Below are 286109 nucleotides of genomic sequence, written 5' to 3'. Positions count from 1 at the left end.
AGGATCTGTCAGTCATTGTCATTTGTCACGTTTGAAGAGTTGACAGATATCTCACTTGCCAGAATTCACTCTTGTCATCTTTTATATTTAACAATTTTTACAAAAGTGACTCACTGGACTTTATCCTGAGGATTGGTTTTGCGTTTCCCGCTCATTAAGGATGAGGGATCCAGCAGTGTGTGCTCCCATATTGCATTAGCACCGTTGTTGTATAATATCTGAACCATCTGTAGATGAGAAAGAAACGTGGGGGATAAAAAAAATCACGAGACAATTTATTCAGCATGACAACACTCTCTGGTGGACTGGCCCTAGAGTTTCATTAACAAACCTATTTCTTACAAACATTCAAAAGACTACATTGACTGATTGTAAAAAACCCAAATCTTAAAATAGAAATGTGAAAGAGGAACTCAAACAGACTTAACACATTTACTACTTTAGATCAAAAGCGACATGACTGGTCTTCAGTAATGTACCAAGACTTAACAGCAAGTTGAGAGAGAAGGTGTACAAATGCACACTATGTATTTGAAGAGTTTGGGTCCAAAATGAGATAACTCAGTTTTTAAGATTTTTTAAAAATCATGTTTTTTTTTATTGTGCATTCCAATTAATATCAATCCAACTGCGGTTGGTTTGTTTTGATTTAGGCCATAATAACTCAAAAAATACAGCTAACTAACACAATAAAATACAATAAAAACATGACAACATAATAAAAAACATGATTTTTGAAAAATGTTTAAAACAGAGTTACGTCATTTTGGAACCAAGCTCTTCATTTGAAGTATTCATTGTTGAAAATTAAATAAAAGGTAGTCGTACCTTTAATGTACTATTTAAAAAAAACTCTTCTAGCTCCGATACTATTCTTATTTATAAACATAAATGCCAAAAGTTGGCCCGTGATACAGATGTCATGAATTAGTGTGTAACAGTGAGAGTGGGCTCACCTGCAGCTGGGTGGGCGGCCAAGGCGTGTGTGACAAATGCCGCACTTGCGAATTGTGGCGACCCAGACTGCGGTGAACGCCGCAGCACTCGTCGCATATGAGAACTCCTCTGTTTACAGACGCCCAGTGAGGATCTTTAGGACCACAAGAAAACAACAGCTTGACAAGAAGTAAACAAACAGCGGAGTGTTGATGATCAGTCAATACACAATAACGCTAATGGAGCTTTTTGGCTGGTGCATCACAGCAAAAAACACAACGTTTTTGAAAGTTTCTAAGATGAATGCACTGAAAAACTAAAATACATTTGTTTATTTCAAAACTCAGTAAAATTTCTACTGGCTCAGATAGTTAGTTATTTTAATATTGACATTTATTTTATTAAGCCCACACCATAATGTAGTAGTCATATAAACCAAGACTACTATGGTAGGTGCTCATCCTAGTATTTTACTTTAATACTTAACAATTAATATGCATGCATGCAATGTAATTGCAATAAAAAATCTGGGTCTCAGTTCTTCCTCATAAGGTCAGCATAGTGTGAAGTGAATGTCATCCTTTTAACTATTGCTGTAAATGTGCTAACTTCCTCTTTCATACGCATGCAACAAACCGCAACAAATGTCATGCAGCTAAGCTTTACTTCCAGGGTACGAGCAGGTGACTGGGAAACACTACTCAGTGGGTTTTTAGTTTCATAACTTTACTACTGTAGATGTTTTGGGGGATATCTGCTGCAGTGGTTAACTGACAAGTTGCAAACCAACCTAAATTCCCCTGAAATCCATTATTATTCAAAAAACAATATTATAATTACTATAAACTGCATAAGCCCAACAATGAATTAATGTATTTAATATACTTAATTAATGTCTAATTATGTATGATAACTAAAAACTAGCTTAGGTATTATAGCTTTTCTTTCTTTTTTAGCAAAACATGTTGTGGTATTGACATTTTACACTGTTACGATAATGAGAAAAGGTCTAGTTTTAAAAAGTTTGTTTGAAAAAAGTTTTGAAATTAATGCTTTTAAAGTGATAGTTCACACAAAAAATTCTGTCATCATTTACCCACCCTCTTGTCATTTCAAACCTGTATGACTTACTTTCTTCCGCAGAACACGAAATAAGATATTTTGAAGAATGTCGGTAACTGGCACCCATTCACTTGCATTGGTTTTGTGCCCATACAATATAAGCGAATGGGTGCCAGCGCTGTTCGGTTACGAGCTTTCTCCAAAATATCTACTTTTGTTTTCTGCAGAACAAAGAAAGTCATATAGGTTTGAAATGACAAGAGGGTGAGTAAATCATGAAAGAATTTTCATTTTTTGGGTGAACCATCCCTTTCCCAAGTCATGTTTGACATCTCACACAATCTAGATTTCGTGAGAATCACCCAGGCACATTTCTGCCAAAACACTATAGTTTAAATAAAGCAACACAATACATCAACTAAATTAAAAATAGTGTTTTCTTATCGAAAAAACGACCAAACCTATTTATTTTCGCTAATGCTAATTATTCACATTTATTTGTTATTATTTACTTGTTTTTATTATTTAGAGGTCATTTGTACTTTTATTTCACAATTATCATAGATTCTTCACCTCTTATTAACTTCCCTACCAGAAACACAACAACGGCCTATTTTGGGTCCTGACCCAAAAGAGATCCACTGTACTGCACATAAGAAATCAACCAATCAGAGTTCTCCAACTACCCCTCTGAGTCACTGCTAGCACATCAATACTTGTCACTAGATGTCATCCATCATGGACATACAAGTGTGAAAAGAATGTCACAAACATGATTCAACCCTTCACCAAATCATGACGCCAAACTGGGGACATCAATATTGGGCCTATGACTAATGTGTCTGAGCAGTCTAGTATTTACAGCATTGTATTTATTGCAACCCTTCCCCCAACTCTTCCAAAGGGCATATTATGGCCAACTTGCAATTTCACTTGCTTCAGAAACAGTGATGTAAGTACATGGGAGTTTTCAAAAATCCCCAAAACAGAGAATTTTGAGGATTTCATTTTCACCATTATATTTTTTCCAACTTAAATGTTAAATATGAATCATTTACAACACATTTAAGCATAACAATACATATGATTTTATTTCATTTGGACTAAAAACAAATCCTTGTACTTTGTCCGTTGTGTGGGAAATTGCAGCTTCCCACACTTCCGAAGTCACCAACCAATTTGCGTTTCACAGTCAGTTTGAGGGATGTATTATATTACAACTGTATCACACAGGCAGAAAGATCAACTGTCTGAATTAAAGTCAGATCCGCTGATAATCTGAGAGTTGCAGAGAAGCAAAAGTCACTTCCCTTCAAACACAGGAAGTATCAAACAACAGCTGCAAAGAGGCCATGGGCCAGAATCAAGCACCTGGCACAGCATCGTTCCCCTCTCACCCCTCCTTTACTTTCTCTCTCGAGCGCTCCTCTACCCCATGAAGTCATGCAGCAGCTAAATTAAACCCCAGTCAAGAATAACTAAAAATATTCGCACCCTAACAACAACTGTCCCGACACGCCAGGGCAGCCCAGGCCAGCTGGTGACTGAAGCCTAACTAATCAAGGGGAATCAATATCAGACATGAGGAGAAAACTGAACCACATAACAAACCAACTGTCTGGCATTAGCAATGATTCACAGTTCAAGCAGCAAAACAGGTCTATTGACACTACGTTTGTCTATACAATTATTCTTTATGAAATTAATTATGAACTTGAAATTTGAGGTTCATCACAATTACAGTCTTTGGGGATCAAAAGACTGAGCAAGCAAGACAGGATCAGTGCATTTCTCAACAGAAGAGTTAAAAAAACATCTAAAGGCTGTGTAATATAGACGATGATGTGTGACACTTCATTTCTTCCTATCTATCAAGGCCTGTAATGGCTTGTGCCACTTGTAAAGCTCTCTTATGTTGTTGGATGCCCCTTGATGATCATCCACATAGTACATTTATCTATTTATACTCACACAATTGTACTAAGCAAATGGTCAAAAATACAGTAAAATGCTCCAGAAGCATCATTTGAGGGTGCAAATGCAGAGCTGAGTCAACTCCGCATGCCGTGACTGTCTGAACCCCTAGCGAACTCCCTACCTAGACAGCATTTCAGTGCATCACCGTGCAGTATTTCAAACAAGAGGTTGTTTAATATTTTAGTCACGAGCATATGATGCTTAAGATGTGTCCTACGTAGGCAGCTTACAAGGTCTTGAAACACAACCAGTAGGTGCGTTTTACTCCAAAACACGAGTATTACCTAACTTACATTTGCTAATCATGCATTTGTATCTGTTTAATTGCGACTAATGGTATGCTAACAAATCTTTTGGCGATATTTATATAACAATGCACTATTATTCCGTCCAGTAAATGCACTATTCCTTCCAGTAACGTGGCTGTCCACTTCAAATGACATAAGGCATTTAGTAAGAATGTATATACACACCCGAACTGCTGCAATCCGCACAAACTTCGCTATTTCGAAGCCGTTTCGACATCCTTGTCTCGGGTAAAGTCCTTATCACCATGTAGTATAAACCGCGAATCGTCCACGGATAACTTTAACACATGCACAGCTTTACTATAACGACTGCATCCAATTGAACGTGTTGTATCACTGAACGAGGATCTCATGCCTCAAGAAATACAGAAGATAGTTTAACGCGTGCATGCGTCTGCGTTGGCTGTATGAAATAATATGTGTCTGGCTTGAAATTAGGACAGACGAATCAGGCAATCTCTGTCATGCTGCAGTAAAACCACACTACGGAAATGCTTGCCAGCAACGCATCAGATCGTAAAAGAGTGCCATCTGCCCTCCCTTGGCCGCACATTTGAGCTTAAAGTGACGATCAATCAGGTTTTAGCGCTCCCTCACACGAAGCAGGGAAACGCTACAGTGCAATGCGCGTGGTTTTTTTCCTCGTGTTCGTGTATGTTTTTCTAAGCCGGTCCGGAGATTGCAGTGAAAATGCAATTCTGAATCATAAATCCATTTAGGCTTTGAGTATATTTATAAACTGTCAAATGAGTCAGACGCCGTCGTAACTAAAATTCAACGCATGTAGGGCGCGATCTGTAAAGCATACGGTGGTAGTGATGTTAGGTTCGTGAACGAATCGTTCTTTTTGAACGAATCTTTCAAGTGACCGAATCGTTCTCGTTCACGAAAGGCAATGACTCATATTTGTCGTTCACTGAAATCTCGAGCACAGAGCGTCTTGGCTTAAAAGAGTGTTTAAGCACGAGCCAATGGCGTTCGAGTGTGAGCTGTGACAGAGCATATGATTGGTTGAATGTGCTGAACGAATACGCCCTTCACTGAACGAACGAGTGATGGGAATTATGATTCATTTGAGTGATTCGTTCTTTTTCAGTTCGTTCACCAAAATGATTCGTTCAGATTCGTTCACTGATTCGTTCAGTGACCATTTCTATAATACGCCAGCAGGTGGCGAAAAAGAGTTGTGTTATGTCAACGAACGTATTAATGGACGTATAAACTGATTACAGGCTTTATTAAAATGTGTGTCTCTGATCTACTCATTAAATAAATAAAATAAGTCTAAATAAGTGGTTCAGATGACCAACGCACAAGGTTTTTCTGCATAATTAAAAAGCTAATTGTTTGGTCATTTACACATTCCTAAATCCGTGATTATGTTACGTGAAGTTTATGTATTTTAATTAAACAAGCGTGCAAAGTAGCCTACCTGTAACTGCGCTTTGCATCCGCTTTCTGCTGATTGCTGAACGAGACTCACATGCTAAATGACCGACCTACAGTGTACACTCTCGTTCATTTCGTTCATGAACGACATGCACCAGTTCGTTCATTTCGTTCACCGAACGAGAAGATCTATCTCTCTCGTCAGACTTAACAGCGACTGGGTCAGTGTGGGCGTATTCGTTCAGTGGAAGATCCAACCAATGACATGTCCCTTCACAGCCGGAACTGGAATGCTATTCGCTGACGTGCCGCGAATGAGAGCTAACAAATACTTTTTTGTTTTACAGTTTTTAGAGAAGTGCATGTCATGAATTAAACGTAATGGAGTCGTTTTTATTTGTAAGAACAATAAATGATACAAAGTGCACACAAAACACCTGTGCTTGCAGTACAATAACTGAGTAAACAGGGCTTGACATTTTCCATGCAATAAAAATGACAATGTTAATTTGTCTTTGTTACATTTAACCATCAGCTTGCATTATTTTATTATTTTCGTAAGGATCTTTACATTGTGTCCGTTTCTGTATTTGTTGAACAAGAGACCTCATCTTTCGTTCACGATGTAACAGCTCGTTCATGTCGTTCATGAACGAGAATCAGCGGGTCCTTTGATTTCTTCCCTTCGTCTCCTTCAGACTCAAACACAGGCTCGTTGCCTGTGGCGTTCTCTGACAATAGCTGCTGTCAGAATGAAACCTTATATCTTCATTTGTATTTTTGACATAAATTATTAAGTGTTTGTGGGTTTTGCAAATATTTTGAAAAAGTATTGAAAAAAAAGAGATACAAGCTTTCAGTCCGACAGCGACAATATCATAAAATCATACTGTTAAAATACATACTGTATAATATAATTAGTCTGGTTTATACTGTAAGGAACAGATATACATTAAAATGTATTTAACAGCAGATTTGAATCTGTTCTTCTATGTAAAATAGATCAGAGATAACCTAACACCAAACCAAACGAGTACTCTGAATAAAACTGAACCACCAACTGACAATGAACAGGACAACAGTAATGATATTATATATTATTGCTTTATTGTATTGTAATAGAGCATTCAAAATAATTAATTAACTATTTGTAATAATTTATATTTACGCAAGTAATATACATAATATGTAATATTTAATGTATACATATTTACATAATAATTCATATTTACATGTATGTATCTTGAGTTATCGGTGGGTTAAACCGGTCTGTCTGATTTCTGACCTGAGTATTGATTAATTAAACTCTAGGCAGATTATTGGTCAGATTTTTGGAGAAGACAGTGGCTCCTCCCCAGGAGGGATGGAGACCATCTCTGCCGATCAGCTCACGTCTTCTCCAAAAACACTTCCAGTTATTAATGAAACCCACGTGATGACGTGGACACCAGTCAGACATCCAGTCATGTAAAGACATTAATCTATGATATTTCTCTTGACTTCGATAGCCAGGGAGGGGGCCAGAGAACACTACAGCGTCTGACAGCGTTTTGGCATATTCACATAATTCTACAATGTTGTCTTCAGCAAAGGCTGACTCACATGAATTAACGTCATTAGTGCCGACGTGTATGACAATCCTCTTAAACGTGCGTTTAGCATTAGCCAGCACTTTCAGTTTGGCACTAATGTGAGACGCTCTGGCCCCCGGTAAACAATTAACTACGGTGGCTTGTTTCTCCACCTTCACGTGTCTTAAAATAGAGTCACCAATAACTAGCGTGCTTGGCACAGGTGACTCTCGCGGTATGTCGTCCAGCCGGGAGAATTTGTCTGAGACGATCACAGGAGCGACGCACCACTTCTCCTTTTCTCGACAGAACAGAGATCTCTGCGTATTTGAATTTTTGCAGAGAGTCTGTGCAGGTGCGGGCTGGACTTGAGATGAACTTCTGTAAACACATAAAACATTCAAACCATTAAAACACTAAACAACTGATGTGTGAGCACAGGTGAACAGAGACGCTCGACTAAACTTACTGAGCTGCAGATTCATCTCTTGTATCAGACACGCCGACTCTGTTTTCTTTGACTCGTGTCTTATCGGGTGCGTCTGGATGACTTTGCTGTAAATTAAACAAACAGAGATTTACCACATGAATGTTACACATCTAAACAGAAAGTGACACCAGTTCCGCTCTGTATAAATCTAACCTGTGATGTGGGTGCGTCATGACGTCTGTAATTAGTCCGGACTATACGACGCGCAGACTGGACAGGTAACGCTTTCTCCGACTGGACTGAGCCTGATAAACAAAAATAAAAATGATGTCATAAAATAAAAACAAAACAATTGTGAAAGAAAGAATGTTAAACTGGACAAATGTATTAACTTACAGATGTTCTTCTCTTCAGATGCCAGAGAAGGTGTGCCGGACACGCTCCAGTTAGGCACTTCTATTACGAATCGTGTCTGTGATTGAGGGGCGACACGACTCTTCTGTTGTGGCCGGACGTAAGGATGAAACGGTCTCTTCTGTTTCATCTCTTCTGATGTAAATTGCTGTAAATTCAAGAAACAGTGATGTAACTCTTTTTAACTTGAAATTCTCACTATTAGAGGTCTGGTGTAAATCTAACCTGTGATGTAGGAGGGTCATGAAGTCTGTATTTAGTCCGGACGATACGATGCGCAGACTGGACAGGTAATGCTTTCTCCGACCGGACTGAACCTGATAAACAAAAATAAAGTCATGAAATAAAAACAAAACAATCGTGAATGAAAGAATGTGAACTGGACACATGTATTAACTTACAGATGTTCTTCTCTTCAGACGGCGGAGGAGGTGTGACGGACACATCGCTGGACGAATCCGGGCTGAAGTACACATTCCAATTAGGCACTTCTATTATGAACTGTGTCTGTGTCTGTTTGGGCCGGACGACAGGATGAAACAGTCTCTTCGGTTTCATCTTCTCTGATGTAGATTGCTGTAAAATCAACAAACAGTGAAGTAACTGTTTTTAACTTGAAATTCTCACTATCAGAGGTCTGGTGTAAATCTAACCTGTGATGTATTTATATGCTGACGCTTGGCGCTTGGACCCTCGAACAGTGAAGAATCATCAGGTGCAGATCTGTGAGTTGGCACTGGCCTCGTCTCCTCACGTATGTCTGTACGACTCTTCTGTAAATACAACAAACACAGATTTAATTGTTTGTTTTTTTACGTGAAATGGACACTAGTTGTGGTAAGAGGTCTGGTGTAAATCTAACCTGTGATGTAGGAGCGTCGTGAAGTCTGTATTTAGCCCGGACGATACGACGGACAGGCTGGGCAGGAAGCAGTTTCTTCACCTTTTCTGTTTCTGTATGACTCTTCTGTAAATACAACAAACAGAGATTTCATTTACATCAAACTATTTTTTTAACTTGAAATGGACACTAGTTATGATTCGACGTTTGGTGTAAATCTAACCTGTGACGGATCAGCAGGAAGACTTCTGTCTGCTGTCTGAATCTGGACTGAACCTGATAAACAAGACAATAATGTCATAAAATTATAACAAAACAATTGTAAACAAAAACAATTGAACTGGCCAAATATATGAACTTACAGATGTTCTTCTCAGCAGAAGGTGTAGAGGACACGTTTCTGGTTGTGTCTGGAGCAAAGTACGCACTCCATTTAGGCACTTCTAGCTTGAACTGCGCCTGTGATGTTGGAGCTCGGTGATATTTATCATCAGGCAGGTTTGAAGATCGTGCAACCTGGACACGTAACGGTCTCCTCGGTAACAACATCCCGAATCTCTCTCTGCAACTCAACTGTAAATACAGCAAACAGAGAATGAATACATGAATTCATCCTACTTAAAGTAGTTTGATGTACACTGTAAAAAATGACACAGATATTTACTTTAAAAAATTAAGGTAACAATATTACACAAAATATTTTTAAGTACTTTAAAGCATATTTTTAACGCAATATTCCACGAATAAATCAAGTAAAATTACCTAAAATATTTAAGCACGTCACATGATAAACTTTAAAAAATCAAGAAGAAATACTAATTTGAGCATTGGAGATAACTTGATCTTTTTTAACTTCAGTTTAACATTTATTATTGTTTATAACATATATGCTGTACAAGTAAGCTGAGAGTTGACTCAGTACTGACATTAGCAGCATTACTGTTCACTGTGTGAAAATACACACAGCTTGAGCTCTCCCACAACCTAAGCACAAGCACAACTCTTCTGAAAGATGGTAACCACGAAACTCAGAAATACAAACAGAATATCTTCTAAATCTTAAAGACAACTGAACAATAAACACTATCAAGTCTTTCATTTTATTCTAAAGCACATAAAATAGCACTTTTCACAAAAATGACTCTCCTAATGCTGTCGCATGCAGAGCATGCTGGGAACTCTAAATTCACTGCTCAGTTAGGGAACTTAACTTAAATAATTCATGTAGTTCCACCACAAAATAATTTAATAAAGATCCTTTATACAATTTTAAGTGGGTTGAACATGATAAAATTAAGTTGAATTCACTCAATTATTTGTGCATTTAGAATTCCAAGATATTTCTATAATTTTAACTTAAATTTTGGCTAATAAAACAAGAACACAATTGTATTAAGTCAAGTTTACTCAATTAATTTCATGAAATCTACTACGACACAGAATCATTTTTTACAGTGTAGTAGGTATGATGATTGATCTTGAAAGACACTAACCTGTGAGATGTGACGTCTGCGTGAACTCCAGGCAGGTACAGGACGCTGATGTGAAGCTCTATAAATACATACAAAATATTGTTGGCAACTGTTTCTGCAAATTTGATTCTTTATGTGCAAGTCATAAGTTACCGTGTAGTGAAGGAGCTGATGGTGTTCACTGTCTCACACGTCGGCTTAGATCTTTGAGCCATCCCATCTGGACCTGGACATGAAAAACACATCATAAGAATAACAGCAGAACAAGAGTCAAGGAGCACAGCATCATCACACATGCAATGTCAACAACAAGTGAAGATGATGACGATGATACTGTAGATTTGTGCAGATGTGCCTTACATCAGCTTCTCATGATGTTCTTATTTTTAAGGCTGCAGCCAAAAATGACTAATAATAACTGAACAACTTACAGATGTTCTTCTCAGCAGAAGGTGTAGTGGACACGTTTCTGGTTGTGTCTGAAGCAAAGTGCGCACTCCATTTAGACACTTCTAGCTCGAACTGCGCCTGTGATGTTGGAGCTCTGTGATATTTATCATCAGGCAGGTTTGAAGATCGTGCAACCTGGACACGTAACGGTCTCCTCGGTAACAACATCCCGAATCTCTCTGTGCGACTCAACTGTAAATACAGCAAACAGAGAATGAATACATGAATTCATCCTACTTAAAGTAGTTTGATGTAGTAGGTATGATGATTGATCTTGAAAGACTCTAACCTGTGAGATGTGACGTCTGCGTGAACTCCAGGCAGGTACAGGACGCTGATGTGAAGCTCTATAAATACATACAAAATATTGTTGGCAACTGTTTCTGCAAATTTGATTCTTTATGTGCAAGTCATAAGTTACCGTGTAGTGAAGGAGCTGATGGTGTTCACTGTCTCACACGTCGGCTTAGATCTTTGAGCCATCCCATCTGGACCTGGACATGAAAAACACATCATAAGAATAACAGCAGAACAAGAGTCAAGGAGCACAGCATCATCACACATGCAATGTCAACAACAAGTGAAGATGATGACGATGATACTGTAGATTTGTGCAGATGTGCCTTACATCAGCTTCTCATGATGTTCTTATTTTTAAGGCTGCAGCCAAAAATGACTAATAATAACTGAACAACTTACAGATGTTCTTCTCAGCAGAAGGTGTAGTGGACACGTTTCTGGTTGTGTCTGAAGCAAAGTGCGCACTCCATTTAGACACTTCTAGCTCGAACTGCGCCTGTGATGTTGGAGCTCTGTGATATTTATCATCAGGCAGGTTTGAAGATCGTGCAACCTGGACACGTAACGGTCTCCTCGGTAACAACATCCCGAATCTCTCTGTGCGACTCAACTGTAAATACAGCAAACAGAGAATGAATACATGAATTCATCCTACTTAAAGTAGTTTGATGTAGTAGGTATGATGATTGATCTTGAAAGACTCTAACCTGTGAGATGTGACGTCTGCGTGAACTCCAGGCAGGTACAGGACGCTGATGTGAAGCTCTATAAATACATACAAAATATTGTTGGCAACTGTTTCTGCAAATTTGATTCTTTATGTGCAAGTCATAAGTTACCGTGTAGTGAAGGAGCTGATGGTGTTCACTGTCTCACACGTCGGCTTAGATCTTTGAGCCATCCCATCTGGACCTGGACATGAAAAACACATCATAAGAATAACAGCAGAACAAGAGTCAAGGAGCACAGCATCATCACACATGCAATGTCAACAACAAGTGAAGATGATGACGATGATACTGTAGATTTGTGCAGATGTGCCTTACATCAGCTTCTCATGATGTTCTTATTTTTAAGGCTGCAGCCAAAAATGACTAATAATAACATATCGAGGTGCAGATTCATCACGAATACATTAAATAATGTATTTCCTTTCCGCATTAATACATTAAATAAACGACGTTTCACTGCATTAATAAATGCAATTATACAGTAATCATTACGTAGGAAATAATGAGGACCGAAAGCGAGGAGGGTTTGTGTTTCTTTACATATGTTTAGCTACGCACAGTAAAATCCGTCTAAACTTTCATTGTCACCGGACGTTAAATGCCTCAAGTGAGAGAAACCGTTCATGTCAAATCGTAATTCACAACACAATCCACTAAACACTTCATATAAAGTTTAAACACATTGTGAATAACTTACAGGCCTCGAGCTCAGGATGGTGGTGAGCAGGGGTCGCTGGCGGGGGATAGCTCATGTCGAACTCACGCTCAGTGGATTTTGAAGCAAATCGCAGAAATCGCAGAAATCCTCAACTGTTAGCCGTTCAGAGTGTGACTGAGCAAACACTGAAGACTTTACAACTGAGAAACGCAAGACTGAACGCGTGAAAACACTCAAAGTACACAACAAGACTCGATAAAACGCTATGAACTCTCACGAACATCAAAGGCAACCGAGTGTGTGTGTCACTCAAACGCCGCGCTCGAGATTATATCATGGGCTGCTGTATGATGTCACAATGCCAAGCGTCATTTGGAACGCTACACTGGCCAATTGATCAGATATCATGAGATGCTATGCGGAGTCTTAAAGAGACAATAGCAACAGCAATAATTAACAAACGGGGAACTAAACAAAAATAAAAAACGAACATCAATAATGTTCTGTTAATGTTAATATTGTTGCTAATAAATGATCGTGTCTAATTATTATTTTCCCTGTTGAACTTTCGTTTTAGACCAGGCACCTGCCACTGTTTAACATGCACATTGAGCCTATTGACCTCTGAGTGAAGAGGTTAATTCAGTTAAATTAAAAATTTATTTCTAGGTGCTTCAAAATAAATACATGTTAATATAGACAAGAGACGTATGGAAAAACTAAAAAATATGACACATTATAGAATGCTGCTAAAGTCGTCGTCTCATTTAAAAAATATTTATAAATAAACACATTTAAAACATCAGTCATATAAAAGTATGTCATCTGCAGAAAAGGGTTCCTGTTAGTGTTTTAATATATATACATCATATATACATCATATTTTCATTAATATTTCTGTTGCAATATTGTGTGTTTACTTCTGTGTAAGGTTGGTTAATTTGATGTACTGTTGCAGTTTAAGAAATGCCTTGAATTTTTTTGATCAAACATAAATGTCTGGCTCCAATTAAAAAGTGAGAAACGTCTCTGCTGTGTCCCGATGGCTATGCTGAAGACACAACTAGGAAATCCTCTGTAGGCTACCGTCTCATTTCGATAAACCCTTGATGACATCAGAGCGTGTAGAAGTCCACATCCTTTGAAGAAACCCACCTTTAAATCGAGACACAGACATTATGTCAAAGAATATCCTCACAAAGATAACTGTACAAACATGAGTGTGAGTATGAAAGTGTGTGCTACAGAAGTGTATTTACAAATAACAGACAGACACATAATCAGAAGTACTTTAATGGTTGTGCAGGTAATGAATTAACTTATCCAAGTCCTTTTGGAAGAATGGCAGCGTGAAGATGGCTGATCTTCACTTTGTCTCTTTGGTGCTCGCAGCACAGCGCCTCATCCCTCCACAGGGACACTTTAAGGAGGATTTACCTCATCTTCTGGTGTAAATTGGGAATCTCAGACCATGTCATCCTTGACTCCTGCAGCTGCATAAGTAGCTACAAACCAGTGATGTCACAGGTCAGTACAACAGTACAAAGTCCAGTGTTTCTGATGTTTGTTATTTACAGTTACTGCCAATTATACTTTATTTGACAAAGAATACACAGGTAAAGTTAGTAAATCTAAACTATGACTACAATAAATAAGGCAAGCAAAGTCATTCTCCTCACCGGTCACAGATGATGATACAGGATGGTGATGAGTCTGCGTACAGACAGGAGGCTGAGCAGCTGGCTGTCTGATGCAGTCATAACAACTTGGAGCTGAACACACTTAAAACAGTGGAGACGATTGTGGACTTCAGGAGAAACCCCCCTGCACTCCCCCCTCTCACCATCATGAACAGCACTGTGGCAGCAGTGGAGTCATTCAGGTTCCTGGGCACCACCATCTCTCAGAACCTGAAGTGGGACAATCACATTGGCTCCATTGCTAAAAAAGCCCAGCAAAGGTTGTACTTCTTACATCAGCTGAAGAAGTTCAACCTACCACAAACTCTATTAAAACAGTTTTACTCAGCTGTCATAGAGTCTGTCCTCTGCACATCCATCACTGTCTGGTTTGGCTCAGCCACAAAGTCAGACATCAGAAGACTACAGAGGACGGTTCGGACTGCTGAGAAGATCATTGGTGCTCCCCTGCCCACCCTCCAAGAACTGTATACATCCAGAGTGAGGAAAAGGGCTCAGAAAATCACCCTGGACCTCTCACATCCAAGCCATCATCTCTTCACAATGCTGCCGTCTGGTCGGCGCTACAGAGCACTGAGCACCAAAACAACCAGACACAAAAACAGCTTCTTCCCTCAGGCCATCTACCTCTTCAACAGTTAAATGTTTTTACACACCGTGCAATTAATAACTCTGTGCAATAATAATTAAGTGCAATATTAATTATATCCTCCAGATAATACACTATCTATTTTTATACAACTTTTTCTGTAAATTATATTTCATTCATTCTGCTGTATTTCATTCACATACCTCCAGATAATACACTATCTATTGTTATACAACTTTTTCTGTAAATTATATTTCATTCATTCTGCTGTATATAGCACATACCTTGTACTACAATAGACTATTCTTATTTTTTACTTGTATTTACATACATACATAGCTTTACACTCTCTATATCTTTATCTTATGTTTATTGTATTGTATTTCTTAATTTTTTATACCCATAGGCCCTTATTTAAATCATTGTGTACTGTATTCTATTGTGTTATGGTCTCTGTGTACTGTTGTTGCTGTTTCTGTGTTCTGGATGCTCCTGTCACCAAAACAAATTCCTTGTATGTGCAAACATACTTGGCAATAAAGCGCTTTCTGATTCTGATGATGATGATGGACAGAGCTCATTCCATACGGGATTGCTCTCTCTGTCTCTTCCATCACATCGATTGAAGCCGTACAAAACTTGAATTTTCTGTCACCAACAAGCCGTTACACCTGCTGGACTATGTGCAGTTTTTAATCAAATATAGGATGTCCCCTCTTCATCTTCAGGATTAGGCAGCTATTTAACATTCGCATTGACTCACGCGATGAGTAGCCTACGGGCCCTAAATTTGGGTTCATTGAGTTCATTGTGTCAATAATATTATTTCTAACAACAACAAAAAGAGTGCAGCTTTAAAGCAAATAGTCAAAATGTCAATAAATAAAACAAATATTTTGGGGTACATTTATCCTACACAAACTTTAGCAACAATAATGTCATAAAAATAAGATGTGTTTCAGCAGTAATATTAAAGTACTATCTGTGCCGTTATTTCCACAATACTGTAGTATACACTACAAAAAATTTTAAATGTATTGATACCACTGTAATGCTGTACAATATTGCACAACGTGCCCTCGGGTGCGCATGCGCAGGAATGATCGGTCCTGATTTGCTGGAAATCATCGGCGGCGTCATGCGCACGAGTGAATTTTAGACTGTACCTAAGACATACAAGATAAATTATTATATTTACTAATATTAAACGTACAATAATTACATGTATGTTCATATTTTTATTATTTTAACGAAGTTATACCAAACATTTACATTTGGAATTTAACCACAGATTTCACTGCACAACCCCCCTTTTTAAAATATTGTGGTTCAGTCCGGCGCTTTGGGACTGCCCATTTAAATGCAGCAATTTTATTATTTATCCCATACATTGTTATATACATTAGTTTTATACAGCTAATTGGGCACTCGTTGTTTATTTTACACACGAGGCATTATTTAAAAACTCTAACTAAATCGAAAAAATATGGCGGAGTGTTTTGAAAGATGGCTGGCTACACCCCCACCCAAATAGTCTGAACCTGGCACTTCCTTGTTTTTCAAAAGTTTTATTTTGAAAAAGTTGCTCGCGTTTTCGGCATCTTTCTGTCTAAAAATCCACCTTTTTAATTCAGTTACTGTGAGTTAAACGCATGAAGAGTTTGGAGGGCTCGTGACAGTAGCTAGCTCGTTGACTGGCTCTTGGTTTTGAAGAGGTAATCGCTGAGAGTTTGATCGAGGCACAATGTTATCCGCCACCGCTGCCACTGACGAGGATTTCAGCCTCAGGTTTCCACTGCACGCACTGGTCTGGGAGAATGATTACAGGAGGCTGGAGAAAGACATTCAGACGGTATGAGTTAAATAGATGATGTAACCGTTAAATACTGATGGGTCTGTTACTGCTACAAGCATTGTGCTGTCTGCTCCAGTGGATCACAACATGACATGCTTCTCGTGTATTTAAAAATAATGTGATTTGCATTTGATGCTTTAGCGAATCAAATGCCACAAAGTACCAGTAGCAAGTAACGTTATCCACTTGTTAGCTAATGTCACATTGCATTAGAAAGCTGGTAGGCACTGAAACTGAAACAATGTTATCATGTACATACTCAAGTCTAGTCTATAGATACACATTCAGAACTGTCTTTGCGCTCCTTTCAGAATAACATTGAAGAAGTTGATCCACGAGGACGCACCCCTCTTCACCTGGCTGTCTCACTTGGACACATGGAGTCTGTGAGAGTGTTGCTAAGACATGGGGCAGTTGTTACCAAAGAAAATGACAAACATTGGACAGGTGAGAGCGAAGCTTGTGAATTGCACTTGAATTGTACAAACATAATACGATAATGCTTTAGATGTACTTTGCCTACAAAGTAAATTGCATTGGCTCCCACAATGATGACCCCATTAGCACCATTTAGCATCATTTCCTCAGTTTGTCTCATCCGTGGTTTTCTTAGCCATTGAATGTCCGATCTCTAGGCCGTGGTCTATCAAAGGATGCTGTGAGGATGCAGTGTCACATAAACTAATAGTTGTCTCTCCAAAGATATTGTCTGGTCAATACTGGCCATTTAGATCTTTGTATGCGTGTCTGTGCAGTTCTGCAGGAGGCGGTGAGCACAGGAGATCCTGAGATTGTTCAACTGGTGCTCCAGAAGCGGGATTATCTCAAAGCCTCCACTGCGCTGGGTGGTGTTCCGGAATTACTGTGCAAGATCCGCGAGGTGTGTCTCTCATTTTTTGTGTCTTTGAAAAATCAGTTGGTTTCTGATCGTTTCTGACTGTTTCTTGTGCTGAAATGATGCCTTTACTTTATCTCTTCTCCACATTATTCTACTTTTTTCACACCTTTGTATATATGAGTTTTAATATTGAAATATACTCCAATATAGTCATGGGATTTAGAAATCCCCTCTCTCATAACTTCCATCAATATTTCTCAATGTGGCATTATGATGCAACACTTAAATCGTTTTAAATTTGACCTCATTTCGTGCTAACTTGTTGACTGCTCAGCAAATGAAATGAACACAAAATTTCTGTCAATGAATCATGTTATATGTGTTGACAATGACATTATTGTCTATTAGATATTCTACTCTCTAGATATTTTATTTAATACATTTTAATTTGTATTAAATAAATAACAAATCTTGTGCATACCTAGACGTCAAAGGAATTACATTAAGAGAAAAAAGTCATTATTTTACTTTTCTTTCACTATTTACTCTATACACTTCCTAGTTTCTTGGTAATGTATCTAACATCATACAGTCTCATCTCTGTGATGCTGTCTGCAACACTTTTCAAAGCAGCTTGTGCCGAGTCCCCTTAATAAAACGAAGCTCCTCTTGTCCTAAGTCCCCAGATTTCTACATGGAGATGAAGTGGGAGTTTACCAGCTGGAGTAAGTGCTCATTTCCCCAAACTTTTATCTGCACATGAATCCTCAAGACTGAGTCATAAAAGTCCTCTGTTCTCGCTCTAGTTCCTCTCGTATCCCGCATGTGTCCCAGCGACGTGTGCAGAATCTGGAAAAGCGGAGCTAGTCTGAGGGTGGACACCACTCTGCTGGGCTTTGAAAACATGACCTGGATCAGAGGCAGAAGAAGCTATATCTTCAGAGGAGATGGTTAGTCACTAGCTCTGCGTGTTTAAATGCGTTTACGCATGAATTTGGTGTTCTTCTGAAGTCTACATGAAGTGCACTTGAATTACACCACTGTTCGTTTGTGGTTGATCAAAATCATGTTGAATGTCATATGCCGTTTGACAGACAACTGCACGGAGCTGATGGAAGTCAATCATGAGGAAGAGGTCGTGGACACGGAGCGTTTCGATCTTTCGCGCGAGATGGAGGATGTCACGCTTAACAATATGCAGCCCGCTGAACAGGAAGTAGCCAAGAGACTGACCACACCCATCGTTAACACGTACCTGGATACGAAGGACATTGCGTTTGAGAGGTAAAACCCCGTTCACACAGTTGTTTGTGACATACTTGCCACGATGCCACATTTTAATGTTACAGTATTGTTTGTTATATGCTGTTATCACTAAAAGCAACAGTAGGGCTTAAGATTCCAGTTTCATGGTCAAGCTCTTGAATGATCACCAGGGGAGTGTTGGTCTTCGTCTGATGTCAATAAATGATGTACCATTCTGTGCTCAGGTCTAAGTCTGGCATCTGGGGCTGGAGGTCAGACAGAACTGAGTCGGTGAATGGATTTGAAGCTAAGGTGAGCCAATGCACCAACTGTTTTTGATCATTACAAATCTCACAGACTTTGAACTGAGTGGTGTAATGAGAAGATCTCATCGTCTCTCTTATCAGACGACAACTGAATGAAAGGGAAGTGAACTGAATGAAAGGGAAGTGAAACCAAGTGTGGCTCTATTTATTAGAGCATTGAGTTTTAGAAGTCGGTCTGTGACCTGTGGGTTATGATGCTGTATTTGGCAGGTTTTTACGGTGAACAATGTCAACGTTGTAATTCGCTCCAGGACGGAGCATCTCACAGATGAGGAGAAGGCCAGGATAAAAAGTAACTAACCCAGTTTTTAAGATTTTCACAAAAAATATCTTCCTTATGCAAACCTTTTCAGCTGGGTTTTTAGTAGGTGTGCTTTGCTTAACTATCTATTCATGAATGTTTTGATCTTCACAGGTGAAAGGAATGTTCTGGAATCTTTACTCGGCACAGTGGAACAACAGATCGGTGCTCAAGGGGTAAGACCAACACAAAACACAGTTTTAATATATTTTTACAAAGCTGAAAGGATTCTCAGTTGTTTCTCTACGTGATAACAGGACATGACTTTGGAATATGCCACTGCCACAAACCCCACTGCCATCACTCCTGAAGAGTATTTTAACCCCGACTTTGACCTCCAAGGCAGAGATATCGGACGACCCATTGAGCTCACCATCAGAACACAGAAGTAAGCCCTTTCGTTGGACCCTTGCTGAAACTCTAAGCAAAAGATTTTGGCCTAACTTTCGAACGTATGTCTCACATCGATGTGAAAGTTAAATCGCAGCCAAAAGCTTGTTCATATTAACCATGCTTTAGGAAACGCCCATCTAACATAAGGAACGCTCTGTAATCCCACCATTTTTACAGTTATATATATATATATATATATATAATTGAAAAGTCTTGTGTTTCGCTCTCAGGTTTAAAGGCACTCTGTGGATGAGTGAGGAACATCCCCTGTCTCTGGTGGAGCAGGTCACGCCCATCATTGACCTGATGGCCCGCACCAGCACCCACTTTGCCCGACTCAGAGATTTTATCAACCTAAGGTTTCCTCCTGGCTTTCCCGTCAAGATTGGTGAGTGAATGCCTGTGTGCTTTTAGAAAACAAAACAACCCCAATATTTAGCTTTGAAATGCAACCTTGTCCAACCTAAGAGTTGGATTACAAATTTAGCTTAAAGAGTACATTCCTCGAGATCATAAAAAATACATTTCATGAAGTGTTTAATTTTGCCGTGTTTGAATGTAAGCAATCTGCCAAGTTGTAAATCCGAAGGTGAACGATAATAGCTTATAAAAAAGGTAATCGACTCTGAATCACGCGAACAAGTCATGACCTGTCCGAATCTTTAACCACAATGTATCTACGTCACTAGAAATAATCCCCGCCTAGGACTGACTGCGAAAACTTAACTCTCTCCTCCCCAAACACTGTACTAGCTCGTTCGTGACGTGTGCATCATGTCTAAGAGAAGCTGTGTTCTATGTAGTGAAACTAAGTCAGTCTTATTTTCACTACCAAAGGAAGAACTTCTGAGGAAAAAATGGTTACTATTTATTTTTCAAACGACACCAAAGGAGTATAAACCGAACGTTTTACTTTGCGCGCGTCATTTTACCGAAGATTGCTTCATCAATCTTGGCGCCTTTACTGCAGGATACATTAAACGTCTTTCCTTAAAAGATGTTGCAATACCAACTTTATTTGGACCTGTAAGCTCCACCGAATCACAACCTGTAAGTGTGACTCTTTATTTTTGTCTTTACTTAAAATTAAATTTGTGTGACGTTATCTCATGTCTGTGTTTAGCTAACGTTACCGTTATTTTTGGGGTTGTTACTGTTTGTTTACCTAACGTTAGCTATGAACTCGTTGCGCTAATGTAAGTGTTCAACCATATTAACTCACAAAGTCTTTATTTCAAGAACTACGTGGTGTACTATAGTTATAATAACATCTGAAGATACGAACACCGTACACTGTATGCCGTGATAACTAACTGTTACAAGAGAAGTGTCTAAAACAGTCCTTTTTCTTACTGGCATCAGTATAAGGATTAAAGAATGATTCGTCAGACTCGGGCTCGAACTGGTAAGGTAAAATCGACGCCATCTCTCTCTATACACTGTTAATATCCAACCACCTGCAAACCGTAATACAGCAGTAATGATAGGCGGTCCATTTGCGACACATGCTGAACGCGTTTGACCAATCACAGCAGACTAGACCATTTGACCAATCACAGCAGACTAGACCATCTGACTAATCACAGCAGACTACACTATCTGACCAATCAGATCAGACTACCCTGGCGGAAAGGCGGAGATTACACAGATGAATCGCGGAACGAATCATTTGAGAGTCAGTCAAGAAGTAAGGTAATAAAAACTGCTTAAAAACTGCTTATTATTACGAAATAATAGTATTTTTACATCATGTCTGTACATAAACTTGTTGTTGGACACTCCATAAACCAAAACAAGCCCTTAAAAATATTGAGGAATGTACTCTTTAACTATTAACTTCTTTAGGCTGCAGTCAAAACATTTTAAAATGTTAATGAGTCAAATATGTAAGAGGCACAGCATTTAAATTTGCCTGATTTTCAGCACGCTCGCACTTCAAATTTATGCTGCATGTATGCATGTTTTTCAGTTAATGTGTTTCTCGGAATTCAAACCCATGACCTTGCGCTGCACAAGTTAAGCTACACAAATTTAAAACCATCCGTTCTGTTGTGTTTCTTCAGAAATCCCTCTGTTCCACGTGTTAAATGCTCGCATCACGTTTGGAAGCGTCAACAAGTGCAGTACAGACGAGCCTCTGGACCCCAACCAATCATCTTCCACGCCCTCACCTACAGAAGAGAAGTGTGAAAATGACGTCCAGGCGTCAGGTTTGGAAATCTTTTCATTCCTATGAAAAGTCACAAAATCATTATCTTCAGTTAATCATCAGTCTCATTAACCTTAGGCATAGATCTTAAATACATTTGGACCTTAGTGAGCAAATCCAGTAGAGACGCATTCTAAAATGACCATCAATTTGTCAACTAAAACCATTTTTGTGGTGCTCTACAGGACCTGCTGCGTTCCAGGTTTGTGCATCTGTATTCACGGCACCTGCACATTATCATCATCGAGGCGGCAACCGGCACTCTAACGCACGTCATTACAACCCAACCAGTCACGATGAAGAGCTGCTTCAGTATGCCATTCACCAGAGCCTGATGGAGACCAGTGCATTCAACACACAGGTTCAAATGATTCCTGGGAGACTTCTGGTGCTTTTATGAATGTCGCTTGTCTCTAATAAGCATTTGTTTGCTCATTGTTTTGCAGGACTCTTTGAGCGATTCGGATGGACTTGTCACACAATCTATGGAGAACAGATTAAGTGATGGGTAATTTTTATGCTTCTGTTATTTGTGGTGTTATTTTCTCTCTCTCTCTCTAAATTCAAAAGATCTCCAAGTATGTAGTCATAAATGCTTGGCTTACCTGGCACGTTTGTAAACACAGTGATGCAAAACATACGCGTGCATACTGTAGGTAGAACCATTCAAGCTTTTCGGATTGATTTCATGTTCACACAAGAATGCACAGTTAGCGTATCTTTCAAATGTTATCTTTCCATTTTTCTTATGATTTTTTAAAATAATCTCGTTCTGTTACACTATCACAGATCTGGGTCTGAAGGAGTTTTAGTCGACCTCAGTGACACCACACCTTCCAGCAATGGCTCTGTCTCTGTCTCCAGCCCTGACATTGACCTGCGAATGGCCATGGAGCTGTCCGTCCAGGCACAGGAGGAGGAGGAAAGGAAAAGAAAGAAAGAAGAAGAAGACTTGGAAAGAATTTTACAACTCTCACTAACAGAAAAGTGACAAAGTAAGATGGATGGAGAACAAAAGGAGTTCCTGTTATTGCCATAATCATTAAACCTGTTAATTTATACTCTTCTTCTGATTCATGCAGCTTTCTCTTGCCACTGACAAACAACTACAAATATTGTTTTTGTTAAGTATAGAACTTCCTGCTTTCTTTTTCCAAGCGTTTTTTATTTTGATCTTATTTGATGATCACAGACACGATCTAACTCAAATGGGCTTTATCCACTAACATCTCCTCTTGTAAAGGTCATGCAGTCTATTTCGTGCAATTCAGCACTGCTGCTTTGTGTTAAAACGAATGTGAAAGTCCAAACATGAACCTGTGTGTGAGAATGTATGAATTTGCAGTCACAAGATTTGCAGATTGTCTAGGCAGATACAACCAGATGTGTTTTTTTGCAGAAAGTGTTTTATTAATACTAAATCTCAGGGTCCGACTGGTCATCAGTTGTCTGTTCCTTTTAAGCATTTTAAATACTGCCAAGTAAAGTGAGAGAATAAAATGTTTTATACCAATAGTAAGACAGTACCATCCTAACACGTGTGCTAGTGACCTAAGCACCTCTACCGTAAAGGCAATAATTTACACCGCCGTGCCTCCCCGGAGTAAGAGGCACTCGTGCAGAATGAAATATTCCCGATATGGGCTGTCAGATGTAAGCAAATACACCTCTAGCTTTTAGTCTGCCTGATATGTATAATAATACAATTAAAACCGCTCACCATAGCTCTTTTAATGCAAAGCATGAATGTGGTCACTTTCCGGCACCAACAAAACCTCATTCTACACTATAGGACCAGCTATGAGTCTTTTAGGTGTTGTGAAACTAAATGTTTGTGGTTGGACAGCATTGTTTGTTGACCGAGCTTCTAATGTGGTAATGTGGACAAACCTGCTCTGCTATTCATTAATGAATGCCGCTGTGGCATCCGACTGCTTTGTAGGGGATTTCATGCTGTTCTTTCCTGTATTCCTTCTATAGATGTCTTAAATGTTGTCTCCCTTTAAATTCTGTGAGGTGCAAAGAGTATTACAGCTTGCTTCCTCACAACTTTTGTATGAATCTGTGTATGTGTTTTGAGCATATGCTGTTACCACATTGACAGATGTCATTATATTATTTACTCTGGTCCAGTAAGTCAGGATCTGAGGGTGGGTGGCAGTCCCAATCCTGCATTTTAAATAGAGATTTCTGTATTTTTTCTCTTGGACAGAAAGCTGATTTTAGTTTTCTGTTTTATTCCTATGCTGCAGACTACAGTAAATCAAAGGTTCTATACATAACATTTTTTCCTGAACGTAAAATTCATGAGCTTTCATTACTTAAGACTTAATTTTACTTGTGGTATTTTCTTGGGTTTAAGTCTTAACTCATTGCCAAAATGTTAAATGATCTTCACCGTATCAGGGTTAACGGAGTTAATTGTCATGCTGCAAAATGCAAGATAACATTGTGTCTGAGCATGTTGAAAAAAATCCTGAAGGCATTTGTAAACTGTGATGTATGTTAAAGGAAGAGAAACATTTTTACTTTAATAAAAGCACTTTATTTACCTTTCTGGCCTTTTTTGACATGGAAAAGTCAAATCAACAATAACAGCAACAATAAAGCAAAATGTTATTTACATTTATGTAGATTTGACATTGTAAAGTGTAAATATTAATGAAACAACATTATAACTGAGCGATAGAGTACAATGGGTGAAAGGAAGTGCTGTACTGTAGTACTGTTAGGACAGCATTTTGTTACAAAAACCAACAGATGGCACTGTTCGGATGCGTAATGATGCTCTTGACAGCATTTGTCCTTTTTTGCGTTAGCCAAGTATGAAATATCTGTGTTTTTCACAAGCAAAAGTATTTGTTTATTCATCAGCACTGTCTGCAAGCAATACGATTCCTGTGCACCAGTTCGCGTACTATCCATACTAAATAGTTTTCGAAATTAGAATTGTTGAAATAAGTAGGATGGTCTATTTCTGGTGAAAAACGTAAGTGCAGATCCATGCAAACTTGAACTGATATGCCCAAAAATATTGTGTGGGGGAGGAGCTTAATGATGCTACACTGAATTCATGAATTAAACAATATAGTAAACATTACATAAGAAATAGAGATTAACCAAAAGCTGAAATGTAATGTATTTTTAGGGCATAATATAAGAATGAATTGGGACGCAGCATAAGTGTCTGCGTAGTTCAGCCAATCACTGGCAGATTGTCTGCGTCATACTAATTACAGTAATATTAATAAAAACAGATTGCATTATGGGAAAAGCACTAAGCCATTATCTGTGGGGTGGCACAATGGTTAACTGTACATGAGCCTCACACATACGGCATCATTCGAATCAAACGGGAGTAATGTGACATTTTTGTATATACGAATAGACGTTTGTTGCCACCTCAGTTGCTGCACTTCCATGTTAAAAGACATTTGAGTGCAATGTGTTGGCAAAGGAAGCTGTATGTCAGCTTTGGTTTGAGGCAGCTTGCCGTCAATCTCAGCACGCTGTGGGGTAAAATCAGAATTTCAGTGAGAAATGAAAGCATGGGAGTTGAGTTTTACATGTGTAAAAACATTGACATTTTACATTATAGGTCTAATTGTTGATACAGATTTTTTTGTGCTGCTAAATAATTGTAACATATTTCAGATATAACAAATATTTAAGATGCTTTAAAAAATGATTGACCCTACATTTTGTTTAGCAATCATTTACGTACACCCTGAATTTATTGTGAGGCTATAAAAGCCTTAATTTCCTTCACGGAAATAAATGGCGGCATTCACTCATTTAACTTAATTAGCTAAAGCGCCTTGTGCTTCAGTTCGAACTAACCAGGTGTTTAGTGCTTGACTCCAGAAATCATATTGTGGTATATTTTGAGCCACCTGCTAAAATAAAAAATGATGTCAATACAGATAAAGGTCTCCACCTGTCTTCTGTGTAACCTGTATGAGGATGATTTATGTGTGTCTCTGTAATTTCTGAGAAGATGAAATTCAAAAGGGACTGATGGGATTGACAAAACAACACTTGGAAGTAGGCCAGTACAGTGTGGGGGTACTTTCAGTAAGCACACTTAAACAGATGAGAGAGAGAGAGAAAGAGAGAGAGAGAGGAAGAACTAAATACACCACTAACATTTAGATCAAACAAATCTGATGTAAACTTAATCTAATTGGAATTTGAGAATTCTCTGGCGATTGTGCATTTAGCTGTGAAATTCAGAGCATTGTTTGATTTGTAAGGTGTTTTGTGGAAGTCATGTTTTTTTATTTTTTACATTTTGCCATACTACAGTTTTTGGAAATGTACTGTTTTCACATCCATAACGGTCTATATTTCTCATAAATGGGCAAATAAAAATGAAAATACATTAAATATGAAGAGCCATCCCTTCTCTATCTGTTGAGTATTATTGATTGTGGTTTGTACATCTCTAACACACTGTCACATCCATAATGCATATATTTCCTCATCTTAAGTAAACCATGTGTACAGACTGATATTTTTCTGATGTCTGTACTCTATAAACACGAGTTTAGGAAAATATAAACATGATGGTTTCATTGGTAATAAATACATTCTTGTTTTGACTGTAAATGGCACGTCCATAGTGCTGGTATTTTCTTATTATCTTCTGACGCCATAACAGTATCATGATCTTCATTTTTAGATGGAAGGAATATAAAAAGAATTGATTACACTTTATGTTCTCCTTGGCTGTTGCATTCAGTCCTTCGGTAATTCTCTGCCAGGATAGGGATTCAGACAGATTCATGTTTTATATTGTTTATTGAGTAGGCCTATTCGAAAGAAATCTGACACACCCCAAACAACCTAATAAATAAACATTTTATAATAAACACAAAATGTAAAATAAAATGTAAATAAATACAGACTGTTAAATAAAAAAAATACATGTACGAACAGGATATAAATATCTTAGCAGCTTTGTGCAAACAATGCACTGTAAAATAATACTGATATACTTGTTGAATTAGTGTTTTCTCACAGTTTTTTGTCTAATTACTTTTGACGGGTGAAATCCACATTGTCTGTTTTCCAGTATTGTTAAATTGAAGAAGAATAGATTATTTATCTAAACAATGACGTTGATAATCCTACAACGGCGAAGACTTGCCTCATGAATATTAATTAGTTCCGTTGACGTCTTGTTGTAATCGTCCAATGGTGACCCTTGGATTGTGAATATTAAGAATCAACCCATCATCATGGTAAAATTTGTAATCTCCGCCTATCCATTGTCGCATCTTTTATGAGGGTCACCGGCGTCGGAGAGGTTTGTAGATGCAAACAGCCATGCCGATCATGATCACCAACAGTGTGGAGAGAACACTTAAGAGAAGAACTGCAGGAGAAAATAAAATAAACAAACTTGGTCGTGATATAAACTAAACATGCTAATACGAACCATCCTTGTAGATCTCATTCAAACATGCTAACCAAGCTATCTAATAACCCGATTTAGCAGATACCACAAGTCTTTACGAATAAAACGAAATGAATGAGAAACTGTGCTATCATGTAACAATGGCAGGTTCACCTTACTGGATGCGGGAGGCCGAAACACAGTTTCATTCGCATTTACCGTTAAATTCTTACCTAAATTTTGCCTCAGCAGGACTTCATATGGTCTGTTGTTGTTTGCTTTAGATTCCCCCAGTTGTGCATTTCCAAACGAGATAAACGTTATACAGCTCGCGACGAGAAAAAGCAGCCGTGTTGACATCTTGGAGCAGCGTGGGATGCAGAATCAACCAAACAGCGTCGCTGCTGCAGGGTCCTAATGCCGACCTGAAGTATCAATCAATGGAAGGCTTGTAATCTTGTTCGTGAAACAACCATTGGGTAGATGTAGGGATTACTGGGTCAATTGGTAGGGATAGAAATTTTAACTTGGCCCCACCATGATAGAAAACCAAGTGTGCGCATCTGTTGCGTCCTTTAGGTTAAGGGGTCTTAAATGAGTTGTTTTTAGATGAGGCACAATTGCTTCAGTACATGTGTTATTTTGACCACGTGTTATATAAAATCATTGTGTTTAAAGATCATCAAAATCCGGAATTGTAAAATCATACTAATTACAGTAATATTAATTCAAACAGATTGCATTATGGGAAAAGCAAATGGTTTACTGTACAATTTTGATCAATGCATTTAAAATGGCATTGATCACCGAAACATCCACAATGAAAATTCAAACTACTAAATAATGTTTTAATTCAGTAGGGATTTGTTCAATGGGTAGGGAAAGAATTTTTGACTTGTCCCAACCATGATAGAAAACCAAGTGTGTGCACCTGTTGTGTCCTTTAAGGGGGGTCTTAAATGAGTTGTTTTTAGATGAGGCATAATTTGCTTCAGTACATGTGTTATTTTGACCACTTTATATAAAATGATTGTGTTTTAGATCGTCAAAATCCTGAGTTGTAAAATCATAGGCAGTCACAACCACTGTGACATTTCACTTAAACAGCATCTAAATGCTACATCCAAAACAATATATTTTAACTTTTTAATAAATGCAGTTTTTATGAACTCATATTAAGGGGATCGAGGGATTACATCAAATACTTTTGAAAATGAATTTGTCACACTGCAGGACTGTTTAAGTAGGTAAAGTTAATCAGTAAAGTTGTAACAACATCACTGAAGGTAATGGTGACCAGACACATCGCTTATTATAAACACCTTACCTCAAATGTCTATTCCAACCTGTAATGTTAATGGCTGTGATATTTGTCAACTGCTCTGTTGTACTGTAGGTCATAAAACAGTTCTTCACTGCAAGCAATGTGGAACTCTCAGTCTTTCATTTTGGTAATTAACAGAGAAGCGCAGAGCCTACAGGCCTTTTGTTAGGATCCTCTGTAGTTGAATCTGAGGTCCACCTCTACTCCAGTCCTCTGTACTGAAGCCTTTGATCCATTCTGTGTTCTCTGCTAGAAGAGGTTGAATGTGGAATAGCATTATCTTTTCTCTATTCTCTCACCCTGTACCTGAAACTGGCACAACAGAGGCCCGTTTCCCAGAGCTGTGATTGGCGGCGATTGAAGATGTAGTCTTTAATAAAACATCTCATTTAAATGCTTGACACAATGCTGTTCTCTTACCCGTGTGTGTTTGCAGATGCACACTGCAGCTCAATGCAAATCAACATGTTAATTATGGCACGCCAAGAGAACGATAGAAAGATTAGATGATAGATAGATAGATAGATAGATAGATAGATAGATAGATAGATAGATAGATAGATAGATAGATAGATAGATAGATAGATAGTTTATACATTACAGCTTTATTCGTTTTCACACAAACATACAAGCAGAACTCTCCACCACAACCTATGCAGACATGGTATATGGACACCAATATTGCAACTATCCATAATAAGACATTTATAAAATTCACTTACACAGTTCCATAACACTGGCAGTTCTTTATTTGGAAAATTTGTGGGAAGATTTAGCACTTACACATAACATAGTTAGAATTTGGTCTCAAGTTCTGTCAGAGAATGAGAAACAGTCATGTATTTTAAGTTCCAAAGCAGGAACAGAAGATATTCCCTTTTTTACTTTTAACATGGTGAGGCACAATATCAATAAAGATGATACAAAGTTTTGACATAAATTAGCTACAATAATTAGGCTGAGTTAAGGCAGAACACACCATAATGTTTCAATCTTTACAACAGCTATTTCTGAAAAATGAGTGAGAACGAAATATGAAGTTCTCGGTTCTCATTGGCTGAATGTCTCACGATGAGGTAATCTCGCAGATATCTCTTGCATGTTTCTCAAAAAGTGTTTAGTGGAGAATATATATATATATATATTATATATATTTATATGACTTACAACATAAACAAATACCACAGAACTGTTATACATCTTAAACCTTAAAATGAAAGAAAGAACATCAACATTTTAGTTAGATTGCACAGCATGATTAATCATCATTTATAACGAACATTGTTTTTTTTTATTATTCAGAGTCAATTCAATTGTAGGTTATATTTCTTACAAATGTATGCAAAAGTTGCCCTTTCCCTTTATAAATTCTTAGTTTCCTTTTTGAACAGAAGTAACTCAAGATAAGTGTTGTTTGTGGATTGTGTTTAGTTGTTTTGGTCTCGGTGGCTGGAAGAGGGTCTAAGGAACAGGACTTAAACCCATGCTGTCAGGATGGATGTCTGGTAGAGTTCTTTCTGGTCGCAGACAAACAGCAAGCCGCTGAAATTGGATCCAAAATAACATGTGATAGAACAATTTTGTATTTTTCAAGCTTCATTGCCTGTTGTTAATCGAATCTTAAAGGTCCAGTTTATGAAATTTCTATTGCAACCAACCGCTCTCTCCACCCCTCCCCCTCCTTTTCAAAGCACTACGGTGGCTGACACAGAACTAAGATGTTGTCACGTTTTCGCTTCTTTGCCAAAAGAGATATTTACGAAACATGCTCTGTAGAGCAGTTTGTCTGTTTAGGGCTACTGTACAAACATAACAACATTGTGAATTCCATGCAAAGGGACCCGCAGTGAATGTAGATAGAAATAGCTCATTCTAAGGTAATAAAAACATATCGTTTCATTATGTAAGGTCTTTATACACCTCTGAAGACATAGTTATGTATATTATATTGCATTTCTGTAGATCTTCCAAAAAATTACACATTGGACCTTTAATTGTTTACATGGATGTTATGAGCAGTCATACCTGTTTAAGCGAACCTGGGGTCCACACAAGCTTGTACACCATGTATATGGGGATCCACATGAAGGATGAAGCTCCAATGAAGTATCCTGTTGTGATACTCCAGTCTGGGAACTCATAGTCGAATAGTGAGAGGGGCTGAGGGTTCAACAGTGAGCTGATAATAATGTACTGAAACACAGAATAAAGATTCAGGCTTAAAGCTCAAGAATAAATAAAGCAGTTTTTATCTGTTTGTTTCCTTTAAACGCTGCAGGATATAGATCTTATTAAAAATGTATGTGCCGTTTTTTGTATAATGGTCTTTTGACACGAAAGAAAACTTCTTGCTTAGAATTTCTTTCTTCACTTTTGTATTATGGTTATGTTTATTGGAATTAAAAATACTGGTGGCATCATTTTAAAACGATCTTAATAATTGTAATATGATTCAAAATCAAACACTAAACTAATGTGAATTGTAGCTTTACATTTTACTGAGATCAGTGTATGGTGATATTCTTTAAAATGGTAAATATCCTCCCAGCATTACTAGGACATTGTAGGCCCCTGCACTCACTCAATTGATATGTTTGAAAACTGTGAGGCTATGATCAGATTATTGTATATACAATACAAAGTCATTTTTATCCTGCAGACCCTGCATATCACTGCAGAGACAAGAAAACTGTAGATCGGTGGACTTGGTAAAACTGTGACAAATGTCTTCTCTCCAGCAAATAATCTCACACTATCTCTGGAGATGAGAGAGGAAAAGAAAAATGTAGAGAGAGAAAAACAGTGGAAATGTCAACTGTTTATTTCACCACAGGCCTGTTGAGGTTAGCTATGATGTATGCAGAGGTGTCGTAGGAATATTAAACTATAAGAGTGCACAGGGTCTGACATTTGCAGCCTGGGAATAGTGACAGTGTGGAAAGGTGAGAAAATAGGATTATTAAGGTAATAAGAGTGGATCATTATACAATTTCGAGAGAATGAAAGATGATGTGAGCATTTCACAAGCAGGCTCACTTTAACCAGAGGCAAAACTTTACACATGGATCTTGAATGTTAAGTCGGATGTGTATTCAAACTTACACCCAGAAATGCTGGACTGATAGCAACCCAACACAATCTCCAGAACAGTCCTGGGGTAAAGCCCAGCATTGCTTTGACATCATTGCTGAATCTGTTAACACCTGGGGAAAATTGATAAATGCTCTGAATTACTATGAACATTTGTTACTGTAAATATAGTCTTTATTTACAGTTAGCTTATGTTTGGCAGGGATTTGTATAGCAAAGTACAGTCTTTAGGACATCGTAATGTAATATTTCAATAAAACATGATAATGTAAAACAAAAATCTTACCATAAAACCAGGATACTGCAGTGGCCTCCAAAAAGACAATAGCTATAATTGAAGACCCAACTCCAAATTCTTCTAGTAACTTTACCACATATGCACCACCCTGGCAAAATTAAAACTAAATTTAAACTATTCTAGTTATAAATCAAGCAATATTTGAATTTAAACGTTTGTTTAAGTGTCATGTATTCTAACGCCATGTATTTTATGTAAATATGCAGCTTTGCAACAATGCAAACTTGTGACTAGCACTATAGAAGAAAATTGAACTGAATTAAATCAAACTTCTTCACATTGCAGAAATGAAAGCAATATTCAAACGTTTAGTGAACGTTTTATTTGTAACTTTTGTCTGGTTTTCTATGACACACACCTAATTCATCTGTAATATTTTTATGTTTGCAGATGTGAGTCCATACATGCATCAGAAGGCAGTGCCAGGTTGTATTAAGGTGCATTAGTAAAATGTACAAACAAAGACAGAAGATCACTGGAACTCACTTTCGTAAGGGTGCTGAGAGAGCCCAGAAAGCAAACAACGACCAGAGCGAGAACCAACAGCTCTCGCCGTTGGGACAGGACATCTGGATATTCGTCCATCACAGCTGTAATTATGGCTTCTAGCCCACCAAACTGAAGTATGCCACAATGAGACAAGACACAGCACACAAATGAAAGAAAACAGTGAGTTTGATCAACGTTCTATGAATCTGTTTATTTTTATTATATTCAATGAATCTTTATATTTCAAGGCAGCCTCCTCTTTCTGTTCTTTTTGCATGCATGCAAACTTTTTACTGTAGATAATGTCGTTTTTGTCAACTTAAAAAGGTTTGACTGTAGTTCTGCTTGTTTCAGTTCTGTTTGTAATTCAGGGTGCATGCTGATAAGACAAATGAAAGCAGCGTAGGTGTGTACATACAGTGCTGTCCAGTCCTAATGTAATCATCATCGCAAAAAAGATAATCGCGAAGAAAGTTGAGCCAACCATGTTTGCGATGGCCTCAGGATATGTGATGAAGAGCAGGCTCGGACCTAGAATAAAGACAGACATTTGTTCAGTCACGAAAGAATGAAACACTTAAAACTCATTACCTTATACTATTATTAGACAAAAACAAGGTTCTGATGGCAAAGCTCACCTTTGTCCCTGGCTACATCCTCAATGTTTATATTTCTCTGTTCGGCCATATATCCCAGAACAGTAAAAATAACAAATCCGGACAAAAAACTCGTCAGGCAGTTTACCAGACTGGTTACGATGGCGTCTCTGTACAAAACATAAACAAAACATAGCTTTTACCTACAAGAGTTGCACATTTATGTGGCCATGCAAAAATCATCACTGTGATGATAGGATGTTGTGGATGGGGGTTGCTATGTGGTTGCTAGGGTGCTCTAGGTGGTTGCTTAATTGTCTGAATCAAGCCTTTTTTTAGTTGGGTATTATATTTATTATTATTATTTTTTTTAAAACATGACTGTTATCTTATTGAATAAATGACAGATGCTATGTTATTGTGTATAAAGGATGGGGTTGGGTCAGAGCACGGTTGATTTTGACAGCAATTCCCCTAGACAGAGAGCCAAATGTAAATAAATGACTAAGCTATAGATAGAATCATAATTAGGAGTGAGTGAGAATGGTTTTGGCCAGACTTGACATGTCACTTTTGTTACTGTTAACCACCACAGTGTTTCAGTTTGAAATAACCAGCTGTTATTCAGTATTTTAGAACTTTATTGTATTTAAGTATAATAGTATAAGCTGTTAGAACTACAAATGTGTTATTTAGGAATTGAATTATGAAACATTCATCAGTCTCTGTTTTAGCTTTTTATGGCAATATATACTGATGAATAAATGTTGAACATGCTTGTAGATTAATGCAAAGAATATGATGGTTTAATCATTACCTGTAGCAGTTATTGTTAAAGGGGTTGTAGCTTGAAAGGGCAAGCAGCACACCGAAGCCAGGACCAAGAGAGAAAAAGATTTGAGCTGCCGCATCCACCCAAACCTACAGACACAACAGTGTCTTATCTTTACACTTATTCAACTGTTAAACAACGTGTCTATAAACATAAAAAGCTTAAAAAGAGAAACAAAATTTGGGATGGGTTAGATTGGGAAATGGCAAAGACAATGACATCACAGAATACTGGGAATATTGACGAGGCGGTGCTTGCTCAGATCTGAAGATTCGTGCAACATGAGAAACGCGTGTTTATGTGTGTGTGTGTTTGCCAGTGTGTCAATGAGTACAAGGGCCTTTCATGATGGAAAAAATTCTAAACCAATTACGCATCTCATTAGCCCCTAGTGCTTTATTTTTGCTTCTCATCATGCTGTCGCTGCATCTCAGAGCAAACGACTAACCACAAGCTGTTAAAGCAAAGAATACAGAGACGTCTTGTAAGTTTTGCCTTCGTTGACTGTTGTGCTATGTAGAAATTATACAGTTAATAAAAATTAGGAAAGAATTGTGCCCTTTATGATATATCCATAGGTCAAGTCAGTTCCTGCGCTATTGATATGTGGGCTACGTGTCCATATGCCTCAAGTGCTTTTTATTACCGCATGAAATGCTTTCTCACGAACAATACAGAATTATAACAGCACATAAATACATTTAAAAAGGTAACAAGATAGGCAAAGATGTCAACAATACAATACAATTTAGCAATGAGTCTGTGCTAGAACCAGGAGAGAAGAAGAAAGGCAGTAGAAAATAAGCACTCACACTGGTCTCCTTTAATTTCTCCCATTTGGGATTGAGATAGAACACCACTCCCTGCCACGCTCCTGGCAAAGTGGCACCACGAACCATCAGGATCAATAGCACCACGTACGGCAGGGTGGCAGTCACCCATACCACCTGAGACAAACAGGGGAAGTTACCTTTTCCTCAGATCAATAAACATTTTGTTTAGTTTAGTTACAATTTAGCAAAGAGAGTTTAGTTTTCCTGACCTTTCCTGATGTTTTGACTCCTTTCCACAGGCTGAAGTAGACGATGGTGAAGATGAGGAAGAGGCACAACATGAGCTGCCAACGAATGTATCCCACATCGTCAAGCCCAGACGATTCATGGACCGCCAAGACGTTCCTCCTGTTTTAAGAGGGATGTTCAACTGTGGAGTCAGTGAATATTTACCTCAGTACACAGCGCTCGCCATGACCTGAATGTACATATTTCACATATCTAATAGGCACGTGAAAAGTGAATCAGTCAACAAACTTTTATAATACGGAAGAACCTTGCAGTTTTTCAGATGCAACAAGTCATCATGCAACAAAATATGTTATACCTCGTATTTTCCACATTTCCATTTATCAACATGTTTCTCCTCCTTTTTATCCCTTTCGCTAAATCCACACCTCATTTTGCTTTCCCTTCCTCATTCATCTTTTTATCTGCCTCTCTTTGCTAAATTTGCCCCAGCAGTGCAGCCACTTACATGCACTTACGTGTAAAACTCCTCGGCGGGTGAGCGTGAGTAGTTCGTCCAGGTCACATTGTCTTTTCCAAAGTAATTGGTGCAGTTTTCTGTGTTCCATTCATTATCACAGTTGGTCCAGGGCAGTGTGCTGCTGAATGAGGAGTAAAAGTAGAACAGAGCCCAGGCGATGATGGTGTTATAGTAGAAGGATACATACAGGGCAATGATGCAGATGGAGAAACCAATGCCTAACAGAGGAGGAAATGATGTCAGTGTGTTGAAAATCCAAATCAGACCCATTATTCTATCTGTTTGATTCGTTTTTTTATATCCATCTTACTTAAAGACAGAGATAGAATATTATAATATTTAGAATATATAAATTCTTAATACAAAACCAGCTGACTACTTACCTTTAAAAATAGGGCAAATGTGTTTCCATATGGATATGGCACCTGTTCTGTGGAACTGTCCCAGAGCTAACTCCATGTAGAAAAGTGGCACTCCACCAAATATAGCCATCAAAAGGTAAGGAATAAGAAAAGCCCCTGAAAAATGGGAACCATGAAATATGACCAGTTTTTCATGTGTAAACCAATCGAGATTTGTCCACAGTCGAGAGTTAAAAACGAGCCATTAAAGGAAGGGATACTTCACCCAAAAAAATTCTGTCAAAATTCTGTCATCATTTACTCACCTTCGAGTTGTTCCAAATCTGTATACATTTATTGAACACAGAGAAAGATATTTGGAAGAATGCTTATAACCAAACATATCTTTCCCCCCATTGACTCCATAGTAGGAAAAATTACTTTATCTTTTATTTTTTGTTCGGTGGAAGAATGTAGGACAGCAAACAGTTCTGGGGCACTTTTGACTACCATTGTATTGTTTCATTGTATTAGTCAATATTAGGCAAAAACTGTCTGGTTATTGATATTCTTCCAAATATCTTTCTCTGTGTTCATCAGAACAAAGACATTTATACAGATTTGTAACGAAGGTGAGTAAATGATGACAGCATTTTCGTTTTTGGGTGAAGTATCCCTTTAAACCAAGCGAAGAATATTAAACTACAGAATAGCTAAAGGTTGAAACGTATAATAGGCTACATCTCTGGTCTCACAAAATGTGATTTTGTTCTATTGTTGAATGTTAATTCTGAATGCACAGTTTGCATGTCTGACGACTGCAATTGTCATTTTTGTATCGAGTGCGATACATTTTAAATAAGGACTTTAAATAAGTATAATTAAAAACGATATTAAATGTTATTTTCGATTATTTAGGATGCAAAAAGCACACAAAAGATCATAAACTTACTAAGTGTAAGGACATGAAAAGATCATCGTTTTCTACAGATTTCAAGAGCTTTTTCTGTAGGCAGTTTCCTGTATTTTGTTCATCATCTTTCAATGTGTGAAATATAACTGATCAAATATTAGATCTACCTTCACGTAGACAAATTTTCAAAAACAAATTTTGCTTAACTTAAAATAAAACAATTCTTTAAACTGAAAAGCTTAGCTTGTCAGGGTTTTTTAATTGACAAGTTTAGTTCAGCATCTTGGACAGCTCATAAATCCAACAATTAAACTATTCAAATGTATTATTTTCCGTTTTAATTTAAGTAAACAAAAATAAATTCTTCTTCTGTGTAGCTGTATAAATGACAGAAATCAGTGTAACACATTATTTATACAAAACAAACTCTTACCGCCGCCGTTTTGATAACAGATATATGGAAATCTCCAGACATTTCCAAGGTCCACCGCGAACCCAATGACCGATAACAGAAAATCCATTTTTTTGGTCCATTTGTCCCGGGATTCTGTCTGAATGATGACCGGTACCGGGTTGGTGTTGTACCCGGAGTTGTTGGGAGGACCCGGGGCGCAGAGGTTCCCGTGCACGAGCACTTGTTCTTGGTGGGGCATCGTCGGCGCACTGGTAACTTGGCAAACTGCAGAAGTAGTTATAAGAACTGGCTTTTAAGTGTTTAATGTAAAAAGTTGCAATGTGTTTTGGGTTAGGCTCGTGGTTGTGCGGGGGACCGCAGCATTCTGCTGTGGTTGATTTCCCTGCTGGTTGGAGTAAAACCTTGAGGATTAACCAGCGAGTCCCTCCACCTGAGCGCGAGAGATGTGATCGAATGAGATTACACGCGAGAGATGCGCGCGACACCATCACTCACCCCTGACATCACGCGTGTCCCGTGCTATCTTTCAAATGGACCTCTCCAAGTGCGCGCTTGAGTTCTCAAAAGATATTGCCCTATTTGTCAATGTAACAATGACTTATGGTAAAGCTTAGGGCAAAAAGTGTGGTTAAGACATATTTTTATGATCATATTCAAATTGATTCAGAAATGCCATGTGTTTTAAAATATATCCTAGCTACTCATTGTGCCTCGGCCAGTTCGTTTATAAGTTCCCAACTTGTGTCATCAGTTGGATGCAAAATCAAATAGAAAATCTTGTTTGGCATTTAAATGATAATCTTATACATAGAAATGGGAACAAATCCATAAGTAAACACATCAGCAGACAAACCCACTATACACCACAAGTCTCATATTTTATGAGCTTATTGGGGAACCCCTTAAAGTTTACAATTTTTCATTTTAAGGCGAGAATGATATTTTTATTCAATGAGTATAAGAAAAGATATAATACTTGTCTATATTATCCATATTAGTTGCTAGCTAATTTAAAAAAATCTAAAAGCTACACATTTAAGACACGTCTTGTTTAGTGTTGACACTGAAGGATTGTTTGTATTGGAAGTTTATTGTTTGCTTAACTTAGTTACTTTGTTGACCTATTCCCTATACCATACATTAGGTCACTGTATTAGATGAAGAATGGATCATCACGATTCTTGCCCACGTTATTTTGACAGCAGAGCCATGTGAATAGCATTTTGAGTTTCCCTGGCTTCCTGAGCAGGCAGATGTAATATTATTTACTGGAGATCCAGGAGAGTGTATCTGCTCTGTGGTCTAACCGTCCTCGTTAGGTAAACCTAATAAAAAGAGTTGGAAATCAAATCCACTGCTTTTAGCACTGGATAATCGAAAAAGTCCTAACTAGATATGCAGACTGCAGTAATCGCGTAGCCCAATGGCCAGAGAGTGCAGCAAATAAAGTTAGACTACGAAATGGAAGCTTCCACGAGGCCTGGTTCAAGACCCAGGTGAAATACAAGAGTTCTTAAGTGCATTAAAATAGATTTAGGATATGACAGGTATGTTTTGACTGCGTTCGCATGCATGGTTAATGCTGCTTTTCATAAGTCTATACCAAGATACATACGCCGCCAGTCAAAAAGTTCACTAAAATGCTTTTCAAGAAAATGTTTTTATCTGAACCTGTGTGCTTACAGTAAATGTTTGATTTTGTGTACAAACATCTCAACATATTTATTTATTTCATGACAAAACAATTTAATATATGGATTATTTGGGATGAAAAATAATTCAATAGGAATCCAGCATATATTAGATAAACTATTTATTTAAAGGGTAGTATATGGTTCATAAAACGCCAAGAATGTTTTTTTTACAGTTCTAGGTAAAGGGTGGCTATTTTAAGATATTGTTTTGAAATATTTGTGGATTTTTTTATCCACAAACGTAATTCTCATAGTTACATGTTTACTTTTAGCTATAGTTTTGATTATTTCTTTTATTTATAATTATTATTTTATAAGGTTATTTATTATAAAATTGTGTGACAAAGTGTTGTTTCCCTACATTTTGACTGGAGTGCACATGTTGCAATAAGGTGCAGATTCAGAAAGCGCTATTTCTGTCCATCTAAAATCCACTGATGCAAAAATGCATTCAGTCCAGGCACTGTAATTTTCTAGTGACTTCAGAGTCAAAAGTGGTCGTGGCACCTCTCTTGCAATCCGGTGTTAACCGTCAAAACTAGTCCAAATGGTTCATTTAGATATTAGAAATGTAAGTGCTCTTCAAGTCCAATCTATACTTGCAGTTGCAGAAAAATATTAAGTGCTACTAAGCGGCACACCATTTCAAAGTAAATTTTTAATAAAAAAAAATTGAAATATGCATTAGAAATTGAAACAAATGCAGCATTCCAACTCACAAGGAACCTTAAAATAGCAATCATTAATAAAATTCTTGTTGCAATGGAGCCGTTGGTTCTAGAAATGTTTTACGAGCAACCGCTTTGTCTAATTTCCCTGTCATCTTTGACAATTAAATATTTTCTCCTACCTGAAAGGTTATATGACGGTAACTTGCACTTTGGAAAAGATGAATCAAAAGATGCATCATTGCAAAAGATACATTTGTCTGCCATCCTGTAACCAAATCCAGCAATGACTTATTTCCAGGCTAGTTCCGCTGTTAAAAGCTTTATCTGTCACTCCCCAGTTGTGATGCCCCTCTCTAAGCATCCTACTTTGTATCTCATTCTACCTCATTATTTACACCAGAGACATGTATGTAACTCATACTTGCAAGATTTCTCAGCCGGAGTGTTTCTGCACGGGCTGCCGGCCAAGGAGGTGTTAGCCCAGTGGCCTAATGGATAAAACATGAGGCTTCTAAACAGAGGATTGACCATTTGAGTTCTATTTGTGTTGTCTTTGAAAGGAAACAATACCTGCATTCTGCATTAGTAATGGATTGCAGAAAGAAGAAAAAATCTGCTAAAAGGTGACTAACTGCATTAGCCTGGTGCGCGTATGTGCTTTGCATAGGCTTTTACAGATCAAACTACATCATTGCTACCTAAAATAAACCAATAATACTTCTGCATGGCTTGTCTGGCTGGATTTATTCATTGGCTATATCAAAGCACTTTCTCCAGAGTAATCGAAATAGTGATGCAATGTTTATTGGATGAATTTATCTCTTGTACAGTAAGGTGTTTGAGCTGTGAGTTCTTACAAGGCATGAACGTGTACAAACAGACACACTTCGATCTTTAAGGCGTTCAAATAACATAACGCTCAACCTTTTATCTCAACCCTTGCTCTTGTGAAGGGCCTGAGGAGCAGAATCTAGTCAGGCAGCAAAAAGAACTCCAAGAAGAGTCCAAAACACTATGAACATGTTGGTATAAGATGCCCCAGGGAGCTGATCTGAAACAGATTTTTTTACTGTATTTTTTCACACATTTGACTGGCACTTTTATCCAAAGTGACCTATGATGCATACAGACGCTCGGCCAGTGGATCTTTGCCAGTTATGGTAATAAGGATCAAATGTAATAAGGGTCAGCTGGCTTCATCATTTTGAAAGAGTATCTTTGTCAGAGTGCACAAGCCCCCAATCAAACTAAGGCTCTTCATAACGTTCATGCTGAGGAGGTGGATGAGTTTATGTGTGTGGTTAAAAGAACATCAGGCTGACAGGGCTGACATGCCTCTCTGCCCATCGCTGAAGGGCCGCAGGCAGAGTGCTGGTGAACTCCAAACTGACAGCTGCTTTATTCTGTGACCACAGCACAGCAGCTGGTGCTTGTTGTTTTGGCATTTCTTAAATTCTTTCACGGCTGAAGTACACAAAATAAAGGTCCCATGTGTATTTCTTTTTTTTTGTAACTGTCTACATTTTCACCATTTTGCCCATCACTGACTTTTTGCAAAGCATTTTTGGTCATTCTGCATGCGTTGGTCCAAATTCTTGCAAACATCTTAAGAAACAATTGTACAGTGAAGATGTGGAAAACCAATTTGAGAGGACATTAAAAATGGTTGTCATCCTTTGAAAAAGCTTATTAATCATCTAACCTGATCTCACAGATATTTGTAACTATTTTACAGGGTGGCTATTTGAATTTGTGCAATGCGAATCGTTCAAAACGTACGATTATTAGAAAAAAGCTATACAGAAGCCCCTCCCCTAACCTCATGCCTAAACCTAACCTCACTAGCACGAAATTGCTAAATTGTACTGAAACATACATACGTATAAGATTGTACAAATTCATAAGAATTAGCCACCTCGTAAAAGAGTCACAAATATTTTTCATGATGAATTATGAAAATTGTGGCCAACATGTATGGAACAAAACATTTTTTTACGAAGTGATATTCCCCCTACTTCAAATAGTTTTCCTTCAATTTGTAGATTTTTTAAATAAAAGATCAAAACGAGAAATGATGCAGATTTATTTTTACAGCCTTCTTTGCTCATTTTTACCAAGGGTGCCAATAATAGTGGAGGGCACTGTTAGTTGATATTGCTTAAAGGTCCAGTGCATGAAATTGAGCAACATCTAGCAGTGTGGTTTCGAATTGCAGCCAACGTCTATAACTCCAAAAAGTTGAATTTACTTAAAAATTTAAGGATGTTAAAAATGTTTTTACACTATATGGTTTTAACATGAGAACCATTGCATGAATGAGTTGCTCACTCTTATTACATTTTGTGTGTGTGCAGGTGTGTGTACAGTAAGTGCATCCATTCAGATTTGCCTTGACTTTATTATCTGATATAAAGTTAAGTGAGTTCATATGCTAGTGCAGCCTTCCATTGATCGAGTTCAACGCAAACTACATTTAAGACCAGAAGTACTGATAATACTTTACTCTTTCAGAATCTGCTCCTTAAAATCCAGAATAAAGAAATAGTATTCAGTAGTTTGTAAATTGCTCAAATTCCAACAAGTCCCCCCATGACATGAGAATGCCCAGAATGAGCGGGAAAGCGATTTACTGCCCTTATGAGAAGGCAATACAAGACGCTGCTGGTTTGCTGAACGCAGGGTACTTGATGGAGTGTTGGAGGGTGTGAAAGTATGCCGGTGCAGATCCAGTGATAGTCCTGTAGATAAGCATTAGTGACTTGAATCTGATACGGGCTTCAACCGATAGCCAGTGGAGAGAGATGAAAAGGGGTGTCACATGAGCCCTTTTTGGCTGTTGGAAGACGAGGCGTGCTGCTGCGTTCGGAACCAGCTGGTTTGATAGCCTTTGCAGGAAGACCAGCAAGGAGAGCATTGCAGTAGTCCAACCTTGAGATTACCAGGGCCTGGACAAGGAGTTGTGCTACATGCTCAGTGAGATAGGGTCTAACCTTTCTAATGTTGAATTAGGCATATCGGTATAACCGCGTTGTCTTTGCAATGTGATCATTGAAGGACAGCTGTTCATCAAATATGACTCAGAGGTTCCTGGCTGTTTTTACACTATATGTTTTTAACATGAGAACCATTGCATCAATGAGTTGCTCACTCTTATTACTTTTTCTGTGTGTGCAGGTGTGTGTAAGTGCATCCATTCAGATTTGCCTTGACTTTATTATCTGATATAAAGAGAAAGGCTCTTGTTACAAGAGCCTTTCTCACTGATGAACTGGTCAACCCATCGTGAGATGCTAAGTCATGCCAAAGTGTCATTAACGGATTCAGCCAGTGTTCTGTCATTAGCTTTACTGCTCTCATTAAAACATCATTATTCCTATTGGAGTCTTATCCTTACACTGCTGTAAGGCCGATGTGAGAGACTAATCCATTCTTAGCACACTTATACACACATAAGGGCTGCTAATAACTCAATATATTCAAATTAGCACCTCCTTTCGTGTGTCTTTTGTGCACTTTTCCTAGGAGGGATTATTCACAGTCACCTCTGACATAATGTGACCAAGCACCTTAAGGTGCTTAAAAACGTGATGCAGGAGCATATGCATGTTAAAGTGTGCATATTTTTGCTGGTAGAAATGTACTTTTTTTTATTTCGAATTTTGTATCAGTGTCAAAGTATACATTGTTGTTTCTTGCAGATTTTGCTGATTATCAATGTTATTAAGCACTGTAAAAGTTCTATGGTGTCTTTAAATGATGAATTTATACCACTGGGCTGTGGAATGCTTCATTCTGATTGGCTGACAAAAGTTCTACGGGTGTGCATTACGGTTCACCGTGCGGTTCACCGTGAGAACCGCAGCTGGCACATAAAACTCCGTGTCACGTTTTCTCTCCAAATGCTTTTCTGATATGACCAGGCTGTTAAATACGATGAAAACAAATATCGATACGTGGCTTTTCTGTCTAAATGAAGCAAACGCATGTGCTGTCTTCCTCTCGCTCTCTGAAAACTGCATAGGCTCGATGAGACGCTTAAGAAATTTGTCCTATTAAATTAGCGTCCTATTAGAAATTAGCGCATTCCAGGACAAATACCTTAAAAATGTCTTGACAGCAAACATCAGAACATGTGGTAATCGTGGTATAGGCAGAATAATGGACTCCAGTCCTTTGAATTCTTAGAAAATAATGCTCACTCGGGGTGTGCATTATTTTCAAATAATTCAACGGACCGGAGTCAACTATTTCTTACTTATGCAGTTATTTATGCAAATAATGTAACAGTCATGTAAAAAAGAGAAAAAAATCAGCATTTTCTTTTGTTATAAATACCACTTTTGCTGTTTGTATATATTTTTTTCTTATGTTGACGTTTTAAGTATTATTTCTGCTCGTTTGCAGCTTGAGGTTGCCAGTTGCCAGTCTTTCTGATGTCATGTTAGTTCACTCATTTGGAAAACACATGTAGGACATAAGACGTGTTCACAGACAACAATTCAGCATAGGAAATTGCTTTTATACAGTATTTATTTATATGTGATGATTTTTGCCATTAAGTGAAATTTTATTATTATTTTAATTAATCTTTTACACAACAGGAAAGCATTTCAAGTCCTAACGTTGAAGATTGTGAAAAGATATTAGACTGCTGAAATATATTTTCCATTCCTTTAAGCCTAAAAGTACCAAAAGATACATTGTACGTGTTTGTCATTGTCACTTCTAGCGTTGTATTATGATATACAGTACAGTAGGCGCTATATAAAGATGCATAACTGTAAGAGTTTTGATTTATATATATATATATATATGAAGGGTTTGGTTCCAAAATGAGAAAAAATCTAAAATCATGTTTTTATTATGTTATGTTTTTTTGTGTGGGTTTTTTTGTGTTAGTTAGCTGTATTTGTTTTAGTTATTATGGCTTAAATCAGAACAAACCAACTTCAGGTTGATTAATAGTAATTGGAATGCACAAAAAAAAATGATTTTTGAAAAATGTAAAAAACGTAGTTATCTCATTTTGGAACCAAACTCTTCATATTATATATTATCAGTTTTCTCAGTGCAGATAATACAATGATGTCATCAAATGTGCTAGTCTCTATAGACAGTAAGAGAGATACATACCACACAGCCATCATAGGAAGTCTATACTCGACTCAGAACCATGTGATCGGCTGCCAAGTTAGGTGTGGTGTTTCCATTCAGGCTTGTTAAATGGGCTCCTAAAGTTTCATACAATGATCTAAATTTATGCAAAAAAGCATTCCACATTGTATCACATGACAAATGAGATCCCAAGAGCAATGCTTTTGTTTAAAGGGGGAAAGTTCACCTGAAACGAAAGAAAATCTGGCATCATTTATTCACCCATGTCATCACATACCCGTATGACTTTTTACTGCAGAACACAAAAGAAGATATCTTAAACAATGTTGCTAACTAAAAAACATTGGCCCCCATTGACTTCCACTGAATGGAAATAAAACCACTGAGACATTTCTCAAAATATCATATTTTGTCATTTACAGGTTTTAAACAGGTTTTTAATGTTAACGTATATGTCATGGCTCTGCTTCCTTAGTCATGTTTTTCTTGGTCCTGTAGCAGAGCCATGGCAAAGTCTTTGGTTATGTGTGGAGAGAAACATATTATTGTCCTTTTGACAATAATATGCGTTCTCTCCAGTGTCTCGTCATTGGCCCCGATCCTATCGTTTCCTTGTGATCTTTCCCTGAGTGTTTGATTAACCACACCTGCCCCATGTCGTTATCCCTCGTTTGTGTTCCCTATATATACCTTCTTGTTTCTTTGTCCTGTGCTCGTGTATTGCGTTGTGTATGTGCTCATGTCGTTGCTCGTGATCCTGTTACAGCCCGTGTTCCTGTTATTTGCCCTGTTCGTGTAATGTGAGTGTTGTGTTTTAGTCTTAGTCACCCTGCCGTGTTTGTTTTTGTAAGACGTTGTGTCGTGCCTTGTTTTGTTAGTTTGTTTTTGCACCCCCCCGTGGGAAGTGTTTTGTTTCAGTTTTTATTTTAGTTATAGTTCTGGTTGTCCCCATTGTGGGTTTTTGTTTTTCGTTTCGTGTATTAAAGTCTTGTGTTTAACCCCTTCACGTCTGCCTGCGCTTGGGTTCTTCTGCCAGTTCGTGACACGTGTGTATATATATGGAAATGTCAGATTTCTGTTGGTAAATCATGGCAAATGTGTGTGGCTAGTAGGATGAGAGATGCAAGATTAATGAAGTCAGAAAAATATCTGCGAAGCAAATTTGCATCTAACTTCAGTCCAATCAAAAATAAACCAAACATTCTTAAAATAAAGATTCTCTGCAGCACCTTTTATCAACCCACTTTAATACTGTCTAGGGTTCCCTAGTTGATTGTGGGGAATAAAAGAGTTATTGATGTTACATTATGTTCTTCAGATCACTGTATTGATTTTATAGCATCCATTACATAACAGAGATAAAGTAAAGTACTCCTGGGTTTTTTCTATAAAGATAAGACATTAAAAGGTTCTACAATGGCATCATATGAATTTAAAGCTATTTTATCGCATCAGGGGTGTTAAACCTATTTCGAATCCTTCTTTTGATAAACAGATCTCTTTCTAAAACTTTTTGCCTGTTGATTTAGTTATTCTAGTACATAGCTCATGTGCACCAGATTAGCATGGTTGCCCTCCTGTCTATGTGAATAACCTATCTCCCCTCTCGCCAGTTTATTCAGATGACAGATTTTTCCTTTAGGTGTAGCCTCACCTGTCCAATCAACTCTAGTCGATCATCATGTCAATCAAACTTGATGATATATCAGCCTGGAAACAGCAATGTGATGTTTTTCCCGCTTTCCTTTTCACGATTCTCATCTTTCTTTTCGCTTTGAACTTCTAGAACGTTCTAGTAGTAGTCTCGCCCTGCCTTGTCCTGTCTGTATCTGATATTTATTTATATCATATGTCATCAAAGGCTGATCTCATGCTATATTTGGTGTTTTGAAGTCACCACCTAATGGACACTTCTATGTATTGCAAGTTGTCACGTATTGATTTAAATGAGTTTTATATTTTTTAGTAAAACAAATCCGGACTATGAACTAAATTTTAATTCTTAGTTTTCTCATTTTAAATTACTCTATTTATTTTTTATTTGTGTTTTATGTGTATTTTACATTGTGTTCTTGTGTAAAGCTGCTTTGCAAAATTGTGAAAAGCGCTATACGAATCAACGTGAATATAGCTTTCTTTTCCTTTAATTCCTATAAAATAAATTAAGTCACCATTTGCCAAGATATTACAAAGCTTCCTGTAAAATACATTTACAAGTCTTTATAGTTTTTTTTCCTGTCATATATGCTGTATGTTTGATTTTCCATGGACAAAAGACAGTAATTACTAAACTAGATAATTATTTTTACAACATTGCAAATAAAACTGATTGTTTACAGATGCATATCTGTAAACTGTTTGTCTGTAATAGGCTTCTTATTTTCTCCACAAGATGACGCTGTGGTAAACCTATTGTTGTTATTAATCGGTATTGCTTTGGGATTGAAATGCATGTTTCTTAGAACAGAATGTTCAGTACAGTAACGAGCACCTTTAAAATATAATAATAATATGGATCTGTACATGGCAGTAGTGATTTTCACAACCTGTCTTTTAGTGTGACCATCTGTTCAGTTGCACCTAATTGGCATGCAGATTTTCTCATTGCTTTTTTATTGCTTTGAGTTAATTGGGATTCTTTATATTAATTGTGCTAGTGTGTGATTTTATTTTTTGAATATCAGACCTTAACTTCAGAGCCATGGCCCAGTTTTAATAGTTTTCATGATGCTGTCTATCAGCAAGGTTTCAGGCTTTTTATGTTAATTTGCCCATGTCACCACCTGCCTCATGTTTGACATATGCATTGCATATCCAGTCATATTTTCCAGGTCAATTGCTGTTGTGATTGGGGTTCCCTCTTCAAAAAGCTCTCTCGTTCAGCATACGTACTGTCAAGCATAAGAACCTTGAATAAATTAATGACTGATTTCTAAATATTTGAATGGTGACCAATTGCAGGCCTGCTGCCAACAGCAAGCAAGACTGTTACCAAGGCAGGCCCCGGATTGAACATAATCAGATACTGTTTGCTCATTTCTATTTCAAGGTCCTCTCCTAGCCCTACCTTTTGGCCTTCCCGTCATGCATCCAGTATGTTTCAGTAATTTGTTAGTCAATCAGTCAACCATTTTCAGGATATGCTTGTTTCTGTTCCTCCTTTGTTCAAGTGTAAATCTGTTTTACGCCACATTTTCTACTTTGATTTACATCGCTGTGTATTAATTGTCCCAGTTAAATGTAATGATATAAAAGTCTTATTTCAACAACGAGGTGCCATTTCCCCTAGAGCTGATGGAAAGGAACACAGTTTGCCCAGACTTTACTTCATGTTAATGGGCCCCTAGAGTGTTGCTTAGCAACATACCTTGCTGCTAAAGATTTGGTTTTGTAACCATGTTCCAAATTTTTCTCAAAGCTTCTCAGTTGAATGTGATTCTGAAGTGGGAACGCTGTGTCTGTGCAGCAAGAGAAAAGAGCCATTATCATTTCATATGCGAACATAAGGGAGCAGGATGCACTCAGTATTAGATTTAAATTGCAACCACCCCTCCCATTTTTTAGTTGTATCTGGTGATGGTGAAATGGCAATAGAATGCTGCTATTGTCAATAAACGTCAACAGCATGTCAATAGCTACTATCGTGCTAATTAGAGTTTGGATTATATATTTAAGTGTTGACACTGTCCTAAAACATGTTATATTTCTGTCATGTTGACAATAATTTCTATAAAAAATTGTTTTGGCTTTTTAACCAATACCGGTGAAAGGTCACGTGGGAGGAAGCCTCCATGTCTGTGATTAGCTGATTAGTATTACCTGGGGACCTCTAGTCATTTGTAATAATTGCAGAGGTTGTCTGTGATCTTAATCCCGTGCGAATCGGCATCTCTGTGATTTGGCGGGCTCTTATATCATTTTTTCAAGGTTTTATCCACCGTTTGCGAATAATGGAGGCTGTGTTAAAGTGTTTTGATATTATTTTGGGTGCTGGGTCATATTCATACCCGTCAACACTGTCGTTTGGGCCGGGAGTCTCCTGTTTTGTTATTTCTCATGGAAACTCTCCTAACATGGGAGACCCGCGATCGCGGTGATCTTCTGTCCGGTTGTCTCAAATGCTGACAGGTACGGTCATATATCATTATACACCATACAACTATAAACTATACAAACTATACGCAAAGCCTTGCCATCATATCCAGGAAATAAATCCATAAATTTGAGTAAAATCACAGGCTTCACTTATCCCGTGTGAATGCGCTACATGAAATACAGGTGTGGGGAGGTAATTTCTAAATCACACGAGGTCCCCGGATAATACTAATCCAAAATCATGTTGTGTACATGCAGGTTTACTACAAAGTGCACGAATGAACGTAAAGTGGCTTGAATGGGTTTTTAAAGATGCAATTAACTTTTGTGTTTATCTCTTTTTTTAAACATACAAATTAAGATTACTTTAGGTACCCATCTTACGTGAGCAGAAGTACATTTAACTATACATCATACATCAAAAAATACTGATTAATAAATGAAAGGTACCTGAAACTATCAATTGCCTACACGTACAACATTTACCCTTTTGTTCCATCTGCCTGTAACGGCATAAACAACAAATATAACTGTAAAATGTATTTATATTGGACAAAAAAAACACGTTACCTCCTAATCGGACAGCACCACCACAGTATATTAAAATAGTACGTACAACAGTTTGCCATCTCCACCTCTGTAAAGAAACCCTCTGGCTGCAGGTTCATTGGGAGGTCACGTGATCTCGGAGCGAAAGCGTGAAGCGCAGCTCGCAAGCTGGGCTTCAGTGTTGAGCGGAGAGCAGACATGGCAACTACAACAGCAGGTGAGACAAAATTATGCTTTCGTGTTTTCACAACATGTTTCACGTTTTGTTACGATTTAATAACTACTTTTCTACGATCCTTGCGGTTCTAGAAGCAGAGACTCGGCAGAGGCTGCTGCGAAACGTCATGAGGGAGGTGGGTGATAGTAAAAACAAATAAAGAACATAACGCTGAAACGTCAAGCAAAGTAAACATAAGCTTGAATCACCATTTGAATGATGAATCATGTTTTAGACCAGCGCTCGAGCGCATTTATAGTTACCTTAATGAAATCGGGTAAATAAACTAAATCAACGTTTCAGTTGATCGTGTTGTCGTTTGTGAAATGTTTGACTGTAAAATCAACAGGGAAAAAGTAGTGAAATGGCGGTCTCAGTCTAAAGTATGCCATGAATTATTTATTTCATGTACATATGTTTCCTGCTTGTACTGCAGCTGTTTTGTATTTATTCCATTAAGCACCTGTCAGTTGAGTGGCATTTGTCAGAGATGTTAAGCACTTTCCTTTTCAAATCATGCACGTCTTTCTTAATATAAATATGAGTAGTGTGTTTTAGATAGATTTGCAATCATACAATTGATCAGATACTATGAATGAAATGTTCAGATTTGTTATCACACACGGTTCACTGCATTAATGCTATTGATTTAGGAGAAACCTATCTCTTTAGGCAGTGAAGATGCAGTCTTGACCACCAGTCATTTTTTCACCAGATTCATAGGTTTCAATAATCCCTTTGGCTCATGTAAGCAGCACTTGTGTGTGTGAGTGTGTTTTGTTTATGTGCATGTGTGTGAGTTAACATTGGAGTTTTTGCTCCATACTCATAGTTGAGGTTTTCCCATGAGCGGACTGACTGATGGGTGTGTGAATCACTTCTCTCACAGCCAGCTTTTAGTGTTCAGCGTCTCCCTGTACTGATTCTTAATGGATAATTCCCTATTGTGGATTGTGGTTGACATACTAGCTAGCCCTGTGTGGTCACAGTTCATTCACAGAGAACTATATAAAGTTAGTTTGGCTACATTTGTGGTATTATTTTCATTTGTGTTGTAAAAACCTCACAGCTTTGTGTTTGATGCCCAATGCTGCAGCGTATCCCAATAGACACATGCAACTGGACATTAGAGTGCTAAAACACATTATTATGATTGCTGGAACAGATTAGATAAGAGTAAATGAGGGGAGATGATCCCATGCACTGTGGGGCTCATAAAAACTTCCTGTTGTTAAGCCGTGGCATGTTTACAGCAAAGCCACAGAGTACCTGCCATGCTTACCCTTTAGCTGAATTACAGTTGTGAATTACAACCAACGGCTCACTCCACCCCTCCCTTTCAAAGCACCGTGGCTGACACAAAACTAAGATGTCCTCACGTTTTTACTTCTTTGCTGGAGGAGATAACGTATTAATGAAACCCGCTCTGTAGAGCAGTTTGTCCGTTTAGGGCTCCTGTAGAAACAACATGGTGAAATTCATGCAATGGGACCTGCGGTGTATGTAGATAGAAATAGCTCATTCTCATGGAATAAAAACATAACGCTTCATTATGTAAGATCTTTATACACCTCTGAAGACATAGTTATGCATATTAAACTGCATTTCTGTCAATAGATCCTCCAAGAAATTACACACTGGACCTTTAACTAAAATATTACAGATACAGACAGAACAACAGCAAGGCATCATTTCCACACCTGTATTGACACAAGGAAAGGGTCATGCGCAGACAGCCTCTCCACACTCATGAGCCCACCGTTTGTTTACCTTTCCTATTCACCTACCTTTAGCTAGTTTATAACATTTTTTTCATCGTGTCCTTAAACCCTTTCCACATTCTGAAATGAATTGTGGCTGTTGTTTTCAAAACTATGTTCTTTTGCTTAATTTATACAGCAGGAAATACTAAGTGGATTTGACCCTTTTTAGCAGGGCCATGGCTGTTGCAGTTCTCTGTATTGTTTTAAATCCTTAGCCTTACAGGAAAGTATAGATTTCTCATTTGTAATTAGCATTGAAATGGGCTTTCCCGACTCCCATCCCATCCCACACCCAGTTAATGTTGATTAAATAGTAGATGGAGTGTTAATTGAGCTATTCTGAAACTGAGAGAAATATGTTTGGTACACACACTGTAGATAGATTGAAGGTTTAGTTGACCCATATAGACCACGTCGCAAGATGTAAACACTAAAGCAATTTCGGTTTCATTTTTATTTCTTTTATTTTTAAATCTTACATAATTGCATCTTAAACTTGTTTAACATTTTGATTTGGTTATAAATGTTCTGTCAGTTGTTTTTTTTGTTCAAATGTTTGTGTAGTGTTAAAAAACTGAAACAGGAAGTGGACCAGCATTGGATTTTCCAAAGTGGTCTATAGGATTCTTCAGCGATAATCAAATCATGGAAAATGCTCATTGTTTTCTACATTTAAAACAGACAGCATCTTTGCAAAAAATATTTTTTGCTTTTTCCTGGGTATGTTTTTTATACCCGTGACAGCAGTTTCTGTGATGCAACACATGTAACATATTAAAATCTGATGTAAAACATCTGTTATTATCCATCAGCTAAATAATCACTATGTTCTGGGTGCCGGAAATACAGAAATATCAAAGACAGTCTGTGAATGTGTCACGAATCATCTTGTTTTCAGATGTTTCAGTGAGCGGAAGAAACATTTGAACCTATTAGCATCAAATCGCTAGCAAAAGAGCTCAAAAAACAGAACAAAACTGCTCCCAGCATCCTATATTCATTACATGCAATCTTATCTGTTATTTTAATGTTACCTTATTTTTAATTGTCTAAATATTTAGTAATTATGCAAGACTTGTCAAATCACATAGTCTCTGACTCTTAATTGGTTAATTTATGGTAAGTTAGGTAAGGTTCAGAGGCATGTTTTGTTAGTAGTGGACTGTGCACAGATGAAATGGCACTTCAGGTCAAGTCATCTACTAGTAACACATGAACTGAGGTGGAGATTAAATGTTTTACCCTTTTCAGTTTGACTGATGAGTCATACTATACATCTGCAGACAGAAATCTGTGCTGCTTTCTGCTATAAGATCCACTAAGCAGCCTTTGAGAATCTTTGCATTGTTCAGCAATTTATATATTCATAATAAGTCATTATATATAAATGAATTAATTACTTTTAAACACGTGGCACAATAGAGGCTGTTTTAGAGGAAGATGGAAAAGAATAGCATCAAGTACATGAATAAAGAGGCCAGATTCCATCAATAATCCTTTTAGTATCTAAACAATGCAAATGTAGGCTTTTATTTCAGGCAGTAGTACATTTTCACTAGCAGTCCCTGTAGTCCGTCTTCAAGATTTATGCGTGTTCAATACATTTATTTGTTAGCAAACCAATATGACACTTCTGCTTCAAATTAGCACATGTGTGTATGTGTCATGGAAAAATGTGTTGCCCTAAGATATACGTGAAACCTATTGCTGTAGAGCCATATGGACAGTAGACAGATTTAGATCAACACCTCCCACAAATCTGTGTTGGTGTGACTTCTACTGTATATTTTATCCATGCAAATGTGTGCTTGCCATTGTGCGTTGCTTATTTCAAAAGACCATGTCAAGTTTTCTGAATGCCTGCCATTGTTTTTGTCTCTTGTTTGTTGTGCTATAAGCATTGGTTAACTAATAAATTTGAAGCAACCATGACATAAAATGGGTTTGCCAAGTAGGGAAATGATTTGCACCCCTCCATGTAATTTATAAAGCAACGTGGCAGTTCCATTTGTTTTACAAAAAGACAAGATTTTTTTGTCCCGAGAGGGAAACTGTGGCAATAATACAGCTGCTTTGTAACAATGAAAATTGTATAAAGCGCTATATAAATAAAGTTGAGTTGAGTTGAATAATAAAGAGAGAGTTCACCCTAAAATGAAAATTTATGTCATCATTTGCTCACCCTCATGTAATTTCATACCTGTATAAATGACTTTTTTTTGGGAAGAATGTTAGCAATTTTCAGTTCTAGGACATCATTGACTACCATAGTAGGAAAAATTAAATGGTAGTCAAAGTTGCCCCAGAACTGTTTTCCTAAATTCTTCAAAATATACAAAAACATTTTCTACTATGGTTGTATGATAGTATGTGGATGATGTACCAGAAATGAAATTGCTAATTGCTAACATTCTTTCAAATATCCTACTGAGGGTGAGTAAAGTCATTTTTGGGTGAACTATCCCTTTAAATAGCAAATATTAATGAATATTAATAGGAATTAGATGAAATGGAAATAAAACTAGAAGAACTGGAAAACAGGAAATTATTGGAAAATATTACGTCAAAGATACTCAGTTCTGTATCCAAGCACATTGTATCCAGCAGGTTAGGTCTATGATAATACTTATTTACAAGTTTTAATCGAATTTCCCTCCATCTTATAGTGGTAAAGAGATTCTGATGATGTCGAAGATCATCTGTCATACTCAAGAGACGATATAGAGTGTGTGCAGCAGCGTTTACATTTTATCTGGATTATAACATCAAATTGGACAAGCTTTTTTTTTTAATTATTTTTTAATTGTTAGTCCCTTTTTTCTTTTCTTTTTTCCTCCGTGAATACACTGATTCTAGATTGTTGTATATATCTCGCATACTATTATTATTAATATTATAAATAATGTAGCTTCTTGTCAATCCTCCTGAGGGGTTTGAGGGTGGGGGGGTGGTAATCTGTTGGTTGCCAGTCCGTTGTTTTTTGTTTGTTTTTTAGAGGGGAAAATGAAAGAAGTGCAGACAATGTTTTCTTTAATGTATTATGTCTTTTTATTTGTGTGCAATTAAAAAAAAAAAATTGGACAAGCTTTAATGCGGATCTGAATTGTATCTGATGGCACTTTTTCGTTGCACATTTTGTGCACTTACATCAGGTTTTCCCAGGTGTTGGGACCTTTTTTGGGTCAGACTGGTTAAAGTAGCACTTTATGGAAACAAGAGTTGACACATACATGTTATTTAAGTCTGGCTTTACGTGGAGAAATAGCCATAACACTTTGTGTCCCTGTGCTGTGTGAGGTGTCATTTGGCTTTATTGTAGAAACTGAACGGCAGTAAATGGCAGCTGTTACTAATATTACATGATACTGACTGACAGTCCTGTAGTTTTGTTTTCCATTGGGGGCCCTGAAGAATAATTGGGCCTGTAATTGCTTTTATTGTGTGAATTTGCCTGATCCTGCTGAGCAGTGTAATAACCCACTCAACCTCTTTTCATTTCACACGCACATTCTCTCAGTGTGCTGAAGTTTGATAATGTGCTGCATCATTTTTTGTGCTTGTGGTATAATTCATGGTGAATCGCATTCCCATTCACAGTTTGGTCTGGTTCAGAGTTGAAGCAACAGTTCAATGTGGTGCCAACACATTTGGGAAGTAACTTGGCAACCTAAGCTGTGAGACTTTCCATGCCATCTCCATGGAAACCTTTGTCGTGCCGCTGAGACATCAGGGACAGCCAAGCTCCAAATCTCTCTCTCTCTCTCTCTCTCTCTCTCTCTCTCTCTCTCTTTCTCTCTTTCTCTTTCTCTTTCTCTCTCTTTCTCTCTCTTTCTCTCTCTCTCTCTCTCTCTCTCTCTTTCTCTCTCTCTCTTTCTCTCTCTCTCTTTCTCTCTCTTTCTCTCTCTTTCTCTCACCATTAATGACCATGTATTGATAGACCTCTTATCACATCAATGATGTTTAATTCAGCCGTGGTAATGCTCCCATATTGATGACTGAATGTTATTGCACTGATTTGTACTTGTCATCTGTCACTGGTTAACTAGTCGATGTTATCACTGTTAAAGAAATGGACAGTTGTGTACAGAGAGCAAGACATCTCATTATCAGTGTTGATTCAGCCCTAGAGGAAAAGCTTTCATGAGCTTACAACTTCATGAAAGATCTATTCCAGGGTTTTTCAGAGAGGCTGTCTGGCGTGCTGTCATGTAGCTAAACTCTTCAGGGCTGTTTTTTTGAATGGTGCTTGCCAGTGTAAAACTCTTTCACAATGATTTTAGGTGTTAAACATTACAGAACATTATAAAGGTAGTATTAGGCTGTCATGTTACGGCTGTCATGTTTGGCTATTGTGGGTGTCCCATTGGAGACAGCCAAATCAGGCAATCGGAGTTGTAAATATCAAACATAAGAGATTTACGAATTGGGATCAGGGAGGCTCCGACGCAAATTTTTCATTAGAAGCACAGGATGAATGCACGCGCACAGTTGCCCAAACTGTAAATAGTTTGAATTGAGAGTTCAAAATTAAGATTTAGATTCAGAAAAGTGGGTTTTAGGAAATGGGTTTAAACAATTGCATTTGTTAGTATTACACCATTGTTGTTTGCAGAAACCAGAAAAAAGGTTTACAATTGTGCAAGATATGTATGGAGCATGTGCATAACTGTGAGAAATTTTGTGGAAATCTGTGGAGTCTGGATATCTGTTTGGCCGGTTTACACAAATCAAATTTAGAAAACTTTATAATTCGGAAAAAAACATGTCTGTTTATCTAGATAAAAGGCCTTTGTTTTGTGGCAATGCTCATTAGTCTTCGACTCTGATCCTTATCTCTGTGAATCATCCTGTTTGTTCAGTTGAACATAATCTTTCTAGGTCTCTGTGAAGGAGATTTGTTTGCAAACCAATCCTTCATTCTCTCTCCCTGGAGGTATAAAGGTGTGATTCCATAGCATGGAGGAGTTAGGTTTACCTCAAGTGTTATTTTTGGCATTAAGGTGAATCCTTTGTGGTGTTCAAGCTCTTGAGGTTGGATTTATTATTGAATTGATATACTGTATATAGAATTGATGTGTGGTGCTATAATAGTAATAAAAAATCTATATATAGATACTACTGTAAGCAGATTAGTCTTAGTTTTTATGTGGGATAAAAAAATAATAATCTCTTTGAAGCCTTTTATCAGAATCTCCATTTCCCAAAAAATAATGTTGGAAATAACAAGGGGCAAATTTTAATGATGGACAGACATATCAAGGTCAAAATCTGGGTAAGACTCTCATTCAATGAAATAAGAGTAAATGTGTAACATATCTCATGTGTGAGACCATTACAGCCACGTAGACACTGTGGATCAATGGTTCTCGACCAAATAATAGATTGCAGGTTTGTTTTGATTTTGGAGTACATTGATTTAAAAATCAATGTACTTAAAAAATTAAAAGGCTATTATTTATTCTTATTTTGTTGTCAAAGCCTGTACTTTAAATCAAACATTTGACACAGATCCATCTAAACTACACCAAGGACATTGAACAATAAACAGCTTTGGTACTATGTTGATTCACCAAAATCTGCTGGAAAAGCTGTTGAGAAGCATTGCTTCAAATCATCCTTCAATTTTATGTGCAATGTACCCACTGAGGAAACACACGACCAGGAAATCACCACCAGCCACTTCCTTAAACCAATTAACCAGCTATTTTCTCTCAGCCAGACCCTTCCATACTGAAAACAGAGAGCGAGGGATGAAATTTTCCCACCGGTTAATCGACGTGTAAAAACACCGGTTGTACCGGTGACACCGGGGGTGAGGGGTTGGCTGTGGGGTGGTCGAAGATGCGGCCGTGCGCATGACGCATTTTGCTTTCAGTTTTAAAATAGCGGCAATTCGGGAACGGCAATTGCTTGAATTAATGGTGGGTTCAATATCTTTCTTAATAACAACACACAAAACTAAAAAAAGTTCAATGACATTTGCTTATTAAACACAGACCTTACCAAACGAATAATCACAGCATACATAAAGCAAAAAATGAATAAGAAACTAAAATAAATTTTATGTTAGATAAGTTGCCTGTATAACAAAACGAGTAATCACGGCACACATTGTGCAACAAATAAATAAATAAGAAACGAATAAGAAAGGAATACGAAATTAAAAATGTTTATGTTAAATAAATAAATAAGAAACAAATAAGAAAGGAATACTAAACGAAAAACATTTATGTTAAATAAATGGCAAAGCACCTGCTTTTGAAAATTAGAACAAAAAAAGCCAGAAAAGCCTCCGCCATCGTCTCGTCAGTCAGCACTTCGCTCTCCTCAGGTGATGAATAAAATCTAACTTGTTCCGTTTACGCTGAATGCAGCAGCTGCGTTCAGATGCGCCGTCTGGTCTTTGACTAAACTAAGTGATTTATTACTATAAAAATAAAAAATGTCGGTGGTAGTCGGTGCCGTGGTGGACATGTAGGCGGGTGGACACCGTGTACCGACAATCGCAACAAGCCTACAGAGAGCCCATGATCCTTGAGAAAGGTCCTCATGCATTTGTGTGCGTAGGTCACTTTCACCTATGAACAAGCATCCAAAATCTCACCCAATCATCTGTAGAAAGTGTGCTATTTTGTATGCATTTGTATTGCGTTTGCCATCCACAGTAACGACCTGGAAACTCTTGAAAAATCACACATGCCACCTCTTAATTTCTTTTTCATTTCCTCTTTAGAGTCTAGGGAGGTGAGTCATCCATCTAGTATAGTCTGCATTCTTCCCACTCACCACGTATTGCTGTTTGCTTATAGTTTTTTTCTCTAGTGACTTTTGGCTTTAAGAAGTGTACTTGTATGATTCATGACCCCCAGCATTTGTCTGATGCCCCACTAAATTAACACAGAACATGCACAAAAACATCTTTGCACAAAAACCACACCGTTTGTATTCCTCATTCTTCATTAGCTTTTGTCTCTGTCTCCTCCACAGGTTAAGCAGATCGTGGAGGAAGCAGTCACAAGGAAGTTTGTGCATGAAGACAGCAGCCGTATTGTCTCATTCTGTGGTAAGTCAAGCGTTGGACCATTGTCTGAAATGTGTTAGTGGTGTAGAACGGCCCTGGATTTTGGTGTTCAAGGGCAGGGAAACCCAAAGTAAAATGGCTCATATTTGTGGGCCATTTTTTTACAAAACATTCAAACAAAGCATAAACTATGCAAAGAGTTGGATGTTCAAAGAATGTTCATATGCTTAAAAGGGTTCTTATTTTGCTCATTTAGGTGTGTGTAGTCCAACAAGTGAATGTGTAATCGATCCTGCTGTACAGCAGTTGCAGCCATTGTTGGCTCAAAATCTGATTACCATCCACATAATAACATTCTCTCGGCTCCACACGTGCAAACACAGAAGCGCATTCACCACCGCTGTGCAAATACACATCAGTGTACCATGACATGATGTTTAATGATCGGCTGAAAATATAAACGGAATAAATGAGTTGGTATTAATAACGCCAGGTCACATTCACCCTGTTTAATACAATCTTTCTAATCCCGTCTGGCATTATTCACATGTACTGGAACAAATTCTAAACAGCTTTAATAACTCAAGGTTGCTGGCAGTCTTACCATCTGCCTAGAAATGTAATCAGCACAACTCTGTGAGGGGTCAAACGCTTGCAGGTTTGCAAGTCGAGTGTTAATTTTCCTCTCTGCATCCCAGCAATTATTCTTTTCTGAGTCTCTCATCGGGCTTGCAACAACAAAACCCTGTAAAAAGCAAAATAAGCTACTTTCTTTAGATGTGAATAACAATTAACAATCATGTAAAAAATGTGGCAGCCAGCCATGGGATTCGGTAGGTGATTATAAGTCATGTGTGACAAAATCCCTTTAAGAAGGGTCATCCCACTTGGTGGTCATATTTGCAATGTCTTCAGGCAGATATTTCATACAATTCCAAGACTCGTCTACTTGAGTAGAAGCCTGAAATCTTTCAAATCACTTGCTAAGGTCACAATAAAACAACATATTTATGACCAGCTAAACCTTGCATCAACTGTACAATAAATTTTGTTTCTTAAGCTCAAATAGCTGGAGCCTCTCAATATTTCTTGGAAGTTACTAGTAACGCATGGAGCTTCGGCTAAACAGACCAATTTAGGTAAACTTTGAACACATTTAATACATTTAACACATTTTAATGCATTTGATATCAACGTCATCAACACCAAGCCTTCGACAACTCTTTCAAACTTTATTAAAAACGTGTTCCCTGTTAATTACTTGGTTAATAAATCTCTATCCACGTTTTTAGAAGTTTGTGTCTATGTTGCATTATTTGTGAGATTTATATGCGCGATGACATCTAAAGTCCCTGCCAAAGGAAGTAGTCGCTTTTAGCAACTTGTTAGTAAAAAAAGGTTTAAAAAATCCCAAACTGGTCATAACTGGTCTGTTTTATGTCATAGATTAAAATGTGAAAATATGTAGAGGTTTTGTTAGCTACAGACCTTATTTCAGGCCATTTACCAAAAACCCATTCAAAAAACCTATAGACTTTGGGCCGATGGAACCGAAAGTCTTGAAATGCTAACTCGCTTCTGGGGTTTGCATACAAAAATACGTCATCATACCTCATTAGAGAAATATATAAATAAGTTCTCATTGTTTCTCTTAACTAAGAAATTAAATCTTCAGAGCTTACATAAAATAAATAGAGGTAACCTCTGCGCAATAAAACATTCTTCCTGGGGGCGCTCTTGAACAGAATCAGAGCAAAAACTGGGATACAGAGAGATGATGAACCCCTAATCATATTTCCAAAATGAATAAATTACAGTAATATTGTTGTAATACTGGTACTTTACTCAGTGGCTCTGAGAGGTAATGGAGAATAACCAGAATTTATTGGCTGCCCATAGGGGAGTAATTAGCTATCTGGATTACAGCGATGTTTACACACTGCCAATGGAAAGTCAACACCGACATTTTTCACTACAGCAGATTTGCCTGATACGCTTAATAGCCCTGCACGCTTCTCTGGGCCTGCCATCTCTTAATTCCGTCTACCTGTGGCTTTGATGTCATGTTGTTTGTCTTTCAGCGCTTTTACCCCATTACATAGCACTGTCCTGAGTAAAATGCAGTGTAAATTGGTCACTGGAGAGGCTTGTATCCATCCACTTTGCTCTCTGTTCTCACTGTGGCAGTGTGATTATCAGCCAGTAATGCAGGCAGTATGATTACATTTTTAATGAGCGATTGACATCAGGGTTGGGGGTGGCTCCCTGCTCCCTATGCCATTTCCTGTGACAGCTTGAATCTTTGGGCTTTCATGTTGTTATGAATCTTGCTTCGGAATATAATTTACTATCTATCTTTTTTCTTCTGTCTCACTCGTTTTCTTTCATGCAAATGTTTTCTGTTGTTTTTTTAATATTGCTATAAGATTGCTTTCATTTATCTTGCATACCGATGCGTCACATTGCCTTTTCATCGATGTCTCTTGCACTCAAAAGTATTGAATAAGAAATGAGTTGGAATAAAAGCGATTATACAGTATTTAGGCTTACGCAGCATCACGATCATCACGAATCTCGAGCAGGGTTTAGTCACAAGTCATTCTGCAGAAGCGAATAACAAAACTACAAAACAAAATGATAAAGGAAACTAGCTTGAGAGAAAAAGTTTACACAAAAGAAAGACATCTGTCATCATAGTGACCCTGATGTCTTTTAGATCTGTATGACAAAGAACAAGATGTGAGAACAGAATGTCAAGGTTAGACCTTTAATACTGACAGTGACGGTAAATAGTTATTGTGGCTTTCAAGATTCAGAAAGGACGAGGAAACACTTTTAAAGTATTGCAAATAATGTAGTACTAGTGTGTGTGTGTGTGTGTGTGTGTGTGTGTGTGTGTGTGTGTGTGTGTGTGTGTGTGTGTGTGTGTGTGTGTGTGTGTGTGTGTGTGTGTGTGTGCTATATTCCTGCTATACAAGACTCCTGACATTAGGTTTGAGATTGAAAGTGATAGTTTACCCAAAAATGAAAATCCTGTCCTCATTTACTCGCCCTCTTGTCATTTCAAACATTTATGACTTTGTTTCTTATGCAGAACACAAAAGAAGATATTTTGAAGAAAGTTGGTAACCGAACAGCACTGGCCCCCATTCGCTTCTATTGAATGGACACAAAAACAATGCAAGTGAATGGGGGCCAGTTAAAGGAGTAGTTCACTTGAAAATTTGGCCCCATTGGCTTTCCATAGTAGGAATAAAAATTACTAGGGAAAGTGAATGGGGGTGAATTTTGAAGTGAACGACTCCTTTAACAACATTCATCAAAATATCTTCTTTTGTGTTCTGCAAAAGAAAGTCATACAGGTTTGAAATGACATGAGGGTGAGTAAATAATTCCAGAATTTGTATTTTTGGGTGAGCTATCACTTTAATGCTTTGACATGTATCACTTCTAATTTAACAGTCTGACTACGATCTTTTGGCCCCGTCTATATTTTATCTCCATTAGAAAAGCTATTGCACATTTTATGGTAATTCTGCTATTTTTCATGGAAAATATTTAATACAGTTTAGTGATTTGGTCATTTTCTGTACTTTCTGTATTAATAAGTACTTTATATACTGCTTTGCCACAATGCAAAATTGTGAGAAGTACTATAAAAAAATAAATCTAATTGAATAGAGTAAGTGCCATGTTAGATTTCTAAAGCCATATAGCTTTGTGAAAAGACAAAAAAACCAAGACCAAAAGTTGTTTGATTTGTGTATTTTATTTTAATATTAAACGGTCAACAATGTCAAACCTGATGCAAGAACAAGTCATATTATCTGTTTTCATGTAATTTCAGGATGTTTTTAGTCCCTTTTGAATTCTTGACAGTTTGACATTTCTTGGAGAAGAAAGGCACATTCATTCTGCAAACCTTTGTCACATAAGGAAACCCATTAGGCTTGGCAAATGAATAGAATAGAATAGAATAGAATGAGCTTTATTGGCCAAGTATGTTTCCACATACGAGGAATTTGTTATAGTGACAGAAGCTCCACAGTGCAACAGAAAGACAGCAACAGGACAGAACACGGATGAAAAAAAAAACAATAATAATATACAATAATATAGAAATAGGCAATGTACAAAACAGCAAAAACACAATATACAATATAGACAATTATGTATGTACAGGTCTGATATGTGCAAATTTGGTGAACAAATAATGTAATATAGAGTTGTGTGTTCCGCGTTTAATGTCAAGTGTTCATAAGATGGATTGCCTGAGGGAAGAAACTGTTCCTGTGTCTGGTCGTTCTGGTGCTCAGTGCTCTGTTACCAGACGGTAACAGTTCAAAAAGGGAGTGTGCTGGGTGTGAGGGGTCCAGAGTGATTTTACCAGCCCTTTTGCTCATTCTGGATGAGTACAGTTCTTGGAGAGTGGGGATGGTAGTACCAATGATACGCTCAGCAGTCCGGACTACCCTCCATAGTCTTCTGAGATCAGATTTGGTAGCTGAGCTGAACCAGACAGTTATAGAAGTGCAGAGGATGGATTCGATGATGGCAGAGTAGAACTGTTTCAGCAACTCCTGTGGCAGGTTGAACTTCCTCAGCTGGCGAAGGAAGTACAGCCTCTGCTGGGCCTTTTTAACAATAGAGTGAATGTGAGTGTCCCACTTCAGACCTGAGAAATTGTGGTGCCCAGGAATCTGAATGACTCCACTGCAGTCACAGTGCTGTTCATGATGGTGAGTTTGGGGAGAACAGGGGGCTTTCTCCTGAAGTCCACGATCATCTCCACAGTTTTAAGTGTGTTAAGCTCCAGGTTGTTAAGACTGCACCAGACAGCCAGCTCCTTGACCACCTGTCTGTAAGCAGACTCGTCACCGTCCTGAATGAGGCCGATCAGTGTGGTGTCGTCTGCAAACTTCAGGAGCTTGACAGAGGGGTCTTTAGATGTGCAATCATTCGTGTAAAGGGAGAAGAGCAGTGGGGAGAGAACACAGCCCTGAGGAGCTCCAGTGCTGATGGTGCAGGTGTTGGATTTTAATTTACCAAGCTTTACGAACTGCTGCCTGTCTGTCAAGAAGCTGTTGATCCACTGACAGACAGAGGTGGGGACGGAGAGCTGTGCCAGTTTATTCTGAAGGGTGTCCGTGATGATGGTGTTAAAAGAGGAGCTGAAGTCCACAAACAGGATCCTCGCATAGGTCCCTGGTCTGTCCAGATGCTGAAGGATGAAGTGCAGTCCCATGTTGACAGCATCATCCACAGACCTGTTTTCTCTGTAGGCAAACTGCAGGGGGTCCAGTATGGGACCAGTGATGTCCTTCAGATAGGCCAAAACCAGTCTTTCAAATGATTTCATGGCCACAGACGTTAGAGCCACAGGTCTGTAGTCATTAAGTCCAGTAATTTTGGGTTTCTTTGGGACTGGGATGATGGTGGAGCGTTTGAAGCATGAGGGGACTTCGCACAGCTCCAGTGATCTGTTGAAGATCTGTGTGAAAATGGGGGCCAGCTGGTCAGCACATATTTTTAGGCAGGCGGGTGACACACCGTCTGGGCCTGGTGCTTTCCTTCTTTTGTTCTTTCTGAAGACCTGGCGCACATCTTCTTCAGTGATCTGAATTGTAGGTGTGGGAGAGAGGGGGGTTGCTGAAGGTGTGAATGGTTGTGTGGAGAGGTGTTCAGGGCGGGTGTGGGGTGTTTTTTCAAACCGGCAATAAAACTTGTTCAAGTCGTCAGCTAGTTGTTGGTTCTCCAAAGTGCTGGGAGATGGTGTCTTGTAACTGGTGATATCTTTCAGGCCTTTCCACACTGAAGCAGGATCACTGGAAGAGAATTTGTTCCTTAAGTTGTCAGAATAATTCCTCTTTGCCCCTCTGATCTCCTTTTCCAGTGTGAATGATAGCAGAACTTTCATTTCCCAACCCCTTTAAACTAAAATAGCCTTCCTCATTAGCTGTTTTGTTCATGAGAGTGATAATTGATAAGACCTTTGAACTTGTTTGGTGGTCTATGCTTCCTCTGCATTCATTTCACTGCTCTCTCTCATTTTATTTGTGTTTCCCCTTCTGCATGAATCCATTTAATGTGGTCAAAGAGAAGCATCAGATTAAAGCACCTGCTGTGTTTGTATGAATGTGCATCTCTTTCGAATGTGCATCTGTGCAAAATGTGTTTAAAATAAACTAGGCTGTTGGATTTGCAAACTAATGCATTACGTAACAGAATATAAATATTTGAAAGTTAAAATGGTAATTTGAAGTTATCTAAAATGCATTATTGAAGCATGCAAAACTCTGTACAAAGTGTCATTTTGTCAGTCCCCTAATAAATGTGTGCTCTCGAGAGGTCCTCCAAGAACGGGGTTGGGAACCGCTGCACTAGTTAACCAACCTGCCCATCCTCAGTATCTCACACGCTTCAGCTTGCCATGTTACAGACTTACACGGAGACAGAAGAAGCGATAAAGAATTGACAGTCTGCTGCTAGAAGAGAAGGAGACTGAAAATGAGATTATAACCAGATCAGAACAGAGCCGAAGGAGCGAAGACAGTCACACAGGGACTGATGAGAAAACATTGACATTCACAGAGAGCGGCAATAAAAGGAAAAAATGTCACCGTAACGAAAGGGAAGAGGAAAGTGGCAAAAATGTAGGCGTGAAAGTGACATTGGATGGATGAGATGGCAAAGACAGGATGAGACCAGAGGCTGATGTGGCCCTGCCCAGCTTTCAGTGAGCACAAGTACTCCATCAGTGAGGGTTTCCATGGCTACGCAGGCTTCCCCCCGACCCATTCCGAACAGATTCACAAGATTAGTCCTGAGAGAGCCTCTCAATATCAGGTCTGCAGCCACTGCCACGTATAACAGTGTCTTTGTTTTTCTCCTTTTTTCTCCTATTTGTGAACCATCACATCCCAATGTACTATTAAGCAAATGTGTTTGTTGAACACTTAATTATGGCCAATCTTGTTACATAAAACTAGTACTTTATTTACTTATTTGGTAGCTGTGTATCAAATGGGTAAATGCACTGTGAGCTGCTTATTATTGATAAGTAATATCCATAATTCATTGTCTCAGAATGACTGTACATTATCCATTATATAGATTGTGAAAACACTCAGATATACTTGAATATGTCATTTTTGTAAGAAAACAGAGTAGTTACTTTGTACTATTTTGCAATCCGTGTTGTTCAGATACTCCAAAGCCTTTTAAATGGCTCACAGGAAATTGTTCATTTTTGTGCTGTTGTCCATTTTCCCTGTGCGTGAATGTGTTCAGCTGCCGTTGAAGCATGCATTCTTCATGGTCTGAAGCGGAGAGCTGCTGGTTTCCTACGAAGCAACAAGATAGCGGCGCTCTTCACCAAAGTGGCCAAGAGTTTCCCTCCAGCTGAGGAGCTATGCAAAAAAGCCCACGAGCTGGAGCTGGTCTTTGAGAGCAAGTGAGACTGATCTAAGAGACAGACATACATTCACACTTGCAGTACAGTATCAAACAAATTAAACTTAAAGCATCAGACTTAAAGGGATAGTCATCATTTACTCACCCTCTTGTCATTTCAAACCTGTATGACTTTCTTTCTTCCGCAGAACACAAAAGAAGATATTTTGAAAATTGTTGTTAACTGGACCCCATTCACTTGCATTGGTTTTGCGTCCATACAGTAGAAGTGAACAGCTGTGCTGTTCGGTTACCAACTTTGTTCAAAATATCTTCTTTTGCGCTCTGCAGAAGAAAGTAAGTCATAAACCAAAATACTCAACCTATATTAGTGTTGTGTACACCATAAATGAGATGTAGCATAGATCAGCTAGGATTTATTCACAGTGGTACCTAACGGGCAAACATTTATAATCAAAGAATTAGTTTAGCCAAAAATGAAAATTCTCATTTACTTCTGACATTTGCTGATAAAAAATAATGCAAGTTTGAAACGGCATGAGGGTGGAAATTGGGCTATATCTTTTTGCTGAATTAACGCTACATTGCAATTGTGTTTATTGTGTTTATTCAGGCACAATTAAAACCCTTGTTTTGTCCTCTGCTCTTTACTATTAAGACGAAGCCAGTCTTTGTCATACAGCGAGAGCACTCGTAAGATGCCCAAGGTCCCAAACTTTACTCCTCAGGCTGCCAGACACGTGTGGATCCACACCGCACTCATCGAAAAGGTGCTGGACAAGATTGTGCTGTACCTGGTGGAAAACAGCAGGTGAGAGAGTTGGGATAGTGATATAAAGAGAAAACAAGTCTGTGTAGTTTTTAGGCACAACCAACATAGATTAGGTTTCTCAAGCTACTGTCCATGTTGTTTCAGCAAGTTTTACGAGAAAGAAGCCATCCTAATGGACCCTGTGGATGGCCCGATCCTCGCCTCTTTGTTAGGTACACATGAGTTCTTTATCATCATCATTGTCATTCTTAAGTGGACAGTGCACCCAAAAGTGAACATTCTAATGTCATTTACCCAACCATAAATGCCATTTCAAATCTTTTATGTTCAGTGGAAGAAATACAGTCATGCAGATTTAGATAGGCGGTAAGTAAATGATGACAGAATTTTCCATTTTGGGTGAATGATCCATTTAAAGCCACAGGTTGTTGGGTGTCATTTTTGTATTGATTGAGTTTTGTACTCTCCTCCACCTTCTGTCTTCATTAGTGGGTCCTTGTGCTTTGGAGTACACTAAAATGAAGACGGCAGATCATTTCTGGACGGATCCGTCAGCCGATGAGTTGGTGCAAAGGCATCGTATTCACAGTGGCCACTGCAGACAAGACTCTCCTATTAAGAGACCCGCCCTTTGTGTGAGTGACATGTGATTATACAATTATGCTGAGCAAACCCTGAATGGCAGTATTTAAGAGGATGTGTGCCATTTTTCCTTTATTAAAATACGTTCTCCCATCCTAGTTTATAGTAATCTCTGTGACTCCACTCCAATGTTTTTTTTTATTTATTGTTTTTTTTTTTTTTAAGTAAAATGATTTTTCCTTGTGATTTTTTTGGTGCTGCTAATGTATAAAAGTTATTTACTTCACCTATTAAGATGTTGTAAAGATTGTTTGTTTTAAGCAGGCATATGCAAAAAACAACAATTTAGAAGGACACATTTAAAAAAATGAACCCTTCTGTGGTGTTCAGGCCTGTGGTAACTCATTTTCAATGTTTACTAAAACAGTTCATATTAATATTTCTTCGAAATGAACATGTTTTTTTCAACCCACATAACAGATTTGTCTTTTTTGGTACTTTTTTTTTTTTACATAAAATGAATAAAAACAATTCTCAAATGTGATTTAACAGAGGTAGATGACAAATAGCCATGTCTTTGTTGCGTGTAATTGGGACAAAGAAAAGGTAAACATGCCACATATTTTATATACTGTACTGTAACTTATGACTTGTTAAATCAATTTTTAGGTACATTTTATGTTGGTCCACTAGACCCGTGAACATTGGCTGGGTCATAAACACATGAACACCACAAGGGAGTTAAAGAGACTTCCCAATTGAACAAGAAGAATACAAATTCATGCCATTCTAGATTTGCCATTTGGTTCAAGCCATTTAGAATTCATTTAGATGTTTTTAAACCGTGCCTGAAGAAAATGTCAGGGGTCAAGAACAGCTTCAATTCTGAACACAGTCAATTGCATGTCAGATTGAATTTGCAATATGCAGTGACAACCAATAGGGCTCGTTTTTCAATATTCTGCTCTCTTATTGTCAACCTTTACTAGATTAGTCATTTAGCTGACATATTAAACTAAGGTCAACTAAAATTAAATGACACCGCTTAATAAAGGGTCGTTTAAATATCAAGACTCGTTTCTATGCACGGTTAGCCAAAAAAAGAGTATATCCATGAAGCAACGACACAATTTGTTGCGTCTCAAAAAATCTTGCCTGCCTCCAGGCATTTTAAGAGTGTGAGAGTCCTGCTGTGGTCAGTGTATTAGAGTACAGCTAGTGTATCTGAGGAGAAACTGAACCTCTACTCAGAGACACGCTTCACATCATTACCCAGCTCCATTACCACACACAGCCGTCAGAATCCTGACTGATCACCCTCTCTGGCCATCTCCAACACCCCCACACAACAGCAGGGAACACGGTGCTTGTTTTGTCACGCAAACAGATAGATCTGAGTAGGCTCGGGGCTCGTTTTCTGGTGCTTTTTCATAAAGAATATTAACGTTGAGCTGTAACCGCGAGGTTCCTGAGTGCCTTTTTGATACATGATGGTGGAGACATTGAACTAAGCACAATAAACTTGTAATGATTCATCTCGGGGTGATGCACTTCTCCCTTTATTAAACCTATAGCATATGTGACCAATTTATGACTGAAACTATGATAAATATGTCCGATAACACTTTGTAAGGGAATGTTTTATCTATTATATAAATAGTGAACATTGTCATCAGTCTGTAAAGGTCCAGTGTATGAAATTTAGCGGCATCTAGCGGTGAGGTTGCGAATTGCAACCAACGGCTCACTCAACCCCTCAATTTCGAAGCACCACGGTGGCTGACACAGGACTAAGATGTCGTCACGTTTTTGCTTCTTTGCCGAAGGAGATAACGTATTTACGAAACGCGCACTTGTAAAGCAGTTTGTCCATTTAGGGCTACTGTAGAAACAACATGGCGAATACCACGCAAGGGGACCCACGGTGTACGTAGATAGAAATAGCTCATTCTAAGATAATAAAAACATAACGCTTCATTATGTAAGGTCTTTATACACATAGTTATGTATATTATATTGCATTTCTGTCAATGAATAGATCATCCAAAAAATTACACACAGCACCTTTTAATGTGATGTTTTGGTTATAGTATTGTACTGTAGTATTATAGTACTGTATTTGTATATGTGTGCATTCAGATTCAGAAGAGACACTCCAGTAGCAGTATGGATGAAAGACCCTCTCCTTCACCCTCTGCGCGGGACTACGTGGAGTCTCTTCATCAGAATTCCAGAGCGACCCTCCTGTTCGGCAAAAATAACGTGCTGGTGCAGCCGGTAAATAAAAGCAACTGTATTATGTGACCTTATCCCTTTAACTAGAAGCCAATTATTGTTTGATCTTAATGTAAATTTTGTAAAAAAGAAATTAAAAAAGCAACCAAGTAATCACCAAAAGTCAAATTTAACCTCATTTTTTAAAATTACAATCTAATGTACAAATGACTGCATATCAATAATGATTATTTTAATGCTTTTGCGATGTTGAAATCATAACAGAATAAATTATTGTCATTACACATTTTATTATAGGCCAAACTTTTAATTTCTTGCAATTATGTCACAGGGTCCATGCTCTTTCTCGGCACAAGGGGGGTCAAATGTTAAATGTCCCTCATTAAGAAAGAAAGCAAAAATTAATGTAACACATTAATTCAGTTGTTGAAATCACATTTTTTAATTGAGGTTGTTATTTTTTGTTAATGTTGTCTACTGTTAGAGGGACGATATGGAAGCAATCCCAGGATACCTCTCTTTGCACCAGACGGCTGACAGCATGACTCTGAAATGGACGCCAAATCAGCTAATGAACGGCTCCATGGGGGATCTCGACTACGAGAGGAGGTTGGACTCAAAGCATGTTTTTAATTACTAAGATAGAATAAATTATTATGGAAGGTTGGAAAGTTGGTTTGGTGCCCCTGCCATGTGGCACTATTGAAACACGCAGCTACATGTGTTGTAATAGTTTGCAAGTTCACACTTTTTGTTCTAGGATGTTTCATGCTTTCCACAAAGGAATTTCATTGTACTAATAACAAAGTTTTAATCTTTAAAGGAAAGTGTTAATTTAAGAGTCCAAACAATGTTTTTTTGCGTGAGGCCCAATGCATAAAGGTTTATTACTCATACGGTTCTTTTAGTTACATGACTAAGAATTTAACCTGGTTACCCGCAGTGTGTACTGGGACTACGCCATGACTATCTGCCTGGAGGAGATTGTGTACTTGCACTGTCATCAGCAGGGTGAGTTACACTCACAAGTAAACCTTGAAAGACGATATAACAAAACGACACAACATTTGGTATTTTTATTAATGTAAGTGATAGTTAGAAATTCTACAGCATTTAGAGACCCTACCGTGTTGCAAAAGATAAACAGCTAAAGCTGAATCTGTATCAAGTGTCCTTTGTTAAACCCCTTGTGTGTACTCAAATTTGCTCAGCCATTTTCCTCTAATGTACTTCATATTCATCCAATCAGAAGATCAGCAGACCGAAGAGAAGGCACAGAAATAATGAGTAACTTAATTACTTGTGAAGCGAGATGAGAATTTAAAGTGGATCTGTATCAGATTAAAATGAGTTAATAATTGGAAATTAAAGTCTTTTGGTACACTGGGTCATGACTTTTTATATTGGAAGGTTATTTTGTAATAAAGCAGCATTTACAATGTAGGTATACGTCACACATTTTAATTCGTTGTATATCACAGTATGTAATATGCAGGGGCGTAGCCAGAACTTTTTTTTAGAGGTGGCCAGGTAAGACCCAGTGATTTTATTAGGGTGAAAAAAAATCCTTACAGACAGAAATTCTTTAACTTCTACTGTAATTTACACCAATTCTTCATTACACATTGTTTGCTGGTCAAAAACATACACAAAGAACGTAAAGTAAACTATTTATTTGCAATGCTTTCATGTGCTAACATTATTTTAAAAAGAATTTGCTAGCTATCATTTGCAGTAAGTTAGCATTTTTATAGAAAATAAACATTGTAGTACCCCAACTTAAACTTTCGCGAAAAGGTAATTAATGAATGAAATCCAGTTAAACAAGACTGATTTTACTGACCTGATCCTTCTGCTCGCGATGAACTTCCATGGTACACAGCTACAGTACCTGTCACGAAGCGATTAGCAGCTGTTCAGCTATAGCGCTATACCGCGTATGACATCATATTAACGCTAGAGTAATGTTTTCGCGTTACTTTGAGTGCATACGCTAAATGATCTGCGCAGCACTCCATAAACTCCGACACACATCTTAAAACTGCTTCGCACAACAGAGGTGACCAGATAGGTGGCCATCCATCATTCAGGGGTAGCCGTGGCCACCCATGGCCACCATGTAGCTACGCCCCTGGTAATATGTTTACTTTATATGTATTCCTCTGCAGTGGACTGCGGTGGAACAGCGGTTCTGGTTAGTAAAGATGGGATCCAAAGACCCCCACTTCGTTTTCCTCGCGGTGGTCACCTCCTTCAGTTTCTCTCCTGTCTGGAAAATGGTCTGCTGCCTCACGGCCAGTTGGACCCTCCGCTTTGGTCCCAGAGAGGGAAGGTTAGCAATGACATTTAATATACTGTATCCAATATACACAGGCTCACTTCTGACTTCAAAATAAGAGGGACGTTTCGAAATAATGGTTTGTAGAACAGGCAGCAGACTACCAAAATTTGTTGTATTTTTTTGGGACAAACAATACAGTACTACTGCTTCAACATTGCAACCGAGCATTCAAAATCAGCGCTTTACTAAGGCCAAAAGTAAACTCAGCTGCTGTTGAATATTTGCTTGATTGTCATTTGATAAATTACTGCTGTCATGCTCACTAGAAACTGCACACAAACATCTTAGCAGTTTTTTTTTTTCTGAAATACCACATGCAGAATTGATGTAACTGTGAATTCATTATCCTTGTTAGTATTTCATCTTACTAAGACAAGTCTCTTTGATTTTGAACACAAAGAAAACGGATTGTTTTGGTTTCTGTAGATGATTAGAAAATTCTTACCGTATAATTTTACGATTAATTACATGTATAAATTTTGCAATCCATTACAATCTCTTGCTGCCTTGTCATTTTTATTTCATGTTTGTTTATATTTATTACTGCTACTTTAATTCATTCGGTGTAAGGCTGTCAAACGATTAATCGCATGCAAAATAAAAGTTTGTTTACATAATATACTGTATGTCTGTGTGTATTGTGCATATTAACTTTAAACGCATACAAGTATAAATACATACACAAATATATTTAGGAAATTATTTCATATTTACCAATAATTTTAATTATATGTAAATGTTTATTAATTTTTCTATTTTCTATTTTTCTTAAATATATGCATGGATGTGTATGTTTTTATTAATACAAAATGAATATGCACAGTACACAGACATATATTATGTAAACACAAATGCGATTAATCGTTTGACAGCCCTGTAATGGATTGATGTTCTCGTCTTGTTCCAGGGCAAAGTATTTCCTAAACTAAAGAAGAGATGTACACAGGGATCTTCAGACTCGGTCTCAGACAAAGAAGAGGAAGAGGCAACCGATTACGTCTTCCGCATTGTGTTCCCAAACAGCAAATCAGAATTCGGTGAGACAACTACAACATCATATCTTTTTCATCATGATACAAATATTATCAACAACTTGAAAAACTGGATGATTAAGGCCGTTCCACGTCCTTGCTATTTTTGTTTATCCATTTACTGTGTGTGTATGTACCAACATAAACATCCCATTGCTGTCAAGATGTGGTTTTATAGAGATATTCTGACTGATTCATTACAGTGACTGTTACCCAGTCCTCCCAGCTCTCCCTGGGTACTGCCCTCCTGACTCACTCTGTCTCTCTGAACTCAAGGGGGCGGTGGCCTCCTAAATGCCAGACACTGGTGATGCCAAAGCGCTACTGCAGCTGCCCGGGAGAGTCTGCATCCTCCCCAAAGTCCAGCTGTAATTCTCCCCGTCATCTCTCATTCACGTGCTCGTATATCTGTCTGTCGCGTCATCTCCAAGCTTGTTTATTGCTTCTTCATCTGCGAGCAATCGCTTTGACTATCGCTTTGGTATTTCAATTAGCTCTGTCAAAGGATTAATTGCGATTAATCGCATTTAAACGCAATACGTTTATTCTGAATGCGATTAATCATGATTAATCGTTTGATTTTACAAGTTGGGTTTGATCATGAGTTCTGCTCTTCTGCTTGTGGCTACATATGCTCCTTTTTGTAAGCAAATGTTCAGTACATAATTGATGTCTATTTATTTGTGGCAGTGGCACCAGAGTTGATGGATCAGGGAGCAAACATGTGGCATCCCACGCCAAGGAAATCATCCTGTTCTTCTTGCTCACGGAGTAGTTTCTCTGATGGAGGACCACCCAATGGCTGCAATCATGAGAGGTATCATGTCCAACCAACAACAGTAGTCATTAAAACCCAAGATAGTGTTTTTTTATGATAGATGACAGAAAAACTAGATTCTGTAAAATATTGAAATTTATGGAAAACCATTATCTCATCTGCAGGGCCCCTCTGAAGTTGCTATGCGACAATATGAAGTCCCAAATCATCTCCAGGGCATTCTATGGATGTTTGTATTTGCTTTGTATTTATATCTTACACCAAATATTGAATTTATTTCTACAAAATATGACCTTTACAAAGCCAAGTGTGTCTCTCCATCAATCACACTCATAATTTTGTCACTGTCAGGGCTGGCGTACTGTCGTCACCTGTCCACGGTACGCACTCACCTGTCTGGCCTTGTCAATCACGCTATCGTGGAGCCAGATGTGCCCACCGATGGTTACAAAGGACTCACGACGGAAGTGTGGATGAAGTTTCTTCAGGACTGCAGTGTAAGCACACACACACACAAGCTTGTTCTCCAGCAACACAGACACATTTAAATGAGCGGCTGTGCCAGACACTCATTCATATTCATTTGTCCCTAATCAGTTATCATGGTAGCATCGCATAAACAATATGTTTGGGTGACTAATGCTCAGAGACTCTGTTCCGGAGCAGTGACTTGAATGAAACGCTTGCAGAGCATTTGTGAAAACCAGTATAAAATCACTAGAAAATTAGCTGCTATTCCTCCTACCTGTACTGACAAACAGTCAATCTATCGAGTTCACAACTCTATGTTGGGTGAATAATATAATAAAAGGTTAAAAATGTATTCGTGTCTAGAGATCTAGAGTCTAGATTGTACTGTAGGACCCAATTTATGATATTTTAAAGAACATTGGTAACCAAACAACATTGGCCCCAATTGACTTCCATTGTATGGGCACAAAACCATGGAGATATTTCTCAAAATGTCTTCTTTTGTTTTCCACAACCATACAGAATTTGAGGCTGAATAAATAATGACGAAATGTATTTTTAGGTGAACCCCTTTAACATGGCCGAACCCCTCGTTGTAATGGTACATTTGTGCTGTATGATTTGCAGACCTGTGAGGAAAAGGAGCTTCTGCGGCTTGTTTATTTTGGTGGAGTTGAACCGTCTTTGCGTAAGGAAGTCTGGCCTTTCCTGCTGGGTCATTACCAATTTGGGATGTCTGAGGCAGAGAGAAACGAGGTTTGCCTTTATTAGTTCTCTTCAAAACACTGTGTAAGATTTCCAATGATTGCTGAGGATTAGTGGAATACGGCAAATACTGTCAGCTTGACTTACATCTTAAATCAATGGTTAAGGTTAATTGGATTTCAGATGGCCTGAGAAGCAAAGCCCTTTTGCTATTGTTTTCAAATGGCTTTCATTTTTAAGATAACCTTATCTTTGTGTTGGCTGAAACTCTGACCTTCACAGGTGGATGAGCAGATGCGAGCGTGCTATGAGCAGACCATGAGCGAGTGGCTGGGCTGTGAGGCCATTGTTAAGCAGAGAGAGAAAGAACAGCACGCCGTGGCTTTAGCCAAGTGTTCTTCTGGTGCAAGTATGGACGGCAGCACACACAGAATATTGCACAGAGCCTCCACTCTCAGTAATGAGGTGAGGGAGAAACTTTAAAAGAACCGAATGTATTATTGTTGTCTGAATATATATATACGGTATATTTTTTTTATAGATGGGTGTCTATATAATATATATTCATTTTTGTTTCATTCTGTGAACTACTAACACTATTTCTCCCAAATCAAAATATTGTTTCTATTTGCACTTAATCGCAGAAAATAAAAACGGGAGAAGCTACAGATATATAAATAACAGAAAAGGTGCTCTGTGTTTTTTCAGACCTCAAAACTGCAAAGAAAACAAGTTCATATTCACTTTTAAAAAATACAACAGTAATATGTATATATAAAATTGTCTGATAACCTTGATTTTGATCACAGTTTTCATGTGTCTTGTCATGATGTCGTGGTGTCTTTCACATTGCTGTTGGATGACTTTGTCACTCCTGAGGTTTGATTGACACTGGACTGGAATGATTCAATAAAAAATTTGGAATGGACTCTTTAATTTTTTCCACGGTTGTATGCTGCATTAACAAATGCTATGTTGTGTGTGTGTTTAAGTCTTCACAGAGCTGTACTTCAGGCCGACAAGGAGATTCCAGGTTGCAGAGTGACTCCAGCAGCAGCACACAGGTAAACCTGAGACCAACCAGTAATGTCACAAACTAATGAATATTTGTGTTTTAGCAAGTTAGCATTTCTAAAAACATTTTTCTCTAATAACATTTCTCTCCGTTAATTCCATTAAATATTAAATGCGATACAAACCCCTCCTTCACCCGTCACCCTCACATTCTTTCCTGGTAGTTCTTCACTTCCCAAAACCCCTTTCCTTGGAGTAGTCTTCTTCCCTTTGGCTTGTTCTTTCAGGTCTTCGAGTCCGTCGAAGAGGTGGACCAGATCGAAACAGAGCCCAAGAGCGATGCTGTCAAACAGGTCCCCAAAATCTCAAACGGAACATCCCAGAACGGCACGAGTTCTCCAGACTCCGGTCACCCCTCTTCCAGAAACTTCTCCGTTACATCTGGCCAGTCAGATTCTATAAGCACAGAGGACAGCGGGTTACACGAGCCGAACCTTAAAGCGCCACAGCTGCCCGCACACAGCCCAACAAAGCCCAATCAAAATGCAGATCAAAGTGACTTGACCAAAATGGAAATGGGTGCTTTAGATGGGGAAATGCAGACACGGCGAACTGAGCAAGATGTTTTAAAAGCAACGCAGACAAAGATGGATGAAAATCAGGTGGAAATGAACTCTGAGATCAGTGTTACAGAGTCACAAAGGGCATTAAAATCAACTGCTGCTGAACAAACACACGAGAAGGTTGTTCAAAAGAAGACCGCAAACAAAGACAGGACCGCACCTGTGGTGGAAGAGACTGTCGTCCCATTGGTGCAGGAGGCTTTCAGCAGGAGAGAGATGAGTGAAGTCCAAGCCCCAGACGAATCGGACGAGTCTCCCTCTGCCATCGAAATGGAGGACATTCCTACAGCTATTGTTTGCATGGCCTGGAAATCTCCGTCCAAGACAAGTGTGCAGACAATTGTGCCCTTACTGCAGCTCGGGCTGGAGGAGAAGACCAGCTCTGAAGAACCGGTTTCTGTCCCGTCTGAAGAGCCGGGGATGGAGAATATCTGCCCTCAGCTTGATTCACTCACAGTGAACGCGGAGAAGAACGAAGTTACCTCTCCAGTTTCCTCAGTAGGGACCACATATTCTGTAAGCACGTCTCAAAGATTTTGATGTGAAAATAGTAGTCATGTTCATACGACACTTGTTGTGTAAATCTGTTTGTCTATGTAATTGCAGCAAGAGCTTTTGGACATGTACACTCTGAACCTGCATCGCATCGATAAAGATGTTCAGCGCTGTGACCGAAATTACTGGTACTTCACACCTGCTAACCTGGAGAAACTGCGCAATATTATGTGCAGGTAACACAGATTCTCCCTTTTCTATTGGTCGGTTGTAGAAGTGATGGAAATCATATGTTCTGATGTAATAATCATATTCTTTCCACAGTTATGTTTGGCAACACCTTGAAATCGGATATGTCCAGGGCATGTGTGACCTACTAGCTCCTTTGCTTGTTATTCTAGATGATGGTGAGTTTGTTGTTGTGAAAGATACATGTGTGTGTCTTTGAGTTCATGCCACTGTTTTAACAAACTGAGCAAGTCCCAAGGTATGTTTTGCAGTTTCAATTCAGTTTCTTTTTATCCATTTTCAGAGGCAATGGCTTTTAGTTGTTTTACTGAACTAATGAAAAGAATGAATCAAAACTTTCCCCATGGAGGTGCCATGGATACCCATTTTGCCAACATGAGATCCCTCATACAGGTCAAACATCTACTTTGCGAATGTTACACCCTAGGAAGATATATTTTCCTGTATATTAACTGTTAATATCTTAAATAGGGATGTAGCGATTCACCGTGAGCCGGTTGAAAATCGGTTATAATGAGTGACGATTCAAATCGGTTGAGGTGTGAACTGAATCGCAATACATTTTTTGAACAGCAGGGGCAGCTATCTTCACTGCAAATCTAAACGTGGACATGCTGATATTTCTTAAATGCAAAAAAATCCAAGAAAAGCTCAGACAGTATTAGTTTGTTTATATTAAAGAGACTTTTTCTATTATTAATTTGTTATAAAATTGCAGTTTAGTTTTGTTATTTGAAATAAAACATTATTTTATTATACAAAGAAATGTGAAGCATTTAAGAAATAATGCAAGGGAAGTTGTTCATTTCTAATTTGTTTCAACTCATTTTGTAAAAATAAATCGTGAGTAAATCGTGACTAAATCGCATCGTGAGATCAGAATCGTGACTCGCATTGTGAGCTGAGTGAATCGTTACATCCCTAATCTTAAATAATTAAATATACACTAAATGAATACAGAAATACATTCTTGATATAGTAAATTTTACGTAAGGAATTGCCACTTTCCATATATTGAAATATATAAGCTCTTTATTTCAATATATTGTTGCTGTCCTTCTGAAAACTTGTATGTCCAAATAGGCTGTTTTTCAGGAAATGGACAAAACACTGTACTCTTTAAATGATTACATACTGTGTTGTCGAAGTTGACAAGCACTTTTTAATACATTTTATTGGTGAGATATTTGCAAAACCCTGTGACAAACAAAGGGTGACTAATAATATTGATCATTGGCCAAAAAATAAAAATCACAAAATATGGAGATACAACGTTTCAGAAGGACAGCAGCGATATGAAGATGTATTATTTTATATCATAAGGGCAGTGCATTTCAGATCCTATTAATATTGTTTTACTAGGATGTGGATACAGGGGTACGTTTGCAAAAGATAGCTGATCACTTTCTCTGTGTATTCAGATTTTAGATGCCGAGTTGTTTGAGTTGATGCATCAAAATGGTGATTACACACACTTCTACTTCTGCTATCGCTGGTTTCTTCTCGACTTTAAAAGAGGTAACGTTGCTCTGACAGAAACCTAGAAAGAACAAATATATATTTATTCCTTCAAAAACAAAATGCAGTTTATGCATGCGAGACTAGAAGAAAGGTGTGCAAATAATTATCCAGTATCATTTTACTCAAGATCTGAAATATAAAAAATATATATTATAAAGAAAAGAATATTACTGACTGTACAATATGGGGTTTTGGCCATTGCCAAGCTACTCTGAAAAAACACTTCAGAGATTACAGCTCCCCCTGCTGTTAATATAGACTGCCCAAGTTATGCATTGTGTATACATGACATCCTGGTTCATAAATGAACAAAAAGGCCTAAAGAAAAAAACTGTAGCCTTAGCCCATGGTTGTGTTTTAAATCCTCAGAGTTGGTATACGATGATGTGTTCGAGGTTTGGGAGGTCATCTGGGCTGCCAAGGCCGTCTCCTCCAGCCATTTTGTGCTCTTCATCGCTCTCTCGTTGGTGGAGATATACAGAGACATCATTCTAGAGAACAACATGGACTTCACAGACATCATCAAGTTTTTCAATGGTAAATATTGTTTTCATTATATACCCTGCTACTACAGCTCAGGGTCAAAAACCTTTTCAGCCAAGATGACTATTGACGTTTACATCCCACAAAAAAGCAGGAAATTAAAACCCAAGCACAGTTGTACAAAGGCCTTGGCGACAACAAGATTGTAAAATGGCCGTGTAATCTACAAGAATCAAATTGAAATCAACCTTGGCTTTAATATTAACAGAGTACAGTTGCCATTTACATTGACAGCTTGTTAGTTTAAACATCTGTTGATCTGTTCGCTTTGTGTTGATTGTAGCTGAACAATATACAAATACTGTATTAGTTAATGCATTATTTTATAAATAACTGATAAACGCAGTTTATTGAAATATTGCATCTTTGTGTTTTCAGAAATGGCCGAGCATCACAATATCAAGCAAATTCTGACTCTGGCACGAGATCTGGTGTGCAAAGTACAGACACTTATAGAGAACAAGTAATTCCAAACTTCAAGTAATTCCAAACTTCTCACCTCTGTTTTTACTCGTGTTCCCATCGTATCCCATCAGCCCCTTCACAAAACAATGGGAAACATTTGGCCAAATCTTATTGAACGAAAAGTATATGGGTAGGTATCATAGCATTGCTAATGCTAAAAATCCTGCTCAACCTGAAATCAGTCAGCGTGCAGTTCTTTTATAGAGCCATCTGGCTCTCTTGTCAGGTTTTACTGAACATCAGTCACAGTACATAAAACTTTATGAATCATTTGATGCTGCTAATGAGATGATGATGATTCACTCCGTGACACATGATTTTACAGTATGTCTCTTTAAAATACATTGAGAATCATACGCTGGTGACTTACAGTGTCCTTAGACGTTCTGGTCTGATGTATTTTATTTTTAAGGGGCGGTTACAGTAGATTCTGTGGTCCCGTCACCTCCATTCATATGCATACATGTGAGAGAGTAAGACAGCATGCATATGCGTAGTATTGTCGTCTTTTGCAGTGTACCAAAGGGATGGTGAACTCTACATCTCAACCTCACTGACTAACCAGTTTTAATAGTTTACAAGAATGTGAACTTAAACCGAAAGAGGAACTTGGATTTGGAAGTAGACATTTTAAAGTACTTGTATTTATTAACTATTTATTCAAATCAGACTGCCGTGTCTGAAGAAAGTGGGGAAGTTTTGCATGCTTAATGTAGTGTGACCAGCCCTTCAAGCCCATGTAAACCTGCCCACTTTGTTAGTATTCTGTACTCTGATTTGCCACTTATTATCAGTTACTGTCCTGTAGCAGTAGGGGTCACTCTACTTTCAGTGTTCGGACCGTTTTTTGCTAAACCATTGTCTTATACTGTGAGTTGTTACACTGAATCAAATCAGGTTATTGTATCGCGCAGTATGTTCTCAAGGAACACAAAAACCGTGTTTTCTCTTTGTATTTGAATTGATCAGAATTGATTAATGACATGGGTTTTCCATATTTTCTGTAATGTTTGAGTCAGTACTGTGTTTCAGTGCAATAGTCTTACGCTTTCAATCACCTTTGGCATTGAGATTAATTTTTACATTTTTCATCTGTGCTTGAATGTGTTTGTTTGTGAGTGTGTGTGTGTGTGTGGACTTAGACAACTCACAATCACTACTGCGAGGCCTTGTCTGCTTGATGTATTCCTGCTGTTTGTGAACTGTACAGAAAAATTGCTATATTATTGCTATATTTATTATATGGAAAGAATCTATATTATTAACTGCAGTGTAATCCGTAAAATATTTTAGAATAGACATTTGATATTTAGACAAATTAAAATCATCATGTTCTTATTTATTTTTGATTGGAATTGATTGTTCAACCAAACTATCCTTTGCTGTAGCTCTGTCCCTCTTTTTTTGCATTAGCATATTTTCTCTTAACATTTATTTCAATACCTTGTAACACAATGAAGTATTGATCCTATGATGGAAAATTACAGGTCTGATAAGTAATCTAAGGCTAAAATTATATTTCAGGTAAGAAAAGTGAAAGTGCAACAAATCAATCATGTACACATGTTATAATTGTATTTTAGAAACCACCTCTTTGAAGTATAAGTCTGGGTTTCCTTATTTGAAAGTTACAGAAGAAATATTTCTTTCATTAATATTTCATCTTGGTGTGTTCAGACATGAGCAGTGTTTTATCATTGTCCTGCATTGCTTCTGTCTGATTTATCAATTAGCAAAATGTGTTCTGAAAGCAGTCAATTCAGTTCAGTTGTTACATACATGTATTTATTTAAATCTGAATGTATGCATTTTGTCTCTGCTTTTATATGTTCTTGCTACACTGTGGACCATTATTATAAAAAAGTGTTTCATTCTAAATGTATATTAAACGGTAAATGTATTGATTGGAAAATGAAATGGAATTGTTATTTTTCCAACAAATCTAATAATATTCCTGCTTCTGTAGGCAATGATTTAAAAAAAAGGTTGGGATCTTGTTGTGCCTGAATGTCCGTCATTGAGAGACTTACACCAACACAATATAATTTAACTTTTAATTATATATATGACTATTATTAAAATAGACAATTTATTAATAATTTGTTTATTGTTTGCATGGTTGTTTGCATCACCGAATGTTTTTCTGGCAAACCAGTATCGTAACCCTTACATGAATTTGTCCATCCCTTTACTAGGGGTTTTTTAATACTACACATATGATAATATCATAAATAATTTAATTTGGATAATATTTGGTTTTCAAAATATTATGGTATTTTTGTCCATAAGAGCCACATTGGTCACAAACTCTCTTTCTCTGCCTTTTAAAACAAATATTTCAAGTGATTGGCCAAAAATAAAACAAACAAAATTTAAGATTCATTTTCCGACGAGCATTATTTATTTTTCACTAAAAATCCCAAAAGATTTTGCCGTTATTGTGAACTGGTCGTGTAATCGTGTTGTCATATTGTAATGGTCCTTGCATAAGGTTTACGGCCAAAACGTGCTTAGAAAAAGAAAAAGTACGTTCGCCCGAACAGGGACTTGAACCCTGGACCCTCAGATTAAAAGTCTGATGCTCTACCGACTGAGCTATCCGGGCTCGTGCTCACTTGAATCCCATCATTATTAGTGAACCTACGTCATGCGCTCTACGCGTTTCAACTTCCGGAAAAGTGTGAACTTTGGGGTTTCCGTAGCCGGATGTTTGTAGTTACTAGTCCTTAGCGAGGCATGTAACCTTGTGATCGCTCAGATTTTACAACGTGATTTAAAAATGTTTTGCACGTTTTGTAAACGTGCAGCTTGGACGGCGATCCGGCCGCCGCATCCTCGGTGTAAAGTGCGCGAGCTGCCCGCACTACGCACTTTTACATCGGCTAGCAGGACGTCATGGAGTCGCTGGAAACACGAACGGGATTCAAGTACCTCAACCCCGGAGTCTAAGGTACACGTGATTCGTTTGCAGGCGTCACGGTGGGATTTTTAGTCATATGCAAGTGAACATAATAAATACATTTAAATAAATACTTTGCATCCTGTGCTGTTTCGTTAGGTTCCTCAGATGCCCACATGGGAGCCCATAGCTGAAAGCCAGCTTCCACCGGTAATGTCTCTCATTTACGCTAAACCACATTTTCTGTTCAGTATGCCAACACAGAACCGCAAATTACATCAATTTATGTTTAGTGTCAGACACTTGAATGTGTATTCTGGCACCTCACAGTAGGGGGCACCATTGCTCAGATTTAGCTCAAGAAATAGTTCTCCCTGTAGTCTTTTCTGAAAAGTACCCTATTTACCATTTTGTGATATTTCAATTTTATTAATAAAATTTGTACTAGAACTTATATAGCCATAGCTTATTTGACTATTATTTGCAGCCAACAAAAGTCTCTCCAGACTTGGTGGATAAATTGGAAAGATTAGCCCTTGTTGATTTTGGCAGTAAAGAAGGAGTGGACTGTCTGGAGAAAGCCATTCGCTATGCTGACCAACTTCATGTTGTTAATACAGATGGTGTAGAACCGATGGATTCTGTTCTAGAGGACAGGTGAGAGATTTTCACTGCATAAAATCAAAATTGAAGTTTTGTAGCTTCAAACTATATGATATATATATATAGTCCATCTATATGGTACTGTACACCTAAATGTTGATCAAATAAACTTTTGCAGATTTAGCAAACTATTATGAATTTCAAAGTGTTTCAAATTTCAAACTTTTTTGAACAAATTGCTGTAAATATTAACTGTTTTTTAGTGTACCTATTACCATTAATGTCATTCTCAATAATAGTAAGTGTTTAAAATGTATTTTATTATCCTTGACAAATAAGCTCTGATTCATGTAATGATTATTGTCAAATAAACCAAACCACTTTACAGAGCTTTGCCATGTGGCTATATTTTGGACAAATTGTTGACCTAATATTGACTTAAAAGTATTAGGTGAACATGTCAAACTTTTCTTTGAACTTGTTCTCCTTTGGTGTACAGAACCCTGTATCTTAGAGCTGATACTGTAACTGAGGGTGAACGTGCAGAGGAACTGCTCAAGTTGGCCAAACAAACAGTAGAGGAATACTTTGTAGCACCTCCAGGTAAGTCACTGTAACTTTAAAAAGACACGCTTTAACACATATCTGCATACCAACATTGGCGATTTTGGTATATTGTGTGATTTTCAAGATTTACCAATCTCAGCTAGAGACGAACAACTTCAATATTCTGTGAAAAGTTTCCTCTATTTTTATAGGCATTCATTTTAAGTAACTGTTTTTAGACTATATTCACCTGCATTAAGCCTATTAACAAATACTTGGAGTAAAGGTGACGTGACATTCATGTGACATTATCCTTTTCTAAAATTCATTGATATTTCTGTACTAATTGGTTATCTAATTCTCTCTCTTAACACAGGAAACATCCCATTGCCAAAAAGAGAAGAAAGATCTGCTCACTCTGAATTTTAAGTAAAACATCGTAATGGCTCTGATTTGATAATAAATATTTAAACTACTGACCTGTGCCTGGAGTGGTACCAATGTATCAAAAATAATTCAATAATATTAAAACGGTTTTACCAAAAGTATTGTTGGTTGGCAGATGATAAAAACTATGATGCTAAAACGGCTAACTAAACAGGGGTTGGGCTGGGTTTTAACACAAGATTTGTTTGTCAGATCGACAAAAACTTTTGTGTTGTTTGTATCTTGCCATTTGGATATTTAGTGTTATTTTCACAAACATGCACACAAAAAAGTGGATTTGAATTTTCTTTAAATAAAACTGTCTTTGAAGCATATTTTACATGGTGTGGCCTCTGTTTTTGGCTTCTTATGTCTGATTGTTGCAACAACCCACTTCGGTAGTGGGGTACATTGTAACAGCCACACATTGTATTCGAAAGCAACGCATAAGAGCTGTGATATTCTTGGCAACAATTAAAATAGCAGCAATTACAATGCAATGACAGAATATTTCCACTCAATTTTGGGTTGCGATGACTAATCTGATCCATTTCTGGTTGTGATGACAGCCAGAAACTTCAATCAAGATTTTTCATGTAGACTTAACAATGAATTTAAACTTCTTTACTGCTCATGTAATGATTGGGGCTGGAATGTCACACACCTGAATGAATCAGTGAATCAAGACAAAAGTCACGTGTTGTAGAATGTGTGATTTTGTCAGGAACGGAAAATGAAACCTTTAACAGGTGTTTAGGTATAGACAAATGACGTGTAAATGTAAACTACATGTTCACATTTACATTTGGCAGATGCTCGGGATAAAAGAAACTTACAAAAGTGAGGAAAACAATAGTCATTCATCTTAAGGGAGGCAAAAACATGTTAGCGTTATAGGCATCATCAACTGATAGTGGGAAATACCCTCTCTTGACATTACTTTTTTCCCCAGTTCTTTATTGTACATGAAATAATTGTTTAAAACAATTATTAAAACAATTCAATTAAACAAAATATCAAATTATGGAAAACAACTATAAACCATCAACGCGTATAAACCATCAATGTAAAAAAACTTGTAATGATTTAATGTTGATCATAGGAAACAGGAATTATTATTACATAACTTTAGTTTTATTTATTGGCCTTTTTGGCAAGCATGTAGCCTATGTACCATGTTGATTGATAATTTCTCAGGATTTACGTAAGTCTACAATACAAAATGGAAAATGAAAGTTGCCAAGCAAGTCTTAGGAAACAAAACATTGTTTTGAGGCGGGACATAAAGGAAGCTTTAAAATGCCTCTTCACTGAGCCACAACTGCTATTTGAATTTGGTGCACTTACCAGACTAGAGAAAGAAAACCTGTAAACGAGGAAAGATCTGAACAACTCGGTAAGCTTCTTATATCTCATGATAAACGCATTCAAATAAGTATGATAAATTCAGAATTGTAAACTAACTTGCTTTTTGTGACTCATTTTGACAGACTTGTGATGGAGCTAACAGTTACAGAATTAAATGGAAACTCACAACGTCTGACTGTGGACCACAATGCCACAGTTGGTGAACTGAAGCAGCTCATTTTGCAGCATTTCAATGTGAATCCTTCTCAACAGCAGCTGTCTACAAATAATGGTCAACGAATCATCCTTGACAATGATTCCAGACGACTAAGTGAAGATGGTGTGACCCCAGGGTCCACAATAGCGCTCTTAAGGACCCCTCGACCTATGCAGGTGTTTGTCAGGAATGAGAGGGGCATAACGAGCACCTACGAAGTTAATCCCAACGAGACAGTGGATCAGCTCCAGCGTAAGATCTTCAATAAAGAAAGAGTCCCGCTGGACCAGCAGATACTCATTTACAACGGCAGGCAACTGGAGTCCGGCAGGATGTTGCAGGACTACAACATCGAAGATCTAAGCACCATTCACATGACTCTCCGTCTCAGAGGAGGATAATGGAGACAATAATAATCCTTGTGTAATGGATCTTTTTCAAATTTAGATGGTGAATTGAAGAATTAAAACTAAAGCACTTTATGTCACTTCTGTGTCTTTAAGTATATATTTCATACCTGGTGGCAGCTAAATATTGCGTTTTCTGTTCATGTAAGTTATTTATTTAATCTTTAAATATATGGAGTGAATTTATTTATGCAATTCCTGTGTGTTTTCTGTCTATTTGTATGTTTTTATGCTTCATCAATAAAATGTTTGGGTGAACTTTGTTGTGCTTCACTTTTTATCCACATCAAATGGTTAGTTACCACACCATATTAAGTATTTTAGACATATTTTCGTAGTATACACAGTACAGATTTGAATTGTGAGTTTACACATTACACATTTTAAATTATGTTTTATGTAAATTTATTACATTCATAAATCCTGATAAAAATGTAAGGGAACTTTTTATCTTAAAACCTTTAAGTTGATAAACTCGAATGCACTAAGTGCATAAGACAGTTAACTCAAGATTATTCTTTAAATACATTTATTTCATTTTACAATAACTGTTTAACCTGCACTACACAACCCCACAGCCTTTTTGGCTGTTACAGAAGCACTACAGGGATAAATATATATATATTGCATAAAGTTTAGTCCAAAAATGAGTCCATGCCTTAACCATTGGTTCTTTAATTACAATATTATTTTTGTCCCCTATAGTTTTTCAACTGAATGTGATAAATAAACTATGAAATGTATTGTTTCCTGCATTTAACTCTTATAAATAAAGGTGCTTAAAAGGTTCTAAAGAACGATTCAGTCAAAGGTTCTTTAAAGAACCGACTTTGTCTTACCTTTTTATAATTTGAGTCTTTTGACGGCTGATAAAGGTGTTAAAGGTTCTTTACGGAACTATTTCGACAAAAAAGGTTCTTTAATTTATGGCATAGATTATTCTTTTTTTTTTTCGCCTTTTAAAAAATTACTTAGGTCTCATATACTTTACCCTGAGTTTTATTTTATTCGGATTTAACAATAAATGTGAAAATAATTCCCACCATCTGCTCATGAGATAGAAATAAAAATAATTTATCAATATCATTTTAACAAGATCAGGCAGACATATTTCACATGATAAACACAATTGACAGGAAACAAATCACCTGAACGGAAAACGAAACCTTAAACAGGTGTGTAGTCAAATGACGTATGGTTCTCCGATGTGCTTCGATTAACCTGGGCATCGCCATCACCTGACCATGGGAAATTCCCTCTCTTGAGAAACTCAAGCATAATTTATAAAAATGAAGTCGATTGATAAAACTAAAACGTTTAAAATATAAACATAAAGCATGGCTATTGCATACAAACTTATGTTATAAACTTTAATTTGTTTATCAGGTAATCATGCTGTAACCTTTTGGTTTATAGTTCCTCAAGCATTATATCAGCGTTTATGCAGAATGGAAAATGAAAGTTGCTGAGCAAGCCTTTAGAAACAAAACAGTGTTTTGAGGTGGGGCATTATCGATGCCCTATAGGCTAAGGCATCTACCCTGAGAACACTTCAATTTTGGTGTGACTTTCAGACTCAAGAAAACCAGTTTCAGAAAAGAAACGAAAGAAAGATAAGAGCGAAAAAGATTTGACATTCTCGGTAAGACCCATGTCATAACACAACATAAACACATTAGAATAAATATCTAATAGTTCATAATTGTAAAGTAACTTGTTTTTTGTAACTCATTTGGACAGACTCGTGATGGAGATAATCGTAAAGGGATTCAATGGAAACACAGAACGTCTGACCGTGGACTGTGATGCCACAGTTGGTAAACTGAACCAGCTCATCTCGCCGCTCTTCAGTGTGCGACCTTTTCAACAGAAGCTGTCTGCAAATAATGGTCAAAAAACCAACCTTGATGATGATTCCAGAAGCCTCAGTAGCTACGGTCTGCACTCGGGGTCCACCATAGTGCTCCTCATCACGAACCCTGTACCTATACAGGTGTTTGTTAAGAATGAGGATGGCCGGCCAGGTACTTACGAAGTTGACCCCGATGAGACAGTAGACCAGCTCCAAGCCAAGATCTACAACAAGGAAAGAGTACCTGTGGATCAGCAGAAGCTCATTTACAATGGTAAACAACTGATGTCTGGCAAGAAGTTGCAGGAGTACGACATCAAACCTAAAAGCACAATTTTCATGACACTCCGTCTCCGATCTGGTTAATGAAGAAAAGTCATGACCAGAATTTATTGTTGTATAAGGATTAACGTTGTCAAGCCTAACACTGGTATTGTAGTACTTTGGATCTATTTAAATCTTGGAGGATATCTTGGAGTAATTTAACAAAAGTTTATGTTTATTTAAACAAAATTGTAAATTATTTATCTAATATAAGTGTATGTATACATTTATGGAGTAAACTTCCATTTTTTTTATTGTATTTAAACTGTTGTATGTAATGTCTTGATGAGATACTGTACATAAAGCAATATGTAAAATTCTTAAACCAATAAACCAAAACTACATTTGTTGCACCAATTCCTGGTTATGTGTTTTTTTCATAACACCTTTTACACAAATTAAGCTCTATTTGCCGGTGTACAAATAAGATTACACTCAAATCCATTTCATTGAATTAAAAAGTGTTCTGAAAACCACAGTCTTGAACATTTGGGAAAGAAGAAAAACAGCTTTCGGAGCGTCACGTTTTAAGTTTATTTTTACATAATAATATTTATATAATAATGTCATTCAGATTAATTCATATTTTATGACTATTAAGCTTAGCTTTCTTTCACCCACCTGCATTACTCGTCTAGAATAATAATATCATGTGTGAGGTGAAACCTATAGATGTTTCATAGGCCGGGCCCATACATGCTTTAATATGAATTTATGTTGCCTAAAGGCAAATAAGAAATTAATAAAATTCTTAACCTGACTGCAGTCCAATACCTGGATTATAAATCTATCTATACTTAAATTTATAATCAGAAAGTATTTAACCTATATGACTAAGTATGACAATAAATGTGAAATTCTTCTCCATTTAAAAAAATGCTGGGCTATTTTCAACATAGAGTTAGCTCAAAAAGGGACAAAACCAGCTATTGGGTTATAATAACCCAGAACATGGTTTACTGTTTAGGTTAAAGCAATTGAGCATTTTCAGGTTCATCTACAACATCCTTTTTGACCCTAGGTTGAAAATAACATTTCCTCATGATCTAATGTGCTGGAACGCCACACACCTGACTAACAGCCAGTGACTCAGGATTGCAATGACAAGAGAAAATAAATCAAACACAGCTTATTAATATTTAAACAAACTTTAAACACAGCATAGTGTTGCAACTTCTTTTAACAAGTTCAGGCATGTTTGTGTGCATGTTATGTAATAGACAGCAGATGGGAAAAAGAGAGGAAACAAATCACCTCAAAGGAAAATGAAACCATTACAGGTGTGTTGTTAGAATGGAGGAGACATTAGGTGTGGCTGCTGATCTGTGACGTTTTACCTTGGCATTCCCCATCATCTGATCACGGGGAATTCTCTCTCCTGACAGTGTTTTTTTCTTCAACAGTTATTTCTGGTGAAAGCATGAAACTCAAAAATAATTGTTTACACAACATCTAATAAATAGAAAAACGTCATAAATTGTAGAAAATAACCCTATGGATTAACCATCCATGTTTGAATGCACGGAAAAACATCCCACTTTTACTGTAGCCTACTACACTTACATTTAGTCATTTAGCAGACACTTTGATTTACAGAGAGTTCAGGGAGCAATACAGCGATCATACAGGGGCAATAATACAATAAGTGCCAATAGTGCTACTTTACCCTATAAAATACTGTAGTAGGTTTAAAACCACTCAAATCGGCTATCTAGGAATTTTACCACAGTCTCCTATTGTAGATCTGTAGCATTTTTAGCTAGACCTGATTTTGCCAAGTGGTTGATGTCCTCAGGGCAACATATTTTGTTGACCTAAGGACAACATTTTTATAAATAAATAACCTAAACCCACACCAAACCCCAACCATAACTAACCCCTAAAATCAGAGGGAAATTATAAGTGAAAAACAATGGTCTAGAAGCACATAATCCTGGTTGTAAGATTAAATTTAAAATAAACTGTAAACTTATTTCTGAAATCTGATTGGTTGATTTAAATGATGTCCCAGGGTCAACATGATGTTGTCCTATGGACATCAACCACTTGGCAAAATCAGGATAGCCAGCATGTTCATGTGGGCTGTTACCTGAAGCAATTTTGTTTTAAAAATGTATTTTTTATGCAAGTCTATTAATGTTATTGTCAAGCAAAATATGTGTGGTTTGTTTAGCACGTATTGGTGTTGTGCATCCTGGTGATTTCTCAAGCATTACATCAGCGATTATGCAGAACGGAAAACGAAAGTGACCGAGCAAAATGTTCGGAAACGAAACTGTTTTTGAGGCGGGGCATAAAGGATGCTTTATAATGCCTGTACCCTGAGCCGAACTATGTGACTTTGGTGAAACTTCTCATAGCACCAGACTCAAGAAAGAAAACCAGTAAACAGCGACGGACTTTTAACATCTCGGTAAGCTCTTTATCATATCACACGATAAACACATTAGAAGTTCGCAAAAAAATTAGACTTTTAATTTAGCGGGTGATTCAGTAGTTCTAACTTGCTTTTTCTTACTTATTTTGACAGGACCGCGATGGATCTAATAATTAAAGAAATAAATGGAAACACAAAACGTCTGCCTGTGGACTGCAATGCTACAGTTGGTCATCTGAAGCTGCTCATTTCGCATCACTTCAATGTGAACCCTATTCAGCAGAAGCTGTCTGCAAATAATGGTCAACGAATCAACCTCGACGATGATTCCAGAAGCCTCAGCAGTTACGGATTGCACGCAGGGTCCACGATTGCGCTCCTCATCACGACCCCTGGACCCATGCAGGTGTTTGTCAGGAATGAGAAGGGCATAACGAGCACCTACGATGTTAATCCCAACGAGACAGTGGATCAGCTTCAGCGTAAGATCTACAATAAAGAAAGAGTCCCGGTGGACCAGCAGAGGCTCATTTTTAACGGCAGACACCTGGAGTCCGGCAGGATGTTGCAAGACTACGACATTACAAATCATAGCACCATTAACATGACTCTCCGTCTCCGAGGAGGTTAATCGAAAAGTTTGACCTGGAGCTACGAGAATTGCAATGGCGAAATCCCCAACATTCCTACTGAATCTAATCTGTATATTCTGAGGGAAAAAGACCAGAAATGCAATAAAGCAGTGTTGTAAGTCACTTTGAAAAGTATATGCACATAATTGTCTTAACGTAACTGCCTGTAATCAATTGTGCAATGTAGGCCTATTACATTTATTGAATCTTGTATTGTAATATTTAAAATGGTTTCTTTCATTGTAAATAAAATGGTTGTAAATAAAAAGATACTCTAACAACAACTGCGCCATTTTATCGTTTTTTAATCGTCTGTGATCGAGGTTCTGGTTATACAAAACCAAATGTATACGTTTTGCAGTTTATGTCAAACAAATATTGTCATATATGTTTTAAATTAATTTCTATATATTATGTAAATAATTTTGTATATTATGTAAATAATATATAGGCCTATCGTATAATCTTGGCATCAAGCAAAAATAGGATAGAGTTTATTAAGCAAGCTAAACTTTACTGGTCAACTTCACAGTCAAATGCCTTTGCACATACAGTCCGAAATTTTCGTATGCGTGTTTTCGTATTTGGCGCTCGTTTGTACGGTGTCTCTGAATTGTTAAAAAAGGCCTCTCAAAATGCTTGCCACGCATGCGAAAAACGCAGAAAACGAACCCAGTCCGAATTTTTTTATGACGGACGAAAATATCGGAGGCAGTGTGTAAATGTGATTGACACAACGCGAGGTCGTATTCATTTTTTAACGTGCGGAAATTTCGGACGCAAATTTCGGAGTCAATGTGCAATGGGCTATACGTTTATTAACTGAAATGGGGTTCAAACCTTCCAGTTCATCTTAAGTAACTCATTTTAATTTTGTTTCGAAGGCGGAGAAGTGTCTTGCCCAGCCCTGCAAAGACCAAATTCATATAGCCTACCTGACTGGAAAAAGAAGTTAGGCCTACCTCAACCCAGAAAGAAAAAAACTGTTCACATATTCATAAAAATGCTGTGGTTCTTAGCGTAGTTAGTGTTTAAACAACTACAAAACTGGATGTAGGCTTTCTAAATAATATTTTAAAGCCAAATAGGTCTAGGTTGAGTTTGTTTGAAATGTATTGTGCATCCTCAGGCATAGCAGTGTTCGAATTGTGTCAAGGCTCTTGGAGGGTCCCCTAACCAGTCTTCAAAAAAAAAAAAACAGACGGAGCTGCCAGTACAAGCATCAATCACATGATAGTTTGGACCATTTTAGTAATTTGACCACATTACACGCATAAATGTCTTTAACATGTTGATAATCCATTAAAAGAGATCCACATGAGGGAGAGATTAAAAGACATATTGTTTTGCAGTGACCATGCTATCGATCTTGCTGTAATTATTTTATTTTGCATTGTAGCCTAGATTTTTTTTTTAAGATTAGTTGTTGACTTTAATTGTACAGCTATTGTTAGAGAGGACAGGAAGCGAAGTGGGTGGGTTCGGGAAAAGACAACGAGACGGGAATCGAACCCGGGTCGCCCAATGCGCAACTGCACCACATGTAGGCGCACTGCCCACTAGGATATTGCTGAGATTTCACTCCTTTCACTCTTGTTTATAGCAATAAGAATAACAAGTTTTTCAAAATGTATGATAACATTTTCTTACTAATTGAGATTTTCCTGTCCGCTTATTTTCCATATTTTCTTCTTGTCCTTTCATACTTGTTCTTTATATTATTGTAATGCGGTGCTGTTCCATTTTTTTGGAATATTAATAAAAATCATTGGAGCCAGTGAGGGAGAGGACGTGTCACCTCATGCAGAAGCGTATGAGCGTTTTAAACGTGATTCATCTCCTGATAATGTAGATCAAGTATATGAAAAGAATCCATATGAACCAATGCAGGATAAGAAAAACGAATGTCATTCCATTGGGCAAAAGCAGAAGGCTTCTGGTCAAAATCGGAGCTCATGTTTTCAGAAGGGAGAGCAAAATAATCTCTGGGAAAATTTTCTGAGGGAAAGAAAAATATTCTTGGGGAAACGCAAAAGTTTTGCAAAGGAACGCACTTTTGGGGAGAGCAAAATATTTTCACTCCCTTTCCTATTTTTCCACTACCTGTATGTCCCTGTAGTGGCTCAGTGTCACATCTGTTTTGACAATGTGAGATAACATCGGACATAAAGAAAGACTTGCATATCAAAAGTATACTAGGCTAACTGTAAAGTTTTAAGATAAGCGCTTTCAGTGTGAGAGGATCCGCACGCAGCCAGTGTCTTGCTGCGACATCTCTGTACATGTCTTCATTGAACACTGTGTGGCGCACTTGAGCATGAATGGATTTTTCAGATAAAAATGACATTTAGTTTTATGAAATTTGTACAAATAATGGACAAAAGTGTTTTGTTTTAGCATGATAATTTGACAAAAAAATAATTTTGTGTTCTTAGTTGTCTAGTTTTAATGAAAAGCCAGGGACCCCCCAAGTTCACAATTTTAGACCTTATGAGAGGTCCCTTAAGGCTTACAAGGGTTCCGGGACCGCCCCAGCCCCCCCTCAATTCGAACCCTGGGCATTAGCGATTATTATGCAGAATGGAAAATTAAACTTTGTTTCGAGGCAGAGCATGAAGGATGCATCGGGTACAATCCTTTTGATTCTACAAGAATTCTAATTCTCTTTGAGTGGATATTTTGTACACGTTGTTAGCAGTTATCACCCATAAAATACCAGGTGCAAAACATTACCAACAAAAAATACAAAAAATGGGAGTGTTAACATCTTTTAGCAGGGATCTTGAATGTATGCCTGCCCAGGGGTGGGGTTGATAGGGGCACCTCAGACAATGAGGGCGGAGGGCCAGTGGCTCAAGCCACCAGGCCACCCCCCTGTGCACGGCCCTGTGTGTATATATTAGTGTGTTGCTGAAATCTGAGCGGTTGATGGACTGTTGTTTAGTTTAGACAACTTCCTCAAATAGGTCGGGCCTACATGCTTCAATACTAATGTTGAATAGAGGCAAAAACTAATAAAGAATTAATGAAATGATAAAACACGACTGCAGTCTAGAGACTACCTGGACTATATAAAGAACCATTATATAGCATGTTTTTACAATAACTGTTAAAGTATTAATATTTTGTATATTGATACAATACACAGCACTTTATGAGTTCCTGCATGATTACTACAAGTGTTTAACCATTAGTTAATGCACTAGGCTACATGGTTATTTGGGTCTCCTACAGTAGTTTTCCAACCATTTGTGCTAAGGAGATGGATTGAATTAACTTGTAACTTAACCTGAACACACACTACAGCATTTTATATATGACTAGAAACAATCGTTATTTTATTAATGGACAGCAATAAATGTGACATTTTTCTCCATCTCACTCTAAAAAATTCTAGTTATTTTCAAACCTACCTTAGGTCAAAAAGGGACAAACCCAGTATTATATTATATTAACCCAGAACATGGTTTACTGTATTTTTGACCCATTGGTTACAACAATCGAGCATTTTGAGTTGTAAATTAACCTAAGCTGGTTGTTTCAAACCAAAATGCTCGTTTGCTGTAACCCGTGGGTCAAAAATACAACGTCCCTTTTTGACCCAATGATGGGTTGAAAATAACCCAGATTTTTTTAGAAAGCATTTTCTCATGATTTAATGCGTTGGAACACCACACACCTGACTGGGACACAACAGCCAGTGGCTCAGGATTGAAATGACAGGAAAAAATACATTCAAACAATTCTTACATATTATTATTTAAACAAACTTTAAATACAGCACAGCATTTTAACAAGTTCAGGCATGTTTGTGTGCAAGTTATGTAATAGAGCACATGGGAAAGTGAGAGGAAACAAATCACCTGAAAGGAAAATGAAACCATTACAGGTGTGTTGTTAGAATGAATGAGACATTCACATTAGGTGTGGCTGCTGATCTGTGACGTTTTACCTTGGCAATTGGCATTCCCCATCACCTGATCAAGGGGAATTCCCTCTCTTGAGAGTGTTTTTTAAGCTCGAAACTCAAAAATAATTGTTTACACAAAATTTGATAAATAGAAAAACATCATAACATATCAACCAAATTTGAATGCTTTTTAATGATGACAAAAACATCCCATATGAAGAATAGGCGACTAAAGTACTGCCACCCTAAAAAATATACTACTTTAGTATATTATCACAATTTCACTATACAGTACAACAATAGCCTACAGTATACTATATTACACTATAGGCCTGCTATAGTATTTACTAAAGTAAGATTTAAAACCTCAAAGTATGGGTTTTACCACAGTTTATTACAGTACATTCTGTAGGCTAGCCTATTTATTTTTATGTGTGTGGGCTGTACCTGAACCAATTTTATTTTAAAAACGTAATTGTAATGCATTTATGTTATTGTCAAGCAGATCGATGTGCTGTGTCATCCTGTTGATTTCTCTAGCATTCCTCAGAATGAAAACCGTAAGCTGCCGAGCAAGCATTCGGAAACGAAACTGTTTTTGAGGCGGGGCTTGAAGGATGCTTTATAATGCCTCATTTTTGTGAGACTTGTTACTGCACCAGACTCAAGAAAGAAAACCAGTAAACAGCGCAAGATTTTAACACCTCGGTAAGCTTTCACACTAGACATTAGAAGTACGCTAAAAAGTTCAGACTTTCAATTTAGCGGGCACTTCAGTAGTTTAAACTTGCTTTTAGTAATAAAGTAGTTCTAACTTGCTTTTTCTAACGTTTTTTTTACAGCAACGCGATGGATATAATAGTAAAAGAAATCAACGGAAACACAAAACGTCTGCGTGTGGACTGCAATGCTACAGTTGGTCATCTGAAGCTGCTCATTTCGCAGCACTTCAATGTGAACTCTTTTCTGCAGAAGCTGTCTGCAAATAATGGTCAACGAATCAACCTAGAAGATGATTACAGAAGCCTCAGCAGTTACGGATTGCACTCAGAGTCCGTGGTAGCGTTCATCATCACGACCCCTGGACCCATGCAGGTGTTTGTCAAGAATGAGAAGGGCATAACGAGCACCTACGATGTTAATCCCAACGAGACAGTGGATCAGCTCCAGCGTGAGATCTACAATAAAGAAAGAGTCCCGGTGGACCAGCAGAGGCTCATTTTTAACGGCAGGCAACTGGAGTCCGGCAGGATGTTGCAAGACTACGACATAACAAATCAAAACACCATTCACATGACTCTCCGTCTCCGAGGAGGTTAATGGAGAATCTTGACCTGGACTGACTGAAGCTACAAGAGTTAAACCGGCAAAATACCCAAATAGTCTACTGAACCTGATCTGCTTTTTTCTGAAATTACAAAAACTGAGAAGACTAAAAAAATACAAAAAACAATGCTGTAAGTCACTTTGAAAAGAATGTACATAATTTAAATTATTATTAAATCTGTTGTCTTAATATAAAGCTTTCATGTATTGTATCTTATATTTCATGTTTTCCTTTCCTTGTAAATAAAATGATGATTGCTCATTACAACGCCCTTTTTATCATCTAGTGTTTGGTAGGCTACACAGTAGACAAATTTCTACAAATTATTTGGACACATCTTAGTCTTGGCAACAATGAAAGCTAAATGTGTCCATTTATTTTCCAGGCAAAGGGATATCACATTCTAGTCTTACCTGTACAGGTATATAGTTGTTTATAAACAAAATGGGGTTCAAACCTTCCAGTTTATCTTTTTTCATTAGAACTAGTTTTAAGGTCTACAAGTGTCTTGTAGAAACAATAAGAACAAAATCTATGCTGTGTGTATTTATTTTGTACAGAATGTGGTTCAGTGCTCTGTCACTTAATTTTAGTGGCTTTAGTCAACAACAGACTCTATCCACATTGGCGGGGACACTGAAAGATGTATCAGGTGATTAATTCAACAACCAGTACCAGTACTGTATATGGCCCAAGAATTATTATGATATTAGTAGGAAAAATAGTATAAATTAAAATAATAATAATATAAAACTGCAAAATATGTCTTTACAAAGACTAGAAAAATCTGGAAATAAATAAGAAAACATACAAGGGACATGAACATAATGTACGTATAAATTAGTGTAGAAAACTATGGTTTTATTATTTTCATTCAGTAGAAGTCTAGTAAAAGTCTATTATAGTTTAGTATATAATACATAATAAAAATTAGTCTTTTTTGCAAACTGATTACCATTTGTATTAACATTTTTACTAGGTAAACTAGATGAGACCACAGTAAATTTGTGTTTATATAGCTTTACTATAGTAAATTTGCGTTTACTATAGCTTTACTATAAATAAAACCAAAAAAAGACTACTATAGATAAACCACAGTTTATTTTTGTAGGGTAATTTACTTCTTGATTTAACAAAAATGCTATTGTGAAGCAAAATAGGCAAAGTATGTTTAGCAGGTGTTTAGGATGTGCATCCTGTTGATTTCTCAAGCATTACATCAGTGATTATGCAGAATAGAAACTGAAAGTTATTGAGCAAATCTACAGAAAGGAAACATTGTTTTGAGGCGGGGCATGAAAGATGCCTTATAATGCCTCTACCCTGAGCCACACTATTCGATTTTGGTGTGACGGTGCCAGACTCGAGCAAGAAAACCAGGAAAAGCAAAAGATTTGAACAGCTCGGTAAGCTCCATATCACATCGCATGAGAAACACTTTAAAAGTAAGAAGATGTAAGGCTTTTAAATTTGGAAAGATACTGTAGTATTTAAACTTCCTTGCTTTATCTCATTTGGTCAGGCTTGCGATGGAATTACTAGTAAAGGGATTCAATGGAAACACAAAACGCCTGACTGTGGACTGCAATGCCACAGTTGGTGAATTGAAGAAGCTCATTTTGCAAGACTTCATCAACTTTGACAATGATTCCAGAACCCTCAGAAGTTACGGTTTGACGTCAGAGTCCTCCCTGATGCTACTTGTTACAAATCCTGTAAAGTTTCCTGTACTTATGCAGGTGTTTGTCAGGAATGAGATGGGCATAACGAGTACCTACGAAGTTGACCCTAATGAGACAGTGGATCAGCTTCAGCGTGAGATCTACAACAAAGAACGAGTCCCGCTGGACCAGCAGAGACTGATTTACAACGGCAGGCAACTGGAGTCCGGCAAGAAGTTGAACGACTACGACATCACAAATCAAAGCACCATTCACATGACTCTCCGTTTACGTGGTTAATGGAGAAGTTAATAATCTTGCTGATTGTATCTCAAACAAATGTAATTACATATTTACTTAGCCACATCTCTTAAAGTCGTGGGTGCAATTAAGGAACATTTCCACCTTTATTTCTGAAAATAAACTACGTCCAACTCGTTTTTTAACAAGTTGACCATGTTAAGCATGAGAAGCCAGCACGTTTAACAGTGTAAAGAAGTCAGAATGCATGAAATACCATGTTACCCTATCTTTAACCAATGTTTTTGACAAATCATCTTCCGTGTATGGTGCAAGTAATTTAATGAAAACAACAATAACTGTTTGTATAAGTTGATCAGTAATTACATTTTACTGCTTCATCCCTGTTATATTACAGTAAATTACAAATATGGTAAAAATTGTCAGTTGCCCTGGAAAACATCAGATTATTTTTATCAGTTTGTGCCTTTTAAGGCACAAACTGGTTTAATCCTACTCTAGCCAGCTACTAGCTTGTTTTGAAGTTGATCAGGTTTGGTTTCATTTCCTGGCAGAGGCTAGGTAGGCGTACCAGAATAAGGCAACAATGTTGGCAAACAGCACTCGAAACTGCAGAGTCAGAAAAAGAGAGTGAGATACTTGATGATATAATACATGAGAAAGTGCGTGTTATTTAATCTGAATGAAATTGATTTGGTGAACTAGTATTACCTGTGCAGGTATATAGTTGATATTGATAAACTGAAATGGGGTCCAGACCTTCCAGTTCATCTTCAGTGAAGGCCAGTAAGTAGTTGTAAGTTTCTTCTGAAGGTCTCCAATTGTCTTGCCCTGAAAAATATATATTTTAGGTCATTTTACATGATTTTCAAAGAGGTTGACAACCCTTGGATGGCAGCTATAAATAAAGTAATTCAACAAGTAATTCATCTTTTGTTAAAAATGAGAAAATAGGCAAGGGTATTCTTTTCTCCATAAAGAGAAAATATCACATATTTAACAGCAGCATAAAATATTTGTGCTGAGTGGATAAAATCCAGATAGCTTTTATGATTTCAATTAAGAAAAACTTAGACAAAGCTGAACCTGAAGACATGAAGGAGGGGAAGAAAGGGTCAACAACCAACTAATCTGAATCACTACATGAGTTGGAACACTGAAATCTGCAGATCAGCAAACAGATGAAGTTCATTGACCAGTAGCAGAACCAGCAGGACTGGTCAAAGTATGGATGACAGCCTACATACTGTTTTACTCTATCATAGCAATAGAATGCCTCTTGCATTTGAGACCACGATTGACGAAAATTCCTATTCTTCAACATTACGAAAATCACTCGTGTCAATACGAGTCACAGACTTATATAGACTACATTAAAGGCTCAAGATGCCTTTCCAAACTGCACCAGATCAACATTACAGTACCTCCAAAGCATTCATGACCACATAAAAGAGCAAGAGGAAAGCTGGGGCAAATATTAGACGCTCTAGAAGAAGGCGTTTCACCAGGCAGTATGGAACGGTGGTTGGAAACAACACCTCCAGGATATGGTAGAAGTAATGACTGACCGGACCTGTTATAACAAGCCTGAAACAAGCAAAAAGATATTTCAAACAGCAGAAAGGGACCAAGATCAAACACCAATCACAAGTAAACTAAACTGCGATTTGTAATGAGCCGATAAAGATATTCCTAGAATTTTTTTCAAATTGTGTAAAATGTTCAAATGCAATGCAACACATGCATAATCGGTCAAATGGGTGGTTATTGTGAAATTGCATAATGGTTATTTAACATGACTATGGGGTGCATACAAATATATTAAAATATAATATAAAATATATATATAAAAGCATTATGTGATTGTGTACAAGTATCACTGTACCCATAAATTGCAAAGTGTACAGGTCCCAGGACATTGATTTTCTTCCTTGGGCTTTTTTCTTTGTTGTTTTTACTGGACTCCAAAGCTTGAGACAGAAGATTTCCAAACGATGAGAGAATACCACTGTGGAAAAACAACAATAGCAGTCATATTGTACCCTCATTGCCTTGCATCTACTGTAGTAATGTGGATGCTTGTCTTCTTATGGTGTTGTCCAACAGTGAGTGAGTGTGATTCTTTTTGACAGTGGGATTGTTTGCTCCACACCACCCTCAACTTACCAAAATAATAAGAGACAGGCACAGTGCAAAGTCCTTTGCTTACAAAAACACTATTGGGTACATTTACTTATTTACTATCACTGCAAGCATAAATCAAGAGTATGATCATATCATCAGTGCGTAATAGCAACACTTTGTTAGTGGTTTGAAAAGGTACAGTACAGTTATTTGCAACCCCCCGAGGGTAGTAAAATTTAAGCGATGATAAACCCACAAAGCCAAAGCTAACAAACTAGCTTTAACAAAAATATAAACTGACCTCGTAACAGATTTAGTGAGGATTGGATATTTCTTTAATAAAAGCAAATATTGTTGTAGTACCCTCGCAGGAAAAGAAGAATCGCGTACCGGTAGACTTTGTGAAGGCATTATCAAGTTACTTTTACAACGTCTGTACACTTAAAATGAGCGTTTGACAGTTTAACAGCATGAATCAGTGGCTGTGTCCCAATTCGGGGGCTGCGTTCTTTGAAGGCTGCATTTTAAGGCCGATTGCGTCACAACAGCGCGACTGAAGGCTGGTAAGGCTGTCCCGATTCAAAGGTTGCTTCAAATGCAGCCCCAAAATGCGACCTTATTTCCGTGGGTTTTTAAGGATAGAACGAATGTATCCTTCACAGCCTCGGCTATCCTATATTAAATAAAAGTATGTAATTCACAAAAACGGTCGATTTCAGTGTTTTAATATTATATATTATGTTGTCCATTAACATTATTGTGTTTTAAATTTCTAAGGTTGGTTAATTTAATATACTGTTGGGCTGTTTTAATCTACATAAACGTGTCATATTCTCTAAAATAAAACTTTTCTGGCTCCGTATTTGTTTAAAAAAGTCAGAAACGTCACTGCTGTCCTGCTGCTGTCGCCACGCAACATGAGCAGCAGGTGACGCAATTAGGAAATCCTCCGCGAGGCTAGACCGTCAGTTCGGTTCTTAGACTTTTCAGGTTGCGTGCTTTGAAAAACAAGTCCTCGTTTTATGTCCTCGACCTAGGAAAATTGTAGTACCCGAATTGGGACACAGCTAGTGAATGTGGTGGGGGGAACGCGGCGTGGCTGGTCTGAAAGGTACGTCACAGGACGGGCGCAGATCTATTGGTTAACGTCTCCTTGGCCGCGCCCTAAAGTACACGTGCTGTCTCCTAAAGGGGCGGACCGTTAAAGGAATAGTTCACACAACGAGATGGTTGTCATTTATTCAGCATCTTTCCGAATGCGTTTGACTTTCTTATATAAAATATTATTATTTAAAAAAATATTATTAAAGCGATCAATTAAATTTGTGTTGTACATTGCATTTTTTCCAACATGTCATGGTGAAGAAAAAAGTAAATAAACTGAAGATGGTCCAGTGGTTTGGAAAACCATGTGAGATGGTAAAGAGCAGAGAGAATAACATTGTTGCAGATTTTATTTACTTTGATTTACACATGAAAAACATTCATACAATCTTACACATAACTTTCTTAAAAATATACTGTGTGCAAAAAGCATCATGTAGAGTTAACATATATATATTTTATGGAATAACAACTAAAGTGCCAGCAGAAAATCAGATAATCTTCAGATTAATGCAAGGTGACTGTCTCATGACCAGAAAGCTTAAAGTAACAGTTGTATCACATTCCTGCAAGGTTTCTGTTCACATATTCACTGAAGATAAACCACATGGGATAGGTCAAACATAACTATAGCAAGATTTATGAGGAATAAACAGACACAACGTTTGAAAAGGAAACATCCAATAATATTGTGTGTTCTCCTAGTTTATGAATATGTAATTTTACAAGTTTAGAAAACTCTTACATGTCATGACTGCTGAGGGAAATCTGTAAACAAATGAATAACAATGAGTAATTCCAAAACAAACAACATGCAAAGCAACAAACCTGAGACAATTTGCTACTTTTTGCTAACAAAAATACAGGATTAAACCTCTGTGCGATTCCCACACCAGTGGTAGCTAGAAATCCTGTGCGGCATTATTCCTATGCTCAGACTACGATGTTGTACAATACACCTGCTACACGAAGCAACGGCAGTTTTCTAACGGAAACAAACTCCATAGACACTGAGCAGGACAAAGGTGCCATGAAAATCCAACCTTGAAATCCCAAACCCTCCTCCTCCTCTCTCTTTCTTCCCTTAGAGAGATCAGAAACAACATGCCCAGAAATGCACACCAAACTGCATGCACTGCACGGACGCATGATTGGACTTGGCCGGAGTAGTATGTCCTGGAATGGAGAGGAGTAGGCATACGAGGCTATTGTAGGATAACTTAGAACTAACTCAAAAAAACATGCTACTTCTCCACCTTCAGGCCAGGCCGTTGCACTCCTTCGTAAAACAGCAGATATGCGCTGGAGGAAAGCACCTCCTGCAGGGTCGCTTTCCTCACAGAATCATCCGACACCCAAAGCCACTGGGAGTTAAATGGAGAAGTTCCACGGGGGGAGGCAGGGCAGCGGCGGTAAGTGATAAAATGTCCAGAGCGCATATCACCGTGGTGAACCAGAACGGCTGTTAACCGGAAAAGATACTCCGAAGCGCTAGTCGAGAAAGAAATTTGTTGTTAAAATGGAAAATGCTTGCTTCAGTCTATAGAGCCAATCGAAACAACAAATATGCATATACCTGTAGTCAAAAGTGAGGTTGAGCTGTGACTTCAGTACTGGTGAGTGTAGAAAGACCGAAGGAATGGTTCCATTGGACATTGACTTGTTGTTGTTACAGTGTTCAGGATCTGTAATGAAAATGGGATTAAAATAGACGTTCGCTAAGGTCCTGGAATTGTAAGAGATTGTACTGCAAGTATATTTTACAGACGAGTTTGCAAAAGAGTTGACAGTATGTTTTACCAACACCATTGGCAACAGTTTTGTCTTTTGAGTCCCCAACAGCTTTAGCAGGAATTTTGTTTGTTCTGTTGTTCCTCTGCTGCTTCTGGCCTGCAGTACAGTGCTTGTATCGATCCATAGACAAATACTCTGTGAATTGGACATGTTCGTGTTTCTTCATGGGAGTGCCTTCTTTAGACCAGGTTAGCCTTTGCAGATGAATGCAGAGGCACTGAGGCAACTAAACCCAAAAATAAACACACAAACACCAGAAGGTATAAAATGCTAGGCTAAAAGGCCAAATGTATCTGGACATCTGCTAGTAATAAGTAAATGTAATCTACCTTCCCAAGTTTTAACTGCTTAACAAACGCCGTCCTCTGACTCTCAAAAACTTGACCGTTCATAACTTCTCCAGCATGCTGCTACGAGACGATGAGAAATGAGCAGATCTGTAATTCCCGACAAATGCATGATGAGGTCATTTTACCAGCACTAAACACTGTACTGCAAAACCTTACCTTGGTACAATTTTCACACTCCACCTCTTTAATAGTTTCAGAAGAGATGAAATGCTGAAGACACTGATCCAGCGTAACTGGTCGGCCCTAAAAGAATGAAATACAAAATACTAGAGAAAAAATGTACACACATTTCTTAGTCTTTAAGGCTGCAGGTATTATATTTTAATGAAGTGATCACAACCTGTTTAAGGAAGCTGATCAACACATATTATTGTGCAATAAATTGTGCACATTTTTGCTTACCCACTGACTTGAAGGAATAGAAAGAGACAAGCTGTCGAAAGAATCATAATGCACAGGACTCTGAAATATAGAAATTACGCATTGATGATGTGACTAATGAAGGACCATTTTTATTTTGCATCATTATTCACATCTAGCTAACAAAGCAAATGTTTATTTACATCTATAAAGGTTCATTTTAAATATATGGAAAATGTAAGAAAGATCACCTGCTGCTCACACCGCTTGCAAGCCATATAACTTGTTAATCGGCCATGAAAAGGGTGCCGAGTCCTCCATAAACTTGGAATAGGATGCATTGGGCCTGGGGAGGAATAACAAAATTAAGGCCTGTTCCTACCAAGCAAAACAAATATTTAAAAATATTTGAACATGAAAATGTATTAATTTACCTCCACTTCTGCAGCTTATGTTTTTTTCTTTGGACTCGACAGACTTCTGAAAGCATGAAGAGGTTTATAAGTAAAAGTTAATGAAACTTAGGCGAAGTAGTTGAGAGCTTCACATTCTGTTTTTTTTTTTGTTATTGCATTGAGCATGTCTCAGGCATCTTAAAGTGATACTTCACCCAAAAATGAAAATTCTGTCATCATTTACTCAACTTCGAGTTGTTCCAAAATGTGTATAAATTTTTGTTCTGATGAACACAGAGAAAGATATTTGAAATAATGCTTGTAACCAAACAGATCTCAACACCAATTGACTACCATAGTAGGAAAAAAACAATGGTGGTCAAAAGTGCCCCAGAACTGTTTGCTGTCCTACATTCTTCAAAATGTCTTCTTTTGTGTTCAACAGAACAAAAAAAAGTATTAAGTAATTTTTCCTACTATGGTAGTCAATGGGTGTTGAGATCTGTTTGGTTATACGCATTATTCCAAATATATTTATCTGTGTTCATCAGAATAAAGAAATGTATACAAATTTGGAACAAGTCAAAGGTGAGTAAATGATGACAGAATTTTCATTTTTGGGTGAAGTATCACTTTAAGAATGGACTTCTATGATGAATGCTCCTGTTTACCTCCAATGTTTGCATATCAAACAGGTGAGCAACTCTGGGTTGGTGTTCCAGCTCCTCTTCTAATGAGGATGTGAGGACATGGAAGAGCTCATGAGCATCCTGAGGACAAAAAAGATGCTTTTTGAATTCCAATCCGTAGTTTACAACGTTAGCACATAGTAATGCTTTAAAAAGTCTGAAGGTTGACTTTTGACACTGAACATAATCTACCTGTTCTTCAAAGGAGCTGATATGCCATCTGTAAAGTCTGAGAGCTTCTAAAAGGCAACTTGCATCTAATACATCATCTTCCCCTTGATCATGGCTCGACAGCGCTGTGGATTAGAGGAAAAATTTACAAAACAATCTGTTAGTGTTCTTACATCCTTTGAAAATGTAAGTCTGTGTGTGTTTTATTAGTAAAATGGGGGCAACCTTTAAGTAACTGCATTAGAGATCTGGAGAGCTGAGTGTCTCTTTCAGTTTTCTCTGGCTGTGCGCTGCTTTCATTCGTAAAATCTTCAAGCCATCTGATGAAGGAAGGACATGCTGCCAGGCCCTGAAGAAGTGAGTTCATAAAGCATGTGTTCCCCAGATTAAGCAGACCAGGAACCATACCTGTGAGAGAAATTATATTTTTAATTGGCATGCTTATGTTTAAAGACAAACAGTAGTCATGCAGGTGAGCAAGATATAGCTTCACATGTAAACTAAGGCCAAATAGTATAACAATATAAAAGCTTAGCTTTGTGGGTGCTGTGCAATATTATATTACTGACCTTTTCTCTTTTTCTTCCTATCTGAAATTGGACCCCATAATACGTATACTCCAGCTGCCATGGCAGCAGCTATCCCACCAATCATACCCCAGTTTTTCATCATCTTGTTCCTGAAACAATGGGATGCATAATGTGAGTCAAATATGAATCCACACCTTGCTGCCATTGTTAAACACCCCAGGCAACCATATAGAAATAAATTTAAGAGCATCAAGTTCATGCAGAAATATAACAAGCAGAGACACTTATTTGGTTTATAACAGAAGGGACACCTGTGGCAGACAGGAGATCAGCACTGACTTTGACAGCTGTGTTATATAACTAACCTTGGCTCTCAGACAAAACAGCCACAATTACATTCAACACACGTTTTAATAACACATGACTGTAAATCAGACGGAAGACTTTTACTGAGCAACTGTTGGCGATCAAGTTGTTATGAACCAGCAGAACACGGCGTTCATTCAGCCAAGTCTCCTCGTGGGTTGTTCACTGCTAAAGCATAAAGAATATCCCAATAAAATACATATTCACCCATTTATGATGGTTAGTTAAGTACACGCACAGACTGACCCACCACTGATCTGTTACTAAACCGAGTATCTGCTGGCCTTCAGTGCAACACCTCGCCAATCACATCTCGCCCTTTACCTACACCCAGATGAGCTACACAGCTGCACAATTCTGATATCAAGTCAAATTAAACTACTCAAACTCGCACCTTGCAGCGGATCCAGTGCGCAAAAACTCTCGGACAAGCTTGTCTGTAGCTCCCTGTTTACACCAAGGCATATTTCAAAACGCCTGGGTGTGCGGAACAAAACATTGCGCATTGTTGTCTAGCGGACTTTGCTCGGAGTAGGACGAGCGTGCGTGACGTATGAGGAAGTTTTGAAAGGCTTGAAAAAAACTTTATTTATAAGCTTTTCAGGATTCATTGAGAAACGCTCATTTGAAAGTAAAACAAGAAAATAACAATATAAACCAGAGTACAATACAGCAATAAAAAATAATACACAAAAGAAAAGGGTACCATTTTCAAATACTTGCAATGTTACATGTTTACTCTTACAATTATGTTAACAGTGAAATATAGCTTGAAAACATTTTCAAAATGGTAAACCTTTTTAAAAAAAAATTGAAGAAAAAAAGAAGAAATTCTTGGTTGGAAATGATCTAAAACATCGGTTTTGTTGACTATAGAGAGTAGAACAGTACAAGGTTTGATTCAATAGGCCGGCTTTGTTTTGTGTGTTTGCTTTTGGTAGATCAGAGACGTGTGCAATGTCTACTGAGTTTCTGAATTATAGGCTTAAATCAACATGTAGTAGTCAATATTGGTAAAACGACAGTATTTTCAGTTTGTTTCATTATTTTCAGATTTTTGTAGGATAAAAACATGATGCTAATGCAGTGCAGACCTATACACTAATGTTGAAAACAAATCAGATAGTCCAATTTTACTTCACACTAGCTGCAACATTTTATTTTTGTGGGTTTTGGGTTTTTTACTGAAATATCAACAAACTGCAATGCTCCTATTGGTTACAATGACGGACTGTATACAAAGTAATCTTAGCTTAATTTATACGCAGAGTACTCTGCAGCACTTTGAATCATATGTCTGAAATCTTTATTTCCATTTCTCTAAAACCTATGAATAAAATAAATGAATTATGGAAAACGAAGAGACAAAAAAAAGAACATTCATCTATTCTTTTGGTAGTTTCACATCTCAAAAATCACCTGTATCTATAATATAGTTCCCTCCCAGTGTTTTAGTATTACATAGGCGTTCTTGCAGTGATCCAGCACGACCGACCTACCAACCCACCGACCAGACAGAAGCAGAAATCATGGCAGCACAACACCGCCCCTGTCTGAGCTCTCCGCTGTCCTCACGCCCGTGGTGCTGAAATCTACGCTCGACCCGACAGCAATGTAACGGCAATGAAACAAAGACACGGGGAGCACGACGAACAGAGCGATAATGGACGATGATTTGTTTCAGTTAAGACAGCTCCCGTGAGTGTGCATGTATCTTTTTATTTTAACCGAGCCTTTGTGCAAACACTCGTCTGCCTTTCCTTTATTGCAGATTTCTAAAGATCGTCAGAACCGTGGGGGTTAAAATGTTCTCTCACTATTATTTTGAATGTCTGTGCTTGCATTAGGGATTTGTTTGAGGTAAAACGAGAATACGCGCGGCCAGGCTTTGTGGATTTGTATAGATGCTGTGCTTGGTAAACAGCTCAGGTAGATTAACCTAACAGCTTAGTTCAGTTAAAACAGTAATGTTGAACAAAACAGCAGTTCACTGCATTGTAGATGACGCCATCTATTGAATAACACCGCGGTGTTTATTTGTGTATGTGTTTTTGTGGAGGCGCAGACATTAATTCTGCTCATAGATCACAATTCCTGCCAAGATGACTTTGAATATCCTCCATTCATTTAATGGTATACGCAACACCACATAACTCAATTGAACTGGCCCATAGCAAATGTAAAAAAATTAGTTGGGAATTGTTCAACCACGACCATAAAACCCTTGTTTCATGTTTCTAACCACTGGATTTAATGCTTTATGTTTAAACCAGGGTGACTTCTTGGGTGCTAGACATGGGGATATTTTGATCACAAGATGATTTTATGCAAAGCAGACATGCAGTCCTATACATTTGTTCAACTATAGTGGGATGCCCGGGATTCGAACCCATGACTTTGGTGTTGCCAGCGTCACACTCTACATGCATTATGGCTTGTATATGACCACCAATGCTATGCTAAAGCTCTTTCCACTGATGTAAGAATTTTGAATAAAAGGCCTGCTTATGTTATTCCTGTACTGCTGATTCTTGCCATTCGTCCCAGTTGCCATCTGACCGCGTGCAGAAATCATGATGGCAGTGCTCATTTACTGTGACATAGTGGACGTATCAGCTATAGGTCAGGGTCCAGTTGCAAGACACCCTTAAGAAAACCCTTAATTCTAATTGTAAAAGTATTGTCACTAAGGGTTGGTTTCTTGCAACTGGAACCAGGTCTTTTCCATATTTGATGGAGATAAAACAGTGTTCTTACTGTTTCACAAGCACCCTTTATTTTACCATCATCATAGATTTGCAGCCAGTATTTGTTCATTTTTTATAACTGTTTCTGAGTATTTGGGTTTGTGTTATTTGTTTGCTCTCAGAGAAACATGCCTGAGTCATTTCACCTCTTCTGTGCCGGAGGAGGTTAGATGAAGGCTTCTGTTTAATTACACTGCCTGTCTGCACATGAAGGCATTATCGCCTGTGGTAATGCTGTGTGAGCGTGACAATTACAGTAATTAAACCATGGGATATCTACGTTCTCCTCTTATTTACTCCTCCTGGATCCAATCTGTCTTCATAGCTGTGAAGATGTTCAGTGATATGCCATAATGATCATTGACATTAAATAATGTTTTTTATGCATTAAGAAAGCGCATGTCGTTCAGTCACCCCATGAAACACTTTCAAACATTACTCCACTGTCTCTTTGCACATTGTGTCTAATCTGCAGACAATTCTATTTCCCTCTCACTGGTGTTTTCTTTCCAGAACACAGAACCTGCACGGATAGGAAACTCTCTCATCACCTTGGCAACAGCTTCTTGTTACATGCATCATTCAGTCTTGCACATTGTTGTATTCCATGTACAGATGAATTTTCTGTACAGTTTTATGTTTTCTGATGATGGTGACTGATATTAATGATGTTGTATAAAAATACCAAGTAATCCAAATAATTCTTGTTTGCACTCCAAAAATGTCTTATTATGAGTACCAGATGGATCATCTGATTGTCTGTTTGGCTTTGGCAGAGTGGTGAAATTTCGGCGTACAGGTGAAAGCACTCGTTCAGAGGAGGAGTACGGTGGCAGGGATGAGGTTCTCCAGGTGGAGGGAGGGCGGACGGACATGGAGTCAGTTTCCCTGGCTGATGGTGCTCCAGTTCCCCGGGAGTTCGCTAATCCCACCGATGGTATGATTGGATTCCCTTTTGTGATATTTATATCACGATAGCTTCTGTGTACGAAAGATTTAATTTCTTTTAATGAACACACAAAAATACTTTTTTGTAAATTCTCAAATCATGCCGGGATTACATAGATCATAAGGTTTTGCATACTGTCAGTAAGTAAAAAATGAATATACCTAACATTAACCATGTTTTAATATACACTTTCAATTATTATGTTGATCAAATTACCTTTGCATTTAATAAAAAGAAACATGAAACAATCTCACACAAAGTTCATTATTGATCACCAACTGCACTCTTTTTTTTACCCACTACTTGTTTTAATGCATTTTTATTACAACCATGATTTAAAACGTTTTTTAATCAAAAATTTGAATAAATCAAACATTTTACTACTCTGTTTATTTGACTGTTTCTCAACAGATACCTTTATGGTGGAGGATGCAGTGGAAGCCATTGGCTTCGGGACATTTCAGTGGAAGCTATCCATCCTTACCGGACTTTCATGGGTAAAAACAGTAAATAATTGTTGTACCCTCACAACACATTTTGATTTGTATCCAGTATAGTTTTATAACTTTCAGCTCATCTTTTAGACATCTGTGCCATTGGGATTCTGTTTAGTCAGGTAGAGAAGGTTATTTTGGTATATTTTGGTATTGCTGTATTTGTTTCCACAATGTGGTGTTGATTGTGTGCAGATGGCAGATGCCATGGAGATGATGATCCTCAGTATACTGGCCCCTCAGCTGCACTGTGAGTGGGCACTACCCACCTGGCAAGTGGCACTGCTAACCTCGGTACTTCCACTTTTCTCAATAATGATTCCAACTTACTCTGTTTGAGAAAACTGGGTGCTGTAACTGTATTTCTATCGTTTTCTGTGTCTTTCCAAAACAGGCAGTATTTATTGGAATGATGATCAGCTCTTCATTATGGGGAAACATATCTGATAAATATGGCAGAAAAACAGTATGTTTAAATATTACATTTAGCTGTATAACTGCACAAAAGTTATTTATAATACCAGTTTGAACCACTAGGAAATAATGGATCTGTGTGTATGGTAGGGTTTGAAGATGAGTGTATTCTGGACCCTGTTTTACGGCCTCCTCAGTGCATTCGCGCCTTTATACGGATGGATTCTGTTCCTCAGAGCTCTGGTGGGCTTCGGTATTGGAGGCGCTCCACAATCGTAAGTGTGACAAACAATTGATTAGTAAGAATTTCATGCAATATCACTGAATACTCAGAAACTTACAAAAACGTTTGGCTTCTTCACTAAGAGTGACATTGTATGCTGAGTTTCTCCCCATGCGGTCCAGGGCCACTTGCATTTTGTTGATAGAGGTAACAAAGTCTCACTCACCTACACCCCCATTACCTTGTATCAGATATGAATTGTTTGTGTTTTTTTTACGTTTTTATTTTATTTTTGTGTTTAGATATTCTGGGCCCTGGGAACAGTATTTGAAGTGCTGCTTGCCATTTTGGTGATGCCAACATTGGGCTGGCGCTGGCTGCTGGCCCTCTCCACAATTCCACTTTTTATTTTTGCTATTCTTTCCTTTGTAAGTATGAATTCTCAGTTGCTTAGTTAATTTGGGCGTATGTATGTGAATAATATATTGAGGAACCACTGTGTATACAACATGTTTTGTAAAACAGTGGCTGCCAGAAAGTGCACGTTACGACGTCCTGACAGGGAATCAGGAGAAGGCTTTGAGCACACTTAAACGCATTGCTGCAGAAAACAAGGTTCCCATGCCACTGGGAAAACTCATTGTGGCCAGACAGGTAAATTACTGCCTACTAACATCTACACCAGTTATTGTTAATATTGTAAAGGAAACTGTTAACCCTTTAACCACCCCTCATATCATAAGTATTGTTATTTCTTATCAGACATCTCCTGTTTGGGGATGTTATTGTTTTCTTTCATAGGAGGACAGGGGGAAGATTCAGGATCTTTTCTCTCCACACATCCGCTGGACCACTGTTCTGCTATGGTTCATATGGTATGAGGGGACTTTGGTTGTTTTCATTCTTAAAATTGATCTCTGCTTCTTAATGTTTTGTTTTCCAGTCTTAAATGGCGAGATTTACTACTTTCCTTTTCTGTTTGTGGTACTAAATTTATTTTTGCATCACTGTCATATGTTCTGTTGCAGGTTCTCTAATGCGTTCTCTTATTATGGTGTGGTTTTGCTGACCACTGGGCTTTTCCAGGAGGGAGGGGCCTGTGGTCGTGAGTGAAAGCTACTATGTGATTAAAAATCTATAGTATGGCTAGTATTTAAAAAAATATTGGAAAATGCTATATCAGTAAATTTGATCATAAACATTTTATAATTAATATTAAATAATGATATAAGAATTGTGACATTGCTTTTGGTTCACACTAGGAATTATATAGGTCAGGATGAGCTGTAGAATATGTGTGTAGTGTACTGTGTAGTATACCAAACTTTTATCAAATTCGGTCAAACCATTAAGCCATTTCATGTATGCAAAATAAATGCATACCTTATACAGTAGGCTATGGATACTTCTTACTGCAGAAATAGTCTGTGTTAAGGATAAGTGGGGCAGATTTTTTTTTACATTTTGTCCTGTGTCTTCCCCTAGAGGCGAAAGGCAGCAAAACGGATCCAAGTTGCAGTTTGGAGTGCAAGTATCTGAATTCAGATGATTACAAAGATCTTCTGTGGACCACGCTCTCCGAGTTTCCAGGTACACGCTTGAATTGTATCGAGCAAATCATTTTAAATACAGTACATTAAAGGCAGGGAGTACAGGATATAGCCTAAGTGTTTCAAATTGTGATACTGTAGGTCTAACATCCAGTATTGACTGATGCTTTGCAGGTCTGCTAGTGACCCTGTGGGCGATCGATCGGTTGGGAAGGAGGAAGACTATGGCACTGTGTTTCTTCGTCTTCTCCCTCTGCATTGTGCCACTCTATGGATGTGTGGGAAGGTGAGAAAGCAAATTCAATATAGATAAGTCTTTTTAAATGTTAAAACTATAGGCAGAAAAAATCTTTTGGAATCATTAGTGATAGTTCAACCCAAAAGAAAAATTCTGTCATCATTTACTCACCTGGATGACTTTCTTTCTTCCGTAGAACACAAAAGAAGGTATTTTGAAGAATGTTGTTAACTGGCAGCCATTCGCTTGCATTGGTTTTGTGTCCATACAATGGAAGTGAATGGGGGCCAGTGCTGTTCGGTTACCGACTTTCTTCAAAATATCTTCTTTTGTGTTCTTACTCTTGTGAGTAAATGATGACAGAATTTCCATTTTTGGGTGAACGATCACCTTAAGGTCAAACTATAACTTTTGAAACTTAATGAAGCCTTTTTTCTTATACAGTATTTTTAATGAGACTTTATGCCATATGGCTTAACTGTTTTGCTTATGTTACAGAACTGCTTTGACAGTTTTGATATTCATTGCAAGAGCCTTTATTGCTGGGGGTTTCCAAGCTGCGTATGTGTACACACCAGAGGTGAGAACTCCTTTTAATTCAAACAAGTTTATTAAAACGTTTTCAAGTTTTTTATGGAGTCCTGCAAGCGCTGTGAGATAGCAGATGGGTTCAGTGGCAGCCAGGAACAATTCTATTAAAGTAAGAAGCAATTTTCTGAGAAATGAGTTCTCAAGGGAAAATCTATCCTTCTTTGGTCACTGTGAAACAGTGTGTAATAGAAAAATAGGCACATTAATTCAAGTCAAAACCAAAATTGTCATTCTTGGCTGATAAATTATAAGGAGAATCTACTTGTAGACTGTCAGTGTAGTGTTGTTTAGCTCAAGGCAACAGCTGTGGTGGAGAGGGAGTTTGACCTTGGGAACGATCTAGTTCTTGGCTCATTTCCACCACTTGGCAGCCATTTCAGCAACTCACCTGCAATAACACAGGGCACTGTCATCTGCTTGTTTCTTTATAAACCCTGAATAGAGTTTATCTGCAGATGAAGGGTAATAAAGTTGAATATTATCCAGCGTCTGCAGGTTGCCAGCTATTTTATTGTACATGGGTTGAACAGTTTACATTACAGTACAAAAAACGTTGTCTGTGTTATTTAATTGACCTTTAAAGTCTAATAAACCACCCCATGGTGAGTGGAATTATGATGCATATAGTACAATAATAGATCTTTACTGTAGTAGGTCATGTCATTTACTAACCACTCAGCTTACATAACAGTTCAAAGTACATTTCTACAGTGTGATAAGGATAGACATTGTTAAATGAGATGATAATGAAGTTACTCAGTATCTGTCTCTTGGTGTTTTTCTTCAGGTGTATCCCACGGCAACAAGGGCACTGGGTTTGGGTACCAGCAGTGGAATGGCTCGGGTTGGAGCTCTCATCACTCCATTTGTTGCACAGGTGTGAAAACATTTACATTTACATTTAGTCATGTAGCAGACGCTTTTATCCAAAGCGACTTACAGATGAGGGAAACAATGGAAGCAATTGGAACAACATAAGGACAACAAAAAGCATAAGTGCAAAAAAAGAAAATTTGTCTCACATGGCCTATCACAGTATACAGAGCTAAGTTTTTTTTTTAAACAAATAACACAATGCAAACATAAAAACAAATGCACAAGAACAACATGCAATGTTTTTTTTTTCAAATTTTTTAGGCACATCATAAATAATAAATAAGGAATGCGATAAGCAATGCAGGCCAAATACATGCCAAAAATATAATTACAATATATAACGAGTTCATTTGCAAAAACAGATAACTCAGTTTTAAAAATGTTAAAAATCATGTTTTTTTATGTGCATTCCAATGAATATCAATCAAACTTTTTGCAAATAAACTCTTCATATATAATATATATTTAACAATATATCTTACTAAAAATATAATTCTAGAAAAAGCAACGATGGAATTGATACAGCAATTCTACACCTTTTCTACAGGTGATGCTGGAATCATCGGTGTACTTGACTCTGTCCGTCTACTGTTGCTGCTGTTTGTTGGCTGCTATTGCGTCCTGTGCCCTTCCCATCGAGACCACTGGCCGGGGCCTGCAGGAGTCCAGTCACAGAGAATGGGGTCAGGAGATGATGGGACGGGCATCAGACCACAGCCCTGGTGGGATTCCACATTCCAGCTCTGAATCACAGGACTAAAGGGACACAGATGAGACAGGTTTTTTAAAAGCAATTGGTCTTAGATATACTGTAGGGAGGGAATGTACTTTGCAAAAACAATGTGTGTCTAAACAGACCTACCTGATTCAGTGGTTTTAAGAGTTGCTCTGCATTGATTTTTAAAGTTGCTTTATCAAAGGCAAGAGGTTTCCTTTCATGAATCTCCTCTTGGCCAGAGAAATGGAGGGGAATACATATTCATGGAAGTACAACAGAAGATAGGTTGAAACAACCATATGGTTCTAAGAATGTTAATGTGCATTTAAAGGGATAGTTCATTCAATTCAATCACCCTCATGTCATTCAAAACTTACTCTTTGTTCTGTGGAACACAAAAGAAGATATTTTGAGAAACATCTTTTATGGTTTTATGTCCATACAACAGAAGTCAGTGGGGTTCAGTGTTGTTTGGTTACCAGCATTCTTCAAAATATCTTCTTTTGTGTTCTTCAGAAGAATCATACAGGTTTGGAATGACATGAGGTCAAGTAAATGATGAAAGAATGTTCATTTTTGGGTTAACTATCCATTAAAGAGGAAAAGTGACAGATTTTAACTTCTCCCAGATAAAAAGCACAAAAAAGTGTGTTTGTTTGTGGGTCAGAATGACAATGAGTAGAAAGTGTGGATTTGTGTGTTTTATTTATTCTTTATGTTCAAAAAGGGCCTTACACTCCACTCCCAACATTCCTTTGGGGAGTGCATGACAACTTTTAATTCATAGCGCAAAGGCTGGATGCTGCTATCAAAACTAGCACACAATGCACCAGTTGTATTGCTTTTGTTGAAGAAACATTTAGTAGAGCATTATAGAGGCTAGATAATTGCTAGCCATTCATAGTTTTTTTTCTGCCTTTACTGACACCATGAGGCACACAGTGACATTTAGTGGACATCAAAATCTTCATTTCATACCACATAGTGTTGGAAAGCACCTTTCGATGGCTGTCAACCGCTTCACTTGTAAGGTGTTTAAACTCGAATTCTACCCTAAGCACGCACATCAAAGGTCTCTAGAAGAGGTACAATCTTGAATGTACAGATTATATAGAAAACAACATTCACCTTTGTGTGTTCAAAAAATCAAACAGGTTTGGAACGTCGAGAGTAAATAATAACAGAATTTGCATTTTAAATACAAGAACTCTTTCATTACAGTCTATTCCAGTACCAGAGCCTCCTTAAGGCAGATGTCTAAAACAATTGCTTGCATTAAACGCGCAACATAAACATAAACGCAACATTGCAAGGTTTTTTTTCCCACTCAATTGTATATTTGGTTATTTGTATCTCTACCTATTGAACAGTCCTTTGGGTTGGTATGTATTGAGAGGTGGGGTTGTGAAGTACGCCTGCCTTTGCGATTTAGTGCTGCATTTTGTGTCTATGTGCACAGATTTCCTGCCACTGCACCGGATGTACATGTGTATGATACCGTAACAAATAAATTATGCGTCAAAAAGAAAGCAAAAACGTCTTTATTTATTGTTTAGACTTGACATTCCAGCTGTATTATGATAATCTTTCATTGTCAGTGGTATCCTTGTACATCCATGTACATCAAATGTATTCCACAACTCAGTAAATCTGTTTTCTTCTGTAATCAGTATGACAAATATTGTTGGTGTCTAGATCTGTTAAAGACGTGATTTAGAGTGTGCTAGCAAGCCTTTCTGTCCCAAGATGCCTCCAAAGAGTCGCGCAGCTTCTTCGGCACATCCGCGATGGATGGTCAGTCCAAAACCTCCGTGTCCGTAGTTATGGATGACCTGTGTTAAATAAAATCATATGGTGAGTGAATAGATCAGTCTTTAAGGATCAATTCAGGATAACTCAGTAATGATCTTCCATTAACAGACCTTCAGAGCAGAGGTCACAGTGAGCTCACCTCAAATGAGTTTGGTCCAGACTGTATGGTCTCTCTTTCCAGTCTAACTTTGCTGCGTGAAGGCCTGAGACCAGTCCAGTCTTCTACTATCCGTGCGAGCTGGAGAGAAAACAGGAGATTTAATTCGCTCCATCCTCTGATTTAGCATATTAATGGAAACTTTAAAATATCATGTTAAGTTCATGACACTTTTAGTGAAACAACAGATCGATCGAGTTCACACCTGTAGACTGGGCTCAAACTTGCAGGCTGCTTCCCAAATTTGTTTATGATCGACAGAACTGTTCTGCTGATTCCAGTTTCCTACTTGAAATACTCCACCCACAGTGACTAAACGGCTCCTGCAGACACACAGAGGATCTGAGGTCATAGAAGAACCAGAATATTCTCAGTTACCAATACACCAGTACTATTTTACAATAAACAAATTGAAAAAAGGAGGGAGGAAAATAATAACCGGCCTGTTTGCAAACATGTAAATATAACATACCCAGGTATGATGTAAGGCGAATTATAGACACCTGCTGAGAAATCATGTGTAAGGACCCAGTGCTTCAACCAGGGAGCATCTACCTGTTAGTATAGACAGCACAACACATGAGATCAAACGATTCTGTAATGAATCCTACTTTGACTCATCCACTAAACCTCACCTTAATGATTTGACCTCTGCCAGGCTTGAGATCAGGGTCACGCTGCAGTTCACCCGACCGAACACCAGAGCAGTTGATGATGACATCAGCACCACTGTCTGCCAACTGGAGGCCATTAGATAAATCAAGTATACAGTCACAAACGTACAACAGCAAAGCTGTAACCAAATGCATCAAACCTCTTTAAATGATTGAACGTTCCTCTGATAAAACTTGATGTTTCTTTGTCTTAACCTGTGGAAAACACAGACACAAGATGTTAATCATTGGCTGACCTAAAAAGCCATACCGTAAATAAGTAACACAGAAGAGATTGTAGATACTGTAATTATATTACCACATCAAAGTTTTAGAAATTGAATGAATATTATTAGAAAAAACCGTGTGTAGATATTTCTAATTGTTCATTTTAGCGATTCGATAACAGCAATCTCTCACCAGTCCATAAGCCAGGGCAGGTATGTCTTTCCTTCAATCATAAGAGCAGTATTAAACCACCCATAGCTGGAAGGGTTTGAAGAAAAAGTAAAGGCGATGGTGACAACCACATTAATAACAATTCAATTTCTATTTTAATTGATCCATTTTCATTCAAACCTCCAATACTGTAACAACTATAATGTGTGGCACATCATTTCAATTCAAGCTATGTGTAATATGGATTTTTATAGACCAAGATGGTTTTGATAGGATCAGGAGAACAAAATTGGACTTGATTATGCTTTAAAATTCAAAGTTACTTTGTATTGTATATCTATAGAAGGGTTCATTGGACACATGCGCCTGGCCCGATTCCCGAAATTAACTTCCAGTCTGTTTGGTTTTAATGTAACAATTATATCAAATTGATATTAATAGTAACAGTATTAAATTAGTATTAAATTTCATTAAAACAACTCGGCAGTTATTGATTCTTTGCAAAAGTCTACCGGGAGTTAAGTTTGGGCCACATGAACGTTTGTTTATGTTGTTGCCGCTGAAACCGTCTAAATGTATTGTAATGGCACAGTTAGGATGTTTTCTGTTTGAAAAAACGACTATTTGTATTAATGCACCAAATAACTGGTCCATTTGACTGTTTACATGTTGGGGCTATATTTTCTAACAAAAAGACAACATTCAATGATTTTATTAACAACAAAACCCAACATGCCCAACCCAACAACCCTGCAGCCGTAACTACAATCAAAATATGGCCTCTTGTACTACTGATTCAGTATTGACTTTATGAGATACGCCAGTGAGTACCTGTATCCAGGAAACAATTGTAGTTCACGTTCAGTCAGCTGTCGAAAACCCAGCACTGTGTCTTTAAACGAGGGCTCCTGTTTGAGGGGAACAGAGTGATTTAAAGTTAATTAAATTTCACGAGTATCTCCTAGTCGTATAGCCTTTCAACTTGTGCCAGAGATAGCAATTTCTGTAGCAGTACAGTAGATGGGTCAGTGCAACAAACAGTATAACAGTAAGTGTATTTTCTTAACTAGTGTAAATCAACCAAAATTGTTTTCAGTCTGACCTCTTCTTCTTTTGTTCAGTTATACGGTACAATAAACGGCATTGCTATAAGTAGCAATAGCACATGGCAAGTAAACTTTACAAGTAAAGTCTTTCAGTTACCGTTTTACAGATAAAGCATCTGAAGGAAGAAAATGACAATGTTCTCACCGGTACACGCTCGGTGCAAAGGTTGTAGCCAGACTCAAGAAAGATTCCCATTTTAACTGACTCTGGAGAGCTTAGAAAGCTTAGAAGATAGTCAAACGTCTCTTTGTTCCATTTACTGGAAAATGAAAGAAAAGATCTGTTTCTCTTTTATTTGTTCTTTATTAGACACTTACACAAAGCACTCTTGACTGGACAAAAACCTTTGCAGTGGATAATAAATGTACATAAAAGCAAAAAGATGTCTTTCTTTGTCATTTTCAGCGCAACTCTTCACTGCCACTGAGAAATCAGAGATTTGGAAATTGCACACAAATGAAACCCTCACGTTTCTCGCACATTCCCCTTGTCGTAGAGATAGGGCTGCCAGAGTCCGGCTGCCCCGTCGCTGGTGGTGAGTGGCGTGAAGACATCCGCATACACCTCTATGGTGAGAGGGGTGACCCTATCGTGGAAGTGTTGGTAGATGCTCTGAGCAGTGGACAGGCCGATGACCCCAGCTCCAATCACACACACCTTCATGTCTGCAGAATATGCATATTGCTGTCATTACATCTTTTGTAAAGGAAAATTACCCAGGAAAATACTATAGTAAAATAGTTCTGGCAGACTGATTGCTATTTGTGTGACCACAGCTTAACTTCAAATACCATGGTTACTGTACTGTAGCATGTAGGGGGACGCTTAATAATCATTAAAATATATAGTTTTCATTGTTTTGAAAAAAAAAGTGTAAACACAGATTTTAACAAAATATTATTGCAAGCTTATCTGAAATTGCACTTTCAAAGCTAGTAATGAATCTCAGAGCCTGCCATATGTCTGCACTACTCATATAGACATGTTTCAAATCTCGTGTCCATAAAAGCCCTTCATGAATATAATAATAACAGTAACAGGCATTGCCCGAGCGTGTTAGTTATTCTTATTGGTCGCCTGTTTTTAAACTACTTAATAGTTAATGCGGTGCAAGCCAAAATAAAAATAATACAAAAAAACCACATACTTACTCCCCGATCTTTTGTTATTGGTTTCTCAAAACAGCAAAAACGGGTGCAGAATAACGTTGTCCTTTAAAATGTTGAATTCTCTTCAGTCTCGCACGCACCGCTTTATCAAATCAATGCCAGGTCGATTTAGGACGCCGAAACCTTCGCAAAACTTACACTGAACTTCTCGAACGTCTTCCCACCTTACGTAACTGCAACCGTGAGATACATCCAGTAGGAGTCGCTGTTGTTCGCCTTCAGATGATCTGCAACAGTTGATATAAAGCCCCCCACACTAACCACAACAACATATGAAGCCCCGCCCACTTACAATTTCTACCCAATAAAATATTCTAAAGCTTGGCATACAAAATGAAAACTCGCGTTAAAAATAATCAGACACGAATACAACGTTAGCTACTTTTAATGCTTGTTTGGTCTTGCTTTAGATCATTTAAGTCAATGTATTGGACTCAACAGTGGTTTGATATCTATTACCTTACTGTAACAATAAAGCACAAAACATTAAATAAACCATGATAGCACTTAATTCTTTGTTGCCAATTCATTTATGGTTTGTCATCTTTTGACCACAGACGAATTATTGTTAACATAACACTAGTTAAAAAGATATATTAATGCAATCTTTTATCACTTGGAATCAGTATGGCAATGATTATCAGATTAGTGAGAAAACTGCTGATGTCTGATGAGATAACACTGTGCAGATGCCCAGATCTATCAAAGACGTGATTTAGAGTGTGCTAGCAAGCCTTTCTGCTCCAAGATTTCTCCAAAGATTCGAGCAGCCTCTTCAGCACATCCGCGATGGATGGTTATTCCAAATCCTCCGTGTCCGTAGTTATGGATGACCTGTGTTAAATGATGCATAATATTTTTGACTAAAGAATCTTGAAATCAATCTTTTTGGATTTTTATACAAATCTCACTTTAATAATGGCATCACATCTTAAGAATAATGATCATATGAGAGCACCTCAAATGAGTTTGGTCCAGACTGTATGGTCTCTCTTTCCAGTCTAACTTTGCTGCGTGCCGGCCTGAGACCAGTCCAGTCTTCTACTATCCGTGCGTGCTGGAGAGAAAGAAGAGTAGATCTGACACATTCATAGGAAATTTTGAAACATTATCAGATTAGTCATGACACATTTAGTGAAACAACACATCAATCGAGCTCGCACCTGTAGACTGGGCACAAGCTTGCAGGCTGCTTCCCAAATTTCTTTATGATTGACAGAACAGTTCTGCCTATTCCAGTTTCCTACTTGAAATACTCCACCCACAGTGACTAAACGGCTCCTGCAGACACACACTTACTGTACATCTGAGGTCACATGCATCGCTCTTAAGACCATTTTTCATCCATTTAAAAATGATAAGAGAGCAACACGGTATGTTTGACATTCTATAGTTGTCTGTTTCCAAATATACATGGACTGTGAGCATAAGCTTACCCAGGTATGATGTATGGTGAAATACCACCTGATGAGAAATTATTTGTGGTAATCCAGTGTTTTAACCAAGGAGCGTCTACCTGTTGATTTATTTACAACACCTAAGATGAAATTGATTTGTCTAAAATTACGACCTTGATCAACTTTTTCCCCTCAACTTCACCTTAATGATTTGACCTCTGGCTGGCTGGAGATCAGGGTCAGGCTGCAGTTCACCTGATCGGACACCAGAGCAGTTGATGATGACATCAGCACCACTGTCTGCCAACTGGAGATAGATGAAGAGTTTATTTGAAAATATCTCAACATGCATTTGACAAAAATGAAGTTTCTAAATCAACAAGTGCCACAACATCTTGGAAAAAAAGGGTAAGTACAGATTTGTCACACAGTGTAATTTTAATTGATATTTATTTTAATCAAACAAATCTGAAAGACTGAAAACTTTTTTTATTGCCGAGCTATTGAAAAAGAAAGTGTGCAAACCTCTTTAAATGAACCAATCTTTTTCTGATGAAACGTGACATTTCTCTGTGTTAACCTGTAGAAAGCACCAAAAACATCAATAAATGCTCATCCCAGGTCTTAACGTTAATCATTGTTAGACCTGAAAAACGTACATGTATATGCAATTTCTTCACACTTCAATTTTAGTTACTGATTAGATAACAGTAATCTCTCACCACTCCATAAGCCAGGGCAGGTAAGTCTTTCCTTCGATCATGACAGTAGTGTTAAACCACCCATAGCTGGAAGGGTTGGGAGAAATGGAAATGTAGATAAATTCAATTGCATTTCAATTTATTAAGTTTTGCTTTTAAATTAATTTCATTAAACATCAACACTTAAAAAGTCTTACTCTAACATATTAATAAATGAGTGAATGGGGAAAAAGAGAGAGTGGGAAAGAAAATTATATGGATATCGTGCAGAAACAGCGATATCAAATTGTAGCAATAACTCATGAAAAACTGAAGAACCTGCATCCAGGGAACATCTGAAGTTCACGTTTAGTCAGCTGGCGAAAACCCAACACAATGTGTTTAAATGAGGGGTCCTGTTTAAGGAGACCAGGGTTTAGTTTTGTTCAGCTATAAAATGAGACATTTTCTGTTTGACAACATGCCGTGAGAATGTTCTCACCGGTACAGTTTCAGTACAGAGGTCGTAGCCAGACTGGAGAAAGATTCCCATTTTAACAGATTCTGGAGATCTAAGACAGCTTAGTATGTAGTCAAAGGTCTCTTTGTTCCATTGACTGAGAAAAGAAAAAAAAACTGAGCTGATATTGATACACTTGATCTACATTATATACTGTCATGTTGTCTGAAAGGATGTGCTTATTTGTTTGCCATATTTATGGAAATCTGAATCTGAGAAACTCAAGAACAATTTAGACATTTGTAACCCTCACGTTTCTTGCACGTTCCCCTTGTCATAGAGATATGGCTGCCAGAGTCCAGCTGCCCCGTCGCTGGTGGTGAGTGGAGTGAAGAAATCTGCATACACCTCTATAGTGAGGGAGGACACCCTGCCATGAAAGTGTTGGTAGATGCTCTGAGCAGTGGACAGGCCGATGACCCCAGCTCCAATCACGCACACCTTCATGTCTGCAGAATGTGCAGAAAAGTATTAATGTGAAACTGTGTAATGATCCATAATTCATAAAAACATTACTTTACTCACCAAAGTTGTGTTTTTTCCTCCGTTTGCTCCAAATAAAATTACGTAAGGCTCTTCTCTCTTGTCAGAAGCAATCCAACGGCAGATTAACTTTAGCAGTGGAATTTACAAATTAACTTTTTTCCAAATTACGCAACTCCTTGACGTAATACGTTCCAGAGATGGCGCTATTCGCACGTTGCTTTTTGATTGAGTAAAGTCCATATCGAGCCATGAGATTGACGAATTATCTTGAACGAATATCTACATCTAATTCATTTCAATCTTATATTATTGATAAACGTACTATAATTATTGTTGTATAAATAACATGGTAGCCTATAAACATTTAAAAACAAAACGCTTTTATCTAACATTCGATTAAGCGTGACCAAACTTTACTTGTTAACGTTGAGCTTGAAATGCAAAACAGTTTTGAAATCTGCTTTCTACAAACCTAAGCAACACATAAAAGACTTTGTTGAAGAGGAGTTGTAAAAGCTTTATTTTTCTCCCCCGCGCCACCAGGAGGTTTCGGATGCACATTATATTATAGGCTACTCATGACTAACTGTATCATCTAAAGGCACGGCAACAGACGATAGTGAGGGACTGTGTGCACCACCATCACCATCACCATCCAGCTCATGTCAAAACGGAACCAGCGCCACAAACACAACAATGTCTTTCTAACAGCGGTCCCTTCAAGCGTTTGGACTGGGCACCACAATCCCCGTTTGACTGGCGTTGCTGCTGCTAGGCGAAAATCCGCTAGTGGGTTTAGCCCGTGATAGACTGCTGTTGTGCTGGGAGATCTTCATCCATGGCTCTGGTTACCCTGCAGCGCTCGCCCACTCCCAGCGCCGCGTCCACTTCCAGCACCGCCACCGCGGGGGAGGTAAGCGGAAATAAACGCGATACACAGATGAATGACAGAAATAACGTTACAAAATACACACATGAATCGCGAAGGCCCGATGCTAATACTTCTCCGGTTGTAGGGCTAACTAGCGGGATGTCATTAGGGTTGATGGAGAAATGCAAGCGATGCAAACAGACCCATCATACTACATACTGCTAACGACGCGACTTTATAAACTACAATTGAGCTCGACTGCAGTGTAGACAGTTGAATTGCAACGCTGTGTCACTGTGTATTATGATGTTTGAGCTGGCACATGGTTCAATATTAGCCATGCTGCTTTGTAAACGGATTGATACAACGGTTAAACGTGTCGCCATGTGTGTGTGTGTGTTTGTACAGCGGATAAAAGCGGTTGAAATGAACATTGTGCCTTTTTGCACTGTATATGCCGCCGTCTTGACATTCGCATTGAAAGGTGTCTCTCAGCCCTTAGGATCTCAGACAGGTGTGTGTTTGGGATCGGATGTAACGTTAATGGAGTCAGTTGAGTTTGATCCAAATCAGTCCAGTCACTAAATCCTTCATATTTTATAATAAATTATAGTTTTTTGCATACTGCTGCTACATATTTTGTGGTTGAACTGTGGTTACTATAGTGAGACAATTGTAACATTTGTGGTTACTATGGTTACTACAAATACCATAATTAAACTATGATTGCTGTAGTGTTAATTTCTAAGGGACAGTTATAATCTTTTGGCATTACACTGTAGTTTACTTGATCGTGCTGAACCTGGCAACACTTTATACTCGCAGTACACCAAAGAATATGAACTAGTGAAACTAATATATTGTAAGAAAATAGTTAATGGTTAGGAATTATATAGAAGTTTAAGAACAAAATAAAATTTCACCACCATATATATTTCCATAAGCCCCTTTTTTTACCTTGTAGTGTATCTCGAGTCACAGGCTGGGTTTTGCCAGACGGCTATACAATCTGTGGTCCTTCAATTGTGAAGGAAATATCACATGTTGGAGAACAAAGCCCAAATACAATGTATTATCATTCATACACGCTCAGGAATATTCATGGAAGTCCTGCCAATTCTTAAGTGGCATGCACGTCGTGTACAATTCTTAAGATGGGTATACATGATATGCAGAGTATGCCAATGCTTTCTATGTATATTGTGTTTGTAAAAATCTATAACACATTGCTGATGTCATGTGGATTGGAGAGGTTTGTGCAACTCTAGTCATGACATTTTGAGAGAGGATAAACAATGAATTCCAATCAGAGAAATGCTCTGCAATGCCATTCCTATTTAGTTCCTAATCTGGTTTGTGCTCCCACACATTCTCCTAGCCCCACTGCATTATACGTCTGTTTCCACATTGCTACTGTAACAGTGCACGGGGCAGATTTGGAAGCTGTCAATTTTTGTAACACTACTAGCCCATAATGAGCGTCAGGTCTTTGTGTGTGAGTTGAAGGTCTTTCCCCCTGAGGCCTGCATTTCTGCTCCACAGACATTTAAATCTGAGTCATTGTGCCCTGGCACAGCTAAGCTCCTCTCATGCAATGAAAGACCTCCTGTTTAAACCTTTTTATCCAGACTCACTTGTTGGAGAGTTGTATTGCTGTTCATTCTTAGTGATTCTTATGTGTTTTTCCTGAAGAGTGTCAGACAGCTGCATTTTCCAAAAGTTCCTTTTAGGTATTAAATTGCCTCTCCTCCATTAAAGCACTCCACCCTCATAATAGTTCCACTGACATCATAGTTGTCATAGAAATACATTTAGCAGGTTACAGCCAGTAGGGGGCACTGGTTGTGCACATTTGAATGGGACAGCACAAGACATTCTGGGATGGAGATTGAATTATGAGAGCGACTCATATTTACATACATGCAGTTCAAGGCGTGAATCACGTTTCATGTTGGTCAAAATTTCAGGATCAGGTTAACTTATTTGTTTCTATAATACTCAGCTATGCAATATGTTTAAATCTATGAATAGTGCCATGAAGGTCCAGCATATATTTGCAGGCGAGGACATGTCATGCACACTATTTAGAATTCACAGCACATCTCATACACACAGTCTGAGCACATGCAGCTGCAGTGATGTCATCCTTTCAATGCAGAGAGAGAGAGAGAGAGAGAGAGAGAGAGAGAGAGAGAGAGAGATGTGTGAAAACCCTTACAAAAATGAACTTTAGTTTTACTACAGTAACCAACCACATAGTAATTTACTGTTATTTTTCTTTATTAGCTAAACTATGATAATACAAATGGTAATCAATAAACCTAAAACTATTATCTATTTAATTTTTATAAGGGAAGCTATTGTGGTATTTTAGGTCAACATTCAACATGACCCCCTTTGCACATAATTCTGAGGAAAGCTATTGTTTTGACTGTAGTTTTTCAAAATGTAACTAGATCTGAAACAGCTTTGCCTGATGGACTGATGTCACTACAGTATATCCTTTTTATCTCTTATCCTCCATCCTCCTGAGTCCTGTCCTATTGTGACCCTCTTTGATTATTCGTGTCTTTGTTGTGATAAACACAGTGAGCAGAACAAACACATTTAAATTAAAGGCGCAGTTCTTAATTAACAGCGGCCACTAGCGTTGTATTATAGATTTGCCACGAATCGCTCAGTCCAAACACGACGGTGGCCACCACAGTACAAAAAGATGTCGTTCTCATGTTGACGCAGGGAAGAGATTTTGCGGGCATTAGAAAGACTGTAGAAAGAGCGATGACTTATGTATTACATAAAATAAAAGGTTTGTGGATTTTAAGTTTAAAAAGAAGGATAAAAGTCAGGCAGGAGCTAGGACCTGCGCTAATATTATAAAGACTTTCCAGCAGAGAGACGTTGGAGAGAAAGATCTTCTAAAAATCATCCCCGAGGAGGTTGCTTTGATTCGGATCAGTATGTGAGTAACATACTAACATACCAATATATGTTGTTGTTGTAATATTAGCTGTGTGACGGAGCAGTTTTGAGCGTCATTGTTTATCTGGAACCGCTTTAATATTGTACTCGTCCAAATACTGGAGAGAGAGAGAGAGAGAGAGCGCGTTGGAGCTGAAACTGGAGAGCGAGCGAGAGCGCGTTTTACTCTTTTACTCAATGATGAATAAACTTTCAGTTAATCCGCGGGTCACATGCGTTCCGCACCGGAGAGCACGATCCGTACGGATAACGGATCTTCCCACGATCCGTTTCACCACAATACCGCAGCGGGGAGGAAGAGGAAACGCGTGTTGTAGAGTTGTTTGTCCATTTAGGGCTGCTGTACAAAACATGGCGGCGAATTCAATGTATGTAGTCCCGCTCTGTATGTAGATATAAACAGCTTATTCTAAGGTATTACAAACTTAATGGTTCATTACGTAAGGTCTTTATACACCTCTGAAGAAATAGTTTTGTATATTATATTGTATTTCTGTCAATAGATCCTCCTAAAAATGCCGTATTGTTCCTTTTAAAAGCAATTGTTCCTGCTATGGTAGTCGGTGGTGGCCAAGAACTGTTACAAGCATACTTCTAAATATCTTTCTCTGTGTTCATCAGAACAAAGAAATTTATACAGATTTGGAAGAACTCGAGAGTAAATGAGGACAGAATTTTCATTTTCGGGTAAACTGTTCCTTTAACTCTGTATCATATCCACCGATTTTTTCCCACACCTTATGTGTCATGTTCTGTTCATTCACTTAGATTGTAATACATCACGAAAAGATTCACACCTTCAGAACACACGTTTCTCTTTAGAAATCTCATTGTTTCCGTACTTCACCCCCCTGCTTATACATTTTAATAAGCCTCCTTCTCCATATAGAGACAGATTTTGTTACGTGATGAACCCTGGCACGACCGATTTATGATGTGGACATGGTTTCTCCCCCTTCAGGCATCCGTCACATCTGACCACGGCACACTCGCCTTTCTGTAACCTTATAACTGGGGCTGTCATATTCCCATACAATGAGGAACTATTTTAAAAACAGTCTTTGTTATGATGAAACCTTATCTTCAAGGCCCTGTTTCTTTACGTCGCACTGTTCGAGCTCTGAGAAGTGTGGGTTAGGAGAGAACATTTCTTCTTTGTCATATGACACTACTGTGAATGGTGAAATATTAACCTTTTTGTTATCTAGGGCGCACAGATCTTGTAATGCGTGTAAAGGGTGCAAATTTAGAACATTGTGCATTTGCAGAGAAATCTTGGTGGGGATGTTTAGCTGAGATCAAGAGGGAAAGCATAAACCAGACTGTTAAATTGGGTGAGGTTGTAGATTTTGGAAAGGTTTCGGGTCCTGAGGGATTCTGGCGTCTCAGTTGTTTAGTCCGGATTGTGCTGACATTTTGACAATAGTTGAGAGAAACTTATAATGTGGATGTTTACAGTAGGACGACCATTTTCTATTTTAGAGGTCTCAATACTCATTTGTGGTGTAGACAACTAACCTCTTCTTTTTCAATATTTGTTTTGCCAGGACTTTGGAAGTGACGATGAGCGGCGGCTGAATCAGAGGTAATTTATGTGTCTGTTTTGTATGTGTGTGTAAGAAGTGGAAACAGTGAATGGACGTCTGTGTCTCTTCTCAAGCATCAATCTGTCAGAAGCAGATGATGAAGAGTCTGCCAGTTGTATGATAGGAGGAGTTCTCATCACACCCTGCTGTTAAGACGCGTTTGAGAGATGGTTGTTCTGTAACACATATAATCAAGGTTATCCGAGCCCAGTCGTCTGATCACTACTTTCACTGCCAGAGTGAATTTTATTACGTTTATAGATGTTCAATGACAGGTTCCAGTTCTATAGTTCCTAAGTGAGGACAAGTGGGTTTAATGTAAAGGAAACCTCTTTCACCCACTGTATCATTCCTATTAAATACCTGTCTTTTGGTTGTCAGGTTGTTTGTAATTCAGGACCGATCGAAGAAGCGGTGATGTTATACGGGCTTGGTATCAGTTTGCTCACAATATGATTTACATTCCAATACATTAGTGGTGCAACAGATCACAAAATTCATGGTTCGGATCATATTACGGATTTTGTGTCACTGTAATTCAGATCAGCTAATGTAAATGCTCATCATAGTTTTATAATATAAGTAGTTTAGAGAGTTTTATAAAAATGAAGTTGTGAAGACAGATTAATTTAACAGAGAATCTTGTTTCTAAACTGTTATTATTTATCTTCTAGGCTATGTCATACACTATGCATGTATTATTGAAAAAACAATAACAAATATGAAATAAACGTGCAGTCAGAGTAAACATCTGACAAAAGGATGACTTTCCTGCGTCAAAATTGCCAAAGTGGTGCGCGTGGATCGCGTGATTTGCGCATTGACTCAACACAACATTACTTGAACTTTGCAGCTAGCTTACCCTGCAGTTTAAAGGAAAAGTTCATGTCAAAATCTCAGAATTTTCACTCAACATGTTTTAAGACCTCCCGGCTCGGAACACAAATAAAGATATTTTAGGTGACAACCGAGAGATTTTGCAGGCCTCCTCATAGACATAGTTGTTGTCAAGGTCCAGAAAAGTACTAAAGACATTGTTAAATTGGTCCATCTGCTCATAGTGGCTTTTTGAAGCAACGACAATACTTTATGTGCGAAAAACAAAACAAAAAACGGCTTTAATCGATATATTCTCCTATGTCTTGTCAGTCCATGGTGCGCGTTCACGAGAGCACTTCGACGCATGCGCATTCGGTTTGTACGGTTGGGAAAAAAAAGTGCAAGTCTTCCTCAATATCGAAATCATCAGACATTTTGCGCGCAGCAAAAGATTTTGCAACAAAAATGCATGCAGCATTTCTTGTGAAGACTCGCAACATAATTTTGGCGAGAGCCTGAGGCGGCACAACATTTGACGGAGGTGGCCGCCTCCAATTTCTCTATGCAGGAAAAACCCTGACAATACATGTCATAATTTACAACATAACATGATTTATGCTACATCAACATTGAGATGCATCAGGATATCACAATTAAATTATGATTGAAACTACCGCAAACACTATAAGAAACTATAAGATGGGTCGACTTTTCAGTTTTATACTTTGTTTTTGTCCCATACGGCATTCCATAGAAACAGCTTTTACAATTTATGTATCTTTTAGAGGGTCTTCTAAACTAGGGATTGTGTCCTTAGGGATCAGACTAATGTCTCAGTGTTTTCAGATTCAGAATCTAGGTCAAAATGGGCAAAAGAAAAGTTTAAAGAGACAAGTTGTCCATTTGTCAAAGTTGTGAATGTAGCGTCATCTTTATTTCAATGTTGCTATCTAGGTAACAGTCCTGAAGGGTCAAATAACAACAAAATAACAGGCCAGGAATGCCCGGGTGCGTGTAAAGGAAGAGGATGTCTACAGAGAAAGATTTCTCATCCTAAAGGTCACATGACATCCTCGAAGGTCACATTGTTCAGGAAATTGTTGTTGTGTTGGTTTTAAAGTTGAAAGTCAGTTTCTTTTTTTATAGAGTAAATTACAGTAAAGCAACTGTGATGTTTTTGTTATTGCCTTTATAAAATAATTTTACTCGCGGCATGAAAATCAAAACACACATTCAACCAGTTATGGTATAATGTGTACTTTAAATAAACGACTGCCATCTTTATTTTGATTTGATGTTAAAAATATGGACGAGCTAGTGTACCAGTTAAGGTTACCTGATGGAAAACTCACTAATGCTGTCTGTCCGTCATGCTGGACAAATGCACATGTGGCGTTTGGGATCTAAATATGGTTATCTGAAATGATAATAGAGAATTTGTTGTTCTCTGTGCACATTTTAAGTGCATTTTGTGATTCTGTCTCTCTTTGCCCCCCTGTGATCAGGACAGAATTCAGTGCTTTACGGTTTCTGTAAAAACAGGATATGAGAAAAGGAGTCTGGGATTCCAGCTTTTGCGATTGCCAACACAATGGAGGCTGTGTCTGATTTTCGTATTTTCCTGTGACTCACAGATAAGACTCTATTCCCCAAGCACCTCTCTGCTCAGCAGAATTTCCTTACAATGAGAAATAAAAACACCACATTGGCTTGAAAACATATTTAGATGCTTAAGTCTAGGGATTTATGATTGTTGCATTAGATGACAAAACCGAGTGGCATTTGTTTGAATGAAAGAGTGTGTTTTTAAGCAAAACATTTAGCAAAAAGATAAAAAAATTAATAAAGAAAGCATATAGTTTTAATAATTAATTATAAATATTTTGATGCTTTTGGTCAAACTTTATGGAACATGTCCATAGTTTTGTTACAGCGCCTGTATGAAATGCATAGACGTACTTTAAAGTCCCAGTGAAATTAAAAATGACAATTCTTATTTTTTCATGAAATATTGCAGCGTTTATAGTAAATAGCTTATTGATGTGGGTCATTTCTTTTTAAAATTCATGTACCCTCATAATCTTCAGTTAAAATCTGAAAATGCACTTCCGCCCTGAAATGACAATCAATCTCAAATGACGTAAACTAGACGGCTTGGCCGGAGCATCCGTTAACTCCTCCCCTTCAACTGTCAGTCTGCTGCCAGTTTCATTTCAAAATCAGTGCGAAAGCTGTTTTACACATCCAATCAATTCGCAGTGAAAAACGCATGCCACGCCCACTAATTTTCTCCTTTGACATTCCTTTTCACTCGGAAATGTGTCAGAATACGGAAGTAAAAACGAGCGCAAATTTGGGTTCACTGGGACTTTAAGATCTTGAGACCAGTTCGTTTAAAGTAGAGATGGTTGAGATGTACAATAATTTGTTTCCACTTTGTTTAATTATTTGTGATGCGGTGTAAATTGTGACCTAAGTGTCCAAATATTTTTGGGTCCTTTGTATTTGTAATGCTGCTACAAGAATAGGAACTCCAATTAAACTTATACATGACCTTTATTCCAAAACTCTGCAGATCATAGCTCTGTCCAGATTATGTCACGGTCCCACTGTCTTGTTTATGAAATTCTAGTCGTGTGGTGGGATCGGGGCAGAGTCCTTAGGTTATGTGTGGAGAGAAACATATTGTTGTCCGTTTGACAATAATATACGTTCTCTCCAGTGTCTTGTCATTGGCCCCATTCCTCTCGTTTCCTTGTCATCTTCCCCTGAGTGTTTAATTACCCACACCTGCCCCGTATCATTATCCCTCATTTGTCTTCCCTATATATACCCTCTTGTTTCTTTGTCCTGTGCTCGTGTATTACGTTGTGTTTACGTTGTGTTTGTGCTCATGGTCCTGTTCCTGTGTACCCTGGTTCCTGTTCTGTGCATTGTCATTTATTCGTGAGTTGTGTTTTTTTAGTCTTAGTCACCCTGCCGTGTTGTTTTTTGTAAGATGTTGTGTCGTGCCTTGTTTTGTTAGTTTGTTTTTGCCCCCAGGTGGGAAGTGTTTTGTTTCAGTTTATCTCAGTTTCGTTTTCCCCATTGTGGGTGTTTTTGTTTTGTGTAATAAATATTATATGTTAACCCCTTCACTGCCTGCCTGCGCTTGGGTTCTTCTGCCAGTCCGTGACAGATTAATGCAAACTAACAAAAATATTGTTGTGGGAACAGGATGTCCTAGAGGCTCATGTAGGACAAATCCACTTTTAATGAGGAAAAACAAGGTTAGGATGAAGTCACTAGTGAAATAGATGCATGGAGCTTAATAAAATCAACGTAGGAATAGATGCATCAGCAAAACTTCATGCACAAAGAGCAATTTCATTGATGAAGGACTTACATTCAAAAGATAAAAAGTCAAAGCACTTTAAAATACACTGTTTTTGAAAAACAAGCTGTTACCATATACAAGAGATCCTGGTATGAGGTTGGCTCATGTGAGCTTCAGTGATGGGCCAGTTCCCAATATGTGATGTACTCTAGTTTGTTTATGCACACGTTTAGACCTGCGTTCCTGCATGAGATCATTGAATTTTGGAGTTACACCCTATGTTACACAATGAATAGCTAGTTGGAAAGTGTTTAAACCTCACAGATTCCTTTTAGCTTACCTAAAGCCCACCTGTCTTATATTCTCTTGAAATGGTGTGAAGATATGAGATGCGTTATGGCAAGAATCTGCAGTCGATACGTGCAGGGCTTCACATATGGATTGTAAAGGCTGATGGATGCCATCACTTAAATGTTTCAGATACACTGTTTGAATGTTTTGTTCATGTTACTGACTCTTACTATGTCTTCTGATTCAGAATATCAAAGCAGATTCCATGTCTCTATGTTTTTATTTTATTTTACAAATTATAGCAAAATTTTTTAATTCTGTTACATAGTTCTGCCCATTTGTGTTGCAGCAAGGTTATTATTTCAAATTACATCAAGTCAAATTCTACAGTACATGTCGTATTAGCTGTAGGTAATTTTGGAAATGGTGTTGTGTTTAGTTTTTGGTTTTGATGCAGCATTTTATTTAAAGAGTACATAGCATGAGACCGTGAAAATTACATTTCATGCAGTGTGTAATGTTGCCGTGTTTGAAAGTAAGCAGTCTGCCAAGTTGTAAATCCGAAGGTGAATGAATAACAAAGTTATTGGCTTGAAAAAAAGGGAGTCGACTCTGAATCACGCAAACGAGTCGTCCCGAGTCCGATTCGCGAACCGCAGCGGATTTATATCACTACATATAGTCCCCGCCTACGTTTTGCTAGGACTGCCCGCGAAAACTTCACTATTCTCCCCCAAACACTGTAGCTCGTGAGCCTCATTCGCGGTAGACCAATCATGGCAGACTAGACCATCTGACCAATCACATCAGACTAGGAAAGGAGGGGATTAGACAGATGAATCGTGGAACGAATCATTTGAGAGTCAGTTGTAGAGACTTGGCATAGGCCAAATGGTCGGAATCATTAAAAGAAGAGCCATAGACCATCTGACCACTGATCACATCAGACTAGACTAGCGGGAAGGAGGGGATTTGACAGATGAATCGCGGAACGAATCATTTAAGAGTCAGTAAAGAAGTAAGGTCAGAATTACTGCCTATTATTACGAAATAATAGTGTTTTTACACCTTCTATGTACATAAACTTGTTGTTGGACACTCCATAAACCACAGTAGGACCTTAAAAATCCCTAGTTATGTACTCTTTAAGCCAAACAAAATCTGCATCAGAACTCACGGATGAATAAACCCATAAGTAAGAAAAATTTATAGATGAGATCTGTTTAATATCTCAATTACTTTTTCTGGACCACCATGACATTTGAGAGCAAATGGAAACATTTGACATGTCTATCATGTGTCTCAGATATTTCTTATGCCAAAAATCTCACAAATGTCTCCAAAGAGTTTCAGAAGAGATCTCAAAAATGTCACAAACTGAGCTCAGATTTGCTAAGTATGCAATCAAAAGTCAATATTATTGCAGATTCCAGTATGAACATTTCTCATTAAATGAACCCAAGATTTTTTCTACGTATAATATAAAGGGATAGTTGGCCCAAAAATGAAAAATCTGTCATTACTTTTTACTCTCATGTCATTTCAATCCTGTATATGACTCTTTCTTCTGTGGAACACAAAAGAAAGTTTTTCAAGAGATGTCTTAATGGTTTTGTATCCATACAATGGAAGTCAATAGGGTCCAATGTTGTTTTGTTACCAACGTTCTTCAAAATATCTTCTTTTGTGTTCTATTGAAGAAACTAAGTCATTCAGGTTTGGAATTACATGAGAAATGATGAAAGAATTGTCAATATTAGGTGAACTGTCCCTTTAATTTTACAGTTCCATCCTCTTCGTGTATTTTAATAAATGTCTCAATTGTTTCTATTTTATATCTTCTTAAGCGATTTTAGGAGAAACATCTGAGACTCGACGTTGATAGTTAAATGAAACACAACTCAGAATCTCACATAAGCTGAGCAATGAAATGTTCCTTTGGGAACTACCTTTTATGCTTTCCCCATAGACAGAACACCTCTTTTACAGTATCTCTAACAGGAATCTTGTACTCAGGAACGCTTGCTGAACCGGCCAAAAGTCTTTCCCTGTGAAATCAACCATGTGTCACAGTACTGAGCCAGCTTGTGATTTCACCAAACTGATATAGTGGCAGGAGCAGCCAAGCACAGCGATCTGGGTTTATGTTTGGGTGTGCTTGTCTTGCATATCAGGGTTCGAGTGTTGGTATGTGTTTGTCCATGGATTTCTCTGATCTGTGTTGCATTCTTCTGACTTACTGCTGGACATGGTACTCTTAATTTGTAAATGTCAGTATTGCTTAAAGGGGTCAAATGACAGGGCTAAAATGAATATTATCGTTTGTTTTAGATGTAATGCAATGTGTATACACGATTTAAGGTTAAAAAACGCTGTATTTTCCACATACTGTGCATCTCCTCTTTACCCCGCCTCTCTGAAACGCACAGATTTTTAACAAAGCTCATCGCTCTGAAAAGCGAGGTGTGCTATGATTGGCCAGTTAACCAGTGCGTAGTGATTGGTCGAATACTGCAGGCGTGTGACAGAAATGTAACGGCTCTTACCATATTTTGAACATCAGGTTCCAAAGCAATTGTACTGGCAGGCGCCCACCTCACTTGCGTATACATTTGGGCGGTCTTTCAGTCAAATCATACCACGAACTGACTTAGATTTGTGGGGGTGTGGTTACACGAGGTGTTTCAGGCAGGTCTGGGTGAGCATTCGCTTTTAGATAGAATGCATCTTTTGTTCCGACACTTAAATTTTTGCAATTTTACGTGTCTAATACATGCATGGGCAACTTATAACACACCAAAGACACAGAAAAACACGTGTTCGCGCCATATGACCCCTTTAAAACATTGAGTCTGTCTGGTAAAAATTGCTGCTGGGAGATGTGACCTAGCTGCATGAGCAAGCAGTCTGTCTATTGAAGGCAAATTAAATTCAATGACGTGACATTTTAATTCCATTCTGCAGTGCCCTTCATAAAACATCTTCCATCGCTCCTCCATATCATTGTGGTCCCGTAGAATGATATTTTACCTCAGTAATTCCACTTTTAAACAACCTTTTTGCATTATTTTGTAGTGCACAGAAAGTACAGTATAACACCGGAGTGATTTCATTAGAAGGAATTTATAAAGATTCAGTTTAAAGATTCAGTCTTGCAAATGCATGCTGCAATTCATATGATTAATAGAAAGGGCGGGGAAAACACAGGCATGTGGCCAATAGATTTGAGAACTCTGATGTCATGTGCAATCCATCATCCATTCTCGTAATGACACCTGAGAAAAGACTGACTGTGCCTCGTCTCTCCCCTCTACTTTCCCGGCCCCTATTTTTTCTCCAGCTCCCTGCAAAGATAAATGTGAACGTTACGTAACATCTGCCCCAAGAGGAGAGGCTTTCATCTTTTCGTGCCCGGGTTGCAGAAAAGCGACTGTGGCATCTTTTGTTTACTAGCGCACTCTCAGCACAGTGAAGTAATCTAGACAGGGCACCTTACGATCCACACGTGCACCTGATCTGCTTAAAGTGCCGCATGAAGGCGTCCTGATAGTGTTGCCACAGATATGCTGAGTCACATGGGCTCTGTGGCTTAGCACGCTGAAGCAACTTGAGGCTAATCTGTCTTGAATATACCTAGAATATACTTTGTGTATATTTTTACACTCAAATTTACAGAACATGCACACACACACGTTTGGTTTTATACATTGTGGGGACTTTTATAATGTACAGAACAGATTCTGTGGTCTGACCCTCACCCTAGCCCTAAACCCTCACACAAACCTTTTTACATTTTACATTTATAAATAAGCATTATTTAGTATGTTTACTAATAAATTTACATATTTACTGGCAAATACATTTCAGTCCTTATTAACTAATTTATTAGACCACCACACAGATGCCCTAAACTGACAGTATTGGTGATTACCAAAATCATTTTTTATTATTTCTGTAATGGTTAATCCTTCAGTATGTGTAAGCTCTCTAGGCACACCAGTATTTCTAATGCTAAAATGTAATTATTGTTGTTATCAGTGAATTTTTTAATTTACTGTTTTACAAGGCAAAAAATAGTAAAGCATTTTATTATTTTTATTCAGATTTCCAATTACAGTTATTTATTTCCAATTACAGATTTCCAATTGCAGTTATTTACTTGAGGATAGTTCACTCAAAAAGGAAAATTCTGTCACCATTTACTCACCATCATGTCATTTCAAATCTGTATGACTCTGTTTTCAGCAAAACACAGAAGATATTTTGAAGAATGATGGTAACCGAACAACGGTAATACCCATTGACTTGCATTGGTTTGTGTCCATACAATAGAAGTGAATGGGTACTGCCATTGTTCAGTTACCAACATTCTTCAAAATATCTTCTTTTGTGTTCTGTGGAAGAAAGTCAGTCATACAGGTTTGAAATGACAAGAGGGTGAGTAAATGATGACAGAATTTTAGGTGAACCATCACTTTAATAGAAAAGTTTTAATGGTTGAATGTTATGCTTGATTTTATTTCTAACTTTTGTAAGAAGTTGAATATGCGGCCCTTAATTTGGGTATAAAAATGTGGGAATAAAAACACAATTTAGTTGAAAATGATAATACATTTTTACAAGTTTTTTTATGACAGGTGATCTAATAAATTTCTTAAGCACTGTATTATACATGTACAGTATATGTTTTTTTCTTTATCAGCAAACATTTCAGCTTTTTAGATGTCCTGGAATGCCTTGCCTACTAGATTTCTATTGCAAGACCATCTGCACTTATTTTTGTAACTAAGGGATTTTGTGAAAATCAACAGTGTGCCACAGATGCAATCAATACAGCTGAACTTGTATCGAACCCAGAACATTCATTTGAAATATGTAAACCTATCAGCATTTTGTTTATTTGCTTACGGATGAACAAACCACTGAGGCGACTCATGAATATAGACAATCCAAAAGAGTAAAAATTTCAAAAACCCTTCAGTCAGTCTCCTTCATTTGGCCTTGTTGGTTATTTTAGACTTCCCTCTTCATTTCCCTTTATCTTCATACTTCCTTCCTTCTTGAATATCTCTGTAGATTTCTTCAGGCTATTTCTGTGTCTTGCAGCCTCGGTTTACTCTTTGTTCTGATTTATCAGATAAGAGAAGAAAGAGTCTCTTCTATTAATCTAGTGTGTGTGAGAGAGACATATTACTCTGCTTCTGTTGACAGGCAGATACTCGAGTACAGACGGCTGGCCTGACCAGAAAGACAGTCTGCACTAGCTTTACTGCAGTCTGTTTAGAACACACACACACACCTCGTGTCCTGCCTCACTTCCTAATGAGATTTCGAGGTGTGTGCACCACTTTGTGCTGAAGTAGCAGGTGCCGAGGCGATGCTGTCCATGCTTAGTCCATGTGCGGCTGGCACAGAGGGTTCTGGGATAGAGGATTTTGGGGCGTGGCGTGCATCGAAGAGCCCCCGCTAAGAAGATCAACGTGTTTGTTTTGTTCCAGTTTTTGCTCGTGGCCGGGAGGACATCAAACACGCGTCTTATTGTCATCTTTAGGAACAAGAACAAGCTCCTCTTTTTACTGCCGGGCACACAATCTCCAGTACACAGAGATCCTGTTTTTTGCTTTGTTTTGTACTTTGTTGCCCCCTCAATCCTTCCGCCTCTCTCCATCATCTCTGTCATTTTGCTGGAATAAAGCTTTTTTAGACAGACACCAGGACCTCTGTGGCCTGCTGGGATTTTTGCACTGTCAGAGTTGTTTGGAGTGCTCTTATTTCAGAGGAGAGATAACAAACACACACACACACAGACTCACGTTGTGGCTCAACCATTCCTGTAGAAATGCAAGGAGTAGGGAACAGGTTTTTCTTCCTCTCTATTTACAGACAGAGCACATGAGAGAGAGAGAGAGAGAGAGAGAGAGAGGGAGAGAGAGAGGGAGGGAGTGCATCAGTGCGTGTGGCGATTTAGCCACAGGAAAGCTCAGCAGGAACTTGCTCGCACACTCGAGTTACGGGGGGCAGACACACTCCTTCTCTCCTATGCATGCTGTTTTCTGCCTTTCGTCATTGACTGGAGATCTGACCGTAGCGTGCTGCTGCAGAACCGGCCGAGAGAGAAGCACTGCAGCCGGCAAGCATGCATCTGGTCGTAGACTCCTGTCAGGACGTTGTGCTGAAGATGATGCCGTACTTCGTGGATAATGCGTTTGTCACGCAGAGCCAGATCTACCATATGTGAGTAAATCTGTGAATCAGAATTGGCTAAAATCGAAACGATGCAGATTTATTCTTATTTATTGTGATTCATTGCTATGCATGCGTTTAATTCATTGCGATGCATGGCAGCATCATAGGTAGTACAGAGGACACATCAGCTTAGGCTTTAGGTTATGTTTGACTCTGTTAGAGAAGCTGACTGTATAGTAAAGGGAGTGTTTATGCTGACAATCCAACTATATTTTGTCATCTTTGGTATGAAAATAACCCATTTCATATGAGTTGTTCCAAGGTGGCTTTAAAAGTACGAGATTCAACAATAATTTACCCCTGCCAATACAGTTTTAAGATAGTTTTAATTACACACTTATGATTGTGTGTAAATAAAATGTTGAATGTACTGTAAATGGAATGTAAAATGCAAATACAATTTTCAACATTCTTCACAATTTTTAAGTCACTTATCAAATTTGTTACATTATTGGTTAGATAATTAGATTTCCTTGTTTCGGGAAGCACACAAAATTCTCCTTTGAATATTCTTGTCATGTTGGGATAACATGAATTTTGCACAATCTTTTGGAATCTGTGCTAGCTGAAATGCATTCTTTAAAGCAAAAAAGATTTAACAGTTACTAAGAAATTCTGAAATGTATGTACAGTTTTTCAGGTATCTTTTGTTTTGCTGATAAAATAAATGTCAACTTGCTAAGCCCACTGTGTATTTAGATTTGCTTGTTCTTTACGGTGTTCACAATCTATAGATTTACTTTGACCCATCAAATGTTTTGTCTCTGCATTCAGACAACTTTTTTTGTTCTTATATAATAGAGATTGTCTGCATTACCTGAGAGGTAGTGGTGATGTTTGCATATCTGAAAGAATGGCATGTGGGGAACCCAGGGCAAATACAAATCATATTGGAGTCACAGGCTGTCTGTGTTATGTAAGAGTAGATGTGCCACTTTTTTCTACAGTGTACAGATGGTCATTTCCCAAATATTGTTTGAGACTGAGTCTGTTCAAATGAATCGTGATTAATTAATAGAGAGTCATATGTGAAGTGCGGTTAGATCTGGCTGTGTATTAAACACAACAGTGTGTGGATAGGTAATCACAGAGTTGTACAGTATGTGTGGAGAGCAAAAAATACATAAATGCATTACAATAAATAGGAACAAATAAATGGGACAATTGCAATTAAAAGTTTGGCCTACATTTCCATAAGGTTACATGAGATACATATTTTTTCATACTTGAAGTAAAATATGTTTATCTTATCGGCCTTGGATTTATATTTGTCGTAAGCGTATATTACCTTTTCTGAGGAATATGTTGGTTTTTCTTATCGAATTTGTTCAAAATTAAGTATGTTAGTAACTTTTAGAAGAGTATTCACAGAGGAAAGTGTGTGTTACAGTACCTGTTCAATTTGTCAATGCATAAAAGTTTAACAGTGATAAAGTGGCCAATGACACCAAATATGCCCTAAAAATGTTTCTGTGATATTCACCTGGCAAAACATTTTGCCATTGTGTCGCAGTTTTGATTTCAGATGTTCCACTGAAGGGCCGATGACACTTTCACTTGAGGGCCAAGTTTAAAACGCACGCGTGAAACGTGGACAAAGATGTTTTATCTCCTCACAATTCTTACCCACATCATAATTACACCCTTTGTGATGAGCATGAGCATGTTCTGTGCATCGTCATCTCCAACTGTCTGTTTCACTTTTGTGACTCAATCCATCAAGCCAACAGTGCCGAGCTGCCTTCAGCCATCACATAAATCGCTCAGAGGGGCGGACAGAGTGAGAAAACAGCAGGGAGAGGAGAAACAAAAGAGAAGAGGATGGAAACAAAAGACTCTGTGATTCGCTGACACCCTCGAGGACTTTGGAGGGAGGGTGAGAAAGTGGAAGAGGGGAATGAGAGAAAGGAAGGTGAAGGAAGTAGGAGAGAAAGAAATTGGGGGGTGGGGACTTGGGCACAAAGCGAGTTTTGTTGTTGGTTGCTTGTCATGTGATGGTAGAGGGTTGCGTCGCTCCTCCGAATGCTGAGACACTGTAAGTCCAGTCGGGAAAATGAGGTGATGAGTCGGCACAGTGTCACGGCCACAGCAGGGCGAGAAATAAATGCAACCCTGAAATGTTTGGGCTGCCTAACCCCCAAAGCAATTCTTGGTTTATAGGTGGGATAACATTCTGACTTCTTTGCTTAACATGGTCAACTTGTTTAAAAACGAGTTTGACGTAGTATTTCTGTGCTTGATACACTTCCCCAGCACTCCAACTTGTTTCGGAAAGTTATTCCTTTTATTGGGCAATTCTCCCGGAAAAGCCCCGCTTACCATCTAGATTGTCTACGCTGTGGGCCTGCAGCTGCAGCTCGTTACTGTTGAGATAGGGAAGTTTAGGTGTGTCTGTTTGTTCACGGCATTTCAGTGATGGATGTTATATAAACGGTAGATATAACGCTGGATTTGGAGATCGTTTGAAACTGATAGATGGCGAGGTCCCAGTGCTAAAAGACGCCGGACATGAACTGGACGCGGTAATTCAAACTAAGTCACATGTCTGTGTTTTGTTGGCAATCGGCGTGTACGTGCATAATGTAAAAAGCACGAAGGAATTAATGCAATGATGTGTTGTGTGCTCGTGCTGTAGTTCCGTCCCACTGCCTGCCTCCAGCAGCTCGTGTTTTTCCAGAAATAATCGTACAGCTGTATCTCTCTTTTATAAATGTGATCAAACTAAATACTCTTCGAAGATACGACGTATGCAATACTACTGTATAGGTACCTAAGATTAATATGAGATTGGCAGAAACTGAGTGTGTTACCCGATCTTTAAAGAAATAGCTCACTTAAAAATAAAATCCTGTCATCTGTTAGTAAATATGGTCAGTACCAAACATGGACTGTGTGAACGTGACTAGTAGGTGACTTGTTTGCATCAATAATCTTTTTTTATTGAGCCTTAAAGAGATCTTTTTTTTTAGTAAACTATTTATTCACCCTCATGTCATTCAAAACCTGTATAGGACTCTTTCATCTGTGGAATCCTAAAGAAGATGTCTCAAGTGGTTTTGTGTCCAACACAATGGAAGTCAATGGGATCCAGTGTTGTTTGGTTACCAGCTCCATTTATCCAAAGTGACTACAGTACAGTATATATGTTTGATTTATATTTTCTGGGACTCAAACCCATGACTTTGGCGTTGCTCTCTTTCACTTTCTTTCTGTTTTATCAGTGTTTTGAGTATACCACCCACACAAATCCAAGGGCACTTGGAAGTCATGTATGCATACACACATGCACCCAAGATTCATTCAGCTGTCAACATCAGACATAATCACTTGTATCAGAATGATAATAGTCGAGAGTGTTTTCATGACAGCTCAATGTGCAGAGCGCAAAGGCTTCTGTTTTGTATGTGCTGTCTTTTCCAGCACCAAGCTTCAGTGAAGACTTACTTGTGCCTTAGTGCATCAGAATAATAGTGAGCCTCAGGCGCTTCACTAATCTATAGTGTGTTTAATACCATGTCAGGGTAATTGGTACCACACCTGAGATCTCATACGTACTGCACCTGTCGTGAGCATATGGGTCAGTGTTGGTGATGTGGGTTGTGCAACATGGAAATTACAAACCCAGAGGATTAAAGATGTCTGCTGTCATAACCATTCAAATGCAGGGCTGAAAGTCAGCAGCGATGTTAAATCCAAGAGGTCAGTCTCTTTTTGTAGTGTAATGTATTTACACTCCATGTTTAATTTCCTTCCATAAGGCTTTGACTGGTTGAATGCCTAGACAAGGGTTGAGAAAACAGGCGTGAGTCTTTGTGGAAGAACACCCCATGCATTAATTGCTAAGAGCCAAATCCACCACCCAAGTGATGTTTTTTCTTTTGAATAGTTTGATTTGTTTCTATTATTTCTCACATTTCTACGACCTTTCTGTCTTTTGCAGTCTAAGCGAGAGTTTCTTCATGGTGAAGGGGGCTGCTCTGTTTCTTCAGCAGGGAAGTTGTCCACAGGGTCAGAGAGGTCACCCGCATCACAAACATGCAGGTGAGTCCAATAAAGAGATTTAGGGGTTTCTACAAAATGCATCTCAATATATCCCACATAGGGGTCTTTTAGGGCCCTGTTTGGCATGAAAGAAATGGCTTCAGACAAAATGAAAATGTCAATGATACACTTAACCTAAAAATTGCAGTCTGATGGCATACTGTAGATGAACCATTTTTGGTTGAATGGTTTCATCCTTTAACATCTAAAAAAACTTTCTGTTTCACAAAAGACCCTATGTAGTGGAGAGGTTCTTTAGACCATAAAAGCACGAAAAGAAATGTTTTTTTGGTGGAACCAAATATGATTCTTCTGTAGCATCATTGTACGGAACCTTTTGTAGCACCTTTTGTAAGATTGTACAAAAAAGACTGAACATGTTAAGTAAATATTAAAGGTACAGTAACACTGTGTCTACACCGGACGCGACATGACGCAAGGAGCATTTTTATAAATTTAAAATTATAGTGGGTTCTAATGCGTCCTATTGTCTTTTGTCGAGTCGCATTGCGCCGCGTCCGGTGTAGAGACGGTGTAAGTGATTTCTAAAAAATGCTGTTGAAAATTTAAATCAACACCTAAACAAACAATTTTGTGATTATTTGCTGTGTCTGTTGTGTGTGTTGAAAAAAAATGTGTGCATGCACATAGTCCATAGTCACAGGGAGAAAGATGGCGATAAGATCAAAATTTGAGTCTGCCAGTTTCTGTATAGACATATACCTTCCACATACCTTAGTCTTGGCTTTAACTGTTCAGTTGAACTCTATTCTCATTGACTCTTGCCTTAAAGTGATAGTTCACCCAAAATTAACAATTCTGTTATCATATACTCACCCTCATGTCGTTTCAAACCTGTATGACTTTCTTTCTTCCGCCTGGCGTCCATTCACTTGCATTGGTTTTGTGTTCTTACAATAGAAGTTAACGGGTGCCAGCGCTGTTCGGTTACCAACATTCTTCAAAATATCTTAATATAACAACCCAGCTTGCACATGTGACAGCTAGCCCCAGTGTCCATGTGCCATGTTTTTCAACGAACAAACAAAATATTTGAAAGAGCATATTTGATTTTCCGCTTATGTATTTAAACAATCTGTTAATGTCCCTCAAAAGCATTGACACAAACAACCTGTCCGCCAATCGTCCAGCACCTTATTACACGTGTGACACGCTGACTTGATTAAACATGCACATTTTAACAGACATGTTTACTGCTAAACAGAAGGGTGTGTATTGCTATGGGCATTCGTGTGACGAAAAACTTCACACAGACACAACAAGCCCTCTGGGTGTATGGAGTCATGGTCTCTCAGCACGCCTTCAGACAGGTTGTCGTGTGATGGCAGGTTTAGACAGATTGTTCTGCTGTTTTTGTTATGAACGGTTCCTCATATCATCTGATGTTATCAAGCATCTGTTTTGTTTAGTCGGTTAATATTATGCTGTCATCCAACTTATTGTTGGGTTTCGTTTTTTACATGCTGGGTTTGAATGCATCACAAGCGAGTTAGCAGGTTTGACTGCTAGTGTATAGAGTTTAAAACGTCATCGGATTCTTGTACAGTAAGTAATATGTTGGTATAAGAACTAGGGATGCACCCGATACAAAGCTCATGTACTCGTACTCGTAATGACACACCGATACCAAAGACCGATACCTCACGTGACATACATAGAGCCCTATGATTTCCGCTATGCGGAAAACGCGGACGGAATCGAGGAATCCAGGCATTTCCTAACAAGAAATTAGCGCTGAACAGCTAACGTAACAGTTAACGAAATATTCAGATACTGTTTAAATATGTATTCTGCTTGTTTTGCGTTACCGTGTGTGAAAGAGTGGTGCGGTTGCGTGTACTGAACGCATTGTGCATGTGGAGCTTTCAGCGCCAGCGTTTCAGCGCACGAGGACACGAACACATAAACAAACGCTCTTTGCGGCGATCCGTCAAAATAAAAGTCTGGTTGACTTAAACAAGTTATAATACACTCACATTTTACCACACCACCCCCCTTAATTTTTTTATACTTTGACCACAGAGTATATTGTTTACTTTAGTAAATGTGCTAGTAAAATTGTGCTACTTATCATAAAAAATAGAACTTGATTAAAAAATAGTACTTAAATTTAAGTAGACCTAAAAACAAAAGAAAAAAAGAAAATGTACCAGTAAGATACTGGTTTATTAACATTATTGTACATTATACAGGCATCGGTTATAGGCATCGGTATCAGCGAGTACCAGAAAAAAACATCGGTACCCGTACTCGGTCTTTAAAATTAGATTAGAAGAATTAGATCATTTAAAAGAAGCACAATTGCATCATAGTGATAAAAAGAGAAGTCAGCTGTAGGGTTGGGAATCGTTTCAATTTTATCGATTCCAATTCCGATTCTGCTTATCGATTTCAATTCTTATCGATTCCCAGTTTCGATTCCACAGTTGAAGTAAAACATTTACAGTAGATATCAACCTGTATGGTCATTTAGCCTGCTTATTGACTTGTTTGCTAAATATATTTATATATTTATGAGCAGCGTTTTGTGTATATTTACACATAGAAACACACCTTTTCTGATTTACTACAATTTGTATTATCATAGTTGAACTACATCATGGTTAAACTGCAGTTACTATAATGCAACTATGGTTAATTTGTGATTCCTGTGCTTTAATGCAAATTCTATAGCTAAACTGTGCTTACTATAGTAAAAAAATATTGATAATTTTCGTAAGGGCTTTTATTGAGATATCAGCAGATCATGCAACGCATGTACTTTTCTGAAAATATGCACACAGGAATTGATAAGAGGAATTCAAGTTTTCAATTTCAAGAATTCAATTTTAATCTCAAGTATCCGATTCCTATTCCTTTCGATTCCGATCCGATTCCTAGCCTTTCGATTCCGATTCCAAATTGGAATTGATTTTCGATTCCCAACCCTAGTCAGCTGAGACACTGTGGTTGACTATCTCAGATGTTATCTTCATTACTGTAACAGTCTAGGAACAAAATGTTCTCAAAATGTCTTTTTTATGTCATTAAACATTTCTCACAATGTGATGTCAATTCGTGAAGCAAATGTTCATTCTGAATATAAATCAACCTCTAAAATATATTATCTCCGTGCTGACATGGTTTTTAGTGACATAGATGTTATTTCGGTTCTTTTTTATGATTCTGACGTCATCAGTCACCTCTATTTGCATCCTCATGCTGCCAGGAGCCAGAAAGTCTAAAATAGTATCAGTGGTGATATATTACACACCATCCAACCTTCTAAAGCCAGTTACACAATAAATGTTTATGGACAGTCATGTCGCGTCATTAAATAAAATCATTTACATGCAAAAGGGTACTTTGTTTGTTTGTAAGACTGGATACAATTCTGAAGATTTGTGCATTTCTCTATTTAAATACTCAAGGTCATGTCATACACATTTTCTCTATATGTAACACATACAAAGTCTAAGCTATTTTGTGTTATAATGATTTTCATGACTATTTGCCTTTTTTGCTGTGCTTTTAAAACTTCCATGAAACTAAAGCACATTTATCATATGAGGGTTTGGCCTGTGGTTTGCTGTCATGTAATTTGTAAATTTCCCCATCTTTCCATAACAGGAATATTGTATTGTATACATATCACAAAACATCAGCACAGAAATGTGCAATACAAACTGTTAAAGTCAGAAATAGTTTGAGATCTTGTTAAAACTATAAAGCCTGATTCGCGTAATTCGCATCGCACACTTCTTTTCATTGACTTTGTATGTAATTTACTCACGCAAATCGCTTAATTCGTGTTTGGTGTGAACCCAGCATAACAGCGCGGCAAGGCGATGAGGACCGCAAGCGCTGTGATTGGTCTACTTGAACCACCTCCCTTCGGGTTTACTCATACGTATTTCTGGATGAATTATCTAGATAAGTTACGTGTTTTTCTGTATTTAGAAACTCAAGGTGCAAAAGTGACTGTTTACTTGCTGCTTCCACTGCTAAATGCTTCTCAAACAGCGTACACAAGGAACTGCTTCTTCTTCGGCTCTTGTCTTGGTTACACAAGCAACACGCCTGTGGACACCTAGTGGCCATTGCCTGTCGACCGGCGCGTTATCTACAGCGTAGACGCTACGCCGTAGGTCTGACGCAGAAGTAAAAAAGGGATACTTCACCCAAAAATGAAACTTCGGTCATCATTTACTCGCCTTCGAGTTGTTCCAAATCTGTATACTTTTCTTTGTTCTGATGAACACATAGAAAGATATTTGGAAGAATGTTTATAACCAAACAGATCTCAACACCCATTGACTACCATAGTAGGAAATAAACAATGGTAGTCAAAAGTGCCCCAGAACGGTTTGCTGTCCTACATTCTTCAAAATGTCTTCTTTTGTGTTCAACAGAACAAAAAAAATGATAAAGTACTTTTTCCTACTATGGGAGTCATTGGCTGTTGAGATCTGTTTGGTTATAAGCATTTTTAAAACATCTTTCTTTGGGTTAATCAGAACAAAGAAATTCATACACATTTGAAACAACTCGAAGGTGAGTAAACGATGACAGAATTTTCATGAAAATTATGAGACAACCCGCGCATCACTAGTGTGGTTCCACGAGGCGTTTCAGGCAGGTCTGGGAGAGCATTCCCTTTTAGATAGAATGCATCTTTTGTTTCCGACACTTTAATTTGTGCAGTTTTACGTGTCTAATACATGCATGGGCAACTTATAACACACCAAAGACACAGAAAAACACGTATTCGCGCCATATGACCCCTTTAAAGGGACAGTTCAGCCCCCCCAAAAATCTGTTATTATTCCCTCACCCTCAAGTTGTTCTAAATGCGTGTTAAGTTTGTTATTCTGCTGAACACAAAGAAGGATATTTGTAAGAATGCTTGTAACCAAACAGTTCTGTCATTTTCATAGTACAGTGAATTTTTAATTTTGTAAGAGAAAATTAATTTCTCGTGACAAGACTTTGAATTACTGTTTCAGGGAGTGACTCACAATGACGAAACCCCTGACAATAAATTAAAGTAGTCAAAATAACATTTTGGAATAACAGCCAAATGATGTAACTAATAGGGAAATCTGTCATACTGCGTTAAATCAGTGTTTATCGATGAGTAATTGTTACTCTCTTCTCGCTGTTTTCTTCCTCACAAACGGATACTGTTGTTTTTTTTCATCAAAGCGCTCAGTTGTCTGTGTTGTCATAGCTAATCTTTTACATATCAGCTTTTATCAGATAAGCATGTAAACGTATGTAAATGTGTCTCATTGAGAACCATCAGAAGACCACAGGGCATGTTTTGGTGTACGTCAGAAACTTAGCCTTGTTTTCATATTACAGTCAATAAACTGTACATCATCTGTTTTGATCATTGTATACGACATGCTTGGGAACTTATGCTTTATTTGGCTTTCATATGTTGGCTTTTGTTTATGTATTTCGTATACTTGGCTCTGCACATGAGTTACATTAGACCTTCATGGATTGTGCCAAAAAGTACAAGAACTGGAGGAGGTTTGTTTGTGTAGGTAAGCAAAGTAGTCAAAGATCAAGGAGGTTAGTTTGTGTAAAGGAAAATGAAATGAAGACGGATCAATGAGTATCTCTTATTGATTCACAGCGGAGGAGGAGGGGCTGGGTTGATGCAACAAGATGATTGACATGTTGTCAGATTATAATTATTGATCTTTTTGACACAAAAATTAAAACATACTTGTACATACCTGAACATACACAAGCCAAAAGTACAAATGCATTTGCTTGCTGGATTTCCCCGGTATGATACAACTGCCTTATAGGAATGTCTTAGACTTGTATTTACACACAGGCTCCTTTTGATATCACCACATTCCCTTCGCATTACATATGTGTGTATTTGGATACTTTGTACTCTGTAAGCTTGTAAAATCAACAGTGCTATAAGAACATTAATCGAATCCACATTGCTTTCTTCACACCCAACACTTAAAGACAGATTCGTATCATTCACACTTTTGGACCGCTTGCTTTCGATTAACCCAGGATCCCTCCTCACGCTCATACACGGCAGGTGTGATTCATTCATTCCTGAATGTGGATGTTACGTCGTCTTGGGTGTTGTTGTTTACTTATTTACTTATGGTTGTGTTTTTATTCAACAGTTTTAAAATTGTATTTTGTTGGATGTTTTACAGGTGACTTACCTCAGCATTTGCAGGTGATGATCAACATTCTTCGCTCTGAGGATCGGATCAAACTGGTGAGAACACGCACGCACGCAACACACATACACACACTAACTGTGTTGTTTTCTTAACAGGCTAATCATACTTTTAACCACACAAACCTGTGGACATCTTAGATTTACAGCAAATCATGTTTTGGATTGATTTATGTACATTTTTATTGGTGTGCACCGCCATGACATGTTATTATATTTATGAAAGCATTTTAGCCAAACAGAATTGTAGTATACATGTAGAAGTATAGCCAAACTTGTGTGTACATATACACAAACGGTCAGTGACTTAACTCTTGGCAGTGAGGCAGCCTGAATGGATTTTTATAGAAGACTGTTTTCTTTTACAGTGTTTATTAAACCCTGAAACTTATTTGAATGTGTTACTAGCTGTTTCTCAGGGTTTCCATGGTGAAACAAACTGATACCGGTGTCATTTACGTGTGACGTTTACATTTTTCATGTTCAATATATTGTGATTTTTGTTTGTGGTCTCCTACAATTTCTAGGCGGTGCGTTTGGAGAGCGCGTGGTCGGATCGTGTGCGATATATGGTGGTGGTCTACACCAGCGGTCGACAGGACACAGAAGAACACATACTGCTGGGCATGGACTTCAGCAACAAAGACAGGTGACATGAGCGAAAATGCCTTTAGTATGATAAAACGAAAGGTAATTCACAGAAAAATAAATTCTGTCATTTTCTCACCTTCATGTTTTTCCAATCTAGTCTCATAAATCCTTCGGATGAGAAGTTAAACCGAGGTCCTGACTCTCTGGAGTCATTAAAAATCCCTTCGAATAAGAGTAGGGATGTAACCCCGGCATCCTGGCCAAATTCGCCCACTCTATACATCATGGCCTCCTATTCATCCCCATATGTACTAATTGGCTTCGTAACTCTGTCTCCTCTCCACCAATAAGCTGGTGTGTGGTGGGCGTTCTGGCGCAACATGGCTGCCATCGCATCATCCAGGTGGATGCTGCACATTGGTGGGGGTTGAGGAGTTTCCCCCCTTTGATGTAAAGCACTTTGAGTACCCAGAAAAGCGCTATATAAATGTAATTCATTATTATTCATTATTATTATAAAGGAAAGGTTTTAAAGAATTCCAGTAAATTGGGGACAGGGGCGTTTTAACATTAATATTTAAAGTCCCTGAGATCTGGAAGTTGCGATCGTTTTTACTTCCGTATTCTGACACACTTTCAAGTGAAAAAGAGAAAATTAGTGGGTGTGGCTTGCGTTTTTCACTGCGAATTGGTTGGATGTGTAAAAACAGCTGTTGCATTGATTTTGAAAGGAAACTGGCAGCAGAGCAGACTGACAGTTGAAGGGGAGGAGTTAACGGATGCTCCGGCCAAGGCGTCTAATTTACATCATTTCAGATGGATAGTCATTTCAGGGTGGAAGTGCATTTTCAGATTTTAACTGAAGATTATGAGGGTACATGAATTTTAAAAAGTAAATGACCCACATTGATAAGCTATTTACTATAAACGCTGCAATATTTCATGAAAAAATAAGAATTGTCATTTGTAATTTCACTGACTTTCACTGACTTTAAAAGAACCATTACATTTTTTTGGAAAGTGGTCAATGGAAGAAAGAAGAAAGTCCTACAGGTTTGTAAAAACATGAGGGTGAGTAAATGATGACAGAATGATCATTTTTGGTGCACTATTATATTTGATGCAGCTACTGATCTGTGCTGTTTCATCGAGGCGGGTGTGACAATTGTGAAAAAACCTGCTTCTGTCATATTCTTGTGTAATAGCGTATTGTCTTGTTTTTTCTGTCATTCACAGTAAGAACTGTTCCATTGGGATGGTGCTGCCCCTGTGGAGTGATACCAAGATTCATTTAGATGGAGATGGGTGAGTGCTGCCCCCTCTGGACACGGAGAGAAATGCAGGCTGTTGGACCCTTAGAGACATTTGGTGCACAGATCTAAACTATGTTTATGAACCACATTTTTGTATTATAAACAAAACCTGAAACACAGGCAAGGACAAAAATAAGAAGTATCCCCTACTAATTGTTATTTACAGAGGCTGTAGTTCTTTAGTGATGACGTATGATGTCTTAGTTAACCTCTCGTCTCATGTCTCCAGCGGCTTCAGTGTGACTACGGCGGGGCGCACGCACATCTTCAAGCCCGTGTCAGTCCAGGCCATGTGGTGAGTTCATTATTTTAATAGCTAATGTGCTAGTATCCGTTTAAATTTAGTTATTGGACTTTGTGGTTTCGTCTTGGACTTCTTTCGATTCTGTTTTGTTAGCATTTGATTAAAATAAAAAGCTCTCAAGCAACATTTCACACAATGACTTTTTGATTGATTTTAAATCAACTATAGGTAAAAAGCGAAATCATTGTTTTTTACCCCCAAAAAAGCTGCTTTATGATTGGCTGGATGAATTTGTACACTTTGTGAGGTAGAAATCAAAAGCTCCTCGGGGGTTTGGAGAAGATTTGAGAGAACCTTTTTTGTACATGTTCACAGATGTTTTGGTAGTTTAATGTCTATAAAAAAATAGAGCTCCACAATGCCATCTGGTGACTGTTAGAAAAGCACTCCAGCAGTTTTAAAATTGATATACAGTCAAAGAAAAAAATAGGAGACCATTTCAAATACCATATTCAATTTTTCTGAGTATACTATTTATTGTGTTTAGGTAAAATGATTGTTTTTGTTTCATTCTGTGAACTACTAACAATATTTCTCCAAAATCCCCAATAAAAATATAGTTTCTATTTGCATTTATTTGCAGAAAATGAAAACTGAAGGAACAGGTCCAAAAAACAGAAAATATGCTCTGTATTTTTTCAGACCTCAGAACTGCAAAGAAAACAAGTTCATATTCACTTTTAAGCAATACAACAGTAATATTTGTATTTATATGCATTTAGGAAAAGTTCAAAATGATAATTTATGTGAGAACCTCGTCTTGTCATGCTGTCAGTCATTCACATTGCTGCTGAATAACTCCTGAGGTTTGATTGTGTTGAAATTTAGACACTGGACTGGAATGGACACAATACATAGAAATGCTGATTAAATGAACATTTGGAATGGTCTCTTAATGATTATTATATTAACGTTCATCTTGAGTTGTATTATTGTATGCCAATATTATACCAACTAAGTAGTGGTGCATGTACAAACAATATTAAATAACCATAGTTTGGTTATTTAGTTACTATAACCATAGTGTCTAGATACACATCGTACCATCTCCAAAAAATATTTTTGATCCTGTTTTTGTTGGTTGAGAGCTAGTTCAATTGACTACTTGAATTTGTTCACAATGTGGCTTACTATTTTTTTCTTAATAGGTTTTACAAGTGATCACTGGTCAACATTAAAGCTCACGTTGAACCCGTTTCTTTCAGGTCGGCACTACAGATCCTACACAAGGCGTGTGAGGTATCACGCAGGTTTAACTACTTTCCCGGTGGCATGACCCTCACGTGGATGGGCTACTATGAGAGCTGTATCGGCTCCGACCAGAGCTGCGTCAACGAGTGGAACGCCATGCAAGACCTGGAAACATTACGACCGGATTCTCCCGCAGTCTTCGTAGACAAGTGAGTGCAAACCAGTAATAAAACGCTCTTGGCAGCGCTCAATGGCGGCAGAAGATTCGAATTAACGTTTGGATTTGTTGTTGAAAATGGCTTATTCTTGCATTCCTCTCTTGCGACTGACCGAGACTACAAGCAACAAGCGGACGTGTTTGTTGAACGTTGTCACGGGTGTAATCTCATTGATGTTTGATCTGCGTGATACACACAGGAAGTGAGGTGGTGCGCAAATAAGACGTTCTTTGATGCTCTTTATTGAACTGCCACAATAGATGGTGTTCACTTTCTGTTCCGCAGGCCGACGGAGAGAGAAAGAACCGAATGCTTAATCAAAACCAAACTCAGGAGCATCATGATGTGCCAGGACCTGGAAAACATCACGTCCAAAGAGGTCAGTGGGAAATACAGTTTGTACATTCTACACAGATGATCAAGTTTTGCTTAGACGATTATGTGTGTTTCTCAGATTCGTAATGAGCTGGAGCAGCTGATGAACCGTAATCTGAAGGAGTATAAAGAGTTCATAGACAACGAGATGCTGCTTATCCTTGGCCAGATGGACAAAGCCACTCTCATCTTTGACCATCTTTATCTGGTTAGTGCTGCATATACTGTATGTGATCCCTTTTTTCCTTTTCAAAAGTTGATCCGTGCCAATCCCACTCGAGAATCGGAGTGTACGTGTCACTTTGGGATTTGGCATAAGGAAGCAATGGAAAAAGAGTTCTGTCATTTGAGGCCAAGAGATATTTATCAATGTTTAATTGGTTTCGTTAAATAAGAATATATTGTGATTAGCAGTAATTAGAAATGGTTACACATGCAAACGTTTTTTTTCTCCCAAATTTCACTTTAGGGGCTTTGTAGTTATAACAACCTTTGTTAAATGTAAAGCATTTGTCCATCTTTCAGGGCTCTGAATGGAATGCTTCCAATCTAGAGGAACTACAGGAAACTGGGTGAGTTTTTTCTTTAAATGACATTCCCTGATTGTTTTTCTTCCCAAGTTTTCTGTAAAAATACCAGTTCTTTAAATGGGTTAACTTTAGATAAAGGTATAGTTTACCCGAAAATAAAAATCGTCCTGTTTAATTTACCCTCATGTCATTGAAAACCTTTGAATTTCTAGTTGAACACCAAAAGAAGTGGTTTTATGTCCATACAATATAAGTCAATAGGGGTCATTGTTGTTCGGTTACCGACGTTCTTCAAAATATATTCTTATCTGCAAAAGAAAAGAAAGTATTCAGGTTTGGATTGACATGAAGATGAATAAATGATGAAAGAATTTTCATTTTTTGGTGAACTGTCCCTTTAAATGTAAAAGTTGAGCTTGTATTATCTCTTAATTTATTCTCGCAAAAGTTCAGAGCAAAGCTGTCTTTTACAGCTTTCCGAGGGTCTTTTCGTAGTCTCTAATGAAGGAAATATAAATAAACTTCCATGCATATGGTTTTCCATTTTTGTGCAAATGTTGTAATTTTGAGATGTTCATGTTTGTTTTAGGGTGGGCTATATCCTAAATGTTACGAGGGAAATAGATAACTTCTTTCCGGGTACATTCTGCTACCATAACGTCCGAGTGTACGACGACGAGGCCACAGATTTGCTGGCACACTGGAATGATACCTACAACTTCATTATCAAAGCAAAGTAAGACGCTGTTTGCACCATACTTTGTTGACATTCTTCTTTAATCAGTTATTGACAACAGTGCTTTTATTTCAATAAAGTACTGTATATTAAGCTAGAATCAAGTGTTTAGGGATCAGTTGTAAAATATTCCACTTAATGCTGTTTTTCTCTGTACTCTTCAGGAAGAATCAGTCCAAATGTTTGGTTCACTGTAAGATGGGTGTAAGCCGCTCGGCCTCCACAGTTATAGCCTATGCTATGAAAGAATACGGCTGGTCTTTGGAGAAGGCTTATAACTTTGTCAAACAGAAGCGCAGTATCACTCGCCCCAACGCCAGCTTCATGAGACAGATGGCGGAGTATGAGGGCATACTGGATGCCAGGTACAGTATGAGATTTTAAAGGGGTCATATGACACGGCTAAAACGAATATTATCGTTTGTTTTAGATGTAATGCAATGTGTATACACGATTTAAGGTTCAAAAACGCTGTATTTTTCACATACCGTGCCTCTCTGAAACGCGCAGATTTTTAACAAATGTCATCGCTCTGAAAAGCGAGGTGTGCTATTATTGGCCAGTTAACCAGTGCGTAGTGATTGGTCGAATACTGCAAGCTTGTGATGGAAATGTAACTTCTCTTACCATATTTGGAACATCAGGTTCCAGAGCAATTGTACTGACAGGTACGCCCACCTCACTTGCGTATACATTTGGGCGGTCTTAGTCAAATCATACCCTGAACTGACGTAGATTCGCCGGGGTGTGGTTCCACGAGGCGTTTCAGGCAGGTCTGGGTGAGCATTCGCTTTTAGATAGAATGCATCTTTTGTTCCGACACTTTAATTTTTGCAATTTTACGTGTCTAATACATGCATGGGCAACTTATAACACACCAAAGACACAGAAAAACACGTATTCGCGGCATATGACCCATTTAATATAGCTCTAGATTCTTTTTTGTATTATTTTGTGGGTGAATTAAGATTTTTTAAGTGATTATAAACACCTGTTGACAGCCATGGCAAAGAGTCATGAAATAAATTTAGTAAAATTTACATATTAGTTTATACACTAAAGATTAGGATCACTCATTCTGTATTTTTTCACATTTTAGAATAATAATAATCCCATCAAACCGTGGAATAAATTTGTAACTGTGGGAATAATGTGACTGAAAGAGTCTAAAATAAATGAAGATGCTAAAATATTATTATATAAATTATTTATTATATAAATAATATTTAGAGAGGTCTCAACCTGTGAAGCTTTTAAAACAGTATTGAAGGAATTTCCATCTATGCCAGACTCTTATGGGCTGCATTTATTCATTAGTTGGTCCAAGAAGTCGGTTTCAAAAATATTTTTTAATTTTCCAATGAAATAAATAATATGTTGGCACAATTACATTTTTTTGTCTACAACAGTAATTTCAAACATTGAAACACACATTCAAGTTATAGATTTTTAAGTTCATGGAAAACATTTTTGTCAAGTGATCCAAAGCTTTTGACCGGCATAGTCATTTTTTATAAACATACTGTATATACAGCCTCGAAAAAATATATATACTGAATACATTTTACAGTTCCTTCAAGCCCATATATATATATATACTGTAAATATGAATATAACCACTGTCTGTTTTGGACCCTATCTTGTTTCTTTGTTTGCACTACAGTAAACAGCGGCATAACCGTCTCTGGCATCCTGATTCAGAATGTGATCACCCCGACTGCCAGCAGGCCACTGCCCCATGCTGTTCAAACGCTGAGGGCATCACCCACAACCCCACAACTCCTGGAATAACAGTTTGCTGTGAGCCCACGGCCCACTCGTCTCCGATTAGCCTGGATCTGGACCCCGCCCACCCACAAAACTTCCACTACTACTTCCGCTGTCTGTCCGACTCCGCCCTCGACAGCGAACCATCAACTCCAATCCATGCACCACCTTTGGTAGATGTGAATCGTGTGTACATCGAGGTTGCAGATGTGGAGAAAGATGCGCTTCTTGATGAAAATCTTCCTTTACCCCACTTTTCCGTTCCTGGGGACGGTACGGCCGCTCAGACGTGTTCCCGAGGGGCGGAGCCTCTGGAGGAACTGCGTTTGCGGTTGGAGTTCAGCACGGTGCAGGAGGAGGATGAGGAGGTAGCTCAGAAGGAGCTAGAGGAGATGGAGTCGTTAGCAGAAGGAGCAAAGAGAGGAGGAGGAAAAGAAAACGAAAAGCCGTCGGATGAAAGAGGGATCGATCTGGCGAGCCTGAACCATATGTGCAATGAGAATTCCAACAACAACAATCACCTCAGAACACAACACAATCTCACTGTGAGTGCACTTGACCACATAAAAAAAAAAATTCTTAAAGGGATAGTTTATCCAAAAAATGGGTCTTAGTTATAATGTATATTAAATGAGCCGTGTCAACATTCTTTAAAATTGATTCTGTTCTGTTTAGTGGAAGATAGAAAGTAAAATGGATTTGAATCAAATGACATAAGATGAATAAATGATGACGGAATTTTTATTTTGGGGCTAACTGTTCCTTTAAATTCTGATGTTTTTGCACAAATCCTCACTCAGTAGATTAGAATCTTTAAAAAATTTGCAAGCCAGTGCCATACATTTTTTGGACCCATTCTATATGCATTAACATGTCATTTTTATTTCTTTTGTTCAGGAAAGTGCCCATCTGAAGCTGAATGCTAAGGCTAGGCCTGGTCCTGGTCCTGGCTCGCCGTTCATTTCCAAGCCCACCCAGAGTGCTCTGTTAGAGGCTAACAGACAAGGCCTTGCCCCTTTACCCCTCCACAGCGTGCCCAGTATCTCCATTCAAACACCACCCTGTGCCAACTCTGTGACAGCCAAGTGTGGCAAGCTTGCCTCTGATGTGTGCCTTGATGCCAATGCAATGCCCTTTGGAAATACTGACAAACCAGAAAGCAAATCCCTTGACCAGGATAATGGGACATCGCTGCTGGAGAACAAGGTGGAAGGAGATGTAATGCAAAGAGAGACTGATGCAAAGGGTTCCGAGAATGAGAGAGATGTCAAAAGTTTGGAGTCTGCCTGCACATCACAACAACAAGAAACTCTGAAGCAGTTGCAAAGGTCCGGACTGGTTCGCCGTCGCACAGAGCGCTTGGAAAAACTCTCCGGGCTTTTCCAGGAGCGTGCACGTGCCAATGAGCAACGAGGTGCTTGTTCTAGCAAATCTGAGGATGCAACCAACAATTCGATTGATACGGACCCATACCAGAGGTGTTTCGGAACACGGACAGATTTCTCTACTGAAGCGGCAGTGCCATTGACGAACGAGACCTTGCTGGCCACTTTAGGTTCGGGCGGACTGACGCCCGTCTCGTCCCCGCACGGTTCCACGCTCACCCGCAGCTCCAGTAGCGACAGCATCCGCAGCGTCCGGGGGAAACCAGGACTCGTGCGTCAACGTGCGCAGGAAATCGAGGCTCGAATGCGTCTAGCGGGACTTACCGTACCGTCACGACTTAAGCGTTCCAACTCTCTCGCCAAACTGGGCAGCCTCACGTTCTCCTCGGAGGACTTATGTTCGGCGTGCTCCTCCGACGCAGGAACGCTACTAATGCTCTCGCTGTCTCCAGAGCCTGAACGCTCAGTCAGCCCAGACTGGGTCAGACCTTGGCCATCTTCCCCTCCCTCGACGTCCACCAATATGGACCTTTTAAACCAAGGAGATGCGGGACCTGGGGAGTCTAGGAGCTGACAACAAAAACGTGAGATTTTAAGTGCGGCGCTACTTTTGGGATAGATGTTAATATACGTTTTGAACATTTCAGGCATTTCAGTCATCCACTGAAGATCTGTAAGTGGGAAAAACAGGTTGTATGAGTTGGGAAATGTGTCTCATGCAAAAGAATAGAATTTCTTTGAATTATGATTAAAAAATTCAATATTTAAGGAATAGCTATCCCACATTTTCAAGACTGGCTTTCGTTGCATGGAATCCAAATGGACGCGTATTGCACATGTTTATGCAGAAGACAACGGTTCAAAAAGGTTGACGAAGGTTTTTATTGCTCTTGCTGTCGCTCATCTCACTGTTCTGGAGACAAAATATATGATCACAATCCCAAATGCTGTTAAAGAAAGAGTCAAAATAGACCATTGTGTAATGTTTCCAGCCCACCCATTCATCGCACTGCAAATCACTTATTTTGCGGCACAAAATGAGTCACAGATTCCTTTGGACATGGTCACAAATGTATAAAGGGGGGTTATAGTTGTACTCCCGCTGAGCTTTCACATCCTGACTATACAGTGAAAGGAAACGCATTCTCTACTTGACTAGAAAAGTTCTTTATGTGCTGATAGACATCATGAATGTGCACGAGAAACCTTGGTTCATCCTCATGTTTCTCTTTTATCATCCGCAGAACACTGACCGTTTAGACACAGGCTTCAAACCAATACCTCATTCTTATACAGTAATGTTTGTAGGGCAGATCAAGGCTTGAAGGGTGTGGGACAGTTTTGGCCCATGCAGAAAACAAAACACGGTGACTGGCAGCACTTCAGTGTTACTCAGTGAGGTCTGAAGGGTCATTAAGACCACCAAGATGAGGGTTATTTTTAGATGATTCATCTTATTCTCAATGAGGGTGGTATGAAAGACAATCATTCAGAAGGGAAGAGAGTCAAGCACCTTGCACACTGAGATAAATTTAGCCGCTATTCACATTTCACTCATAGACGTTGCTGTTCCTCTAAAGAGAGCGATTGACCAGCTAGCTGTAATTTAGACTTGGCAGATTTGAGTTTTTAGGAAAAGCATGGGTTTACTGTTGCAGTTTCTAATAACAGAAAATGTCAGTGAGCTTGTACTCATTTGATGAAAGTTGGACTTTCCTGTTTTTAGTTTCAGTAGCAGAAGAGCAGGTTTATGATTCCAAATGTGATACAAATCAGTTACTTCCACAATTAAAGAGAGACTGTTACGTTTTTTAACCCTTTACGCTTATTCATGCGATGAGAGGCTTGTGAGGTCATTTGAAGGAGTGGCACATTCTTGGAAAGCTGAAAACCAACAGAACATTTTTGATGTTAGTCAGCTTGGTCTGTTCCGAATCTTTGTCATAGCAATACTCTGTGAGTTTTCTATAAGAATGTATTGAAAGGTGAAAAGAGCTTAAAAAGACATTATATTACAACCATAATGCTGAGCTGAGATCAGACAACACGACCAGACTCGCTATAAGTGTGACACTGTTATTCGTTATATTGGGAATTTCTTTAAGGGATAGTTCACCCAAAAATGAAAATTACTCGCCCTCAAGTTGTTCCAAACCTGTATCAATTTCTTTGTTTGGTTGAACACAAAGAAAGATATTTGGAAGAATGTTAGAAACTGACATTTCTGGGGCACCCTTGACTACCATAGTAGAAATAATTATTCTATAATTTCTTTGTTCTGATGAATATTTTGCAGAATTTAAAACAGTTCAGGGGCACCTTTGACGACCATTTTAGTGGAAGCCAATGGTGCCCCAGAAATCTCAGTTGCTAACATTCATTCAAATACATCAACAGAACAAAGGAATGTATACAGATTTGAGTAACTCACAGAATTTTCATTTTTGGGTGAACTATCCCTTTAAATGTGAGCGTTTGCATTTGTGGGTGACAAGTCCATGTCACAATTCACCATAAACTAAAAAGTATTTTGTTTTAAATACCCATTTTTTTATTTGTTATTGTAGTACAGTATATATTATATTACTGTACTAGAATAAAAATACTATTTATATGTGCAATGATTTATTTAACGCTTTCAATGAGAGTTGAGGCGGGCATGTTCTTGTTACAAATAATACCCATATGAATAATTCTAATGGTCCAGGCTTTTTATTTGCTTTATGCAAAATATCATTTTTCTATTTCTTTCTGATTTTGAGGGGAAATACGACCTGTTTACACTGTGTGTGTCTGAAGACACCTGCCATACCAATTGATGTGATCACAAAACACACACCCCTGTTAATACATCAATCCAACTATTCTGGTGTAAAAAATGCATCAGCCAACCCCAACTTGCTCTGGAGTACTTGAGGTTTATTATGCAGTATAGTTTTCCTTTATTTTTTCAAGGTTTTTTTTGTACACTTATCTATGCTATCATGTCGGATTTAAGCAACTGAAATGTGATTTGTGTGAGTGGTGCTTTGCACAGCGGCTGCACCATTACTGTGAACTGTTTATGAACCCTTTCAGAATGTGTGTGTGCGCTTTAAGACATGAGCGGGCTCATAGTACACATGCAGTCTCCACCTTCACACAAACACACTCGGCAATACACTGTATGTAAATACTGTATGTTGGTCATGTAACAGGGTTGCTGGAGTTAATGGTACTTGTATCCGATAGTCAATAGTTAACTTGAAACATTTCCTCATACTGTAGTTGTGCTTGCAAGTTGAATGGATGGTTTTTGATTGAATGAGTATCATTCATCACCATTATTATTTTATTTTATCTACGGGGCTTAAACAGATTAGGACAAAACTACTAAAAATGGTAAAATGTACTTAGCTCTAGGCCAGAAAGCAGTTTTGTGTCATGAACTGCTACTTATATCCTTCTTGGAAGGAAATGCACACAGTGAGAAGTGACAAACTCTTCCCCAAAGATTTTGCATCGGATGCCATATTGAAGTCAAATTTGAGTCGGAGATTAAATGGTGTTGGTTGCCTACATTGTCTTGATTCATCAACATCAAGTGCCTTACCCAGAAGCACTAGAGGCTAAATGATTACAGTTAGTCAAAGAGAGAGATGGTCGGACTATACTGTACATGGGGACATTTTATAGCTGGTGGCATTTTTTGACATGCACTTCTGAATCAGGTTGTATTAGAGAAAATATAGACCATTGATGTTTGGCTGATTTGAAGCAAATGCCAATTTGTGAGGGCTGTTAGAGTTGCCATGTCTGTTGGGATTTTCCTTTCCAAAGGAGTGAGGAAGGATTTTATGTTTAAGTGATGACCAAAGTTGTGTGTTATTGATGGATATTATTACACGCCACATGATGTTTTATTAGGTACAGCCATAGATTCAAGCATTGTCAGCTGACTAAGAGAGATTCTCATGTCACACTGGATGCTTATAAATCATCCATCAATAGACTTCAAAAAGTCTCTTTTTGTGCATAAGCAATGCTGTTCAATTGCAGTGGTCACGAATTAGCAATGCTCTCGCTCTCTCTCTCTCTCCCCCCTCCCTTTTTGTGACTGTTGTAATTGCTTTTAAGTATGCAGTATAATTTTGTCCTTTGTACTGCAGATTTGCTGTAGTTTTAATGCATATTGCACTTTGTACATTTTGTTGAAACGATGTACTGTATGTGTATATTATGGAAATAAACTTTTACATTCAATTTTATTGATGTTTTTATTTGATGTATTGTGTTGAAATCTTTAAATCTAAGTTTTAGGGGTTTTACAGGCACACAATCAAATAAGAATTTGGTCCCTGCAAAGAATCTCCTGTTCCTCTCCTGTGATTGCTTATCTGGATTTTAGCATAGTAGTATGACATCAAAGGTCACCATCTGTGCTCTGTATATTCTGGCTTGTCTGCGGGCAGCTTATGCAACTGGCTACATCTCCATGTGTTCATGACATCAGACTTAACTGCAGGCTTAGAGGCTGTTGGAAAGACCACTTGATAAATGAGCACCAAGGCCAAACAGAAAGTCCGCAGGAGATCAATCATTGCGTTTTTTAGTTTTCTCATTAAGACACGTTTGGGGCAACTGAATGACCAAAAGAGGCTTTTTTATTTTCAATGTTTTGCTTCAGCAAGCACTAGCAATTGAAATTCATGCAATTATCCCTATTTGGATACTGGAACCGCATCTTAAAGGAACAGTTCACCAAAAAATTAAAACTCTGTCTTCATACTCACCCTCGAGTTGTTCCAAATCTTTACATCTTTAAATTTCTTTGCTCTGATGAACACCGAGAAAGATATATGGAAGAATGCTTGTTAACCAGACAGTTTTTGGCCACCACTGACTACCATGGTCTTTGTTCTGTCGAACACAAAAGATATTTTGAGGAATGCAAAGCAAACAGTTCTGGGGCACTTTTGACTATACCATTGTAATTTTTCCTTTCACAGTTCTCACAGTCGATATTTAGTGATCTCATCCAATGGTATTTTATACATCTTGTAAGTGTGGCTTAAGTGCCACTTTTAAGGGTAGCTGTAGTCACACATGAAAACGGATGCCTAACATTTTAAAGTGATCTGTGCCGCAGTGATACGATCTGTAACAATGTCTCCTTCCCTCTTGAGGTGAACAGTGACCTTCAGTTTTCTCCACAGCAAGCATGCATTACTACTTTTGTCTGGCCTGGTTTCTCTCTGTAAACTCGAAACGGTGGCTTTGAACCGTGTGCTGGAGTCATTTGTACTTTATTATTTTTGAGAGAGAATGAGAGCATCCTGTTATGATGGTTGCCATGGGAGCCAGGCACAAAACAGGGGGATTTAAAAAGCTTTGTTCCCTTGTTTTTGCAGCCGCTTATGGGGCAAACTGTAGTCTATATATCACTGTCTCCACATCTTCCTCCCAAATACTGTCTTCATTCCTTCTGTACTATCAAGAAATGTACAGCTTTAGCCGTTACATGGAGACTAGCACAGCATTGAGAAGATTGTGTAATATTGAGTCTAATTCCAACACTTGTGAAGTAAAGCTTACTTGCTAAGTTAATTAATACTGAACGTCACACAAACAGCACACAAATAGTAGGCTTATACAAATTAGATAAACACAAAAAATAATAAATAATGAAAACTCCACCCCTCGCCCCCCACCCGTTCGAAGCACTCTGAAAGTGAGATGTTGAAATAAGATGTTGTCATGTTTTCACTTCTTCTCCGAAGGAGATATTGTATTTATAAAACGCGCTCTGTAGAGCAGTTTGTCCATTAAGAGCTGTAGAAACAACATGGTGAATTCCATGTAAGGGGACCCGCGGTGTATATAGATAGAAATAGCTCATCCTAAGGTAATAAAAACATAACGCTTCATTAAGGTCTTTATACACCTCTGAAGACATAGTTATGTGTACTATATTGCATTTCTGTCAATAGATCCTCCAAAAAATTACACACTGGACCTTTAAAGGTGTTGTTTCTATTTTTAGAGAAAAGGAGAGGAGCCCCACGAGAAATCTCACTTCTACTTGGTTTCATTACACCCTTGAAGGAATGTGAGTTGGTTTTGATCAAAGCAGTGTAGCACAGAAAATGTACTTATAACACGTTCGAGAATGATTTCATCTGGAAATAAAACATTTTTTTAGCACATTGAGACTTATTCTTAAGGGCAATTGAGATTAACTGTGAAGTGCTTTGTTGGCTCATTGTAAAGGTTGTTTAAAAGCTTATAAACTGTACTGATAGAACCAAAGCAAGCTGGAACAAAGGTTTGGTAATGTCATGTTTAGGACTTGCTTAAAATACTCGAAGCATTAAAGAAATAGTTCACCCAAATATTACAATTCTGTCATGAAGTACTCGCCCCCTTTAGTTGTTACGAACCTGTATACATTTCTTAGATCGGTTGAACATAAAGAAAGATATTTGGAAGAATGTTAGCAACCGAGAGTTCTGAGGCACCCTTAACTAATAGTAGGAAAAATTATTGTTTTTTTTTTGTTCTGTTGAACACAAAAGAAGACATTTTGAGAAATTTAGGAAAGTTCTGGGACACTTTTGACTATACCATTTTAATTTTCTTTACAGTGGTAGTCAATGGTGCCTCAGAACTGTCGGTTGCTAACATTCTTCCGAATATTTTTCTTTGTGTTCAACCAAACAAATACATTTATACAGATTTGGAACAACTAGAGGGTGAGTAATTCATGACAGAATTTTCATTTTTGGTGAACTATCCCTTTAAAGCTCAGATGTCTTATTAAAGAAATAGTTTACCCCAAAATGAAAATTACACATCCAATACAATGTAAATGAATGGTGACCACAACAGGCAAGGAAATATTTTTAATGTATAACTTCCTGACACAAATCTATGATAAGACCTCAGGCCTGGAATTGAACTTGTGACTGCTTTTATTTTTCTGTCCACTTTAACAGCCCTTGGCCTGCCTATAGTGTATGGAAGAAAGTAATATGGATTTGGCACAACATGAGGGTGAGGAAATGATGACATAATTTAAATTTTGGGTGAACTATCCTGTTAATATCCAGCTCCTGAACCTGAATGTTATTGTACGGTTACATAGCGAGAGGACTAACTTACTGCGTTAGGCAAATGTGACTGTGACATCACGAGAGAGCAATAAAAGCCCATTTGCCAGCAGAAGTCGTCCAGAACATCCATCTATCCAACAAAGAGTGGTCTTGTCCCTGGAGTTACGGTGCAGTCGCAGGAGTATCGGTGAGTGTTCAGTTTAGATCTAACCTTACAAGTTGATTTAATGAGTTGCCTTCTATTGAGCAAGGTCTACGATTACTCGGATATTGATTTAAAAGTTGCTGATCGAGAAAATAAACTTTCAGAGGCACAGGACACAGGTTTCACAGGGTTGTCTGTTCATGCTTGATTCTGTACATATGGGAGAGGTGGTGAGCCACAAGGAAATCAAGTGACTTGCCTTAAGTGTGATGGATGCAGCACAATGAGACACTTGTGAAGAGGTTGGATGGGATGGACTTACACAGGAAATTAAATGAGACATATGGACTGGGTAAAGTCTGATTATGTTTATTAATATTCCTTTAGCCAAGGATATATAAAGATAAAACAAGAGGGTTTAATATGAAATCTGTTGTTGTACGGTTTATCTAAAAGACAAATAAATGCCTAAAGCAAAATTTAAGTTTCTCTAGTTCTCCTCTGTCCTGCTACAGAGTTGAAAAGCATCCCTGTGTGCTCCGTATGTTCCTGCTTTGCTGAACTCATATGAACTGTCATATGACATGGAAGCCAGCATCTTCCCGTAAATGTGTTTATATGCTGTCAAGATGTAGAAACAGGAAACACATTGTCAATTGCAAGGACTCATTCATTCTGTGTATCTTCTGGACATACTGAAAGTAAAGACATTTGATTTGTTTAGAATCATGGGAAAAAATGATGGGCTCATCAAGTCAGATTTAAAGGTTAACTACACACACAGTAAGATGATTCTGAAACAAAACTGCCATCGGTGATAAAACATGGCTTACAGGTATAACGATTAAAGGAAACTTCAATTCAATTTTATTTATATAGCGCTTTTCACAATGTGCATTGTTCCAAAGCAGCTTTACAGGAGAAAATAAGAAAAACAGAAAAACGCAGAAAAGGTAAAACACAGCACAGTGCATAGAACAAGCAAGATCATTCTAATAAATAATATCTGATAAAATATCTAAACATCACATATTTGACTCTAGTTAATGTGATGGAATTTTTCATTTAAAAAAAATATTTGTAATACTTGTTTTTCTCAAAATGTCTGCACAATTCATTACCAATTCCTTTTAAGGATATATATAAAGAAGAATACAGAAATTCTACAATAAAATTAGTGTGTATTGAAATAAAAGAATTACTGGTTATGTACAGTAAATGTTTCTTAAATGCTTTATTTTTGTAAGAACATTGAGTACCTGTTAACCTGTTCGTCTGTGACATTGCTCCATTGACGTTGCATACATATGCACAATTTAGAATCTTTTAGACTAAATCGTATTATATTGTATTGTCATTGTGTTGAATGTCTGTACTAGAAGCTTCCAACACCAAAGAAAATTCCTTGTGTGTGCAAGCACACTTGGCAATAAAGCTCTTCTGATTCTGATTCTGATTCTGAATAGGCAATAAACTAGATGATATATATAGCTGTATATAGATATATAGCTATTAACAGCCTATAATGAAAAAAGAAAACTTTGCTGACATTGCTTACCAGATGTGACAAAAGTGAATGCATGTTATGAACACACTGTCCTTTGACCAGAAATTGTATTATGGACAAGTGAGGAAAGGAATCAAAGGCCGTGCAGAAAGGAAACAGATAGGAAATCAAGATTTCATCAGTGGCTTTCATGAGCATGAGCCTTTCAAATGGTGTGAAAGAGGGTAGGATTACGACCAATGCAAGTGTCTGGGGATTGAATGGATTTAAAGGGGTCATATGACAGGGCTAAAACTAATATTTTCGTTTGTTTTAGATGTAATGCAATGTGAATACACGATTTAAGGTTCAAAAACACTGTATTTTCCACATATTGTGCATGTTTGTATCTCCTCTTTGCCCCGCCTCTCTGAAACGCGCAGATTTTTTACAAATCTCATCGCTCTGAGAAGCGAGGTGTGCTATGATTGGCCAGTTAACCAGTGCGTAGTGATTGGTCGAAAACTGCAAGCATGTGACGGAAATGTAACGCCTCTTACCATATTTGGAACATCAGGTTCCAGAGCAATTGTACTGACAGGTACACCCACCTTACTTGCGTATACATTTGGGCGGTCTTAGTCAAATCATACCACGAACTGACGTAGATTTGTGGGGGTGTGGTTACACGAGGCGTTTCAGGTAGGTCTGGGTGAGCAGTCGCTTTTAGATAGAATGCATTTTTTGTTCTGACACTTTAATTTTTGCAATTTTACGTGTGTAATACATGCATGGGCAACTTATTACACACCAAAGACACAGAAAAAAACACATATTCGCGCCATATGACCCCTTTAACACACTCAATCATATCCTATACTCGTCACCATCACTCTCAGCAGCCAGACAGATTATTTTTGTAAAACGTAAAGGTCCAGTTTATGAAATTTAGTGGCATCTAGCAGTGAGCTCACTTCACCCTTCCCTTTCGAAGCACTACAGTGGCTGACACAGGACTGTGAAGATGTCATCTTGTTTTTGCTTCTTTGCCGAAGGAGATAACGTATTTAGGAAACGCACTCTGTAGAGCAGTTTGTCCGTTTAGGACTCCTGTAGAAACAACATGGTGAACTGCATGTAAGGGGACCCGCGATGCATGTAGATAGAAATAGCTCATTCTAAAGTAAGTAAAACATAACGCTTCATTATGTAAGGTCTTTATACACCGCTGAAGACATAGTTATGTATATTATATTGCATTTCTGTTAAAGAAATGTTTGTCTCTGTGTTTTCAGTGAGAGTGTGTGTCTTCGATTTTATGAAATTGAGACACAAATATTGATTTGTACATCATACAGCTGATGGAAAGACATTTCTCTCAAACTCATATGTAGTGTGAACCAATAGCTTTCTGTGGTGCAGAGATCGTCCGCAAATCTTGTGATTCATCTTATGTAACAAGACGAGCATAAACGATCAATGGATGTTTAGATACGCTGTAGTCACAAGACAGAGAGGAATAGAAACACAGAACACAGTTCACACCTAACATTGATGCTGTAATATTATTCTCAGATATTAGTTTTTCAAAAATGACCCTAAATGAAGCTTTTAAAACTCAAGAACAGTAAGAGATGAACTAATGCAAAGTAACAATAGCATAGACAGAAATATAAAATAAACAGTTAATGAGAGTCAGTAAAATCTAAATAGTGTACAGGGGAGTGAGGACTATTTCACATAAACACTGGCACGACCAGAGCAATGGCATCATCAACATCTTGCGCTCCACCACAATACACTGCCAATAACGTCTTTTCTTTTTCCACAGAATGTAATGGGACAAAACCAGGGCAGGGAGGGGGACCCAGGGCAGGACAACAGCTCTGCAGGACCAAAGGAAAAGGGACCAAGCCCAGACCCTGGGGGGGAAACGGAGGAAGGAAACTCAACCATTGAGACTTGTGATGTGGTGGCAGACGAAGAGAAAGCAGCCGGTGGAAGCTTGGATGAAGGCCCAGGCAGGGAGTCAACATCACCTACGCTGGAGCGGCTTTTGGAATCTTACGATAAGGTGTGTGCTCCCACGGATGGGGGGTTGGTGGAGGGAGGGGATGGAGAGAAAGAGGGAGGCTGGGCTGAAACGCTGGCTTCGCAGCAGCTGAATGAAATCAGACGGTCTGATAGCGGCACACAAGGCACACGGGAGGCCAGAAGCGGTGAACCTGCGTGTGAGATAGAGGATATGGAACAAGCAAGAGTTGGTGAAGTTGTAGACCTGGGGAGTATGCAAGAAGGCGATCTGGATGGAGAGCATCAGGAGAACCTGAGGTGTGACCTTCTTGGCAAAGACAAGAGTGAATGGCCTCATGAGAAAGCAAACGGGGGTGAAAAGGAAACACGTGAATTAGATGAAAAGGCCAAAATGGAACCTGTCTATGAAATTGAAAACAAGCGAATGTGCCAAGACGGAAACGGAAAACTAGAAACTGGAGCTACATATATTCTAAATATAAATACCGCCGGGATTGTGGAAGGTGCCAGTGATATCGGTCTAACAAACACAAGGCCTGTTAAGGTGACTTCTGAGGTGACGGAGAAGAAGGACTTGGCAAAATTAATGGACACTGATGGACACAGGGAGGGTGGAGTTTTCAACACAGGTACCTCACCTGCAGTCCACTTTTTGATTCAAGACAAAGCATCCGTTTCCAGAACTAACAACGAAAATGAAGATGAATCACACAATGAGAGGCCGTTTAACACATCAAACCCTGGGATGAACTCACCAAAGACTTTGAAAAACATTACGGCAGCAATTCAGCAAGTCAAACAAGAAACCGAGAAGCCATCTGAGGATCCAGATAAGGATGTTACAAAAAACCCAAACACAGAACACTCCCCAAAGAATGTTGAAATACAGGGACGTACAATGAAAGACATCTACGGAGGTAAAGAAAATGTTGCAGGCTTTCAGCCAGCGGATGATGTCAGATTGACTAGGTCATCACTAGCAGGTGCAGATATACAAAACCAAGCTGTGAGTCTGGAACAAGCACGGAGCCCTGAGGACTTCAGCTCCTTAGAAGTGCCATCCAAGTCACCCCCGAATCACGCTGAGAGCCATCAGCAAATAACTGCAGGCGAACTCACACAGGATGAGAATGAGAAAGAAAGACAATTTAATGTGTCAGACATGGAGAGCTTTGGGACAAAGGAAACTTCGCTGGAGAGATCACCTGCTGGAGGTCAAATGAATAAAGATGACATAGGAGAGGCTGAAGAAATAAAAATTCTGGAGAGCGCTTCAAAGAGTGTGCTTTGTTCCCATGTAAGGATAAGCGAGATTAAAGATCTTTCTCTGCGTGGAACAGAAACGGAAGAGGGTAATATTGCCGGTGTAAATATAATGGGTAAAAACAAATCCGTTCAACAAAGCTATGAAGATGAGACATCCTCTGAAGACATTACAGATTCCCACCCACCTTCAAAATCCGATATCCAAAAAGACGAAATGGAGGATTCCCTTCTTTTACAGAAGGCCAAAGTATACACAGAGGACAGTCTAAAATGTTTTCTCGCTGTAGAGACTCCGCAGCCAGAGATACTAAACCTGCCTGAGATATTAAGTGAGACTACACATAATCTAAATCCAAAGCTTAACTCCGCTCCTAGTACGGTGACTGATGCTGACCAACACGAATTAGACAGGAACAAGACCTCAGGTAACATGATGTCATCAGGGAGAGACAAAGACAGACAGTCTAATCAAAATATCATTAGCTCAAACACGGACATATTCAAGGAAACATCTGTAACCGGTTCTGGTCCTGAGACAGATTCAGATCACCAAGACAGGCCTAAAGTCACACCACATCTTCCAAGTGTGGACCAGAACGCCGTGATCGCTCTGTCTGGTGCCCCTCAGCATCACGAAAAAGATTTTTTAAAGATATTCACAAATAAGGCAACAGATGAATCCCGTCAGGATGGATGCGCTGCAGGAGCAGCGTTATCAGACAGCGCAGCAAACACATCTGTCTCACAAGACGTGCAACATTCCTCCTTCGTGTGCAACCTAATAAGTATGCAAGCTAACGAGAAACAAGATAAAGTGCAGAGCAAGCACGGTTCACATGTGCAAGCCTCCAACAGTGAGAAACAGTCAAGCCAGCCTGATGAAAAGCATGCAACGGAGATTAGTCTGAACACAGATGATGCTTCCACAATCATGGAGATAACACAAGGTCCTCAGAAAAGCAAACACGTTTCTGATATGATAAAGGAAACTATTGAGTTGCAGAGGAAGATGAAGGAGTGGACCAAGCCAACAGAGACCCGGGTCGACCTGACCTTAGATCCAACGCAGTGTGTGAAAGTAGCACAGATGAAAGCAGCATTCGACCCACCGAAAAAATCACCTGACAAAGCAATAGAAAGAAAAGCCTCAGTGAAAAAAGGTAAGACAGTTGCTGTTTTTGCAATGCTTTTTTATTGTGGATTTATTTTAATGCTTGGCTGAGAAAGATTGTTGCTGCATGAATGCTGTTACATTTCAACACGAAACATTTTTTAGAAACATGTTCATAACAGATGCATGTATTTTTCATTAAATAGATCATTTTTTTTGGCATAATGGTGCCATCTTGTGGCAATATTCTTATAACACGATGATTTCATCATAGACAGTTTCATTAAATATTATAAAAATTACGAATCGTCCAAAATTAATTTAACATAATTATTTTTTTACATTTTTTAACAGTTCTTACATAAATGTGTCCATATATTATTGTGATCACGGTATTATCGTCTGGATAACCTACTATAAGATACTATAATCAATCAAATAAAATTAATGTTTTAAGTTCTACTCACTTCACTTTGTTTAGCGTATATGACATAATAAACTGGTTCTACTTCTAAGTGCAGTCACGTAGTCCACACTGAACTTCATACCTGTTTGCTCTCCGAACGGGTGGGGCAACAAGCAATATATTTCGTGATTGCAAATATTTGACGCCACTCATTTCGTATTCGTCCAATCGTATTTTTGTAAGGCGGGGCGAGATAAGGCAAGGCGTGGCTTCCGGCGCCTCTCAGACAAGTTGAGTGAGTGAGGTAGTCACAGGGAACGTTCGCGCGATCAGAGACTGCAACTGGTGCATTACAGCTGTCTATATTTTAAAAAACAGTCGGACAGGGATATATATTTTTCCTACGACAGCTGAGAAGGTAAGGATGAAAGTACGCTCTTTCTCACGTAATGTTTGCGGCATGAGGCGAAGGTTTGAACCGGCACGCGCAAGTGCAACTTTGCTGGATTTGAAAATCTGCCCATGCAAAGGGATCATGGCAGCGTGGATCAGGCCAGATGGGCAGATCTTCAGGGCTCAAAACGAGGGGTTTCTTTTACAAATTGAGCGTCAGGGACATGTTTTATGTTTTAGTTGACATGCTTTCCTGGTTGGATATTTAATGCATTGGTGTGATGCATTGAAATGGATTCAATTCCTTTTGACTCGGTGATTGAATAGCGCTGATCTCAGTGAAACAAAAGTTGATCTCGGTGCGTTTAAATTGTAAACTCTTTTCATTTTGAATTCATTTGTAAAGAATGTCAGATTATTTGCCAATTTATATTGTTTTGGATTAATATGATCACTAACTAAAAAACTTGAATTTGAATCGATGAATCGTTGTGATCAGATTAATAGAAGAGATAATTGGTGGGCGCTAAACAAATAAAGCTATAGTTTAACCAGTTTTATTGAGAACACCAGCAAAGTTCTCACTGAATTAATGGCAACTCTCAGCTTGGTTTGATCATGGGAGTTGTAGAGCTGTCAGTTCAAAAACGGCTGCTCTGGGTTGTCCCGTATCCACTTTTCTGAGCAAAACTGTAAAACAAAATTCTGTTCGAATTTAATAAAAGGGACAAAAACCATATCAAGCAATCAAACACCGATTATTCACCAAATATTCCGTCATGTTTCAAACCTAGGAGATAGCAGACACGCTAGTGCTCGACACGTTTAGTGAGTTGATCGAACTTCCTGTAGGTGTGGATTGTGAAGGCATATCCAAGATTTGCCAACACATTGTATTTGAATCGAGTGTTTCTGTTTACATGGTTTCTTGTGGAAATTTTTAGTCTTTCATTTTCCTATTTCGTAGTGTAATGTTAACTAGATCAGGATGACCTCACCCATTGGCTCTATGTAATGTTTCCAAACCTTTTCATTCCTGGACCCGCCTAGACAGGTATAATCAAGACCCACCAAAGTCTTTTTAAAAGGGAAGGCAGGGAGAAGCACACATTCGTTTTCTTTTTGTAGAGAGTCTTTTTTCAGTTTCCTTGTCATTGTATGAATGAATATAGTTTATTTGCAGTACCAAAATACTTTACGATACTTCAAGATATCAAAACCTTGACTCGCCAACTTGCCAGGCTGTCGAAATAATGAAACCTTAAATGCTCGGACATACTTTATTAAAATATTTGTGTAGTAAACAGACGGTATGTTTTTATTGACTGTTTATTGAATGCATTTTCCTATTTCATGGATTTCACTTATTAAATTGCTTTGATCTTCACAGTACCAGAAGTCCTCATTGAACAAGGATAGAAGTCTGTTATGGTTCAATCATTGCTCTGCAATTTATTTTATATAATTATTTGTTTGTTTCAAGAGACGTGTCTTTGTTCCTGTTGTTTCTTTGTTTCTAGTGCATGACATTGCCTAAGGCCATGCTGAAATCTTCATGTGGTAATGTTTTGGCTGGACGTCAGAATGCATCAGCAGGTGTGTGTATGCTTGTGTAGTGTACGTCATCATATCGTCTCCTCTGTGACGAATCCTTGTGTTCCTTGGGAAATGGGTCAGGATGCTTGGTAAAATGAGTTGGGAGATGCAGGAAGTGGCTGTGGAAAAGATGCAGCTTCAAGGAGTGTGTGCGTGCGTGCGTGCGTGCGTGTGTATAAGAGAGAAATTATGGACATGTATAGGCAGGAAGAGACTTTTACAGGAAGTGTTATTTCCTCAAATTTTAGGTTGCCTTTCACAGTGATCGGATAGTGTTCTTGTAAGGTGAACATTCTTCAGAGCTACATTCTTCAAAACATAGAACTTTGTGATGGATATCTCCCCATCGGCAGGTATGCAGGGTTGCATGCAACCCCTTTTAAGACCTGCATCTGTCATTATACAGCATTTTTTCATAAACCTTTTCTAAAGATTCTTGTTGATCATTTTAGGACTAGTATAACTAGGTAGGCACCTGTCAAGCCTAGGATTTCTTGTTGGTTAGAGAAGGGTCCCTTGTTCTATATTTTATATATTTTTAACAATTGCCTTTTATTTAGTGTTTCAATATATTAAGCTTGGCTTATAATGACATGCATATTGTGTCATATCAATGTACTTAAAACATCATGATTGCAAAACTATTAAATAACGATGTACAGATGTAGCCTACATTACCTTTTTATTTTACTCGATCGTTTTTACATAGAAACAAATGCAATTTCATAACGTGTTTTTGATTTATTCATAATTAAATAATTATTTTTAAGTTTGAGATGACGTAACATGTAGTAGACCCTCATTAAAGACCCATAAAAATGGGAACATGGCCTATGCTTCATATATTTTATGAGTCTGTTTGCTTTTTAATTAGCTTTGTAATGGCCCAAAGATCATGATGTCTAACTTTTTTGTTTAATTTGTTTTTGTTCATTGTTTACCCAAGTGGCATTGAGCAAGCTGTTAAAGCGCAAAGGTGAACACGGCAACAAAGTGAAAGGAGATTTGTCTGTGTGTGTATAAGTGTAGAGCGTCAGCATTAACTTCAGTTTGATTCTTGTCAGAGTTGCAAGTTTCTTGTTGCACCATCTTTATAAATTTGTGAAATTAGTTCAGTTTTCTTCAGTCTGTTGAATTACATATCCTAGTGTACTGTATTTAGATGTATATTCATCATATAAAAAGCATTGTGTTAGCAGCAAGGTTTTGTGTTTAAATCCCAGGGAACACATGATTAACTGTAAACCTTGAACAGCACTGTTTGGATAAAAACATCTGCCAAGAAATGCGTAAAAGTAAGATGTAAACGTATGCAATATTTTGTACAATAAAATATTCTTCCTTTTTTATTTGTTGAATATAGGTCAGTTTCCCCATTTCGTGTCCAGTTATCCCCAAGTAGGAGCTTGTGGACACTGCTTATTTAACTATGGAGATTGTTTCTTTGACTTGGGCTTGTCATTCAAAATACCCACGCAACTAGTCAGTTTTGCAAACTGGCTTTTGCACTTCCCTAATAATAATATCCCATTTGCGTAATTTGCTACAGCTCTCTGATTTCTTGTGCTTCTGATGGCAGTGAATGAGATGGTCATGCACGCGCGTCACAAGGAACTTGCGCCCTTATCTCTGTTACGAAAGGCAGCTGAATCTTAGCTGGAATTCCGTCACAGTGGCCCTCTTTGGCCCTGAGGCAGGAAGAGGATTTAGGTGGCGTCATCCCCCCTCTGTATCGTAATGACAAAGGCAGACTCATCCAGACTGTGGCTTTTGGCTCTTTGGGCAGTGACAGCAGATTGCAATTATACAACATGATTAACGACGCATATATTATGTGAGTGCATCTCTATCTTACAAAAACACAGCATTTCTATGTTAGATATAATTTATATTCTGGCTTTATTTGTTATGTTTTGTGTGTAGATATTTGCATAGGTGATGCATCGGCTTCCATTTGCCTATTCAAGCCACTGATTGGCTAATGCCAATATGGGCAGTCCACGATTAAAACGTGGTTAAAAGTTGTGGGATTTATATTAAAGACATGGCTTTTCACACATACATGACTCAAAAACTGCTAAACAGGCAACCACGGAAATGCCTCAGGGAACAGAAACTCGCTGTCACTGGTCTGTGGGCTGGACCACACCCTGTCTGACAAGGAAGGAAGCAGTTTTATCAGTCAACAAGAGATAGTTCAATACAAGCCAATAAACCTCTTTAAGCCACAGTCAAATTGCTTTGAAGCAAAGATGGCCAAATTCGGCCAGGGAGCTTTCTGTGACAAGCAAATGAAATCCAAACGCATTTTGCAAAGAGGAATTTAACCTGTACCTGTGGTGAGAATAAACAATCTGTGCAGGCCAGAGGTTGCGCTAGACTTTTTCATTGTCCGTCATTTTGACGGTCAGGCTCGTTAAAAATTCATCATAATCTGTTTTTACCCATCACTATGGTGTAAGGTGATGTTACGTGCTAATTCGCATGTTTGTCAAGACTTCATCGCGACGCACATGCGTTTACTCTCTGAATTTACTGTATTTTAATACAACTGAAAACCCAATAAAGCCGAAGTCGTTTACATATTTAATGTTTCTGTTATCAGACATAAAATAATAATTACCCAACTAACACAGTACGTTCTGACGACGTCGCCAGTTCGTCTTCATTTGGTCACCGTGACATTACTTTGTGACCACGTTCTGAGGACGTCTTGGCAACGTTCCGTTTCTTAGAATTTTTGCTTATGTTACAGAAACATCCTAGCCACGTCCTCAAATAACGTTGTGAATTAATCCCATGGATAACGTTGTAGTGACGTGATGTATTGGTCTTCAGATAACCTGGACACTGGTCCTTTAATTAATGTATCTGGTCATTGTTGCTTACGTTCCAGAAACGTCCTAGCCACATCCTCAAATAAAGTTGTGAATTAATCCCATGGAGAACGTCGTAGTGACGTGATGTACTGGTATTCAGATAACCTGGACACTGGTCATTTGATTAATGAATCTGGTCATTTCTATTTATTATGTTATTGTGTGGAAAATGTATGATGAGAGTAAAATCTGTTATAATGTCAAGACGAATGCAATAAATCCGACTTCTGACAGCTATTAAACAGGAGTTTAATTCGATACCACAATTAAAACTGCGTTTCTATTTATTTAGTGCGTGCTTCTGATAGGTGCGCGCACGTGCCTTTTCTGTTCTGCTAAGAGCCACGCGCTCGCATCATTTAAACGTTAACGGTCTTTTTTTTGTAAATGCCTGATATTACTTTAGCGGTTTATTAATATTCTTTCTTTACTTTATACATTACAGATGTGAGAGTAAACCCATATTTTAGTGATTTTCGATCGATATGGTCGTTAGGACGTGCTCATCACGTCCCAGAAACATTTTTTGGTACGTCCCTGCGACGAATATGGTACGTCCCAGGTATGTCTTCAGGAGGTAATAACCATGTCCCAACAATGTCCAATGTTATGTCGTCACGACGGATATGGGAATCACAAAGTTACGTCGCTGGAACGTTATTATGGTACGTCGTGGCAACAAATATGGTCCGGTCCAGGTACGTCGTCACAACGTAACTGTGTTAGCTGGGTACAGACAAATGTTTATGTTCATATGTCCAGTAATAATGACAGGTGCTTGTAAACGCTGTTTTGTAATCATTCTGTGAAAGTATAACCTTGTAGACAGATAGCAGAGTGTCTGGCGAGCCAAACAGTGATGCTTTCTGTTTCCAGATAGAATGTGAAACATGTTTGTTGGTTATATAATTTTCAGATGTTTTATAATATAGTTTTCTTTATTTTGCAAACGATCTCATTTTTCTTCAGTATTGTCCAGCACAACTTGTACTCACGAATGTCAACAGCAAGGGTGCCATAAGGGCCCATGTAATGTCAAATGCTTGCTCATACAGCGTTGTGTCTGGCAGGGCTGGAGTAGATGCATGTGTTATATTTTGGAATATGTGGGTTTTGAAACCAAATCGTGTATCGTGTGTCTTAGTCAACTGTAGCATGGCTCTGTCTAACCTACATGTCTGCCCAATTTCTTAAAGGATAGTTCACCCAAAAATGAAAATGCTGTCATGAATTACAAACTCTCTAGTTGTTCCAAACCTAGATAAATGCCCCTGAACTTTTTGCTTTACTAAATTCCTTAAAATATCTTATTTTGTGTTAAACAGAACAAAAAATATACAGTTATTTTTCCTACTATGGTGGTCTATTATGCCCCAGAAATGTCAGTTGCTAACATTCTTCCAAATATCTGTCTTTGTGTTCAACCAAAAAAAGAAATTTATACAGGTTTGGAGCAACTAGAGAATGAGTATTCACAACAGAATTTTTATTTTTGCCCGTGTTTTATCAGAGCCTTTGCAAATGCACCTGCAGAAAGAGACAGTCATGCATCCATAATATGTAAAGGTCCAGGCACTTTCACCGCACTCTTTGCCCTCTTGTCAACCTGGACTAAAATTACCCTTTCATGCCATTCTAAAACAAGGTCATACTTTATTTTGAAAGAGGAAGAACGCGTGTTCTCAGATCAGATTTGGATAAGGCCTATCCAGCTCAACACTTTCTGTTCCCCATGAACCCTGTGACGCATGCGACAGGGCCGCTTGACAAGGCTTCCTTTGTGCTGTGCTGAATTCAGGAAGTGAAGGAATCACTTCAGATGGTTGTGGAGGCGGTATCCCTTGCTCTGATTCATTGGCCGGAACTCAACGTGAGGTGAGAGTTTGGCCTTTATTTAAAACGAAGAGATGTTTGTTGTTCTTGATTGTTGAATTGAATGACGGTTTGATCAAGATCATTTTCAGAACGCTCTGATAATCTCTAGTGCTTTTTCTTCAAAAACCAACTTCCCTGTTCAGTTGTACAAGTGAGAACGATTTGTTTTATAAGCTATTTTTATGTCCATTTAAAAGAGGTCACCCAGTCTGGGTTTTAAAGGGATTTTTTACCCCTGAAAAATATCTTTTCATTTATTCACCCTCATGTTGTCAGTGAAGGGCTAGTGTTGTTTGGTGACCAGCATTCTTGAAAATATCATTTTGGAGCCCTGGAGTTTGGTCACAGCATGTTCTCATTCAGCCTCTGTGGTCCAAACTAACTAGACAGGTCAGGCATGATTCAAAAAAGGTGATGTATTTAGTAATACATGCACAACATGTACAGTACATTCAACTTTCCAGATCTTTGCAAAAATAACTGGGGCTTGTAATTTTGTTTTCATTGTAGATTCTTTTGCCCAGAGGTCCAGGGAGCTCCACCTTTCCTATGCTTTAACAGATGATGTAATTAGATTAATGACTCACTTGAAATTACCTTAAATGTGGGGAAGTACTCCAAACGTTTACCAGTGATTCTACTTAAATATGGACAGATGGATGGGAGAAATTGTACTCTCTGATTTGGTCTCTACCTACATTCTTGTCAGACTTGATTCCCTCTATTTTATGGTTGCACACGTGTTATAAACCTTACACGCACATGTCATGTGATTTGTTTAGGTCAAGCAGTCTTGCATCCTAAATTGGTTTGCTGGTCTCCCAACTTTATTTGCTGGTTTTCGAGGGGCTGGATGACCAGCGTAGACCTGCTTGGCCAGCTACATCCGCCATACAAGTTAATACCAGCAAACCAGCTTAGCATGGTTGTTTTATCACTTATCAGCAGGGTGACTTTTACCCTTTACTCCCTTAAAAGCCTTAATGTAGGTCAGTAGGTAACCCACTTTACAAGCGTGTGTCCAGCGTAGATCAGGTTAACCTAAAATCTTAGACTGACCCTTGGAAGACCAACAAACTCGCTTTTTTACCACAGCTTGTTTTGGATGACAACACGTTTTGCCATCTGCAACCAATTTTGTTCCTGTAGGCAGTCTGCTAACATGTCTGGTGTGACCGTGTAAAATCCACCCTCTGTTTTTTTGTGGTATAATTTGTGCAGTTTTTAATGGGTAAAGAATGTGAAAGCGATCCTCCCCGGCTCATTGTTCTCATTGCAGCATTCCATGGAAAACCGTCCAGCTGCTTTCTGGACATTGTCTGGAATTTTATACATTGGCGCTTAAGTTAATATTTCCAACCCAATTTGTCTAAGACTTTTTAGAAAAATTACCACAGTTGGGGCAAAAATAAGTACATTTACACTACACCAGTACGTATTGTGTGTTTTGTTTTGAGGGTCAGTACATGCTTGGAATTGCTCATTTGCTCTGCTCGTTTATTCTTGAATGTAGATACATATAAGCTATTAAGCTTGCAGTTGCACACTATGGATGAAAATCACTGTGTCAGCATGCATTCCAAGCATGCAGCAAAGATCAGTGTCTGGTCAGGAGTTTTTGGCAGTAAGTTGGCTTGGAATTGTGTTAACTTGTTTAGGGCCAGGAAAGAACGGGAGTTGGCTAGCCACATATCACATTGTATTTTTATTTGTGTATTGTCTGTATGTTTTCATAGGCACCATCACTGTCTGTTCCTTCAGAAAATATGGCAACCTCTTTGCAGTTTGTGTTCTGCTTCTTACCATTAACTGAAGTGACTCCAAAAGATAGAGACCAATTAGCACGAGCAAAGGATTGTTTGAACTAGGGCTGAAACGATTCCTCGAGTAACTCGAGTAATTCGAATACAAAAAATCATCGAGGCAAATTTTGTTGCCTCGAAGCCTCGTTTAATCCATTTAACTACAGTACACAGTACACACGGAGCGCTACGTTTCCCCACGGACCGTTATTACTGACGCACAGCCCGCTAAACTCTATTCATGTTACAGGGCTGTCAAGTCTCATGCATTCACCGTGAGACACACGCATTTTAGTCTGTTCACACGATCACACGTATGTCTCATGCTGATAAATAACTGATAGCTTATTGAAATGGTGAACTGCTATTTTACTTAGTTTTAGTCTATCTTGCGAGTGAAACTTGTTTTCCGGCTGCATTGAGTCCATCAAACTAGATGCAGACTAGTGGATGCCAAATCCTGTTATTTACACATGTCATCTGACTGTTCTGCGTGTCTGAGTGAATGAACTGCACTTTATGAGGACATGAACACATTAACTTCATCTCCAGAGTTGCTCTGAGAGTTTATTTCAGAACATTTTACTGAGTGAAGCTAACACACTAAAAAATAAGCGTCTTCCAACGACCTGCCAAAATAAAAGTCCAGTTAACTCGGTATTTTTATGTGGACAAATATATGACTATTTAATAGTAAAAAAAGAAACTAAAACTAATTTAGATAAACTAAATGCATCATGCATAAGCTGAAGTTAGTTGTTTACCTTTGAAATTATTCTTTCTATTTTTATTAATGTTTCTTATTTATACATTTGTATTAGGCCTATATTGCATTTTGAATGTAATATGGCAATGGAATGTACTAAATGGGTTTAGTTTTCACAGATATTAATGTATGCAATTTCAGCAATAAATGTTAATTTTTGTAAAAAAGGAAACAAATTAGTTGTTCATTTTAAGAGATCTGTCTTATTTTCTCTTGTATATTTAGAGTTGCTCTTTAATAAAGAAAAAGTACTTATTATCCGAATACCCGATTAATCGATGGAAAAATCAGTAGAAAATACTTGTTTACTAAAATAATCGATAGCTGCAGCCTTAGTTTGGACAGAGCTGTTTAAATGGGTGTCAGAGTGAGACTGTAAAACATAAACATTTGTAAACAAATAGGATGGTATAGTGACTTTGGATGGATTTATCATAGCTGGTTTCTAGGGATCAAACTAGGGTGACCAATCGTCACGCTTTGCGTTGTACCGCACAGCATTTTCATCCCTTGTCCGACTCGTCGCATATTGAGAAAATGTCCCGCATTTTCATCAGTCTGTTGGTTTTTAGTTGTCACATTAAGAAACACGTTCTTTAACCAGAAACGCCCATGAGACGCTTGTTTGGTGTTTTTTAAAGCCTGACTTTTATCCAATGTTTGAGAGAAGGCAGTGATTTCAGTCATCAAGAGGCTGCGACGTCTGTCAGTCGGGTGGCGATCCTCCCATGTCAACTTGCCGAATAAAAACTCACTAAAACATCGTAAACTGTGTGGCTTTGAAACTGTTTAGCCTATAGGTTGTGGTTAGCGTATTAAAATAAAAAAAATTCGCAAAACTTGGAATGCATTATTTAACAATAATACATTTTAAAAGAGAAACTCTTTTTCATCATTTGTTTGTTTGTTCCTCTAGTTTTCTCTTTTTGAGAAGATCTTCAAAGTGTACAAAATGATAACTCCGCGTCTGATCTGTGCTCAAAAATTTAAAGAGACAGTGAACCTTAAATTGAAATCGGCATTAAAATTGTTTTATGTTATATAACATTTTATCTATGCCTTAATTATGTTGTAGTTGGAATGGACTAAATAACAAATTATTTTTATAAGCTAAAAAATTATATGAACATTTTTCATTGTTTCGCGCTACCGTTCAATGGTGTCCCACATTGTGCCACACAAACGGATTACCTGTCCCACATTTGGTTTGTTGGGTGGTGGTCACCCTAGATTAAACTCAATTAAATTGATAAGTGCCACTTCTTTGAAGATAAAGTTTTGTCACTCTGAACTTGAACTGCACTCGACCTGAGTTTTTTGGTCGCTATGTTACATTTATAACATGAAAAAAGAACAATCACTTATTGTAATTTGTCGCAACCATGTGAAATAAAATTCACTCAGCTTTTTTGTACCAATTCTTTCATTTCTCTTTTTGCTGCTTTTACACATTCATTTTGCTGAGTCTCCAGTGTTTCCACTACCACTACCTTAAGGGGGAGACCAGCCCCTCCAACTGCACCCCACGCCCCTCTTGCAGGTCAAGTTAATTTTATTTAAACTGACAACATTCGCTTTCCTGCTCCGAGTCTACAGAAAAGACGCACGCCCTACCACTACCCCATCCAAACATCAGACTATTTTTGTAGTTTAAATTGAGCAGCGCATCTACATAACGGAGCTGTACACATCACGCGCACTCAGGGACATTTATATAGATTATATTTTGCCGATATCTTCTAATATCCTTATTTAGCGCCAAATGCGCTTCATTTTAACCCTTTCATATTAATAGCATTAATAATCAGAAGGTGAAGAGCATTTCTTAATGAATCGTGTTTTAATTGGAAAGAATATTTAGAATCAGTTCTAGTATGAATGGCATGGAAAGGCTGTTAGTAACTTTGCAAGTACTTCTCCTCATGATGAATTCGTTTCAGTTGTTACATTTTGTTGTCAGTAGTTTTTTAAAATATTAAAATAGACTACTAGGACGCCCCCCCAAAACCGTAAATCTACGGGAAACACTGGTCTCCGTCAAGAATGTCATCCTGTCATGCTGTTTCATATTGAAATTCTGATGCCTGACAATACATTTGCGCAGTTATGCTTTTTCATGAAACATCTCTTGTTCCCTTTTTAGGCCTTTTCAGTCCGATAAATTTGTTACTGAGTAAGGTTCCTTGCCACATGCGCTGACAACAATATCGAGCCTTTCAGCCAGGGATTTTGTGGTGTAATTATATTGGGGATTTGATTTGTATAAATGAACGCTTTGTGGAGTTACTGTATGTAACTGACTTTTAATGGCTGTTGGATGGTCTGGGTGGCCTTCTTATGACTCTTGGAAGTGTCAAGACAGACTTTTGTATGGTAGAATGATGCAGCACATGTGATTTGTGCTAGTCAGAATGTAGTTTGCAGTTGATGGACAGAGTCATTGTTAGTCTTTGCCATGATTTGAAACCATTTAGGTCTTAGCTACTTAAAGGGACAGTTCACCAAAAAATGAAAAGTCTGTCATTTACTCACCTCACTTTTGTATTTAACAGAACAAAAACGGGTTTGGAACAACTCAATGGTGAGTAAATGATGACAGAATTTTCATTTTTGTCAGCAATTTTCATCATCAATGTTCTAAAGTCAGTCATTTTAAAGAGGAAAAAAAAGAAAATTTACTCACCCCGAGTTGTTCCAAATCTGTATTAGTGCTGTCAGCAATATTGATATTTCGATACGTATCGATACTGAACATTTTGAAGCGGTTCCAATACGCATGTCCCACAGTATCGATATCAGCAATGGTTGTCAAAAGTGCCCCAGAACTGTTTGCAAAATATCTTCTTTTGTTTTTAACAGAACAAAGAAATATATAAAGCAGATTTACTGTCATACTGTGGTGGTTAATGGTGGCCAAGAACTGTTTGGTTACAAGCATTCTGACAAATATCTCTCTCTGTTTTCATCAGAACAAATATACATTTATACAGATGTGGAACAACTGCTGAGTAAATGAAGACAGAATCTTTATTTTTGGGTGAACTGTTACTTTAAGTAAAATGAGTACGTACGTTATTTTAAAAGGTTTTGAGTGATGGCAATAGTCTGCCAAAGTAGAGGAAAGTTGCGTATTCCTGTAACTCCTTTTTCGGCTAAAAAATTATATTTGTGTAATTTGGTAATACATCAGACAGCTCTGCTTTTTGCTGCGTTTTGTACCTACGTTTTGGCCTTAAAAGGCCAAATTTATTCTCTGCGTACCTTTTTTCATTCTTTCCAGTGGTATTTTGCTGGTGTTGCTAGGCAACTCATGAGTGTTGGTAAATACAGGCTGGATTTCACCATGTGTTATTTGGCAGCAGATCTCTGTTCCGTGTCTGAAAATCGGACTACAGCGAAGCTCCGCCTTTAGACAGTCAACCGCTGTGCCTTTGACTGTGATAACCTGTGGATTCAAATCTCTCTCTCTCTCTCTCTCTCTTGCTATCTCTTTTGCTCCACCTGGCCTACAGCACGGCTGCTAAGAAAACGTTTTGACCCAATGCTAGGCTAGCGTCTTACACAGTAGATTCGATGTGAAACAAGCATATTGCTGTATGGTGTGGAAGCGTAGTCATGTGACAATCTGCTGTGCCAATCAGTGAAGACTAAATACCAGCAGCAGGGTATATGTGAGCCAAGTGAAAACAAGGTAAAAATTGTGTCTGGATCCATGGCCACATGACACATTTTATCATGCTTGTATGAAAGGTGTGAGACCAATAAAAATAGCAAGAATTGTCAATGCATTTGCATAATCTTCTGTCATTGACAGAGTAAAATGAGGTTGGGCTTTAGGACTCACCCTTGTTGTTTTCCTGATATTAGCCTACATGCACTGAGGTTGCATAACCAAGTGTCTTACCCAGCAAATCAGTCCAAGATGGCATTAGGTTGTGCCGTTTAATGCTGTTGAACTGGATTAGTCCTAAAATGTACATGAAGTCATTGACGTTAACATAATTGACGTTTTTATGCACATTTTTGGTGTTGCAATTCAGCAGTGCAGTATTCCAAACGAAATGTTTTTCTTTGTATTTTTTTATTTAATCTAAATGGATTTATTTGCTCCTTTGATTTCTTTTTTAGCTGTCATCAGAAATCCTTTTTACTTTTTCATCCATCCTCTCCAACCATGTGCTGGTATGTAAGTTTTCACCATCCAGACAGAAAAAAATAAGTGCCGCCCACATTTTTCCTTTACATTTTTCTAGAATATCAGATTTTGGAAGAAGCTGAAAGTGTTTGCGAAGGGCGTTTCTCAAATTTAACGACATCACATCCTTGTGTGAGAAGTTGGGTTCTCGTGTCAGTGTTTTAAATCTTAGCACTTGTTGAGAGTTAAAAGGGTTAAACATCAGTTTGGGTCCCAGTATGTAGCCCATGGGCGTAGTTGGAATTTCAGTGCACTTTTAGAAAGGTTCACTTGGAGTTCAACGCAATCTTTACAGACTTTTATTGTTTAAGAACACCAATCTGCATGAGACCTTTTCCAGGGCATTTGTGTGATGTTTTCATTCTAGTACAGGAAAGTAAGAAATCACTATGTTGAATTGTAAACACTACTCTTAGATTAATTATAATGAAGTAAGAATGACGTGATAGTGTCGTGACTAGGGCTGCAGCTATCGATTCTTTTACTAATCGAGTATTCTACTGATTTTCCATCGATTAACCAGGTATTCGGATAATAAGTACTTTTTCTTTATTAAAAAGCAATACTAAATATACAAGAGAAAATAAGACAGGTCTCTTAAAATGAGTAAAACAACTAATTTGTTTCCTTTTTAGAACAATGAAAGTTTTTATTGCTGAAATTGCAAACATTAATATCTGTGAAAACTAAACCCATTTACTAAATTCCATTGCCATATTAAATTAAAAATGCAATATAATTCAAATATATAAATAAGAAACAACTTGAATAAAAATAGAAAGAATAATTTCAAAGGTAAACAACTAACTTCAGCTTATGCATGATGCATTTAGTTTATATAAATTTGTTTTAGTTTCTTTTTTTACTATTAAATAGTAATATATAGCCTATGACTTTTATTTTGGCAGGTTGTCGGAAGACGCTTATTTTTTACTATGTCTGTTTCTTCACTCAAACAATAACATGTTTGTGAAATAAACTCTTAGAGCAACTCTGGGGGTGAAGTTCGTGTCCTCATTCAGCGCAGACGCAGACAAATTCATGAGCATCACGCGTGTAGCACGTTAAACTGTGCAGTTCATTCACGCAGACACGCAGAACAAAAAGATGACATGTGTAGATTCGGCATCCACAAGTTCGCATCTAGTTTGATGGACTCAATGCAGCCGGAAAACAAGTTTCACTGGCAAAATAGACTAAACTAAGTAAAATTGCAGTTCACCGTTCCAAGAAGCTGTCACTTATTTATCAGCATGAGAAACACGTGTGATCGTGTGAACAGACTAAAATGCGGTGAATGCGGGAGACTTGAGAGCCCTGTAACATGAATAGAGTTTAGCGGGCTGTGCGTCAGTAATAACGGTCCGTGGGGAAACGCAGTGCTCCGTGTGTACTGTAGTTAAATGGATTAAACAAAAATTGCCTCGATGATTTTTTGTATTTGAATAACTCAAGGTACTCAAGGAATCGTTTCAGCCCTAGTCGTGACACACCAAACGCTTCAGATCTACATTGGGGTAAAAATGGGATTCACCTTTGTGTAAGCTTTGTTTTCATGGTTTTTAGGTGTGCCGAGTGATGAATTTCACAAAGATGAGATATTGCTTGACATATGCTCTGAATTATACCCTTGTACTTGGAATTTATGTGCTCGAGCTGTGTTATATCAGAGATGATGTAGTGATTGATTTGAACAGGCAGGAGTATGTAAGCAATGCCTCTGTATTCTTCTACAAACAGAATTGCTGCAGTTGAAAGTGAATGTTTGGCAGAGCGTTTGCGTTTGCTCAGTTCGCGTTGGCTAGCGTGAGACAGGTGATGTATGCATAATGTATTTTTTAATGAATATATTCCATACCAAATATTCTGCATTTATATGACTGCAACCATTGTACCTGTTGTTTTAGATTGTCTGCTGTGCAATATCCTATCCCCTGCCAATATCAACCATGTCTAAGTGTTAACCTTCATTCTCTAAAACGTCGATTCATGTGCAAATTTCAGACATATATTCATTCACATGTAAAGTCCTGCAGGTAGAATTTTGTCGATCTCGGCCATTCATCTTAAGATCCTGTTTTTTTGTTAGGTAAATGGCCAGTAGAGGAGGAATAGGATGTGATGGGTGTAATATCCTTTATGCTATGTTGTACACTACATTATCAGGAGCAAAGTTCAGATTTCTCCATTAGCAGACTTCCACGCCTACAAAACACGAGTGGTTTCCTGACCTCAATACACCCCCCATCCCCTGCTGCTCTACTGGCCTCAAGGGACCCCTTTTCCCTCTACTTCTGCTACTGGATGTGCACTATTGGATTATTTTTCGCATCCATGACGCCTTAATATACTTTGTTTTGTAAAAGTTTGATATTTTAGATATAAACTATTACAATCATTAAAGTTTGTGTCCATCCAGTCCCAGTGTTTCTGCTGTTTTGGTTGGGCCTCAATTGTTGAGATTGAAAAATAGCACAGAAACTAAATGTTCTCGTAATTCTGGTTTGCTTCAGAACTGAAACAAGTTACAACAGATAGCAAAGAAGCCAAAATGAAGCGATGACGCTAATATGGAATCTACTGTGTGAAATAGGCCTAAGAATTTATTGTTTCTACCACCTCTCAGATTGTACATCATCTGGTTTGAGGGCTGGCCGATTTAGCATGTTTCACCTTGAATATTTATTGGTTTATTAGCATTTTAAGATTGATTTTTTTTTTTGCATGCCAAAGACTTTAAAATCATGTGTCATGACAATTTGATTTGATGTAGCACTGTTCAGATAATCATTGACATTTAAAGCAAACTCTGCAGCCAAGTTTTTAGCATAAATTATATATGTTTACGCATTTGGTACATTTTTCTATATATATTTTTATGCTTTTACACCTACTGCGTGTTCTTGTGTCACTAACCATGTCAAAGTTAGTATGAATGTGTGGAATTCCTGCGCATGCCTGATTTATATATTGAATGATGAGGTACACTTGTTCATATCTTTTCAGTCAACGCACTCAAGCGTTTGTCACGTGATTGCATCATTGTCATTCTCATCCCGTTCTTCTCTGCAGATATGTTCAAACGGGTTGTGCGACAGAGCAAGTTCCGGCATGTGTTCGGTCAAGCGGTGAAGAACGACCAGTGCTACGATGATATCAGGGTGTCCCGGGTGACGTGGGACAGCGCCTTCTGTGCGGTCAACCCTAAATTCGTCGCCATCATCGTGGAAGCCAGCGGCGGCGGAGCATTCATGGTTTTGCCTCTACATAAGGTGAGTACTATTTAGATGTTCACAATTGTTGCTCCAATGTTGGGAATCCAATTTTTTTAATATATTTTTGATATAACTTTGGTCTGTCATTTAGTGTTTACATTGTTGGGCAATCAATATACAAACCTAATGTATTAAATGGTATTTAATACACAATGGTATTAATATGAACACGGAACAAGAAACAAGTGATGAGATGTTTTTTTTTAGTCTGATGTGATAAAGCTTTTTTCAGCTGTAACCACTGATCTATATAAATGACTGGATTGCCCCTAGAACGCTAAACGACGAAATGACGATCTAAAATAACCTGTTTTTCAGCTTATTAGGCGCGCGATAAGTTTTTAATTTACATATGTGCTTAAATTAATTGTTACTTATGTTTTTTCCAATATTTGTTTATTTTGGGCAAAATAGCGATGTATAGAAATCAATGTATAGAAGGTGAGTGTGTATTGCACACTGTTGTAATGGCACATGTGTAAATGTTTGGAAATAAAGCTTTATGACTTAAAGAACATTTACAGCCTGTATTTATTTGTATTTAGATGTCAGAATAAGCACATTTGTCATATGTTCAGGTGTCTCCCCTTACGAAAATTTACCATGGTTTTACTACAGTTAAAACAAAAAAAAAAACATGGTTACTGTAGTAAAACAATGGTTATCACAAAATAACCATGGTTTTGAAAACCATATTTTTTGTAAAAACCATAGTAAACGATGGTTACTGTAATAAAACCATGGTTTTGCCGTAAGTAATCAATGCACCGAAAAACCATGGTTACTACACTTGTACCACAAAAAAACTATGGTTAACGAAAATGAAAAAACGAAAATGGTTAATTTTCGTAAGGGTTGTTAGTCTGCTGATCTGATATTTACGCTACTGTAATGAAAATGAACGTAACTCACTCTAATATGATGGGAAAATTCCCGACTTTAAATAATTAACCGTTTACATGCCTAAGACATTTGTGTGTTTTGAAAGGTCTTATGGTCTTTGTTTGGGTTTGAGTGCACACACATGTAATTACAGCCTCACGCTCTGGTGGTTTTGCAATGATTAAGGTATGATTCATCGGACGTCTGCCTTTATATATTTGTGTCAGAGTTGTTGAGTGGAAGAAAGCCACGCTGGATGTCTTTGGGGCTTTGGTGAGCATGTCTTACCTACATTGCTGAAACGTACGTGCTGAAACGTACGTGCTGTTTCTGTTGCGATTTAACCATTTAGTTTCTGTCAATCACATTTTACCTAACCACTGTTACATTACAGTAATTCATTCATGTACTCCCCCCACCTTATTGTAAATGCCTTACAGCTATATTTTACATGCCTCGGATGTAGGAATGCCACCCTCTTGTCCTTGACTTTTATAAATGTAAAAGTAATGTAGGCAACATCAACTTACTGGAACAGCATTGACATTTTTCTCTTGTTGAACTGAAGTGATTTGGTATCCATTGATGTATGGAGATCTTGTTTCTTACCTGATTTCTAAGCTTAAATGTAATGACAAAAGTCGAATTTCCAGAGCTGAATCTGCAGGGATTTGTTATTTGATATGGGAAGGTCTAAAATTTGTTGGGGTTTCATTACAGCAGAGGTTAATGCACTTCCCTCTTTAACCTTCTGTCACAGACTCGGAATATCGGCTTGTGTTATGAAGGCAGAGATTTGTTTCTTCTAGATAAAGAGTGCGTCACCCTGTCTTGCTCATACGTGAGTTTAGTGAGTGTGCATGTTTGCACATGTTGAAGTGTGCGGTTCATCCTCTGATTCACAAAAAAATCACAGCTAGCCTTGTGTTTCTCAAATCTTCTACATTTTTGCCCCTTTTTGGATTTACATAAATTTACAATTGAATGTTTTGCATTAAATTGGTCTTGTTAAACATTTTAGCCATTTATCTGTCCTTTGTTTTTAAAAGTACAGTGTAGTTTTTGTGTGTTTCGCATAGGTTTAAAGGTGCGGTGTGTCATTTTCTGGAGGATCTATTGACTGAAATGAAATGTAATATACATAACTATGTCTTCAGAGGTGTATGAAGACCTAACATAATGAAGCGTTATGTTTTTATTACCTTAGAATGAGCTATTTCTATCTACATGCACCGTATGGAATTCGCTATGTTGTTTCTACAGTATCCCTAAACGGACAAACTGCTTACCGGAGAATGTTTTGTAAATACATCTACTGTGGGAAAGAAGAGAAAACATGACGACATCTTTGTTCAGTGTGAGGGGTGGAGTGGGCCGTTGGTTGTAACTCGCAACCTCACTGCTAAATGCCACTAAATTTTATACACTGGACCTTTAAAAAACACCCTCAGTTGCCATTGGTCACATTGAAAGCAGAATAAGCACAAGAAGATACATTTGGATGTAGTAGTTTCACAAAAAATAAGATTAAGAATTTAAACAACTCAAACTGTTTTTATAATGACATCAGCACGCTAGATTTATATGAAAATACTAATAAAAGAAGCCATCTGTAGAAAGTGTTGGATTCAGCAGTGACTAAATGTATCTGATGGTGTCATTTTGCACATCTCCGATTACTGTGGTAATACTGGCGAGATTAGCGATACAACCCAAAGCAACGGTGTTGACAGTCGTAACAGCGGTCTGTAATTAGAGAGCGCTCGAACGCGACTGACATCCAAGCCTCTGGCACTCAGTTAGGATCCTGTCTTCAACATCACTCACCGACACACACACACTCGCGGAAGATGTCACAGACTGCCCTGCCAGAAACGCTCAGGTGGTGGTGGCCAGTTAGAGCGCATTTATCCTATTGACATGATTAGTGTTATTTTCACTTCCTGCAGACCGCTGCCTTGAATCTTTTATAAAAGTTCAGCTTTCAGGTTGGATTAAAAAGTGATGGATTAAGCCGATATTAATCCTTTGTCATTCCACCCCTTATGTCAAGTGTGAGTGTGATGGGAAATTGCTCATCTGTGAGAAATAAAGCTCAGTTTGTTCTCAGATTCTCACTGTTGTGTATTCTCAGAACAGATTGCAGGGTCATCTGTCTGTCCCTCTTGCGTAAAACCGCATTCAACAGGGATTAAAGGGATAGTTCACCCAAAAAAATGACAATTTTCTTCACCCACGTGTCATTCAAAACTCTTTCTTCTGTGGAACACAAAAGGAGATATTTTGAGAAATGTCTTTGTGGTTTTGTGTCTATGCAGTTGAAGTCAATGGGACCCCAATGGTGTTGGGGCATCAACGTTCTTCAAAATATCTTTTGTGTTCTGTTCTCATATACCCTTTAGTGCACACATTCCCCTTTCGTTCCTCTGTGTGTGCATGCGCTTGCACACCTGCTGTCCTTCTGTCTAATGCATCGCACCCCTCCTTACGTATCCACTCTCAGGCTGATTTGGTTTTGCACTGTCTGTCTATAGGCCGGGCTGTCCTATTCTCAGCAGCCCCCTGCGAACAGACAGCTGGCTCTGGGGGGCTATTGTCCCTCAGCGTATGCCAGGCCCTGCACACCCCTTTGTTTCCCAGATCAGCTCTGTATGGGAACTCTTCAATCTCAGCAGACTCTTTAAAATCCACAGACTTCCGAGACTGTCAATTGTTTTCCTGTAAAGAACATGCTAGCAGATCGGCCGAGTGTTTGTGGACTTGAGAAGAACATCAGAAGCCTTGAAATAGTTTGTCGGTAAACTCGATGTACTTATATTGGGTTCTAATTGTAGTTACAAATTACAAATGCGTTTTGAAGTTTCGAGTTGGTAATTGTAGTGATGGATTCATATGGAGGGATTTGGGGGTGGAGTTTCAGCTGGGCCGGATTCTTTGTGTGGGTGACAGATCAGCTCAAATCAGACTCTTTGTCTTTTGCCCCTCAGGAGACCGTCAGGTGTCTATTGTCTAACTAATCACATGTTGTCTTTCTCTCTCAAGACCCCCTTCCCCACTCAGATGTCTCATTTCCATACGAAGGAAACAGTGGGAAACGGATGACCGGTGTCTTCCATAGTCCTTGCATTCCTGCTTTCCATTCAAACTGACCAGAGTGACTAATTTTCCTCCTTTCTGTCTGACCACCTCTCATATTGAGGTTATAGCCCGAAATATGACCCATGCCACAGGAAACTCCCCATTTACGCCTCAACACCAGACTCCGTTATGGTATTAGCGACTGTTTTCCTTTTGCAGTTTAAGTCCTGAAGGAAATGGCTGTTTTGATGCTTCGGGGACGTGGGTTGTTATTTAGCGATATGCTTTTAATTCATTTTGATACCTGCTCATGTCCTGGTTTTGCTGTGTAAAAATGTTCTGGGTTCAAGACAAGTTTTTTTGTAGGAATGACTTGTTAAGAGTTAAGATGTTAAGAGATGCTGGGTACAATACTGGGTAGTACTTTATTTTACAGTCTTGTTTCCCATGTACATACTGTGTACTTATTACAGTAAATATAATAACTAGGTACTAACCCTGAACCTAAACTTATATCATGTAGTTACCTTATACTACCCAGTACTTTCTTAGGTAAGTACACTGTAAGTACACTATAGGTACACGTACTGTAAAATAAAGTGCAACCCAATACTGTATCAATATTCTTATGCCACAAATGTATACTTTATTACATTTTGGGGGGAAAGGAGATTGGCTGTCATTCAGAGGAAGTTTGATAAGTTTTTATCTTTGGACAATTTTATACACTATTATTTTTATTTGATCAAACACCAAACTCTGTCTACAGAGTAACAAATTCCAATGCATTGTGGGTAAAATTGTGTTATAGACGGTTTCATCAGACACACGTGCCTGACCCGAAGTTAACTTCGGTCTGTGTTTAATGATCGTTCTGGCTAGTGCTAATAATATACTATTTATATTTTATTGCAATTATATTAATATTAATTAATAGTTTAATGTATTATAATTGTATTAAACAATTTGTTGAATTTGATTGTATATCCATTTTTTTAAATAAACAATTTTAATGGGTTGTGTTACAGTACTTGGTCGCATTTAAGTTTAAGTAAGGTTCTTCTACTTCTAACCCAAAATAATATTGGCTAATCATTTTAACTTGCTAGCTAATTTAATTTATTGTTACTTGTTATCAGAAATATTTCACAGGAACTCTATTCTTTGCAGATGTGTACCGGACGTTTGGGCCACAAAAGCGTGCATGCGCACTTGCGCAGTAACGTTAGTTTATGTTGTTGCTTTGAAACCGTCTACATCAGCTTTGAAAAACTGTACACTAAATATAAACAGAATCATTATATTTGTGTCACAAATGTCCAAACTGGACTAACTTTGAACCCAGATTTCTCCTTTTCAAAAAAGTTTAGGGTCAATGGGATCTGCTTGGCTTTTGTTTAGACATCTCGGATGGGTTTCCTGTATTTGAACTGAACCCTCTGCAAACCGATTCGGTTACTGCTGTCACTTTACAAAAAATAGAGCACCAAAGATGAGGAGAAGAGAGGAAACAGGAAAAGGAGGGCATAGACAGGAAGTGAGTTCAGTCCCTAAACCCCAAAGTCCAACTCCATATATCCTGTGATGTCAGATAGACAGATGTAACTCGCATCGTGTGTGTGTGTGTGTGTGGCAATGGATGTGTCATTCTTATTCCCAGTCTGTATTTCAGGAGCCCCCTACTGTTCATGGTGAACTGGCTGTACTCTGGCTGCTGCCGACTGCAGATTTTACCTTATATGGTCATCCTTAGCTCCCCGCCTGTCAGCCTTCCAGGCCCATTTCCTCTTTTCTCTCCATTGGCTGAACCGCAGCACTCTCGCCCAATAGATTCTTTGATTGGGGTGTGTACGAAAAAGAGAAAGTGTAACGTGAATTTTTGTATATATTTTAAAAAAGTGTATATTTTGTAAAGGTTCAATACAAGTTCACTGTTGATACATATATTTAGTAGTTTTTTTAATCTGTTTAAAATGCAAAAAAAAAATATTTGCCTAATCGTAGGTTTTTCTTTTCATCTTTCTCCATCATTTTATATTTTTTAAACCCTCCCTCTCTTTCTAGTCATATGAATTGGTCTGCCTCATACACCTGTTTGCCCAGAGCAACTTACTCTGGCACTGATGGCTCCGCCCCCTTTGCACTGATTGGCTCTTTCCATTATCATGTAAAATGACATGAGGTCTGTTTGGTCAGCTGCTGGTGTGCTTCAGTCAGGACACAGCTGCTCCTTGTAGATGTGTGGAAGAAATAGACATTTCCACGTTGACTATAAAACAGACTTTACTGCAAAAAGTGACTGTGTAACTTTTTGCTGGCCACCTCTACAGTGAATCTGGTCTTTCTGTTTTGTGTGTGTGTGTTTTTCCATAATTTAAACGTCCCTACTCTTTTCTTTTTATCTCTTCATTGTAATGTCTGTCAGGAGTAAACTGTAAATGGATTTATAGAAATGAGGAATGTTTTTCTTATGCTGTTTATTGAATGCGTTTAGACAGACTGTCTTTATCTGAGGTGGGAGTCCGCAGTAAAGCTGCTACTGTTGCTACGCAACAAGTGTGCCTCAATTCTTTGCAGTGATGTGTCGGGACAGCTCCAGTTTTAGTAAGCTGTAATTAATTCAGATAAATATTCATGATGTAAATTCAGCGCTCCACGGTGAGTTTATAATTCAGCCCGAGTTGGAGTTAATGACGCAAAACCGACTTTTTATAGCAACATTTGATCTCTATTACTGTATTAAAGGGATCGTTCACCCAAAAACAAACATTTTGTTTATTTAAATAAAATAAAAATGTTCTTTATTTACCCTTATGTCCTTGTTCAAAACCTGTATATGACTCTTTCTTCTTTGAACTCGAAAGAAGATATAAAAAAAAGTCTACGTGGTTTTGTGTCCATACAATGAAAGTTTGTGCAGTGGGGTCCAATGTTGTTTGGTTACCAATGTTCTTCAAAATATCTTCTTTTGTTTTCTGCAGAAGAAAAAAGTCATACAGGTTTGGAATGACACACAAAACCCACTTCTATAAGAATAAATAAACTGTGAAACTGTACTTATTGTGTTTATATTATTAATGTGGTGTGCTATTTGTCACGGTTACTGCTCGTCTACGTATGTAATAAACTTCAATGTTTATGTGCTACACACATGAATGATGTTCTAATCGTGTGGCTTGTTGTGCGCTGTGATCAGACTAACATTTTTGAACAGTATGCTCTCACCCAGCAGTTTTTTTTTTTAATACGTGCATGAGAAGTCTTGCATTTTTCTGTCTGGTATCTCTGAATATGTTAATAAATAATGAGGCAGTAAGAAAGGCGAGTCATTTTGAAATCCAAGCCATTTTGAAATCCATAGAGAGATCATCATTACTGATCCTCTGCTCCAATGTCAGTGATCCATAAAAACCACATGACAGCAATGTCTGGAAATCAATTTCGTGGCTAATGCTTTTACTTTATCAGGATCCTCCCTGGTTAAAGGCTTTGGGTTACTGCTCATACTGGCGAGTTCTCTTGAGGAAACCCTTTTATCACTTTCACCTATCAGATCTTACTGCTGCTATTTACAGGAAAAAAGAGTCATATACAGGACATTAAGGTGAATAAATGATGACAAGTTTTATTTTTGTGTAAACTGTCCCTTTAAAGTGATAGTTCACCCAAAAATGAACATTCTGTCATCATTTACTCATTTCAAACCTGTATGACTTTATTTCTTCCCCAGAACACAAAAGAAGATATTTTGAAGAAAGTTGGTAACCGAACAGCACAGCCCCCCATTCACTTCTATTGTATGGACAAAAACGAATACAAGTGAAGGCATGCAAGTTAACCGTATTCTTCAAAATATCTTCTTTTGTGTTCTGCGGAAGAACACTGTATCAGTGTTCAAGAGCCAGTCTGTCTCTGTTTGTTTAGCTGTTCATAGTGATTGGTTATCAGTGCTCTTGATAACACAACACTTATTTGTGGACTGTGATGGAGTCTTGGATTGTTTTTTAACTAATCAGACATTTTCCCCGTGTCGCTTTTGATCCTTTCCCGCCAGAAGTTTTCGCCGTGACATCATCGCTCGGCGTTCAAAACAATCCACACGTACTTCAAAACAAACACGAGGTGCTGTTAACTCACAAATAACTGCGAAAGGTCTGCTGTAGCTCCTCTTTCATAAGGCGTTGTTACTACCGTGCCTAGACTTGCGAAGGAATGTGTACACAGCGCAGGTTTTATGCACAGGTGGGGTTGTGTCTTCCTTTAAGGGTGCTGGTTCATTTGCACAGATCCAGGCTGGTGTGCTTTACTAGGCGGGGCTTTGCGCAGTGATGTCATCGAACCACAGGCAAAGCAGCAAGCCAATGAAAAGGAGCCGTGTGAACAAAAGTGTGGGTGTGGTCATGTCTAAACACACATTGAACAATGTGGATGACACCTGATCACACGGCCCAATGCGGAGATTGTGGTCTTGCAAGAGATCAAAGGTCGTGACCAAGAGAACAGAGGGCACTGATGTCATCAGGAAGTCAGCTGACTGGGCATGAGACCACAGCCGTGCCTTTATTTGTTTGCTTCTTTGTTTGCTGTTTAAAAGTGAGAAGAGAGTGAAACAGAACACTGGCAGAAATGAATATTGCTTTGTTTAAATTCTACACTGTTGATTAATTTTATATTGTCACAAATCATTTTGATAATATTGTATAGGATAACATCTGTAATTTACAACACGTTACAGCTATTCCTTTGTAAATATCCTTTCGCCTTCTCACACTTAAGGTCACAAGTGTCCGTGTGACCTTTCACTTCGAGTGAAAAGGTCACGGGTCCGTGTCACACTCATTTCTGTGGCTGCGTTTGGAAGCCGTGTTGAAAACAAAAGCCCTGCAATCTGTTCTTATTTTAAATCTGCTGTCGTGTGTAAATGTTAAAATGCCAGACGAGCTATTGTTTGCAAATCTACAGAAGAATGGCCGTCTGCCCACCCAACATTTTTTCGTAACATGAACGTAGGCCATGCCAAGTTTATTTTGGTATTACGTAGATTTCAGCTGACATAGTGTGCATTTCATTTTTCCAAAATGGGCCACCATAATCTAATAGTTCTCTCTCTGTTTTCTCTCCGCAGTCGGGCCGTATAGATAAGGCCTACCCTACAGTATGTGGCCACACCGGTCCTGTTCTGGACATTGATTGGTGCCCTCACAATGACCAGGTCATTGCTAGCGGATCTGAAGACTGCACTGTGATGGTACGTCACCCTTCTTCTTTTCAGTTTCTTTTAACGTGTCAAAATTCTGATTTACATGATTAGACTTTCACATGCATAAAACATTTCATTAGCAACGCAGAGGTCGTGGGTTCAAGCCTGAGGAACACACATTAATAAATGTATTGCTTAAGTGCATTGCAAGTCATTTTCAAAATATTACAGAATACAACAAATATTATGATAGCAGTAATACTTGGGAAAGGGGTTTAAATAACAACTAAAATTGACACAAATGAGTACATTTAACTTTGAATCTGCATCTCTACCTACCATTACTAAGTCCATGTGCGGCTGGCAAAGTCATTCCCGTGACTCATGCGAGCGGCTGCAGATCGGATCACAACATAAGCGATGGGACTTCTGGACTGTTTCAGATTAGTTTAAGGCTACCCTGAAGTCATAGAATCAGCAGTTACTATTTTATAGCACTGAGGTCAGTCCTGCTGGCTCTGGATGTTTTTGTATCTCGCTACTAGCCCTTATTTGGCCGGACTGCAGTAAAAACAGCAACTTCAGTGTAAAGAGTGAGCGAGTGAGCGAGCATTGAGTTTATCGGGACTGTGTCTCTCATCCTCTCTTGGGGATATGGAGGTTGATGAATCAAGCTGTTTTTCTTTATCCCAACCGCTCAGCCTCAGAAATTTCAGTTTTGAGTTGTCTGCATGCCTGCATGTCATTCGTGACATAATATTTTTAATGATGTTACAGAAATATTTAACAGTATTTGATCAAGCAATGAGAATCAAGCATTCCTGAAGCCTGTGCTACATGTATATTAAAGGGACAGTTTACCCAAAAATGAACATTCTGTCATCATTTGCTCACCCTCAGATTGTTCCTAACCTGTATAAATTTCTTTGTTCTGCTGAACACGAAGGAAGATATTTTAGAAGAATGTCAGTAACCAAACAGATCTCATCCCTCATTTACTCCCATAGTATTTATTTTCCCTACTTTGGCAGTAAATGGGGAATGAGATCTGTTTGGTTACTGACATTCTTCTAAAATATCTCAAATATAAATAAACAGTGAGGGTGAGTAAATGACTAAATGAATTTTTTTGGCTCAACTGTCCCTTCAAGTATACATAGATATAAGTAGATTAAGGTCATGGGCCTAAGAGTTAATATGTTGACTTTTATGTAATACAAATAATAACCTGTGTTAGGGCTGTCACGATTATTAAATAATCGTCTCATCGCGATTGTTTGACCTCATCGCGATGGTTTCTGATCATCGCAATTATTGCACATCTCTATAGAAGACACTAGGGGGAGCTGTAGTGCATCTGAATATTGCGTATTTTATTGTATATTGTAACTAAAGCATGGTAATACTTGTAAAATGTACCACCACAACAAAATCACTTTAAAAAAACTAAAGCATATACCATAAAAATAATCGGCAGTACAATTTAATATTATTTCAGTGTGAAAACCAGTCTACCAAAATCTCATTAACATAGAAGTAAACTTTTTTATTGTAACTTTTATTGCAAGTGAGAGAAATACAGACTAGAAGCTTTTCTATGACTGATAGCATTTTAATGGTGGCTTCAATTTACTCCTGATCCATTTACTTAATTTACAAGTATTTGGCGGTTGTATTATTATTGACAGGTAAAAGCCTAAACCATAAGTATGATGACCCATTTTTTTCCGATTTGTTTCCAAGAAAAAGAACATAGTCTTTATATTCAGAACAATATGGTTGTTTCAAAGCTGAATAAAAAATGTATGAGAATTAAAAGTCAAAGCTCCAACGCAATGATTTATTAGACAATTAATCGTCAGCCAAATTTCATAATGGTGACAGCCCTAACCGTGTTATGCATATTGATAAGATGAGGAAGTGCTGCTGGTCTCCTTTATTTGCCCGCTGCTGCCCCCTTCAGGCACATTTATGTAATTGTAAAAACATTAACCGTAGTAACATAGTACATTTATTCATTTGGCAGACGCTTTTATCCAAAGCGACTTACAAGTAGGAGAGCATATAAACATTTTGTCAACACGCCAAACAGTACCGTTAGTTAATCAGATTTAAAATTGTTTATTTAATCAGCTACATGTGTGTAGTTAAAGCCATGTTGCAGTGTCACGTAGGGGATGTTGCTGTGTGTGACACAGGACGCAAATCTAACCTAAACAATTTTCTGATCCCGTTTTTCTCTCATTACCTATTCTGCTACCCTAGCCATTAAAGTCATGACCGTAAAATAAATATTAGAAATAAAACGTGTTAAACTGTTCTGCTCTGCTGTTGTTCCCAGGTGTGGCAGATCCCAGAGAATGGTTTGGTTACCTCAATGTCAGAGCCTGTGGTGGTATTGGAGGGTCATTCTAAAAGAGTGGGCATTATTACCTGGCATCCCACTGCCCGTAACATCCTCCTCAGTGCAGGTAAGAAACAGAACGTTTTTGCATTGATTTCTCACAGTTAAAGTGTTTTCTGTCTTCATTTAATCACCCACTTGTCATTATAAACCTTTTTGACTGTCTTTCCTCTGCAGAACACAAAAGAAGATATTTTGAAGAAAGTTAGTAACCAAACAGCACTGGCCCCCATTCACTTCTATTGTATGGACACAAAACCAATCCAAGTGAATGGGGTCCAGTTAACAACATTTTTCAAAATATCTTCTTTCGTGTTCTGTGGAAGAAAGAACGTCATATACTGTAGGTTTGAAATGACAAGAGATGACAGAATTTTTATTTTTGGGTGAACTATCACTTTAACAGAATTATTCAAAATTCAAATTCAAAATTAACACAAAATAGTTAAGAAGTGTTTATTTTGGGGGCTTTTTGATAGAAGTTGTGTAAGTAGAGACTGAAAACACAAGAGGGGGAGGGAATCAGAAAATGGTGTAAGCCAGACAGCGTCAACTGCGTGAGCATCATCATGCAACGTGTTGAAGCACACGTGTTAACTTTCAAGCCACATCTTCAACATTTATTTTTTAAAGATGTCTCGGCAGTTATCCAAGTGCATTTTTGAGTACTGTCAAGCACTTGGAAGGAAAATGAGCTCCAGCTGTTTTCAAAGAAACACTGCCAGATGTTATTGAAAACAGCTCAATTCGTTGGGCTTTAGTTCAGTGGAACAGATTAAGTACAACAGATCTGTTTATAACTTTAAATGGTTAAAAATAGAACTTACATTTAAATATTAAATATGAAGACAAACTTGATCTTTCTATGTAGTAATTTCTTTTGGACTGTCACATTTGTATCTTCTGTTCAGTTGTGATGTGACCACTGTGTGCTGTGCACCTTTATCTTTTATGATATTAGTCTGTTTCAGTCATAACATGTCTAAAACATTGAAATATGCTTATACGCGTGTTATGTTTTCTTCTGGGGTTTGTCCGCAGGCTGTGATAATGTGATTATTATCTGGAACGTGGGGACGGGAGAGGCCATGATCAATCTGGAGGATATGCACCCTGACCTCGTCTATAGCGTGTGCTGGAACCGTAGCGGCAGTATCATCTGTACCACCTGCAAAGACAAGAAAATCCGGATCATCGATCCCCGCAAGGAGGAGATCATTGCGGTCAGTGCACGTGAAATATGAAGATACTGTTTATAGAAAATAAAGTTGTCAAATGTTCCAACACTTTTATATCCGTGCATTATATTTTTTTTATAACAAAACTAGACATAAAAATATATTGAAATAGAAATGTTTATTTATATTAATGATGGCAGATATCTTTAGAATGGCTTATGTCATTTTTCATTTTTTCTGTGTTTTGGCTGTATTTTGGTGTGCTTTCATGGTCCCAAAATGATTTGTCTGCTCTGTTTCGCATTAATGTGAGCAGTGTTGTGATGTGTCATTGTTTCTCCCTGGCAGGAGAAGGACAAGGCCCACGAGGGTGCCAGACCCATGAGAGCCATTTTCATGTCTGACGGCAAAGTGTTTACCACTGGTTTTAGCCGCATGAGTGAGAGACAGCTTGCGCTGTGGGATCCGGTCAGTTGCCTTGGAAACCGCACACGCATTTCATTCCAGCAGTTGTTCAGTCACAAAAATGCAAACAAACTCCTTACACTAAGCTAAAAAAAGATTACCTAAATAGCACTGTTTAAATGAAGTAATACAGTATGTGTGGCTTCTGATACGATTTTCTGTGAAGTGCCTTGATATAATATTTGTAAAAATCAGTTTGAAAAATCACATGTCATGGTCATTTCTGCGATATTAGTCTGTGAAGGTTTTTCTGTTTCTTCCCCAGGAAAATATAGAGGAGCCCATTTCTGTTCATGAGATGGACACCAGTAACGGAGTCCTCCTGCCCTTCTATGACCCCGATACTAATGTGGTCTACCTGTGTGGAAAGGTAAACGTTGCACATACATCTGAATCGAGTGTTTCTGAACTCAAGAGTTCATCCATGTCATCTGTTCGGCATAGTATACACAACACAACATGGTCATGTCATGATTTTTTTTAAGACTAAAGGCGGATTTTTACTTCTGCGTCAGACCTACGCCATAGACAACGCGCCGGTTTTTGTTTATACTTGTGCGTCGTTGTCTGTGTCGACAGGCAATGGCCACTAGGCGTCAGTGTCCACAGGCATGTTGCGTGTGTAACCAAGACAAGAGCCGAAGAAGACGCGGTTCGTTGTGTACGCTGTTTGAGAAGCATTTAGCAGTGAAAGCAGCAAGTAAACTGTCACTTTTGCCGCTTGAGTTGTTAAATACAGAAAAACACGTAATTTATTTAGAACATTCATTCGGAAATGCGTATCATTAAACCCGACGCTATCGCAGATTTTTTTTTACCTGAAGGGAGAGGGTTCAAGCAGACCAATCACAGCTCTTGCGGCCTGCGTCGCATTGACGCGCTGTTACATTTTTGGAGAGGTGCGTGTCAGGCTACACTGTAGGGTACGTGTCTCTGCGTATGTCTGACGCAGAAGTAAAAATTGCACTCAAGGGTCAGATTTACTAATAACTTGCGGCAGTGCAAACCCCTCTTGAAAAGAAAAAAAAAAACATTTACTGAAGACACACAGTAAAAACGAGTGCTGAAAATTGCGACTGACCTTATTGCATATGCATTTTTACGAGTTCCCTCTTCAGGCGCAAACTTTATGGGAGGAGAGTATTTAAAGCACGATAATTTATCGCGATACCACTAAATCCTATTGTAATCGAGCTGGCACATATGCAATGTGTCGATATTTTTTTAATGCGTAGCTTGTCCGTGAAGCACGGCTCTGGGATCAGTAGGAAATGCTGCTCGATCTAAAAGCAGTGCGAGTTTGAGTCGCTTATAATGTGCGTTTGAAAAAGCAACACCCGTCGAACATGATCATTATAAATATACTTTATTATCATAAAAATACCTGATGAGGCTTGAGTAACAGTGATAAAAAGATGTCTATAAGCATTTCCGAGATTCTAGAAGGTGTTATGGTCTTCTTCTGAAGTGCGTATTTGGAGTTTCCGCACGAGAGCGCCCTCTGGCTTTCGGATGCAGCAGCATTTTCCCGTACTTCACTCAAAAGCTATGCATAAATCACGTGATATTTATCGTCGGTTTATCGTGACAGCCCTAAATCCCACAATGCGATTTACTAAGGTTTGCGCTTGTCATTGTACTGGTATTTGCAGCTTTATTTAACGCCCCAAAAAGCATGTCTTAAACCCTGCGATAATTTGCGAGATCGTGTTGGTCATTATGGGAATGAGATATTGCGCCTGTGTTTTTGATTTGCGGCTTGCTAATAAATCACCTGCAGAAATTTCCACTCCCATTGGCGCTGTTTTTAAATTGCGCTCTCTTGTCCTGTTTAGTAAATCTATAACCCTATGTTTATATCAGAGTACTAAGGTTTTAACGTTCTACACTGCAATGCTGTGTACTGTGTCTAACTGAAGCTTGGTCTCTGATAGGGTGACAGCAGCATCCGTTACTTCGAGATCACGGACGAGGCTCCTTACGTCCATTACCTCAGCACTTTTACCACCAAGGAGCCCCAGAGAGGCATGGGATACATGCCTAAGAGAGGGTTGGACGTCAACAAGTGTGAGATTGCAAGGTGTGCAATTACAACTGTAAAATTAATGTCACGTTTCACTAGCTAAGCATGTGTGGATGTGCCACAGAAACCTGTCAAGCATGTGTCTGGGTCATCTTTGACGGCAAAAATCAAATATTTGAGAAATTATAATTAGCTTGAAAAACTAAAGGCTTATTTTTGTTAGTTCCCCTCCCAACCCCCCCCCCCCCTTGTGAATATGTTTAAAAAATCTGTGAATCTATGAATTATTTACATTTTAATATTCAATATATATTTTCTATTCAATATATAAATATGTTATTTGATCTATGTTGCTAAGATTTAATGTGGGGTTTATAGCGGATATTTATCGGCAGACATTCATCGAGCTTGCAAATCCTGCCAATAGAGGGCAGCACTAAACCATGTCAGTCTAGAAGACCCTTAGGCCTTTAAAAGTCATTTCTAAGAGGAAGAAATGCATGACTAGAGGTCAGTTTGGGGGTGTATGTTTGGTGTTTTATTAAACTCTTACATTCTGTTCTTTTGTGTATGGTGAGTCATGGACTAACGTCTGCAACCCTTGTGGATGTGTTCTAATAGACCTTTGTGTGCGTGTGTGTTCTCAGGTTTTACAAACTGCATGAGAGAAAGTGTGAGCCTATCATCATGACTGTGCCAAGAAAAGTGAGCCTCTTGTTTTCTTTTGCTGTGTTGTTTTAAGGGCTACACATTACAAATGCTGCAGGCAGGACAGCACATCCTGAGCCACAACTTCCTCCTGCTCGGCTTATGCTTCCTCCACCGTGTTGGTTCACATGACCCTGTTTTGAAATTGCAGTCAGGCTGTTTTCACACATGGTTTTATTCAGTTGATTCGAATCCAAGTTCAGTTGTATTGTTTGGCTTTAAATTAAAGTGCATTTACGTCATAAATCGTAGTGACACCATTGGTACTGGCAGTAGTTGTTTAGCACTGTATGAAGGCAACAACTTTAGGGAAGTCAGCATTAAATATAGAATGAGTTGTTCACTTTTTAAAGGAAGTAAATGAAAAACTGCTATGATTTCATTTTGTGCATATATAGGTCCCAAAGTTATAGCTCAAAAAAGCATATGCATCCGTTGTTAAAGTAATCGAATGTAAAGTACTTCCGTGGGTTAAAACAATAAGCTTGTGATGAAGAACATTCATATTTTTAACTTACTTAGCAAAAATAAAACCAAAACAAACGCATACCAGCACTACATTTAATAACTGACTCTTACATGTTTTGTGACAAAATAACATCTATGCTCTGTAAATACAATCATTAATAACACCTTTCCCTCCGTCAGTCGGACTTGTTTCAGGACGACCTGTACCCAGACACAGCGGGACCCGATGCCCCCCTGGAGGCCGAAGACTGGTTCGATGGAAAGAATGGCGACCCCATCCTCATATCCCTGAAAAACGGATATGTCCCGGGCAAGAACCGTGATCTCAAAGTGGTCAAGAAAAACGTCCTGGACAGCAAGTTGACCAAGAACACTGAGAACACCGCCCCTGCCAACAAGACTGCCAACTCCACGCCATCTATTGTGAGTGAGACTCTTTCCTTACCTGTTCAGTTTGTTTTTCAGTTTTTTTTATCAGTACTGTTTAAACCTTCCTAAATTGTAAACTGTCCCAAAATTCCCTCAAATCTATAAACAATTTTTTTTTTCTGAATTGAAATATAATACAAACTCTACTCTATGGTAATACTTTTTATTAACTTAAAACAAAAAAAAATGTGGGTTTTAGTTTTTGAAAATGATGCCATTGTCGGTCTCTGTAAAGAAACACATATTGAGCATGCACATCATGTCACCGTTTTCACAAATTTAGGTTTCTTTGTTTACACCAAGTGACATCACCAACAACTGTTGGTTACGCAAATCTGTGTGATCAGAAATAGTTTTTGACAACATTATCTGTACGCAAAACCTTTCAAAAAATGCACTCTTCCATTTTTAGTGTAACTTTTTTGTTAACTTTCCCTTAATCCCCTCAAATCTGTATTAGAAACATTCTTGGTTATTCTCTGGTTTGGGTCATACAACAGTCTCTATACTCTAAATTCCATTCAAGCTGTATAGTAAATCGTTTTTTTACTTCTGATGTGGATAATACTGCAGTCATAACAATGTTTGTGTTGTTCAGGGCAACTTCTCCTTTTAATTCATGTAATGTTTTTGCAGTCATCTGAGATGTTCTACAGTAGGTCCAACCCCCAACCGCATCCCCATTTTACCACATGACAGCAACCCCACATGTGCGCTGTGCCTGCTAAACTCGACTCCCTCCGCTCAGGGCTGTAATCACAGGAGCAGTCGTCCCACCCTACAGACACACCAGCGTTAGCTGCAGCATACCTACACATTAACCGACTGTATAGCTTCGGCCGGCTATACATTAGTTAAATATGGACTGTCACTATATTATAATGTAAAACTTATCTTCAGCTTTGTCACCATGAAGTAAAAAGCATCCCTAAGCATGTAGCCACCTTAGGTTTGTTTTCCATATGAAAATTGGTTAACTGTTAGTTAGTAACGATTATCATTCATTTGGTAACGGTTAATATGTTTAAGTAAAACCCAGTTTATTTCAATTTATTTCGAAAAGCTCGTAACAACATTAAAATATGGTCATTTGTTCAGTAGGCCAATAGTAAACCAAAGGTTGCGATTAGATTTTAGACGGAGGATCTTTTTTTGGCCTCTGTGGCTCTCTGGCTTTATCAGGTCATATTGAATAGAATAGAATAGACAGGGACGGATTATGACTTTGATGTGCCCTGGGCATGGACGTTTCAAAGGCCCCCTGGCATCACATATTTTACGAGAGCAGTGTTGTACCTATGCTCAAATACACAGGACTTTGTATTTAACTGATAACTGACATTGATGAGCGACACTGTGTGTAAAAATTGAAATTATTTTAGCGTATTAAAACCATGGCGCTTATGTGAGAGACATTGCAAACGGCGCGAGACGCAGGCATAACAGTTAACGTGTTTACATAGAAAACAATATAAAAGTAGTTCGGCAGAATAGAAAACGTCTTCTGTGTAAAATGCACAAAAAACAACACAAATTGGTTTATTCATATTTCGCAGTACTCAACACTTAAAAAAGCTTCTGACCTCTCCAACTCATATTACGTGGGAATAGGCTTATTCCTTGCATAATTTACATTTCTGCATTAAGACGAGGAGCATTTAACATCCATGCATTACTAATTAAGCAATATCAGTCACCAAAGCATTTAATGTTATTTTAATAAAAAAGTTAGTTTTAACTTAGCTGAGAGGCATCTTTCGTGATTTCCTCAGAGAAACTCTTCCACAACGTAATCCAAATCCAGATGTCTCACAAGACTGCATTCAATGGCCATTAAAGACAGCGAATGTCCCTCTCAACAACGCGGCAATGCATTAGGATTATTTATTTGATTTATTTGCTACGGTTAATACTTCACGACTGCAAAAATAATCTCTTTATTCCACAGTATTCAGCGCTATTTTATTGAGAAAAAAATAAAAATGTACACATTAAATTGGCCAGGGCCCCCTGCTGGTCTAGTGCCCTTGGCATGTGCCCAGTAGACCCGTGCGTTAATCCGTACCTGAGAATCGAAACGGATAGATTTTTTTAATTCACTGTATCAAGACTGTGATTTCTGAATGTTAACATTTTGGTTCTTCCTCCACAGAAAAACGAAGGCAAGATGGACGAGGTTTTAAAAGAAATCAAATCTCTCCGAGAGCTGGTCAGCAGTCAGGAGAAAAGAATTGCCAAACTTGAGGAGCAGTTGTCTAAAATGGACATCTAAAGGAACCCGTACTCCCTCCCCTTTTTTTCTATTCAGGATATCCCATTGGCCAGGTGGGCGGGACCCGTCACTGCCAATCACCATGACAGCGTTCCGTCTAAAGCCTGCCTTACAAAGACTCCAACCAACATTCCAAGATAAATAGTTACTTCCATTTGCAATCCCCCAAAAACCTGTTTACAGATTTCCATTTGGAAAATGAGAGGCAACTCAAAATCTCTCCCCATTTAGCTTTTACTCGGTCTCACTCCAAACCTTTCTGTAATGGCTGTGTTTTATCTGGTGTTCTTGAATGGTCTTAAGTTTTTGATTTTCTTATTAAAATGATTATGACCAATTGCATTGTGAAGCAGTTACATGAACTTGATGAGCTCAGGGCCGGCAGCCATCAGTATTGAAATCGCCCTTCTCGCTCTTCTGACTTGACAAATTTGTTAGCACCTTCCTGACAGTATTTGACTAGCTTTTCTCGATCTCAACGTTGTACTTATAAGGGACAAAGCAATATGCTAGTAATGAGAGGAGGGGAATCATTGGATACGTTCATCACTGATAAAGGTTCTAAAAAAATAAAGATTTTAACAACATGTAGAATTAAAAACTTGACAAATCAGACCCAGGAAGTAATGAGTGGACTAAAAACTCCACTGATGATTATTCTCGTACCCATGTCAAAAGTGTAATGATATTAGTAGACAAAATATCAAAATGATTCTTACAACTCAAATTACTCCTAATGGGTTAATGCATGCAAAGAGTCTTAATTTGTTTCTGTACGTCCCCTATATTAATACATATCGGCACTTTTTCTGGGTGCAAACCAACCGAGTGCAGGTCTCATTCCGTAGTGCTTAAGTTTCTTTTCCCAAAACAGGAAGAATATCGCATAATCAAAATTGGGGGCATAGATGTCCATTAGCTTTACGTAGGGTCTCTTAAACGCTTCCAAAATGTAGCTGATCTTTTCTTTACCGACTTAAACGCTTTTACTCTGACTGTGGACTCAGGATGGCTAGTCAGATGTTTGTTCAGGTCTATAAGCAACACCATTAGTGCTTCGCTGGTGGTGTACAGGTCTGCGCTTTGCTTTCTTGATTCTTTCTGTAAAGCTTGAATTGTGGCATCCACACTGTCTGAAACTGAATTTGCCGGAGGCTTCATCAGTCTTTCGCAGCTTTATCCGTGCGTACATTTATACTGTGTCGTAGGTTGTGTCTGCCTGCAATGCAGTGAGTCATGACTGACTTCCTTTTCCTAAAGAGGTTCTTCAACCTGCTCTCCTAGCCAAGCAGAACCGACTCTCTCAAGCGACGACTCAAGTCTCGTCGTTTTTGTTTTTATGTGACTGTAATAGTCATGTTACGTATGCCACATGTATGGTGTGATGACATCTGTTTTTGGGTTGTGTTGTTTTCCATGCCAACAAGAGAGGAAAGCATGAAGCGTGATATGGTTGCTTTGGCAAATCTGTGTAGTTTTTCTTCTTCCACGTATCTCTCTGGTTGAATCACTGCCTGAAAACACCTCCACATGCTTCTCAGTATTAGAATAAAAGTCCAACCACCTTCTCATCTCGCAACCACCAACCAACCTGCAGGAAGTTGATTCGAAAGAAACCCTGAGATATATCTGTCTACATCACAGCAATACCTCTGATCTCATTCTTTTTCTGCTCTGTCGCGCACTCTTGTTCTCGCTCTTCTTTGGGTGAAGTTTTGATAAAGTGAGAGGTTTGAAAATGTAGGGGCCGTATTTATGGGTAAGATGTGCCAAGCTGGAATTACGTTTGAAAGGACAGTAGGGCTGAGGAATGTCATGAAACGTCAGCGAAGATGTGAACAATACACGATGATGGGTTGTACAGCTAGCTTTGACCTCCTTGGGCCTAAAAATTAGGAACACGTCATGATTCTTACAGTTTACGGGACGTGTGATTGGTTCATCTGTGGCTTCCAATGATCATGAGTGTTTAGGAGGCCTTAAGGTCGGAAGGCTTTTCTGACGTGGCCTTGACTGTATGTTTTTTAAAAGCAGCAAATTATTGAAATGAATTCCAGGGGTTATTGTAGGTTGAAAAGAATGCAGGCAAAAGCTGATTTTGATGCTTTGTAAATACTTTTTTATTTTTCCTATCTTTTCTTTGGCTGTAGGGAGGTTTTTCATTTGGATTCCGATGATTTTAAAGAATAATTCCACTTTTCCCCGCACCATTATGCACACTCTGAGCCTTGATTGTTTTCAGTGATAAAAAATCTAATTGAACGGAAGGAAATTGAGAATGCAGTTTTGTAGATAACTGTTCCATTTTTGTTTGTTCATCTGCTTCGAGTACAAAGAGTCTTACAGAATACCAGAAAATAAAAAAGTAAACTGAATGTGCGTCATCTCTTATTGTGTCCGTGTTCAACTTCTCACTGGGAGGATGTGATCATAAAAATATGGTTTCTGTCCTACCTCATTGGTTTAGGGAAGTAAGATGTGATATTTAAAATAGCGGCTTGCGCATTGGGTTTGCGTCAGAGTTTGAAAACCTCCGTTTTAGCTTCACACTTTGCGACTCAACTTCCTGTATTTTCACGCTGGTTCGGAGACATTGTTACATTTTGTGCTGTACAACGCAAGGGGGTTAACATTTACATCGACCTCCGGATCGGCATCAGGTCAACGTATAAACTAAAGGTCAGTGTTTTGATTTTAACTATAGGCTTGAGTTTTTTTTCTCCCAAAACATTAAAGCTGAAGATAAGTTAATGTGATGTGTGGGTTTGAAATCATTAAACTGAATGTATTGAAACATTTGAAAAATGATAAGGATATACATTTCACAAATGTAAAATTGGTATAATTGTAAAACAAGAAATTGGAAAGTGTTAGTGAGCATAAAAGTTATTCACTAATATGGCCACACCACATGTTTGCTATTTACTAACCAGCACGTGAGTGTAAAAGTACAAGCACCGTCTGATAGTGTTTGAAAATTCGTTTTGTTCTCCTATCATTGGACCCGAGTACTGAATTGTCATTGTTTCAAAGTTCCTCTACGTTGAATACAAACGGGCTTAGTTTAAAACACATTCTCTAAAGAGGAAAGATCAGATAGTAACATGCTTATGAATGCATGTGGATGGTTCTTTTGAAGGTGAAGACAAGTTTGTGTGCTTTTTTTGTGCGTTCAAACCACGATTGCAACATTTTGTCTTTTTTTGTGCAGATGGCAATGGTGACTAATCGGCCGTGTTTGTCAGTTCTTGTTTTGCTGCTCGCTTTGAGCAGTTCGGTCACGTCAAGATATCTCAGGATGAAAAGGGAAATTAGTCTCAACGAAACATTCACAAAAACCAGTGACAGTACAGCAAACGTAACTGAAGCTCAGGCTATAAAGGTGACCACCGTGCAACCTTTGGCTTCATACACAACACCTGCGACTGAGGAAACTGGAAATATCTCAAGGATGAGTGTGGACCATCAGCATGCCTCAGATATGAACCACACCCAAGAAAACAAAGTGAACGAGACTTCTGAAAACAGTAACCACACCGCAGGAACTGAGAGTACGACAGTCCATCCGCCAAAAGGTAATGAGACAACTTTGTACACCCTAGCAACGGTAAGAAATGCCAGTACTGGAAGCATTACACAAACAGGAAGTACCGCCCCCACGCTTCCTGCTTCGCCACTGCCTGGTAAGGTAACTGAAATGCACACAACGGCTTCTGAAGCAAAAACGACCACTATAAAACAGACTTCAACCGCAGGAAAGGCTCTTCCGTGTCCCACCGCCTCTCTGAATAGAGATGGGCTTGTGAGCCGCTGCCTTATCGCCATCGCATCAATAGCTGCCCTGACAACTATCTTCATCATTAGCACCATCTGTCTGGCTACGAAGCTCTCGACATACAGATACAGATACAAATCACGTCTTCTTCAGGAGACCGAGATGGTTTGTATTTCTGCTTTGATGAACGATACGGATCACCCTGTCCCGAAGATGAGACACCCCAAAAGTAATGGAGCTTTAATCCCGAACGCTGAGGATGGAGATCCTGATGGAGATAATCTCACCCTCAACAGTTTTCTTCCCGATACAGAGGGCCCACTTTAGAAGTAATGTTCATTTCACAAAAATCACATTGACATGTATCATGTTTGTCTCGAGATGCAAGGAGGACAGAAATGTCAAGTGAACACACTTCCCAAAACAGTGCAGGGAACACATTTTCATATTTATTGTAAGTGTGGGAAACACGTCCACCGTGTTTTCTACGCCTGTGCCTTTAAAGTTTATTACAATATTTGGATCGACCCTATTCACCTTCTTTCTGACTAACACCGTGTCTACACTGGACACGTCCGGCTTGAAAAGACATTAGAAACGCATTCGAAACATTATAATTTAAAGTGTTGTCCACACTGGATGTGACGAGACAGACCCATTGAGAACAAGCAGGTTGTCATGTCGCATCCGGTGTAGACACGGTGTTATAGGCACTGTGATATTTAAATAAATGAGGGACTGTCTCATTGTGCAACCCATGCAGGCGCAGCTCTAGAAAAGAGCTGTTGCTCAACAATGCTATGGTTTCCTGGCGAGTTTCTCATTAAATTAGAAAAACAACAAGAATCATTGTTTGTGTAAGTGTTGCTAAAAACCAACATTTTGTTGTGCAGTACTGCGCAAAAATAACTTGGTTTGTTTATATTTTAATAACTTGATTTATATTGTATTATTTCCTGTTTTTATGCCTAAAAGACTTTATAGAATCTTTTATTGAATCCTTTCAGCATTGCAAAACTGTGCTGCTGTCTTAAAAAGTGTAGGCTTTAGTTAAGCTTGGCAGAATGTATTGCTAAATATATTGTAGAATATGTTCTATTCCTGTCTGTGGTTAAACTTGTGCTATATAATTTACTTTAAGTAAGTGATGTTTGAGATTTTTCACAGCCTTATACGTTCGGAGTGTAACATATTATCATTGTGAATGTACTGTACATAAAATCCATGTAAGCACATGTAGCCCCAAAAAATTATCTTTTTACAGAAGACTTTTCCATTGTATGCGTGTTTGAAGTAAAGGAAATAAAAATGCCTTGACCAAAGTAAACAAAATATGCTCTAAATTGGGAAAACGTTTGACTAAGAACAGTATTTTAAAGAAAAGGTCAGTCTTTTACATTTAGGATCTGTTTGTTCCATTTTTAAAATTGTATTAGGCAATTAGATTTTTATGGATTATGTGTCTTGGTGTCATTTATATGTACAGTCATACATTTGTGACCTATTAAAAAGCAATGTTTTTGCTCTCGGCTTTCAGCTGTTAGTTACTTAGAAATAATAAGTGTGCCGTTTTGCTCCATTAATGTTATCTGCATTAATTTACATTACATTTACATTTAGTCATTTAGAAGACACTTTTATCCAAAGCCACTTACAAATGAGGTAAACAATGGAAGCAATTGGAACAACATAAGGACAACAAAAAGCATAAGCGCAGTAAAACTGGTCTCGTATAGCCTACCACGTGTAAACAAAGCTAAGTTTTTTAGGGATTTTTTTGGATAGAAAGAGTAGAAAAGAGATAGAAGTCAGAAATAATAGGTCAGGTGTTGACGGAAGAGATATGCTTTCAGCTGATCCTTAAAGATGGCTACAGAATTTGCTGATCTTGTAACAGCGGGCAGATCATTCCACAAATGTGGAACAGATCCAGAGAAGGTACGTGAGTGATTTTTTTCCCTTTTTGGCATGGCACTACAAGACGTCAAAAATGATATAAAAACTTAAATTCAAGCAATATTTAGATGTTCATTTGAACATTCAATGGGTGTTTAATCTCTGATGACATGAATGAAGGAAAGGAACAGTGATTTTAAACTAAATGTTTTGAGTTTTTTCAGTTTGGTGAATACAGTTCTCTTGGACCTCTGCTCTACAAAAGCGTGTTAGAGAGAGAGAGGGAGGAGATGGAGAAAGAAGGAGGGAAGTATCCCTCCTTCAAATTATCCTCAACTGATTTTTTAGGGAAACCCACATGGCCAGAAACTGCCAGACGCTTTTCAGGACAACACGGGCAGCTGTTTTACAGTAGCTATTTTTGATTTTATTATAATTTATCAAATTATTTCACAGAGCAGAAGCAACAATACAGCTGTGAGTGTGTTTTATCATTTCTTTATGCACTGTAGAGCATATCTCATATTTAAAAATGAATTCTTAATCATTGTCTAAATGTTTATGTAAAGTCGCATGTGAGGAATATTGAATACACTTTGTTTACTATTTATTTTTTCCGTTAATTGTTTTGTCTTTTTCTTTAATGGTTCTATGATACTCTTGCTTTTGTAATCCTTACATAAATATGACTCTAAGCTTTTTTAATAATCTATTGCTAATTTGCAGGCCTTATGTAATTGTAATATCATGGATGTAGTTCAGTCTGTTGTACATTTAGCGATGGGCACAGAACAGGTTTCAACCTGTGTGGCAGGACCACCTAGATTGTTAGTTACTGAACACTGACCTTTACCAGCTTTCCATTCATAATCTACAAAGAGAATTAAACACATTATGTAGTACACATTATTAATTAATACAGCTGAACATGCATTTCATTCTTACAGGATTTCCAGTTGAACAGACAGCTGAGATACTGTTTTAAAAAGGTTGTGTGGGGCTGGTTAGTCGATGTGGTCTGATTCTGATGGTTGGTGTACATTTAATAGAAATTTTAAAGAAGTACAGTAAATACATCTGGAGAGATGATTCTATTGGATGATACTCAGATATGTGGTTATGGCGGTGTCACTCATTTGGAAATTCTTTTTCACACCAAATCTTTTGGAACCTTTTCAAGTATAATGGTAAAATTTCCCATTTTTACTGCGTTGTTAACCAAAGTACCTCTAAAATATTTCATAACTTATACTTCGTTGAATTGCCGTTTTTATTTTGTATTGTATGATGCATTAACAGTGTATATTATAAGTATGTGTGTTCTTATGGAGGGCCGAAATTGTCTCATTGGTCTTCTGCCCATTTCATTGCAGCTGTGCTGTAAACACAGGCCTGAGAGCTACAGCTGTCCCACGCCTTGCTTCACCCTCAGAAATCTATAACTGCCCCTTCTTTTGCTTTTCTGTGGTGAGCGGGTGGCGTAAACCAGGCTGGGAAATTACAAGCCAGGCCTGAACTCCCTCTGCCTCCACCCCAAATAAGTAATAGCTAGATGTGTCAGGAATAGCTCTCCTGCAAGGCTACAGAAACATGAAAATATGTTCTGCAGTGCAAGCTTATATAGTGGAAGATGTGTAATATTCTGACATTTATTTAGTTTAACATGGCATTGTTTCTGCAATTGTGTAAAGGTTTTAGAGCTGTAACCCTAACTTACCTATTATGTAGAGTTACACTCTTAAAAATAATTAAAAAGATTTCTTAAAGGTTCTTTGTAAGGCTGTATGGTTCAAGAACCTTTAACATCCGCAGAACCCGCACAAATGATTCAGTGTCTTAACATTTTGTTATCTGAAACAAAGATCCCATTTAAGACAAAACAATTCACGTAAGTATCTGCCATAGGATCTGTACGTCGTTGAATGTTTACCAACGCTGACTAAAGGAAACCAAAAAAAGATTTTATAAGTAAGCTTCCTTCCGATTCAACAACAGCACTCTGTCAGATGAACATTTAGATATCTGTCTATATTCATGTACTGTAGATACGATTGTATCTGTGAGTTCATGCCCTGCACAAAGTCACTCAAATCAAAACTGACAATTAAAACATTTTTATAGAATTTTGCTGTGTTTATTTTAAACATGGTTATAAACGGTTTCATCGGACGCACGCGCCTGGCTTGAAGTACACTTCCGGACTGTGTTTGTTGATCGGTTGGGCTAATGGCTAATAATATAGCTATTTATATTTTATTTATATTAATTGTAATTTATTTTAATATTTTATTGTACAATGATTTTATTAAATAAACAAATGGGTCGTAAAAAATTGAATGGGTCGTGTAACTTTGTTGCGTTTAAGTTTAGCCAAGCAACGGTTCTTCTACTGGTAACCCAAAATAAGTATTGGCTGGTTTTAACTTGCTAACTAATGTAATTAACTTATTTCTTTTGCTTGTTATCAGAAATAATCTGCAGGGACTCTATTCTTTGGGGATGTGTACCGAAAATTAAGTTTAGGCCGCAAAAGTGTGCATGAGCAGTAATGTCCCTGTTGAAAAAAACAGCATATGCTGGTTTATACTGGATTAAGATGGTCATGTGCTGGTCCTTAGCTGGTCATCTGCTGCCTTTAGCTGGTTTAAACTGGTCAAACCAGTATCAAAACATACCTAACCCAGCATATGCAGTTTTCTCAACAGGGGTTTGTTACTGTTGTTGCTTTCAAACCGTCTATACTGTTTATTTTTTGCTGTCCTATTTTAATATATTTCCTCTCTGTTTTTGTAAACAATTTGATTTCTTGTTAAGCTGATATAAATACATTTTATGTCAATAATAAAATATGAAATTGTATATAACTGCCTTGATGACAGAACTGCTCACCACCTGTTTTTGTTAGAAACATGCAAGGACGGACTTTTAACAACCATTGTTGTGTGTTCTCACAGGTCTTTAAAGAAAGTATGTCACTCTCCAACTCTCTGCGATATCTCTGTGTGCTCACGATCGCACTTTGGTGCAGCACTTGCTTCACCGAAGCCATCCCATTCAACGCATCCATGGAGGGCAGCGGAGACGAACCTGAACTCATCTTCCCCATCACTCGAAGCACCCACATCCCCCCATCCCCCTCCCCTGCTCCAAACATTACCGCCACCTTCATCCGCATCAAAGACTTCATCTTCAACGACTTGGTGGACTTCCTGAAAGAAAACATGCTCCTCATCATCGTCGTGACTTGTCTCTTAGTAGTTATTATCTTCATCGTCTGCTGTGCCTCAGCAATGAGCCACAAACGCAAGCTGGAGGCTTACTATCCACCCAAGACCTACACACCCAGGAAATACATAAATCAACCTAATAAAGCCATGGAGAAGCCACAGCAGACTAAGCCTCATAACCAGGATGGCCAGACGACTAGCGCCAAGCCCCTACGAGAACCCACTAAAGCACTAGTGGGGGAAAAGGAAGGGAAAGACCCACGGCCCAAGCCCAAGGAAGTCCAGCAGGTGGTGGATGTTGAAGAGGTGGAGATGCAGAAAGATGAACCAAAGAAGCCTCAACCGAGCACCTCAAATGACACCTCCAGTCAGCCTCTGGTCTGTACTTGTCACCTTAAAAAAGCCAATCTTTCCACAGCATGAGAGTTTTTCACTAATAACAACATTGATTCAAAACTTTTTCAGCTGTTCGGTATATGAATCTTTGGGAAGCCAACATACCCTGTTTTGTTCGTTTGGCAACCTTATTATTTGTGTGTTTGTTGCAAAGTCATTTCTTATGTCTTTAAATATACATTTTCATTAAAAGAACAAAAAATGGCTAATTGACAATATTAATATCTATTTAAAATGATCTCCAATAAACCAAGTGTTGGTGGACAGAAAACCTGACCAAATGTATTTGAAACTTTTGTCTTTATTTTGTTGTTTTTCTAACCAATTTTCTTTGATTTATATTATTAGTGTTCCATGATTTATGCTGTAGTCAACATTTCTGAGTTTGTTGTCAGGTGTTGTCCATGTTATTTTATCTAAACTTTCCTCAATGTTGAATTTAATTTGTTTGCTCCATTTTTGTCTGTTAAGTTTATTAATCATTATAATAAACTATCATCTCAATCTGTTGGATTTACATTACATTTACAGGATTTACATTATTGGGGTATAGGGCTGTCACGGTATCCAATTTTCACTATATGGTTATTGTGGTCAGCTGAATTTATGTTAAATATATTATCACGGTATTTGTTTTTTTTACTTAACACTTTAAGTAAAGCAAGATTATAAGTGGGTGCTGGATTATTTACAATATTATCACATTTGTAGTATTAATACAAGGTCGATAATTGTGGTTTTTTATATAAAAGTTATTGACAATACCGGTATATTGTTACACCCCTAGTTCATGATATAGTTTGTCTAACGCCCAACAGTACGACTGCTGAAAGCATATCAAGAGTTTAACAAATGTTATAATCCAGAGTTGTGTTGGCTGTAGTGTATGAAAATTAACCCAGACGAGCTCGATGGCGGCAGCTTTTGTCACATCCATACAACCTCCAATCAATATTTCAGAAGTTCATTCCAAGAGTCATTCAGTTCTCATTCGAGACTGAAAGCAAAAGACGCGGACTTGATGGAAATGTACTAGCACCAGACAATTCATTGTGAAACTCAAGTCAAAAATGAGTCATTACTAAAGTGTTCAAAATTTTAAGAGTCCCAAATTTTAACAGTGCAGACTGTGTAAGACATATGAATTCCTTAATGCAACAGTGTCTGTCTAATAAAATAATGCTCTCGCCTTTCAAAATATGTGATGATATCAGCCTTCAACTGATTTATAACTACTTTAATGCAAATTATCTCCATAACTGAAATTAAAACCCCATTGCCATGGCACAAGGCCAAGTGCTAGCATGTATTCAGTGGAGTAAACATCAAAGATAAGCACTGAGGCCTACATGAGAATGAAACTTGAGCTCAGAAAAATGTCTCAAATTTCCTCTTCTTTTGTTCACAAGGTGTTAAATAATTCTTGAAATACTTAAAGCTCGCACTACTTCAGGAGAAAGTGACATGTGCACTCAGTGGACCTCATTTATAAAATGCTGCTTAGAAACCATCCTAAGTTTGATTTTACGATCATTTCTCAAAGTGCGGACGTGTGATTCATAGAACGAATGTACGCACAGAAAACGTGTGCGTACGCCTCTGTTTCAGATGGGAAATCTATACATCGCAAATGATCTTGAAAATGCGCAATTTCAAATCTCTGCCTTTTAACAGTGTCTAATTCATATTATTGACATATAAAAGAGCACCTCTCACCGTCCAAATCCTTTACGAGCAGCAAGAATGGCTTATATTTCCAAAAACTTGGAGCACTCAGACAAGCAAAAGTGCGTACGTCTGCTCAGACCCTGACTTGGCGCTAAGCACTTTTCTACGTCAAAGACTGTTTTTTTATAAATATGAATGTTCCCCTAGATTTTTGCTTTATAAATGAGGCCCATGGACTTACAAGTTGATCTTGGCTGTGGTCAACATAACCAATTGGCTCACCTGTGATTCACCAACTTGAAAAGTACTCCATCAAATAACATTTTCTGTTTACGTATTTGTTACTAAATGTGTGTTTTTAACAGCAACTGAACTACTGATCTGGTATCATGGGAAAAGCAACTGGAGTGCCCAATTAATTCACATTGCGAAGAAGATACAAAACAAGTAATACAAAACCTTAAGGCTGCCATTAAAGTTTAATGGGCCGCTACCCAGAATTTTCAGGGTGAGTACGGACTGTTCGCTGAAAAAGACATGAGGAAAGACAGAAGAGGTTAAGGATGTGAAGCAGAAAAAGACTAAAATTTGAAGGGTCATATGAAACTGCAAAAATGGTGAGTACAAAAATACACAAAGAAAATTTGAGTTTGAACAATTGATTTAAAGTAAATTAACAGCATTTCTTTCTACATTCCCTCCTTTTCGTCCATTCTGTTTAATCTTCTTCTGGACTCTTCCTCCCTCAAGTGAGACATGTGTCCTTGTCTTCTCTATCTCTTGTTTTTTCTTTGTTCACATCTCCTCGCTGGTGTGGTTTTGTATCCTTGTCCGAAAGGCTGCTGCTGTCCCCATCCCGGTGACCTTGTTCTGTGTGAGTCTCTGGGTCTGCTCACTCTGCCTCGCTCCGTACCGCTAAGCACCTCCGTTTTGTCCGTGGCGCGGAATCGTCTCTGCAACGTGGACAACATGTTTCAGCCGTACTCTGAACTACAGGAGCTAAGCCTTGGACACAACCAACTGGCTCGTTTCCCTCGGGGGCTGCCTTCGAGTCTGGAGACCCTTCAGCTCCAAGAGAACCAGATCACGTACATCACGGCTGGATCTCTGAGACAGCTTGGGAACCTCACACGCCTGGACCTGGATGATAACCGGATACGAGCTATTCAACCAGGGGCGCTGCTGGGGTTGACCAGACTGAGGATGCTAACTCTTCAAGGGAACAGACTATCTCGGCTTCCGGCAAATTTACCTTCTTCGCTAACACACCTCGATGTGTCGGAAAACTGTATATCTACTTTAGATCTTCCCTCGCTAGGTGCTTTGGTAAACTTGCAAGTGTTGAAGATTAATAGCAACTGTTTGCGGTCTATACCTGAGCGGGCTTTTGATGGACTGTCCCGCCTTCAATCGGTGGAGTTAACCAATAATCTATGGGTTTGCGAGTGTGACATCATGTACCTGTACAGGTGGCTTCTAACGGACAGGATACAGATGGCGACAGATATGATATGTACAGCTCCTTTGCATTTGACACAGAAGTTGCTTCTAACTCTATCCGTCATGGCCATCTGTCCCAAACTTTTTAAGCCCGTTGAGAGAATGTCGAGTGTAAATTCGACCACAACATCTGGGAAAGTGGTTGAAAGCCATGTGGCACAGACTACAAGTGCTTCCATGTTGGTGTCATCTAACTCTGCGTGCAGCGTAAGCTCATTTAAGTGCAGACCATCTTTGAAGCGATCAGAACCCCTTCATGGAAACGTGTCAAGGTCCTTCTCATGGTCAGACCAGCCTACATTACAGAGACTGAGCTATGAGGATTGTCTCTCTCTAAATGTCACATCTTTTATGCCCCAACCTACCCAAGAACCCTACAGTCCATCTCCAGACAAGGTACATGGCTGTGTGAAGAATTCAACTGGTCAGCAACCAGAAGCATCAGCCACTGTGGTGTCCAATGGATCCACAACCCCCATTGGGCTGCAGATCACAGCCCGGACAGTACTGCAGTCCAGCGACCCTGTGCTCATTGCAGTTCTGGCTGTGCTCTGTGTGTTCACAATACTATTGACGCTAACAGTGCTTTTGGTTCTGAAGAACGTCCTTCTTCGAAACCTGAGAGTCGCACCACTTCCGCATGTTCAAGGAGATGCTATCACACATTAATAATCTGTTGTTTTGGGATAAAACCTTGCAGAAAACCAGACAAGACAATGAATGAAGCAAAATGAATATTTAGGGCTTTATTGAGTTGTGCAAGATAAAATACAGCATTGAAGTCTATGCATCTTTGTCATGGAATCAATTTGCGCTCGTTTAGGTGTTTTTCACTGCCCACAATCCCCTTGGGGAAACAAATCTGAAAAGATATATGCATTTTTCCTTAATTTATACTTCTCGTACACTGTGGGAAAACTAATTCACAAGCATTGTAGTAGTATGCATTAAATATGGAGAACATTACACATCACAGTATGAGCTCTTTAAGAATGCAAGAGTTTATTTTAATGTGCGTGATTCAAGACACTGAATCTAAAAGATCCTCACAGCAACCCTAAGGCAGTACACTTATAATAGTAAGATATTTGCGCTTGTTTACTGAAGCCTTAGTCAGGAAACAAACTACATCATGATTCTGAGTCAAGGCCAGTGGGTGACAGAGACTCATCTGTGCATGAGGACCTTAATTTCTAGCTTCGGCCAGCCTCTCCTTGTAGTCTTTTTGTTTAAGCCTGTAGTCTGCTAATGCAGCCTTGATAGCATCTTCTGCAAGCACTGCCAAAAAACAAATGTCATAATACAGATCAGGGAATCAGATTATTTGAGCTGCACTGTTGATATGACAGTGTAATATTACATATGCCATTTATAATGGTGTAAATGTTTTTGCTACACTTACTCGAGCAATGTAGTTTGACCGGTGGAAGACAAAGTTCTTTGGCAATCTCTGTGTTTTTGATTTTAAGTGCTTCATCAACCTGTATAAGGAAAAGAGCATATTAAATCAACATTGAGACATCTGATCACTTTGTTAACGTGCGCAATGATCCGAGTCATGATGACGTACCGATTTTCCCTTCACCCACTCTGTGGCCAGAGAGCTAGATGCAATGGCTGAGCCACAGCCAAATGTTTTAAATCTGGCATCCACTATCTTTCCATTTTTGTCCACCTGAATCTGTCAGACAGATTTACAACAAAAGGTCTGTAAGTTATATAGTGCGGCATATTAAATCTGATAAATATGAAAAGCAAACGTCCATACCTGTAGTTTCATAACATCCCCGCATGCAGGTGCGCCTACCAAACCAGTGCCCACATTCTTGGCACTTTTGTCAAGGGAACCAACATTTCTGGGGTTCTCATAATGGTCTACCACCTTAAGAGAGAAGTAAAAAAAGTGTGTCATATTTAACACTGGTGACACTTTACCACAAACGAAGACGTGTCCTTGAGAATTACAATCGTGTTCCTAATAAATAATGACTTTGATAAATAAAAATTCACTAGAAGCCAGCAGAGCAACCACACAGAAAACGCCAAACCATAATTAAATCCCTCATTTTATATGACATGTGCATTTACAAATCACTGAACATATTTTGGGATTTCCGTGACAGTTACACAAGCAGCCATGAAACAACTGTAAAAGTGGTTTATTATGAAAAATATATAAACCTGCTAATGTAGATGTTTATAATGTAAACGGACTGCACATACTGAAAACACTGTATAACGTTACCCGTAAACCTGATTTGTTTACATGTGCAGCTGTTAAATAACATTAGCCTTAGCATCCAAGCTAAAAAGTTACCTGCGACATAAGTTACGGTCAAAGATTTAACTAACCCTAGATATTAATCATGATATGACCAGAAGTAAAATGTAACACGTACCTTTTTATGATAAGAGCAGGCTGATCTAAGTTCTGGTAATGACAATGATCTGTGAAACAATGCTGAAGATGCACAGCGTTTGACAGCCGCTGCTAACGCCATGATGACAGAAAACGCACTGCTTGCACACACGAGACTCAACCAATAGAGGGCGAGCTTTTCTGCACTCACGGAATTCAACCAATAGGGGGAGTGCTTTCACTGGCATTCACACGGCTCTACGAGCTTTGATTGCAAAGCTCAAACACTTTACAAAATATTTTAAAAACGTACATTTTGCTCAGCTGTGCATTTATTCACTGTACATATTATTACCGCTGTCATGCACAAAATAAACCAACTTTAATGCAAAACCATTTATTGCTTTACGCGAGTTAAAATCGATCTCGCGGTACTTTGATGTCATACACCGTTTTGTCTGCGCAGCGGTAACGTTAGCGCTGAGCGAAGTCGAACACGTCCCTTGTTTTTCCAAAAGCCCCGCCTTCTGGCCGCACGAGCACCCTGTTTTTCGCGTGAGCTCTTGTGTTGTGCTCGCGAGCCCTGCCCCTGTATCCAGGCAGATAGTTCGCAACATGGCGGCGACGAGTAACGAAGAACAGACGTTGTTGCCCGATATCAAAGAGGAGACTGAGGGCATGGAGCGAGAGATGGAGTCGGAGGAGGATGAAGAAGAGCGGATGAGAGTCGAGCACTCCGAGGAAGATGAAGACGACGAGGACACGTCTGAGGACGAGAGAGAGAACGAAGCGGAGATCCAGCGCCTGGAGGAGCAGGTGAGGGGAATGAATGAGGCTAAAGGCTGTCCCCGCATACGCAGCACTCGAAACACCGCTTAAATGACTATACAGGGCAATTTCTCTTCATATATTTGATAAACACGCATTTTCAATAGGCACTGTAAACCTAATGTCCTAAACAGGGGCGGGAAACTGCAAAAATGTAGTTTCGAGGAATGGGGCTAACGTTAGCCAAGACTAACTTAGCCAACTAGCAAACACCTTGGTGATAAAACTACCCAAATATATATATTCGCTCTTTCATTTCCTTGTTCCCACCACCAAGAGGCCCTAGATATTTCAAGATGGTTCATGTGCGTGTATATTCAATATTTCTTGTTAATATGCAGGAATTAAAGTTATACGTTTATTGAGCGTGTTTAGGTGAGGCATGCTTGCGCGAGGAGTCCAAATACGCGCCATAGAGCGTAGATTGAAGGGATAGTTCACCCAAAAATCATCATTTACTCACCCTCAGATTGATCAAAACCTGTATAGATTTCTTTGTTCTGCTAAACACAAAGGGAGATATTTGTACAAATGTCTGTAACCAAACAGATCTCGTCCCCCATTTACTGCCATATTAGGAAAAATAAATACTATGGGAATCAATGAGGGATGAGATCTGTTTGGTTACTGACATTCCTCCAAATATCTTCTGTTTATATTCATCACAACAGAGACGTCTATACAGGTTTGGAACAACTTGAGGGTGAGTACATGACAGAATTTTCATTTTGGGGTGAACTGTCCCTTTGAGGGGGAGCTCTTTACATTACAGTGTATCTTATAGAGGAGCGCTGACTTTACAAGCTGTCACTTGTTACCCCTTGTGGTCACTTTTAAGTTTGAATAATGTTGATAACATTCGTTTTGGGACCCACACACACTGATGAAAACTGTTGCGCATTGATTGTAATGGTCAATGTCTATGTTTGTCTCATGTGTCGCTGTGATCTGGTGCTGATCTGGTTTGTAAGAGAACAGTTCGTATTTGATTTTCTGCAGTGCTTTATGTTCCTTAGATGAATAATAGTGTTGGCAAAATGTAGACAACAGAATGAATTCTTTTGAAGTCTGGTCATCTACAGTATCTGTTTCCTGCCTGTGACTCTTGCTTTCATTTCTGCAAGTCATTACTGCCGTTATTAAAAATACAAGTCATTGATTTTGCATGAAATAGCAGTCATGTTTTCTCTTGACTTTATTCTACAGCCTTTTACATTTAGTATGGACAATGTCCTGCAATGCAACAGCTGTCCTGTGTACGTTCCAGGCTAATTTCAGCTGTGCCAAGTATGTTCTAGCTTCAGCCAGTTTCTGTTATCACGGGATAAATTAGAAAGCACAATCAACCTTTCACCTCACAAACGTTGATGACAACAAGCCATGCGGGTAGCCATCGTTTGATTTATTCCAGTTTTTTAAGTCCCACAGAGAGAATTGCACCTCGTGGGAAGTGGCACTGTGCCTGTGTCACCCACTCTAGTATACTAGACTGCAGAGAATGCCCGCCTTGTCCAGATGAGGCTTTAGCCATCCACCTCCCAGACTTATTAGTTGTTCACTGTTTGGGTTGGTGTCCTGGGAACAGAAGAAAATGAGAATCTGTGCTGATAGATACAGATAGTGTAATTCAGTTCAGAAGAATAAGGATGTAAACTGAGTTCAAAGTGCCAGTCTTTTTATGCTTCCTTATGCATTGAGACAATGATGTTCTTTGCTTATTTGCATCATACTTTACAACAGTTTCGCGTTGCTTTGTTAATTTAAATGAAAAGGTTTTATCATGCCTCTTTTTAATGATGTTAAAGGAGAAATGTGGAAATTTTAGCGGCATCTAGCGGTGAGATTGCGAATTGCAACCAGTGCCTCACTGCACCCCTTCCCCCACCCTTTCGAAGCACGACGTCAATAGATCCTCCAAAAATTACAAGCTGGACCTTTAGCATGTGCATTTGCTCTAATTTTAAACCTAGAAACTAGTGGTCAATTTCTACTGAATACTAACTCATGCAGTTGTGGAAATATTATGTGACTACAACTGAATCTCTTTCAAGAATTTTCATTGTACCCTGTTCCTTTTCCTCCAGCTGTCAATCAATGCGTTTGACTACAACTGCCATGTAGACTTGATCAAACTCCTGAGGCAGGAAGGGAAGCTGCACAGACTGCGCAAAGCCAGACAGAAGATGAGCGAGCTCTTTCCTCTCACCGAAGGTGGGTTTTCCTCTTCTGTTCTTTGGTCTCAATGTGCCTTGAACGGCAGCCAGATTTTTCTCCGATTGTGTAAGAGAGAGAATGATGAGGATAATGTGACGTTTTAAAATGGAAGGACATGAAGTGCTTTTTAGAGTTCAGGCCATCTATGTTATTTCCTGTTAATTCATTCCTGAGGTTTGCACAGCATATGAAGGTTACGCTTCATGTGCTGCATCAGTAACTGAACTCTACAGGAAGCTTGATCTCCAGGTCTGAGCACCTGAATTAAAAGTCAGGCTGATATTAGAATGTAAAAATGATAGGAATATGATTATGATAAGAGTATAACTGTCTGTATGATGTCCATGAGTGTTGCAATTTTTGTAACAAAACCTGAAATGCTCTTGAAATTTTTCTTAAGCATTGCTGGTATGTTGGCATGTATTAATTGAGTCTCTCATATATGATTTATTTGGTGGAGCAGAGATTTGGCTGGACTGGCTGAAAGATGAAATTCGTCTAACAGAAGATGAGTCGGACCGCGAGAAAGTATACGAGCTATCTGAGAGAGCTGTGAAAGATTACGTTTGTAAGTGTGCTGTTACTATAATGCATAGACTGAATATGGATATGACTTTATGATATTCTCTGAAACATGCCTTTGTAGTGGCACAGGACTGTCAAAGGATCTTTGGAATATTGTTCTAATAAAAATGTTTTGCTGTTATCTTAGTTGTTTTTAATTAGTTAAGTATTTGTAAAGTATTTAATAAGGTAAAATGTGACCACAAGCTAAATTACACAGTTGCTTCTTAATTGTAATATGCAAGGTTTTAAAAAATCTGCTCATAACGCCATCCACAGGTCCAGAGATCTGGCTTGAATATGTACAGTACTCTATCGGGGGAATGGGAGCCGAGGGAGGCATTGAGCGAGTCCGGTCCATCTTTGAGAGGGCGCTGACAGCAGTAGGCCTGCATGTGACTAAAGGAACTTCAATCTGGGAGGCATACAGAGAGTTTGAAATTGCTATTCTCTCCACAGTACAGGTACATGAACTCCTGAGTTTATCCGATATATGTTTTAAGATATTTATTGAAGTTCTGTAAAAATACTCAAAATGTGCAAAACTTGTCAATCAGTTTGTTTTATATATTGTTGTGGTTATAAACCTCCCGGTCTTTGACAGCCTCCTCCTGGCAGTGTTCCATCACAGGAGCAACAGAAACTGTTGACCGCCCAGCTGCAGCGCATACACACGCTTTTCAAACGGCAACTTGCTGTACCTCTGATGGGTAAGACCCACCTTAAATCCATCAGTTTCCTATTCTTCTCCCCCTTTCCAGTCCTGGATTAAACAATTGATTAAACAAACTGCATGCACAGCCAGCAGGGTTTGAGGAGAACGGATGTCGAAAGAATTTAGACCATGAAAGTGGCCGAAAGAATTTAGACTATGAACAGAAAATCGCGAAGGGAAAAATGAGGATCACATGGACTGTGGAGACAAAACTAAAGTTTGGCCAGACAGGATTGATTAAGACTTTAATTGATATTGATTAGGACAAGTGGTTTCTAAAAGCAAAGTCTAGGTGCTGTCAGGTAGACACTGTAAAGCAGGCTGAGGGCAGGAGAGTCAGTTCCTGTTGCTTGATTTGGCATTTTGAAGCAGTACTTACAACCCGGTTACGATCCACCAGCGAGAAATGCGAATACTTGTAATGTTTCCCCCGGTCTTAAAATTTTGTTCAGGAGTGTACATTGCCATTTAGAATGGTGATGGAGTGTTTAGATGTTTGGTTGCTCATTATTGTATGTTAATATTGTGTTCTATAGATATGGAGGGAACATTTGCAGAGTACTCGGACTGGGCAGATGATGGTGTACCCGAGACGGTCACACACCAGTACAGACGTGCCCTGCAACAGATGCAGAAATGCAAACCTTACGAGGAGGCTTTGGTAACCGCACACTTATTTCACTCAAGTAGCTTTATGAGAGGTTTAATTTACATGTTTCATTATTTACTGCTGATTATATCTCTGGCGGCTACTGTGGCAGAGATCGTGATGTAAAATGACATTTTACTGCAATTGTCTGACAGTATTTTACTAACTGCCAGCGTTAAAGAGACATTAATTGTTATAAGTATATGACGACTGTGCTAAACACTCTCATCAATGCATTTCCCATTGGAAGACCAGTCCTTAATAAAGCTCTCTGTGTACGAAATACATTTACCCAAACACTGACCATCATAGTCATTTTCTGTTGTGTGTTTGTGTATTTGTCTTTTGTTTATCCAAGTTCAAAGACTTTGTCTCAAGCAGGTATTAAAATAAATAAACACAAAGATCTCATGTTACTGTAGTACCGGACTTCAACTTAATTTGCACGGTTCCCAGACAAAGTGGATATTCATTTTAATAGTGACCTTATTACAGTGATTTTGACAAATAGTTTGAACTGCAGGAAGGTAGAGCTGCTGTGAACATTCAACTTCGGTCTCCATTGTCTGTAAATTATAATTAACCCTCACAATATTTAGTTCAGTGCTTTATGTTAATTTCATTAAAACAGATGTAATTTTCTGTATTTTTTGTAATTACTTGTAAGTATAACGTTTTCCAAGTGTAGTTTTGTTTTAATTGTATTGAATTTATTTACAGGCATTTGTAACGACATTCTAATGCTGTTGATTTTGTTATTATAGCTTGTCTCTGAACCTCCAAAGCTGGCAGAGTATCAAGCCTACATAGATTTCGAGATGAAGGAAGGCGATCCAGCCCGAGTCCAGATCATTTTTGAGCGAGCGCTGGCAGAGAACTGCCTCGTGCCCGACCTGTGGATCAAGTACACCGCGTATCTGGTGAGCAACCCACGTATTTGCTGTCATCGAGCAGCACCCCCACCTCCCTCCGTTTATTCAGGAGCGTAGTAATTGCTTTAATGGAACAATAATGAGATGCATAAGCCACAAACCAGCCTCAGCGCAGCTGAAACCACATTAGAAAGCCCACACCTCACCAGATGGCTGGGGGAAACTGTGAGTTAACGAGACAGAAAGAGAGGTGAGAGAGAGAAAAATGAGAGGGAGAAGGACAGAGAGAGACACAGCTTCCCCATATTAGCATCCATAGCTGCAATCCATTAGAGCATTCTGATTCAGCAGATGAACTAAATGAACTCTGGTGTTAAAGGATGCCGACTGAAGTTTGCTGGTGAAGCCTATTCAGGCAGTTGAATTCCTGGCAGCTCTATACGTGTGAAGTAATTAAATCAAACCTCCATGCTTGTGTTCTCTTAGGTGATTCAATTGAGATGCTATTTAACTAAGTGATATGCACCTCACAATGTGAGTCACAGAACTGCTTTGCCTAATGGATATAAGAGTGATTACTTTTTACAAAGTTCCGTATTGTATTGAAAGTCTTCTTCAGAACTGAACCAATTTAGGAGGGAGGGTTAAATGTAGTTTCCACTGTGGAATTGAATTTGCTTTTTTCTTAACTACTAGAGATGGACAACAGTACTGGGAAGTGACAGTGAAGATCATCTTAATTTCTTTTTAATTGCCTAAACTTTTTTTATGTGATGGGTTATGGTGACATATTACCATTCGGTTGGTCAGGACAGCAGCTGTGACTTTCAGTCTGAAGAGATCAATAGCATTCAACCCTTCTTGGCATTGTGCAATCACCAAAATGCCTACCCCTAGTAACTAACTTCCTGGCGTGCTTCGAGAAACAGTGCACCCAGCAGATATCCTCATTCAGTCTTTTGATTGAGCCAAAGCCATTTTTTAAGATCAGTGAGCAGATGTGGAGTTGGCGGAGCCAAAAGGGTTTGCAAAGCAGGGATTTTATGCATCTCCCATTTGTAAAGGCATTATTGCATTTCACTGAATGATTATTGATGTGGGGCAGTTTCCCAGAGACAGATTTAGCCTAGTTGAATGTTAAATCGTTTGCTTCGTTTACAATGGTGGAGCGATTCCCCGCTGAACGTCTCTTGAAGCTCGAGGCTAGACACGTAATCTTTGAACAGCAGAGCTGCTTGTAAATGGGTTGGCAGGAGAATGGCAGCATTGGATTGGCTGTGAAGATTACAAGTCATTATGGGCCGCTCATCACACGCACATGCTCTTCCTGAAACATGTACGAAGGCTTCGTGGTGTGACATTTTCTGTGCAGTTTTTGCAGACAAATCAGTCTGATGGTCTTTTTCCTGCTGGAGGTTTTATGATCTTTTACCTAACAGATCTTTTGATTTCATTTAGAAAAATAAATGAATTCTTCCATGGATAATTTGTATAAATTTTCTGTAATTAAACCAATTCCCACAATAACAGCATTGTTTATCTTATGGCCTAAGAAAATTGTCTAACAGAACACAGGCGTTAGGTCCAATTCACATTTAGAGTCTAAAACCGTGTGGGAAACGCGAGCCGCGCCTCTTTCTCTCTTCAAATGACCCGCGGTGCGTGCGCGGCACTCCGAAAAGTTGAACTATTTTCATCTCGATGCAGCGCATAGAAAAATGTGCGCACCGCATGCGTGTCGCGACCGCTTCGCCCCCTATTTACTCATGCCTGCCTCACGTCTACATTTAAATTATGAATATGCACGCAGAAAAGACGCGAAATGTGAATCGGACCTTAAACCTCTCTGTCCAAGCTCAAGGTCAATCGAGTATGTCTAACCATGTTCTAGATGTTATAGCAGCTTTTATGCAGCACTGTGACCTTTTCTTTTTAATCTATACATTTTTGAAATGGCAAATTGAAGATAACATTATTTCACAGGCAGAACCTGTAGATCACAAATCTGGTTGCTTTTGAGCCAGACAGCTGCCCTTTGTGAATGCTAGCACAGTCTTCCACCTGCTTTGAAAATGTTTTTTTTTCTTTGAATCGATGATTTGCTCAGATATTCTTTTTTCTCCTGTTGTACCCTAGGATCGTCAGTTAAAGATTAAAGATGTAGTTTTATCTGCTCATGAGCGAGCCGTCAGGAACTGCCCCTGGACCATGGGCCTGTGGAAGAGCTATCTTTTGGCTCTGGAGAGGCATAGAGAAGATCATCAAACAGTGACAGGTGCTGAAATCCACAATTTTGTGAATTTGGAATAGTGAAACTGTTCTATTCTTGCAAAACATTTTTGCCATTCATAAACTGTGACGTAAACATCTTGTTCACAGATGTGTTCGAAAAGGCCCTGAATGCAGGATTCATACAGGCGACTGATTATGTCGACATTTGGCAATCATATCTGGATTACCTGAGGAGACGTGTTGATTTCAGCAAAGGCAAGATTTTTTTATGCCGCTCTCTGCCCTGTTATATGTTCTTGTAAAGTCTTCGGTCCTATATTCTTAATCTTTGGTCCACGATAATAATTCAGTAAATCTGAGTATTCATTAATGATGGATTCATTGATTATTAAAGAGTGGAGCAGGGAGCTGGATGAGCTGCGAGCGGCTTTCACACGCTCCCTTGACTACCTGAAACAAGATGTCGAAGAGCGTAAGTATATCTGTGTATAGGATGCATGCAGAGAAATATGCAGCAGAAATAGAGACAGATAGACTCAACCGCTATCTCGTTCCTTGCCAGGTTTCAGTGAAAGTGGAGATCTGTCCTGCACAATAATGCAGATCTGGGCGAGGATAGAGGTGAGGAAACACTACACTGATCTGTCCATCCTCCATTAACTAATTCTGCTGATTACAGTGCAGTTAATACAGTGTTGCTTGTATCTGATCGCCCCGAACAGGCCTTACACTGTAAGAACATGCAAAAGGCCCGTGAGCTGTGGGACAGCATCATGACAAAAGGGAACGCTAAATATGCCAACATGTGGCTAGAATATTATAACCTGGAAAGGTCTGTGAACATTTTAAAGATGATGAAATTAAAGGGGTGTTTGTGTTGTCATGAATATTCTGACTGTATGTATGTGCATCAGGTCACACGGAGATGCCACCCATTGCAGAAAGGCTCTCCACAGAGCTGTACAGTGCACATCAGACTACCCTGAACACGTGTGTGAAGTCCTGCTTAGCTTTGAAAGAGTGGAGGGTGAGTTGGATTTGGAGATGAAGGCTCATAGTGTTGGTGTTGCTGCTTATGTTGGGAGTCTTAACCGGTGTCGTTCTTCACAGGTTCTTTAGAAGATTGGGATGGTGCAGTGCAGAAAACAGAGACAAAACTCAACAGGGTGAATGAGCAGAGAGCAAGAGTAAGAGCACAGTCCAAACTGTCTTTCTTTTGTGTATGAATATGTACATGCATTTGTAAGGCATCCGACAGGAAGAAACAATTGGTAGAAATAAGGCTTTATTTTCTCTGAATGCTATTTCTTTAGGTGGCTGAGAAAGAGGCTTTTATTGCTAGACAAGAGGAGGAGAAAGCCGAACACAAGAGGAAAGCCAAGGCAGATAAAAAACCCCAGAAAAAGAGCCAGAAAGCAAACAGAAGCGGAGATAAACGGAAAGCTGAAGATGAATACGAGGAAGAATGGGGAGAGGATGCAGGTATGAAAAAAAAAATTTCTGTTTGCTTTGTAGCACGTATTAAAAAATGATGTATTTTTTATAGTTTAGTAGTCAGACTAAAATTCAAAACAAATCTGAACAAATTGCATGTAGTATGACAACTAAATGCATTTGCCCTTCAGCTATTGCATGCAGACGTTTAGATATCAACAGTATTGACACTTTAAATATGTGCAGAGCTCCCCTCAAAGAGGCACAAAGGGGACGGGGATGCTGCGGAGGAGCTCATGGAGACGGAGAGTGGGCTTTTCGGACGAAGACCTCTACCCCCACGTAAAAACGGGCCGCCCGGTTACCGTAAAAACCAGCAGGGTGCGACGGAAGCTCCACGCCAGACCCAGGACATGTCACAGGAGCAGCGTAAAGATGAAAACAGCATCTTTGTCAGTAATTTGCCTTTTAATCTGGAGGATCCTGAAAGCAAGCTGCGGGAGTTGTTTCGGACCTGTGGGACTATTCAGCAGGTGCGGCCGGTGTTTACACCGAAAGGTGTTTTTAGAGGTTATTGCTACGTGCAGTTCGAGGACCGTCTGGCTGTACCGGAGGCTTTGAAACTGGACAGACTGGATGTGAACAGTCGTCCCATGTTTGTATCGCCTTGTGTCGACAAGAATAAGAATCCTGACTTTAAGGTATGAACAAAGCTTACGATGAAATGTATTAAATCTGGTCTGTTATTTTGTCTGGACGTTTGATGTTGTTAGCGTCTGGCAAATTACATTTTTTACAATTTATCTTAAATGATCACTTTCAATGTTTTTTGTTTCAGTTTAATTTGACTGATGTTGTCTTCCTGGCAGGTCTTTAAGTTTAACACGTCAATGGAGAAGCACAAGATCTTTATCTCTGGCCTGCCTTACACCTGCACTAAAGAACAGCTAGAACAGCTCTGTAAGGAACACGGCACAATCAAAGCCATCCGGCTAGTCACCAATCGTTCAGGCAAACCCAAGGTGTGTAGCTGTCTGTTACCAACATAAGTGCACATGAAGACTGTAATATCCATAAGAATGTCGTCACGTTGTGTATTTACTGTTTATTTAAAACAGGCATTTCAAATTGTTCAAAGTGGGTAAATGCGTGTCTGTTTATTTATAATTATAATGCAAATTGGTTGTTGTCCATACTAATGCTGGTGTGCTCTGTAGGGTTTGGCATACGTGGAATATGAGAATGAGACACAGGCCTCGCAAGCTGTGCTGAAGCTGGACGGCACTATGCTGGAGAACCTCAAGCTCTCGGTTGCTATTAGCAACCCGCCGAGCAGGAAGATAGAAGATAAAGTAGTGCCCAGTCGAATCCTGGGGGCAGCAATGCCTAGGCAACTTCAGGGAGCGTAAGTATTTGATACACCAGATCAGCTGGTCAGTAATTAGAAACATTTAAGCAAATCAGCAACTAACATAGCTTTCTCAATTTAAACATTACATTGACACATTTGAATGCATGTCAATTTTGTGCATGTGTGTGCTTTACATCCTCCATTTCCAGTTTTCTTGTGTTTTTACTTTCTTACTTGTGTCCATACTCAGAAGGGGGAAAGGACGCACTCAGATCTCTCTGCTACCTCGTTCACTTCATCGGCAGAGCACACCCGATGCCAAAGCTGAGAACGGGACAGTAACAGATGGGGTGCACGGAGGACCTGGAACCACTAACCTGGCCACACAAACGAAGACGCTGTCCAATGAAGACTTTGCCAGAATGCTTCTCAAAAAGTAAAACTGTACGCAGAATCAAACGTAAAGAATACCTGCCTTCTGACAGAAAAGCCATGCTGTGTCCTTGCAGAGTCTGGTGAAGAAACAGCATTTCGTTTTAGCCTACTTTCTGTAAATACAAGACCACCCCTGAAATATATTAAAAATATTTTAAGTCCTCATCCATGGAGATGCAAGTTGTTTTAATTTCTTGGTAATAAAGAAAAGATTTGGGTAAGTGGCCGATGCAGATTTTGTCAGCGAGTATTTTTTTAACAAGCTGTTAAAAATGATTTTTTTGAAGGTATACGCAAGAACATTTATTATGAAGATTTGTATTTTAAATGGGGTTTCATAACCATTTTTCTCTCTAGATCCCTTTTAGGCAAATAGATGGCTTTTTCATTAGGCAAAATAAATATAAAATATAAAACTTTATTTTACATATCTAAACTGCATGTTGTATAAATAAGTTATTTGCAGTACCACAACCATCTGAAACAGTCTTGCATGTGTACATTTACAAAGAACTTCTGTAATAACAATGTCTTCAAAATGAAGATAAAATGGAGTAATAGATATTGTCAGCAATTAAAATCTGCACCTTGTGAACAATACGTTTGTTTTAAGGGATTCACTGTGTGTTAGACTACAGTGCTTTCATTAGATGCTGTTCATTGTCATCTAGTGGAGATCAGTATAGGTTCTATATGCAGAAGTTGTAGAAATCTGTCATGTATTTTTAGGTAGTTTCTCTAAGTTCTCAATCCCTTTTGAGTTTGATGTTTATTAATAGCTGACACAGCTTGTAAACCTGCCTTACCTTGTGCACTCAGTAATGGGCTGAAGGCGGACGCTTGTGCTCCATAGCCAGACCGATCGAAGGGGTTTGATTGAGACCTGCTACATTTTATTCTTTACCTAATCTAGAATTTTAGTTTTTGTGTGCTAAGATTGGGAGTCGAGGGACTGGCTGAAGGGCCCGGTTGCTGCTTTGGAACTGTTCTCTGATGTTTAAGAATCTATGCAGCTGTATATCGCTAGAACCTTCCATTATTGGTTCACCGGATCGTGAACCGGTCCTATACTGTATTGTATATACAACATATATTGTAGATCATTTTAAGTGTCATGGATATTAGTATTGTTTACTAGTTTTGATGGCTATAATGGACTTGTGTATTTCATTTACTGATTAAATGTCACATCAGTAATCTTTCAACTGCAGTGTTATACATAAGAGGTTTCCCTCTCACATTGATATTTTGGTTGAGTGTGTGTTCCATTTCCCTCTGCATTGTTTTTTATTGTGTTTCTTGTTCATGCCCCTCAGTGGTTGGCCATAGTTTTGTAAAAAAAAAAAAGTATATTTTGAACTAACAGTAGCTCTATATAATTGCGTTTGATCACCGCAGTGGCCTAAAGTAGTGATTGAGAAAAAAGTGTGTGCAATGTCTTTTTAAAAATAACAAAAAAATCAAACTGCACTTTTATTGATTTGGTTTACTGTACTGTTGTTTCAGTTATTTGATTATAGATTGGTCATTTTATTTACCAGACCATGTCAGTGTCATCGTAAGACACAATAATATTCTTTTAGTATTCCCTGTGTTGCGTATGTAGTAGTTGTATGTAGTAGTTTATTTTTCCCCGAAATTGTTTAATAAGGCAAATAAATGTGTGTGGTCGTCAAACATATAATCTGTGTAATATTTAAGAGTTCATATAGATCTTCAAAATGTTGTCTGACCCTTGTTTTAAATGGTCCTAAAGGGACGGTTCATCCAAAAATGACAACTCTTTCAACATTTACTCACCCTCATTCCAGAACTGTATGACCTCTCCAGAACACAAAAGACATGTTTCCTTAAATTACATGAATGTAAGATAATCAATTATACATAACAAAATCAGAGATAAGAATAATTGTAATGATTGAAAAGTTTGCAAATAGCTATTATTCACACAGATCAAAATTCTGACAATGTCACGTTTTCTTTTCTGTAAATTAAGCTACATATACATACATATTCACAGATATGAATAATCATGCCAAGAGGAGAACAAATTCATCATTTATCCGATTCATCAAATCAGAAAATGACTCATACTAAATAGAGATTTTAGAGCTGTCGGCATATTTTTCACTTCAAGTTTTGATTTTTGAATAAAAGCAAGCTACTAAAGAAATTAGAAGTACATGAATAATATAAATGCACTTGTGCGCACAGAAGAACAAACACTTTAAGGTATGTCCAACGCACTGTTCACCAGGCTTTTCACACTTACAGCTATTCAACTTTTCCTTCATTTGTTACTTAAAACGTTGAGGATAAAACACAGTCTTTAATGTGGCTACACATCATCAAAAACCAACAGTAATACATTAAACAGATGATTTGAATAGAGAATCATCCTGCAGCCCACATGGTCCCTATATGGCACATAAAATACACGTGTGATTTTTTTCCCACAAACTAAAATAGAATTTCTCAGCTGTGAGCAGGTATGGTTTGTTTACAGTCCGGGCATGCGTGATTGCTAGCACCGGGCAGCCCAACTGCATGCTCCGTCGTGGCTATCAGTAGAGTATCCAGTGTAATTTCTGTGCATTTTGCGATAAATCGAATAAAGGGCCGGACATCACCCTCGTTGGCTGTATCCAATGCAGTGTAATACTCCGCCCTCTGTTCCTTACGAATGGTGATTGGCGGATAACTGGCTTGCATTAGGATCAAATTCATAAGTAGTCGAGACGTCCGTCCATTCCCGTCCACGAACGGATGCACGTAAACCAGTTTATAGTGCGCCAGAGCTGAGAACTCCACAGGGTGCAGATGTAACGTCTCTTCTGAGTTCAACCACTGCACCAGTTCCTGCATGTGTTTATCTAGGTCATGTGGGTGAGGTGGAATGTGATGCCCCACAAACACCTGGGTAGTCCGGAATCGCCCGGCTTCGATGGGGTCGACGTAGCCCAGAACCCGCCGATGTATCTCTAAGATATCATCTACGGTGATGTCCTTGGCACGGGACAGAAGGGTGGTGTTGATGTACTTCATGGCGGCATCCACACCAATCACCTCATTCTGTTCTTGAAGGCTCTTACCTGGTACAGCGTATCTGGTTTCTATAATATGGCGAATCTCTGACAGTGTGAGCGTGTTGCCTTCTATGGCAACCGTATGATAAATGTGATGGTAGTAGGTTTCCTCCATCACACGGCACAAGGCAGAGTTGCCCTTCGGTATAGACATGAGACGTCGTACCTTTCCATCTATGATTCCAAAGTATCGCTGATCTATTTCCTCTACTAAGGGAAGGGTGCGGTCCCTGCTCACCAAAGCTTTCTCGTTGCAAGGCGAGATGGCGAGAGCTTTGGTGTAGAGGTGATCTGCTTGGACAACGTCCTTTTCTTCCTCCAGAATGGTTCCCAATTCGGTGAGAGCTTCCACAAATTCAGGGTTCATTTTGAGAGCGTGAACGAGCAGCTTGTGAGCTTTCTCCCTCTTCCCCTGCTTCTTCATCTCCAGAGCCTGCTGAAGAGCCGCCTTCGCCTCCAACTGACTCTCTGTCATCGACAGATGGCAAAAATGACATTCAAGCAGAGATTTATACTATCCACCACTCCAAAGAAGTTTAATTTTTGCATAGTAAACATGCTTTATGTGTTTAATCTGGAGTATGAGATTTATGAATTTGGAAAAATTATGAACATGAAAAAAGTAAGTGGGAAGCACATACTGTACCTTTACTGGGCTTGACTTTTTGTGGCAGTAGATCTAGTTCTGTGAACAGGACCGTCAGGCTGGTCGTGTGAACCGTAGGTCGCTGGACACCCCCCCACAGCTGGCATCGCAGGAGAGCGATGCCCTTCAGAGTGGCACAGCATTGCTCCTCTATGCCTGCTAAAGGCAGCAGCAGGACAAATACTGAGCCCAGGAGAGCAAACAAGACGGGAGTCCAGCCCCACAGCAGAGGACTGCTGCTGGCATGACGCAACACTGCCAATGCTGCCATCAATCAAGATATCCAGCTTTCTCAGGCCACATTGCTGACATTCTAGCATGAGACTGCTAGTTGAACACCTGTGTGAAATGTAATAAATAGCGTTAATTGAATGTATTGTCATTTTCCCCTTGAAATCTAATACAGCTGTGGCAACATGCAATAACTTGAAATGAAAAAAAAGCATCTTGTCTTGTATCTATAAAAGATTTGTGACATGTACATGCTTCTCCTGTATTACGTAAAATGTAATTTGGTGCTCTGATTATCAAATGTAATTAAGATAAACAACATACACGGGCATTTCCCTGGTTTTATACGCTTTTATTAGACTACTAAACTAATTTATTAAAAGATCTTAAATTTTAAAAGCAGCAAAAATTATGTGGTAATAGTCCTAGTCTTATTTGACACACAAACACAGTCAATGAGACTATACAGAACGATATCTGATGGTAAATAAATTCATACACATAAACCGCTCTGGATTACAGCTGTTCTGAAGTTATGACATCATGAGGACAAAACCGGCCAAAAACCTCAGAACAAAATCTGTCACTAAAACAACAACATTTTTAAAAAAAGTTCAAACTGACCGGTTTTGTTGTAATTATCTTCAATTTCATTATAAATAAGAGAAATGAAAAGGAATACACCGCTTATCTGCCGTATGAAACGTCAACTTCCGCAAAAAATGTTGCCTACTTGTAAAGTTAAATCTGATTGGTTGGTTTTACTTTGTTTGTGTTTAGTGATTGGTCAGCTGTTTTGCCCCACACCCTCATGTAGAAACACCGTTTCCAGATCGTAGAACTATCTCATCTAAATCCGCCACCGGGTCACATACCTTTGTTTTGCCAGTACATTATTTTTTAATTCTTGTAAAATTTCATTATTTTTGTAACTATGGGAAACATTAAAAAAATATTTATTTGACGAATACTATGGAAATCGGACAGCGCGAGAAAAGCATTTTTCCTTGTGTTACATTTTTCTGTTATAGTGTTTTTATGTGTCTCTCTGATAGTGCGTCAGACCTCACTGGCTCGTATTGCCTGGATCAACACTAGGGGTCAGAATAGTCTTAATTTTTCATGTCGTTTTCGGCTCGTGCGCACATCTGAGACTTTATTAATCCTTGTAATTTAATGACGTCACTTTTCAAAGAAATGGCCTCCTTAAAATTAGGCTTTTGCAGAGAAATTAAACTTTTGCTTAATCTTACACATGCGCACACGATGCTGTCATTTTCTGCACCAAACTGTAGATTTACACGTACCAATGTAATTTACTGTAGAGAAATTAGATTTGGAGTATAATTTTCAGTAATTCAGTTAAAAAGGGTATGCTTGGAAAACAACGTCATTATCACTCATGCTACATTACAGATTATGGAGACAATAAATCAACACTTTCATAAATCAGTTCCCCCTCATACTTGTTTAGAAAGTGATTGATGACATGTGATGAGCATGTTATAGTTTAAAAGATAACATAATCAACGTTTTTGGTAAAAGATGAGGTCAGGGGTTACCATGGAAACAGATGTGGGGAATATATGACTTGACAGGAAGCAAAAGAGAGCCAGAGATTAAATAATAAAATAGTAAAACTCTAGCACCCCAGGAAACATTAGTCCGACGGCAACGTCGTGTCCCTAGCCGAAAATAGACGCGGTAGGACGGCATAAATCGGTAAAAAAAATATGTGACGCAGAACGTTTCCTAAAAATGCATTCAGATACATGTGTACATGTCAACAGTTCTCTGGGGTTGCATGTACAATTGTTACTTTGACTTTTAGCTAAGTGTAATTCTACAAATACCCTGAATCGGTTGTACACGTGCATTTTTAGTCCATCATGACCCTCTGTACAATTCTTATGAAATATGCAAAAGCAATTGTGCTTACACCTTGATTAATACTGCAATGATTAATTTGAGTTCCCCAATTAGTTTTAAAAATGTTGTGAATAGACGTCCACTGACGTCCTTTACACGTCACGCAAGACCCATTGTAAAAAAAGCAGGAAATCTTTAAAAGAAAAATACACGATCATTTGTATTCACATCTAGTTTAATGACAAATTATATTTGCAAAGTGCCCTGTGTGGTCAAGTGATTACAAAGCCACTGCATTCCAAGTCATAATTCGAGACGTTTTCTGTTGGCCTACATTACAATTTTATTACTTTTATGAAAGTTATGCATATAGCCTACTTATAAATCAGATATAAATGTATAATTATTTCCTTTCACAATTTAAAGTTTCTACACTTGAGTTGTGCTATGTTGCTTCTTGCTGGGAAATTGATAGCAAAATCAACAAGCCCCCAAACTCTTAACCCTTTAGAGCCTGAAAGGAAAATTTTCACACATTTTGTTCTTTTGACTGTCAAAATAGGGCACGTTGTACAATATTGTACAGCATTACAGTGGTATCAATACATTTAAACATTTTTGTAGTGTATACTACAGTATTGTGGAAATAACGGGACAGATACATCGCCTGAGTCAATATGAATGTTAAATATAGCTGCCTAATCCTGAAGATGAAGAGGGGACATATTAGATTAAAAACTGCACAGTGTCCAGCAGGTGTAACGGCTTGTTGCTGACAGAAAATTCAAGTTTTGTACGGCTTCACTCGATGTGATGGAAGAGGCAGAGAGAGAGCAATCCCGTATGGCTCTGTCCATCATCATCATCATCATCTGTGACCGGTGAGGAGAATGACTTTGCTTGCCTTATTTATTGTAGTCATAGTTTAGATTTACTAACTTTACCTGTGTATTCTTTGTCAAATAAAGTATAATCTGCAACTGTAAATAACAAACTTCAGAAACACTGACCTGTGACATCACTTGTTTGTACTTATGCAGCTGAAGGAGTCAAGGATGACATTGTCTGAGATTCCCAAGTTACATCAGAAGATGAGGTAAATATTCCTTAAAGTGTCCCTGTGGAGGGATGAGGCGCTGTGCTGCGAGCACCAAAGAGACAAAGTGAAGATCAGCCATCTTCACGCTGCCATTCTTCCAAAAGGACTTGGATAAGTTAATTCATTACCTGGTTAACCACAGGTTAGATTTATACAGAGCGGAACTGGTGTCACTTTCTGTTTAGATGTGTAACATTCATGTGGTAAATCTCTGTTTGTTTAATTTACAGCAAAGTCATCCAGACGCACCAGATAAGACACGAGTCAAAGAAAACAGAGTCGGCGTGTCTGATACAAGAGATGAATCTGCAGCTCAGTAAGTTTAGTCGAGCATCTCTGTTCACCTGTGCTCACACATCAGTTGTTTAGTGTTTTAATGGTTTGAATGTTTTATGTGTTTACAGAAGTTCATCTCAAGTCCAGCCCGCACCTGCACAGACTCTCTGCAAAAATTCAAATACGCAGAGATCTCTGTTCTGTCGAGAAAAGGAGAAGTGGTGCGTCGCTCCTGTGATCGTCTCAGACAAATTCTCCCGGCTGGACGACATACCGCGAGAGTCACCTATGCCAAGCACGCTAGTTATTGGTGACTCTATTTTAAGACACGTGAAGGTGGAGAAACAAGCCACCGTAGTTAATTGTTTACCGGGGGCCAGAGCGTCTCACATTAGTGCCAAACTGAAAGTGCTGGCTAATGCTAAACGCACGTTTAAGAGGATTGTCATACACGTCGGCACTAATGACGTTAATTCATGTGAGTCAGCCTTTGCTGAAGACAACATTGTAGAATTATGTGAATATGCCAAAACGCTGTCAGACGCTGTAGTGTTCTCTGGCCCCCTCCCTGGCTATCGAAGTCAAGAGAAATATCATAGATTAATGTCTTTACATGACTGGATGTCTGACTGGTGTCCACGTCATCACGTGGGTTTCATTAATAACTGGAAGTGTTTTTGGAGAAGACGTGAGCTGATCGGCAGAGATGGTCTCCATCCCTCCAGGGGAGGAGCCACCGTCTTCTCCAAAAATCTGACCAATAATCTGCCTAAAGTTTGATTAAACAATACTCAGGTCAGAAATCAGTCAGACCGGTTTAACCCACCAATAACTGAAGATGTATACATGTAAATATTAACTATTATGTAAATATGTATACATTAAATTTATATTACTTGCATAAATATTAATTATTACAAATATTTAATTAATTACTATTACAATACAGCAGTAATAAAGCAGTAATATATAATATCACTACATGTTGTCATGTTCATTGTCAGTTGGTGGTTCAGTTTTATTCAGAGTACTCGTTTGGTTTGGTGTTAGGTTATCTCTGATCTCTTTTTACATCGAAGAACAGAATCAAATCTGCTGTTACAGTAAATACATTTTAATGTATATCTGTTCCATACAGTATAAACCAGACTAATGATATTATACAGTAAGTATTTTAACAGTATGATTTTATGATATTGCCGCTGTCGGACTGAAAGCTTGTATCTCCAAAATTGCCACTTTTAAAAAAAATGAAAAAAATTGTATTGTTAATGTTGAAAAGCTCTTTTCAATACTTTATTCATTTCAATTATTACTTCCCCGTTGTTTTTAAAGGAGACATCAGATGAAAACCCCACCTTTTCTGTGTTTAAGTGCTATAATCGGGTCCCCGGTGCATCTAGCAACCCAGAAAACGTGTAAAATAAGAACCCAGTAAGTTTGTTTTGGTGTGCCTTTCCCTGCAAGCATGTGAGAAATCTAGCCGTTCAGATTTCGCTCCGATTGTGACGTCCAATGCGGATTTTAATATAACGTTGCTGCCCAACCCCCCCCCCCAAACCAACAAACCCCCCCAACCCCCAAAGTTTCAAAGTTGTTCCTCAAGAGGGATCGAGACCGACTGAACGAGACAAAACTGCCGATGTAAGTAATATTTATCAACGGTCTGAATTGACGTACATGTAACGTTACCGTAACGTGTATATAGGAGGATAACGTTAGCATATGATAGCGAAGGGAGCTAAGTCAGTCACGGGCTAAATAGAACATTCAAAGCCAGTGTTAAACTTACTGTATACATGTGCAGATGGACACTTGGAGTTTAGCTGTATGAATGTTAATACATTATGTGCGTTAATATGTTTAGCTGCGGCAAACTGTTTGTTTTGCTAATGAACAGGGGCGAACACTGGGGTTAGTTTCGTTTTAAACGTCTCAAATCATTCGTGCTTAGGCTGAAAAATCTGTCACAGCAAACTAGCTCTCACGTTGTGTGTGTAACGTTATAACATTGTCAATGACAAACGCTAAAATCAACGTAATTCCGCTGAGATCTGCTGTGGATTCCGTGGATTTTAGGTAAGCATACACGCACAACGTAAGCGCATTAGCTGTTTGCTGTGACTAAATTTTTGGTCTCCGGACAAATGATTTGAGACGTTTAAAACGAAACTAACCGCAGAGGAATTCGGGAAATATCATTTTGCTAAACCATTGCCACTGCACGTGTGTTGTGTTGACACGCCGGACAGAAGGGGGTGGGGTTCGCTGTAACTCATTATCATTTAAAGAGACATGCACCAAAACGGGTTGCTGTGAGCATAGCTGTTTTTGAGGCAAGAAGGGTTTTGTTTACACAGTCATTAAGTGTTTTTAAGCAAAATATGTTCCAGACATTTCATGAAGACCCTAATAAATCATACCAACATGTTGAAAGTGCTCGTCTGATTAGACCTTTAATGTAACTTAAAGATTGTTGTTCAGTTGGGTTTATTGTTTTTTTATCTTATACTACTACAGTGCAAAAAATTGACGGTAACAGTCACAAAATTAAACTAAAATAATGCCAAAATGAGGTGAGAAGAAGTGTTCCTGTATTACAGTCAGGGTTGGGAGGGTTAATTTTAACAATGTATTCTGTTACAAATTACTTAATTAATGAAACATGTACATCACCAAAAAGTGTCACAATATAAAAGTTAATAAATGTAGTGTGATTAAAACGTGGACTTCTTCACAGCCACGTGTGTAAATCAAGAGAAAAGTAATCTGATCTCAATCACTTACAATGAGGCTGCAAACATGTGAACGTGCACATGAACTGATGAGAAGAAATAATAAAGGACTTACCCTAGTTATGAATAATTTACATGTTAACTACATGCTAGTACATGTTTATTTTAACATAATAATAAACACCTGAAAGTAAAACGAATCAAACGAAGCCTTTAATACAGAACAATGAGTTATTCAGAGTACTTTGATGTGAATGAACATGTAGGATTTGATGTGTCACATCTGTCACGATGATGCATGCTCTTCACTCACATGATGATGGACAGACGTCATCACTGATTCTTACATCTGTTTTCCACTTTTATGACAGATTTACTCCATCATGTTCCATGTTATCACTGAAATGGGTAAAACCATTTATTTATTTGTTGCAGTATCATCATGAATCATTTTGGCCACTATCGTCATGCTTTTGTTCACCATATTAAACACATTCAATAATATTCGATGATGATGCAGTACATCATTACACCAGCAGGTGGAGACGAGTGACTTTCCCCTGAATCAATGTGGGGGCGTTCCTGACAAACCAATGTCTTCTGAAGAGTTTTAACATGAACTACAATGTTATATATCATATGTATTGAGTTTCATTGGAAAGTCAGTGTATAAAAGCCACAACAATCCCAAAACAAAGAACTGAAGTGTCAATTCAAAATCAAGTCAAGTTAATAGAAACAGAAACAAGCATCATCAGTTCTTTAACTATAAAACACCTAACTATCTGTTGAGGTAGTTACAACTATTCTAATTTATACATTCTTCACATTTATTTGTTTTCTAAGGACATCAGAGTTTCATTTTGAGTCCTCATTCAGAGTCCTCATTTTGTATTTGTCATAATTCTAATTTCATTTTATTCCAAGGTGTTATTCTGGAAAAGCAAAACATTATTACATCTCACACTAAAAGCGTTTCTACCGCTTTACTGTTCACATGCGTGTGATCTTTTTCCTGGTGGTGTTGTGTAGTTGTTTGGGTGGCTGTGGTCTGCTCCTGGTGTTCTGACATTTGGGGATGTGTCTTTCTCCAGGGCAAACGTCCGGCCACGGTGAGGGCATCATTCAGGATTCAGGTTTAAAGCAGACTGTGGCACGTGAGTTTGGCCCTGACGCATGATCTGAATGAAGGCCTCGTGTTTCTGACGCCACGTTTCACTTCTTAACCTGCAAATGTTAACAGTATAAAGTAAAAATTAAAGATTGAAAATGCTGGTTTGTTACAAACATGGTTGGTTTAAATATGGATATATGTAGTATAAAAGAAGAAAAATAAATGATTGCATGTCATGAATGTTAAATCTGAGAACCTCTTCGGGCGTCTTGCCTCTGCCGTTGGTCTTCATGAATTCCACCAGTTCGGTTCCTTTGGCACTGTGCTGGGACATGTTAAAGATCGTACGCTGAGGGCGTTTTTATGAAGGTATTTTGGTGCAAAACTACTGAGCACCTGTGAGAGTGGAATTTGTAGTTGTAGAGGTCGGCCACACATGTGTATCAGTAAATTTGTAGTCAAAATTTGAAGTTTGAAGTACAACTACAAATTCCACTCTCACAGGTGCTCAGTAGTTTTGCACCAAAAATACCTTCATAGTTTTTCTCACAGATCCTCATGTGCGTTCTCCAGTCTCTCTGGTAATAAGTGTCTCTGACACACACTGCACGCTACGAGTTCTTGTGGATTTTCCTCTGGACTGAGTTCCACCTGCAGGAGGCGCTTTCCTCTCTGACTGGGAATCCTGTCCGGACTCTTTCTTCTCCTGCCGCCTGACGTCGGTTCATACGAAGTCTCATTACTTTCCTCTCTGACAGAAGCACATTTGTGAATCTGTCTTGTTTGAAATGAGATCTGTCTGATGATCCTGGTTTTCTCATGTCCCACTGATCCTCATCTTCTCTTCTTCTGTCATATTTCTCGACCTCTTCCAAATCCCTCTGGTGGCTCATGTCCCGTGCATCCCATCCCATTCTCTCTCATCGTTTCTCCTCTCCGCCCTTTCACCGTGTTTTCATATCCGTCGCGCTCTCTCTTATCCTTCAACTTTGTCATCTCTGAGGTCAAAGGTTGTCTCCTGCCCCCCTTTATTTTTTCATTCACCTTACATTCCCAATTCCCATCGTCCCATGTCGTCCTTGCTTTCCCTCCTTTCCCTCCTTCCCTCCTTTTCATATCTGTCCAATCCATCATTCCGGTCACTGTACAATCTGTTCTCACTTATCTTTTTCTAAAAATCGTTCATTTCTCTCGTCTCTGGTCACACTGTCGTGTCGACCCGTCCTCTCTCTCTGGATTCTCTGCAGGGTTTCCCCAGCTTTATAAAACTTCTCCTGCAGTATCATCTCCTTCGAGTGGATCTCCTTGGACAGTTTCTCTGAATTTTTTTTTTTGCGGTGCTCACCGTCTGAATCGCTCTTTATAATAATAATAATACCTTTTATTTATAATGCGCTTTAGGATAGGCATGAAACGGCTCTTTTATTTCATTCAAATAAATAATATTAAACTACATAAAGTACTCTTATTAACTGACCAAAGTATTACAAATGTGAGAATAATATATTAAAGCACAGATTTTAAAGTTAGACTTTGAATTTTGATGTCAATTCAACTATTGCACACACATATATTACACAAAGTATTTAGTTTAATTACATCAGAAATAACTGTAATTAAATTACAGAAAAAATAAGAGTAATCCCTTACTTTACTTTTTCAAGGAAAAGTAATTAAATTACAGTAACTAATTACTTAGCAACTAGTTACACCCAACACTGACTGCTGTACAATGTAACAAATCTTTGATGTTCTGTTTCTTCCTGTTATCTGTTCATGGGTTGACTTAGGAGCATCTGGTTTCCTCACACACTTCTGCTGTTGTCTAACATCAGTAAGTCTAGGGAGACATGAATAAAATCTCTCTTGATATTCTGAGACGTTACTGTTGATGTGGTAGTTGCTCAGGCTGTATGCTCTCTTGTGGAGGACCGGCTTTAGGAAACACTTTGTCCACGTCAGAAGCTCTCCGTGAAGGAACATATCCGTTCTGCTCCTCCAGGAATATTTTGCCTCTTCTGTGAGTTCTGGCCGGAGGTTGCCAGGGATGCTGTTCCTAGTTGTGATGCATTCCTGAGGGACGAGCCTGTCTGCTCATGTTCTCGGTGCAAGAATGGAAGTTTTGGTGATATTGTTTCTTTTTCCCAAAAATGATGTGTGAGGCGATGGTGTGGCACCAATTGCATGTTTTTATAATGTGAAGCTCAAGAAGACGTTAATAGTCTAACATTAGGTGTTTCAGGGAAATATGAAGGTCATATAACACATCCAAAGTAAAAAAAAAAACACTTATTTGAAACATACACATGTTTTATAGCATCTTCTTATTTATGGCTAAAAAAACACAATTTAAAATCATATTTGATTTAATTAGGTTGCCGGTAATTTTTTTTTGTCTCAGTCAACTTTATTAAATCACTGTCTTGTGCATTAAATTATGAGAAAATCGACATAATTTGAACTCACCATCTATGAGCTTTCTGCGAGTGTAAAGCGCCGCATCGACCCGAGCTCAATAAAATCCCGTTAGGAGTTGTGTTTACACGCGTTGCTTAGAAACAAGGCAAAGCAAACTTCCGGGATATTTACGGCTTTCGCAGTGCTCTCGAGGTACGGTGATGTCATACGATGATCGGTCTGCGCAGCGCTGCATGAAATCGAGCACGTCTATTGGCTAGAGCTGCCTGACAGTGACCCGGATAAATGACATGCTGACAGAGGTGAGTTAGCCTGTACTACTAAATAAACAAAATATTTAGCGGTAGACGCTTTTAAATCTATACATATGTCATGAACCGCATTGAAAACGATAGTAAAGATTGTATGATAGAGAATTTCAAATGAAAGTCTACTTATAATCGTCCATTTCAGCGGGATGTTCGAGCATGCTCATGAGAAACTGTGATATATCGGAGTTTCCTGTTCTCTGCTTTTCGAATGTCGAATTTGAATATATTTTTTATGCTCATGCTTAAAGGCAGGGTGTCCAATTTCTCTTAGCCATTGTTGATGTTCAAATCACCAAAACAAACACACACCTACCCCCATCTTTCGTCAGCGCTCGGCTCGGCTAATGTCCGTCCTGTGCACTGTGCACCTTATTGCTGATTGGCTACAAGGTTGTTTTGGTACTCGGCTGGACTCGGACTAATTCGGAAATCGGTTACCCCGCCTTTAAATAGCTAAAAAATGTCCATTGTGGTGCAATCGCTGTAAAATGTTTATAAACGTTTTTTTATCAAGTAGAATCCCTGGAATAATCCTGGAGTTTAATTAGTCGAAATGTCTGTGACGTGTGCTCATATTGACTGCTGCATAAATAAATGAAGATGATTTAAAGAAAGGTCTATGAACGAATAAATGCTGTAATGACAGGTGGTCTGGGTTTGTGTTTCAGATTGTGATCATGTCCAGTGAAGAGCTGCTGTCTGTGGATTATGAGGTGTTTGGGCGAGTGCAGGGTGAGTTCTTCAGAAAATACACACAGGTAACATTCCCATCACATCATGAATGAGGGCTTGCTGTCAAACTAGTGAGTTCATTTAAAGTAGAAAAAACTGTTTAACATATGTATTGTTAATGTCCAGGACAAAATACACACTTTACCCCAAAATATGAACCTGTTGTTTATTACTAACAGTTTTAAAAGAATACATTTGTTTAAAAAAAACATTTCCTATTATACTAAGCTATATTACACAGCAGGGGTGGTAAAATCTATAAGTATTGACAATAACCCTGTTTTTTAAAACCACAATTACCAATATTGTGTTAATATAATATTGTAAATTATTCAGCATCCATTTAAACTTTTGCTTTAAATGTGCAATGTGGAATGTTAAGGAGGATCTATTGACATAAATGCAATATAATATACATAATTGTCTTCAGATGTGTATAAAGACCTTACATAATGAAGCGTTATGTTTTTATTACCTTAGAATGAGCTAATTCTAACTATCATACAGTACACTGCGGATGTAATTCTTCGTGTTGTTTCTACAGTAGCCTTAAACGGACAAACTGTTCTACAGAGCATGTTTTGTAAATACGTTATCTTCTTCAGCAAAGAAGCAAAACCATGACGACATCTTTGTCCTGTGTCAGCCACCATAGTGCTTTGAAAAGGATTGGTGGTGTTGCCCTCTAAGCTGGGGGCAGTTGTGGCCTAGTGGTTAGAGAGTCAGATTTGTAACCAGAAGGTCACTGGTTTGATTCTGAGGGCCAGCAGGTAGTAACTGATGTGCCCTTGAGAAAGGCACCTAACCCCTGTTTGCTCCCTGGGCGCTGCAGTGATAGCTGCCCACTGCTCTGGGTGTGTGTGTTCACGAGTCATGACTTGCAGTCTGTGTGTTCAATACTCACTGGATGTGTTAAATGCAGAGGTCAAAACTAACAAATAGGTCACTTTCACTCTAAGATGCTGCTAAAATCTACTGACTGGGCCTTTAAATCCAACACTTGCATTCTCAATGTGATTTATTAGAAAAAAAAGAGAAAACACAAACTTAAAATATCAATTTGACTGACAGCACTACTAATTTAATTTAAAGTGATAGTTCACCCAAAATTGAAAATGCTGTCATCCTTTGCTCACCCTCATGTCATTTCATACCTGTATAACAGAGAGAAAGATATTTGGAAGAATGTTAGCAATTCTGTGACATCATTGACTGCCAAAGTCAATATTTAAGCTTTCAACTGGAGAGCTGGACCTTTGCGGGTGTGAATGAAATTTAGATTTAGGCAGATGTGGCGCGCTGTCCAGAATACACAACTTTCCGTAACTCTGCTTCCATGCCTACATTGAGGAGCTTGTCTGCGTTCTCTCAGTTCCAGATGCTCAGAATGAAAGCAGTTATTGTGAGAGAGCCAAACATTCCAACGAATGTTCTCCACCTCCTCCTCTCACTTACCCAAGCAGAGGACGAAGGCTTGTTTTCTGCTGGAGCTGTTTTAAGACCCAGCCACTGTATTGATGTGTGCTCACTGATGAGGACAGGGCTACCAGATCCGAACCAGATACCGCTACCAGATGTGACAGATGTATCGTGACCTTTACAAAGACAATCCCAGAATGCAATGTGATTGTAAAAGGAACATTCTCAGAACTTCACTACCATTTTCTAAATGTTCTCCTAAAGTTCTCTTAAAGTTCTCTCAGTGACCTTATCAAAAAAAGGTTTTCAGTAACGTTAAAAGAGCATTTTATCACCAAACTATAAAAACATTAGTCTTACGTTGTTGGTGAAGTGATTTTGATAAAAGATTATGAAGGCCAAAAATGTATTCCCATCACTTGGGCTAGCACCCTACCTACACCAGACGCATGTGATGCCACACGACTAAAACCTTGTTCTTAATGGGTTTGTTGCATCGCACCGCTCGTGTCTGGTGTAGACAGGCTGAAATATTCCCAGATATGGAAATGGCCATCATAGGATTCATGGGAGGACAACAGTGGGAGACATTTTTCATATTTATAAAACATGTTATAACACATTCAAAAAATGCCACTGTATGAAATGTGCATAGCATTTGGAAACCATTCCATGGATAAAATATGGACATCCTCAACATTTTTGATGTTGAACTCCAACCCCCTTTTGAGACTCCGCTTAGCCCCCATATGGTTCTGTAATTTATTAAGCAAAGCAAGTACACTTAGTATTGCTTGTGGGGTTTTAATATAGCAGACATGAGTAAACTGAACAAAGAAATGTATACACATTTGGAACAACTCGAAGGTGAGTAAATGATGACAGAATTTTCATTTTTGGGTGATGTATCCCTTTAACACATTTCATTTCCTCTATATACTGTAAACAACAGTATTTCAGTATTAAGTCAGATGAAGTCTATCTTTAGCACATGCTAAAGGTCATTTCTGAACATTTAATATTCTTTCTCATAAAGAGAACAGTAAACATTCTCTTGAGCTACCCAGTTGTCATCTAGAAAGTTAATGAAAAGTTTTCTAATGTTTAGAGCTCTCTTATTGTAATTGTTACTAATAAAAATTGAATTGTAGAGCTCTCTAATTTAATTCTTACTAGTAAAAATGCAATTTCGACGAGTAACGCTGGGGAAAATTTAAGATAATTCTGTCAGGGAAAGAGCACACGAATTCAATTGCAGGTGAACAGACTTTATTCAACTGACACACAGAGTGAAATGTTTGGGTTATCTGCAAGAGGAAGTCTGTTGTGGGACAGCAGGCTAGTAGGACTCCACCCGAGGAGAGAGAGAGAGAGAGAGAGAGAGAGAGAGAGAGAGAAAACTGTCAATCGTGGGTTAACCACCTCTGTTGCTCTGGATCCACACCAAGGGAAGGCTCGACTCTGAGGCACAAAAGAACCCTGAGCAAGAGAGACAGTTCATAGACGGCTAAACGTCCGAGCCGATAGCCGTAGCGCCTGGAGCGCCAACCTCCTTAGGCGAAGGGATACAGCCCCAACTCTGGTGACCGAGGGGGGGTTGAAGAATCGAGGCGCCTGGTCGCTGGATGCCCGGGTGGCAGGCGAGGATCCAGGGCACAACTGAGGGAAAATAAGGAGGACGAAAATCAACCAAAAACCCAGAGCCTGGGCAGACAAAAAAACGAAAGAGTTAATGATTTCAAAATAGGGAAAAATAATCCATCCGCTGGAATGACCAGCGAGACAATAATCCGAAGGTAGAAAAATAATCCAAGCAGGTAAAAACCATTCACAAGACGAGAAGGGCGGGGCACATACACACAGACAATGAGTGTGTGGCGGCAATCAAAACAAAGCTACACACACAGAGAGAGAAAGGCAGGCGGTTAACCCCGAGACCCAACAAATTCGGATTTCCATATATGTACACGTTTTTTCAGTTAAATAAAAAATATAATATTTGACATCTGTCTTTACAGGCGGTACAGGTATCTCTCCTATTGAAGCTTCGTAAGATGGTTCCTGGGATATTTAGGAAAGAACGTCAGAGTTGTTATCCCGTCCTGCTGTGCTTCGGATTCGGCAGGAGTTCCCAGATCCGGATGGACAATATGTTGGCTTTCGACCGCCGCTTGTCTGAAGCGTGACACATGCCGGCCAACAGCTTCCTCCTTTGAAGGCGGTGGTAAAGACACTTGGAATTTTAAGATGTAGAATATTAAATTTGAATAAACAAACGTTTTTGCGTGGTAGAGTCATATATATTTTTTTCGTTTGCAATGTCCAAGAACAACTTCACGTTTTAATGATTTTGTCTTTAATCAGATGAAAATATGGCTATTAAATATACTATTTGAGTAGTATTGATTATGTTTATTTTTAGACAGAAGTTTGTAGACAAAATGAAACGGGCACAAAGTCAGGCACAACAGAAGGACATTTAAGTTTTCTTGAAGAAGAAACCATGTCAAAGACAGGCAGATGCAGTGCAGTGCAGCACAGGTCAGAGCCAGCCAGAGAGGGCCAGTGAGGACTACACCAGCAGCCATCTATCTGCAGCAACAGGTGAAAGTCAGAACATGAGCAATTTTTACAAAAAGTTCACACGATACCACTTCATAATCTTCATAATATTAAAAGAGGCATGAATTAAAATCACAATTTTAACCTGAGCTTTTGTTATATAAGAGGGAATAGTATTCACGTGAACATCATTTAAGTGTCAGAACTGAAAACGCCCTTGTTACTGAAATAACAACTGTTATTGACACCAGGCCCAGCGAACGGCAGGTTCTGGAATGCACCTATCTATAGGTTGAACACCGCCTCCACAGAAAGAATATCAACAACTACTTCTCCAGCCCCGCCCACTGGTTCGCACATGACAATTCTGAAGTAACACAAGTGGCGCGGAACCAGATAGAGCGAACAAGCAATAAACAAACATGCCGTTAAAGATAGCTAAATATTGTGCCATCCCTGGTTGTGGAAGAATACAGTCGCTGCATAACCTTCCTTCGGTTTCCAATATTAGGAATGCGTGGTTAAAGTTTATTTTTAAAGACATTCCAGCTCATATGGGAAAAACATGGAGCATTTGTTCGTTTCATTTCTCCGAGGATTCCGATCATGAACAAGGCACAGGTCGACACTGGATTTGTGGAGAGACTAAAATTAGAAAGCAGTGCTGTGCCGTCAATATTGGATCCGATAGGAATGGCGCAGCAATCTTATGTGAGTAAAACATTTTTGTACTATGCATCACTATTGCTTTGTTAGAGATCGCTTGATGTGCCCTGAGCACTATTCGCGCGGGATTATTACCTGGGAACCTCTAGTCATTTGTAATAATTGAAGAGGTTGTCTGTGATTTTAAGACTGTGCGAATCGGGATCTCTGCGATTTGGCAGGCTCATATATAATTTTTCAAGGTTTTATCCACCGTTTGCGAATAATGAGGGCTGTTTTGGTATTATTTCGGGTGCTGGATCATATCCATAAATTACCAGGAAGCTCCCGTTTGTTTATTTATCATGTAAACTCTCGTAACATTTGAGACCTGCGATCGCAGTGATCTTTTGTCCGGTTCGCAATCACGGGTCTCAAATGCCGACAGGTACGGTCATACAGTTAGGGCCATAAATATTTTCACTTGTCTGGAAGTTGTGAAGATGTTTTTCTTCATCATGGAGAGGATAATGTCATCATCCACCACTTTGATCTCATATGGACACCTAGGATTGTTTTGTTACTGAGCTCAGCGGTGTGTTTTTTTCCCCCCAGAATGTCCCAAATTGTTGATTTGGCCGCTTTTAATGTTCCTGGCATCTTTCTGATGGATGTGTAGTGTTTTTAAAATCTAACTATGGTCTGTTTCACTTGCATGGCGATCTCCCTGAACCCCATGATGTGGGTTCACAGCAACAGCTTCCAAATGCAAACACCACATGTAGAATCAACTCCAGACCTTTAACATGCTTCATTTATGACAAAATTATTTAAGGAAAAGCCCATACATGTGAATAAAACAGCTTTTTATTCAACTGTCCCATTACTTTTGGTCCCTTGAAAAATGGGGGGCGCTTCATATTAAAGAGCTGTAATTCCTAAATCCTTCAAATAATCTGGATGTGAATACACTCTAAATAAAGCTGAGAGTGTGCACTTTAAGACAATATCTATTATAAAACTGTAACTCGAAAACATATTGATACACAGCTAAAATAACAAAAAATGTGCCTCTGTCCAAATTTATGGCCCTAACTGTATATCATTAAACCAGGATTGGTTAGATTACGTCACCTGTTGGATTACGTCACTTCCTGTTTGCTGAGAGCGCGTGGTTTGAGCCGGCGCTCTTTCAAATTTATTCTAAATACATCGTTTCTTCTTGTTATATCTTAAGACTTGTGTTTTAAATTGTTATTCTCCGAGGGTAAAACTTATCCTTAAGTTTATCCCATACCAAAATCGTCCTTAAACGCACTGATAAATAATTTTTATCGGATCACTCGCTATTAGCCCTCAGGCTGTTAGCATTACCAGTCTGCTTACTGCTTAAACACACTGTTCTCATTATTACATCACTAATGGCTAATGTTTCAGACGTGTTTGTACCTCTGAGTGCAGATGAGGAAACATTCGCACTTCAGTCGGAACTGGAGGCTGTGGAGAAGCAGATCCAGGATTTACTTGAGAAGCAGACACGGCTGCAAGAACGTAAAACGGCGCTGGAAACATCCCGAGCTGACGCTCGCAAATCTGCGGTAAATTTTCATCGCGATATTAATACTCCTACCACTTCTACTCCACGTGTTTCTCTGCACAGAGCCCAGGCTTCGAGAACACGATCAGCCCAAATGAACTTCACTCCTGCACCGGCACACCCACGGCGAAAGGCGCGAGCCAGGACCAGAGCGATGACCCAACTGCCGCTCTCCGCGAGACAGAATGCAACGCTGTGGTCATCGCAGACTCAATCGTCCGGAACGTATGCGCTTCCTCCACTAAAGGTAAGGTGCGCACTCATTGTTTTCCTGGCGCCCGTGTTCTTGATGTCTCTGCGCAGGTACCTGCGATCCTGAAGGGCGACGCTAACGTCGGAGCTGTCGTGCTGCACGCGGGGGTGAACGACGTCAGGATGCGGCAGTCGGAGATCCTGAAGAGGGATCTGATCAAGACGGTACGAAACGCATCGCCCACGGCGAGGATCATCGTATCAGGGCCGCTTTCCTACCTACCGACGAGGGAATGAAAAGTTCAGTAGACTATTTGCGCTAAATAAATGGTTGATGTCATGGTGTATTGAACAGAAGCTGCTCTTTGTTAATAATTTTTATCTGTTCTGGGGCGACCTAGGCTCTTCCGCCCTGACAGCCTGCACCCCAGCAGCATCGGTGCGGATCTTCTGTCCGACAACATCTCAAAGACGCTACGCACCGTTTGACTACATCTCCCACCGGTAAGTCAAAACTTTAACCATAGTCTGTGTTCCTCCCACTCAACTGTTATAAATGTTACTGCTTCCAAATGCATAGAGACCGTATCTGTCCCCCGAATAATACTACAAAATAATAATTTAGGCAAAACTCAGAGAAAAAATCTGATCGTGATTAAACCTGAAGACAATGTAATAAACGACCAAAACCAACTCATAAAGTTCGGCCTACTTAATATAGATCACTAAATTCAAAAGCAGTTATTGTAAATGAAATGATCACAGACAACAGTTTTGATATACTTTGCCCTACCGAAACCTGGCTTAAACCAAATGATTATTACGGTCTAAATGAGTGTACCCCACCAAGCTACTGTTATATGCATGAGCCACGTCCGGTTGGTCGAGGTGGTGGTGTCGCAACAATCTTTAGAGACTTTCTTACTATAACTCAGTGAACAGAGCATAAATTTAAATCATTTGAAGTGCTTGCATTGAACATAATTGTTCCAAACGAAGTAAAAAACCATTCTTTCTTTTACATTGGCTACTGTGTATAGACCCCCTGGTCCCTACACTGATTTTCTGAAAGAGTTTGCGAGACTTCTATCGGACCTATTGGTTAACGTTGATAAAGTACTAATTGTCGGAGACTTTAATATCCACGTAGATAGTGCTAACGATGCATTAGCAGTGGCGTTTACAGAGCTATTACACTCTTTTGGAGTAACACAACACATCAATGGACCCACTCATCGATTTAATCATACACTAGACTTGATTATATCTCACGGAGCCGATCTAACCAATATAGATATTATACCTCAAAGCGACGATGTCACTGATCACTATCTTATAACATGTACACTGCGCACTGCAGAAATCAGCCGTTTAACTCGTTATCGACAGGGTAGAACAATTACCTCGACTACTAAAGATAGTTTCGCAAAGAGCTTGCCAGATCTGACTCCTTTAATAACCATACCAATAAATACAGAATCGCTCGATGACATGACCAGCAAATTGGGCACTATTTTCTCTAATACATTAGAAGCTGTCGCACCTATGAAGTCAAAAAAGATTAATGAGAAAAACGTAGCACCATGGTACAATAGCACCACTCCGCCCTTAAAAGAGAAACAGTAAACTGGAGCGCAAATGGAAACAAACCCAATTAGAGGTCTTTAAAATTGTGGAAAGAGAGTGCAAACTGTTATAAAAAGGCACTAAAAGCAGAAAGGCTGAGCACTCCGTAACCTCATAGAAACTAACAAAAACAATCCAAGGTTTTTATTTAGTACAGTTGCTAAACTAACAAATAAACAGACTTCACCTGACCTGGGTATTCCGCCGCACCTTGGTAGCAATGATTTCATGAATTTTTTTACAGAGAAAATCGAAAACATACGAGACAAAATAGTAAAAACTCAACCTCCAAGTCTGTCCTATAAATTAGTACCAACCATCGCCCCAAAAGAAAGGCTACAGTGTTTTTCACCTATAAACAGGAAGATTTAATTAAACTTATTGCAACATCTAAACCTACAACTTGCTTATTAGATCCCCATACCAACTAAATTATTAAAAGAGTTATTACCCGTTGCAATTGAGCCCATTTATAACATTATCAACTCTCAATTAATCTAGGCCATGTCCCAGGACCCTTTAAGCTGGCCGTCATTAAGCCTCTTATCAAGAAACCAAACTTAGACCCCAATGAACTAGGAAACTATAGACCGATTTCAAATCTCCCTTACCTGTCTAAAATACTAGAAAAAGTAGTGTCCACTCAGTTGTGCTCTTTCTTACAAAATAATGACATACACGAAAAATTTCAGTCAGGCTTTAGACCGCATCATAGTACTGAAACTGCGACATCTCACTCCTAGTCCTGCTTGACCTTAGTGCTGGTTCGATACTGTAGACCATAAAATACTTCTAGATCGCTTACACAATTATACCGGTATTCAGGGACAGGCACTACAATGGTTCAGATCTTACTTATCAGACAGACATCAATTTGTCCATTTAAATGGGGAATCATCAAATCTAACGCAAGTAAATTATGGATTACCTCAGGGATCGGTTTTAGGACCCTTGCTATTCTCCATATACATGCTGCCCCTTGGAAACATTATTAGAAAACATGGAATTAGCTTCCACTGTTATGCAGATGATACTCAGCTATATATCTCATCAAGACCAGATGATTCCTTCCAACTATCCAAATTGGCAGAGTGCATCGAAGATATAAAACATTGGATGACTTGTAATTTCCTTCTTTTAAATTCTAATAAAACAGAAATATTACTTATCGGACCAAAGACACGTGAGCAGAATATTTCGGATTATAACCTGCAAATTGAAGGCTGCACTGTTACTCCAACAAATACAGTTAAAGACCTGGCGTTATATTAGACAGCAACCTGTCATTTAAAAATCACATCTCAAATGTCACAAAAACAGCCTTCTTCCACCTTAGAAATGTTGCCAAATTGCGAAATATTTTATGTGTGGCTGACGCAGAGAAGCTTATTCATGCATTTGTGACCTCAAGACTTGACTACTGTAATGCACTACTTAGTGGTTGTCCTGCATCATCAATAAACAAACTACAGTTAGTTCAGAATGCAGCTGCCAGAGTTCTAACCAGGTCCAGAAAATACGATCACATAACCCCAATGTTATCAACCCTTCACTGGTTACCCATTAAGTATCGTATTGGACAACGGACAGTTCGTAGTGCTGAGAAAATTATTGGTGCTCCTCTGCCCACACTTCAGGACCTGTACGATTCCAGAGTGAAAAACAGGGCAAGAAAAATCATCATTGACTCCACACACCCAGCACACAAACTCTTTGATCTGCTGCCCTCTGGCCGGCGCTTTAGAGCACCAAACACCAAGACTTCCAGACACAGAAGCAGCTTCTTCCCCCAGGCAATCTCCCTCCTAAACAGATAACTGCTCCTTAAGAGCAATATTCCACTTCCACTACTCCTATAGTGTGCACTATAGTGCCTTATTATATCTACATTTTATTTATACATGTATATAACACTACCTCTACTTACTACATTATCCATTTGCACAAGTGTACATACAATCTGTTAATATGTATATTCTACTATATACTACCCTGTACAATGTCTCTTATATGTTATTATCCCCCATTTTCTGTAAAATAGTCTTTATTTTATATATGCATATCTTAGAATCTTTTAGACTGTAAATCTTATTATATTGTATTGACATTGTGTTGAATGTCTGTACTAGAAGCTACCAACACCAAAGAAAATTCCTTGTGTGTGCAAGCACACTTGGCAATAAAGCTCTTCTGATTCTGATTAAAGTTCTTTTAATCACTTATAAAGCCTTAAACGGTTTAGCCCCTACCTACATAACAGAGCTTCTACCACACTACAACCCATCACTCTCTCTAAGATCTCCAAACTTTGGACTTTTGATAACACCTAGAATAACTAAATCCACCAAAGGAGGTAAAGCTTCTCATACGTAGCACCTAAACTCTGGAATAGCCTTACCGATACTATTCAGGGTCAGACACACTCTCCCAATTTAAATCTAGATTAAAGACACATCTTTTCAGCAAAGCGTTCACTTAATGCAAAATATGCTAAATAAACCACCGGGAGGCTGCATTTAATAGATATTATTTACTAGAATAATCTTGATTGTTCTATAAACACCATGCACTTTGCTGTTTTTTACCTTTTTGTGTTTTTCAGTTTTTCTTATTTTCTCCTGTAAAGCTGCATTGGAACAATGCACATTGTGAAAAGCGCTATATCAATAAAATTGAATTGAATTGAATTAAACGCAGTACAACTGTATCGGCTACACAAACTATATGCAAAGCCTTGCAATCACATCCGGGAAATAAGTCAGTAAATTTGAGTAAAATCGCCGTGCGAATTGGTCCCCCTGTGCCACCGCATCCTAGAAAAAAAATCCTAGAATCGCCCGGATCCTGGCCCCAAACACAATTTTCCATGAGGTCTGTGGTTCAGAAACTCCAACATGTTATTTTCACATCCTTGTTGATTTTTCACTGCTTCTGTTTCTTTAGAATTTTATGTAACTGACACAAGTTGGCTTTGTTCAAGAACTTGAAGTAATGGATTGTCCTTGCCAGTCGTTTCCCGAAAGTCTTATTTTTATTTTAAACCCTCAATGTAGCTTCCAAAAACCAAAGCAAAACATGAAGGATGTGTCACGGTAATGATGCAGACAGAACCCAAACACGGGCAGTTTGACAGGTTAAACAAAGAAGACTTTAATAAGACATAAATAAAAACCCACGATGGGGAAAACAGTACAAAACCAAAACAAGGAATCAAACTAAAATACCTCCCGAACGGGGAATAAAGTAAACACAAAGAATAATCCAAATAATAAATCCAAACACGAAAGGATTCCTGGGGGAAACACGTTATCCACAAAGATACGAACGGAGAAGCACAGAGGAGTAGTCAATGACGCAACCAATGAACATGGGAAACATAGAACAATGAACCGACCAAAACTAGAGACTGAGGGGAACATTAAATAGGGAAACACTCACAGAGGATAATTACAAAAGGGAGGTGAGGCCGGGTGACCGGGATTAACAATAATGGCGAGACTACGGGAAACAGGAGGGCGGGGCTAAGAGACGGGACAGGAGGACACGTGGCACAAAGTAAATAAAAGCCACGCGTCTCCACACAAAACTCGTAAATGGTCATTTTTATTGCAATTTTGGCTTAGCAAACCATAGTTATGGTAGGGGAGAGCAGGACACTTTTTGGTTATAGCTCAATCTCTCAAAAAATATTTGAACTTTGATTAATCATATTTTTACACAAGTAACATACACGTCTCTGCAACAAATAAACACTTAAAGTTTGTTTCTAGAATCTTCTCGTTCCCATACTATTACAGCAAAAGTGACAGAGGTGCAAACGTCACAACTTACCCCATGGGTGGGGTTCATTGTAACAGACATTTGCTGTTACAATGAACAGACATTTGCTGTTGTTTGTTGTAACATTTGCTTGAAAATTCTGTTCAAACACAAATAACTCAATATTATTCTATATGTAAACTAGAGGTGGGTAATATTATTAATATATCTGTAATAATATCCACTATAGACAGATAATAGACAGATATCCAAACCATTGTTTCCCTTAGGTTTACGGCTTTGGGGGGGGCTGTGGTCTCTATATATTTTTTGCGGCGGAGGTCAGGACAGTACTTTTTTAATAAATAATGTTAAATCAATCAATCTAATGTTTTATCTGGTCATTTACTTTATATTCCGATAGCCACAGTCTGTATGAAACATAGAAGGTCTGGTAACTGAGAAAATGTGTTGTAGGCTCTGGTGCTGAAGCGAAGTCCCAGTGGTCTATTTTAGTATAAAGAAAAAACTACTGACAACAAACTAACAACTGAAATAAATATATCATGAGCAGGAGTACTTACAAAGTTACTAACAGCCTTTCCATGCCATTCATACTAGAACTGATTCTAAATATTCTTTCCAATTAAAACATGATTCACAATGAAATGCTCTTAACATGCTGATTATGTATGCTATTAATATCATAAATGCTTTATGTAGATACAAGACGTTATGTTTTATAATCTGTCACAAACCTATATAGCAAACAGTAAACTGACTGACAGCTAAAAATACTTTATTACTGCTGGATTTTCGTTTACTTAAGCGTTACAGAAAAAGTGTCAGTTTGTCTTGTGTAAACCACAGAAATAGTCTGATTTTTTTAATGGTTCATTGTGTCTTGCGGTCCGGATGGAACGAAGGATAAGCTGGGTGAAAACCTGTCGTCCAGTGGTAACTGGACTGTTGCTTGTCAGGGGCAGGGCGTGCGTATTTTCACCACCCTGGGAGTGTTTAAAAATGCAATTTTTTTATCTGCTTTTCAGGTGGTTGACGCACGACCAAGTAGAAACATAAATTATATGCCGCCATGTAAATAAGATAAATAACATAATGCTATTTAGTTTGTTTAGTACGAGAACAAGGTATAGACAAGTTATATAGGAAAGATAACCTTGAATTATTTCTCTTGTGATCTTACTCTACATAAAAAATTTAATTAACTTGACCTTCTAGGGTGGCGGGAGGTGCCGTTGGTGGGGCGGGGCGCCCCCCTAAGGTAATGGGAGGGGAAACACTGCAAACTATCATCCAGCCATCCCTCATCTAACCATGCTTCTATTATATATCAATATATGGATAGATATTTGAGAAAATTCTGCTCAATTATAACAAAAAAATCATAATTGTCAATTACTTCCCCTGATATTGTCATTTCAGTCATGACTTCAGAGAATGGAATGTACTGTACATTGTTTTCATCTCATTGTCTTGTACACATTTTCACACTGAAAACTGAAACTTGAACACTGAAACTTTTCACAAATTCACAGATGACCGTCACCTGACAGTGCGAGAAAAAGACTGAAAGCACAAATCAACCCTGTGTAACTATGAAAAATATTTGTGTTACAATCAATCCTGTGTTAGTTTGGGCCCCGCTCACCCCTATTGTCCCTTGATCATTGATCGGAAACATGCTATTTGTGACCCTGGACCACAAAACCAGTCGTAAGTGGCACGGGTATATTTGTAGCAATAGCTAACAATACAAAAATACTTTTTTTATGCGAAACATTATTAGGATAGTAAGTAAAGATCATGTTCCATGAAGATAATTTCCTACCGTAAATATATAAAAACTTTATTTTTGTGAGTGGATGCAGCAAAATCACAACAAAAATTGCCAGAAACATGCCTACAAACTTCGCTCGCTGCTGCCCGCTCTTTGGGAATTACCCACTCAAGTTTGGTTTCTATGCAAAGTTGTCAACTTTGTCAAGGAGAATGTCAACATTCGGGTTCATCTACTCTCCACAACGTCATTACAGTGGTAAGCCAATACAGAGTGTTAAAACAAACCTGTTTCTTCTAAGCAATACTCTGATGGACAACTATAAAGGCAGTTTTCTCAATATTTTGATTTTTTTCCACCCTCATATTCCAGATTTACAAGTAGTTGTATCTCGGCCAAATGTTGTCCTATCGTACATTAATCCATAATTACTTATAACCATACACAACTTTCAGATGATGAATAAATTTTGTTTTGTGGTCCAAGGTCACATTTAATTGTGCTTTTTGCCAGCGATTTTAGAAATATCTCACTTCCACCATTCAAGGAGATAGTGCTGTTGACTTGCTATGACATAAATAGCTGCCCAGAGGCATTGCAAATGTAACGGAGGCCAGCGAGAGAGAACTGTGCGAGTAAAGCTCACTCCCCGACCTCAAGAGTTGCTCTAGCGACAGACGGTCTTTAGCCTCCCCATTAGAGAACCCGTCTTCCATCCGGACCAACGCTGGCTCGAGGCCCGCACAGAGCGGAGCGAGTAGGACCAGTCACACAAATATGGCCGCCAAGTGGCATGACTTCCGTAAACGGACATTGCTTTCGGTCGAGGGAATAAGTGCTGCACTTCCGGGTTGGCCTACAAAACACGTATTCTCTGAGGTACTCTGTTCCAGTAGGTGGCGTAAATGCACCAAAAGCTTGTTTGTCAACCACCATTAAACTAGAATAAAAATGTATTGCATTAATTTATGTGAGATAACATTTTGCTGTTGGTCGCAACCTGTTTACCAAAGTTCTTGCAGTTTGTGTACTTCCTTTACCTTGTGTTGTGTGCGTGCTGCTTTGACAAGACGATGAAAGATCACAAATAAACTGTGTTGTGTAGTTTGATTATCACAGAAATGCAGACTGTTTCACAGTTCCTTTTTACAAGATAAACATTTTATGTGAATATTTTAATATTGTCAATGTTATAATTATTTTTGTGGTAAGTGATGGGTAATTCAAAAGGACTCGTAGCTTGTTAAAATATAGAAATGAAATTAGTAGTAACCAAACCTTCCTTCATTCAACCTTGGAAGCAAAAGCAATCTAATAAACTATAACATACGGAAGGGATACAAAATGATTAGGGGTTGCACCAGAAGGTGTTCTATCAAAGACCAGCTGCCAGGGTGAGACACTGGCCCTGAGCAGCTGCACAAGCTTTTATGACATCATGTTTTATGTGTATTTGATTTAATCTTACTATCTATCCCCAATTCTCATAATTTTTTTTGTTAAAACACAATATCTTTTTATGTAATTTTATATTAAATCATATTTAAAAAAAAGAAACTGCACTTTACTGTCTGGCAAAAAAACAGCAAAAAGCCCCAACAAAAAGAGTCATCCGTCTATGGAAGCATATTGGTTGGTATTTTCAATTTGAATTGCAATCTGCAAAATGGCAATGCAGTATGTAAAATGACAATGCAATTGTGTATTTAAATATACATTTGAAATAACATATGTGCAACATTAAGTGCAATAAAAATTTAATTATATCAATTACTGTACATTTGTCAGCTCCTACACTTGTTTTAATATGTTATTTAAATGGGTATCTTTAAGTTGCAAAATTAAAATGAAAATGCCTCTGTTTTCTCTTGGTATTACTACACCCGTTTAATCTGTTAAACTTCAACCCTCTAACACACCTCCATGTTATTATTGAACATTTTTGGCATACTGTAGTCATATTTTGATCGTTCAAAGGAGAAACGACACATGAGGTTAGGGTGTATTTTATCCAAAAGCAACCCGATGTTTGTATCTGGTAAGATTTATGTATTACAAGTTTTTCTCTGCTGTTGTGCCTCACGGGCAAAATATTCAACGCCTACTGAAATGAGATCTGATCAGAAAGAATTTCTTGTGATGTTGGATACAGGCTTCATTCTGATCTGCATGCTGCTATACAGTATATTCAGTATTAAAATCAATCAATCTAAGATCGAAAACAAGCATGTTTGTCAGATTTCACAATCTTGCGCTAATCTCCTTTATTGCAGTCAGCAAGCCATCAGTTTTACCTGTTCAGTTATCTTTAGATCTTGTGAATATGTTGTCACGATACTGGAATTTCTAACTTCGATTCAATACCAAAAAAAATATCGATATTCGATACCATTTTCGATACCACGGGGAATAAACTGCCATAGCAATAAGGCCCTAATAAGCAATAGCAATATAGGCCTTTTTAATTTTTATTTGAAGTTAAATTGAACAAGACTAGACAATGAGGTATATATTTTTACATTATTTATTAATTGTTAATCTAATGTTAATTTTACGAATACATTTACTATTTAAAATCAAAGTTGTATTTGTCAGTATTAATGGACCAGACCCTGTTGAAAAAACCAGCCTATGCTGGTTTGGTATGTTTTGATGCTGGTTTGCTGGTTTAAACTGTTCATGTGCTGGTTTAAGATGGTCATATGCTGATTTAAGATGGTTCTTAGCTGGTTTAAGATCAAACCAGCATCGATCAAAACATACCTTACCCAGCATATACTGGATTTTTCAACAGGGGAGCTTACATACATGGTTGTATTTTTTAACTAACATTTAAAAGAGATTAATAAATACTTGAACAAATGTATTGCTCATTCATTGTTCGTTAATGTTAGTTAATAGCCTACATTTTTATTTGGCTAAATTGGCTTTTATTCACATAGGCCCATACTGTAATCATTGATCAGCGCACATATAGACAGAAACGCAAACTTAAACGCAAGAACTGTTGCAGAGACTCCGCACTGGACATCTTTCTAACATTAACAACTTTTAACCGGAGCGAATGAGACGAGTGGATGAAATCATTGAACAGCGCACACACATAGAGCGCTATGGTAAACACGGAAGTGCAAACGTGTATCACACGCGAGAACTGTTGCGGAGACTTTACTCGCACCAGCATTATTTCAAACATCATATTAACCGGAGCGAACGAGACGAGTGGATGAAATCATTGATGAGCGCACATAAAGACAGAAACGCGTGCATTAAACATGAGAACTCTTGCGGACTGTGTACTAACATAAACAACATATAACCAGGGCGAATGAAACGAGTGGATAAAATTATTGATCAGCGCACATACATGGATCGCTATGGTAAACACGGGAAGCGTAACGAGCGTGCACCACGCCAGATGTGTTACTGAGACTGGCCATCTTTTCTAACATAAACACGATTTAACTGCCACAAACGAGTCAAGTATGTGAGAGGAGGCGGGGCTCTGTTGTTATGCGTTCACGTGCAGTGTGCGTTATGATATCGATACGTGGGACATGGGTATTGGAACCGTTTCAGATTCTTCAGTATCGATACTTATCGAAATAGCGATATTTTTGACAACACTACTTGTGAATACACAAAGTCGTATTATCCTATAAGTATTATCCTTGCTCCCTTATCTGTTTCTGTGGTTTCTTATTGTATTCCCATTTTCTTAATCTTAATCGCTTTTTATTGTCCCCTTAGGGGCAATTTGTTCTGCAGATGGAGTCAACACACACCAAGTGTAAGGACGATTACACAAAAAATTCACAAGGACAATATACACAGTAAATTCACCAAGAATAAATATAATAAAAACACATGTATAAAAACTACCTTTTTCTCTTTGCATTGATCAAGCTTATGGCACAAGGTACAAATGAGAATTTGAATATGTTGGTCTTGGTTCTATGAACTCTATATAAAGATCCAGAAGGAAGGGTATGAAATGCATTATGGAGAGTATGAGTGCTATCCGATATAATGTTATTCGCTTTCTTAAGCACCTGCCTGTTGTACAAGTCAGACAACCCCATCATTTCCACACCTACTACTTTACTACAGTTGTTCACGACTTTAACCAGTGCGTTCTTTTGCTTGACCTTCAAGGCAGCAAACCAGCAAATTAATGAAAAAGTTCAAATCGATTCAATATGTGCTTTAAAAAAACAGTAATCTACAGTATGTCCTGTCGATATTAAACTTGGCCAGCTTCCGAAGACAATAATGCCTCTGTTGGCCTATTTTACACAGTTTATCGGCATTCTCTGCAAATTTTCTTAGTCTGATTATGTTAACCTGTTAAGCATTTTTTGTTTCCTTGTTTATCTTTTTGTATTCATCATATCCCTGTTTCTGTTTGTTCTTAGTTCTTGTTTTGGTTTTATGTGTTGTTTGTTCTCCTCAGTTCAAGTTTTTGATGAAATGCTATTTAAAGTTTATCCCTAGTTTATGCGTTCTGCCTCCTACACATTGATAATCTGGACACAGCCAGCAGTTAAATCTCTTGCGGTGTTCAGACACAGTTCTTCTGTAATGTTGTTGAACTCCCAAGATGTAATTCAATCTTAAAACTACTTTGGGCACCTGGCACAGGTCTGCCAAAACAAGTTTTCCCTTGAAAATTTTAAAGGAAAAACCACCAGTTACAAGAAAAACGTACCTGAGTTTGAGTTCCACCTTGTGGTTCTTTCCTGGCTCCTGTTCCCCTCTCTGTAAACCCACCATTTCCTGTCTCTCTTTACAATGTAATTTTCAAATAAAAGCTGAAAATGCCAAAATATGTAATTTTTTTAGATTTGTATGTTGCTCTAATGAGAGCTCAAAGCTCTTAACCTCCGCAAGTTCAAATTGTGCGTAACCTGATGATGTTATCCCAGCTTGATTTTAAAATGCTCCAAAAAGCATCTTGCATGACACTTTTGAATCATTTTATTTTACATCATAATGGGTGTATTATGTCAACCCGGAAAATGTGCATTTACCAGTGGCGTAACTTTGTTTTGAAAGTGGTGGGGACAGAGACGACACAATACTTTAATAAATTGTTTCTGTAATAACTCGGGAATATTTATCATATAGTGGGCGGTCCGTCCATTGGCTACTCCGCTTTTCGACTCACAGTGGGCCTCATTTATCAATCTAAAGTAGAAACGAGCGCAGATCCGTGCACAGAAATCGTCTTACGACAGGGTTTACTTGTGATTCATCAAACATTCGTATGCCGCCAATCTCATCGTACGAATGATCGTACCTTGATAAATGTGGCGGCTGAAATCGGTCGTAATTTACATATCACGCCCCTATAAATTCACGGTGTAGATGCCTTGCCCCTAGATTTTGAGACATGGAGAAATGTAATATGTCTTGCACTACCTCAATGTAACTATATTCTGAAATATATATTTTGTATTTATGCCTCTGTTTGAATGTTGCTGTCTGTTTATAATGTCTACTTGTCTTGTGTTCCATCTGGAGTATACATGTAACGCAATGACACGTTACATACAACACAGTTCCCCCCCCCCACCCCGTCAAAAGAAATGGTGGAGGGCCGATGTGTGCCGAAAACTCCAGGGCCGTTTTTGCTTCCTAGTCTGCCCCTGTGTGTTACCTGCTAATCTGAAGAGCTGCTAAACTGTATTTCGTTGTTCCTAAACAATGACAGTAAAGTTCTATTATTTACACCATCCACAGCTGGGGGGAGAGGAACCGTGAACCGCCTTTGCTGTGCCAAACTGTTCCATTGCAGTGAACGGAGTTGGCGCGACTCTCTCTCAGCGACTCTGCGTCCACCCTGCCTCCACACTGTGGTGGTTTTTCTAGACATATTATTGACTTTTCTTATATTCTAAATATATTACTGAGTTTTCTTATATAAAATAGCTTTCTTATATAAAGAATACATTTAAAGGTAGTTATAGAGTTCATGTACTTCTCTGATTGTAACAAGGGCTATGGGCCTCATGTATGAGTTTGAACACTTGAACACCTGCGTACACACCAAATATCTTATCAAATTACGACAGGAAGTAGTTATATGAAATATAACTGTAACGAGGCATAAGGGGATGGGCTAATAAAAATAAGTGATGTCATGTAAAAACTGGTTGGTAGAAGATGAGGTCAGGTAAAACCTGATTGGTTATAACTGTGATAACAACTTGAGAACAATGTATAAAAGATGGAGTCAGACATGTATTTGTTGGGCATCTACAGATGAACTCTGTGTGTCTCACTTTGCTTGCTCGAGCAAATAAAGATTGAAACCTCTGGAAACCTGGCTCTCTGGTCTTCGTGAATTCTTTCAACATTGGCTGACCGACTTTTCGCCACGACAACACCACGTAAGTGTATATATATATATATATATATATATATATATGTATATATATGTATATATATATATATGCCGATATATATAAATATATATATATAGTTGCCCCCCTCCGCCCACATTTCATCTCATATCTGGAGCCAGGCCGGATTCACAGAGAATGAAAGTACTGTTCTAAAACATCCTGTCAGGAATCTGTCCTTCCTGTTTTCGAGTTCTTTAACTCTATGGACAGGGTCGTGACAGAACCATGTCCTGCGGGTNTCCGGCCTACCATATTAAGATCTCCGGCCTACCATATTAGGATTTAATTGTAGGGAGCGCTCTCAATAACACATACGTATATCATGTGCTCTTTATCTTGACACCTTTCCGGGGGCTTTCGGACGTCTCAATAACACATACGTATATCATGTGCAATAACACATATGTATATCATGTGCTCTTTATCTTGACACCTTTCCGGGGGCTTTCGGACGTCTCAATAACACATACGTTTATCATGTGCAATAACACATACGTATATCATGTGCTCTTTATCTTGACACCTTTCCGGGGGCTTTCGGACGATACATGATTTAACATTGGTTTTATTAAAAATGAACTCATGGTTTAGTGTGATAATGATAAACAACCTAGCGTTCTTAACCAAACCTCTCTACAAAAGTGTGTGTGGTGTACGTGCAGTTCCTGTCTTAGTGTGAGAAGATATTTGGTGTGTACGCAGGTGTTCAAGTGTTCAAACTCATACATGAGGCCCATAGCCCTTGTTACAATCAGAGAAGTACATGAACTCTATAACTACCTTTAAATGTATTCTTTATATAAGAAAGCTATTTTATATAAGAAAACTCAGTAATATATTTAGAATATAAGAAAAGTCAATAATATGTCTAGAAAAACCACCACAGTGTGGAGGCAGGGTGGACGCAGAGTCGCTGAGAGAGAGTCGCGCCAACTCCGTTCACTGCAATGGAACAGTTTGGCACAGCAAAGGCGGTTCACGGTTCCTCTCCCCCCAGCTGTGGATGGTGTAAATAATAGAACTTTACTGTCATTGTTTAGGAACAACGAAATACAGTTTAGCAGCTCTTCAGATTAGCAGGTAACACACAGGGGCAGACTAGGAAGCAAAAACGGCCCTGGAGTTTTCGGCACACATCGGCCCTCCACCATTTCTTTTGACGGGGTGGGGGGGGGGAACTGTGTTGTATGTAACGTGTCATTGCGTTACATGTATACTCCAGATGGAACACAAGACAAGTAGACATTATAAACAGACAGCAACATTCAAACAGAGGCATAAATACAAAATATATATTTCAGAATATAGTTACATTGAGGTAGTGCAAGACATATTACATTTCTCCATGTCTCAAAATCTAGGGGCAAGGCATCTACACCGTGAATTTATAGGGGCGTGATATGTAAATTACGACCGATTTCAGCCGCCACATTTATCAAGGTACGATCATTCGTACGATGAGATTGGCGGCATACGAATGTTTGATGAATCACAAGTAAACCCTGTCGTAAGACGATTTCTGTGCACGGATCTGCGCTCGTTTCTACTTTAGATTGATAAATGAGGCCCACTGTGAGTCGAAAAGCGGAGTAGCCAATGGACGGACCGCCCACTATATGATAAATATTCCCGAGTTATTACAGAAACAATTTATTAAAGTATTGTGTCGTCTCTGTCCCCACCACTTTCAAAACAAAGTTACGCCACTGGTAAATGCACATTTTCCGGGTTGACATAATACACCCATTATGATGTAAAATAAAATGATTCAAAAGTGTCATGCAAGATGCTTTTTGGAGCATTTTAAAATCAAGCTGGGATAACATCATCAGGTTACGCACAATTTGAACTTGCGGAGGTTAAGAGCTTTGAGCTCTCATTAGAGCAACATACAAATCTAAAAAAATTACATATTTTGGCATTTTCAGCTTTTATTTGAAAATTACATTGTAAAGAGAGACAGGAAATGGTGGGTTTACAGAGAGGGGAACAGGAGCCAGGAAAGAACCACAAGGTGGAACTCAAACTCAGGTACGTTTTTCTTGTAACTGGTGGTTTTTCCTTTAAAATTTTCAAGGGAAAACTTGTTTTGGCAGACCTGTGCCAGGTGCCCAAAGTAGTTTTAAGATTGAATTACATCTTGGGAGTTCAACAACATTACAGAAGAACTGTGTCTGAACACCGCAAGAGATTTAACTGCTGGCTGTGTCCAGATTATCAATGTGTAGGAGGCAGCACGCATAAACTAGGGATAAACTTTAAATAGCATTTCATCAAAAACTTGAACTGAGGAGAACAAACAACACATAAAACCAAAACAAGAACTAAGAACAAACAGAAACAGGGATATGATGAATACAAAAAGATAAACAAGGAAACAAAAAATGCTTAACAGGTTAACATAATCAGACTAAGAAAATTTGCAGAGAATGCCGATAAACTGTGTAAAATAGGCCAACAGAGGCATTATTGTCTTCGGAAGCTGGCCAAGTTTAATATCGACAGGACATACTGTAGATTACTGTTTTTTTAAAGCACATATTGAATCGATTTGAACTTTTTCATTAATTTGATGGTTTGCTGCCTTGAAGGTCAAGCAAAAGAACGCACTGGTTAAAGTCGTGAACAACTGTAGTAAAGTAGTAGGTGTGGAAATGATGGGGTTGTCTGACTTGTACAACAGGCAGGTGCTTAAGAAAGCGAATAACATTATATCGGATAGCTAGTTTTGAGTTTGTTGTACTGTTGTTGACTCCTTTTAATTTTGAACAATTTTAAGTAAGCAAAACTAGTCAGTTTTGAGTTTGTTGTACTGTTGTTGACTCCTTTTAATTTTGAACAATTTTAAGTAAGCAAAACTAGTCAGTTTTGAGTTTGTTGTATTGTTGTTGACTCCTTTTAATTTTGAACATTTAGCAAAGTAACTTTTTTTATTTACAGCTAAATAAATGAAAGGTCTTAAGACAACCTAAACAGTTCAGCTGCATCAACAATTAACAAACAGCCTTCACAGAGAGTGATGCAACACACACANCAAACCAGCATCAAAACATACCAAACCAGCACAGGCTGTTTTTTTCAACAGGGTCTGGTCCATTAATACTGACAAATACAACTTTGATTTTAAATAGTAAATGTATTCGTAAAATTAACATTAGATTAACAATTAATAAATAATGTAAAAATATATACCTCATTGTCTAGTCTTGTTCAATTTAACTTCAAATAAAAATTAAAAAGGCCTATATTGCTATTGCTTATTAGGGCCTTATTGCTATGGCAGTTTATTCCCCGTGGTATCGAAAATGGTATCGAATATCGATATTTTTTTTGGTATTGAATCGAAGTTAGAAATTCCAGTATCGTGACAACATATTCACAAGATCTAAAGATAACTGAACAGGTAAAACTGATGGCTTGCTGACTGCAATAAAGGAGATTAGCGCAAGATTGTGAAATCTGACAAACATGCTTGTTTTCGATCTTAGATTGATTGATTTTAATACTGAATATACTGTATAGCAGCATGCAGATCAGAATGAAGCCTGTATCCAACATCACAAGAAATTCTTTCTGATCAGATCTCATTTCAGTAGGCGTTGAATATTTTGCCCGTGAGGCACAACAGCAGAGAAAAACTTGTAATACATAAATCTTACCAGATACAAACATCGGGTTGCTTTTGGATAAAATACACCCTAACCTCATGTGTCGTTTCTCCTTTGAACGATCAAAATATGACTACAGTATGCCAAAAATGTTCAATAATAACATGGAGGTGTGTTAGAGGGTTGAAGTTTAACAGATTAAACGGGTGTAGTAATACCAAGAGAAAACAGAGGCATTTTCATTTTAATTTTGCAACTTAAAGATACCCATTTAAATAACATATTAAAACAAGTGTAGGAGCTGACAAATGTACAGTAATTGATATAATTAAATTTTTATTGCACTTAATGTTGCACATATGTTATTTCAAATGTATATTTAAATACACAATTGCATTGTCATTTTACATACTGCATTGCCATTTTGCAGATTGCAATTCAAATTGAAAATACCAACCAATATGCTTCCATAGACGGATGACTCTTTTTGTTGGGGCTTTTTGCTGTTTTTTTGCCAGACAGTAAAGTGCAGTTTCTTTTTTTTAAATATGATTTAATATAAAATTACATAAAAAGATATTGTGTTTTAACAAAAAAAATTATGAGAATTGGGGATAGATAGTAAGATTAAATCAAATACACATAAAACATGATGTCATAAAAGCTTGTGCAGCTGCTCAGGGCCAGTGTCTCACCCTGGCAGCTGGTCTTTGATAGAACACCTTCTGGTGCAACCCCTAATCATTTTGTATCCCTTCCGTATGTTATAGTTTATTAGATTGCTTTTGCTTCCAAGGTTGAATGAAGGAAGGTTTGGTTACTACTAATTTCATTTCTATATTTTAACAAGCTACGAGTCCTTTTGAATTACCCATCACTTACCACAAAAATAATTATAACATTGACAATATTAAAATATTCACATAAAATGTTTATCTTGTAAAAAGGAACTGTGAAACAGTCTGCATTTCTGTGATAATCAAACTACACAACACAGTTTATTTGTGATCTTTCATCGTCTTGTCAAAGCAGCACGCACACAACACAAGGTAAAGGAAGTACACAAACTGCAAGAACTTTGGTAAACAGGTTGCGACCAACAGCAAAATGTTATCTCACATAAATTAATGCAATACATTTTTATTCTAGTTTAATGGTGGTTGACAAACAAGCTTTTGGTGCATTTACGCCACCTACTGGAACAGAGTACCTCAGAGAATACGTGTTTTGTAGGCCAACCCGGAAGTGCAGCACTTATTCCCTCGACCGAAAGCAATGTCCGTTTACGGAAGTCATGCCACTTGGCGGCCATATTTGTGTGACTGGTCCTACTCGCTCCGCTCTGTGCGGGCCTCGAGCCAGCGTTGGTCCGGATGGAAGACGGGTTCTCTAATGGGGAGGCTAAAGACCGTCTGTCGCTAGAGCAACTCTTGAGGTCGGGGAGTGAGCTTTACTCGCACAGTTCTCTCTCGCTGGCCTCCGTTACATTTGCAATGCCTCTGGGCAGCTATTTATGTCATAGCAAGTCAACAGCACTATCTCCTTGAATGGTGGAAGTGAGATATTTCTAAAATCGCTGGCAAAAAGCACAATTAAATGTGACCTTGGACCACAAAACAAAATTTATTCATCATCTGAAAGTTGTGTATGGTTATAAGTAATTATGGATTAATGTACGATAGGACAACATTTGGCCGAGATACAACTACTTGTAAATCTGGAATATGAGGGTGGAAAAAAATCAAAATATTGAGAAAACTGCCTTTATAGTTGTCCATCAGAGTATTGCTTAGAAGAAACAGGTTTGTTTTAACACTCTGTATTGGCTTACCACTGTAATGACGTTGTGGAGAGTAGATGAACCCGAATGTTGACATTCTCCTTGACAAAGTTGACAACTTTGCATAGAAACCAAACTTGAGTGGGTAATTCCCAAAGAGCGGGCAGCAGCGAGCGAAGTTTGTAGGCATGTTTCTGGCAATTTTTGTTGTGATTTTGCTGCATCCACTCACAAAAATAAAGTTTTTATATATTTACGGTAGGAAATTATCTTCATGGAACATGATCTTTACTTACTATCCTAATAATGTTTCGCATAAAAAAAGTATTTTTGTATTGTTAGCTATTGCTACAAATATACCCGTGCCACTTACGACTGGTTTTGTGGTCCAGGGTCACAAATAGCATGTTTCCGATCAATGATCAAGGGACAATAGGGGTGAGCGGGGCCCAAACTAACACAGGATTGATTGTAACACAAATATTTTTCATAGTTACACAGGGTTGATTTGTGCTTTCAGTCTTTTTCTCGCACTGTCAGGTGACGGTCATCTGTGAATTTGTGAAAAGTTTCAGTGTTCAAGTTTCAGTTTTCAGTGTGAAAATGTGTACAAGACAATGAGATGAAAACAATGTACAGTACATTCCATTCTCTGAAGTCATGACTGAAATGACAATATCAGGGGAAGTAATTGACAATTATGATTTTTTTGTTATAATTGAGCAGAATTTTCTCAAATATCTATCCATATATTGATATATAATAGAAGCATGGTTAGATGAGGGATGGCTGGATGATAGTTTGCAGTGTTTCCCCTCCCATTACCTTAGGGGGGCGCCCCGCCCCACCAACGGCACCTCCCGCCACCCTAGAAGGTCAAGTTAATTAAATTTTTTATGTAGAGTAAGATCACAAGAGAAATAATTCAAGGTTATCTTTCCTATATAACTTGTCTATACCTTGTTCTCGTACTAAACAAACTAAATAGCATTATGTTATTTATCTTATTTACATGGCGGCATATAATTTATGTTTCTACTTGGTCGTGCGTCAACCACCTGAAAAGCAGATAAAAAAATTGCATTTTTAAACACTCCCAGGGTGGTGAAAATACGCACGCCCTGCCCCTGACAAGCAACAGTCCAGTTACCACTGGACGACAGGTTTTCACCCAGCTTATCCTTCGTTCCATCCGGACCGCAAGACACAATGAACCATTAAAAAAATCAGACTATTTCTGTGGTTTACACAAGACAAACTGACACTTTTTCTGTAACGCTTAAGTAAACGAAAATCCAGCAGTAATAAAGTATTTTTAGCTGTCAGTCAGTTTACTGTTTGCTATATAGGTTTGTGACAGATTATAAAACATAACGTCTTGTATCTACATAAAGCATTTATGATATTAATAGCATACATAATCAGCATGTTAAGAGCATTTCATTGTGAATCATGTTTTAATTGGAAAGAATATTTAGAATCAGTTCTAGTATGAATGGCATGGAAAGGCTGTTAGTAACTTTGTAAGTACTCCTGCTCATGATATATTTATTTCAGTTGTTAGTTTGTTGTCAGTAGTTTTTTCTTTATACTAAAATAGACCACTGGGACTTCGCTTCAGCACCAGAGCCTACAACACATTTTCTCAGTTACCAGACCTTCTATGTTTCATACAGACTGTGGCTATCGGAATATAAAGTAAATGACCAGATAAAACATTAGATTGATTGATTTAACATTATTTATTAAAAAAGTACTGTCCTGACCTCCGCCGCAAAAAATATATAGAGACCACAGCCCCCCCCAAAGCCGTAAACCTAAGGGAAACAATGGTTTGGATATCTGTCTATTATCTGTCTATAGTGGATATTATTACAGATATATTAATAATATTACCCACCTCTAGTTTACATATAGAATAATATTGAGTTATTTGTGTTTGAACAGAATTTTCAAGCAAATGTTACAACAAACAACAGCAAATGTCTGTTCATTGTAACAGCAAATGTCTGTTACAATGAACCCCACCCATGGGGTAAGTTGTGACGTTTGCACCTCTGTCACTTTTGCTGTAATAGTATGGGAACGAGAAGATTCTAGAAACAAACTTTAAGTGTTTATTTGTTGCAGAGACGTGTATGTTACTTGTGTAAAAATATGATTAATCAAAGTTCAAATATTTTTTGAGAGATTGAGCTATAACCAAAAAGTGTCCTGCTCTCCCCTACCATAACTATGGTTTGCTAAGCCAAAATTGCAATAAAAATGACCATTTACGAAGTAACTTTAGCTACTGCGCATGCGCACAGGCTGGCAAGCGCCTCACAAGAGTTGACATCACATGCCGATAATTTTAAACAGGTGTGAAAATTTTGCAACGTGTGAGAGTCTGGCTTACTTCAACTGTTCTGCCTGTCAAAACACTTTACATCTGTTATTTCAAGTGAACAATCTTTTCATTTCCAAATGTAGAAATTAAGAGATTGAACATGTAACAGAAGGACAAGCCATTATAAGAAATGGCCATCTTAATAGATGCTCCATCCAACTTCCAACTTGTTCATGAAGACCCTGAGATCATCTGTAATGTAATTTATGTAATGCAAATAATAAGTGGCTCTCATTTTAAAATGTGCAAGCTTGACTGAGTTGCATCCATATAAATCATTACATCAAACTATGTCAATCACTTGGTTGATTTCCCCTCTGTAAGTTAAACATTTATCCACCTCCACCAGTCAAAATGAATCTGGAACTTCCTTTCAATCACAGCGTTTCCTTGAAGTCTTTTATGTAAACTGCAGTCTAGTTTACATAACACTCACAATACTGTAGTACATTAACTTCTCAGCCCTAGAACGCAACTGAGCGTATTGCCGGGACTGATCTCCCCTATAACATTCCCACACGTATGAGATAGAAAGAAAGATTTCACCCACCCTGGGAATTCTCTATTTAGCTTCCATTATAGTCTTCTGGCCAAAATACAGAGACTCCGGAGGAGCTCCTTTCCTCAGGGGAAGCGCTTCCCTACTTCCATTCAGACTCACCGACATGGAAACATCTGTTAGGTGGTGTAATGTTACACTGTAAAACAATTAGACACTTTTATGGAAATTACTCTTTCATGACTAACATAATTTATTGAGTAATGTTCTGTCTTTCACCTTCATTAAAGCGGCTTTGGAACAATGCACATTGTGAAAAGCACTATATAAATCAAATTGAATTGAATACAAAAAAGGTTGAATTAACGAGTAGATTTCTGAGTATCGATATAGGAATATAAAGTCAACCCAAAAAAATAGAATAAACAAAAACCCAAGTTATTATTTAATTTTGGTATATTATTTTATTAAGTTCAAGTTCATTTTCAAAGTTTATTCGTCAAATACAAAACCATACATAGTACAACATGCAGTGAAATGCTTTCTCGACTGTCCAAATAAGAGTAGAAAAGGAGATGGGAAAGGAAGGAAGGTTAAACTATATATAAATAGTGTAGGGGAGTGGGGAAGTGTCCATGTAAAGTGCATGTGCTGTGCAATATGTATATATATGTAGTATACAATTATGTACTATGTATGCATATATGTGCAAAAACTGTCCTGTTGTCGTATGAGTGTGTGTTACACAGGAGAGTTCTGGTTGAGGTCGCGAATAGCCTGAGGGAAGAAGCTCCTCATTCTCTCTGTATTTGCCTTCAAGGAGCGGATCACTTTCCTGAACGCAACAGAGAGAACAGTCCATTGTTGGGATGGTTGAGGTCTTTCACTATCCTCCTGGCCTTGGTCAAGCACCGTCTAGTGTAGATGGTGTACAGGTCAGGAAGTTCAGTGCGGATGGAACGCTCAGCTGATCGCACCACCCTCTGGAGAGCTCGTCTGTCCTGCTGGGTGCTGTTCCCGAACCAGGCTGTGATGTTTCCTGGCAGGATGCTCAATGGTGCAGGTGTAAAAAGTCCTGAGCACCTGAGAAGGCAGTTTAAAGTCCTTTAGGCATCTGAGTTGGAAAAGACGCTGCCGGGCCTTCTTAACTGTGTGGTGGATGTGACATGACCATGACAGGTTCTGTGAGATGTGAACCCCAAGATATCGGAAACTGTCTACTCTCTCTCCACTGCGGTCCCGTTGATCGTAATTGGTTGGTAGTTCCTCCTCTCCTGCTTTGTACTGAAGTCCACTATCATCTCCTTTGCTAACGTTCAGGAAGAGATTGTGTTGGTTTCTTTGGGACAGGAACAATGGTGGACTGTTTAAAGCACAAGGGGATTAAAGACCAGGGAGAGGTTGAAAATCTCTGTAAATACCGGAGCTAGTTGGTCAGCGCAGGCTCTCAGTATCCGACCTGTGATGCCGTCTGGTCCTGCTTCTTTCCTGGTATTCACTCTCCTTTTTTTACACACTATGTACATTTTCGAGTAATCCATAATTTACTTGCCATTGATTAAGCGCAAATAGTCTACTGAACCTTTCATTCCCTGGTCGGTAGGTAGGAAGCGGCCCTGATACGATGATCCTCGCCATGGGAAATGCGTTGCGTACCATCTCGATCAGACTCCTGAAGTCCCTCTTCAGGATTTCCGACTGTTGTATCCTGTCGCAAGCTTACATGCTAACTAGCTAGGTTCCTTTTTTTATCGTTCATATTCTTATGTTTTCTTAATATTTTTATCTTTTTAGTTTTATCTTTTTATAATTTTATGCTAAAATGATTGTTAATACAATATGTCTGAGCTGTGAATCTCACACTTTCGCATTTCTTTGAGTTTCAAATAAGGATCAGGTGACAGGGGAGATCAGTGTGAGGGCGACTTGTTTCAGGTCTATGAGGAAGACAGAGAAGTTAAAAAGTTCAAAGTTATTTATGTTTACATGTTTACATTAGAGGTGCGCATTTGAGGCTGTATCAAAGTTATTTATTTTTACATGTTTACATTAGAGGTGCACATTTGAGGCTGTATCAAAGTTATTTATTTTTACATGTTAACAGAAATACTGTATTAAACTAAATTACATGTTAACAGAAGCACTGTATCAAAGTTATTTGTATGTTAACAGAAGCATTGTATCAAAGTTATTTATATGTTAACAGAAGCATTGTATCAAAGTTATTTATATGTTAACAGAAGCATTGTATCAAAGTTATTTATATTTACATGTTAACAGAAACACTGTAATAAACTAAATTACATGTTAACAGAAGCACTGTATCAAAGTTATTTGTATGTTAACAGAAGCACTGTATCAAAGTTATTTATATGTTAACAGAAGCATTGTATCAAAGTTATTTATATTTACATGTTAACAGAAACACTGTATTACACCAATTTACATTTTTGCAAAAGAACTATATCAACATTATTTACAGAAGCAAGAACGTTTTTAATCCTTTGGCCATGCCTTTACCAATGGCCCATTTTGATAGTTCACAAGAAGGCAAGCAACAGTGTACGGCTGGTTTATGCTCCCTGTGATGGAAAGAGGGATGACAGTATCAAAGAGCTTGTGTTGCTTCACTCTGCGGATGAGATGCTCAACATGGACCCTCAGACGAGCAATGGATTGTGTTCTCTTCTCTTCACCTCATCACCCGTCATCTGTTTTCTGCTTGAAAGGAAAGCAGGTCTGTAGACTTTGCATGGCACACAGTCATCCACCAGAAAGCCTTTGTCGACCATAATGGCCATGTGAGGTTTCAGCAGAGGCACGATCCCAAACAGCTTAAAAAGCTCTTTGTCGCTGACGGATCCTGCGTACAGAGATGACACAAACGTAACTGCACCATGTGGTGCCATGCCAATTAACCCCTTGAAGGTGCAGTGGGATTTATAAGGGGAGAACACTTCGCTTTGACGCAAAAAGGATGATGGTGTTTGACAACGCATCTCTGTGCAGTCAAGCACCACCTGTGTGTCTGGATAGTCCTGGAACTCCTCGAGCATGCGAGCCTTAACTGCCTCCTCAGACATCCAGATGCGCACTGATCCAAGAATGGTATAGAGGAAATTAGCCCAGGTTGTAATAATGTGACTCACGGTGGACTGATGGATATTAAACCTGTGAGCCAGATCCTTCTGTGTTGAACCAACCTAGAGATGCACCATGAAGAGAAAAAACGTCTATGGGCTGCAGGGAGTGACCCTGTTAAAAGAAATTGTTCATCCTTAGAAAAAGTAACATTGAATTCTGATGTATACCTTACCCCCACACACAACAATGTATATTATATGTATAAAGTAAAAATAAAATATGAAGAAATGATCAATGTAAAAATATATATTTACAGATGCACTGCCTGATGCCCCAGCTTCACCCCTTGTAGCCGCTTTTGCCCTGGTAACATGGATCATGTTGTCGTCATGGTTCTGGCCCACCTTGTTTTGCTTTTCTTGACCTAGTGGCAGAACCATGATAGAACCTCTTGTTTTATGTGGAGAGAGACAGTTTTGGCATTCCATATACTCCCTCTCTCCCGTGTGGCGTCTCTGTTCCCGCCCTTTCGTCTCGTTATTGCTTGTTACTTAGTTCATGTCCCGCACCTGTCCCCTTCTTGATTTAGTCCCCTTTATATAGTCCTCTTGTTTCATTGTCCTGTGCTGGTTAATTGTCGTTTGTCTGGTGAGTGCCTGTGCTTTGTTAGTATAGTTCAGTTTAGTTATATTTATACTATGTCAAGTGTTAATTTTAGTCTTGTGTAGATGTAGTCAGTTTTAGTCCTGTCCTGTCGTGTTTTCGTATTCGCATGTTTTGTTATGTTCCCCCACGTGGGTCTTTGTTTTGTATTTTATTAAATGTCTTGTTAACCCCTTATCCGCTGTCTGCGTCTGGGTCCTCTGTACTGTGTCCTTGTTCCATCACCATTTGTGACAGAATGAACCAGCCAACGTCGGACCCAGCAGACAGAGGGATCTCAGCGGGAGGGGTTGATGCCGCCGGGCTCCCTTCCGGGGTCGGGACCGCCGAACTCCCTTCCGGGGTCGAGACTGCCGGAACCCCATCCGGGATCGAGACCTTCGGGCTCCCTTCCAGGGTTGAGGTCGACGGGTTTCCCTCCAGGGTCGAGACCACCGGTGTCCTGTTCCCGTCACAGATCCCTGCCGGCGTCCCAGCTGTTACCCAGGCCTGTTGAGTCGACTCCTTGTCTTGTTTGTTGTGTCTGTCCTTGTTTGCTGCCAGAGAGCGCTGCCCAGCCATCGGAGATTGCTGCCCAGCTGCCAGAGAGCGCTGCCCAGCCTCCGATTTCCCCCCCTGTCTCGTCGACAACCAGGCCTGCCCAGCCGGTGATAGCCGGCCTCCCAGCCGGTATTCCAGCCGGCGCCATGTCCAGTCCAGCCGGCCTTCCAGCCGGCGCCATGTGTTGTCCAGCCGGCCATCCAGCCGGCACCATGTACTGTCCAGCCGGTGCCATGTACTGTCCAGCCGGCCTTCCAGCCGGTGCCATGTACTGTCCAGCCGGCCATCCAGCCGGCGCCATGTGTTGTCCAGCTGGCCTTCCAGCTGGCGCCGTGTGTTGTCCAGCCTTCCAGCCGGCGCCATGTACTGTCCAGCCGGCCACCCAACCGGCGCCATGTCTTTGTTTGGACTTTTTTTTTCTATGTATCACGTTTTTGGTCGTGTTTTGTATAGTTATGTTTTTTTTGTCACCGTCTGTCTAGTCTTGTTTGTTCCTTGAGGAGCATCAGGATGCTGCTCCTTAAGGAGGGGCTTCTGTCATGGTTCTGGCCCACCTTGTCTTGCTTTTCTTGACCTAGTGGCAGAACCATGATAGAACCTCTTGTTGTATGTGGAGAGAGACAGTTTTGGCATTCCATATACTCCCTCTCTCCCGTGTGGCGTCTCTGTTCCCGCCCTTTCGTCTCGTTATTGCTTGTTAATTAGTTCATGTCCCGCACCTGTCCCCTTCTTGATTTAGTCCCCTTTATATAGTCCTCTTGTTTCATTGTCCTGTGCTGGTTCATTGTCTTTTGTCTGGTGAGTGCTTGTGCTTTGTTAGTCTAGTTCAGTTTAGTTATATTTATACTATGTCAAGTGTTAATTTTAGTCTTGTGTAGATGTAGTCAGTTTTAGTCCTGTCCTGTCGTGTTTTCGTATTCCCATGTTTTGTTATGTTCCCCCACGTGGGACTTCGTTTTGTATTTTAATAAATGTCTTGTTAACCCCTTATCCGCTGTCTGCGTCTGGGTCCTCTGTACTGTGTCCTTGTTCCCTCACCATTTGTGACAGTTGTGGGTTGCAGGTAGGGCTGTGCGATTTGGGGAAAATATCTAATTGCGATTTTTTTTTTGTTTGTTTTTTTTTGTTTGTTTTTTTTGACCAGACATTGCGATTTGATTTGAAATTTAATGTTTCTAAATCAAGCTTCAACTCTATATTGTCAATAGTGTGCCGCACAATAGTTGCCCTGCTGAAAAAAACAATCAAAACCATTAGAGAAATTCTAATTGTTACCATTAAAACCATTACAAAATTCAGTTTGCAGTTTTGGGTATTATTGATATAGGAATTACTGTTGTTCTATAGGTTGCCAACTGCCAGATTACACCACACCAATAGAATCCAAATACCAGTGTACACTATTAGAGTTTTCATTAAAACAAATACAAAGCCCATTATAACCCTTAAATCCATAAAATGTTGTAGCAGTGAATTATTAAAATGGGTTACACAGTTTGATTTATTAATTTTTATGTAGGCCTGGGCCTATTTGGGATTTTTAAAATAAATTGAAAATTTGCTGAAATCCAAGTGAAATTAGTAAAGCAGTTAGATAGAATTTACATTTGTATGAAATGCAGAGCCAGGCGTGAGTTGACACAGGGTGCGCCCGTGCGTCAAGCCTCGTCCATATTGCCAGATGCGCTTGTGGAGACATTGTGGAGCCGGACTCAAATATAACGGAGACGCGCGAGTATAACAGGCTGTATGTGCGTCAAATTTAAACGGCGAGACACGGATGACACGCCGCACGGGGCAGAGACGCGCGAGTATGTATGGAAAGCCAGGAGGGTAAAAAACGCGCGAATTTTAACACGTCAACAACGCGTAAAGTACGTGTTGTTTGCGCGTAAGTACGTGTTGTATGGAAAGCCAGGAGGGTAAAAAACGCGCGAATTTTAACACGTCAACAACGCGTAAAGTACGTGTTGTTTGCGCGTAGAGTACGTGTTGTATGGAAAGCCTGTGTGTCCGCGCGTCAAGTTTAAACAGTTCCTCCGCGAGACGTGGGAAACGTGCAACGCAGGGCAGAGACGTATAACTACCGTTTACGCAGTTCGCAAGGGCAGTGCTATTTGGGCATAACGGAGGTGCGCTCACTCAGTTGGTTAGCAAGAATGCCACTCAAAGCGGGCTTGGAACAGACGCGTTCAGTGTTGTAATGTAACGAAGTACAAATACTTCGTTACTGTACTTAAATAGAATTCTCACATATCTGTACTTTACTTCGTTATTTATATTTCTGACAACTTTCACTTTTACTCCACTACATTTCCTAAATAAAATGTGTACTTTTACTCCGATACATTTCTCCTAACCATCTTCGTTACTCGTTACTACAAATTAAAGAATTTTCAGAAGAAATTTGAGTTGGTGACGTAATGCCTGTTTGTTGTCATGTCAACCGCCAAGCACGAAGAAGAAGAAGTCCTGCTTGTCCGGGCATGTCACATTATTGATGCCATTATGGAAGCACCTGCTGCAGGCTCTGCTGCTAACGTTACCACTCCGGTAGCAGATGACGAGCATCTCGACTACAGTGACGAACTTGGTGAACTCCGTGGTGGTGACGAAGATAACGTTACACACCCGTTGCCGTATTTGCAAGAAATATTTTCGTACATTGGAGTGAAAAATTCTTCCTACCGGATTAAGTGTGGGTTTCCATTACTCTGGTTTTATTCGCATTTTGAAGTTTCGCATCAGAAACGAGTGATGGAAACGCTAAATTTCTAATTAAAAACCCTTAATTCGCAAAAAGGTTTTTACGCTCGCTTGAGGTGGTTTTTCATTTTTGCGAAAAAGGGTTAATGCGAATAATGGGAGATGGAAACGCATTTGCTGAATAAATTCCTCCAAAAAGTCACGTAACTGCACTATGAGACTGCGTAACCTGACTAACCAGAGTAATGATCTTGTGACACAGCATCAGAAATGTTGTGATGGTCATTCTTAAACGCCTGAGCAAAGTCGTCAAGTATTTTTGTAATTGCCTCTTAGAACTGTCACGACTGTGTTTCCCGAACAGCAGGCATCCACAAAAGCACCGCATTTATTGAGTTTCCTAATCGTCTGCTTGCGCAAGTATATCAAAACTATTATATTCAGTGGCTTCTCTTACTGATATTTAGTGCCAGTTTATTAGGTTGACTAGTTGGATGGAAACGGCAAATGTTTTATGCGATTTTCCAATTTTGCGCATAAGCTAAATTCGCAACTTTGGATGGAAACCCGGTATGCCTACCGAGAGTCACTGAAATATTGGCATTAAAAAACTCCCCGTCCAACCTGAAGAAGCACATCGAGGTAGGTTAAATTAATTTTCATTCAATTCACGTTATTTAACATGAATTAGTTATCATAAGCCTGTTCAGATATCTGGCTAACGTGATGGCCAGGCTAACGTGTGCTAGTTAAGTTTTCTGATTAGCCAATGTGCAGATATTTAACAACACCAATGATTTTCCCTCCGAATTAATTCAACACATAATACTGAAATGGTTAATAACGGTTTCTGGTATAGCCTAAGTGGCGGCCGAATATTTCCTAGGTAAATTAGCGTTACACCGGTGGAGGGATTTTTTTTAGACCACATTAGGCTAATTAATGGCAGGTTACAGAGGAGCCTTCAGGATTACTCACATCTTCAAAAGCACCGTGCATTTTGTTGAACTTGAGATTTGCTTTGATTTAATTACCTCAAAATTCTAACCGTTCACTTTTTTTTAAATACCTTTACTTTTACTTTTACTTTTAGTACTTAAGTACATTTTATATCAGACAATTACTTTTGATACTTAAGTATACTAAATGTCAGGTACTTTAAGACTTTTACTCAAGTAATATTTTAAAGGGTGACTTTAACTTCTACCAAAGTCATTTTTTGGTAAGATACTTGTACTTTTACTCAAGTATTGCTTTCAAGTACTTTATACAAGACTGGACGCGTTTCATTTTTTTACATAGCGTCCACATCGCAGCTTCTTGCGATTAGCAAATCGCAATGTCTCACATCACGATTGCGATTCGATTTCGATTAATCGCACAGCCCTATAGTTGCAGGCTCAATGAGTTTCCAGAACGCCTTCAAGTGCTTGTAGGTCACAAACCTTTATAAGATATGGGGTATGTTTGATATAACATAAATCACCAAAGGTAATGTATGACAACAGTTTTAGCTTACTTTTAGACTGCATTGTAGTAATAACAACATTATATAATATAGAATTTTCTAACATGACATTATAGTTAATCTTACCTAGTGTAGAACCGTATGTCATCATCAAATGCAGCAAATCGGCCCAAGCAAAATCTCTGATGGACAGACAGTTCTTCCACTTGCTTCCTCAGGCGCTCCACCTCCTTTCGGATATCTTCAGTCTCATCCAAGGAAAGATCGACTGCCGCCGGAACTTGTAAATCTCATCTTAAAACACATTTATTTATGATAGCTTTTACTTGATTTTTGTATTCTATATTTGTATGTTTTATTTTTATTGTTCAATTTCACAAATGTGGATTGTTTTTGTACTGAATTTTACTTGTAAAGCGCTTTGAGATGCACTTTAAAGGCGCTATAGAAAAATAAAGTTTATTATTATTAATATTGAGATGTCGCACCTTCACGACAAAGGTATTTAAAGCTTCTTGAACTCATTACTACAACGATGTATTGATAAAATATATAAAACAAGTATGCAACTGTACTGTAATACTGTATATATAATTAAATGAAATGGCTAGTTAATCAAAATATGCGAAAAAAGACCACGTTAGTACCTCGTTTTGCTATGGGAGAATACTATACCGGAAGCCTGCGTAAAACTGAGATATGGACGGAAATACATAAGCAGCAGGGCGTGCATACAGTGCATTGGCAATAACTTTCGGGTCTTAGCATAGAGAATTTTGTTCACCTTCTTCAATCCATCTTCTTCGCGATCGAACAAATGCACCCTCAGCTTTTTGTTTAAAGAATTCATCGAGCATACTTTGAAGGTGAGCAAGTTCAACCTTATCAGCATCAGATAACACTACTTTAGATCAAAGATTTGAAATTTTACCTATTATGATAGTCTCAACATTTTTTTTCTTTTTAGCCAATGTACTGCTAAAAGCATGTAAATATTTACCAATTTCAAACTTTGCTAATTCCCAATTCCCAAAAATTGTTCTCCTTATTTGCTTTTTCCAAATAGCTGGTAAAT

General features: G+C 38.5%; 23 protein-coding genes, 1 non-coding gene and 1 pseudogene across 40 annotated transcripts in view; 15 read left to right on the top strand and 10 right to left on the bottom strand.

Annotated features, from left to right (window-relative positions):
• The window catches only part of git2a (G protein-coupled receptor kinase interacting ArfGAP 2a), a 19547-nt gene extending 14432 nt beyond the window's left edge, over positions 1-5115 (bottom strand). For all 4 annotated transcript variants that reach the window (XR_008964458.1, XM_057353841.1, XM_057353825.1 and 1 more), the window contains exons 1-3: positions 4449-5115; positions 957-1090; positions 115-227 (exon numbers count right to left, since the gene is read on the bottom strand). Coding sequence is in view for 3 of the 4 variants with exons in the window: in XM_057353841.1 (XP_057209824.1) it covers positions 115-227; positions 957-1090; positions 4449-4530 (329 nt within the window). In the remaining variant the exon portion in view is untranslated. The remainder of the gene's footprint in view (positions 1-114; positions 228-956; positions 1091-4448) is intronic.
• An 11066-nt stretch (positions 5116-16181) lies between these two features.
• On the top strand, positions 16182-24545 carry ankrd13a (ankyrin repeat domain 13A). The gene is made up of 15 exons (XM_057327589.1): positions 16182-16680; positions 16995-17130; positions 17439-17563; positions 18201-18246; positions 18328-18471; positions 18616-18805; positions 19012-19078; positions 19303-19384; positions 19508-19569; positions 19651-19781; positions 20017-20174; positions 21850-21996; positions 22181-22356; positions 22442-22503; positions 22785-24545. Exons 1-15 carry the CDS (start codon positions 16573-16575, stop codon positions 22984-22986), a joined length of 1836 nt encoding a protein of 611 aa, XP_057183572.1. The 5' UTR covers positions 16182-16572; the 3' UTR covers positions 22987-24545.
• Positions 24546-29461: 4916 nt separating this feature from the next.
• slc6a4b (solute carrier family 6 member 4b) lies at positions 29462-39873 on the bottom strand. The gene is made up of 14 exons (XM_057363411.1): positions 39778-39873; positions 37252-37497; positions 35948-36082; positions 35563-35782; positions 35065-35203; positions 34835-34969; positions 34008-34111; positions 33233-33360; positions 33013-33125; positions 32592-32723; positions 32094-32193; positions 31820-31920; positions 30743-30910; positions 29462-30259 (listed from the first exon to the last, which is right to left on the bottom strand). The coding sequence occupies exons 1-14, from the start codon at positions 39860-39862 to the stop codon at positions 30179-30181; spliced, it is 1887 nt and encodes a 628-aa protein (XP_057219394.1). The 5' UTR covers positions 39863-39873; the 3' UTR covers positions 29462-30178.
• Positions 39874-49486: 9613 nt separating this feature from the next.
• Positions 49487-81548, top strand: sgsm1a (small G protein signaling modulator 1a). Of its 2 annotated transcripts, XM_057325783.1 has the most exons (25): positions 49488-49574; positions 49667-49710; positions 58325-58400; positions 65649-65811; positions 66430-66582; positions 66688-66755; positions 67033-67178; positions 69265-69402; positions 69845-69969; positions 70304-70371; positions 71529-71692; positions 72609-72738; positions 73423-73549; positions 73675-73739; positions 73862-74007; positions 74609-74737; positions 74969-75151; positions 75679-75750; positions 75988-76839; positions 76930-77054; positions 77143-77225; positions 77351-77460; positions 78489-78585; positions 78958-79125; positions 79510-81548. In XM_057325783.1, the coding sequence occupies exons 1-25, from the start codon at positions 49556-49558 to the stop codon at positions 79596-79598; spliced, it is 3540 nt and encodes a 1179-aa protein (XP_057181766.1). In that variant the 5' UTR covers positions 49488-49555; the 3' UTR covers positions 79599-81548. The 2 variants fall into 2 exon arrangements, 1 of the variants encoding a protein (XP_057181766.1); XR_008962084.1 differs by lacking the exons at positions 77351-77460; positions 79510-81548 and having other exon boundaries at positions 49487-49574; positions 78958-79070.
• Positions 81549-82128: 580 nt separating this feature from the next.
• trnak-uuu (transfer RNA lysine (anticodon UUU)) lies at positions 82129-82201 on the bottom strand. The gene has a single exon. It is a non-coding gene; the product is annotated as a tRNA-Lys (tRNA).
• A 74-nt stretch (positions 82202-82275) lies between these two features.
• Positions 82276-84405, top strand: gatc (glutamyl-tRNA amidotransferase subunit C). The gene is made up of 5 exons (XM_057325808.1): positions 82276-82546; positions 82655-82705; positions 82983-83152; positions 83598-83701; positions 84021-84405. Exons 1-5 carry the CDS (start codon positions 82376-82378, stop codon positions 84071-84073), a joined length of 549 nt encoding a protein of 182 aa, XP_057181791.1. The 5' UTR covers positions 82276-82375; the 3' UTR covers positions 84074-84405.
• Positions 84406-84490: 85 nt separating this feature from the next.
• On the top strand, positions 84491-86289 carry LOC130548820 (polyubiquitin-like). Its single transcript, XM_057325854.1, has 2 exons — positions 84491-85466; positions 85561-86289. Exon 2 carries the CDS (start codon positions 85568-85570, stop codon positions 86033-86035), a length of 468 nt encoding a protein of 155 aa, XP_057181837.1. The 5' UTR covers positions 84491-85466; positions 85561-85567; the 3' UTR covers positions 86036-86289.
• Positions 86290-87222: 933 nt separating this feature from the next.
• LOC130548812 (polyubiquitin-like) lies at positions 87223-88363 on the top strand. Its single transcript, XM_057325847.1, has 2 exons — positions 87223-87683; positions 87782-88363. The coding sequence occupies exon 2, from the start codon at positions 87789-87791 to the stop codon at positions 88257-88259; it is 471 nt and encodes a 156-aa protein (XP_057181830.1). The 5' UTR covers positions 87223-87683; positions 87782-87788; the 3' UTR covers positions 88260-88363.
• A 2135-nt stretch (positions 88364-90498) lies between these two features.
• On the top strand, positions 90499-91504 carry LOC130548800 (polyubiquitin-like). Its single transcript, XM_057325822.1, has 2 exons — positions 90499-90630; positions 90748-91504. Exon 2 carries the CDS (start codon positions 90755-90757, stop codon positions 91223-91225), a length of 471 nt encoding a protein of 156 aa, XP_057181805.1. The 5' UTR covers positions 90499-90630; positions 90748-90754; the 3' UTR covers positions 91226-91504.
• Positions 91505-95564: 4060 nt separating this feature from the next.
• Positions 95565-96658, top strand: LOC130548804 (polyubiquitin-like). The gene is made up of 2 exons (XM_057325835.1): positions 95565-95844; positions 95979-96658. The coding sequence occupies exon 2, from the start codon at positions 95986-95988 to the stop codon at positions 96454-96456; it is 471 nt and encodes a 156-aa protein (XP_057181818.1). The 5' UTR covers positions 95565-95844; positions 95979-95985; the 3' UTR covers positions 96457-96658.
• Positions 96659-97540: 882 nt separating this feature from the next.
• Positions 97541-98895, top strand: LOC130548830 (ubiquitin-like). Its single transcript, XM_057325865.1, has 2 exons — positions 97541-97869; positions 97986-98895. Exon 2 carries the CDS (start codon positions 97993-97995, stop codon positions 98422-98424), a length of 432 nt encoding a protein of 143 aa, XP_057181848.1. The 5' UTR covers positions 97541-97869; positions 97986-97992; the 3' UTR covers positions 98425-98895.
• Positions 98690-101046, bottom strand: pxmp2 (peroxisomal membrane protein 2). The gene is made up of 5 exons (XM_057325797.1): positions 100811-101046; positions 100271-100393; positions 99810-99972; positions 99097-99216; positions 98690-98994 (listed from the first exon to the last, which is right to left on the bottom strand). The coding sequence occupies exons 1-5, from the start codon at positions 100918-100920 to the stop codon at positions 98926-98928; spliced, it is 585 nt and encodes a 194-aa protein (XP_057181780.1). The 5' UTR covers positions 100921-101046; the 3' UTR covers positions 98690-98925.
• Positions 101047-101958: 912 nt separating this feature from the next.
• On the bottom strand, positions 101959-107792 carry usp30 (ubiquitin specific peptidase 30). 8 transcript variants are annotated; one of them, XM_057351061.1, is made up of 14 exons: positions 106515-106779; positions 106353-106436; positions 105942-106051; positions 105598-105780; positions 105394-105497; positions 105184-105282; positions 104552-104597; positions 104369-104463; positions 104160-104219; positions 103914-104000; positions 103737-103817; positions 103414-103633; positions 103190-103298; positions 101959-103104 (listed from the first exon to the last, which is right to left on the bottom strand). In XM_057351061.1, exons 3-14 carry the CDS (start codon positions 106042-106044, stop codon positions 102858-102860), a joined length of 1434 nt encoding a protein of 477 aa, XP_057207044.1. In that variant the 5' UTR covers positions 106045-106051; positions 106353-106436; positions 106515-106779; the 3' UTR covers positions 101959-102857. The 8 variants fall into 8 exon arrangements, with proteins under 8 accessions (XP_057207044.1, XP_057207028.1, XP_057207034.1 ...); XM_057351045.1 differs by having other exon boundaries at positions 106519-106779; XM_057351051.1 differs by having other exon boundaries at positions 106353-106433; positions 106519-106779.
• On the top strand, positions 107777-116604 carry svopa (SV2 related protein a). The gene is made up of 16 exons (XM_057350999.1): positions 107777-107966; positions 109792-109952; positions 110376-110461; positions 110654-110752; positions 110853-110924; positions 111023-111147; positions 111239-111302; positions 111398-111523; positions 111621-111749; positions 111897-111970; positions 112124-112200; positions 112581-112685; positions 112820-112931; positions 113382-113463; positions 114262-114351; positions 114898-116604. Exons 1-16 carry the CDS (start codon positions 107932-107934, stop codon positions 115108-115110), a joined length of 1650 nt encoding a protein of 549 aa, XP_057206982.1. The 5' UTR covers positions 107777-107931; the 3' UTR covers positions 115111-116604.
• Positions 116594-120547, bottom strand: LOC130564729 (D-amino-acid oxidase-like). Of its 2 annotated transcripts, XM_057351083.1 has the most exons (11): positions 120348-120547; positions 119666-119861; positions 119341-119455; positions 118921-118997; positions 118111-118176; positions 117852-117906; positions 117673-117777; positions 117510-117592; positions 117243-117360; positions 117020-117118; positions 116594-116900 (listed from the first exon to the last, which is right to left on the bottom strand). In XM_057351083.1, exons 2-11 carry the CDS (start codon positions 119857-119859, stop codon positions 116769-116771), a joined length of 1044 nt encoding a protein of 347 aa, XP_057207066.1. In that variant the 5' UTR covers positions 119860-119861; positions 120348-120547; the 3' UTR covers positions 116594-116768. The 2 variants fall into 2 exon arrangements, with proteins under 2 accessions (XP_057207066.1, XP_057207073.1); XM_057351090.1 differs by lacking the exon at positions 118111-118176.
• A 178-nt stretch (positions 120548-120725) lies between these two features.
• Positions 120726-123598, bottom strand: LOC130564745 (D-amino-acid oxidase-like). The gene is made up of 11 exons (XM_057351102.1): positions 123488-123598; positions 123216-123411; positions 122945-123059; positions 122782-122858; positions 122485-122550; positions 122288-122342; positions 121965-122069; positions 121802-121881; positions 121529-121646; positions 121324-121422; positions 120726-121199 (listed from the first exon to the last, which is right to left on the bottom strand). Exons 2-11 carry the CDS (start codon positions 123407-123409, stop codon positions 121068-121070), a joined length of 1041 nt encoding a protein of 346 aa, XP_057207085.1. The 5' UTR covers positions 123410-123411; positions 123488-123598; the 3' UTR covers positions 120726-121067.
• A 654-nt stretch (positions 123599-124252) lies between these two features.
• ssh1a (slingshot protein phosphatase 1a) lies at positions 124253-162469 on the top strand. 3 transcript variants are annotated; one of them, XM_057350966.1, is made up of 15 exons: positions 124253-124361; positions 128849-128886; positions 143500-143600; positions 149798-149862; positions 150351-150472; positions 151651-151719; positions 151957-152022; positions 153237-153431; positions 153726-153819; positions 153895-154023; positions 154341-154387; positions 154935-155081; positions 155246-155446; positions 156745-157393; positions 157746-162469. In XM_057350966.1, the coding sequence occupies exons 1-15, from the start codon at positions 124287-124289 to the stop codon at positions 158805-158807; spliced, it is 3060 nt and encodes a 1019-aa protein (XP_057206949.1). In that variant the 5' UTR covers positions 124253-124286; the 3' UTR covers positions 158808-162469. The 3 variants fall into 3 exon arrangements, with proteins under 3 accessions (XP_057206949.1, XP_057206958.1, XP_057206967.1); XM_057350975.1 differs by lacking the exons at positions 124253-124361; positions 128849-128886 and adding an exon at positions 138686-139547; XM_057350984.1 differs by lacking the exons at positions 124253-124361; positions 128849-128886; positions 143500-143600; ... (3 more) ...; positions 151957-152022; positions 153237-153431 and adding an exon at positions 153458-153642.
• A 6317-nt stretch (positions 162470-168786) lies between these two features.
• LOC130567163 (uncharacterized) lies at positions 168787-210035 on the top strand. Its single transcript, XM_057355113.1, has 11 exons — positions 168787-171415; positions 188351-188550; positions 197639-197761; positions 200055-200184; positions 201159-201340; positions 201644-201763; positions 202026-202130; positions 203695-203840; positions 204431-204488; positions 205140-205382; positions 207541-210035. The coding sequence occupies exons 1-11, from the start codon at positions 168793-168795 to the stop codon at positions 207658-207660; spliced, it is 4050 nt and encodes a 1349-aa protein (XP_057211096.1). The 5' UTR covers positions 168787-168792; the 3' UTR covers positions 207661-210035.
• A 113-nt stretch (positions 210036-210148) lies between these two features.
• Positions 210149-212933, top strand: selplg (selectin P ligand). Its single transcript, XM_057355133.1, has 2 exons — positions 210149-210339; positions 210872-212933. The coding sequence occupies exon 2, from the start codon at positions 210872-210874 to the stop codon at positions 211760-211762; it is 891 nt and encodes a 296-aa protein (XP_057211116.1). The 5' UTR covers positions 210149-210339; the 3' UTR covers positions 211763-212933.
• A 699-nt stretch (positions 212934-213632) lies between these two features.
• On the top strand, positions 213633-217403 carry tmem119a (transmembrane protein 119a). The gene is made up of 2 exons (XM_057355121.1): positions 213633-213808; positions 216286-217403. The coding sequence occupies exon 2, from the start codon at positions 216301-216303 to the stop codon at positions 216979-216981; it is 681 nt and encodes a 226-aa protein (XP_057211104.1). The 5' UTR covers positions 213633-213808; positions 216286-216300; the 3' UTR covers positions 216982-217403.
• A 1975-nt stretch (positions 217404-219378) lies between these two features.
• LOC130563945 (leucine-rich repeat transmembrane protein FLRT3) lies at positions 219379-220791 on the top strand. The gene has a single exon (XM_057349772.1). The coding sequence runs from the start codon at positions 219379-219381 to the stop codon at positions 220789-220791; it is 1413 nt and encodes a 470-aa protein (XP_057205755.1).
• A 52-nt stretch (positions 220792-220843) lies between these two features.
• Positions 220844-222655, bottom strand: iscu (iron-sulfur cluster assembly enzyme). Its single transcript, XM_057359296.1, has 5 exons — positions 222522-222655; positions 221891-222004; positions 221693-221803; positions 221525-221603; positions 220844-221400 (listed from the first exon to the last, which is right to left on the bottom strand). The coding sequence occupies exons 1-5, from the start codon at positions 222621-222623 to the stop codon at positions 221309-221311; spliced, it is 498 nt and encodes a 165-aa protein (XP_057215279.1). The 5' UTR covers positions 222624-222655; the 3' UTR covers positions 220844-221308.
• Positions 222656-223003: 348 nt separating this feature from the next.
• On the top strand, positions 223004-235172 carry sart3 (spliceosome associated factor 3, U4/U6 recycling protein). The gene is made up of 19 exons (XM_057359257.1): positions 223004-223297; positions 225394-225520; positions 225987-226091; positions 226367-226551; positions 226692-226797; positions 227339-227463; positions 228216-228371; positions 230460-230598; positions 230703-230810; positions 230950-231027; positions 231118-231176; positions 231278-231387; positions 231470-231582; positions 231666-231742; positions 231869-232037; positions 232236-232690; positions 232859-233011; positions 233207-233394; positions 233591-235172. The coding sequence occupies exons 1-19, from the start codon at positions 223097-223099 to the stop codon at positions 233778-233780; spliced, it is 2844 nt and encodes a 947-aa protein (XP_057215240.1). The 5' UTR covers positions 223004-223096; the 3' UTR covers positions 233781-235172.
• Positions 235173-235668: 496 nt separating this feature from the next.
• ficd (FIC domain protein adenylyltransferase) lies at positions 235669-238463 on the bottom strand. Of its 3 annotated transcripts, none has more exons than XM_057359269.1 (3): positions 238363-238463; positions 237508-237846; positions 235669-237329 (listed from the first exon to the last, which is right to left on the bottom strand). In XM_057359269.1, exons 2-3 carry the CDS (start codon positions 237776-237778, stop codon positions 236251-236253), a joined length of 1350 nt encoding a protein of 449 aa, XP_057215252.1. In that variant the 5' UTR covers positions 237779-237846; positions 238363-238463; the 3' UTR covers positions 235669-236250. The 3 variants fall into 3 exon arrangements, with proteins under 3 accessions (XP_057215252.1, XP_057215262.1, XP_057215269.1); XM_057359279.1 differs by having other exon boundaries at positions 238238-238456; XM_057359286.1 differs by having other exon boundaries at positions 238421-238440.
• Positions 238464-244710: 6247 nt separating this feature from the next.
• Positions 244711-247017, bottom strand: LOC130563938 (zinc finger C2HC domain-containing protein 1C-like; annotated as a pseudogene).
• Positions 247018-286109: the final 39092 nt, after the last annotated feature.

Source organism: Triplophysa rosa, linkage group LG2, assembly GCF_024868665.1.
Source record: "Triplophysa rosa linkage group LG2, Trosa_1v2, whole genome shotgun sequence".
Lineage (NCBI taxonomy): Eukaryota > Metazoa > Chordata > Actinopteri > Cypriniformes > Nemacheilidae > Triplophysa > Triplophysa rosa.
Note: the sequence above shows the minus strand (reverse complement) of the source record. Positions and strands in the feature narration are given on the sequence as shown.

What these genes read in the sequence shown, in the direction of transcription:
- ankrd13a (XM_057327589.1), top strand. Translation starts at nt 16,573, where the DNA reads ATGTTATCCGCCACCGCTGCCACTGACGAGGATTTCAGCCTCAGGTTT. An exon ending in GGAGAAGGCCAGGATAAAAA is followed by an intron (nt 19,385 to 19,507) that starts GTAACTAACCCA and finishes TGATCTTCACAG; the next exon opens with GTGAAAGGAATGTTCTGGAA. An exon ending in GAGAACAGATTAAGTGATGG is followed by an intron (nt 22,504 to 22,784) that starts GTAATTTTTATG and finishes ACACTATCACAG; the next exon opens with ATCTGGGTCTGAAGGAGTTT.
- slc6a4b (XM_057363411.1), bottom strand. Translation starts at nt 39,862, where the DNA reads ATGGCAGACAAATGTATCTTTTGCAATGATGCATCTTTTGATTCATCT. An exon ending in ACCGTCATATAACCTTTCAG is followed by an intron (nt 37,498 to 39,777) that starts GTAGGAGAAAAT and finishes CTACTTCTGCAG; the next exon opens with TTTGCCAAGTTACCAGTGCG. An exon ending in CCCGCCGAGGAGTTTTACAC is followed by an intron (nt 35,204 to 35,562) that starts GTAAGTGCATGT and finishes CTCTTAAAACAG; the next exon opens with GAGGAACGTCTTGGCGGTCC.
- sgsm1a (XM_057325783.1), top strand. An exon ending in AATGGCTGCAATCATGAGAG is followed by an intron (nt 73,550 to 73,674) that starts GTATCATGTCCA and finishes TCTCATCTGCAG; the next exon opens with GGCCCCTCTGAAGTTGCTAT. An exon ending in TCTTCTCGACTTTAAAAGAG is followed by an intron (nt 78,586 to 78,957) that starts GTAACGTTGCTC and finishes TTAAATCCTCAG; the next exon opens with AGTTGGTATACGATGATGTG.
- gatc (XM_057325808.1), top strand. Translation starts at nt 82,376, where the DNA reads ATGTTTTGCACGTTTTGTAAACGTGCAGCTTGGACGGCGATCCGGCCG. An exon ending in CCTCAACCCCGGAGTCTAAG is followed by an intron (nt 82,547 to 82,654) that starts GTACACGTGATT and finishes CTGTTTCGTTAG; the next exon opens with GTTCCTCAGATGCCCACATG. An exon ending in GATTCTGTTCTAGAGGACAG is followed by an intron (nt 83,153 to 83,597) that starts GTGAGAGATTTT and finishes TTTGGTGTACAG; the next exon opens with AACCCTGTATCTTAGAGCTG.
- LOC130548820 (XM_057325854.1), top strand. Translation starts at nt 85,568, where the DNA reads ATGGAGCTAACAGTTACAGAATTAAATGGAAACTCACAACGTCTGACT.
- LOC130548812 (XM_057325847.1), top strand. Translation starts at nt 87,789, where the DNA reads ATGGAGATAATCGTAAAGGGATTCAATGGAAACACAGAACGTCTGACC.
- LOC130548800 (XM_057325822.1), top strand. Translation starts at nt 90,755, where the DNA reads ATGGATCTAATAATTAAAGAAATAAATGGAAACACAAAACGTCTGCCT.
- LOC130548804 (XM_057325835.1), top strand. Translation starts at nt 95,986, where the DNA reads ATGGATATAATAGTAAAAGAAATCAACGGAAACACAAAACGTCTGCGT.
- LOC130548830 (XM_057325865.1), top strand. Translation starts at nt 97,993, where the DNA reads ATGGAATTACTAGTAAAGGGATTCAATGGAAACACAAAACGCCTGACT.
- pxmp2 (XM_057325797.1), bottom strand. Translation starts at nt 100,920, where the DNA reads ATGCCTTCACAAAGTCTACCGGTACGCGATTCTTCTTTTCCTGCGAGG. An exon ending in GTACACTTTGCAATTTATGG is followed by an intron (nt 99,973 to 100,270) that starts GTACAGTGATAC and finishes TGCTTGTTTCAG; the next exon opens with GCTTGTTATAACAGGTCCGG. An exon ending in TCAACTATATACCTGCACAG is followed by an intron (nt 98,995 to 99,096) that starts GTAATACTAGTT and finishes CTGACTCTGCAG; the next exon opens with TTTCGAGTGCTGTTTGCCAA.
- usp30 (XM_057351012.1), bottom strand. Translation starts at nt 106,733, where the DNA reads ATGCCTTGGTGTAAACAGGGAGCTACAGACAAGCTTGTCCGAGAGTTT. An exon ending in AGCAGTTAAAACTTGGGAAG is followed by an intron (nt 103,634 to 103,736) that starts GTAGATTACATT and finishes TTTTGGGTTTAG; the next exon opens with TTGCCTCAGTGCCTCTGCAT. An exon ending in AACTGTTGCCAATGGTGTTG is followed by an intron (nt 103,299 to 103,413) that starts GTAAAACATACT and finishes TTTTCATTACAG; the next exon opens with ATCCTGAACACTGTAACAAC.
- svopa (XM_057350999.1), top strand. Translation starts at nt 107,932, where the DNA reads ATGGACGATGATTTGTTTCAGTTAAGACAGCTCCC. An exon ending in TCCTTACCGGACTTTCATGG is followed by an intron (nt 110,462 to 110,653) that starts GTAAAAACAGTA and finishes GATTGTGTGCAG; the next exon opens with ATGGCAGATGCCATGGAGAT. An exon ending in CTTGCATTTTGTTGATAGAG is followed by an intron (nt 111,303 to 111,397) that starts GTAACAAAGTCT and finishes TTTTGTGTTTAG; the next exon opens with ATATTCTGGGCCCTGGGAAC.
- LOC130564729 (XM_057351083.1), bottom strand. Translation starts at nt 119,859, where the DNA reads ATGAAGGTGTGTGTGATTGGAGCTGGGGTCATCGGCCTGTCCACTGCT. An exon ending in AAGGGGAATGTGCGAGAAAC is followed by an intron (nt 119,456 to 119,665) that starts GTGAGGGTTTCA and finishes TTCATTTTCCAG; the next exon opens with TAAATGGAACAAAGAGACGT. An exon ending in TCGCCTTACATCATACCTGG is followed by an intron (nt 117,361 to 117,509) that starts GTATGTTATATT and finishes GTGTGTCTGCAG; the next exon opens with GAGCCGTTTAGTCACTGTGG.
- LOC130564745 (XM_057351102.1), bottom strand. Translation starts at nt 123,409, where the DNA reads ATGAAGGTGTGCGTGATTGGAGCTGGGGTCATCGGCCTGTCCACTGCT. An exon ending in AGATTGGTTCATTTAAAGAG is followed by an intron (nt 122,070 to 122,287) that starts GTTTGCACACTT and finishes ATCTATCTCCAG; the next exon opens with TTGGCAGACAGTGGTGCTGA. An exon ending in CCAGAGGTCAAATCATTAAG is followed by an intron (nt 121,882 to 121,964) that starts GTGAAGTTGAGG and finishes ATAAATCAACAG; the next exon opens with GTAGACGCTCCTTGGTTAAA.
- ssh1a (XM_057350966.1), top strand. Translation starts at nt 124,287, where the DNA reads ATGGCTCTGGTTACCCTGCAGCGCTCGCCCACTCCCAGCGCCGCGTCC. An exon ending in GAGCGGCGGCTGAATCAGAG is followed by an intron (nt 128,887 to 143,499) that starts GTAATTTATGTG and finishes TGTCTTTTGCAG; the next exon opens with TCTAAGCGAGAGTTTCTTCA. An exon ending in GTGTCAGTCCAGGCCATGTG is followed by an intron (nt 152,023 to 153,236) that starts GTGAGTTCATTA and finishes CGTTTCTTTCAG; the next exon opens with GTCGGCACTACAGATCCTAC.
- LOC130567163 (XM_057355113.1), top strand. Translation starts at nt 168,793, where the DNA reads ATGGGACAAAACCAGGGCAGGGAGGGGGACCCAGGGCAGGACAACAGC. An exon ending in AGCTTGCGCTGTGGGATCCG is followed by an intron (nt 201,764 to 202,025) that starts GTCAGTTGCCTT and finishes TTTCTTCCCCAG; the next exon opens with GAAAATATAGAGGAGCCCAT. An exon ending in TGGTCTACCTGTGTGGAAAG is followed by an intron (nt 202,131 to 203,694) that starts GTAAACGTTGCA and finishes GGTCTCTGATAG; the next exon opens with GGTGACAGCAGCATCCGTTA.
- selplg (XM_057355133.1), top strand. Translation starts at nt 210,872, where the DNA reads ATGGCAATGGTGACTAATCGGCCGTGTTTGTCAGTTCTTGTTTTGCTG.
- tmem119a (XM_057355121.1), top strand. Translation starts at nt 216,301, where the DNA reads ATGTCACTCTCCAACTCTCTGCGATATCTCTGTGTGCTCACGATCGCA.
- LOC130563945 (XM_057349772.1), top strand. Translation starts at nt 219,379, where the DNA reads ATGTGTCCTTGTCTTCTCTATCTCTTGTTTTTTCTTTGTTCACATCTC.
- iscu (XM_057359296.1), bottom strand. Translation starts at nt 222,623, where the DNA reads ATGGCGTTAGCAGCGGCTGTCAAACGCTGTGCATCTTCAGCATTGTTT. An exon ending in CCTGCTCTTATCATAAAAAG is followed by an intron (nt 222,005 to 222,521) that starts GTACGTGTTACA and finishes TTCTCTCTTAAG; the next exon opens with GTGGTAGACCATTATGAGAA. An exon ending in AGTGGGTGAAGGGAAAATCG is followed by an intron (nt 221,604 to 221,692) that starts GTACGTCATCAT and finishes TTCCTTATACAG; the next exon opens with GTTGATGAAGCACTTAAAAT.
- sart3 (XM_057359257.1), top strand. Translation starts at nt 223,097, where the DNA reads ATGGCGGCGACGAGTAACGAAGAACAGACGTTGTTGCCCGATATCAAA. An exon ending in GAATATTATAACCTGGAAAG is followed by an intron (nt 231,388 to 231,469) that starts GTCTGTGAACAT and finishes TATGTGCATCAG; the next exon opens with GTCACACGGAGATGCCACCC. An exon ending in ATAAGAATCCTGACTTTAAG is followed by an intron (nt 232,691 to 232,858) that starts GTATGAACAAAG and finishes TCTTCCTGGCAG; the next exon opens with GTCTTTAAGTTTAACACGTC.
- ficd (XM_057359269.1), bottom strand. Translation starts at nt 237,778, where the DNA reads ATGGCAGCATTGGCAGTGTTGCGTCATGCCAGCAGCAGTCCTCTGCTG. An exon ending in AAAAGTCAAGCCCAGTAAAG is followed by an intron (nt 237,330 to 237,507) that starts GTACAGTATGTG and finishes TGTCGATGACAG; the next exon opens with AGAGTCAGTTGGAGGCGAAG.